The 288,358-nt window shown below is 36.2% G+C and overlaps 2 protein-coding genes, 1 long non-coding RNA gene and 3 pseudogenes across 17 annotated transcripts; 3 read left to right on the top strand and 3 right to left on the bottom strand.

The window, feature by feature from the left end:
* Window positions 1-7,875: 7,875 nt before the first annotated feature.
* TNFAIP8 (TNF alpha induced protein 8) lies at window positions 7,876-112,532 on the bottom strand. Of its 4 annotated transcripts, XM_016145314.2 has the most exons (3): window positions 112,393-112,532; window positions 61,959-67,134; window positions 7,876-9,743 (listed from the first exon to the last, which is right to left on the bottom strand). In XM_016145314.2, exons 2-3 carry the CDS (start codon window positions 61,969-61,971, stop codon window positions 9,178-9,180), a joined length of 579 nt encoding a protein of 192 aa, XP_016000800.1. In that variant the 5' UTR covers window positions 61,972-67,134; window positions 112,393-112,532; the 3' UTR covers window positions 7,876-9,177. The 4 variants fall into 4 exon arrangements, with proteins under 4 accessions (XP_016000800.1, XP_016000801.1, XP_016000799.1 ...); XM_016145315.2 differs by lacking the exon at window positions 61,959-67,134; XM_016145313.2 differs by lacking the exon at window positions 112,393-112,532 and having other exon boundaries at window positions 61,959-69,266.
* On the bottom strand, window positions 23,509-23,627 carry LOC118607522 (annotated as a pseudogene).
* A 267-nt stretch (window positions 112,533-112,799) lies between the features above and the next one.
* LOC107511158 lies at window positions 112,800-114,369 on the top strand. Of its 3 annotated transcripts, none has more exons than XR_001597019.2 (2): window positions 112,800-113,142; window positions 113,241-114,369. It is a non-coding gene; the product is annotated as an uncharacterized LOC107511158 (long non-coding RNA). The 3 variants fall into 3 exon arrangements; XR_004952407.1 differs by having other exon boundaries at window positions 112,800-113,102; XR_004952408.1 differs by having other exon boundaries at window positions 112,800-113,097.
* An 8,273-nt stretch (window positions 114,370-122,642) lies between these two features.
* DMXL1 (Dmx like 1) lies at window positions 122,643-241,876 on the bottom strand. Of its 10 annotated transcripts, none has more exons than XM_016145317.2 (46): window positions 241,244-241,330; window positions 227,926-228,051; window positions 224,653-224,724; window positions 221,831-221,909; window positions 217,463-217,595; window positions 213,533-213,599; window positions 212,055-212,233; window positions 208,203-208,392; window positions 206,833-207,001; window positions 203,884-204,096; window positions 201,521-201,774; window positions 200,730-201,414; window positions 200,524-200,645; window positions 198,013-198,102; window positions 197,830-197,932; window positions 195,504-195,623; window positions 195,011-195,232; window positions 190,475-192,160; window positions 189,342-189,449; window positions 183,794-183,963; window positions 183,201-183,298; window positions 182,045-182,210; window positions 180,964-181,225; window positions 178,093-179,186; window positions 177,440-177,631; window positions 174,645-174,721; window positions 172,352-172,479; window positions 171,602-171,850; window positions 171,164-171,277; window positions 163,245-163,423; window positions 160,564-160,697; window positions 158,327-158,412; window positions 156,984-157,185; window positions 155,844-155,961; window positions 152,858-152,920; window positions 147,088-147,174; window positions 144,489-144,610; window positions 143,986-144,127; window positions 140,997-141,047; window positions 140,688-140,748; window positions 137,635-137,762; window positions 135,889-135,981; window positions 134,120-134,211; window positions 132,953-133,005; window positions 126,795-127,012; window positions 122,643-124,966 (listed from the first exon to the last, which is right to left on the bottom strand). In XM_016145317.2, the coding sequence occupies exons 1-46, from the start codon at window positions 241,328-241,330 to the stop codon at window positions 124,742-124,744; spliced, it is 9,309 nt and encodes a 3,102-aa protein (XP_016000803.2). In that variant the 3' UTR covers window positions 122,643-124,741. The 10 variants fall into 10 exon arrangements, with proteins under 10 accessions (XP_016000803.2, XP_036082168.1, XP_016000810.2 ...); XM_036226275.1 differs by lacking the exon at window positions 241,244-241,330 and adding an exon at window positions 241,062-241,221; XM_016145324.2 differs by lacking the exon at window positions 241,244-241,330 and adding an exon at window positions 241,019-241,221.
* Window positions 129,691-131,548, top strand: LOC118606664 (annotated as a pseudogene).
* Window positions 130,567-130,685, top strand: LOC118607290 (annotated as a pseudogene).
* Window positions 241,877-288,358: the final 46,482 nt, after the last annotated feature.

The following is a 288,358-nucleotide window of genomic DNA, read 5'->3' on the forward strand; positions in this document are numbered from 1 at the left end:
GCAGCAGCATTGCTACTGATGAGAAAGGTAGGGGAGGGGTGAGAAGGGACACGTCAGGCAATTTGCCTCTACTCAGGAATTCCACTTCTTGAGGTTCCAGGAAGCAGATTGTGGTGGTTTATCACACCACAGGGAAGTTTGATCTCTGCTTTAAATCATCAGTCTTCCTTCTCAATGATATCTGCTTCCCCATGACCAGAGCTATCCCAAAAGCAGCCCTTATTCCCTTGAAAAGATGGATCAAGAAGGTGGAAAGGGTAGAGGGTTGGCTCGATAGTTTATATTTCAGAATTTACTTAGTTACACCATTATCATCATTATCCCATAACATTATTTGGTCTTTGGTATTTGTCAGGTGTCAGAACTACTGTAGGTTGGATGCTGACATTAGGCTAAAGTGAGCAGGGAGCCAAGAATGATTTTGTACCCCTATATCTAACTGTACAACATACTGTGGAGAGTATCCTCACGGGATTTGCTGCCTAAAGTTGACAGTCAGTCATTCTTAGAGATGGTTCAAAAGAATATTTGAAGAATCCCATGAGCAAAAGAAGTCACACACAAAAGAATACATACTGAATGATGGCATTTGTATGAAGCCAAAAAATAGGCAAACCTAATTTCTAGTGCTGGAAGTCAGAATAGTGGATACTTTGGGTGGGAAAATTCTGGGCGATAGAAATGTTATTTTTCTTAAAGTGCTGGCTAACAGGTATGTTCGCTTTGTAAGAAATTTCTAGAACTGTATCCTTATGATTTTTTAGATGTATGTTATACTTCAATAAGTTTACTGAGAGGGAGAAGAACAAAAGAAACAAGGAAATAAATGGAAATTGAAAACAGAAAAGTAAAATAATAAGAGCCTGAAAAGATGTTTCATTAAGTAAAATCACAATGAGCTATCATGACACACTTATTAGAATAGCTAAAATTTAAAAACGGTAATGATACCAAGTGCTGGTGAGGATTTGGAGAAAATGAGACTCATACATTGCTGCTGTTAAGGTAAAATGGCATAGCCACTCTGGAACATGTTTTTTGCAGTATTTACCGTATGATTCAGCAATCGCACACTTGAGCATTTATGCTAGAAAAATAAAAACTTATTTCACACAAAAACCTGTATACAAAGACTCACAGCAACTTTATTCAGAGTAGGAAGATATTAGAAACAACCCAAATGTCCTTCAGTGAATGAATGGTCGAACAAACTGTCGTACATTCATATAATGGAATACTACTTGGGAACAAAAAGAGATGAGTTACTGATACATGCAACTACCTAGATGGATCTCAGGAGCATTATGCTTAGTGAAAAAAAGCCAATCTCAGAAGGTACATACTTTATAATTCCGTTTATATAACGTTCTCAAAATGATAAAACTATAGAAATGGAGAACAGATGACTGGTTACTATGGATGAGAGGGGGTGGAGTGAGAGAAGGTGTGAGTACAGAGAGATAGGTTGTAGGAAAGAGTTCTTTCGTGATGACAAAACAGTTCTGTCTTGATTATGATGGCAGTTGCACAAATCTATACATGGAATAAAATGACATAGAACTACACACACACAGACACGCACACACACACATGAATAAAAGTTTTTAAAAAATGAACCCTATTTAGGGAAAACTGATTAAGGTGTGTAGTCTAGTACCAACATCATACCAACATCAATTCCTGGTTTTAATATTGTACTATACCTATATAATAGGTTGCCATTGGAGAAAGCTGGATGAAGGGTACACAGTACTCTTTGTACTATTTTTACAATTTCTTATGAGTCTATCATTATTTTAAAATAAAAATGTTTAAATAAAAAAGAAGAATCTTCAACCTTGCCCAGTTTCGATTAGCCCCATACATGTCTGTAAATGATGCTCTCCTTATGCAGGCAGGGTTGCTGCCCTAGAACTGGTATATCTTAGTTTCAAGCACTATTAGATGAAAACACACAATCTTTACATGAAAGTGCATCTATAGAAAATACTCACAAATGGTAAGGGATAGGAGCAACCAAATTATGCTTCTGAGGCTCACAGGTTCACCTCTCTTGGTCCTTGGGCTTGTATGATTTGCACAATGGGTTTCACATCAATTTAGGATTTAAGATTCTTTTCCTAAAAGTGGAATCTTCATATATGTGTAGAAAGATTTTCTTAAATATGAGAATGAAACAAAAAAAATTAAGGTAAGCTACTGAGGGAAAACATCTGTATTGAACTCAGCAATGGAAAAAAGATTAATAAGTTTAGTTTGTTAAAGTCTAAACTCAATTTCTGCTGACAGCAACCAGGAAGTCCGAGCCTCTTACCCACATGTCAGCTTTCCTTCTCCTTAAGTTAAAAAAAGTAGGCAGCCAATGTCCTACCAGTGAGATTGCATCTTTTAAAGTCTGGGAGAAGTGAGTGTGGCAAACATAGTTTTAACGCAGATTAGAGAAGACATCTTTCTTGGCCTGCTAATCAAAGCAAAGGTGGTTTGGAACACAATCAGCCATGTTTATATTATTATTCTTGGTTGAAATTACATAGTTAGTCAAGAGACAGATAAAACAAACTCAGACTGAAACTTCAAAAGCCCATCTTTTTGTAATGAGGAGAAAAAAAAATCCTGTCATAAGTTACCAAGGGTCAGGAAGTGTTGTAACTTGTTCAAAAAGGACTTTGGACACCAGCTCTCTAACCATAATCCAATGGAAAGGAAAAGATCCCTGTCCTATCTAGAGCCATAGGGAAAGCCACTAGGGACAAAGGTATTTAGGGTCTAACCCCCACACTGGGCTTTGTTCTCAGGCTGCATTCCTAGGCCTGACTTCTAAGCCTTTGCCAGCAAGAGGACACGCTGGCTGTTTGTTACTGCTTCTTAGCTAAGATGCGGGAACTCGGGCAGCGATCAGCGACAAGTGTGCAGACAGAACCAAATGGTGGGTGGGACCCACTGAGACCTGGCTCAGTGATATGGAGAGAAACATGGAAGGGCCATCTTCACTGGACCAGTTCAACCCCGCACTTCTGTGTCCTGGTCCAAGGCCTCTGCGGACACAGATATATCTGACTGAGGATGAGGCTGTGAAGACAGAGTTTATCCAGAGTTTAAAAATAATGATTTAAAAAATTCTTTCCTTAATATTGAATGTCAACTGTAATTGAAAAAAAGTTTTAAATTATTTTCTATTGTTATTCGTCAAATATTCCAAGGGATTAAAATGTTAATTAAATATTTATTAAAATGTTACTTCTTATTTTTCAATTAGATTCTTTCATTCAGTACAGTTTGTAATCTGTGCTCTGCCATAGACCCATTTACAACATTTTATTTATTTATTTATTTATTATTTATTTATTTATTTTTTTTTAGGCAAGACAACCCTCAATTACCTCACAGATTGCAAAGACCTTTTCAGCATACGATCCCTTATTTTTTTTATTTTTTATGCCTACAGCACCTGGTCTTCCAAGATGGTCTCCCTTCCAAGTACTAACGAGGAACAACCCTGCTTAGCTTCCGAGATCAGATAGGATTGGCAACCATTTCTATTTTGAATGGGAAAAAATGATGTGTAAACATTTTTTTTTACTTGTACTATCATCGTACACACACACACACATACACACAGATTTTGAAAACAAAAACAATACTTTGTGCTTATTGCTTTTAAAACGCAAATTTAAAATTTAAAAACTGATTGGAAAATTTAAAACCAGAAAGCCTATTCGAGGTTAGCAAAGCCTTTCTTGGTTTCCTCATCCTGGGAATTCCAATTTAGTACTAATCTTCCTGTGCATCAGTCAGTAAACAATTCAACTACAGGAACTAGATGTTATTGTGTAGTTCTAAGGCCCAGCCTTGTGTTGAGTATATAGTGGGTGCTCATTATAAATGGAAAGCAAATTTGTTTTTAAAGAGGACTAAGATTTAATAAAATTCTCTTGGGTTTTGGAAGTTTGTTGTTTGATACTTTTAGGCTCCAATTTATTTCCACTGCTTACATAAACAATACCTCACACAGGAATAGTCCTCAGGAGGTTTCAAAGTCCTCCATGTTTTATTCAATTTTATACTTGAAATTAGAATATGAGAAAATTAGAAAATTAAAATATAATTTTATCCAAATTATAGAGATAAGCTGGGCAGACAAAAAGCTGGAAACACTGGAAACTGCTCCAGCACATGCCCCCTGTATCCTGCCAGTTTCCATCTGGCCACCCTCTCACGAGGAACAGATGCCAAACTCCTGACACATAGTGTTTGAAAATACTATGGAATGTTTCCACTCGTGGATTTTACTGTATATTCTCCAGTGACTTTCAGTAAGCTAAAAAGGTGACAACTCCGTTATGAGAACACAGAGTCCATATGATTAGGAAACAGCAATAATGTCGGCACTTTTATCTAGTTATCAGCAAGTCTTCTTCCAGGACATTAAATGTCTTATAAAAATGTATAATTTGCTTGGCAAGTATTACCCTTCAGTGAAAACGAGTGGTCTTAGCAGCAAAAAATTGCTGATAAATCACTTAAAATTGGTAATTGGTGGCTCCTGCTGGGCTGATAAAAGTCCATTTCCAGGAAAATGAAACCTGGGCTTCTTATAAAACATAAATTACCACAGATAATGGTGACAATCTAGGTATGTACACTCAAAGTTTTCACTTCTGTGCATGTGTTTATATCACATATCAGGCAGTTTTAAAGGATTTAATCAATCTGTTTGTAAGCTTTCAAGTGGAAAAATCAATGTATGGAGAAGCATATTGTCTTAGTTCGTTTGATTCTGCAAATCAAAACACATACCTTTTAAAATCAAATATTCTTTCCTTGTGTTAAGAACAAATTTCAAGTGCCTGATCAGCCAGTTTACTTCCATAAGGCAGAAATACAGTTATGCAGCCGTTAGTGGGGAAGGCAGGGAATTTTCTCAGCCACCCACAATGGAAGATGAGGGGACTTTATCCATTGACTGGATAATTTTATAAAAATCTCATGGAAATTTGGTGGACACACAATTCTCTGTACTTGAAGAACAATTTCCAAAGCACAGATGTTTTTCTCTTAACTGTGAACGCTGGCTGACTTGTCCGTATCCGTTTTCAGTGCTCAGCAGACGGGATGTTTTTGGAGTGGCTCGTCCCCTGTAACTTTGGGCTGATGTTCATTGCTGGATGGAAAACAAATCTTCGGCTAGACAGACATAAATCAGTACTACAGAAAAATGTTTCCATTTAAGAAATTCCCCAAGGCAAAAGTGTCTTTCGGGCTAACTGTGAGGACAAATCAATAAAAATCTGGCTACTGGTGAGGACAAATCAATAAAAGAGAAAATGGATTTTCAATAATTTGCCATAATAGTGATATGTGATGATAAGTCCCTAAAGATTTATATTTCTGTTATGTTTTAGAAATAAAAAGTTGATTCATTTTTCTGAGTAATGTCTCAGTGTTTTCATATGGGGGTTTCTATAAAAATTTTATCTGAATCACAATAAAAAAAATTACTTCAGAGCTAGGATAAAATTTTGCCTGTCATAAACAACACTAAGTGTTAAAACCTGTGTTGAGTTTAACAACTTACACAGTAGCTTTATGTCCAGGAAAACAATCTATAAAGTAAAACAGTAATTTTCAAACTCTGCAAAGTTCAACTAATTTAGATAACCCAAGCTTGGAAATGCAAGATTGGCTAAAAATTTTTAAATATTGCAAATCCTATTAACATGCTAATTAAGTTTATTAGAATATTTTAATTTCCTAGCAATAGCACTTAACTTTTTACCATAAATATTTCATCATATGGATACACAGGTTCATCTTTTATTATCAGTCAAGGTTGGTATATGCTAAATTATAACTTAGCTTATGTGCTCTCATCAAGTATCTCAAGGATAAATTAAAATTTCCAGTAAAAACCCAACTGACTTAAAATGTACAGACCACAAAAGTGCTATATTCATCCTTCATGGGGAAAATATCAGAAAGTTTAAGTTTTGTGTTTTTGTTTTAAGTATTTACATGGTGGAAGAAAAAAAAAAACTTTACAGATAATTGTGAATTAGTTATGTAAGACAAAAAAAAAGCATTATTTCTGTATCATTGAATTTCCTAACACTTGCTCTTCTTTTATATTAATTATGAGTTGTATATGAAAGATGTAATAATCAGAAAAACATAAGGCTAGTTCTAAACTAATTTGGTAGATATTTCTGGCCTCTAAACCTGGGAAATAACATCGAAGTTTCAAACTGATGCCATACCTTTTCTGAGGAACACAATGGTAAGCTGTTGCTTCTGTCTTGTATGCGCACACAGCGCCTTGCATGCACACCGAAAAACCACCTGGGGGGGGGGGAGGGGGGTGTACTGTACCTCAGCAGTCAGTGTTCAAAGTCTTTAATTGTGAGCACCTTGAATGAGGTTCCATTTGAGCCATGAGGAGACACGTTGAACACTATGAAATGTCTTTGTATAAAATTATCCCCAGATCTTTAGAGGATAGGTCAGACCTGCAGGATTTAAATGTCATCTAAAACGTCACTATGTAAAAAACCGCTTCAGAAGCACATTGTCCACTCTTCTCCCAACCAATGATGTTTCTCCAATTGCCTTTAACCATACTATCTTTAAATGAAATGTTTTGTTGATATTGTGGTTTTGACACTTAATAGCTGTGTGACCTCAGGCAAATTCCTTAATTTCTCTGGCCTTAGTGTCCTCATCCGTGAAATGATGTGGCAGGGATTAAATGAGTTTATGGGCCTAGCACATAATAACCACTCTGTGTCAGTTGTTAATACTGGTATTAACTCATCTATTATATTAACTCATAACGTTTGCAGAGAAGCCATCAGTACAAAATTTAAAAAATCAATTATAACACAATTCATACGCTTTTTCCTAAATGTAAAAAGACTCAATTTTTTAAAAAGTTCGTAAGACCCCAAGATGACTATCACTCGGCTCAGAATTATCTATCCTAAGCATATCTGGGTTCTTTCCAGTTTTAAAATCTACCCTTCCCAACCATCCCCCCCACCAACTAATTTCACACTCGAGGGGCCTCCTATTGCATCAGAAATGAACTTGCAAGACTTTGTACCTGACCCTTCTAAAGCATGCCTCCCAGGCACAGGACTGGGAAGGAGAGGAGTTCCTACCAGTTAAGATGACACTGAGTGACAGGTTTCCCTCCTTCAGGGTATTCCTCACTGCCTTCCTTACCCCACATACATTTGATTGCTAGCCTGCAGGCACATCCCTATAATCTAAATAAGCATAAACAGATCTAAGTTTATCCCTGGTTGGCTCTCTATCTCTGGTTGGCCCTACCCATAGCTAGAGATGAGCAAGAAAGACTCACTAACTGCCTGGACAGTCCATTTTCCAAACCTTTGAAGGAGATCTGGAGAGAACAGAATACACTAAATCAGTAGCTCCCACAGATCACACTCTCAGCTTTCCCATGTGAGGAAAACAGAGCTGATCAAGGAAGGAAGCGGAACTAAATTTATAAGCGACTTAGCGGGCTATGAAGCTAGGGTGGTCACTTCTGCCGTCACTTTGCTATTGGTATACCATCTAGTGGTCACCTACAGGCTCTGGGAAGTGAGAAATGGTCATTTCAGTTCAAATCTTTATGTCAGGATTTAATATCAAATAGGGGGATGCTCTTTGCTTCTGCTGCTTGTCTTAGACAAGCACATGAGGGTCCCAAAGAAGCTGACCCCTGTAGTGGGTTAAGGGAGATCCCAAATCTCTGGAATTTTTAGCTGCAGGACTTTTCCTGGAGAAGCATTATTTTAAAGTCAACATTCTAGGAGGCAAGCGAATTCAAGGCAAAAAGAGTACACTAAATCACAGACACAGTGACAATGCAAATACTTAGTGGTAGTAGTTAAGTCTGTTATTTCCCAACATGGTATAGGTGGCCAACAGGTTTCCATTTATTTCATTTTATTTTATTTTTACAAAACAAGCAAATGCTTACTTTATCATGAGCACACATGAAATTATATAGAAACATAGATGAACTGCTTGAAATGCAAACACTCTTTGGTTTACTCATCAAAATAGCCAATATATAAAAAAAAAAAGCAAAAACCTTATCAGTTAAATAAAAAAGCAATGTTCTTTATTTACCTACCAAACCTCACTAAACACTGAAATGCATTAATTTTCATTCTCATGTTCCGTAGCAATAGCTTTTCTTCCCTTTTGTCCTTCATCCCCCTAAATTATTGTGATGGGCTCATCTCTAAAATAAAGATTGTCTTATTCTTCTTAAAAACACTTACTTTTTATTGTCCCAATATCAAGCACAATCTAGATTTTCTCTTTTTCTCTTACATTTGAAATGAATATTGAAAATGGAGACTCCATCAGCACATTTTCAAGATAACATAAAAGTTAAAGCCCCCAGCAAGCATTTCAAGGCAATGTCATGTGACTGCATTTAGGGGAATTATCATGCTTTAGAAAGTATCACTGTCGGTCTGAACTCAATTCCAGAAGCATATTCTTATATTAGGCATTATTCATAATGTCAAATACAGTTGGTTTCCACAATATTAATTTCAGAGAAATAGTTTTCTATTTTTCTGAAGGTTTGAATTTGACTGCCTTAATTCTTGAATGTCTTAATTCTTAATTAAGAGTTAATTCTTGAATGTCAATGACAAATCTTTAACAAAAGAATCTTCAACAAAAGGTAGACTTGAAAATGGAATAGTTTCAAAAGAAGAAATGACAGCAAGAGAAATTTCTTGGCCTTTTAAAAGATGTACATATACAAAGTAAGGACTAAAAGTGAATCAAAATACATAACTCTGTACACTTTAGAAATATCCAATGTGCCACCAACATAACTGCCCTAAAAAAGATGTCTTGAGGTTTGGAGGCATACATACTTTTCTCTGCATAACTCTATACCTGCATTATGCCCTCAACCATCTTCCTGATGATCTGCTAACCCTTAGGAAGCTTTTAACCACAATTTTTGGCAACGTGCTTTTCTTCGAATAAAATGAGCCTCATAAAACATTATCATTAATGTCTGACAGTCAAACTGGGCAAAGTCTTTCTGAAATATGCATAATCCTTAAAAAAATTTTTTTCCTTCATAAATCAACTGTGTTCCATCTGCAAATAAATCATGAGCAGTCACAATCTTCATTCACACGCTCATATGTTCTCTTCATCAAGCATTTTGTTGATACCATCACAAAGTTTTTGTAAATGAGGTTTAAAATTTCCAAAGGGATTATACAAGGCCGCCAAAAAATCACAATCTGAAAAATGATCAAAGACATTATTAATCCGTCCGTGTGACTTCGCGGTGAGGTGACGCTGAATGATTTGGTGGAGCATCTCTCTGCATTCGTTTAGCAGCCTGGATAACACATTCCGGTCAAAGGTGTAATCCACCTGATGGAAACTGACCACGGTCATAGCAAGTTGATGAACCTTCTTCTTAAATTTCTCCATCAGTGCTAGCTCATCTTGATTAAACTGATTATTCCTGTAAAGAATGGCCAGCTTAATGACTGTTTTGATGAGGTTTTTGATGATTTTCTCTGCCTCCTTCTTGTTCTGAGTGTACTCCTTGGTCACCCGATAGAGCTCATCTAGAACTTCACTGCTCGTGTCATCGATTAAGGTGGTAGCAATGGATTTGGATACCATTTTACCCAAGATCTTCTTTTGTGCCTGAACGGCCAAGTTTTTGGAATTAAAGACATCTGTGGCCACTAAAAACAAAGGGTAGATAAAAAAAAAAAAAAATCAGCAAATATCTGTGAGAAGCAAATTAAAAAACAGATATTAAGGTGTATTTTCCTTCTCATTTTCCCACTATATGGTTTGCCTCTCATCTACTGACATTAGTTTCTGTTCAGAAAGGAAATTTTTAAAAAGTTCCCTACACTTCTGGGCATTAGGTTCTCATTTGTGAAATTAACAGGTTATGCATAATCCTTAAGGCCTTAGGCAATTCAAGTATTTTATACCCCCTGCTATGTAGTCAATATTTTGTTTAGAAGTTAAAGGATTCAAATTATTTAAAAATAACTTTCTCTGACTATAAAAACAGTATGTCTCATGAGGCAATAAGTTTTCACGCAATTTTTCCCTAGTTTAACTTTATAAGAAATCCTCAAAAACATAAAATCGACCCCACAATTGTTCCCTGGGCAACAGTAACCATGAACAATTTTAAAAAACTCATTTAAATATAAGAGGGACAAATGACAAAGCCATGATATTGAGTAAAAAGGCAAATTCATGGAAGCAAATCAAAAGGAGATCCCTGCTTTATAATCCAGTTGCAAAAAGTCAGATTTCTCGAGACATTGGCCAGTACCTACCAGTTCGGCCACCCTAACCGCCCCGAATTTCAACTCCAGAAGTTCAGTGTTAGAAAACAAATATTCCTTGGAGCGCTTATTGTCGCTTGCTATTTCTGATGAATGGTCACTGTTACCTTTAAATTTGTATATGCTTTGAGGAAATAAACATACTGTATGAGCTAAAAAAAAAAAAAACATGCTACCTGAACAGCACACTTTGAAAAAGCCGATGCTTAGAGTTTACTATTGGAAATATCAGTTAATTTGACAGAGGTTCGAGATACATATATTAAGTCGCATGTGTTAAATATTAATGATACAAACTGTGATGTTCCTAGCTTATAACCAGTCAGTGCTCAATAAATGTTTATCTTCAAACGAAGTTTAGTGTTTCTCCAGGATCTTCCCTCACTCTGTGCATGCTGCTCCACTACAGCTGTGCTTTCTCTCTCTCGTCCAAGGTACTCAGAGCTGTAGCTTTCAAAATCTCCATTCCATCTTTGGGTCCAGGAGTAGCTGTTCTCTCTGCTTATGTCAGTGTATAAGCCTAGGCCTGGGTGTTGGAAAGCATTCAGTGACGAAAGATAAAAAGCTTACAAATACAGATATGTAGGAATGAGTCAGGGCATCTATGATATAAAATTATTTCTAGTTTGGATAGGCTAGCAACATTAGAAAACAAAAGGCAGCTGCTCCCTAATCCAGGCTGAGGATATATAAGAAGAGCGACTCCCTCAGTGTGGAACTGCCATGTTTGATTTGCAGGTTGGGCCAAAGCAGCTCATGGTATACACTACAGGTAGCTGTAAAGGGGTTCCTGATGACCAAAGCATCATTCATTAATATACAAGCCCTACACCCCGAAAGAACATCTTGATTGAACTAGAAATCGTATCTTCAAATAAATATCAATATTTAAACTTCTGAAACAGGAACTGAAACTGCAGAAGAAGTAATGAAATATATTTTTAGAAAGAAAAGGAAAGTGAAAAAGCATGAAAAATAGCCAACTCTGTGAAAGTTTCTAAGCTTTTTTTATGTTTTCATCATTTAAGCAGTAGTCCATTTCCAAATCTATTCTTCAACAATTTGCAAAAGAGCATATGGGTTAGTTCGCACTAAAGAACTGATACTGAAAATAATGGCACACATGTAGTTGATATTACTATATTAAGTTCAGGGACTATCTTCCATTACTGAACTTATGATACAGACTTTAACAAATGAATAAACCTAATTTATATAGAGAGGGATGCTCTAGAAAATATATATCATTTTTGTTTGTGTATTTATATAATAAATGAGACACCACAAATTGATGTACGTGAAAAAGATTATTTAATAGCATGGATTCACAGTTGGCTATTTGGAAAAAATATACAGATTTAGAGTCTTACCTCATATCATACGTCAATTAAATGTAAGAAAAAATAAGATAGGAGAAAACGAAGGTGAATATTATGCAATTCCTAGATCTCAAGATGGGAAATATATTGAATACTTAAAAACAATGGGAAAATATCACAACATTTGTGATGACTAAATCTGACTGTGAGCATTAGAAAAAAGAAAAAAAAAGCAATGCTCCAAAATTTTCAGATACACAGTAAGTAACTCAGGATTTCAAGAATTCAATTTATATAAGATTCAACAGTTATTCTCTTTTTAATCTATTAGAATGTGGCACAGTCTACAAACATCCTATCTGGGATTTAGTACAATGCTTGTTAGATCAAAATACTATAGTAGAATGTGAAATAACAGAAACCAGATAAAGAGGGGTTGGAAAGACTCTTCTGTGCTCCTTTTCCCAAGGCTAGACTTGCAAGTCTGCACCTCTTCCAAGCTACTTTTCTTATTATATCTAAATGTCCCATTTAACTTCAAACATAAAGACCTAACAAAAACTACGGTGTAGCACTTTTAACTTCCTGCATGAGAAAGCATAAAAGGAAAGGCTAATGTCAACTAAGCAAGATTATTCCCCATGTACTGGTAACCACGGCTGAACCAGGACAGAGAAGTTGATCTCTGAGGCTTTCACATTTGTCCCAGAGGTGTTTCAAACCCTCTTCTAGAAATACAGAAGCAGCTTCATACTCTCATTTTATTCTTTGGATTGTACTGGGTTCAGGCATCTTTTAAAATGAGAATGAAGCTCTTTCTCCCACAGGGAAGACAAGCATGCAGCAGATTTCTTTTCTAGTGTTAGTGAAGGCTTTTTCAAAGCCAACTAGGGGTTGTGGCTGAGAGTTGCTAGCCAGGACTGTGTGGTCTGTGAACATGAACTATGATTTTTTTTTTTTTTCCCCATAGCAAATTAACTGCTGTTAGGCATTGCTGCCTAGGCTCATTTGTCAGTTTCACATCATCTACCAGATCCTTAAAGGCCTGGTATATCTCAGAGCTCGTCCTCGATCCTCATCCCTGTGTGATCTCATCCACTCCCATGGATTCAGATACTACCCATGTGCTAACAATTCCCACAGTTATAACTCAGCCCTGATCTCTTTTCCGGACTCATTTTGCAAATGCATTCAAGGTTTTTCTTTTCCTTGGCTATTTTGCAGGCATCTCAAATGTACCATGCCTAAAACCAAATCTGTGATTCCCTCCTGTCTCCAAAGTACACCTTCTCCATTCTTTACTACCTTAAATAATAGTATTCCTTCCATCCCTTTGCTCAAGTCAGAGATCTGGGAATCATCCACTACACCATCCTCTCCCTTACCTGGTCCACACCATTCTACCTTCTCTCAATTCTCTAAATTATATCCACATCCCTCCATCTCCATAGATACCAGCCTAGTCCATATTCCTTTCCAATTTCTTCCCAAGTAGTAGCCACAGATTTTAAAAATGTAAATTAGAAAAATGATGCTCCACTTAAATTCTTTGCTGACCATCACACCCCCTTATTCCTAAAATCCTTATCGATTTGCCTAAATTTTTAACATCTACTTCTCCTTACTGGAATCTAAGCTCTTTGAGAGCAAAGACTATATAGCTTGTTTGCTGAGTCATCCCCTGGACCTACAAGGGTGCCTGGTACATGGCATTCTGACAGAAGCAGAATCAATTTCCCCCCTCTTTTTGCTATACTTAAATACTTCTCTATGAAAACATGCTGACCTGCAAAATGAGAGTTTTCAATACATATGTGGGTGTTTTTTTCATTTCTTTCTTTAAGTTAAGGAAACAGATATTTGTTTTATCTAGCTAAGTATGTGATTTTCTTCCATTTAAGTGCACTACTGAGTGTGGTTTCTATTATTGTCATCAATTAGTTATTTTAAAGAGGAAAGATTTGTTATACACAATGAGAAAACACCAGAGAACAATAAAACAAATATTTGTAAAACCAAAGTGCAATAGTTCTGACTGAGCCACAGTGCAAGACTAAACACGGGCCCACCTCTAACTCTCATTGGCTCTATGATTAAGCATGTAACAGAAGGACAGACAAAAGGTATGTCCTGGGAAGTAACTAAGATGTGACTAGGACATGTTCTCAAAGGACAAGGTGCAGAAAATATTGATTCAATGTTTTACCAATTATTAGAATGAATATACATGTACGTTGTTGATCAATGAAAAATAATGGCATATGTCAAAAATACACAAAGGATTACTATTATATGAAAACTATTTATGATTGTATTATAAAAATAATTGTAAATGTTATTTTATGCTTACTTATCTTACTGCTCCCCTCCCCCCAGTGTCTCTATATCGCCTTCCTGAGCTTGATCAAATAGTCCATTTTAGCAATACGTGCTAAAAAACCAGTTGATATTCAGGGAATCCTGATTTTAGCATCAACAGTTATAATCTGGACATAAACACTGATGGTAACAATATACTGACCTCTGTATACAAGAAAAAAGTCCTCAAAAGAAAAAAAAAACAAAAAACTTTTTATAACATTAAAGAAAAAAATGAAATTATCAAAAATTCTCCACAACATCACTCCAAGAAATTGCTAATACAGCGAAGCACTTAAGTCAGTTCTTCACAGCCCCACCAGCAAATATCTTCACCCATCAAATCTGTTAGACCTGGAACTTTCAAACGGTGACTACAGATGCACATTTATGTCCTTGCTAATTCTTGCCTCGTTAAAATTTGATCCAGTGGACCCAGTATTAGGATGGAAAAAAAAAAAAAAAAACAATTTGGAGAGCATATCTGGCTGTTGTGACCTGTTAATAAAAGTTCTTTAAAGAAATATATAAAACCTTATCTCTCTTGCATCTAAGTCTAAATATAAATAGGGCTTAATAAAAAGACAGCTTTGGGGATAAGAAAGTGGCCATAACCAACTATAAACACTGTCAACAGGCAGGGAGTTGACCTCTCTACCCTCGCATTTGGTAGTGCTCCAGAAAAACAGCAAAAAGTAGTTGGAATGGCTGGTGATTAATATCTGTGACACTGGCCTCCACACTAAAAAATCTCAAAGTGGGATATTCAACAGGATAGAGAAGAAACAGCAAGCAAAAAGAAAGAGAGAAAAAGAGAGTGCAGCGGAGGAGAGAGGGCCACAGCTAGCAGAAGCAGCAGAGATTCCAAACATGTGGGTGGGGGGGGGGGGGCGGGTGGGCTGCCCTGGTAGGGTCAGAAGCAAAGACCATGGGAGCCAGCTGGAGGCAGTCTTGTCCAGAGAGAAAAGACAAGTTTCAGTCACCTTAACCTAAAATCAGCCTTAAGTCACACAGATGAAGGCCCTACCACAAAAGAACAGTCTTAAGGAAATCAACACTTCTGGGATCCTTAACCTGATATTGAAAGCAAATTTTGATGTGTACGGATTTTCCTCACTCATGGTAAAAACCAATGGTAAGCATCATCACAGAGACAAGCTAAGTCATTTACTCTGTGTTACTACTTCCAAAAAGGACATGCTCATTTAAAAAAGGCAACATAATATAAAAGGTAAATGGCATGGAAAGTGGTGACTTGAAGTAGGCCAAAAAAGAAAAAAAAAAAAAATCACTGGGTGGCTCTTCGATGGCATACTAGGGATTGAAAAGCAACCCTGCATACTAGGGATTGAAAAGCACTCCTCTTCCAAATTCTTTGTATTGTCCTTTACTTAGCCTTCTGACAACTCTGTAAAGTGTAGAGAATTGATAGTACTGCAAATGGCTCTTGTCCACAGAGATATACACATCTAGCGGTGGTGTAATTGATTCTTCATTTTCTTGTTTGCCTATGTTGCATTTGGAATTCTCCTTTGAACCAATTCATCATTAATTAATAAGTAATATCTTTTACATGTTCATTTTTTATTTATATGAGAGTCATGTGTGTACCTTCTTAAAAATATACCCCTTAACACATAGTAAAGTAAAAAAAAATTGCAGTATAACCCTGTCGTATACCAGTTAGAACTAGTACACATTTCCTGTGGCAACTTAATCCTTCAGGATCCTGGAAAAGAAGAGTTTACTTACAAAAGTCCAAATATTCTGTATCTGATAGTTCTGTGAACTACCATACTGCTCAGGGATATTACTGAGACTCAGTTTCCCCATCCGTAAGATGACAATAATGCTCTCCACTTCTTAGAGTTGTTCCAAAGATAAATGGACATGGACCACATATAAATGTCTCACAAAATGCCTGGCACAGAACAGCCTTCTCTACAGGTTTGTTTAAAGAACTCAACAAATTAAACTTCAAATACATTATGATGGTCTTTTCTACTGAATCACATTTGGTCAAAATTAATCAACTCCTTCTGGAAGTAACATGGAACTGAGAAATGCAAAATGCCAGATGGTTGTATGAAAACAGAGAACTCACACAGTTCAGTTAGTGAGGAGTTATTGCCTTTTCCATGATGACATTTTTAAAAAATCTAATATATAGTAAAGCTTTATCACGGAATTTCTCTCTCTCTTTTTTTAAGGTGTGGAATCCCTTGTTAGCAATCGATTCAGTACTATAAGGACTCTCATATTTAGTGTAAGGGTATTTTGTCTAGAGAAAACTGGCCCATGGAGAACAAAATTGAAAGCTACTACAAAAAAAAAAAAAAAAAAAAAAAAAAAACAAGAGAAGTAGTGTCAACATCCACGCAAAATTGCAACAGAAGCAAGATGCAAAGGAAATGAGTTAAAAATAAAGTCAAAGTGGAAAACCACCAACAAGATCACTCCAGTCACATTACCTCGCCCAGTTTCTGAGTCTCCCAGAGAACCCAAGGCCCAAAGGCAGCATGGGTGGAAACAAAAGGCTCAAAGCCAAGAGTCCTGGGTTGTAAAGTTGGATGCAATTTAATTTCTTTGAACCTCAGTTTTCTCATTTGCTAAGTGTGGTATCATTTTACCTTAAATATTTAATGAGGTACAAATATGTGTTAGGCTCATGACAAAGCGTAAACACACACCAAGTTTTACACCCTTATTTCATATCATTTGAAATGGAAGAGCAAGCACTCAAACCCATATTTGCACATACTGGGTTTTTTCCTACTCATTTCTCCTTCTATCCCTTAGTTTCTAAATTTCTAGACAAGAGAAATTATGTCCTAAAGAAAACACTATGAAGCTTTTCCCTGTGTGATCTCAGGCTATTTTTGTTGCTTTAATTCCTGAATCTCTTCATTATGATTTTCATCAGGTTCAACTGTGTGCCCTTCACTTCTGTGGCTTTTGTGAAGATTTTGAAATTGAAAATGTCATTTCCTGAGTTTCAACTCCTTTCACTTCAAATTATACTCCACCTCTGCTCTTTTTCTGTCAGTTTGCTGATCATACGATGCCTCGATTGCTTTCAGCATGCATACGCTCTGACAAGAGATCCCAGATGCCTCCAGGTTCGCTAATACCAGAACTGTAAGAAAGTTGGATGATATTTACACGAAGTAGTATGGTTGGACCCCAAGGAATGTCAGTCTGGTAAATATTAGGACAGAAGTTACAGAAATAGAAATGAATTTCGTGGCTACCCAAAGTCCGACTGAGAGGTTTACAGTTACATGAACCCAGTGGCTAACCACTACATTTTGAACTTTTACTACATTATCCCCAGAACTGCTTAGAATCTGCAGTTATCTTATTGAAACTTCACAACCACCCCAAGAGGGAGGTTATTATTATCCCCATTTTACATGTAAAGTAACTGCATCCCAGAGAGATTAAGTTACTTTCTCAAGGCCATCAGTCAATAAATGGAAGAGATGAACTCGAACCCTGATATGTCTCACTCCAAGCTATTCTCTTAAGATTTAATTACAGTATACAAGCTTTAAAAAGGCAGCTTTCTCTTGAAGCTACAGGAAGACCTAATAACATTCAACTAAGTTAAATAAAAGAGATCAGGTCTCCTTGGGGGAAGAAATGAATTCCATAAAACAGAGCAACCCAGCTGAGCTTGAAATAGCCTGTATTTCCAGGGATAACGCTGAATAGTTTTAAAACATTTAAAAATACAAAAATGCTTACATCGTTCAAAAACCAGAATGTATATATATAAAATGAAAAGTCTCTTTCTCAGCTTTGCCACCCACTGCACAGTCCTGACCTCAAACTCTGTTTCCAAGAGGCAATAACTGCTCTTAGAATTTGGGTAGCTTTTCAGAGTTGGGTTTTATTTCCCCTGCACTGATAAGCATATATATGAATAGATACTCGGTTGTGTAAAGAAGTCTTAAAGTCTTTTAATTCTTAAGAAATATAACTTTGAGTGATGAGAGACTGTAAACTAAGTGTCCATAATTCCATGCATGACTCTGACATAAAATGGTGAGATGCTAGAGGCACATGGCTATTACCTTTGTCTGTTCCCACTCACACCACAGCAATGAGAGTCCTTCGCTGAGTGATGAGGAGGTAGTGAGTGTAAAACACAGGCATTTATTTAATGGGAACAAATAATTATTATCATTAGGGCAGTCAAAGAGCTTATCACTCAAATGAGATATCTTTATAAGGGCACTATTAGCAATTACACCCTGACAACAAATCTATGACCATTCCAGTAGTCATTGAAGACTACTTGAGTACTTAAGAATTAAAGACGCTCAAGGCTAAATAAGAAAGGGTCAAAAGTAAGGATTAACCAAATATTTAGGACCTGACAAATTTCTTCAGAACCCCATAAGAGCACTAGTCAGCATTTTTTTCCAAATTACATTAATAATAAAAAACGAACAAACAAAAAAACACGAATTCTTCGAGGAGTTAAGAAATTCCTGGGGAAAAAAGAAAAATTCACTCTCGTTAAATAAGTTTGGAAAAACAGTGTATATGAAGGTCCTTTTTGAGATGCACGAAATATATTATTAATATTAAAGGTCTTGAGGATTAGTAAAGGAACATTTTAACTTGATTTACCCAAGTTTTCCAAACTAATTTCACAGAGGACCTGCTAACAAATTTGAAGAATAAGGTCAGTGAAAATCATGGGCTAACAAATTGACTTGGGTTCTTGCTCTTCTCCTGGAATGGATTTATGATTATCTCATGCAAACAGGGTTGGGCAAGACAGGCAGCTGGGCAAAGCAAGGCAATGAGGCAACTGCAAACCCAGGCTCTAGAGTCACACTGTCTAGGTCAGAACCCTGACTCTGGCACTGAGTGCCTGTCCCTGTGGCAAATTCCCAACCTCTCTATGTCTCAGTTTCCTCATATGCAAATAGGGTTACCTAAGGTTTTTATGAGGATTAAGTGAGAATAATCCATATCAGGTGCTTAGAACTGTGCCAGATGTAAATTACTTGGGTTGATCTGTACAAATTATTATTCTCATCATCATTGATATTACTATCATTATTAGGGTCGATATTGTTGAAGTTCTGCTGCTTTGGGATAACAAAGTCTTGTGATCATGTCTTGTGAAATAAGAGTGAAGGGAGAAGAGAGTACATTAACCCAAAGGCATGAATCATTCAACAAAACTTCTGCTGAAGATATATATCAGATCCTGTGGTTTCAAAGATAAATGACACTATCCCTTGTCTCCAGGCACTCTGTCTAAAATGCCTGATGGGAAGGAGTTGGGGCAGATGAGCACATAGCTTGGCAAAATGTAAAGTGTGGAAATGGTAGCAAAGAGAGCGAACGTCAATTTTGCTATATGGAGTAATGGAGGAAGCCAAGGTTTGAAGAATAGCTCGCAAAAAGATTGACCCAAGAGGCTGACCTCGAAGAAAAAAGATTCTGCCTTACAGAAATAAATGTGACTCTATTCCAGAGCTGACCTGCAGAATTCCTACTGAGTGGTTAGAGACTAAAAAATGTGCCCAGCTGTGTACCTCTATGTCAGATACCCAACGATGCATGTGGGACCTGTAGATTTCATAAAGACTTAAAACACAAACTATGTATAACATTGTCAAGGCCCAGGAAAACTTACTACAAATCTTACTACTTGGTTTGCAAGAGGAGATTAGCAGGGAGAAGACAAAGGGAGCAGGTAGCTGGGATAGCATTCTCAGTGACATGGGCCATCTGCATCAGAAGGGCCTGAAGGCTTGTTAGAAATACAGGTTCCCAGACCTACTGAATCAGAATCCCCAGGACTGCAGCTTAAGAAGTGCATTTGTAACAAGCACCCAATGTAGTTCAGTTGTACAGGAAAGCTGGAGGACCCAAGCTCTGAGATGTATTCCCAGAAGGCTGTATTTTGAAGACATGCTGTGAGTAGGCTAGAAAAGATTTGGTTATCTCTCAAAATGTTTTCGCTAAAAACAAAACAAAACAAAACAAAAAACAGATGAAAGCTTATACACAGAATCTAGAAAAAAATGTTTTTGTAATATAGTTTATTATATTAAAGCCTGAAAGAATTTTGATAATGTATCCAAAAGAATAGGAAAGTTAGTCTCTCTTACATGATACTTTAACCAAAATTTGAATAGGGCCTAATAATCACAAGGCCTCAAATTAAATAAAAATATTCTAAAAGCATTTATGTAAAACAAACTTTAGTGAACTATTCTTTTTCTTTTTTAATTAAATGGACTCTTCCTATTTATCATGTTGGCTTAGGATACATTAAAGTTTTATCAAAGACTTTTCAATTAAGCTAGGTTTATTTACATATTTTTTTGAGGACATGAAGCCTTTCTACTGTTGATATAATCCAATCTTACATCAGAATGTAGAGGAAAAATCTCTAAACAGATTTTTACTTTTCCATTCCTAAGTTATCTCATCCTACCAGAGGCCCTAGATCCTGATGAATATTTACATTCACACAGTGTTTAGAAAACCAGTAACAGATTTTAAAATCTAGCACACCAGAGTCCAGTTTAGTTACTGAACCAGCCATCAAAACTAGCAACAATGGTCAACATACCCTTTCTCGTCTCATCAGGTTGTCCCTGGCCACATAACAAGGACAACCAAACAACAAAATTACAGTCGACACTTGTGTAGAACTCTATAGTTTGCAAAATATTTTCATTATAACACTTTCATATGTTTATGAAAGAGTTTATTCTGGTTTGGTCCTCTTATTATTTAATCCTGTGGGAGCCAATGAAAGAACTGAGGCTCAGGAGTCATGTGACTTGTCTAAGGCATGCAATTAGTGGCAGAGCTTAGGTACATTGCAGCCTACTATAGCACACAACTCTTCTTTAAGAAACGTGAAATTAAGATAGTGTTCATTATTTATGAATTTTCTAAAATGCCACAATGCTGCTGAATTGGCTGAAGAATCCCACTTTTTAGAGTTCGCCAGCTCCCTAATTTAAAGCAACAACTTGAACCAAAAAGGAACATAGGTCTTAAATCTCACAAAATAAACACTAAAGAAAAGCTGTGTCTCCCCTTACCTTCTCCCTTTGTCTCTGCCTGAAAAATTCTTGCTCTTCCTTTAAGGCTGAATTTAAATGTCACCTTTTCCAAGAAGCTTTTCAAAATCCAAAAGTAGAATGACCTCTCCAAATCCAATGAGCAATAAATCTCTCCTCCTTTTAACATGCTTTTTTCTGCCTTGTAGGTGAGTTAAATTCCTATCTTATCTTACTTGATTAGGGATGGTCCTTTACAACTAAGGTACTGTATCTATTCATCTCTGTATTCTTCAAAATGCTTAACATGTGCATTCCAGCTAGCACGGAGTGCATTGAACCCTAATACTCTAATCTGCCTCCATGAAACCCATCGAAATCTTTTACAGCAATTCATGAGGATGTGTCAGGAAGTCAATTCAATTTCATATATCTAAAGCTTAACAAATGTATTTACTTGTACTCCATGGACAAAAACGTGTGGGATGTAAATTATTCTTTTTTTAAAAGGACTGGAAGCTAGGTAAAAGACATGACTTTTCTTTTTTTGTCTTACTGCTTTTCTCCCCCAAATGATAAGAAAACATCCAGAATAACCAGCCACTTTTGTTTGGAGAAGTGACCATATTTAGCTAACTCAATCATCCATGCAGATATTCAAACCCATCTGTCTGAACATTTTAGGAGCAGTAACCTCTTGGCTTCAGCTTCAGCATCTCTCAAATATGCATCTTGGCACAACATACCAACATTCTTGTCAAAACCTTTCCTCAATAGCTGTATTAAAATGTTAAGTTAGTCATGCATTTTATAGCCATGTAGATGTCCTAAAGGCTAGAACTCCTCACAGGTAAGCAAATGGTAAGACGGAATCTGCCAGGCCTTGAATTGAACAATCTCATTCCAAGTATCAAGATACACTGCAGCTCTGAAATTCTAGGGCAGAACACTGAAAAAAACTCTGGAGGAGTACGGGAGCAGCATTGCTTACTGCTGGGTACTTCCAATGTGGCACTATGTTATCCTGTCCTTAGAATTAGTGGCCATTGTTAGAAAATTGGGAAATTGAACCTCGAAATCCGTGTTTCTGATTTTCTTCGAAATACCATAAGATTCAACTGATGAGCTCACATTCCCACATGGCAACGACTATCTTGAGGTAGGTTATGGCTTCCCAATTAGAAAGAGACTACCGTCTCAGGTTCAACCCAGGCCCTCCCAGGCCATCTTCACACATTTGTGTTTATTTCCCAGACTCTGCAGGCCATTTTCTTGGGCAACTCCTTTGTTACAGAAATAAATGTGACTATATTTCATATATATAGAGCCAATCTTCAGAACTCTTACTGGCTAGTTAGAAATTAAAAATTCTGCCCAGCAGTGTACTTATATGTCAGAAGGGGAAGGACAAGTGTGAGTCTTATGGATTTTAGAAAAATTTCAACATAAGTTATGTATAGCCAGTGAAAATGTAAGGCAGGTTTTCTGGGGAAGTGGTGGGAAACTTAAGAGTAATAATGATATGTTTATATAACACTTGTTATTTAGTCATAGACTTTAGGAAGCTGTATTTGGGCACCAAAATCTGCACCTTATTTCTATACAATGTGTTAACTGGGTCACAGAGAGGTGGCAAATTTGCCAAATTTATAAAGATCCTAAGAGAAAGTTGAGCTTGGCTTTTCCATACCAGTCTGGAGTTCCACGTAGTAAAAAGACTTATAGCAGAAAAGCCTTCCCCTTGTCATTCATTCTTCACGCATTCTTTCACTCAGCACATTATTGAGCACCTACTATGTGCCAGGTAGTGCCTGCTCTTAAGAAGCACAGATTCTAGTAGAGAGAGATCTAAAACATAAACAAATATGTGAAAAAAAAAGTCAAGTAGTGACGGGAGCTGGAAGAAAAATAAGGTATGTCTGTGTGTTGAGGAAGAGTGAGAGGGGAAGGTAGAGGAGAGGGGAAACTGTGATGTTTATCCAGGATAGTCAGGGAAGGCCTTTCTAAAAAAGTGACATTTCAGCAGAGACGTGCAGGAAGCAAGGGGGTTCCATTTTAGGTGAAATGCTATCCATTTGCCCAAGGTCCTTCCCAAATGTCACCTCTTCTGCGAAGCCTTTATTGACTAATTCAGTCAGAAATGTTCTTTAATATCTCTAATACTTAATTGCAAACTGCTTTATATCATATTTATTTGCTTCCATTTTTCTTGAAAGTAAAATCCTTGGTTGGTTACAATTTATAATTTATTCCTTGATATAATGAATGTTCAATTAATCTCTATCTGCTGGACTAAAAACATTCTCAGGTAATTTTAGGGCTACAGGAAGATAAGGGAGGGAGGCGTGGAAAATGAGTCATGTTTTTCATTTTATTTTATTTATTTATTTTTTATTTATTTTAATTTATTTTTACTTTTTATCCCTACAGCACCTGGTCTTCTTAGGTGGTCTCCCGCCTGAGTACTAACCAGGCCCAACTCTGCTTAGTTTCTGAGGTCAGACAGGATCGGGCTTGTTCAGGGTAGCATGGCCGTAGACAAGTAATGTTTTTTTATAAGAAACAAATAAAATAAGAGACTATAAATGAATTACATTACTACAAATTAGGTATCGTATTTCAAATACTCTTACCTAAGATGTAAGTACTCCAATGTAATTCTTTGGAAAAAATTTATTCTAAATGAGTCAATTCATAATTAAAGACAGGCTTCCAAAAAACTCACCTCTTGGTAATATCTGAAACTGGTAAGAATTACTGTAGAACCCACACTCTGAAGAGATAATAAGATAATTCTGTTCCTAGGATAGATGTTGCTTTTTTCAGATAAAAATGGCATGTTTAAGGATTCAGTCATAAAAACTAGAAATTTTAAAAGGCATAAACTCCATCCTTCTTTGCTAGTTTGTTAAGAAAAAGTTGAAGATTAACTTGAGACATAATGTAAAATCTTAAGTTTTATATTTTGCCCTCATTGAAATTGGCTAATTTAAATGATATTTAGAATTAAAAATAACAATGCCCCCAAGATCCATAAAGACAAGTAGTTTTGTTAAAATAATTACAATCCTTTGGTGTCGATGTTACAAACTCGGTATATTAAACTCATTTTTCAGTTAAAAGAAAATAAGCGAAAAAACACTATAGTCATTCCCTTGTTAGAACTGAAAAATGTTTCCCTGAATATATTAACTTGCTGTCTTGGAGATGGATTACTTCCTTACCGGTAGATATTTGGGTAAAGTAAACTTTGGCAAATAACATAACTGATCAATTTTACATTTAGTTGCCACATAACAACAAAATAAATCACTTCCCAAAAATACTTCGGCAGCCCCACCTTTTCACAGCTTTGTCTTTTCGCCCCCTCATTCAGCGGCTCCAGAATTAAGGCCACCATTCCACCTCTCACCATTTCTATCGCCCATCCTATTTTAGAGATGGAAGCAGCCATGGAAACCAAAAGCATAAAAACACAGGCTCAAAGGTTAATGCAGGGTCACAATTTCACCCCCACTAACTCCTCCTGGTTACTGGCCCCCTGTGGAAAGGTGCTTTATGTTGGGATTATCAAAAGTACAAACAGTAATTCCTCCATTTAAAACAGAGATGACAAATTTTTGGATGGTAACACATTTTGGTTGGGCTCCCATAATGTTTTTTCTCTTTAAAATTGAGATAAAATGCATATAACATAACTCTTACCATTGCAACCATTTTAAAAGAGCACAATTCAATGATTTTTATTATATGAACAATGTCATGCATCAGTACCATCCAATTTCAGAACATTTTTATACCCCCAAAATGAGCCTTCATAATGTTTTAACTTTTTTGTAATTAGTAAAAAAAACATGTAAAAGTGGGGAGCAGTGGTATAAAAAAAAAATTCACATTTCTAGCTTTTCAAGAAAAATGACCTGGCAACACTAGAGGGGATGAATGGGGAAAAACAACACAGCACCAGGCAACATCCCTACAGAGGCCAGGAAATTACCGAAGGCATGAGTTAGTCACCCTTGCTTTAGAAGATCAGGGGCTCCAATTATTCTGAATCACTTTTCAGGGTGCCGTGGGTGTGACTCCAGTTGTGACTCCACACGCTGTTCCTCTAGCTGTCAATCAAGCTGAGCCAGACAGCTTCCTAGCTCTGACTCCCGGAAGATCTCTAGGCTTTCATCAACTTCTTTACTCAGCCTTCCCTCAAAATGCTTTGCATTTCCCACCCCAGGATCTTTGCTAAAATCTCTCTTTCTGCCCAAAAAGCGACACTGTATCTACCTGAGGAACATCTTAAACCCTTGTCCTTTTCGTACCACTATCATGACTTGCTTTTGTTTTCTACTTACTATCTATATTTTATTTCCCTATGATTACTTAATATATTTTTATTTTTTAAAAAAATTTTGTTTTAAATGAAAACTATATGTACTATGTGAATGAAAACTGGTATTATTCCCCTAAATATATATATCTTCGTCATAAACACATGAATTCATAAAAATGAATTCGATGAGAAAAAATCCTCGGTAGTATTTATTTCTAGCCAGATACTGTTGCTGCCAAAGGCCACGAGCCCCATGCCTACCTGCCTGCTACAAAAGGAGGTGAGCCAGTGTAAGTCAGGTGGGAAAAGTGATACGGCCCCAAACACAGGCATTCTCCATGAATGACATAAAATATTCCAAGGACCTGAAAAGGGACTAAGCTCATAATGCGACTGAAGATAACTTAACACTATGCTCGGGGCCTCCTAAAATCATTTACTGTACCATCACCAATAGTACATGTACCATACTTTGGGAAATGACAACATGCCTCTCCCTTCCAAAGCTTCCTGCCAATGTCATCCGTCTCAACAGTTTTATCTCAAATATCTCATCCACAAAACCTCTTGAACTTCTCTAATGGGATGTGGTGTATGCCTGTCTTGATATCTTTGGTGAGGAGTTTTGAAATGACCTTTAAAAATTCCAAACCAGTTTCTACATGAACTGAAACATGTCCTAGTAGATGAAGTGCTCAATATGGTGAAAGGCACAGGGATATATAACTGCATTTCTGCCCTTTTTTACATTCGGGGGTAATATAAAGCAATGAATGCAATTATTGCTGGGAAGTCATTCTTGTGTGCTAAGAGCTACCCTATTAAGGGCAGTTTTTGTTTTAAAGGGAAGTAAGTGTGCCTTGCAGGCTGGGAAGAGTGGGTTACAGTGTGTATGCTTCGTTTCTGGGGATGGACAAAGTTGCTGAGAACTTTCTCTGATAACTCCAGGTGTCATTCATTTCTAGGAAGAATGAATTCACAGTATTAGGGTCAATTTGGTAAACAGACAGGATAAAGACCTCTATAAGCAAATAAAACTATTAATGAACAACATTTTAAAAATATATTGGGAGACAATTTATGATGGTCAATTTGTACTTCTATGGTATCTAGATTAGCTTTCTAAAAGACTGGACTCCTTATAAAATCTGCACACGTGGTACATTAATGCTCATTTTATAAGGTTAGAAATATTTTTTTACTGAGTCAAATGATTACCAAAGTTTATGGTCATATCTATGTTCCTGGAAAGTATTACTGATCATCTGTAGTAGGTATTTTATATTAAGTTCTTGATAAATAACAGAATCTTCAATTAAAACATGGGTTTCTATGGATAAAGACAACCCAATTTATTAAAATTTTTTTCTTCATATGATTTCTAATGTTCTCCTTGCTGCAAAAGGCATAAGATATTTTAGGAAAATAATACTGAATTTATCTCTAAAATGTGAGGCAATGCATATTAAAAAGAGTACATGCTTAGGAGAAAGATGAATCAAGTTTTTTGAATGTATGATTAGAGTCAGTTTCTAAATGTGAAAATTAAATCTACTCCAACAGAAGTTTCCCCCTTGAACTAATCTCCTGTTAATTTTCCATATATGCCATTCAGTCTACTCCTGCTTTGAAAAAAATGGTGAAGGGAGTTAATGGATTTGCCAAAAAGAAGGGCTTTTTCTCTAATGCTTTCAGCATCCATCTCTAATGCCAATTGTTGATCTTGGAATGAAGGAAACAGTTGGATATAAAATATCAACTCACATAGTATTTTTAAGCTGTCAGCTGTACAGTTAGTCTTTATATAGGCAACAAACAAGTGCTTCTCTGTACCTTTATTTCCCTGAAACATAGAAATACATGAATGCCAGAACTCCACCCACATTCCAATGCAGGACACATTCTATAGCAAATACCCCAAATGAATTCTGCCATATTTTCCCTGTTGATGAATCAGACAAAATATTTCGCCTCTATATTCTACAGAATTCAATAAAACCATATACCATATTATCCCCACCTAAATTTAGAAATCATATTTAGATGAATATTTAAAGACTATAGCTAACATCAAAAGGAATTTAATTCTTGAAATAGCAAGTGTCTAGCACCTATGAGTATACTTTTTCCATTAAATTGGTATTATCACAAAATAGAGCAATTTTAGATATAGGCACATAAAAAGGAAGCAATAGAATTCTTGGATTCAGAGTCCAGGTTTCAGATGTTGGTCTTAATAATCTCCTAGCTCTCCAAGGTTTTAATGCCATCTAATAAAAGTATTGAGGGGTCGGGGGTTGGGTCATCTTTCTTTGAGCTGATTTAGGATTACTGCATTCTGATGTGGAGGATAAAGAGTCTGAAACATTTTAACATACACATTTTTAAATCACTAAGGGTAACTGAAAACATGCCTAGAACTCTGGTTGGAGGCTGGTGTTTGGCCAGTAGAAGTTTTAGTAATAGCTATTCTTTTGTCTCTGGGTTCAATGCAAAATGGTGGTCCAAGTCTAGAAAGGCCAGCACTTTGGGCTCTTCTCCTCTTAGAGGCAAGTTTTCTTTTCAGGCACAGTTGAGATCATTCTGATAGTTTGCCTCTATCACCCATTACTTGATAAAACTTCAAGGCATGCACATTCATGGGTAAAGAGGGATGAGGCCTTTCATTGGTTGTCAAAGCTCAATATAGTCCATTTCTCATCTTCTGGGTATAAACTAATAAAACACCAGTTAGGAGGCTGAATATCACCTGTGTGGCCTCAAAGGGAACCAGCAAGAAGAAGGTCCTGCCAGGCCTTCTTAAATGTTCTCCCTCCCGCCCCATGCACAGTATATCCCGAATGTCCAGGTTTTAGCTGACTGTTGGCACCATGGATGGTACACTACCTACTGAGTACTGACCCTTCCTGTACCTAGAAGCCAGACAGCAAGGTCAGATGATGGATCCTCATCAATATTTAGATGATCCAAGTATCTCACGAAAACAGCGAAGATTTTAATTCTGCAAAATGTTTTATCCTCTGGGCCATATGTCTATCTTCACACTTCATTGGTTATGAAGCAGTTTCCCTACAAAGTGCCCACTATCATAAAAACTAGAAGTGCCTTGCCACTACAAGAGTCTTGATCACTACAAAGCTAGAGGAGATTAACATTTGAGATCGGGGAATCATTTTATTCAATGAAAGTCTGGCTTGTACCAACAGTTTATTTTCAACCCTGAAAGTATCCTACTAGAATAGGTAAACGGTATTTGGGGCACAGGATTTCTGTATTTTCAAAAGACTAGATTTTTATCAAGCTATAATTGAAAGCGTAGCAGGAGTCACTCTACCCTGGCCTGCCTTGGTCCTGAAAACAGAGTAGGAGACAATGAGCAGGAAAGAACAAGCATTTTAGAGCCACAGCCACATTCAACCCAATTATAGTAACCGCCCCCATTCTTTATAAATTTGTGATTTATTTCTAAATTTGGCAAGTGAAGGCTAGTTGCTCCAAAGAATCATTACCGACTTTACCCTAACCCAAACTAAAAATATTGGCATGCATTTTGCATTTTAAATCATCATTCCCTGGCACAATTCCTTATTTGAAAAACAAATAGAAGCTCAGAGACTAACCTCTGCTGAGTTAAGGCTTCAGAAAGAGAAACACCTTTTTGTTGTTGTTAGAGATATTCTCATCTAAAAAACGCTGTGTTTAATTTACCACTTCCACAAAATGTGATGTTAAGACTTCTTAAACCCATAAAACAAACAAATAATGCTGCTTAGAATAAGAAAAGAGGACAAAAATTTCACTAAGGGAGGAAAAATTATTTAGCAATAAAGAATAAAATATGAAGTTATCTTTAAAGTCTTAAAACAGTATCTGTAGGCAGCAAGACAATGAAAAATCTTTTGATATCTGTCAAAATAGGAAAATTCTTTCTGAGTTGCTAAAGGGCTACCTGACAAAAAAAATATTCTAAGAATTACTAGATTGATTGGACGTAATTTGGGAGGTAAAAAATGCTACTTCGAGCAGACCTTAGATTCAAGAAGATAAGTCACACAGTCATACTGCTGTCCAGGCACATTCTCACTACTTTCAGTTTAAAGTGCTACATAGGTAAGTGAAGATTATTTCCCCATCACCTACCTCAGGAGGGTGATGATTTAAAGAGAGATAAAAATAAAAGGGGCAATAAGAGGATACTGATTATAGCTGATTCTTAATGACTGCTCAGATATCCCCTTATTCCATTAAAAACAAAAAACAAAAAAAAAACAAAAACAAAAAAAAAAACCACCAACGCCACAAAATAAGTTTTATCCACAAAATAAGTTTTATCTGTGTAACTGAAAATGTAAGGTGAAGTGATAGCCTGGAGAAACTGAAAAGCCAAAGTGGCTGGCTTTGAGCTTCACTCTTATCAGCCATGTTAAAATCAGTGACAAAGACCTATTCTCTCCAGAAATCCCCCACTTTATTTTTAAGCCTGAAAACTGGTTAGTCATAGCTATACTGAACACTTCCTGTCCAGGGGCATGGTGATGGCAACAAACTGCCAAGTTTAGTAGCTGCCTACATTTAGTCAATTGAGTCATTCATGGAATAAAAAAACAGCATCAAACATTTTTTAAAAATCTGGCTAACTGAAGCTTTAAAAGATATACAATGAAAACAGGTCTGACTATTTCACAGAACAGGGATTAGATGGTGCTATGGGGGGAAAAATAGAAAACAACAGACAATGTCACTTTAGGAGACAATTTGCTGGCAATTTCTGTGATATTTTAGCACGCCACTACCTAATATAATAGCTCTCCCACTCTCGTCCTCTACAATTGCCATTCCACACCTTCACTTACAAAAATGCCCGGAGACTGTAGAAAGTCTCAACAAGATCAATCTATTCTTTTTTTTCTTTTAACTTGGTCTGATTATATTTTAAAGGAAGGACTGGCTAAGAGTTTTAAAGAAACAAGTATTCAAAAGCTTAAAATAAAAATCAACTGGTCTAATCAACTGGCTTAACACCATAGTGTTACAGTAAGAACCCATCTTTGGAAAGAAAAGAAAACAATTAAGGATTTTAAGAATGACCCTTTAGGAAGCAACCCCGAGGGCTGTGTCAGGCTTCAACTAGGCTGTCTTTCCCAGCAGCAATTATAATTTATCTGATTAACCCTTACATGTGTTGAAACAAGTCAGTTAAAGTTCCACTGCTGAGCAAAACAAAGAAACCCTCCCCTCCCCCATGCCTTAACCATGAGTGCAGAGGGGGCAAACACCAAAGCATGCTGGGATAGACAGCAATGACAAGTAAGAGCTCCTGTACCTCTGAGGTTATCAGCTTGATCATCAAGTCAGAGCTATGGTTGAGTGAGACAAATAATTTAAACCAGTGCTGCCCATAAAACCCTCAGCCTGAAATTCTTCAGTGAGCCTGCTTAGCATCAGACTTGTTAACAAGTGAACCCCCCAGAAGTTAGGTTCAGCTTCATGGGAAGGAGTGATGGCTCCCTACCATACCCCAAAAGTTCCACTGAACTTCCAGAAAATGGATGGCACAGTCCATCTGACAGCTTTGAACTGACTCCCACGGGCTGGCATTACCGCTTTTCTAATTTATCATTTGCCATTCACAAGCTTTTTGAGGAAATCATTTTTATAACGCCGTAAGTAAGTCAGTGGAACTCCAAGCCAACACAACACAGCCCTTGCTTCTGACTGGCCCCAATTTAGCAGTTGGAAAAGCAGCAGCATTCCTCAACGTCACATCCTTGTTTATGGGCCCCTGCATTAACCCTGTCTGAGAAATGCAGTGCTTAAATGTCCTACAAACGCCACTATTTCATTGACTGCAAGTCTGTATCACACTCTGGAGACCATCGTACCATCATATCTCCTGAGAACTACGAAATCAAACAAAATAAACTGCCCAAACTTCTTATCCCAGGTATCCAGGTTATACTGCTGCTCACCTCTTTAATTTTGCACACATTTTTTCCTCTTCATTTTAGAATTATTTCCTTATTCCTCCCTTCTCTCTCTCCAAACACCTACCCCTTCCCTTGGAGGCTCTGTATTAGGCCTGGATCTCACCGCCTGTCTCCCATCTTCCTGTACCTCTTTGCTCCCACTCACTATTTCTTGATCTTATTGTTCCCTTGAAATTTCAAAATGTTCCAAATGGCCATTTCCTTGACTTCCTTCACTATTCTGATTTCCCAGTTCTTCTCCTTCCCTTTTAGTAGGTACTACTTACCTGTCCCTGAATTCTACCTCCTGGAAAACTTACCTGAGAGACTCCTTCTTTAATTACCTTCTTTTTCTGAAAAATTTGAGTCTAATGTTTAGACCTGTGATACTGGAGAGGGGTACATTTTTATTCTATTTCATAACTGACTTAATTCTAATTCGAACCCTCAAAAGGTGAAAATGATTTTATAAGTGCTTTACAATAATGAGAACAGTCAGGGCACTAATATTTTACTTTTATCAAATAACTTTACAGAAGAAAAATTCCTTGTGAGACAAACTCACCCTTGCCTGCTTTCTACAGAACATAAAACGAGTATTTCTCGAACAAGTAAATACCATAGGCAGGGCGGGTTTTGTCTTTGGGTGTGATTATAAGCCTCTTTATTTATACAGCATCTCCCTAGTGAAGCTGTCTAATCATCAACGCAAGCATCTCATAGGATCTCACAAGGGATGAGCCAGCCATGTGGCATAATTCCAGTGGTGTGACAATTCCTTACCTCCTTGGGAGAAATTAAAAATTTCTCAGAATGGCTTAACTTATTAGTGTGTCCTAAATTCTATTTAACATTTATAAAATTAAAACTCTCAGAGTTCCAAACTAAGTGTCAAATATAGGGTATCTCTGAAAGAAGCATCAATGATTTTCCGAGACTTGTGTTCCTGACACAGGATGAAAAATCAAAGGACAGAGGAAATAAAGGCAAATGAGAGAAGAGAAAAATTCTCTAATTCTCAGATTGCCCAAAGCTTTTTCCCAGGATGAGTGTGTGTGCGCAAGCGGGCATCTCTGCTGCTCAATGCTCTACAGAGAGGTACTGACTCAGTTGCTATGAGTATCTGAGGCCCAGGGAAGGCAGCCGTGATTGAGGGAATGGCTACACCTCTCCCTGGAAGTAGACACTGGACCGTCCATGGCGAGCAGAACAGCCTGTGCTTCTGGAACACCTCTGGTCTCCAGCTCCTCAGCCTAGCTGACTGGGCCACATGAAAACATATACCTGGCCCAGGTTAGCTGGCATCCAAAACAGATGGCCCGCCAAAGTGGGGGGAAAAGTTCGAGAGTTGCTCACTCTTTTCTTGACAGGCAACCCTGGCTTGGGTAAATAAGGGTTTAAGGCTTCAGGAGCCTGTAGCTATTGTGGTCACTTAGGCATTCTCTTTGCTTCGCCATTTCGTTGGAAGAAACTTTGCTCATAGCTTTTTATAAAATTAAATTCTGTTTGTCACTACAAGTGTATTTCCACATAATTCCACAGTTAATACTATATATACAAGCACAAATCCCACATATTTTTAAAACCAAAAATAAAGTACCAGCCTAATAACACAGCCTTTGCAAGGTCTCCAGATTCCCAAACCAGCACTCCCTCCCTCAGCCATTTACTGCCCACTCAGCAGTTAGTCACTCAGGACATATTACAGCTTTATGTTGAACTTTTCTTCAAGATTCTTAAGCCTTTAGCACAAGATTTAAGCAACTGCTCTTTCAGATACCTTAGTCTGTGGCCGGGGGAGCAGTGGGCTACAGTCCCATAGCCCCTTCCTGAAAAAGAATGTGTCTGACTCCCAGAACGTACCAGATCTGCGGGGCTCAGGGGGAAATGAGGCTATGGGATGCCAATAGCTCCTGCTGCAGCACGTCTGGTGTCTGAATACCAACTCCCTTCCCACCCACACAAATGCACATCTTCTCTGAGGAAGAGCGTCCCTGCCCAACCAGTAGCCTCAATGGCTAATCTTCTTGAATGATGTTCTCAAAGGAATAAAAACAAGTGAGCTCACTGTTGAATTGCCTCTCACTCGGTCTACCACTTTTAAAACCAGAGATTTAATAGGGTTTATTTGTAGAGCTAAAGTTGATTTCACAATGCTTCTTCATCTTTTACTCTCCTGAGGTGCACACAGGAGAAGGTGAAATAGGAAACCTCCATGTGTTGAACCATTTCATTTAAGTTTGGTAAGTTCCTCCAAAAGGTAGTGGGTGACACCATACAGACGAATTAGGTCTGCCCTGCTTCAAGGAGATCTCATACAAAAATCTAGGATGTTAAAACCTACATTTGCAAAAATTTTTGTTTGTCAAACACAGCGGGTTAAAAAGCGCCTAGACATCACCTCTCCGGGCATCAGTTCTTCTTCTCTAAAGCAGGGGTCTGCAACCCCTGGGCCAGGGACCAGCATTGTCTGTGGCCTGTTAGGAACTTGGCCACACAGCAGGAGGTGAGCAGTGGGCAAGCTACCAAAGCTTCATCTATATTTGCAGGCACTCCCCAGTGTTAGCATCACGGCCGCAGCTCCCCCTCAGACCATCTGGCATTAGGTTCTCATAGACACCCCGGTCCCTGGCACCAAAAAGTTTGAGGACCCCTGCTCCAAAGTGAAGAGGTTAGATGAAAGGACCTGTAAAGTTGCTTTTAACTCTAAATTACGGTGATTCTAATTGTATTGTCACAGAGAGTCATTTTAATTACAAAGGTCTTCTCTTGCATATCTTCCTTAAATATTACAGCACACATATGGTTTGATTTTGTAAATTCAGCTTGCACTATATTTTGAGACACAATCCGCTAAATGAAGAGAGGTGTACACATGCTCACCTCATTGCTTCCCACATTGTTAGCATCTTTCCCATACAGAAGGAAATGCTGGCAAATGTTGGCAAATCAGCGGTTTGTAGCAAACCCTGCAATCCTGCATTATTCTGAGATGAAATTACTGGGCTCTGAGACTTTCTGACCCTACTGCATTCTCTTTTACCCACCCACTTTTTGGCTACTTCCTGGGTTACAAACAACCAGGAGGAAAGAATTTAATCATCAATGTTTTCCTGATAGTTCCATGGCATCGTAATTCGGGGGCGAGAAAGGTGTGATGTATGTTCAATACGATAAAAATTTCAGACATGAGGAAGAAAAGTTTCCAATATACGTAAGCTTACAGAGCTGTGCGTGCCAGGCAATGCCAAGTTATCAGTGGCATCCACGTAGAGATAGCAGGGCGTAGATCTCTAACTGAATCGTCTACTTTTAGTCCTTGTCAACACACTGCACTCAAAAGCTAATGATTACATAAAAGGAAATGGTATCACATTAAAGTCTAGTGTTTTTGAGCATAGGCTATACCTTTTACAGCATACGTGACATCAAGGTCAACACTACCAAGTGCCATCTGAGCTGAACTACTGCAAAGTTGTTCCCTCTGCAAAGCAATGGCTGGGGAAAAGAGGGAAACGGGGAGAAAGCTGGCACAGTGATGCTTAGCAGTGAGTGCTGTTATGTGAGTTGCTACACCACGTGAGATTAAAACAGTAAGGACACTATGTGGTGTGGCAGCTTATATAATGCCACTGGACTTTCGGATGACAGAAGAGGAAATTAATAAGTCACCACCATAAAATAACTGAACTGCTAGGTATTGGTTCTGTGATTTCTACTGAAAGTCTCTACTTTTTGTCTCCTGAAGAGTCGTCATCCCAAGCACATGAGACGATGCTGACCATGAGGCCCCTGGAAGGTTTTGCAAGGCAGCCTGTTGGCACGATATGCTTGAGGGGCAGACTTCAGGCATATCTCTGTCATGGCACACCTTTGTCCTGGCACTTGACTGACCTCAGTCACTTGACCGGCAAGCTGACTAATCAAAATAGGCTTCCCCAAAACCCACCAGGGAACTGGGGATCCAGTTATGGCAGAGTATGGTGAGATGGGCTCAAAGTAACCCGGAGCCCAGAGAAACTACTGCAGACAAACTGAGGAAGACGTTATGCACCTCTTAGATGATATTGAAACTGAGGAGGGCTACAACTGAGAGTGCAAATGCCTGTTCACATTCCCAAGAAATTAATGTATTATTAGGAGATATGACAAATCAATTGAGCAAAACATAACCGTGGTGAGAATCACTCGTTGTGTATATGCACTTTGCAGATTCTTTTTCTAAAACACCTACAGCACCTGGTATTCCTAAGTGATCTCCCATCCAAGTACTAACCAGGCGCGACCCTGCTTAGCTTTTGAGATCAGATGAGGCCTTGCAGATTTTAAAGAAATGTGAAACTCAGTGAATGCTGCAATGTCACCCAGTTGTGAAACACAAATTCACCTTATTTCACTCACCAGGGATGTCGGCACTCTCTGTTCTCAAGCTGGCCACTGCCCCAGGAAAGGAGTTCCCTCTCTTGACCCATGGTACTTGAGTCCCTCTCATTGCAGCAGGCTTCAGGCACCACCTACCCAGTCCTACTGGGGCCCCAGTTTTCCTGCATCAGGAGAAGGATGCACTCAAGACCCCTGCCTGTGCCTTGAGCATCGGAGCAAGAGCCAGGGTCTGGGCTCTTCTCTTTCTCCTCCAAGACACCGGCTAGCTTCTCAAACTAGGGTACAAATGGACACCGGACCACAGAGAGCATCCTCCTGAGTGCCAAGCTAACTTGAGGATGGGGAGGGCAGTTTTGGACATTCCTGGGAACACTGTGTTAGGGTTGAAAGTTCAGGCTCTACAGTGAGTCCGCCTCCATTCTAATCCTGATTCTACCTTTTCTAGCTTGGTGGTTTTAGGTATGGTTTTTAACCTCTCTGAACCTCAGTTTTCTTGTTACATGCAATTAGCGCAAAGGGTTATGATATAAATATTAAATGAGATAATATACATAATCAGATCCTTAGCACCATGTCTGGCACATAGGAGAGCTCAATACATTTTTTGTTTCAAAATTCTTTCTTCGGTCTTCAAGGCAATTGAATACTGCTGGCAAGCCACTTTGGGCCCTGACTCCAGGGATCAAAGACACATGCTTGTTTTGCCTCTAGCATTAAAGTACTTTAGTGGAGAATTTAAGAAACCCTAAATAGGTTTGTCCTCTAGGTTTGGAGGGCACTATTCCCATAAAGTGAAGCTAGATGACTTCTAAGCCGCACTCTGAAAGGTTTCATCATATCAGGTAATCTCATTTTAAATGAATTAATTAGATAATGCCTTATCAGGCCTTCCTATATGAGAGGCCTTAGCTTAAGCGGTGGGGATTCAGAAAAAAAAAAAAAAAGTGCAAATCTCAATGTCAAAAAGCTCATAATGAAGTGAGGCAAAGTAAGCGAAAACTAATAACCATAATATATTAAAACAATGAAAACATGGACCAACTGAGGGAAGTATAGGTTGTTACAGGAAAGCTCTGAGAGAGCATCGACTCCAAACTGGGCCCAGTTGGCAGTATGGCCCTCCTGAAGAGAGGCAAGAGAGTGATCCCAACGAAGAGGTCTGCACTTGCTGAGGGAACTAGGAAGTAAATGAACAGGACGACACTCAGGTTGGACGGACCAGTCTGATTGGTGTGGTAGATACTTGCTGTCGTTTTGGTGATCCACGTCGGAACTCCCTTTCTATTTCTGAAGAAGCCCTCATTTCGCACATGGTCATAGGAGTCAGGCCCCATCTCCCACCACCAAAGCCAGAACCAGAAGTTCCCTCTCCCACAGGCAGCAAGGGGTAGGTACACAGTCTAGCACTGATGAATCAGATGGTTTATTTCTGGGATTTTTGAATGTCGAGGATGACCAAATACTCAGCCATATCTGGATTCCCAGCAGTGACAGAACTGAAAAGTACAGAGGAGGGGAAAGTTGTGGTGAGGCCTTTACCAGGCAATGCTAGAGTATGTCTGTGGCTGCATCTCCTGATGCCTTTTCAGAGGCTAATTCTCCAGTCTTTTGTGTGGATGCTTGAACTACCCAATACGCTTCCAATAAATTCTTCTGCTTATAATCACGGGAATCAATTTTCATCTCTTACAACCAAGAGCCCTGATGGCGCAGGTGGTTATTATAACAATTAGGGTACAAATGCTGAGTGGAGATGAAGAGAAGGAAATATAGTCAACAGATAATGAGGAGGATGAAGTGCCAGGTGGAAGTTGAAGATAAAGGAAAGGGCAGGGTAAAGGACAACTTGCAGATTTGTAGTTTGGAAGCCAAAAAGAGAGCAATGATTTCAATGAAAATACAAGAGGATCAGATTTGTGAAGAGCAGGAAATGATGAGGTCAGCTTAGACATGTTGAATTTGAGGTACTTATATGACGTTCAAAGCAAGGTATTTGCCAGGGTGCTGGCTGCACAGGTGAGTCTGAGAAGAGCCCAGACTGGAAGTATAGGAGATTAGAAAGGAACAGCTAGAATGGAAATGGGAACCAGGAGAGTGTCATGTCATAGCAACCAAGGAAGGAGGTTAGGACTGCCAGGGACACTGCTCTCCTAATATCAAATGCTGCAAAAAGTGGTCAAGTAAGATCAGGACAAAAATATGAATGCTGGATCACTGGTGATTTGAGCACCTGGAAAATCATTGGTGATTTGGATGATTTCAGTGAAATGATAGAGAAAGAAACAGACTTCCGCGGGATGAGAGATGACAAAGAGCAAGAAAGTAGAAACCATGCAAAAGTTTGTTTTGTTTTTAAAAAGGTTCTTTTTAAAGGAGAGATAAATATCTAAAATTAGACAAAGTAGTGAGGATGAACTTTCATTTCATGAAATATTAAATGATCACCTTTTATTGGATTGGTCTCAGAGCTACAGTGAAGAATAAAACAGACATGGTTTTGCCCTTAAGAGCTCGTGGTCTAGAGAAGAGATGCTAGAAATATGGTAAGTGCCAGCAGGGAAAAGAATAGTGCTCTAAGAATAGGCAATAAGGGATCCTAATTCAGGCTGGAGGTTCGGAAAAAGCCTCCAACTAGGGCCTGATCAAGAAAAGGAGAAAAAGGGTATGTGGGGAGAAGGATATTTGGGGCCAGCAGAAGACCAGCAGGTGCCAACACCCCCAAGTGCGGAGCCTGAGCACGTCTATACACAGAAGGGAAGAGGCGGAGAAGATATGTGTCTACCTGGTGTGAGGAGCCCGAGGAAGGAGTGGCCTTCTCTGGTAGGAACCACACACACCCCACAGGCACCGGGAGGGTGGGTGTGGTGAAGGTGAGCCTGTCAGACTGGGAGCAGGAAACGGAGGGAGCTGTCTAATGGCCACTGTTTTCTTTGCGAAATAGCACGCCTGGTGAGGCACAGGAACCAGGAGAGGTGGTAGCAGGAAGTGCCACTACAGGCAATGGAGGATGAGCTGAGCCACTCGCAGCTCGACCCTGACTCTTCTGCAAGTTCTCACAAAGCAACCCCGCTTTAACAAAGGTTTTGTCTTCTTCGCTTTCTGGTACCAAAATTTCAATAAGCAGGACAGAAGGGCCCTGGATCTCCAGATGCTTAGCATTAGAAATGTCCTCAGAGATCTTAAATGCCATTCATCTTTCCTACTTCATAATTAAGTAATTTACTCAACAGGAAGCAACTAAATGCCAAATATGTGGTCATCAACCTACTTCTTCAGGAAGACTCCACCTACTGGAAAGTGTTGATATCCTTCAAGGACCTTCCCCTTTTTAAGAAAGTGGGTTTCTTCCTTCATTTCTCTTGCTTTCCTATTCATTTTGACTGGATATCTTAAATTTCTTCGGCTTTTAATAAAGTGAGGCCTGGATTATTTTTCTCTGTTAAATACTCAAGCACGATTGCCTATTCATTTGTAAGCAGGCAAAATCAAATTAATTCTTTAGGAGATGGCTATAGACTGAGGATGAAAGTTCAGCACTCCTGGCACAGAGTCAAGTATATTCGAAGCTATGATGACTTAACAATATCTCAGGTCATTTGCTTCTACATTCACTTACATGCATAAATATGTTGGCCTCTAAAGACCTCTGAATCTGACTTGATATTTTTTTCTGATTCAACCCCAAAGTGTACTAGTCTTGCGCTGCAATTCAGAATAGATTTAAGAGTATCTCCCAATAAAGCAAACCAGGCATGAAGCATCTGAAGACAATTTTCTTGCAATATAGACATTGTGAAGATTTCGCGGTGATATCACACTGAATGGGATATTTAGGTCCATCATGAGAGGGAAAAAAAGCTAAGGAGAGGGGAAAGAATTAGTAAGATAACTGAGCTTTGTATATCGCATAGCTCCTTTCATAGATATCCAAGACGTGGTTCTAGATCACAGTCAATAACCAGCCTTGCAAGAACTGCCCGGGACACACACGTGTGCACACAAACACAAAACATACACATATACACAGACACTCATCCTTTATTTCCTGGCAGAAGCTACAGTGATTACATCTCTTAGTAAAGCATTTTATCAATCTCCCTCAAGAGTTATTCTATGTCCTACCCTAATTGCCATCAATTGAAACCTCTAGCACCTCATATTATTTAAAAAGAAATATTCTGGTCTTTCTGTTAAAAAGCACAGGCACCAGAGAATCTGCTGCAGATCTGTAGAATGTAAATGAAGTGGGCAAGTGGAGGTAAGGTGACGAACAAGCAGGAGGGGAGCTGTTAAGGGACCTCTGCGTCCTCCAGTTTTCCAGCTCACAACCAGATAGCTGGGCAGGAGGAAAGAATGTGGATGCTGATAGAGGAATAGATAATATGCTTCAAGATACTGTTTTTCTACTTTCTCCTCACTCTTTTATCCCAAAAGAAAAAGAACATGCCTGGGAGAAAACATCAATTTAAGTGTTACTTGTCATCAAAACAGAAGTTCACTATTGGATTCTCTCAGCCCATTTCCTCTTTGCTTTCCTTCGACTACTTTTGACTTACTACAAATTGCTGTTAAAAAGACAGAAAAGAAAAGCCTCCATCAGCACGTCGCTCCATCAGGACAGAGGCCACAGCAAGGGAACATTAATCCCCCAAGCTCTACGTGAAGCTCAAAACTAATGCTCCTGGCTATCACTTTCATTCACACCAGCCCCATATTTCTATTAAACAAGCCTCTTTTTTTTATTATTTATTTTTTTTATTGACTCCTTCCCTCACACAGCGTAAGGTAAACGGCAGCCCACAGGGAGACATCATGAAACACAGCTTCACTTTGGGAGGGGAAATCAGTAAAAGACAGAAGAGAACAAGTTCCAAGGGCTCTCCCTGATATCTACCAAATGGAGAAACCAGAGGGCTCTCTTTTCTTTCTCAGGCTCCCATAGCTGCCCTGATGGACTTGAAATTTACCAGTTTGCCAAGAGACTACTTGAAAAGGAAAGGAATTTCACAATCTTGAACATTCTCCTCTCTTACTCTCTAATTTTCCTCAACAATCCCCACTTCCATCCCCACTTACGAGAGGACTTTTGTATACATAAAGTTTCAAGAAACAAAGCATACAAACACTCATGCACAAATAAACGCCCCGAACTAACACCAGCACATAATTGTGTTTTGGTTGGAGCTTTTCCAGCCTTGTCACCCGTTCTCTGTTAAGAGTAAATGAAACCCTTTGCTTTTGCAAAGTTAGAAACAGACAAACTCTCCTCAGTTTCAAGCTGCACATGGCTCCCGTCATAAGCTCTCAGCCCTCTTAAACCCCCAACAAAATGAATTCACTGCTGAAAAGCCAGAGGGGGAAGGGAAGGAACTATTCGCCAAATAAAGAGCTTTCACTTCTCCCCCCTCACTCAGCTTCCCCTTTTAGCCTGATACACAAGGCGTTTCCAATTTCTCAAATCCTTTTCAAGAGACCCTCGACTTTGAAGGTTCTTCGAGGGGATCCGGCTATCAGCGGTCTCGTTGCAGGCAGGGCTTTTTGAAGCACATTTTCCATTCTTGGAGTCAATATTGGGGCTGTTCCATTTCCAGAGAAATCTAAAAAAACAGCCTTTAGTGGGCTGGCTGAGCTAGGTCTGACTCTTCCTCTCATCCTCTCTGAACCGCCGCGGGGTGAGAAGGGTACAGGGCTCCGCATATGCAGCTCTAATTGAGCCGCGGAGGCGCAGGGCAAGCGGACGAAGTACTCATCGCTCACTTTAAAACTCCCCTCGGCTCTCCTGCTACGCCCTGCCGCCACATTCCTCCGCAGAACTTAGCCGGTCCCGCCAGAGAAATCAAAATCATACCTTCCTTGGAGTCTTCGGCCTCGGAGTGCATGGTGTCGGGGTAACCCGCTGCAGGGGCGATTACCTCTGAAATCGTCCTCGGACCGGCCGCAAGTTCGCCCCGCAGCCAAAATCCAAACACGACGGGAAATAAAAGGAAGGAAAGCCACTAAAATCAAAACCTCCCCGGGGAGGGAGGGCTGGTTCTGGTGCAGGGATTTTTAGGGGGAAAGTTCTGCAAGAGTGACGAATCACGTCTCAGCTGGGCGGCGGGAGTCCGCCCCCAGGGCGCGCGCGCCCCAGCCCGTCGCAGGGCGGGCAGGGGCGCACGCAGGTGGGGAGGAGGCCGGGGCCGCAGCCCGGCTCTCGGAGGGGCAGGCGGAGCGGTGCCGTCGGCGAACGTAACTGAGACTGGCTAGGCCAGCGAAATACATGTTCGATAAAGAACAGAAAGGCTCATCTAAGCGCGCGCTGCAGTTTTACGGAAATAATAACCACATAAACAGTAAAAGAAATGCTTCTGAAGCGTTGGGTTACGTTTTTCGATGCCCATTTAACTTTCTTGTCTCGGGGGGGGGGGTCTTATTCTCCAAAAATTAAGTATTGTAAAGCTGCTCGGTTTTGTACATGATTTTTGCAGGAAGGTAACGCGGATATTGCTCCATGTAGCTGGAAGGACTTGCTTCACAAGCCCAAGAGAGGGGTCTTTTGGAGAAAGTGGGGGTGGCCTCCACCCCTTACCTTTGCAGGGAAGAAAAAAAAAACAGACAAGATGGTTTACTCATCTAATATAATCCGGACAAGCACTTTTAGTCAAACCCCAGCCCAGGTGCCTGCAGTTACCCCAAAGGCCCCTCCTCGAATGGAGAATGTGCTACTCTCAACAGCCAAAGATAAATTCCTTCAAAATGCCAAAGGGGAAGGAGGAGGTATTTAGGCTTTTGAAATGCTCATAGATCAAGGTAGCTGGAGGGCTTCAAGAACCAATCTCAATTCTGCCCCGAGGTTCAGTCCTCAGGCTTCTACAACTGGCTGAGAGGAAGGCATCCGAGCTTTGTAAAGCCTTGGTTTTGACTTGGAGAAGTGGGGACAAGAGCTGCCACAGACATATCTGTCTTCTAGAGAGATTCTGCAGAGCACGAGTTTTATTATCAATCGAAGGCAAAAGGTCCTCAAATAACATACCCTAAAGAATGATTAGGAAATTGTGAGAAACGTTACATTCTTTTAATAAACTTATTTTCCAGCTGCTTTCTTTTTCCTCATTTCCCATTTTTATGTAGGCAAAAACCATGAGGAGGGGCACTGTGTTATACTTAGTGGAAAGAATATTCAAAAGATATGGATTTAAAGAGTTTGAATTTAGTTCTGCCATTTGTTATTTGTATGATCTTGGGCAGATTACTTAACCTCTCTGGGCCTCCCTTTTCTCAACTGGAAAATAAGGATAAAAACAGTATTATTTACTTCACAGATTTATGTCTAGTATTAAATAAGGTAATATAAGTAAAAAGTGATTTGAAAACCATAAAGTATTACACAGACTATTACGAACTATCACACCATTAAAAGTAAATTTTTATAAAAGATATTCTTGAATTTTATTTCAGTGTTGGATTTAAATAGAAAAAAAGTATATTATACTATTTACAAACAGTTACGGCTTTTATAAATATTAATATAAGACCTAGATATTAAATCACTTCCAACTGCTGAGTGAGTCTAACATGCCTAAGACCCCCAAGCAGAATTTTATCTCAATTTCACTAAAAGGTCAGGATGATGAGAGGAAGACATAGCCAGTCAGAGAGGAGAAAAGAAGAGAAACATCTGGAAAATATCAGTATTGTAGAACCTCCGGGAAACTGACCTCACCACCAAAAGGGTAACAGGCTGCACCCTTCTGAAAGTTGCAGTTAACTATCTGGTTCCCTCTGCCATAGATCCTGGGTTAGGAGCTGCTAAGATGCGTACACCTATTTGGTAACCTCAGACTTACAGAGGAGACGTGAGGATCATTCTGAATCCAAAGAAATGTACCCTCACCAGTCAGAAGCAACCTCTTCTGTCCTGTCCAAGGAAAGGACATTCTGGGAGCCTCCTCCACACATACACCATCTGTCCTTGTCCTCCCCCACAGCAGCCCAGATGTCCATGGATGTGCACCAGGAGCCCGGCAGGATGTCACCAGGGCTGTATGCTATACAGATATGCTAGCTCCCATTCATCTATAATTAGAGCAAGATGCGATACCTTTTCAAGGTGATGATAATGCAAATTCAGACTATCCAAATTCCAGGCCCTATCTGCCGTAGGCAGAACTCACTTTCAACCTCTTCTTTCAGAAAATGCCTCCAAAAGAAGTATTTATTAAATGTCTTTTTGTAAGTCCAATTATGTGCAAATCATATAAGGTGTGTTAAAATATACATCCTTAATGTCCTACTTGTTTTTCCACTGGGTTCACAAAAAGGCCTTCAGCCGTGCTCAGGTTAGCCAAGGAGAACAACTGCTGAATGAACAGTTCAAATGCTGCCCTATCAGCCTTGAAATTTAATTTAGAGTCATTTCAGCAGCCAGGGTGATCTTTGAACATTCACCACGAACCTCGGGAAACCTGGAGAGAAATTTAATGCTATGATCTACCTCAAGTGCAAGGAATGCTCAGCTTATTTTAAAAGATTGTATGTGAATAAGGACGAACCTCATTAGTCTGTATAACCTCAAGGCCATCTGTTCTGGGCAAACTACACTGTCCCGTGCCCCACCCTGAAAAATGGTAACAAAGATCAGCTTATTTTCTGAGGTTTCCAGATATATACTAGGTCAGTCATTTCATCTTGATTGTACTCTGCATTTATTCAAAATGGGATTAGTTTACTTTTTAGCCCTAGTAAATAATGCTCCAATACACCATAATGGTTTGTTATCCTCTCTAGGTGGAGCCTGTTCACTCTTGTATATTTAAGAAACACTCTTAACATCTCTTAGTGTGGCTTGGAATATATGCTTGAAAGTCATACAACCTGATACAAAATGGCAACTAAGTTAGCAACACTTGTCATTTAATATCAAACTGCATTTAAATACTATGTTGAATTCCTGCTCATGTCTAATAATGAATTTCCCACCTACTGTGTCAAGATGGCAGAGAATGCTGGCTAAGATTCTGATGCTTTTTCATTCAGTCATTACAAATATTTACATGTGTCACAGATAAAGAGACCCTTCTCACTTGGTATAATTTTGGTAATTTTGACCATCGACCTAAAGAACTCAATCTTTCAAGTGACCTCGGTTCTAAGTTTATTAACACCATCTCTACACTGAGCTTTATCACAGAACAACAGAAATGACTCCTCTTAAATTATACCTCAATGCTGTTAAAAAAAAAAATTAAAAAAAAAAAAAGGCTGGGCTTTCGGATCTTTTTCTTCCAGCTGTCCAGATATCTGTTAGGAACAAGGGAGTTTAGCAGTTTTCAGACTCACACAAATGAGAAGATTAGAAGTGGGAAGAGGAGGTACAGTTTATTCAGGAGGAATCACATGCTCTGCTTACATTCAAGAATGTTGTACAGTCTCTACAGTGAAAAATACTAAGCATCTATGTAAATTAGTTATATACTGACAGCTTCTAGGTCATAAGAACCCCAGGTCACAACAACAGTCATTCTATCAATATTTTTATATCTACCTTTCTGATAAGAGACTGAATCTGTACAGATAACATTTTAGGTCAGGGGAAAACAAGAGAGTTGTTTATACTTGGTATAAAAAGTAGCTTTCTTCTATTTGACTTTGAGGCTTTCTTTGTATTACTGACATCTATACCCTTGAAAAGCTTTGAAGACTTCCATGATCTACATATAAAGCTGGTTGTCAATTGCTCTCCTCACCTGTGAGAAAGATCTGTGCTCTGATCTCAGTGGTTGGGTCTGCAGGCTTTGCCTCTTCCTCATCCTCCTCAGACATTCTCTTACACTTAAGCTTCCAAAAGAGAAGTGGGGCTAAATGAGTGTCTCTCTGAAGCCCCTGCCTGACCCAGGTGATCTCCCTCTCCTTGTCTTAAGAAAAAAAGGAGAAGGGGATGATCAAATGACAGTGCAGATCACTTATGCACCTTCTTAGGATGCCAAGCCCTGTGCCTCAAGAGGTCTTATGCGTATGCATTTCTGGGTACTGGGATGAAGTCCGGGAGTCTGGGAAATGGGGCAGAACTACTGTGAATCAAGGAAAGATCCTGAGGGTGAGTGTGCAGATGAAAGAGCAAGAAAGCCTCCTCCCAGGGCCCTGCCTAGAAGTTTGAAGTTTGTTATGGATAAACCCTCTCCTCAGTCTTCCCATAACATCTTCAATAAATCCTCCATGCTCACTAATGCTCTGAGTGTTAAGTGGAGAATTCTGAGGGAACTGGAAGAAGTGCTGATATCTGAGGTGGAGCACACATGGGGACAACAATACATCTGGGATGCAGTTGCTTCCTAGGTTTTCATTATTTACTTTTATTTCTCTCCTAAGAAATCTTCCTTGCTAAAAAGCTTTTAGCAGATGACTAAACACGTGTGTGTGCACACATGCAAACACACACACACACACACACACACACACACACACAATAAGGTCTAAAAATATTATCTGAAGAATTTATGCCCGCAGTCTTTCTTTTATAATACTTAGCAATGATATCTTCCATTTATATAAGTTTCATTCGGACTTCCCAATTAGCTCTCTTGAATCGTCATACCCATTTTACAGTCATGTAATTAAAGAAAGGGGGGTTATATGATTTACTCAAGGTTACAAACCTAAGTATAAAATGTCCTTTAGACTAGTGTAAACACAGTCTCAGCCTTATGTCTCCTATACCTAGACTTTCTCACTCTATTAAACTACTCAAGTAAAATTCAAGACCTGTATTTTGCTGAAGAATAACTCAAAGATTGCTATATTAGGAGATTTCCAAAGAGTTTGAATTGGTAATGATTCTAGCATAGACTGCTCAAATCGATGTGTTTGAGTGCTTAGACCTCAGGCTTAAAGATATTCCATTCCTGATATTCAGTGCTTTAAATAAGCTATAAATTCAATAGATTCTATTTATTCAGGTACATGAAACTACCATTTTTTTTAAATTAAAAATTTGTTTAAGATGCTAATTAACCCTCCTCTGACATGAGGCTGCCAGGAACAGGGTAAAGAACACCATACTCAATATGGGAGATGGGGGCCTAAGTACCATAAGCCTGGTAAAGTACTACCTCATTTGCACTAGGATGTTTTGTTTTGTTTGTTTTCCCTATTCATTCTTCTCTCATTTTTCTTCTGAATGTGGGCAAGCCATTTAACCTCTTGGAGCTTCTGTTTGTGCATCTGTAAAATGGGGATAATGCCACTTATTTAACAAGGTAGAAACAATAATTAAATGAGTCAAGAACGAGACAGAGCACTGAAAATTATGAAGTCCCCTTCATAATTTGTGAATAAAACCAGAATATTTTAGGCTGTGGAGCATCTCTTTGGAAGCCCTAAATGCTGGCCCTACTGAAATGTGTGTGGTGAAGCAACAGAAAGCGAAAACTAAAGGGCTGAACTTCTTTACTGTGCCCAGGTTAATGGGGTCAATATGAGGTTAACATGAGAGGGATTACAGAAAGGAGTTACCTGGAAGAAAAGCGACACAGCTGAAACTGGGCCCAGAAGGCACGGTGTCACATCTGACCTACCAATCCCCAGGCTTTTCTTCAGAAAAGTAACAGGAGGAAAAAGTGATCAATGACCATGGTCACAGAAACTCAGGCTTGGAAGTAACCTGAGAGGTCATTTACTCCAGTCCTCTACCTGGCTGGGGAAGCAATCTTCTAGACACATCACAGGCAACAAGCTTTCATCCAGAATCTCCATGATGACCTCCATTAACAGAGGCTCTCTCCTTTAAGAGACAGCCCTGCTTCCTTTCTAATCATTAGAAAGTTCTTCCTTACAATGAACTGAACTTCAAGTTTAAGGGCAGTGATTGTCAAATTATTTCCACTTTAACCATTGCCTTTACTCCTTACAGCAAAGTAATCATTGTGTGACAAAATGAATTATAGATTTTTAACTAAATTTTCTTTTTCAACAACCTAGTGGAGACCCCCTCATACTGGCTAGTGAATTGCAGTCGAATGCAATATGAGACAGTTATGCAACTTTCCAGTGCCAGCCACACATCTGTTATCGATTATTGTGAAGAATTCAGAAGCAAGCAGCTCTGGTCAAGGAGGTGGCAGCGACAATCTCTTTTCTCTCCCATCTGCTCACTCTGAAGGGTTAGAAAATGATGCCAAGACAGGTTGGGTAGTGGGCCCTACTTGATTACATCTAAGCAGTTAAGAGCATTATTCGAATTTCAGAACAAAATTTGAAATCCACAAGAAAACAGAAATAGTGTTCCATATCTGAAATTTGGACCACAGACTTGGTCTGAGATCTGTTTGAAAGTCTAATGGACTCCAAGTTGTCCCAATTGGATTTTTATATTGAGTTTCTGACTTCGATGGAATTCTATTAAGTTAACATTTGTGCCAACTAGTCACTGTTTAGGATATAGAAAAAGCTGGGAGGTGAAGTGACAGGGCTGGACAAGCTGGCCAGGTAAAAGCAGCCAAGGCTGAAACTCAACAAACTCAGCAGGTGGTGAAAATGTGAACCAAAGCAGAACTTAACCAAACAGTGTTGGGATTGGGGGGGCGGGGGGTGGGGGCGGGGCTGTTTTGCAGTAGCCCTGAAAGGCATGAATCAGAAGTTTTTCCGTTGGAACAGGTCAGGTTACAAAACGAACGTTATTCCACTCCTTAAAGAAGAGCTATAGAAATATGTTATAGTTACGATTCACTAAGTTGTAGACATCACCACAATGAATGTATTTTCAGGGAAACTGCTAATATAAACGGTGTGCCTACCTAAAAAAAAGGTCTTATTAAGCCCATTCATTTCCTAATAGAAACAGAAGAAAGCTAAAAATTGCTGATTTCTTAAAATCTATTGCAAAAGAATTTTTACTAATGAATTCAGCAAAGTCCCATCACGTGTCATTTAACTTTTTAAATTTCGGCTATCTACAATCAGCCCAAAACAGACAGAAAGAGAGAGAGGGAAATAACAATCTAAAAGGTACATCAAGCCACCATTCCTATTTAAAGATTTTATGCTGCAGAGTAAGCATGAGAGGGAGCTGGGAATTCGCTGGTCCCTCCCTGACTCTCCTGTCTCTGTTGCCTCTCACACTTGAAGCATTTCAGGCACTGATGATGAATGCTGTGTTTGAGGCTATGTACTTTTTCAAATCTAAGTGCCTCTAAATAAAAAACAAAAAACAAATGTTTCATCTGGCCCCAAAGAAACAGCAAGCTGTTCCAATGCTAAAGGAAACACTGATACAGTAAATCTTATACTTTACTGGAAGACGGTATGTTATTCTCCAATCTGGTAAAATACTAAGAAGTTTTCAAAAATAATATTGACCCCACACAATTTTTACTTTACACATGACTCTTCTGTACTCTTAACCAAATCTGCACCTTAGCATCTCATATCTGAGAATCGTGTGGTCAGAGTTGCTGAAAGAAACTCATGATTTTAGACCCAAGATCCTCAAATTGTGTGCCATGGTGCCTCAGGGCACAACAGCAAATTCATACGGGTGTTGCAGGATCTTTTATATTTTGAGGGAAACGTAGCATTATTCATCATCCCTCAGACACTGGATGAACTTCTAGTTCAAGCTAGTTCACAGTGTAACATTAGATTGTGCTGTATTTCTTTTGATGACATCATTCCTTTGCAAAGCTAGATTGTTGGTGGTTGCTGTGATAAAAAGCAAGTATTACGTGAAAAGTAATGTGGAAGAGCAAATTAGGGTAGTGAGATCCAATCTGATTTCAAAGTTTGAGAAGTTGTGAGGTGGCCAGTGATCGATTTATTGCCTCACAGCTCCAAATTCACCCTTCACTACCTACTGTGAGAAAATGAAGATGGGACTTTAAATAATAATAATAATTATTATTTATAATACAATATAATGATATTAATAATAATTTATATTAATAATAAAATAATTTTTTATTATTATTTTACCAGCAGGTATAATTCTAAGCTTTGTCAGTGAAGGGCATGGTAGAGACATTACAGGAAGAAGGACCTTTCCTTCTTGGTTCTGGTGCGGTCTTGCTGCAAATTCCTACAAGCACACATGGCACCTCCAGCACCCAGTTCCTGCAACATGGGCACCTTCTCTGGCAATTGGCTCCTGCTGTACCTGGTGGCCAGCACCAGCCGGCCTCCAGCAGCCTCTGCTAGCATCCCCCTCAGGTGGTTTGGTAGCAGAGTGCCTCCAGTGAGAAACCTTCTCATGAATACATTTCCTCAGTGCCCTCGAGGGTGGATTTCCAGCAAGTTCTACCAGCACAGCACCACAATGACTTCTCCGCCATCCAAGGAGCCACAGCCAGCCATCCCCTCTGCAACAAAGTCTAGTGTGGAAGAGAGGAAAGCTTGGGCTTGGTGCTTTATCTCAAACCCAGGGGGAAGTGACTGTTCCTTGCATTTGCTATTATTCCTCTATTCTTTAGATTTCTCTTTACTTCCTAATAGCCAGTCCTCATCAAAGTTAATATTTCTTTTTAAAAAAAAAATAGCTCGTTTTATTATTTTTCATTGTGGCAAAATACCATCTTAATCATTTTTAAGTGTATGTTTCAGTGTATTAAGTACATTTAACATTGTGCAACTCTCATCACCATCCGTTTCCAGAACTCTGAACCATGAAACTGAAACTCTGTACCCATTAAACCCTAATTCTCCATTCTCTCTTCCCCTCAGTTCCTGGCAACCACTATTCTACTTTCTGGCTCTGAATTTGACCACTGTAGGTGCACCAGATATGTGACATTACTGAGTACTTGTCTTTCATGCAACTGGCTTACTTCACTTAGCAGAATGCTCTCAAGGTTCATCCCTGTGGTAGTATGTGTCAGAATTTGTGTCCTTTTAAAGGTTGGATGGTATTTCATTGTATGGATATTTTGATTGTCCACTCATCTGTCAATGAACACCTTTGCTTCTACCTTTTGGCTACTTGCGAACAATACTGCTATAAACATGGGTGTATAAATACCTGTTCAAGTCCTTGCTTTCAATCCCTTTGGGTATACTCCCAGAAGGGGAATTGCTAGATCATAAGGTGCCATACTGTTTTGCTAGTTAATATTTCTCTGTATTAAACTTTTCTGTCCAAATTATCATGTGGTTTATCTCCTGACTGGCTCCTGAGTGAAACATGCAAGGCTCAACAGGTGCATACATTCCATTAGTAAGTAACTATGGTGAAGAATGAAATAAAAACTTATTTTTTAATATTTCAATTTATGGGTATTATTTTGTAACATGGCTGTAAGTTATTAGTACATAACTACTTAATAAGTTATTGGACCTAAGCACTTAATAAATGAAACTGTTAGCTATTTCTTTCGTCGTAGAAATGACATACATAAACTGCAGAGGCACTAACGCGCCATGAGTTAAGAACACTTGGGAACCTTTGACCCTGTCTTCGTGTTTCTAGCTGTCATTAGGACCAGTCTGCTTGGACGGTTCCTAAGGCTCTCCCTGTCTGGAGCATCCTTATTTTTGAAAGCACAGCAGATACACATACACGCTTTCCCTGAAATGAGACCATGGGTTGAAAGTTCAAGTGCCCACCAAGGCTACAGATAGAATAATCTATATCTGCCACAACTATTGTCTACTGCGGGCCTGCACGCACATAGGCAGCAGAGATAAGCAGGCTGTGGGTGAGACGCCAGGATGCCAGCTAAAATACAAACCTGTCTCTCCCAAAGAAAGCAATGGCAATCCAAGTGAGTGTGAATGATGATACCAGTGGCAAAATCATGAATGTGCACTCCTACACGTAGATTTGAATGATTTGAAAAGTAATCATTCAGAAACTCTAACATTTGTTTTCATTAACTGTAAATTACTTCGAACACACCTTATAATGAATCGCAACATCTTGCGCAGCTTCACTGTGGGAGCAGCTGCTGCTGGTCTTTTTTCTGCTGCTACACCCTTTTCATACCTCTCCAAAATCTTTGCTCAGGATTCAACTCTCCTTCATAAAGTCACAATAAACTTCTACAAAAAGCTGATCATCTTGATGTTAGTTGTCTTCTGAGGCAGATTTGTAAGCTATTTAAAACACAAGATTATACCTTGTAAGGGTTTCCCTACATCTTTCTTTCTAGAGAGTAGAACACATATTGGACACTTCGAAGGCACTATATAAATAATTAAATAACCATTGAACCATTTCATAATATTAAATTATGACATAAGCTTAATTTCCCCTCATCCAAAAAATACATTTAAGTACAAGGAATCGTGTACATAAATAATTGCTATCTTCAAAGAAAGAAAACAAAAAAAGAAAATTTCCACTGCGTCTGGAGAAATGAGGCTAGTAATCTGCACCAATCCATAAATCTACCAGGTTTACAAAAAATCTATCAGAAAAAGAGCCAAGAAGAAAATAGTTCTGACAGCTGCAACCCTTCTGTTTTACAACATGCCGAGAATGGATGCACTTCTTTTAATATCTTCATAAACAGAGTGGTGAGTAAATGCAAACATCCCCAGTAGAAGCCACTGCAGTTTAGGCTTCAACTAATGGATTGTGCTTATCTTTATGGAGACAACCTTACCAGCCATGCATCAAACCCACCACAGTTGTCCTAGGAACCATTAATAAGATGGCTTGAACAAGATTCCATTTCAGTTCTTGGAATTTCCAGAGTTGGCAAAGGTACCAGCAGCAGCTGCCCACTTTAAGAGAGCTGCAACCTCATCATCCTCAGAGGGGTGGGGGAGCTTTGTTTCCTTTATGTTAAGAACTAACATCCGGCACTGGGCCACCTGAATACATATACTGATAAATCCCAGATGAGAATTCCAGACACCTCTTTACTCAAGGCATGAACTTCTCTCAGGCACTAAACATTCTATTAAGTAAGTCTCTTAGGAGTAAGCTTTCCCTCAGAGGGTGTTTGTGTTTACAATATGCTGTGTTTTCTAAAGCCACTTTGGGATCCATCATTGCACAAAAGATAATTAATTTTGGCATCTGTTTACATAATGGATAAAATTAACCTGTGAATATAAAAAGGCAGCACCTTGGTTGTCCCAAATATTCTGTTACCTGGACCAAAGGAAGGAAAAAGTACCCCACATAGCCCCAAATTCTGAACCAGCAACCCAGTTCAGAACCAAATAATTTATGTGTTTAAGTTATGTCTTAAAATTATCAGTAATAATAAGTATAATTTATTAAGCACCTACTATGGGCTGGGTATTATGCTAGGTACATTATAGAACATATCTCATTACATCTCAGCAAGGTGGGGATTTTAGCTTTGGAAGCACTGCTGTATATATTGCCACTGATCCTCATGACAACCACGTGAGGCAGAAATCTTAGGTATTATTGGCTCCATTTGCTTCTGGTGAGGATACAGATCCTCAGAGAAATTAGGTGGCTGGCCCAAGATCACTTAGCTTGAACTGAGTATGAACTGAGACTAGAATGTGGGTCCTTTGACCTCATTCCATACTTTTCTCTATGCTATGGTGTCTCTGATTGAGCAGAGAACAATAATTATATTTCAAAGCAAACATGCCACATGCTCCAAGTAAGAAAGGTCAGATGGCACAGCCTGGCTGATGTGGAGGAAGAGGGATCCAGACATTAATAGAAAAGGGGAAGTCCAGAGCAGAAACAGGTGTTGCAAGAGGGAAGGCGAAGAGTTCCACTTTACACATCTGAGTCTGAGGCCAGAGCAAGTCAATCAAGGTGGGTATATGCTTGGGCCCCTTCTATCAGACCAATTTCTCATATAACCAGGGCTCTCCAAGGGAATGCTGCTGTTTCTATAAAGCTCATAATTTTTTTATGAAAATATTTCTAAAATAGATTGCAAAGCATATCTCCTCTTCACTAAACAAAGGCGATGGAATGCACTTTATTTTTCGACAAACTAAATCATTGTTGTTAACTACACTGTTCTCTCATATAGATACGAACCTATTTTGCTCACTAAGCCCTGCCTAATAAAGCTATCCGTTTCCATTGTCATTACAGCTCATTTTCATTGTCGTTACAGCCAGTCATCAATTTCTACCCAATTTAAAGAGACAAGAAGATGCATGTAATCAAGATTTCACATTCTTCTTAAATACTCCAAAAAGCCTGTCCTAATATATAGATCCGTAGAACAGATGTAATATCCTTAATATAGTAGAATCATGTTTTCAGGTGAGAGCTGGGACATTAGGTTCTAAAATCACTAAAGTGAAATTGCCCATAGTTAAAATTACCTGGGAAATTCCTTAAATGGCCCAGAAAGTACAGTACTGTCTACATGGTTTTGTATCTACACAATACTTATCAGTTCCTCTAACTCTTAGTCTATGTTTCTCTATAGTTGCCAATCAGATGTGTTCAAGTTCTTTTTCCACAATGGTGTTAAAATCATTACCACCCATTTGTCCGTCTCCTGAATGGTTTCTAACTCTGTTAGTAGTGAGAACAGTTAGAACTTGTCCTCTCCGTCGGTTTTATCAGCAGGTAGCCATCACTTGTTCAACATAAGCGATGTGGTTACTCTCTGGTCATGAAGTGGCTAAATATAAATAGCCAGGATTTCCCAACAGCTGTTTTCTTCCTCAGAGCCTGATGTCACTTTTTACTGACAATTTCTAACAATATTTTTTTCACATTCTAATTGGAGGTCCAAGGGACCCAAAAAGGACCAAAGTTTGATGGAGAAAACCAGAGGTTTATTGTTTGCTCCAGAGGTAGCTGTAGATGTCACCGTTCAGATGTCATCTTCACTTATGTAGTTCTTCATTCTGCAAATATTTATTGAGTATCTACCATATGTATAGCTACAAATGGTGTAGATAAAACAATCACGGTACCTGCCCTCACTGAGTCTATACTACAGTGGGGGAGCAGGACAGACACTAATAAAAATTTAGTATGGTAAGTGCAATAGCACAAAAGTATGGGCCACTATGAAAGCTCACAGGACAAGTACCTAAATCAGACTTGGGGGAGGGGGTCATCACAGAAGGCTTCCTGAAAGAAGTGAGGCCTAAGATAAGACTTGAGCATCAGGAATTAGCCAAGGTAGGGGAGGTGAGGGAGAGAGAAGGAAAGATGGTACCAGGTAGAGTTAGCAGCATGTATAATGGGCCAAAGTGAAAGAATAAATGGTAAGAAAGAAAGGCTAAAGAAAAGGCCAATCCTCAGGTAGCTACTGGCATCTCTCAGAAAGATAATTTAGTAACATGACTAGAGACAAGAAGCCAGATTGCAAGGGGTTGCAGAATAAACTGATGTTAAGGAAATAGAGAAAAGATTGGGGGAGTATTCATTTATGAAGTCTCACTGAAAGGAATAAATTGAGAGAGCACTCTGAGGAGAAAACACTATCTAAAGAACACAATTTTAGCACAGCTTTGAGTGGTTTTGCTGAAAGAATATTTAAATTCCCATAATTCTCCCACTGGCCAACACCAACCACAGGGAAGCTGGGCACCATCAATCTCTTACAAAAACACATTTGCAAGAATTTGCGTGGACTCCGACATGAGTTTGAATACTGTAAATAAAAAAGAATAAAGTCAAACCCTACTCCCATGCTCCGTGGCCGGTGCTAGTCTAGCTGGTCTTACCTGAAGCAGGGCAGCACAGAGTGTTATCTTAAGGCACCTGGGAGGCTCCCAAGCCTCAAATTATCCTCTTAGCATAACAGGAAATACTCATTAGAGGCAGCACTTTGGGCTACAATTTGCCCGATTTTCTGTTCTACCATCAGGTTCTTTTAAAAGTACAAGTGTCTCTTGGAGAAAAGGTCTGTCTATGGACGACTAACATCTAAGAGTAAATGAATTCACTGGTTTATTTGTTCATGCAGAGCACATCTGAGGTAGAAGCAGGGATGCAGAAATTGAGGGTAGGGTGGTTTGGAGGGTTGGGGAAGCATTGAACACAAGCTCATCCAGTCCTTATTCCACCCTGGGCACTAACCCCAAGCCTGCCTGACACCAAGCAAAGGCGAAAAGAAGTGAATATACTCAGCAGACAAATTGCAGGGCAGAAGTGTGAATTTCAAATGGTTGGGTGTCTTTATCTTTAGTGATGCAAACTTTTTAAATGATGTAAAATACTCAGAACTGTTCTGATTGAGATTCCCATCTCTGTTTTTCTAAATTGAGTTAGCCTCCAAAAGGCCATGAATCAAAGAAATGATTTTCGTGAGGCCATTATTTCTTTTGAAGCATTTCCAATTTGTAAGTAAAAATTTATGATTTTTACCACTTATCTCAACAACAGTCAGTCCTCTAATCTAAGGTGAAAAGCTAAAATCTATTATAAAAACAAAATTACAATAGGCCTACATTCATATAATCTGGCATCTCTGAAGCTGAGCAAACACATCAATGATAGCTAAAGTTAGTTGGTTTATAGCCCAAGAATTCACAAAATGGTAGCCTGAGGTTTGAATCCAGATCAGAGAGTTTTCTTGGGCCAGATAAGTTTTGTTTTTCACCTCAACTTCGGTGCTTGGTGCTTTTCGATGGGACCTGTTCTCTGCAAGTTGGCTCCAGGGCTCTTGACATCCAATGCTCCATACAAAGCATTTACACTTTCATTTCTTGCCTGGTTCAAACAACTCTCTCCTACTAAAGCAGAACTCCTGCATTACCCGTTTCGGAGTGGAACACATGTGGTTTATTGAGCAACAGGATCACTAAAAAAACGATAAGCCACAAAAGTGTGCAATACCACTGGTAAGCAGACTCTTAACAAAAGAGAAGACCAAAAACACCAGTGAGGCTCACCTGTCCCAGGATAAGCCATATAACTGTGGCTTCGAAACCACTTTTTAACAGAAGTATCTGCCACGAGTCACCGTCTGACCTCGCCTCACGTACAAGGCTCCTACAAGATCCCTGACACCCAGATGTCACAGAACACAAACCTAGCAGCCAATGTCCAAGCCAGGCTTGGCAGAGGAAACAACCCTGCTATTCGGTGAGCTGCGGCTATACTGCAGCACCTGTAGTATGCAAATCACAACACTCAATTTGGAACACTTCACAACCGGCCCTCAGTCAGTTGAGCCACTTGGTAGCTATTTAAGACATTTACTGCATGCAGTACAGACACTGTGCCATCACCTGTCTGTCTGTACGTTCTGGCACAGAGGATTTAAGTCCCTACCTCAACTCCATCTCAGTTCCTCATGACACTCCCCATCACACACTGCGTAAAACCCAGGATCAGAAAGCTAGTGCTCAAAGGAAGCTTTTGAGGTCCTCTCATTCAATCTCCTCATTCCTCAAACTTGTTCATGAATGGGAGATTAGGCCCAGCAAGTTGACAGGACATGTTCAAAGGCTTGTCATACAAGTGTCTTAACGGGGACTAGAACCTGAATGTCCAAGGCCCTCACTTTGGAGTTCTCTGTGACCAGTCCCCCCAACACACTGTATCTTTCTGCAGCCTAGTCCAGTATTCTTGCACTTGATAATTTCTCTTTCTCGCATAATAAGAGCCATAACTGATATAATATCCTGGGCAGCTAATGAGGAGCGTGCTGAGGACTTCTAATCCTGTCGCCGGCTTTACCACATGTCCAGCCCATTCTCCACCATTTCCCCAAGTTTGCTGCCAAACAGAGGCCAGAGAATAGCCTGGAAAGCCCCCTACCCTGCAAAGGCAAGGCTTGCCTATCTGATGACAGTGGTACCTGAGATCAGAGACTCCTTGGCGGGGAGGGGGAGAGGAGAGAATGCCGAGAAACCTCAGTAGCGGAGATGGGGAGGAGAGCCTGAGAGGTAGGACCCAGGTCCCTGAGCTTTTTGTCCTCCACTCCCAGCATGATGTTGTCCCACCAACCCTGATGGCGCTTCCTGATGGATGTGTGAGGACATCCTTGTCACAAAGAAGTGGCCGCCCTCCTGACAGGAGGCAGAAAGGGAAGTCTTGTAAGGTAGGAAAAGGTGTGTAAAAGCTCCTGATCGCAATCTGGAGCCAGGAGCCAAGTCGGGTCCGCCCTGAGATTTTTCCCAGGAGCCAAGGGTATAGTGAGGAGTTCAGGGACGCATATGGTAAAGGGTAGGAACTTACTAAGTTGTTAGCAGAGAAGGGGCAAACCAGCAATGGAAAAACACTGGTCTATGAAGGTCAGGCCAAATTTTTGCCTTACAATGTGCTCAAAATCCACTTGAGGCTGCTTTATACAAGCCACACAACACTTAGCTCATTGCATTTCTGTACTTCCACTCACCGGAAACACTGAATTCCAACAGAATGACTTTCCACAGAAGCGTTGGCATTTTAATTAGGCTCATTCTCCATCACCCGCATGCAGCAAATACTTGTTCATAAACTAGAAATGTAGAAATGTTTCTTGTCAAGTTTTCTTAAGGCCTACTTACTGCCCATAGCAGCTCTCAGACAAATACCTGCGTTTCTGCATTTGCTTTGTTGTCCTGAGATTTGATAACAGGATTTCCTCCAGCAAGCGCTCCTTCTGAGGTTCTCCGCAAAGCCAGCTCGGAGATCTCACCCCGAAGTACCACTCTCTTGAAGATTATAGACAGAGGACCACAGGGGTCTTTGCTCTTATGTTCCAGGGGTAGACAAAGAACTAATTACCAAAAGAAGTATTGATGCCAAAGGATAAAAATCAATGCTAACTCTAATGGTTGAAGGTAGTAGAACTTCAGAGCTCATTTATAGACGGTTTACACAAACGAACATGTAAAATTATCTTGGCTAGCTAAAAAAAAAAAGTGCAATACAAACAAATGTAAATGCAAAATAAGATGATGACATAAATCTCACACTACCTTTTAATGGGCACTTTGCTTTAGGGCAAGAGAGTCAGGGATGAGTTAGTTTCCCACAAGATGGGATGACTTTGTGCAAATACCTTGTTACTTTGTCCACAGAATACAGGCCATGGGTGATTAAAAGAGAGATGACATAGGCTAGGTGACAGCACAAAGTCATTTTCCTCTATACTTAGCACTAGTCTGACCTTCATCAGAAAGTGAGATCAGAGGATTTGGCTTGTGCCCAGAGGACAACAGTCATAAGATCTAAAGAAGATGGAAGCAAAAAAAGAAAAAGAAAAAAAAAAAAAGATTCAAACTGGTTCACAGTAAGGCAAGGAGACAAAGAATGTTGGGCAGAAATTTTCCAGATCAAGCTGCATTTGATGTTAACTAGTCACTCTTTTATCTTATGTTAACTATATCCAAGTAACTTAAAAATGAACGTAGGGATGTAGGGAGCCTTTATGAGCTTGTAGATTCTTGAGTTTACCCACTGGTAAAACCCAAAGGATTTTTCTCCATACCAAAACAAAGGAAGGCAATATTTGTCAGGGGACTCCTCTGAGATAATAGGATAGGTCTGATCCTTTTATGTGTGCCCTGGGGCCTCTACAGGTAGGTTGGACACACTGGGGTGGGAGTGGAGGGGGCGGGGATAGCCAAGATGAACCATACTGAAACTGCTGCTGGAGAAGCTCACACCACTTGGTTTTTTCCCGGACCATACTACACTTCTCCAAGGTCTGAGCCTGCGTGGTCACACATCCCACCCAGACAGGCATGGTGGTGGGAAGAATGCTGGGGTCAGGAGGTAAGATTTTATCCCAGCTCTGGCACTATGATGCTGAATAACGATGGACACATAACTTGATTTCTTTCTCCTAAATTTCATCTGTAAAATAAATTGATTAGACTAGATCAAACGGCTTCTCATCTCATGCCCAGTAAAAGTCAACTCATTATAACTGTCCATAAGGCTCCACCTATTCTGGCCCCTCACTAGCTCTCTAGCTCATCTCCCCTTTTATCAGTCCCTCGTCTGTTTCTGGAATACCACACCTATTCCCACCTCGGAGTTTTTGCATCTGCTTGCCTGTGCCCGGAATGTTCTTCCCCAAGATGTTCATAGGTCTAGCTTCCTCAGATCTTTCAAATGAGTCTAGTATCACATTCTCAGTAAGGATACACAATTGCAAACCCTCTATACATGCGACGATCCTTATCTCCCTTTTCAGCTTAAAAAAAAAAAAAAAGTTGGTTTTTTTCCCCCTCATATCACTTAACCTACTATATATTTTACTAGTTTTGTTTGTTGTCTGTCTCCCCCACTAGAAGGGCAGAGGTTTCAATCTGCTTTGTTCACGGGTGTATTTCGAGTACCTGGAAGAGTGCCTGGTACATAACAGGAATTTAGTGAATGGATGCGTGCAGGCATGAGTGAAAGGGAGGGCAGGAGGAGTACAGTTCTCTACAGTGTCTTCCAGCTCTGAGGTCTGTGGTTTATGTTGTCGAAGGACTCTGCTCTGTCGCCACTGTACCAGGATGGACTCTACAACCACATGAAACAACAAGCCGGCCCAGAGCTAGATGTGGTGTGTTTTCACTCTGCTGAACCACTTCTCCAGTGCTGCTTCCTGTACGCTCCATGCCCTGAGCTGAAGGGCCATGTACACCCTGCACTCTCAGCAACACCACGACCTCTGAACGTTCTCTGTGGAGAATTCTTTATATCTGATAAACATATTTCTATGGGAAATTCTTTAAAGTTGGTAAATATATTCTATATGTATGTGTGTGTATATACATAAATACATATATACACACACACATATATATGTATTCAGCTCCATTTTCTAAGGCAAAATGAGTATCATTTTGGAGAGCATAGTTACAGCCATCTCCTTTCTCTAATTCTTCATCTAAAATTCCTGGGAGAAAGAGAATTAAGCTTCCCTACTGCCAATATATCACACTATTAATGTAACCTGAGGTGAGAAGAGGTGACACTCCCACGTGCATTTAGGCCAGTTCCACTAGAGGGCAACCTGGCCTGGGCGTGCTGGTATTCAGGGTGAAATTTACCAGCAACGCAGACTAGGAAGCTCCACGAGACCCTCCCTTCTCTTCCACACATATCCTTCTGCCTCCTCCTCACCTTTAACCTGCTTTTTTGCAACCGGTAATTTATAATTCACTCTTAAATGGTTCATGCTTATTCATGAATGCATTTGACTTAATCGCTCCAGCCTTTAGAAGCTTTATGTATACTTCTTTTTTCTGCTAAAGTATGTTACTTACCCTCCCTTTGGAACTCTCCCCAAAACTCACTTCTTCCACAAAACCTTCCCAACCAAACCTGGCCCTGGTCCCAACTGTATATATGCCATTATATACAGTCACAGACACATAACCATTTTTATATGTTGGCTAGAATGTGCCTATATACATATATAAAGAAAATTGACAGAGAATCACATGCACAGCTCTGGGCATCTGGTAGGCAAATGTACATTCAACATAAATGATGTGCCAGTGACCACATTCCAGTAGTAGTCATGGCTCTAGGAAATAGCACTGGCTGCCAAGCATTCAATTAGTGAGACCAGAAACTAGATATATTAACACCCACCTACGTCTTTCAGTTTTTAGTTCCTTTCTAGTGTTTAATTTAAACTCTAGAAAGTCTTGAGTAGAAAAATTTTAGATAAACTTCTCAAATATTACACATAAACCTGAACAAAAGTGTGCAAATACCAATATAACTTTGAGAGCTATTTAAAATGCTCTCTTATTTCAATCCTCAAAAACTTTTCCAATTAACCTTAAAAATAAAATTAGGTCTATTTGTAGAAAAAAGCATTAAGTAAGGCTAAAAAGAAGCCTAAGGTGTATTTTAAAAGTACAAAAGGGTTTATTGTATATACAGGATAAAATTGCTGATTGGCTATTAGAGGAAATGGAAGCAAGGATGTTCTGACAAATACCTACACAATGAGAGAACAGAAATAAACACCCTTGTGTTCGCAAATCACCACATGGTGTTACTGCCACTACCAGACCACTGGGAATCAGAAATGTCTTAAACTAAAGCTAATAAACACATGTAAATTGTAAAAAGGAGAAACTTTAAGTGGGAAAGCTATCCAATCCTTTCTGAGCCCCATTTCTGAAACATTTGAGCCTTCATCAGATGCCATTTTCCCTACCCACGACACGAACCTACCTCAGCTTAACACTGGTTCTCCACACCCAAAGTCACAGCAAAAGAAAAGTAGTAATTTATTGAACACAACCACTTTAAAGCCGTGACCAAGTCATTCCCTTATAGACAGCAACACCATGTCACTTAGTCATCTGAATATTCTGCCAGATTCCGACATGGACTTGACATCCGAGTCAGTCACAGGGCAGTTGTAACTCACCTAGTTTCAGCATTTTCTCCTTGTGCCAGTCAGGACAGCTTCACAGAGTATTGGTGGAGTCACACAGACTGCAGAAACATACACGGCCACCCTGTTATATTCTACGGCATCTGTATCACCTTCAGGAAGAGTCAGTCGTCCCCAAGAATAATCCAAAAATATTTACGTCGTCCTTTTGAAAAATCCACCATAAGCTTACCAAACAAACGCACAGAAGACAGTCACTTTAAAAGTTGTCTTGCTTGTTATTCTGGGAGCTGGGTTTCGTCACCTATAGTGGAATGCATTCTGTGGCCTTTAATTGTGAATCCAGAGAGGTCTCCATTTCCTAATGGGAATGGACTGGCTGCTGCCTGTACTTGCTACCTGTAAACTACAGATAAATAGAAACACAGGGATTACCTGTGATAGGCGAACAGGAGGTATTTTCAAAATCAAGCAGAAACAGGAAGTCTAACGTTTCGACATGCTAGGAAAGAGGAGCAGATACTTAAAAAACAAAAGGGAGCAGCCCCAATCATAGACGCCTGGAAAAAAGAAAATCAAAAAACACCTCATTCCTACCTGGCCAGTATAAACATGAATGTCTATTAATAGTAAGTTCGGCTTACAAGTGTTCTCGTTCTCACAACTAGAGAACAGAGTTGAGGCAATGTTGCTACATAAAATCATTAGTCTTTCCTTTTGAAAAGAATATAAGGTTTTTATAAAGAATGTACATGCAATTGTATCCAGGCGATACACATGTTCACACACACAGATGTATACATATATACTATTTAACAGTCCTTCAGAAGCTTATTTATTTACCTAGGCTTTCACAGTCATCACCACACACGAATCTCTCCACCCCACCACATAAGATTCTGCCAGTCCTACGTGGCACACTTCAAGGGCGCCATCTCTATGAAGGCTTTCCCCGAAGATCCCCATCGACTATGTAGGATCTCAATGTCTTCATTTAATCCTCATGGAACCTCACTGGAGCTTTCTTGGTAATGCTTTCTGGGTACCTATTCACAGCTGCCTTTGTATTATCTTTGGTAGCAGGAATATCTATTGTACCCTCTCCTACCTGGTAAGTTTTTTTTATTTTCTTTTATCTTCTACAGCAATAACACTCTGCCTTGAGCCTGCCAGGTACTCAGCAAAAAAGACACCAATTGGAATGCAATGGACAAGTGCTCTGGAGCCTGCTGGCTTCGTTCATATTCCGGTGATGCCACTTCCTCGTTTTGTAGATTTGCAAGTTACTTTACTCTGAGCAATTCTGTACTCTATCAAATGAGAATGATATCATCCACCTCATAGAATTGCTATCAAGATGTAAAGAGAAACATGTGAAGCAAATAACATATTGCCTGATGAACAGTGAGTGCTTAAACAGCAACAACTTGATGTTGACTTGAATCAGCATCGAACACATACTATAAATCAGGGAGACTGAAATAAAATACCAAAATCAACTTCGATTTACAAATATATTACATATTTCTCATTTTCTTTAGCTTACATTATCATGTGACTAACTTGTTTGAAGTTTACACCTTAGAAAACATCCTTTTGCATTCGTTTGTGTTATCTCCCCAAATTCTCCCTAGCTCTTTAATGCCATGACATCATCAGGGACCAAGAGTCAAAGAAAATGCCAAGAGAATACTCCTCCTGGGATTGCAGGTTTCTAAATCACAAGGACTTCCCAAACACTGATTTGTTGGCAATTCCAAGGGTAGGTTACAAAGTGTAAAGAACAGAAATGCTACATCTAAATAGAAGAACTGGTCTCCCACATGTCTTTAAAATGCGGCTTCGGTGGTAGCTGCATGGCTAGGTAGCTACTAGCAACCATTTAATCTACTGAGAGAGGATGGAGAAGCACAGTGACACTATGGGAAGGGAAGGCTGGAGTCAAACAGCCTCACATAAAAAAACAACTGCTCTGCTAACATAGTGGCAGAGCCCTTCCACATGCTCTGGGCACAGTCAGGGAGGCATATAGTTCTGACACCAGGCAAGGGCAGAGAAGGCTTCAAGCCTCGTAGCCTCACGTATCAACTGAGCACCTCCATACCCAGCAGGACAGATTCCTGATTTTGCTCCAACATTGGAAGCATAAAAAGCAACCCATCTGGATGGGCTACAAATCAGGCAGGGGGGTCATTTCCTTAAGCCATCCCTCCCTCTTCTCTTACTTGAGAACAAAATGCCCAGGTCTTACATGCTCAGATCTACTCAAAGTTTGCTGTTTAAAGCAATCCCAGAAGTTGTAATTACATATTCTGCTCATCCTTTGGGAAGAAGAAAGAGAGAAAATTTTATTTGGGAAGAAAGAAGATTCACAGACAGAGGCTAAGGATCAAGAAGATCTGGGGAGCAGTCAAAACTTACAGAATAGCCTTATGTAAAAAAAAAATATCTAATATCTAACTCTCTTCAGTTGCCTTTTTAGATATGGATATAGCTCTTCAGTGCTTCTCTAGGACTTGCAAATTAGGACACTCTCAGTAGATTCAAGGATCAACAGTTGTTTGCTGGGCCAGAGGCATCACCTGTGCTCTGAGGTAGAGAGGGAGGTAGCCAGGTCTTCCAGCCCTAGAAACCCTGCTGGGTGGCCCAGCAACCAAGGAATCTGTCCAGATCCAGCTTTGTTAAGGCACTTGTGCTGAGTAATACATGTGGCTCTCTGTGTTTTTCTGGTAAGCACAGCTCTTGCAGCTGAAGCAGGGTGCCCCAAGCCCCCTGCCCCCTGGAGTACAATTGGCACTGCCTGTGATGGACGTACTTCAGGCTGCATGTGATGCTCAATGAGCTGTCATTAAGGAAGTCTGGGTCCATCTTATCTGGTATTACTTTTCCACCTATCTGCAACCACATGACAGTGGCTTTTAGAAAACCAGATCCTCCTCTTCCATGCACATGTACTTCACGTAGTCTAGGCATCTGGAGCAGGGTATGATCACTTAAATCGTTTTTCTGTCCCTGCACTTAGTGGGTGGTGATCTCAATTTCTGAAGAGACTGACAGAGCGAGAAAGAGATAAGCAGCATATTCAACAGGGCTCTGCCAGATAAGGCAGGGCTGAGAAGAGAAGCCATCAGGCCGAGCCCTACGCTACCAGAACAATCTCAAGAACACACACTTTCTCTCTGGCCTAGTTTCATCGCCTGCTTATTACATACCCCAAGAAACGTATTTCCTTTATAGCTACCCACATCCTTATCAACAGTACATTCAACACAAGAATAATGAAACATGTGCCTGCATGAAAAGATACCTCTGTTTATTTTATCTGATTCTGCAGCCTCAGAGACTAAACTGGATAGGTCTACAAAACACCTTGACCTCAGGCTTTGGCATTCCCAAGATGCTGCCTAGTCCCTAGTGTAGGAAACTGTGGCTCCCAAGAGCAGTGCTATTTTCTTTCCATTCACCTTCCTGCCTTCCCATCTTCCCATCAGTTCTCTTTCTTCTTCTGCCTTCTTAGCGACCTCAACTCTTTCAATGGACTCCCTAAAACCATGGCCAACCAGAGCCTCCTCAATTCAACTTGCTTCTCTTTGCCCCTCTCCTTCAAGGAGAAGGAATCATTGCCAAAGCTGGAAAGAAGACAGACCGAGGGGAAATTTTTCCAGGAAACGCAGTGCCTGAAATTGGCAAAGTGTTACAGAAACATTCTAGATATTATCACAGAGACAGAAGATGGTCAGACTCATCCTCTCTCACCCAAGGGCGCCTTGCAGAGAAGTACTTGGTTCATGCCTACACAAGGGAGGGAAAATCCCATTGGCTGAGCACCCGATGGATGCTGGGCAGCGTGCATGATGCTTTCCCTGCATTCACCCAGTCCTCACCAAAACCCTGGGAGGTGGACTCCATTATCCCCAGGTTACAAGAAAGAAAACAGAGCTCCATAAATTTAATATACCTGTTCAGTGCAATGAGGAATATGAGCCTTGGTACACCTAACTCCAAATCTGTTGTAATTTTTTCTTTATATCACACCACAAATGTGTCCCTTGGTTAATCGGGCAGAAAACAAAAATAAGGGACTATCTGGAAAATAAAAAGAACATCTGCACCCCACCTTTCAAGGGCAGGCAGAACAATGAGATAAACAGTGTGAACAGAGCTGCTGGGGGCCAGCCCTGGCCTCAAAGACAGAGCTGGGGTGGGGACTTCGCAAGTCTGTCATCTAGTTGACTATCATTAATGGTAGTCTCCCCCTAAACAGGCTGCACAGAATTGGGGAAGGGCAGACCTTCCTACGACATAGTATGAGTTTCTTTGTTTTAAGCATACATTTTATTAAAAGTTACTCAGAAGCAAAATAAATAAATTAATTAAAGGCCATCTTTCTCTTTTCTCTCTTAGAATCAGGACTTCAGTATCGGCAAGACCTCTGATATCATCTAACCTCATTGCACAAGCAAGGAGAATGAGGCAGCCCAAAGAGGCCAAAGGCATGCCTAAAAATCATACCGCTAGCTGCTTAGCTGTGCAGTCGCGGTGAGAGCCGGTACTCTGGGCTTTAGAAAGAACATTTATGTCTGTCTTCCCATGATGCAGACTCAAATCTCTCTTCACACTTGCACTACCAATGAAAACACTAAACCGGCATTCAGAAAGCAAAGAAACACTGAGTGCCTGCTGCAATAAATATGCTGACGCTTAAATGTAGTTTATTTTCTCCTGACCTGAGTATAAACAAAGTCCTGACATTTTATAGCATTCTTCCATTGCAAACCTTCATGTGAAACTGAACAGGATCCCTAGTGATAAAATACTAAACTAATTAAACTTTCGATTTGCCAAGAAAAACTCTCCAGCTGCAGAGTAAATGTCTCTACAAATTTTAGAATTTTTAGTTAATTTGCAACATATGACATTTCCCAAGCTGAATTCCTCATCCTCCCTCCATCACCAAACCTGATCATTTCCCTCTGCTTTAACCTCTCTGGATTTAAGTGCCACCTTGTCTTCCTGTCAAAATCGATTCTTCTCTGAGTTTGGACAGTCACTCATTCACCAAGTTCTGCTGTCTTCTCATCCGTGCGCCTCCTATTCTCATTTCCATTTGGATTCTATTAAACGCTTTGCTTTAAAGGGAGCAGAAGGTGGTTTCTTGGAGACAGCTTTCCAGGGAATGGCAGCGAAGCAGTTCTACTCTCCATTCTCCCTTTAGAGGACACAGAACTTTGTCATTTTGTCATTTTACCCACAAGACTATTTTCGAGCTTCAATTAAAAAAAAAAACTTTTAATTTTGAGAACAATCAAAACTTACAGCATGTCTTGAGCAAAGTTTCTCTTTGATCCTTGCTCCAGGAAAAATACATACAGAAGTTTTGACCATTTGCAAAAGGACAATATGTCGCCCAGCTCCCGGTCTTATTCCATTTGTACCAAGACTCCCATGTTTTTGTACCCAACAATCAGCACCTGTCCTCCATCCCACTCCCCTCAGCCTAACAACTCAACAGATTTGTCTCACGACAAGGTGCTATCCAACAAGCTCCTTCCACAGGTGGCTGGAGAGCAGACATTGCCAGGAAACCACCTCTCATCTCCTGGAGAGGCATCGGAGCCCTGTTTTCCCTCCCCCACTCAGCAGTCCTGCTACAGATGAGGAGGGAGCCGTGGGAGCCCTGAGTCCCCTATCCTCTGGTATATTTCTGTCTTCCTCCACTATCTGCTCATCATCCAAGTCCTTTCAGGACAAAGGAGGGCAAGTGGACTCGTATAATCTAAAGATGCTCATAATATAGCAAAGGGGCAGTCTAAAACAAATTCATATACTTCTTTACCCCTGAACAGCTTCTCTTCGGGTGCTCCATATCTCACCTTCCCATCAGCCATTCAGACTTGACATCTCAGTGTCATGATGAACCCCACTCTTCCCTGCCAGCCGCCATGTTCTCATGTTTCTCTGCCTCTGCAATGCCCCTTCTGCCTTCCCCTCGTTCCAGCCCCATCACCCCATCCACTCCAGGCTTCATCCTCTGGCCTGAACTTTCTGTTCCTTTGACTTAGTTGCCCTCATGGCACATCTTCCCAAAACAAAGCTCTATCACCATAACGTCACCACCTGTGCCTAGAACTTAGTTTAAAAAGTGCTTCCCCATCCTCACTGCACCAAGTCACTCTGATGAGGATGGGCAATGCCTCCCTGCTGTTCATGGGTGGAGTCTGCACAGGCAGCATAGGATTTAAGGCAGTCCCAGCCCTGCCCCCGCCATGTCCAGTGCTATTCTACCTCTGGGCCTCTGATCACCAGCTTTCCTCAGCCTCTCTCATCCTTCCCATCCTCATCAGCTACAAAATACTGCCAGTGTCCCAACACTCAGCTCACATAAGACCTGTCAGGACTGCAGCTCCCACTCCTCTGTCTCCCTCTGTCACTCAGAAGCTTTCTTACAGCACTTAGCAAGTTTTGCTCCAAGGGACGGCCATTGCTATGCAGCTCATGACCCCCCCTTACACTGCGCATTCCTAGGTGATGGGAGAGTTCTTTATTCATTCAACAAAATCTAGCTGCATTTATCTAGTATATACTGCATGCAAGACACTGATTTAGATGCTGGAGACATGGTGGAAAATAAAACACATGAGGGTCTCCTGTCCCACAAAACTCACATCCTGTAGGAGAAAGAGATGACAGACAAGCAAATACATAGATAAAGAAAAGACCATGAAAGATGCTAGGATGGAGAGGAGCACGGGGTTCCAAAGGAGACCGTCTGGTGGAGGTGGCATTGGAGGGGTATGCCAGAGTCAAAGGAAGAGCAGACGCTCCAGCTGAGAGAGGACAAGCTCGACACGCTACAGGGGAAGGAACAGAAAGGGGGCCAGTGCGGCTGCAGCGTTGGAAGCACAGGGGAGAAGGGTGTGAGAAGCAGTTGGGAGTTGGGCAAAGAACAAAATAGGTAAGGGCCATATGGTAGGAATGTAAAACAGGTAAAATGTCTGGAAGGCAAAGTAGCAATAAAGATCAAAACCTTAAAACTCCACATGCTCTTTGAACCACTTCCAGGAATATAGCCAATGAAACAGACAAGTGTGGACAGCTAGAGTAAGGGAGTTGTGTGTTATTATGACAACGTGAAAACAAAACAGCCCAACTACCCAAGTGGGGTACTGGTTAAGTGACTGATGGCACATCTAGCTAATACCATGCAATATAGTCTTTAAAAATGATCTTGTGGAATAATGAATAAGAACTCTTCACAAAGGCTACAAAGCAATATATAAAAGCAAAGAAATTATATTAAGTAGTATATAATTTTTATAGAGGAAAAACTACAGGCATAAAGATAAATGCCTGGTGTGTTACATTCACAATACGCTTTTTTTTTTCTGAGTGGTGAAATAAAGAATACTTTTTATCTTTCATTTTTCTATTTTTTTTGATGTGTGTAAAACTATAGTTGATAAATATGCTAAAATTTGTTTTGAAACAAGGAAAAAAGTTTTTAAAAATCAATGAGTCACAAGAAGGTATAGCAAGGGTGGATACCCTATGAGATTACAAAAATAAATAAAGGCTGCTGATCAAGAGATGGCCAGGGCAATTGTCTGTCTTTTTAGGGAATCTTCAAAGCAAAACAGAAAAACAAACCATAAAAACTCCCTAGAACTTAGGACAGGAAGTGTGTCATTCCCTTCTGGCTTATCCTTCTGACTCAGCACTGACTATTAGGCCCCTCTCACCCTTGTTCTGAAGGAGTTAGAGATAGGAGTTCTGGGAGGAAGAGTTAGAAACCTCACCCAGGATCTCCCAGCCCTGGGGGTGAAGTCTGAAATGCTGACCTGGATCTTCTAAGGAAATAACTTTTCCCTATCAGTCTTTAGATTCAATACAGCTGAGACCAACAGTCCCACTTCAATTATTACAGGTTAAGATGATTTAGTTCTTGCCTGTTTCTTTTAAACAAGATTTACTGCTCAAGACCCAAATATGTTCTTGTGTTCAAGCCTTCTCCCCAAACAGGTTTGAGAATTTAATAAACAGTTCAGACAAGTCACAACAGGTCTCAGGTATTTGGATCCTGGCTTACACAGGCCCGAGTTGAAAAAGTTGACGCAGAGGCCCATTCAGCCAGTTTGCCTCCCTGCTTGCCACTGGGTCACAAAGGTGGTTTGGTTCCTAGTCCTGTTTGGCAGCCTCCTAAACTCAGGACTCAGAAGCCATTCGAAGAGCACAGACTGAAAGTGATTTGCTAGCAGAACCCCACAGACTTCTTTTAATTCCATTTTTAATAATCCTCTGGAGACTACAGAGCTGAGGGAAACATACATAGGACTACACGATAAAACAGAAGTTTATAACTTTGGAAACCTTTAAATTGTTGAGGCAAATTAAATCAGAATTTGAGATCACTGACAATTACAATCCAGGGCCACTGTCTTCCCACATTCATTCGACACATATTTATTGAGGCCGTGCTGTGCCCCATGGCAGCCCCCAGGATTAATGATAAATGAGGCCGGAGGAGGCGTGCGATGTATCGGGACGGTGGGTGGGGGTGCGGAGAGTGAGGGAGACAGACACTTCCAAGAAACTCCAACAAGTACAGTCAATTTGAGAACAGGTTATTAAGAATCTTATAAGCCCTATTTAAATTTTAAACTTTATCAAAACTCCAATAAGGCACTTTAACCAGGGGATGACATAATCAGATGGATATTTTATAAAGACCAATATCAGCCAAACCAGTGTGGGAGTGGGAACAGGGGATGTATGTAGCAAGTGAACTGTCCTTGAAGTAAGATAGATAAGAGATGACGGTGGTGACCTGGTCTTAGCTGATGGCAGTATATTGTGACAAGCAGTAGACAGATTCTATAGCTATTTCATGGAAGAACTGATAAAACTGGCAATTGATTGGGCATAGGGTTGGGTACTGGGAGATATATTCCAGATTTCTGGGTAATCAAGTAGATCATTTACTGAGGGGAAAACTGGAAGAGAAGGTAAGTTCAGCTTACTACATATTGAATTGGAGTTGCCTGTGGGATATCCAAGTACCAATGAACACTGTACAGCCAGACACACAGGTCTAGAACTTAGACAAGAGGTTAGACTTGAACAATAAATCTGGAAGCCATTGCCATGAAGCCCTAGGGATGGATAGGATCACCAAGGGAGAATGTGGAATAACAAGAGCATAGCACTCGGACAGAGCCCTAAGAAATATCAACCTGTAAAAATGGGGCAAAGAAGAGAAAAGACTGAGGAGGAGCAGAGAGAAAAGGAAGAAGAAAATCAGGAGAGTGAACTATAAAGGAAAAGTCTGTACAGAAAACAGGAGCAGTATGGACTCACAATGAACAATCAAGAAAGAACCGAAAGGTGCCCATCCACCTATTAGTAAAATGATAGACACTGTTCCACTTCTTTCCCACCTCTCTGTATTTCCGGAATCATCTGTGAGCAGGAAGGGGCCAAATGGGAGGCAGCAAAGTAAGAGAGTAGCTTCTGAGATAAACTTAGCAGCAGATCCTGTTATGGTCAGAGTCTGCTCAGGGGCTGAAAAAAGGGCCAAGGGCCACAGAAGTAACAAAACACAAGATTCTGAGACCAGGCCTCAGGGAGAAGCACTCTGTTATTCAATCAAAAGTTTTTACTGCTCATCTACTATGTATGGGCATTGTTCACAGTGCTGGGGATAAAGCAGTGAAGTTCTAGTGAAAGAGCCAGAAAAACAGGATGTTAAACAGAGATAAATGCTGTGTATGGGGGTGGGGGGGAGTGTTGGGAAGGGGCAGAAATCAAAAGAAAGCGATAGTGATTGGGAGAGGGAAGCATTTGGAAGGGCGTCTCCTAGGGTGATATCTGATCAGAAACCTGATAAGAGTGAGGGAGAGAGCCAAGGAACGTGCCTTCTAGGCAGAGGGAAAGGTTGGAAAGTTTGAGAAAAACCAAGGCAGTCAGTGAGCTCTAAAAGGAATGGGGGAAGTTGGAAGTGTAAGAGATGAGGTTGGAGAGTTAGGCTGGGACCATGTGAGGGGGCCCTGTAGCTGCTCGTGGTAAAAAATGTGGACTTCGTTACGAAGACAAGGCACAGGAGGGTTTGAAGAAAGGGAATGACATGGTCTGATGGGTTTTATAAGAGCACTCTGACTACCTAAGGAGAAGTGGCTGAGGGGGGCAGGCAAGTGCCCAGGGGAAGTCGAGAGGTTGTTGAGAAGAGAAATGGTGGTAGCAGTACAAGCGGTGAGATGTAAGATATACGTACTTGGAAGGAAAATGAGCAAGGCTTGCTTGCTATTAGATTGGCTGCGCAGCGCTGAGGGAATGAGAGGACTCAAGATGCCACCCAGGCTTTTAGCCTGAGAGCTATATATACAAATGTGTCGATTGAGGAATGAAAGCTCAGGGGAGAAGCAGGTTGGGGGATGGAGGTGGAATCGAGATACCTATTCCTATAGGAAATGTAAAACAGACAACAGAATAGTCAAGTCTGGAGTTTGGAAAAGATGTGTTACATATTTTAATGTGGGAATCATTCACTAGTATTTAGTATTTTTTCCATGGAACTAGATGAGGTCACCTGGATTTGAGATACTGGCTGCACGTTAGTATACCCAGGTAACCAAGTACAAACTAACAAAACTAAATCTAAAAAACTAATCCCCATGAGTCTACCCTAGAGATTCCAAATTAATTAGACTTGAATTAAGACCTACTCCTCTCCCCTTTTTATTTTTTAACAGCTCAAACCATGTTAAGTGAGTGTAGGGAAGGGAGGCAAGGACTGAGCCCTGGAGCACGTCAGTACTTAAAGGCCATCCCATGGAGGAATTATGCAGTGGTAGGAAAAGTGGGTGTGATGCCTTGGAAGCCAAATCAATAAGTATTTTGAGAACTGGGAGGGATGAACGATGAGGAATCCTGCTGAACCCGAAGAAGATGGAGATGGAGAAGCAGCCACGTGATTGGTAAAATGGAGGTCTCTTGTGACCTTAACGGGAACAGTTTGAGAAGAGTGGAGGGATGAGGAAGGGTGGCGACCAGGAGGGAGCAGGGGAACCCGCGGCAGAGACAGCTCCCTTGGGGAGTCCCATCAGAATGGATGGGAGAGAAGCAGGGCTAGAGCTGGAAGGCTACTTTGGATTGAGGAAATTTGTTTTTCATTTGCTCTTTAAGACAGGTGATAAAAACGCATGTTTCAATGCTGATGAGGATGCTCCCATACAGAGAAAGACACTGATATTGTAGGACTGGGGGTGTAATTGCAGGAAGACTCACAGAAGTTGGAGAGAAAAAGCTATTAAGGACCCCGAACTAATAATCTGAAATTCCCCTTCGAATGCCAGGTGTCTTCCTTTTTCATTATTTAGGAGATGTAATATGTCCTAAAAACCACAGAATGGTTATACTGGAAATGGAACAATCCAATGTCTAGTCCAATGTCCACTCCCAGTGCAGGGCTGGAATTCTCTGTCCGCCCCCATTTGTGGTCTTCCTGACAACCTCTGTTGGAAGGGAATTCCTACAGCACTTCACCCCCTCCGCCCACTTCTTCTCACCAGCCCATGGTTCATGATCTGATTGGATGCTCCTTAAATTGAGCCAGAATCCGTCTTCCTGTATTTCAATCCACTGGCTCTAGTTCTGTGCTTCAGGATACACAGAATGCATCTAATCCCTCTTCTATGTTTTTTGAAAATTTGAAACTATTAACTCTTGCCCCACCCTGTTAATCCCATACTCTCCAAACCAAACTAGTTTTTGTTTGTTTGTTTGTTTGTTTGTTTTTTACACTTACGGACAAACAGATCTCCATTTTAGAAAATATCTAGACAGGGGCTACCAATCCACCTAGCTGTTCTTTAGTATGTGAAGGTGTAGATATACATATTGGAATAAAGTTATAGCAATATCTACACAAATAACCCATAGTAACACTGGGTTCCAAGAAGCCAGAATGGTTTGAGGCTATTTCTACTTCAAAGTTTGGGCTTGATCCATTCAATCCTTAAGCACTAATTTAATTCTCTTCCTCCTCATCCTGTCCCCCAATCCCAGCAGAGAACCATCACCATCCAAACACACGATTTACCCACACACAAACACACACACACACACACACAACACACACATACCATATATGCACACTCACTCAGCCTGTCAGGAGAATATTTGACTATTTATTATTCAGCATACTTTGTAATGGTTCTCATGATGATCAAATTTTTAGGAAAGAGTCTCTATAACATACATTAATTTTCTGCAAACTTTATACAGCAAAACTCCAAAGTCAGAAGAAAAACTTGAATGTTTACATATCCAAAGAGAGCTTTTTAAAAATGCAATTATTAATTAAGTTAAAAGTACAGCTACAAAAACCAGGCTTAGATTAAAATGAAAGTATCCCTTGGATTATGAAGTCATTGCTAAAACTCAATGAAGAAACAGGATATGTTATCTTAACACAGAAGTTTGGAGTATTCATGCCAAATATTACATGAGCATTATTTTTAAAATCTTAATTTAAAACATTTCAACCACTAGATGTAAAAGGGACCCAGCATCCAAGAGTATTGCATCAGTGCCTCAAATCAGACTAAACTAGGCTAAAACAGTTTCTAAAGCAATTATAGTAATTCAGGTAAAATGTGAATAGTAGGCCCTGAAATGTTTACTGAATAAATAGACTCCATTAAATTGGAGTCAAAGAGCTCTTGCAACAGCAAAAAAGAAAGGAGAAAACTGAAAAAAACTATTATAGGAAGAACCCCAAAAGCTGTAACTACCCATTTTCAGCAGTTTTTGGAAACACCAATAGTTTTGAGTATACTTGCTGTGACACATTATAATTATATTTAATATTATAATTTACCACCTCGATTAAACACTTTAAATTTGATAAGTATACATAAGAAAAAGACAACTTATTTATGGCAAAGACCTTTTATGTGTGTCATACTCTGGGAAACTGGGTGGAAGGAGATAAAATTCATAAGATTAATTATATAGTATAATAAATATAGGTTACAATTATCTTGTTACAAAAGTATTCCTGAATGCCTCAAAATTAAAGAAAATTTTATTGAGCTAAAATTTCCTAGCCTCCTCTTATCCAAACAAAAGAAAAAAAGAGAAAGAACTCTCTACAGCACACAAAATCAGATTTCTTATAGCCCATGTAAAAATGACTTCCAAATTGTTCACTCCCTAATTTCAGAGAACTTCATATAAGAAAACAAGCGACACAAAAGCTTGTTATAAAATGATTTATCTTGGTTAATTTCAGTGGGTTAATTTCCCTAACTTCAGTCTTTTTCCAAGCCATTCAAGTGCAATAAACTTATAGAACCACAGGAAAAGATCCTGCCAGAAAAATCAGAACCAGGAGGTTTGCCAGCTATAAGGCCAGGTCGGACCACATTGGACCCCTGTGAGTGCAGGCATGGGAGAGACTCAAGGGGTAGCGGCATTTACTAAGCCACTTCCCACTCCTCATCCTCTTGGGAGGCCCAAAATGTAGACTTATTATACATGCTATGATTTCCGCACAGTGGGCATATACATTGCTCTGCTATATATCGTTTCTTAAGCTTGATTATTCTAGGGCATTGTTTCTCAACCAAAGTACTATTGGCATTTTGAGCCTGATAATTATTTGTTACAGTGGAGCTACCCTGTGCATTGCAGGTTGTTTAGCATCATCTCTCACTTCTACCCACTAGATGCCAGTAGCATATCCCTTACCCAGTTGTGACAACCAAAAATGTCTCTAGATATTGGCAAATGTCTCCTGGGAGTGGCGATGTGGGGGAACCAAACTGCCACTGGTTGAGAGTCACTGTTCCAGAACAATGGTTTTTGGCTATACATTGAAAGTATCTGAAGGGTTTTGAAAAATACTGATTCCAAGTCTCACCCCCGGAGATTTTGATTTAATTCATTTGAGCTAGGTCCTAGGTACCTGATTTTTGAAGCCAGGAGATTCTAATATATAGCCAAGTGTAAGGTTCTCTGCCCTAGAGTATGATATCAAGTAAGTTGTTGAATCAATATAACACAACACAAAAAGGCATTGTATTCCCCCAACTTAGATATTCCTTATCTTAGTATTAGAATTTACATGATTACGGTAAACAGAAAAAAAGTAGAGGACATGGAAAAAGGTAAACTGTAGCTCTGATCTGCAAACATTTTTCCCTTCTGAATCTGGACAAGAACTAGAGCATAGAGATTCATTTGAACCATAATGCTTCATCTTAAAACACTACAGTTTGAGAGATTTAGAAACCAAGTTTCACAGAGGGAAAAAAACAGAACTCTTTTCTCACAAGGTGAAATGCCAGCTCTACAATCAAGAGAACTTTGGAGCTGCCATCTCTTTAATGAGTGCCACTAAGCTGGCCTTGGACAAATGCTGAGTTCATTAAAAATAATAAACAAACCATCTGGGGTTGGGTGGGAAGATGCCCAGAGAACCCACATGGAAACAGAAAGCAAGCCCTTCCTCGGGGGGTTCATCCTCGTAGTAGATGACGTTACCAAGGGCCTACCTGGAGGTGACAGCAAAGCTTGACTCCTATACAAAAGCTCCACGGCTATGAACAAATGGGATTCGTCCCTCTTCCATGTTACACCTCAGCGTTCTCTGCCGGCTTCCTCAGTCTGTTCAGCAACACTGGGCCTACTTCCAATTTTTGTGTAGAATAGCCTGGCACTGCCCCTGAGGGCACTGTGCCCTAAGTCCTCGTCTCTAGCTATGGCTTTCCCATCAACTACATGCCTGCCTACTGATTACACTAACAGATTGCTTTTTTTTTTAAATTAGGAAAAAAGCAAGTACACACACACATATGCATTCGCACACTACAGCTTTTCTTCTCCTAGTTCAGGAACAATGATAATCAGCAACTCGTATTGAGTGTTTATGATGCGTATAGTACTTTGCCAAGTGCCACACATGCATTCACTCACTGACCCCTGACAGCGCTGTAAAGGGACGCTATTATTGTCGTCATTTGATAGACAAGGTTATTGAGGCTCAGGCAGTTTAAGAAACTAATCCAAGGCAAAGTCAGGACTTGGACCCATGCTCTTAACTATCACGCAATTTTGCCTCCCTAGCTCTGCAAGAAGAACCCAGATCAGTGACTTGAATTCCACCAACTGTGACTGCATCAAGTTCTCACTAGATTAGGAGAAAATTTCCCAGATATAGAGAGGGTACATGATACGCGGATATTGTTCCAGACTCCATCAACAAGGCCATGGAGTACTTAGAACCTGCCTTAACATAATCCTGGAGTTCAGCTTTGATTCCTCACACTCACTATGCTTTGCCGATTCTTCTTTCAAGTCTCCCCCTAATATTCTATTTTCCTTACTAGAATTCTCATTTCTCACTCTTGGATTTGCAAGTGCCTCTGAGCTGGCTCAGTCCAGCTCACTTAATTATAACCCACCTTGTACACAGATGTCATCTTCTCTCAATGACACTTTCCAGTTGTCCCTCTTCTCAAAAATCTGCACGGCTCTGAAGATTCCTTTTGTTCAGATACTATACTAATCATCTAGCGCTCTCCTTACCTTTTCCCACTGTAAAACCTCAAAATTCTAGTTTGACCAATTTCCACTATTCCCACAAACATACTTTGCTCACATCAATATCTTTGACCTGGCTCTAAGAGTCCCATTCTCCATGTCTAAATCAAGTCCCACCTCTTTACTTTGAATCCTTTATTACATTCATTTATTCATTTAGCCACATATACACACATGCACACTGATATAAGTATCAGGCATAACTAGCCTACTGAGACTCTCTGATCCTTGAATGTGGGGTGCTCGCCTTCCTCACAAAAATTTTATTAAGCAGTGCCAAGTATCACATTAGGTGTTAGAGACAGACTAGTAAGTATAAGTGGTAAAGTGCCCTACCTCCTGGAATCTAGATTTCCATAGGATTTTTTTTGGCCAAACCAACCTTTCCCAAAGATGCCAGGCTCATACACATTAATGTCAAATGAGTTTATAAATGCTACATGCTATATCCAGCACCTCTCTTGAGGAATCAAGATGAAAAGTCCTGCAGAACAGAGGGCTGCTTTACTTGACTTAACCTAGCATTTGTCAAAAAAAAAAAAAAAAAAAACAAACAAACAAAAAAAAAACCTCTGTGTTTATGAAGGGGAGAGAGAGAGAGAGAGAGAGAGAGAGAGAGAGAGAGAGAGAGAGGGAGGGAGAGAGAGAGAGAGAGAGAGAGAGAGAGAAATATCCTACAGATGGTAGGAAAAGTTGGTTTTACCACTAGTGTGTAAGTTGTCAGAGGGCTTGGGCTATTTCTATGAGCACTTATTCAGTCCACAGCTATTACTGAATGGTTACTATCAGAGAGACCCTGTCCCAGCTGCTGCTGAGGATTCATGGGTGAACAAAACAGACACAGGCCATTCTTAATTACTATGCTACATTGCCTCTACTACATTGCATACTAATTGAAATTACTCTGTCTATAGTGCGGAAAACTAATTTAATTTTGTTCCTGACTTTAATCCCAGACTTAACACATAAAGACCTAGCACAGAGTAAGCACTCAAATATTTGTTGAATAAATGAATCAGTCAATATCATACAATTTAGCACTTAGTTTACAAGCTAAGCTAGATGCGTGAAAATGTTTCGTGTGCTTGAGCTGAGTCTCCCCAGAATATGTGCCCTTATTAAGCACAAAAATCATGCTCTGTGTATATGTACCAACTAAAACTACCTCATCTTAAAGCTGCTTCCTGATATAAAATCTCAGAATTTAAAAGAAGCATATATGTCTCTGTTTGCACATGGCATGATCTTATATACAGAAAATCCTAAAGACTCCACCAAAAAACTGTTAGAACTAATAAATTCAATAAAGTTGCAAGATACAAAATCAGCACACAAAAAGTCAGCTATGTTTCTATAAACTAACAAGAAGTTATCTGAAAAAGAAACAAAGAAAACAATCTCATCTACAATGGTATCAAAAATGATAAAATATTTAGGAATAAATTTAACCAAAGAGGTAAAGGATCTGTACACTGAAAACTATAAGACATTTATAAAAGAATTAAAGAATACACAAATAAATGAAAGGCTATCCTGTGTTCAGTGGATTGGACGAACTGATACTATTAAAATGTCCACACTACCCAGATTTAATGCGATCACTATCAAGATTCCAAGGGCGTTTTTTACAGAAATAGAAAAAAAAATTATCCTAAAATTCATATGGAACTACAAAGCAATTCTGAGAAAGAAATCAAAGTTGGAGGCAACACATTTCCTGATTTCAAACTATCCTAAAAAGCTATAATAACCAAAATAGTATGATATTGGCATAAAAAGAGCACATGGGCCAATAAAACAGAATTGAGGGCCCAGAAATAAACTCATGCACATAAAGTTAGCTGACAAGGGAGCCAAGAATACGCAATAGAGAGAGAGAGAAAAAAAAAATGGTGCTGGGGAAACCGGATATTAAAATGCAAAAAATAAAAATGGACCCCTATGTTACATAATTCACAAAAATTAGCTTAAAATGTATTAAAGACTTAAATGTAAGCCTTGAAACGATAAAATTCCTGGAATAAAGTATAGGAAAAAAAGCTGCTTGACAATGGTCCTGGCAATGATTTCATGGATATGAAACCAGAAGTGCAAACAACAAAAGCAAAAATAAAAAAAGCAAATCAAACGAAAAGGCTCTGCGCAACAAAGAAATGATCAAAAAAATGAAAGGCAGTCTGCTAAATGGGAGAAAATATTTGCAAACCACATCTCTAATAAAAGGGCTTGATATCTAAAATATATAAGGAACTCATATCACTCAATAACAAAAAAAAATGAATAATTAAAAAAAGCAATCTGGTTAAAAAATAGGTAAAGGAATTGAATAGACATTTTTCCAAAGAAGATACTTAAACGGCCAACAGGGACATGAAAAGGTGTTCGGCATCACTAATCATAGGGAAATGCAAATCACAGCCACATGAGATATCGCCTCACATCTGTTTCCCCTACCATCCCCCTTCCAAAGTTTTAAATGCCAAATAAGCATGCCTACCCCTTGCTCCATTGCCTTCTTCCCTCTTACTTAAACAAGATCATGTTATACACATTAGTTTGGAATTTAATAAGATATCACTAATATCTTTTAAAGTCAACATACAGCTCTTTTTCCTTTCTGTCATTTCTAGTCTACCATGTGTTAGGTAGTACCACAAAAAAATAAACCTTAGTTAAATTGGGTTTGCTTAAATATGATGATCACTTAAGCTGTTTCCAGTTTTTTCCTATTACATATATTTCAGTGGCTATCATAAGAATACATTTAAACATAATACATGTGTGCGTGTCCAATTACTGCCTAAGAATAAATTCCTTGAAGTGGAATGGCTGGGTCAAAACGTATACTTGTTTTAAATTTTAATACATACTACCAGAATGCTCCACAGAAAGTACCAGTTTGCATTCTTATCAATAGCATTTGAGATTGAAAATGCCCCTACTTACTCACTTTCACTCCAATCCTGGGCTTTATCAAATCCTGCCTATAAGAAAAGTGGAAAATGATATCCCAAAGCACACAGACCTAGTACTGCTCTGGAGTCACCTAACACTTTCTGATAAATGTAATGTCTGCGTTCCCACTGAAAATGTTCTAAATGAGAATTCCATTTTCACCGATTCCAAGTTATAATTACAAGGTTACTAGATCGTCTATTTTCAATTGTCCATATCATGACATTAAGACTATTTTGCACAATAAAAAGAACCCAGAAAAAAAATAAAATAGGATGCAGGAGAAAGAGACTTCAAAGAGGGGAGGGGCGGTTCTTTAAGGTTAGAGTGGAAACTGGATGAAGAAACACTTTGTCATGAAGAAGCCAGTTCCATACTTTGCAATCGTCCTGGAGAAACAACAGAAGTAATATTCTGCTGAACCTCAGAAGGACCAGAGAGGTCTGTGAATATTTTATTCCTCTGCTGAACACTGGAACACTCTAAAAGCAGAGCTTCGTTCCTCCTTCCTGAATGAAAACCCACAAGGTCCGTTCATCAGCACGTCTAATTTTACTCCACTTTTGCTAATCACCTTATTTTCCCATCCTATTAATGTAAAACGGTTCATTCATATGGTTCTTAACATTCATTTTATCTTTCAAAATTCACCTTTCCATTTCCCCCTTTGGTTCCCTTCAAAATGAACACCAAAGCTAAGTATAGTTAAGCCTTCGGAGTACAATGTTTTTATTCCAAAACTCTCAAATGGATCTTGGAGAATAGAGAAGGGGAAGGAAAAGGAGAATGAAGTGATGGGGGAACCCCTGCTTTCAAAGTATTTTCATCAGTCTTAGAGACCAGGCGTTGGCCCTGACCAGGTTTGGTTCTCTCTCCTCTCCACTGTGGAGAGTTGTCCTGTAATCCCCCAGGGGGCACTGCCTTGGCCTACAGCCTTGGGCCTTTCCCAGTGGAGTGGCCTCTGCTGGGGATACTGTCCTGGGCAGAGCTTCCATTTCTATGACTGAGCGCAGGGGCTCCCTCTCCTCTGCCCCGTCCCCAGATTGGGCCCAATGACTTGCCAGTCTTCGAGCAGTGCTCACCAGAGACAGTGCCGGCCCCACTGCCCTCAGCAGCATCTTATGGTGGGTGGCAGTGAAGAGTGACGTCTATTTCCTAGTCTCTACAAAGGCAACTGACTTCTGAGACATATAACTACCCTTAGCGCAGTTAGTGATTTCTGTTTCTCTGAAATCCATCACGTTAGAAAAGAAAAGCTCTCCCCCACAAGAGAAATCAAAGAGAGACAGAGGAAGAGAAAAGAATAGCCACTTGCTGAAATTCTACTATGTGACAGATGTTTTATTTCAGTTATACAGGTATGCCTTCCGCAATCCTGTGTCTAGTTTTATTTCTTTCCACTTTCAGTGGGAGAACTTAAAAGAAAACTTAAAAGTTACTTCTGCTTTAAAGAAGTGAAGTAACTTGACTGGCCAAGGCCTCACACTTGGAAAGCATTGGAGCTGAAATTCAGGTAATGGTCCACCCCAGGCTTCCTGGGCCCACACACAACTCCTATCAAGCCCGAGAGCAGAACTTTCCAACTAAGGCCTGTAAACCACCAGCAGCCCCTTGGTGGGCTTTGGGGCTGTCAGAACGTCGTCCTGGCACCCTCAGACCACGTGTTGTGCCTTTTGTCTTGAGACCGGCTCTCATTTTGCTCCTCCCACACAGTCTGAACACTGACGCTTCAGTCATATGCAGAACTATCCGCCCTCGCTCTCATGCCATTTCCTCTACTGTTATCTTTTCATTAGTCTTAAGAGCCACCTTGTTAACATATCATTTAAACAACTGTTGAAAGGAAATCACTTTCAGAGAAAGTCCGAGAGTGAATGAACCACAGCTGTCCTTGGTTACCAAGCCTCACCCCCTTACAAGCTTTCGTCAAAATCTCAGAAGGGTCCATAACCAAAAAAGTTGAAAACTACTGAGAAGCACCTCCACAAAGTCTTTTATTTCCCATTAAGAAAAAAAATAAAAATAAAAACATGCTTCTAAATATAGCCCTCTACATGTCTTGCAAGGGTGTCCACTCAGATACAGAGGCACCCACTGATGAAGTGGGCATATTTCATCCAATAAAATTATTACTTGCCATTCAGGGCGAGAAAGTCGAATACTAATGCATGTTGCAGAGGCTTTTAACACAGAGGAAGGAAGTTGTGGTTTGAGCAGAGTTGGAAACTGCAGAAAAAGTTCCTTTGATCTTTGTATTTCACAAAAAGCAACTGAAAATGTAAATAACTGTCTCCTTCAATACCAGTTGACATTTAACAAGAACAGTTTAACAATTTTATCACACACGTGCACAACTGCTTTTGTTTTTTTTTTTTATTTATGGCACGAGATAGATAACTGGTAAGGAAATGAGTCCATGTCTATGGGGCACAGAGGAGCACACTGGCTCAGATGCCCCGCTAGGGTGCTATTAGAACAGTCTGAAGAAAGACCGAAAAAACTAGGACGGCCAAGAACATTTATTAAGTGCCAACTGTTTCAGACCTACTCCCAAGACTGTCCCTGATGTAATGGAAGCTTTCGGTGCCAAGAGGCAGGAGAGAGCAGCTTGCATGATGTACTACACACCAGCTGAGAAACTGAAAAATAAAGCTGGAGGAAGAGTGGCGAAGAGAAAAATATAGGCGATTTCAAACCTAATTAAACAGGAGAGACAGATGTGAGGGGACAGAATTGCCAACACCGAGCCTCTGGGAAATGACGCAGATGACCCTACGAGTGTTCACAGGTGGAAGATGGCAGAACGTCAGCCGGACAGGAGGGAATGCCGTCATTTCACCACAGCTATCATTTCATGCCTCAAATGTGCCTCCAGCTCTGCAATATTCACTTAATAACATTATTTTAACATCAATTCTCAGTTGGGCAAGATGCACAAAATACCATGTGTTGAGCCATAAAAAGTCTCCTTCTCTATAGGTTGGGTGGGGGCGGGGGGAATCAGCTTGTAAATTCTGTAACTAGGTGGCTGGGCATTAGTGTTTCTCAAGGTGCTGCCTGTCATTTGATTTTTTTCTTGAAATGGGACTCTTTAGTACATGAAGGTTTGATTGCAAATCACACATGCAGACTCTATAGGAGAGTGGTACCTGCTGATAAGCTCTGTCTGCAAAACCCTGGCTTATTTACAAGACTGCTTCAATGGGAAAATAACTAAAACTGTGTTTTCATCATTAAATTAGAATAGGAGTACTTTCCAAACAAGTCTTGGAAAGACTTTACACACACTTACTAAACTACATTGTATTTTGTATTTCCTCAATTCCAAAATGTTACTGATTTTAAGATACACAGTTTAATAGCAGGGATTTTGGGAGAAGGACTATGATGTTATCTGTATACATCTGTTTTACAGTGCATCCCCAATTGAGAACTGTTAAAAAATGAAAAAATATGCATCTTAGAATAGAAAGTCTGCAGTATGAATGGATAAATATAGATGCTTAACTAGATGTGTCTATCCACTTTTCCAGAAACTTTCTCTATCGGGGATCCTGGTAGAAGCTATTCATCTGTGTGCTTGGTTCCTTCCTAACACTGAAAACACAGAAGCTAGTAGAGACTTATAGAAGTCTTTTTGACCAGGCAATTCCACTAAGGGATCCTGTATTGTGTACATACTTCTTGATCCAGCAATTCCACCTCTAGAAACTTAACATAACTATAATTGCTTGCAAACAGTGACAATATAAACAAGGATGTTTATTGTAGCGTTATTTGGAATATAAAAACTTATAAACCTGAATGTTCGACAATTAAGGGAATTCTTAAATCATGATACATTCATGGATTTAGAATTCGAATATGTATTTTAATACAGATTTGGAATATGAGATACCATGAAATAAAAATAAAGTAGATTTCTCTCTGATAGTATGGACTGATGTTCGAGATACCGAATGTATGTATGTGTGTGCGGAGGGGAGTGAGTTCTAAAAGAGTAATATTTTATATTTTATTAACTGTAAATGTACATTTTTTCATAACTTAACATCTTTAAAATTGGTGTGTATCAAGAGCATCTTAGAATCCATGAAATACAGTAATATGACCTTATTTGTGTGTATGTGTATATGTGTGTATACATGTTTGATTAGGCATAGAAAATTTCTGGAAAGTTATTTCTAACTATAAAGTAGGAGACAGAAAAATGGTTAAACTACTTTACCCCATCTTCTCTCCTTAGATTTGAAGTGTTTCACTGAACACCTATTACTTCCACATAAAAACAAAATGTAAGTAGTTCCATGCTCCTAAAAGGTAGGGGCTTGAACAACCATTGAGATAGGCTTTCCTTTTTGGGAAAACCACCTTCCTGTTATTTTTTATTTTGCAAAAAATAAAAAAGCAAGGACCAAAGAAGAGAGAGGTTCACTAAGGGATCCTGATCACCTAGCAGAGTTTTGCTTCTTTTTTGTTTCCTAATCACTCAGGCAAGTCTTGCCAAAAGCTATAGCTTGATCTCCATGCTGGGGATGAAGAGAGTTGAGAATTCAAAAGAAGTCTTGTCCTCTGGTAGGATGAAGCAGCAAAGCATAGCAAGTGTCCTCCTTCTCTGAGGGAGAAAAAAGGGAGGTGGGTCAGGACTAGGCCAACTATGCCCAGAACTAGACAGTGGCCAGAGGACAAGCCAGGCCCTGAGCACAGGCAGGCTGGGACCCAGAAGAACCTTCAGAAGGTAGAGACTTTAGGGCAGTGTTTCCCAGCATTGTGGTCCTCCATCCTCAGAATCTCTAAGGGGGGCTGTTGAAATACAGATTCCTCTGGCTCACCCAGGTCTAAGGCAAAGTGATTTCCACACAGTACAACAATGGCCTGAGCTAACATGATTTGGATATCTGTATTTGTTGCATAAAGTAAGCAAACTTTATAATATGTGAAAACTAATTTAAGAGTTTAATAAATTTGGTTCCAAATTACTTTTAATTTTAAAATTGATACTACCATTCAAACAGGAAGGACCTAGATCTCCTGAGATTAAGACCTTTATATTTTAATAGCCATTACAAACTGAAAAAAAACACTTAGAAATTTCAGCTACTCCTTGACAACTAGAAAACATACCTCTCTCCCAATATAGTCAATAAAACTGTCACTTGAAAAATCAGTTCTCTAAGTATCTATATATCTAACAAGTTAATTTTACTTCTCTTTCTTCTACTTAGTTTGAGAGGCAACTTTGAAAATTTTGTTATTGTATGCTCTCTTATCAGAGAATACGAGCCTAATAAACTCAAGAGTTCTGAATAAGGAAAGAAACTTCTAAAATGACTATTATGTTTTACATAACCTACATTTTCTCAGAACTTCCATTTTCTTTTGCAAATCACCTCATTTAGATTCCGCTCATTGGGTAAAACCGCACATGGGAGCTCAAGTACCTTTTCTGGTGTTTCAGTTTAGAGTTTAAAGATTCAAGCTTAACTTACTCCTTCCTCTAAGCAGTGTGGTGTTATTTTTTTCTTTATATCATGATAGAAGGCTCATTACATTGACTTACTTATAAATGATTCACTTATATGTCCTCTCAAAGATAATTTTCACCTCACCATTTCTTCAAGACTTTTTTGTTCTGGTGCAATGCAGCTTCGAACACAGGGTTAGAATTTAGGAAAATGTATCACTTAAATAAATTTGTATTAAACAGAGATGTGTTGATTTTTTTCCAGATGCATCCAAAAGGGAAACCTGTGCTGTAAGGTTTATATAGATGATAATTTAATATAATTTCTAAAAGGATACTATCAGTATATTAAAAGAAACTTATCTCCTGAAAATGAATAAGGGGCAATTATGCTACTTTCACCTGATGGAAGTGACGTTCACGTAACTGTGGTCTTTGATTTTACAACATTCCCAAGCAGATGGTAACGTGAATTGGAATCTGATACAGACATGACTGACATGCACGCTTTAAGGACTTTGCCTAGGGTCGCTCCCTGAATCACAGCAGGGAAACAGTTCAGGTTTCCCTGGGGGGTCACTGAGTGCCAGAAGTTTCCAGAAAGCCTTCACCACCTCTGTAGTAGTCAACACTCTACCCCAATCCCCACAAGCTCTTATCCCCAGGCAATCCAGTCTGTGTTTAAACAAGAAGACACTAAAGATTTTTTTTTATTAATCAAGGTAAAGATTAGTAGGGATCCCATCAAAAACTGACATCCAACTATGAAGAAGTAGCCAAGTTAAACAGAAAACTTTTAAATGCCAATCTGGTACATGTCTTTGTTCAGACCACTGAGCCTCAGTAAGCTCAAGGTGCATCATTCATTCATTCGTCCCCTTAAACACAGTATGCCCACTGTGTGCCCTAATTGGGGATCCAGCCCCTGCCAACAGCTGGCAGTGCATGTAGAGGTTAAGGTTGTGGAGCCAAATCATACTTTTACCAACTAGTAGCACCGAGACCGTGGGTGAGTTGTATCACATCCTGTGATTCAGTTTATTTATCCTTAAAAATGGAGAAAATAAGAGCATCTATTGTAAAGTGTTGCTCTGAGGATTAATTGAGTTAATAAAAATAAACTCTTAGAAAAGGGCCTAGTATTTAATAACTAGTATTTAGTAACTGTTCAATGAATGCTAGCTATAATTTTTGTTAATGAGGGAGACAGGGCAATGGATCCACAATTACAGTACGGTATATAACAAGCCCTGGAGAGACGCCCTAAGGGAATCCAGAAGGGCAGCATCTAATTTATATGGGGCACCAGGGGCCACAGGGAAGGAAGGCATACTTGGGAGCATCTCAAAGCATGAGTCAAGAGGCATAGCCAAATGAAGGAAGTTAGGCCCTCCAAGCAGAAGGAGTGATGTGTGTGAACGTTTATATTCAACTCACTGTAAGAAATAGTTCAGAATAGCTGAAGTACAGATTGCCTTTGGAGGTGGGGAAGGAAATGAGGCTGGAAAGTTGGAATGGAACCAGATAACAAGGCCTTTAATATGTTAGGTGAAGGAGTCTAAATGAACTCTATCCTGAAAACAAGGGGTACACTTTTGAGAATTTCAAGCTGGGGAATGACAGGATGTGAATTGTCTTGGAAAGATCACTTGAGCCCTCGGGAGGAAGATCCAGAGAGGGCAGTTTCTCCATTTACACTCAGAAGACAGAGACGAAAAGGTTGAGAAAATTTCCATTCAAGCTGGTTGAAATGTTGACACTTGGAAACTAGTTACTCGGTAAATTTACTTAGGTGAAATATTTCACCTAATAATGGTGGGAAACTATTACAACAAGATGCCAGGAACTAAATGTGGTTGTTTTGTATTTATTCTTACTACTCTGTTCACTTAAACGATGTGATGGGCGAGAACTTGCGGGAAGGGTGACCATCTCATGAATATGTGTGCCACTTTTGGGGAGAGCTCGTCCTTCCTCCCCAGCAATTCCTATCCTACCACGGCTATTCATCGTAGTCCTTAACACACACTGTGTGAAACTTACTACTTGAATTCAACTATTTGTTCCTTTCTGTTTTATTTGTCTGAAGCAAGCATTCAACCCTTCTGGCTTCCATGCCATTACATATAGCTTTGGATCCACTTCACCCACTGGTACCCGCATGATGGAGAAAGGAGAAGCCCTGCCTCCAGTCCTGGAGGGCTCTGAGATTCAAGTCAAGACACATAGTTGTATTGATCCACTAGAGGTACAGGTCCATCTAATGAGCGCATCCCAGAGCACATAGCAGTGCTCTCACTGTATACAGCAGAGGAGAACATGGGGAGGAGGAAGGAGGTGAAGTGCTTCCTGTGTAACATGTAAGTAGCAAAACACTGGGATCCAATCCTCTAGCTTCCAAACTGAGCGTTTCCTAGACAACATACACTTTAAACAAAACACGATGCTCATTAAAGTGAGCATATTCTTCATGACCCCATTGGTATGGGTAACAGAAAACCAAGAAGTTATCTCTAACCAAATTGGAATGTTTATTCTGGCTGCAGAGCTGTTCTCCTAAAGGAATCTGCCAGGAAACCAGGCCCCAGTTCCCTATTTCCTAGTTTGTAGTTTCTACTCTGCAGGGCTCTAAGGCACAGGAAGAGTCTCAGAAAAGAGAAGCAGAGAAGAGAATGGCAGACACGACAGGCGAGTCTTCCCAAGCAAGGTTCTAAAACATAATAAAACCACATGAATGAAGGCAGAAATTCTAGTCTTAATGGCTCAAAGTATAACAATATACAATATCAAAGCTTCACTCAGAAATGAGAAATCTCGATTCGGAGGTATTGCTCCTTCAACACTGACGCAAAGTTAGGGCAGGGAGAAACACCAGGAATATTTCCACTTTTCCCCTTTTCTCCTCAGCATACAACAGGAGAGTTGCTTTGCTTTGTTGTTTTGGAGTTTTGTTTGTTTTGGTAGGTGAATCATCTTAGGTCATACACTTTAAGTGTTAATTAAGAATGGAAATTAATGCACCAATTCAGCTAACCCTGATGAAAAGGTGATGATCAGGTGAGCAACACCCTCCAGATAAGCTCATAAAATGTCCATCAAAATACCACAGGGAAAAGAGGGGGAGATGATGGAAAACCAGAGGCCGTCCACTCATTGTAGGTGGAAAATTTGACAGCTCTGCAGATCCAATTCTCAAGAGAAACAGAAGTCATTTGCAGCCCATCCTTACCAAAGGAATGTGAATTTTTATTTTTAACACCCACTGACTAGCAGGAAACATACTAGAAGCAGAGCAGAAAACATCAGAATACTACCTAGAACCATACTAGAAGTAGAGGAGGAAAAAAGTAATCAGCATTCTCTAGAAATTATTTTCTCTAATAAAAGAATGCCCATATATTTGGATTATCTCCTTCGGAATGAAAGCTTTTTGAGGTTATCATCTCTGAAGCACATGGATCTTCTAGTCCATGAAAAACCAGTCAGCAGTTACAAGAAAGCTATACCTTAGAACCAATTGACCTGAACATAAAATAAACATGTGGGTTGAAGCTCAAGTTCAATGTACTGGTTAATCTGACCACAAAGGGGACACCAGATTTGATTTTATGACTCAAAATATCCATGAGTGAATCACTAACCCTTCCTTTCTCTTATTTCCTGAAAGATGGGAACTAGACCAACTAAATACCTTTCAGAGCTTGATGGGATCTTAAAAATTAAATAATCTAAGTAATGTTTTCTTTACTGAAGATCAACTGGAAAATTCCTAGGAAAATCTATCTCACCTCTCTCCAGTTCCTGGACTCTCATTTTTCCTACACCTTCCCCAAAACAATTAGATAAAACATTGAGACACTAAAAATTGGACTACACTTCTGGTAGATTATGAATTTATGCCTTCTTTCAGGTCAGTTCCCATAAAGATGATTTGTCAAAAAAATTTTTTTAAATGATAAATCAGAATTCTATGGGAAAATCTGTTCTATCCACATTCCCTGAAAGCCTACTACATACCAGACACAGAACTGGGTGATTATGAGACACAAAGATGGGACACCAAGGTCTCCAGCCTGAAGAAGCTGTGACACATAAATAACTGATAAAATTGCATATATTGAGGTGTGTGGAGAGTGTCATACAAATCCAGAGAAGGAAGCAGCAGGTGCTATTGACAGAGAATCAAAGAAGGCTTCCTGTAGGAGATGACATTTTGTTAGAACTTTGAAGGTTACATAGGAATTGGCCCAGTAGAGAAAGGGTGACCATGGAATTAGTAGGAACAAGTTAATCCATAGAAGGGTAAGAACTGTGGGATGTTCCAGATAGCATGGGCATAAGGTGCGCAATGGGGAACATTGGGAGTGAGGATAGGAAGACAAGGTGATACAAGACCAAACAGAATACCAATTAAGCTCTGAATACCAAACTAAGACGTTCCGACTTTAATCTGTAGGCAATGCAAGGTCATTGATGGTTTTTACACCCAGAAGTAACACACATGGGTGGCAAGTCCAAGAATAGACTGGAAGCTGTGAGACCATCTACAAGACATAATTCTGACAATAAATAAGGGTCTGAATCCCAAACAACTGTCTATATCACCTTCGAAACTAAGCTTGGGACCCATTTGTAATATTTTTAGCATGAGGCAGCCCAAAACTCGAGTGTCTTGGATATGGTCACTGCCTTATCTGGCATCCACACCCACAGTCCCTCTCCCCAGAAGACCATCCCCTCTTTCTCATTGACCTTATGTAATTCCGTAAAAGAAGCATATCTTATAGAGTAGACCAAGACCTTTGACAGCAAGTATATTCTAATGCAAATAGGAAAGTAAAATTGATAAGAGCACAGTCTATAGAATCACAAGCAGTTTCAGAAGGAACATTTACCAAGCTATCTGATCACAGTCAAGTTATTCAGCCTCTGTCATAAAATGGGGACCAAAATCCTACCTTCTGTAGAATGTTGACGTGAGGTTTGAAAACAGATCCTTGTACAGAAACATAGGAACAAAAGTAAATAATTATCATTCTTATACTCATTTTTGACAATAGACTGAATCTGGAATGAAATATTGCTTCTAAGTTTCAAGCATAAAAAAACTCAGGTATTCAGAGCTATTACAAGTGACATTGTTATACGTCATCTGCTTTTCCAAGATCGAGGTTTCCCCTGTAAAGCACTAAAGTTTATTTTAACTTTATCCTTTCTAAAATGTATCATACTTAAACGGAATATGCTGATCGAAATTTAATCTTATTTCTGAGAGTGTAATCACCATGATTCCCTCAAGTACCTACTGAAGTATCGCAAACAGCTAACCTAGAAAAAGCGACTTGACATTATGGATTAGGTGTCAGTGGGGGTTAAATTATATCTTGCAAGTGTCTAGAATGTTCCCCACTATAAAATGTAAAACATATGATGTTGGGAGTGTTATCTCACCTCCACACAGTAACACGCCTTTTTTCTTCATCCTTATATTTTAAACTTTTTTATTATGTAAAATTTCAAACATACATAAAAGAGAAAGAAGAGTATAATGCACCCTCATTTTCCGTCACCCACCTTCAACAATAATCAACATATTGTCAATCTTGTTTCATTTATACCTCTTTGTCTCTTACCCCTTGTCAGTTACCTTTTATTTTTTTTACATATTTATTGTGATATAACTTACAATCCTAATTGTACAATGCAGTGATTTTAAGTAAATTTATAGAGTTGTGCGACCATCACCACAAGTCGGGTTTAGACCATTTCATCAACCCAAAAGTGACTGTTTGCTGTTAATCCCCAATCTCACTTAAGCTTCAGGCAACCACTAATGTACTTTGTCTTCATACATTTGCCTTTTCTAGATATTGCATTAAAGAGAACATACAGTATGTAGTCTTTTGTGTCTGGTTTCTTTCACTTAGCATAATGTTTTTAAAAGTTCATCCATGTCATAGCAGATACAGTACTTTCTTCTTTTTCATCAATGAATAGTATTTCAGTGTATAAATATATCACACATATTGTTGTCCATTTACCAAGTGACAGATACTTGAGCTGTTTCCAGTTTGGGGCTCTTGTATAAAATGCTTCTATGAATATTTGCATAGGAGTATTTGTGTGGACTTATGTTTTCATTTCTCTTGGGTAGACACCTAAGAGTAGAATTGCTGGGGTTTTTATTGCCTTTTTACCCAATAGAATCACAAAATATCAGAGTTTTAATGGACCTTAAACATATGCTCCAACCTTTTATTTAACAAATGAGAAAACTGAAGTCTAAAGACATTCACTAATTTGCTTGTTTGCACAGTTCATTGGTGACAGAGACAGAATTCAAACCCAGAGCTGTCCATTCTTTCCTTTTTCTTCTTTTTAAATTGGTTTCATTGCTTCCCTCAGAAACATCCCCTGTGGAGCCCTCTTTACTCTGCTCCATTCCGGGCCGGCTGATCTCTGTTCCAGAGCTGCTGCAGAGGAACTTCTCTCCTTAGTCATCTGGGAATCTCCGTCACCTCCTGTTAACTGGCACCCACCATCCCATCCTAAGGCCCTCTACCTCACATCTGTGGACCTGGGAAATCTAGTTTCTGAGCCTTCCCAGGATTCTGTGAGAACATGGGTTGTTTCTGGTCCTCCTCTCACACCCTGCAGGCATTTTATTCTTGACCCCCTTCTCTTTGCAAACTTATTTGCCATCGTTTCAACTGCTTTCTCCAAGTCCTGTGTGATTCAGGGTTACAGTTGTCTTCTAGGTTTATGAAGACATAGTCTGTATTCCTAATTTTTTGATTTTTTAGTTGCTTGAATGAGATTTTCAAGAGAAAACTCCCTTTGCTAGCTTGAAACCAAAAGTCTCTAACTTTCATGAGACTTTGGTGAAATACTTACTTGCTAACAAAAATACATGGACACTGATCATTTTTTTCAAACTAAGAAAGGGGAAGGAAGACAAAACTCTGCCTCAAATTCTAAACACGAGTTTTATTCCATAAATGTCTCATATGTGCATGAAAGAGGCTGGCTGCCTTTACTCTTCAAAGAGGAAGCAGCTCTGACTTCACTCAGTAGCTGGTTATTATTCCATATGCTTAATTTAGGCAAAATAAGAACTCTCTTTGAAGCTAAAAATAATCTATAAGTTTTTAAAAATACAATTATTATTTCAAGTTTCCTATAAATATTTTGGGAAATGACAAGCACACAAAAAAGATTCTGAACACTTTTTCCATCTACATAAATCAAATCCATTGCAATTGCTTTCTCTTTTGAAAAATGTTTAACTGTAAATTATGTACCATAGGCCGGAAACAGCGGCTGCACTCACATATAGTAATTGGCTGCTATTATCCAATCAATTAGCAAATATTTATTGGGCATTCAGTGAGCTAGGCACAGCAGAGGAAACAGAAATGGATAAAGATATGGCCCTTCTGGCCCTTGTAATCTATTTGTGATAAGACAAAAACATGAAAAGTTATCAGTACAAGGTAGTATGTGATCAAGAGGCACAGGCAGCAGTGTTACAGAGTTTTACGAATTAGAAAGTTGACAACCTGGATAACACTGAAGGGAAAAAAGCATATGAGGACACCAAAACCCTAAAGCTCACACACAGACTAAAGCTAAAATATGCCAATGATTATGTCACTCACCTGCTCAAAAACCTTCAATGACTCATCATTAACAAAGAGTGTCCAGCCTCTCTAGCTTGGCCTTCGAGACTTCATAGGCCCTGGCCCCTTTCACCTTGCTAGGTTTTGCTCCAGTCAAATGTACCTTGAACACACTGATACCTGTTGGTCAACTCTTTCTGCTCCTGATGTTCTATCCTTCTCAACATCCTTTCCCACAGCCGCAGCTACTGAAAAACCCATCAGTTTTACATTCTACCTTCTTCCTGGAGGGTACTCCAACCATTTTTTCTTCACTATGAAAATCTTTGCTTCTTGAGACAGTCCGTCTCCATGATGGCACCCAATGATTCTCACTTCCTGGCATTCTCTCCCTTGTGTAGTCTCCTCCCACACTGAACAAGGACAACCTGTGTAACCAATAGGGTCCTGTGGAAGTGATGGTTTGTGACCTCCAAAGTTTGAGTACAAAAATCATCCGAGGTTTCCACTTTGATCTCTTTTCTCATTCTGGAAAAAGCCACCCACCATATCACAGGGACACTCCAGTAAATTCATGGAGAAATCTACATGGTGAGGAATTGAGACCTCCTGCTCAGAACCAGCACCGACTTGCCAGTTATCTAAGTAAACCATCTTGGAATTGGATCCTCAAGTGTGCGCGCACGCGCGCGCGCACACACACACACACACACACACACACACTCACAGCCCCCCAAAACCTTCAGATGTCTGCAAACTTGGCTACCTCCCTGACTCTAACCTCTGAGAGAACTCAGGTGAGAATTACCCAGCTAAGCTGCTCCCAAATTCCTGACGCAAAGAAACTGTGTGTAATAAATGCTTATTGCTGTTTTCAGATGCTAAGTTTTGGGGCAATTCATAATGCAGCAGTAAAAACAAATAAACCTCTCGTGTAGTCCGCATGCATATAATTATATGCATCAGAACCAGATTAACATTTCCCAGAGGACGAGGACCTTCTTTGCTATTTTTCATATCTTCACACTTTCCTAAGACACTTGAAATTGGATAGTAGTCATTGGTTGACTGACTAATAACAGAATAGAAAAATTATAAGGAACCACTGGTGAAATTGTGCCTTGGGCTGACTTCATATATGTTTTAGATGCTTCTGTTATTTTTAATTTTTTTAAAAACTTTTATACTTTTTACTTCAAGGACTTGGAAGTGTAGTAGTAATAGCTGACAGACCAGATTCTGATCCCAGCCCTGGCCTTTAGGAAATACTGCCAGGAATAAAAACAGATCAGCCTCACCTCTGCCTTAGGACTTGCCTCTCACCCTGACATTCCTCCTTACCCAAGACAAGAGCAGTTTAGCAGTGTCATAGGTGGTAAATGGCAGTGGGGCAGGGCAGGAGTCAGGAATGAGAATGAGGGACGAGAGTGACAATATTAAACAGCAACCACTTAAAGGGTCTGCTGTCAGCCAGCCATGTCAAAGTAGCCTGAACTGGTGGAATCCCTGCTCCGGGTACTCGCGCACCAGTCTCAGGAACTGAAGGCATTTCATAGGTTGCTAATGGAGATTTCTTTTGAATCTTCCAATATTTTAAAAAGAAGTGCAGTCCAGTGCACCTCTCTCGAATTAAGGACCGTTACCATCTAACAGAGTCCTTGTAGGTCTTCTTGGGACTCACTGTAGCTGGGCTGGATGCCCAATAAGACTGAATACCTCTCTAAGCCATAAAATAAAAACAAAAACAAAAACAAAAAAAAACAGGACCAATCTTTTACAGGTCCTTTTATAGACCTAACTATAGATACCACACAAAGATATAGTCACCCCTTTGGGAAACAAAGAAATCCGATCATCGCCTCTATGCTAGATTATAAGTATAGCAGAGTGTTTATAAAATATACAAATTCCTAACAGGTAAGGTGGCCCAGAAAGTAAATTTACTTTGAATCGATATTTGTATTAAACACTGACCGATGATAGAAGTAGCAAAATAATCAAGACCTTCCGTATAAGAAAGCTACAAAATTATGTTAGAAACAGTGGTTCTCATTGTAGAAAGGAGTGAATGTGGGTTGAAGTCAACAAAAGGAGTACAAATTGAGTCACTTTAGCCTAGGGCCAAAGCAAGATCTAAGAATGAGTATATAGTGCTTGTTAGAATTCTATGAAATTTAGTTTTAAATGCCCCCCTCTTTCTTTGGAGACTGATCCACAAACCTCAAAGAGATTCTGGTATTTAGCCTAATGATTTCCACATGTTATACACACCTCATTGCCTACAGCACCAGTCAGATTAGTTCCTTCAGAAAAGGAAGGCTAGAGATTGATTCTTCTAGGTAAAATTATTCCATCCTATTAGTGTTAGAGACCTGAAATTCATTAGCAAACAACTTGAGGCTAGTTATACAAACCTGCTGATAAGGGAAGGCTGCCTTTCAGCTGTTCCCAACACGCCTTTGTAAATAAAGAGCTTGGGCAAAACTCTGTCTAATCTCTTAAAGATGTATTCATTTAAGAAAACATTTTAAAGTGGCTAGTGATCTTAATCTCATTTATAGTGCCGCAAACATCAATCAAGTTACATTTTGTTAATATTTTGCTCAAGTGCATCTCAGCAATACCAGAATAAGATCATGTCTTTTAAAAATAGACAATGCTGACATTCTCTCAGGCTATATCTTTGTTTTTTAGTCTCCATTTCCTGCTCAAGAAAGGCAATAATCAACTGAACTCCAAACATTTCATTGGTAAACAGAAACAAATGTCCATAAAAGCATGGGAAACTATGTAGGCAATACCATTAAGAGAAAGGCAGAATATGAAACTGTGTATATAATATGGTCACAGCTCTAATATATAACTGGATAAGGATGAAAAGGAATATGAAAAATGAAGTTGTTTTCTCACACACATCTATAACCTACAACCTTAGGTTTTTTCTTTCTAAATGTCCTTTACTTCTGCTGTGGTTGTCTTGAAAGTGGATGTAGTTTGCTTTTTTTTTTTTTTTTTTTTTTTTTTTTTTAAACAGGATAAGATCTTGCTTCGTCAGAGAAGAACTTATGAGCCAGTTAGTCATTAGTCATGTAGAGGGTGGAGACTGGCTGGACCACCCTAAACAGATGCCTGCCTGTCTCTTCCTAAAAATTCCTCAGAGATGGCAATTCCACAATTTTCAAGTATAATTCCTGCAAAGAGAAAGAAACTCTGTCTAACATGCTAATAATAGTAGATTTAAAGGAAATGCCATTATTTCTCATTTCAAACTAAAATAATACTTTTAAGGAAAGTAAAAATGATATTTGGGCAAATTGTAAAAATAAACTCATTAATTAATACATACTTATTGAGAACACGAGTACAGAGATGAGTTCTAGAAATGAATGAAACTTAGTTACAGCCCTTGGGAAGGTACTCTCATAGAGCAGAGGACACAGAGAGCTGCAAGCTAAGGTGGAATGCCATAAGTGACATAATCACCATAAAAATAGGAAGACCAGAAGGCGCCACTCAGATTCTTAAAAGGAAAGAATTCTTCTGGACTTTTTTCCTGGTAAAGAGCAGAACCATGAAAGGGTGCATGGAGGAGGCAACATTTGAACTGGATCCTGAAAGATGCTCTAATTTTGCTCAGGAAAGAGAAGCAAATGGGTATTGCAGAAAAGGGGGGTATGTTCTAGAACAATGCACAGTTTTGGAATGGGAACCAAAGGAAACATGCAGAAGAGTAATGGAGAACAGACCTGGCCTTGAACATGGAGGGAAAGGTGGGGCAAGTGAGCAAATATTGTCCTTTGGGGCCTGGGCCTTTGCTGTTGTATTTAATCCTGACAACTTGTTTTACAAGCGAGAAATGAGAAAAGCATGACATTCACCTACACATCCTGCAGGTAGCACTGAGCCTAGTGCCTATAAGGTCCTCCAAACACTGCCTGAATGCATGGATGACAAACTAACAGCTCTGTGCTCTGCCACTCTGCCATATTGCTCTTCTGGGTTTGTTTTGATTGACGTTGGGCGCCACTGACAATTTGAGATTAGAGGGACATGGTAACTGGAGAGTTGTGTGTTAAAAAGAGTACAGTAAAGGCTGGGAGGTGGAAATGGGGGAGTTACCTAACATTTAGAGTCTAAAGTATTTACAGGCAACACCCTGCTTTACTTAGTTAGCATGCTTTGTTTACACAGAGTTTTCTAAGGAAGTATTAGAATGCCTTAAAAACCCAAGTGAAGTTCAAAATTTCTCCTTTACTAAATGTGTTTTTATTATAAAAGTTAAACATCACAGAAGGTTAAAATGAAGTTAAACTCCTTTCCCCTCTTCCAACCCATAGTTCTACTATTAATAGTATATTGTTTGTGCTTCTAAAAAAAAAAAAATGCTTATGCACTCATAAACATATATGCCTTTTAAAAAATCGAAATCATTATTTTTGCTTTTTTATTTAATCTGTCTTGTAGATCTTTCCAGTGCACAGAGAATAACCTTGTTCTAAAGCTGCATAATGTTTCTTCTCAAGGAAGTACCATAATGTATTTAAGATGTTGGCATATATTTAAGTTGTGTAGAGTTTTCATTTTGTGCATTCTTAAAAACAACACTGTAATGAATTCTTTTTATCTCAAACTGAATTCACTTGGAGTCATTTGTATCAGTCTCTTGGATGGTCACAGATGAGCTCTCTTATGTGAGACATAATTTAGCAAATTTCCTCATATGTTAATATAGTTAGCAGTCACTTAGCAATGAAGGGGAACGCAAAGATAGTCTAAAAATAAATTTACGCACAGGGGTATCTAATTATGTAGCCCTCAAGCCTTCTGGTAAGACTCAGGGCCAGAATTCTGCCTTCCCACCCTGAGCCCGGTGAGCAGAACTCCCGTTCCACACCGGGGCAGACAGCATGCCTTCCAGAGGGTCCCAAGTGCTACCCTTATCACTCTACCAGTGACTTCAGCCTTCCCTGGTTTAAATGCTTAAAATGACAATGAAATGTACAGGCGATAACACTCAGAACTACAGAATTGTAGAGGGATTAGAGACCATCTAGTCTATCACTTACATTTCTTTTTTTTTTCCTTTGAAGCAGTTTTATTTAATTGATACACACAAAATTTTTCTTAATATACAAATGTTACATATTTTTACCCCTCCTTCCTCTTATCCCATCTGATACCCTGTATTCGACCACTCCCTCTGGTAACCACCCTTATAGGTTTCTTAAGTATTCCTCTGTGGTAGATTGGGTCTCAAAAGATGGGCACACATCCCGTCTTACATGCTCTTTTGCAATGTGACTTTTCTACTCCCTCATTAAGATAAAGACTCTATTTCCCCTCTCCTTGAATCTGGGCTGCCTAGTGTTCTAAACTCTTTATAGGAATTATATGCCTTACATTTCTTAGCTGCAGTTGTGACCTAGAGGGTTGAATATCTCAGCAAGACTACACAGCCAGCCACTCACCGCACAGCCCACCTTCCACACGCCTGTCCACATGAGCTTTTTCCACTACATAGAACCAAATAACATCTGCATCCTTTGCTTAATTATTTCAAAAAGACTATGAAGCATAATTTGTCTAAAATATTCCTCTGAATAGAAATATGATGCTTAAAAAAGGGGACCATTTCGAGAACATATGTAGAGACAGCACAAAGAGTAAGAAATTCAAAACTCTTACTTTCGATCATTTTAATTTCATTCTCCACCAAATTCACTACTAGAATGTCTAACAAGTTTAAAATTGACACATTTAATTTTCACCTCCCTTCTCCTATCCCTTGTGAAGGCATTAAAAAGCAAGGGATGGTAACACTGCTGACTTATCAAGCAAGACGTGCAGTTCTCATAGTCGGCAGCCCTGACAATGAGATTTTCAAACCTGGGACTACCCCAGGCTGTGAGACTCTGAGCCATATTTACATAACTCCCCCCTCCCCATTCCCACTCACACTGCAGAGTCTAGAGTAGAGATCTTGAATAGCTCCTGAGAAAAATCTGTTCAAGATTTAAACATCATAGAGTAGCCAGCTCCACCTTCCAAGCCCTGGAGTCCAGCTCTGTTAACAAACCAGGGTGAGCCCCTTCAAGCTGGGTAGGTGAAGTCTGTGTCTCTTCATGGAGAAGTACAGCAATATGGATAAGAACGAATGGATATGAATATCAGCTATGCTTTTGACCTTGGGTCAAAAACTCTCATAGTCTTGATCTAGGGAAGATGCAGAGGAACTACACAAATTAAACCAAGTTGTACCCAGAGCCTGCAATGTGCTGCTGCCAGACCACCAGAAGCCTACAGAAAAAAGGAAGATTCCTGCTGGGATTACTAACAAACTATTTACCCATACTATGGAAAGAATAAAGGAAAACATAGTCTTTAAGTTGAAGCATACACAAAATAAACCCAACCGTTCATTCTCTATGGGGAACCTATAGAACGAAGGCTGAGATTGCTAACATGCCTTTAACGTTGTATAACCATGCCTTTCACACTGCATACCCATACTACAAAAGGAAAACAGGAACACAGTCTTTAAACTGTAATTCATAGAAACTAAGAATGACACATAAACTGAATTCCTCAAACACTCCAGGTCTGTCTTTGAGAGGAGACCACATCTCTCTCTGTGGAGCGTTATTTTTTCTCTAATAAAATTTCCTTTTGTTTCTAACGCTGGCATGCACTCAAATTCTTTCCTGTGCACGGTCAAGAATCCTCCCTCTCTCAGTGCAGGACTTGAGTCTCCCACTCAGGGGACTCAGCCTCAGTTTCCTCATATTTGAAATGGGGATGATAATAATAAAATCTAAGATTTGGCAATGTATATAAAGATCTTAGTACAACAGCTGGCACATAGTAAGTGCTCAATAAATATTGAGCCTCACCCCCACAGGGTCCCAGGCTCACACAGGGACCAATAAGAGGAAAAAGGCAAAAAAAAAAAAAAAAAATACAGGCAACTAAAAGGAGGAAAAGAAGAAAAAGTCTTCAGCATGATTTCTAATATATTAATAAAAGCAGAACAGAAAATGGTTACATTTCTACACAAGTCCATATTTGTCTGTGGAGATTCCTAGGAGCAAAGAGTCATTCCCAGGACTGTTTCAACTGAAATTTTAAATGCTAGATCTGGGGAAAAATGCACGGGGGTGGACCAGGCTGGTGAGCTGCCTCCCACGGGCTCAGCCGCGGGAGTGGAGAGCCCACTCTTAGTTCCTCACCTCAGGACCACTGACCAAGAACAGAAAAGTGGGTCGATCAGAGAGATTCCTCACGTCCTGGCAGCTTTTCCAGATCACTGACTCTCTGTTACCAGTGAGATTCCCCTGGTGTGGTCGCTGCTGTGGGGTTTCACCATCTCTTCATGTCTGAAGTAAGAGATCAACTCAGCATGCGAGTCACTGGGGCAGAGCCACTATTCCATTACTTCTGTATATGTCTCATCATTGCTTTTATGATCTGAATGTTTTTTAAAACTATGTTGCTTTTGTTTTAATTAAATTAATTAATAAATGTATTTACTTATTTATTCCATTAATTATATGGCACTGAGGCATTCGAGAGGAAGTGGCGGGGGGGTGGGGGGGGAGCAGCCTGCATGGTCCACAGGCCAGGACCTAACAGGGAAACCCAGAGCAGGGACATTGCCGGACTAACACAGGGCAAGCATAAAATCGGGCAGCTCAAGGTCATGCCCGTATAATGAATGCACTGAGAAACATAAGAAACCAAAGGTCAGAGGTCACAAACTCAACTGTCTGTAGGAGGCAGGCAGATAAATGACCCAGGTAACACAGCAGCGAGCAGCTAAGGCTTTGGCCAAACTGACATGCATGCAACACTAACCAGCATTTACATTTTAAAAGCTAAACACAGTGTGAATGTTGAACAAAATGCATCAGGGATTACATCTGGGTCTAAGCCTCCCGTTTTGGTACCCTGCCATGGATTCCGGTGGCCAATAAGCGAAGGGCAAAAAGGTCAGCCAAGAAAGAGAAGGGCAGGAGGGCCCCCAGCACCTCAGAGGGGCCAGAGTCTGGCCCCACACGCCCAACGCCTGGGCCTTTAAAGCCACAATGAGAGGTTGGTGTTCCCATGAGCCCTAACTAAAACCTACAGCGGGGAGGGCAAGCAGGCATGGAGACCACCGTGGCATTCGATGTAGAGCCAAACACTCTTTGAGCAGGGGTTCCCGGTGTGGTGGTCATGAAAACATAAGATGAAAAATGGTCTGACAGCTTTACACTGTGAGTACAAGGACAAGCTGGGACCAACGGGTGCGGCACCCACACACCTCCTGCTTAGGAAAGAGACTGACTCAGCGAGCACAGCTATGTCTGAGGCAAAGCTGCCTGATTAAAGGAAGTGTCAAAGGGGCAAGGCAGTTCCTGATAGGCTAAAAAGGAAAAATCAATCAATCAATTAATTAAAACAAAAAACCCCACATCCTCTACATCATTTATTTCATAAACAAGTATATATTTTGTGCTAATGCTGTACACTTTATAAGGTACAGCTGAGGTTACAAAGCTAAAAAAATTAAAGGAACTGAGAGTAAATGGCTTATTCTGAGTTAACAGGAGGGAGAGAAAATTTGGTCATCATTGGTCAAGACATAAACTTTGATTTGGTAACATAATACTCATTAATACTGTACTAAAATACTAGGTAGATAGCAGACTGAAGGAAGTAGATATATAGTTGATGCTCCCAACGGGCTAAACGAATAGGTCACATAGAGGGAAAGAAAATTAAATGATCATAATCAGGCCTTTTGACAACAATATTTTGTCAGAGAAAAAATGGAATAACATTTGTAAGATTCTCAAGAAAAGAAAATGTAGGCCATGGATGTTGTATCTAACAAAACTGGCCTATCAGAAAAGGTCACAGACAAGGTATTATCAAAGAATTAGGGCAACAAAAATATTAGGGAATATTGTTCCCATGAGCCATACCTAAGAAATCTACTGCAGAAAGAACTTCAATCAAAATGTCTATAGACACTGACATGAGGACTGATAATAAGCAGGACATATACAGTTACCTGTAAAAAGAAGGAGACTGCTGCATATGAAATATAGGACAATCAAATGGGTAATTATAAGATGTTCTATCTCTCCTATAACTAAAAAACTAGGATTCTAAGTGTGGAAGAAAGGAAATACTAATGTCATATAGAGGAGGTTAAACAAAAAACCCCTCCTGAACTTGGCTTGGAAATATTAACATGAACTCGCAATGTATTATATCTTTATATGTACATATATGTTTGTATCTAAATATGGATATGTGCGTATATATATTTTTCCCAGCTCTGACCAGTAAAAAAGCCTAGAACCAATGACTGTTTCAGTGCATGATCATCTCTAGTGCCTGGATTAGGGCCCTGAACAACAATGAAGAAATGGCTGATTCCAGGTCAAGGCAGGAATGTACAACCAGGTGCAGGAAATAGAAAGTAAAGGAGCAAGTCGAAGTGCACCATGGATGTGAAAATTTCTTGATATCAAAACTGTTGGAAACTCTAATGATCCAACAGCCATTAACCAAAAAAATTATATTTTTTAAATGCGGGAAGATGTTAAGGAATCTGTAGATTCAAAGAGACTTAAAAACACACATCAAGTTTTTAAGACATGGGCAAGATGATCATACAGTGGGTCAGGTGGATGATAACGCCATACAGAGATGCAAGGAAGTGATTACTATAAAAGTCGAGGTGGCACTTACTTTTGGAGGGACAGAAGGGAATGCGATTGGGACAGGGTATGTGAAGGTACTTTTGAGGTAGCTGGTAAAGTTGTATTTCTTGACCTGAGTGATGGTTATGAGTGCATGCCTTAAAATAATTCACTAAAGTGTACATTTGTTTTCTGTGGTGTTTTAGTATTTGTTTTATTTTACAATAACAATATTTAAAAATTTGTTAAGAAGATCTGGGCGTGTCAGCCAACATGATGGAAAAGACTTCAGGGAGAAGTGAAAGGGGCCAGCAGCAAATCAGCTGGTAGCCAATGTCTTACAAAAGACTTCTATTTCAATGAACTTCTCAGGTTTAAATAATTGCATCTATCTTAATTAAAACTTGACTTATAACACCTTAATTTATTTTTTAAAGCTTATAGTAAATGATGTGCTCCGACATATCTCAAAGGCAATCCCAATTTAAAATGACACCTTGAATGCCTACTGAAATTGCAAAAAGCTGTTGGGTATTGGGTTCTCATGGGCATGAGATTCATCACTTGACTCATTTCCTCATGTAAATTATTAGCAACAGTAGATTTAAAAAACAACTAAATCAAACAATTTCCCCCAAACTTTAAGTATCCTAAAGCCTAAGTGAACTGCCACACCCATTGAGTTGTTATAGCTTTAGCAACATGAGTTCAGGAACTAAGTGAAGAAATACAGGCTCTCCCAAGGTCTACACTGGTTCTGAACTGTGGGGATGAGACCAAGGAGCAGCGGCTCCACTGCACTCCTGGCATCAGGTACCCAGACAAGAAGCACACGAAGCCCTGCATCTGTTAAGGTGACTCCTCCTCCACTGCCCAGGCATTCTGCAGGGCGCAGCTTTGGCACGACGGCCATCAAGAAGTTGTCCCAGCTTTTATAAAATTTGCCTCATGAAATGCCTGAGGACAAAGTTGCTATCACACAGATCTGCACTCTGCGGCATGAGCCAATAATGGAAGACACATTTTTCTGGGTTATTAAAATTGTCCAACTTCTTTCTAATCTTAAAAAGGAGATCAATGTTATCCTCTCAGTTTGGCAAGTGCAGCTTCATTGACTCTGAACTTCCACATCCCCTACTTTGAATTACGTGTGAAATAAACATAGGGCTCTTGGTACAATCTGTAGATAGAAACGGGTCTGTGAATGACGGACCTAAAGTGCTGGCACACAACCCTGCACACTCCATCTCACTCTACATCTGCCAGGGGAGACTGGTGACTTGTCGAAGGTCACTAGGCAAGTGAGAGCCGGCTGGGCACACTCCCATGGTTCATCTTTCTACTACTGAAAATAACAAAATATAAAATATAAAATTGGGACACAAGTTATAACGTAGACCCTTACTATTGGAGAGGTAACAACAGCCTTTGAGAGTTCACAGAAAATGAGGGAGTTTGCAGCAGTTTTATTGAGGGGTAATACTCTGCAGCAGTTCAGAGCACAAGTATGGGAGGCAGCTCAGCTGCCCTGGTGAGAATCCCAGTTCGGCTATGCATCTGTGGCAGGTTATTAAACTTTCCCAAACCTCAATCCCTCACCTGTAAACACGGATTAACAATAATACCTTTTTCACATATGTATTTCGAAGATGAAATAAAATAATGTGTATAAGCACAGTATTGGGCCCATTTTAAGAACTTGATAAATGTTTGTCATGATTACTGTTACTGAGATTGTGAACATTTCCAGGAACATAAAGAACTTTCTTTGATGGACATATTCCGGGTCTGAATGCAGGATGCATTCTCCAAAGTAAGCGCTATTTTTACAAACCCACAATCCTTGACACTAAAGAGTCATTGCTAGTAGACATTAAGTATACGTGACTGTCAACACCTTCCACATCTTTGTTTTGTTTTTCTTCCAACTACTCAGCATGGGTAGTTAGTTTTCATTCCAATAAAACCTGGGATTATTGTTATCAGTAATAGCAACGGCCTTAGCTCAACAGCTGCTAGGGCACAGGAGCCGGGTCTAGAGCAGATGTTATTAGTCTGCCCCAATAATCAAGCCCCTCTCCCTTCTTCCTATTGGCACAGCCACCTCCCACTATGGAGGTTCCCTCAATGCCCATTACTCACTTTCACAGCTTCCCTTGCAGCAGTGACTCAGACCTGGCCAATGAGGCCTGGGGAGGCTTCAGGAAAGATTTTATTTCCTGATGAAAAGAGACACTACAAGGGCAGAAAATGATTTTCTTAGCAATGGGTATCTTACATTCCCCACAACCTCATTCAAAGGCAGCAAGTGTATGTGGATGTGGGGGAGGGGTGAGAAACAGAAAAGGCAGCAATAAACCTGTTCTCTTGTCTCTGCAAGCCACTTTCCAACCTTCTCCATGCACATCCACCTCTAATTTTACCCCTCTGAAAATGTAAGGTTAGAAGGCCCCTGACATGCTGGACTCTGGGGCAGCAAACCTGGAGGAGGGCTGGACAGAGAAGAAGAGCAGGGCAAGACTCAGATTAGTTCATTTTCATACTTGTTGGTCTCTGGACAAATATGTAAACCTAGAGGAAAAAAATAGTGGTTCTGCTAAAATTAGTAGTATGTATGTATTATTAATGGCAGGCCTTTATTATTCATACTTTCCATGGACACCTATTAGAATAAGTTGGAAACATATCAGAAATAAGGAAAAAAATCTCATGTATTAGCACAACTCAAAATGTAAAAAAATAACGGAGGACAAGAAAGAGGAAGGAGGAAAAAGTTACAAAAAGGTGGCTTCGAAGAAAAAAGTCTGTTCTCAATTTTCTCATTTCCCACCATTTCAAAAGGAGAGGGGTGCTCTGAGAATAGGATAGATTCTTATGAGTGCCAGGACCTCAGGACACGGGTGTGTGGGGGGGTAGGCCTAAGGTAGGGAAAACAGGCCACTTGGCAACTCAGAGGGCCTGGGGCTCCTCCCACCATGTGTCGCTCCTGGAAGAAGGAGGCCCATCCCCTGTTGGTGATCCAGAAAGCAACATGATATGTGCTCAAGTCAGCTGACACTATCAATAATGCTGTCAGCAATACCGGTGATTTGAAATCTAGTTTGAGCTAATGAACACTGAGCAGATTCCCCAGTGTGTCTGCTTCACGGCTTTGGATTCCTGGATCTAATTTGTGGGACACCACTATTGGTTTTGGTTGTTTTTTGTTGTTCTTGACCTGGTTGTCGGACAACATTTTTCAGTCCAGTGAGAACCTAATTGAAAAACCATGCTGTTATTTCTTAGGATGGGCACATAGGCATTTATTTTGTGCATGTTTATTTTAATCTTTAAACTTTAAACATATGCTTTTTTCACTGCCAAAACAAACAAACAAAACCTTACAGATATCTGCTGCCCAAATAATCCTTATAGAAGAAGACATTAAAATTAGTCTCCTAGGGTAGCGGTTTTCAGCTGGCTGTGCATCAGTCACCTGAGGGCCTTGTTAGAAATACAGATTCCCAGGCCCAGCCTTTGTGATGCTGCAGTAGATGGGGCCCAGAAATCTGTGCCTTTTGTACCTTGCTTTCAGGTGATTACGACACAAAGTCAGGTTGGGAACTATGGCCCCCGATGGGCACATTGGACAAGTTCAAATTTTCATTTGGCCTATCATCTTTGTGGCTGCCCAGATAATCACATTCTCAGATCAGGGGCCCACAAGGAAGCTGCTTGCTGACATGTGGTCTCTCACTCTGGCAAGTAATAGCAGCCATTCTTTCAGGCCTTCTCAGTCATTCAAGGCCATAAAAGCAAAGGAGCAAAATGGCCAAGTGCGTGCAACACAAAGGCCATCATTGGATGCTTGGGCAGTCAGCTCATTCGCCTCTCAGGTACACTCCGTGAGTCACTGGGGACCTCTCTGAAAAAAGGCAGAAGGAAGTCTGTCACTGAGTCAAGACTGCTCTGCCCTTCTAGGGCGGTGACAGTATTTAAGCTAACATCAGCCATTTCCCAGAAAACTACCTCATCTTTTAAAAGAGAGAAGAAAGAAAATTAAGGAGTTGTTTCCTGATCATAGAGTGATGGAATCAGGTACTAGATCTATTTCTTAAAAGTCTGAATCATCAAAGTTTGTTTGGAACTTTGCAATGTGTTGCCAGCACTGTGCCTGCAGTTTTTCTCAGAAGACCGTGGCATTGCTGTGGAATTCTCTTGTTGCATCTGCATGCATGTGAGAGCCTGAACCTACTCAGCTCAAGAGGGATAGAAAAGGATGAAGATAGTTAGCTTTCTATGAGCATATACCACAACCTCTGTCTCTCTCACTCTGGTTGACAGTCATATTATAAGAAACTGATTTTTTTTTTAAATAAATATAATAGCTGGGAGTGGAGAAGGCTTGAGCTAAATAACTTTGGTTTGAAGGAATAAGAGCCAGGTTTAGAAAAGGTATTGGCTGGGTGAACTGTTTTTTACTTGTTGGCGCCTTTCAAACGTTCATGAGTGTCCTGTGTGCCCGGTAGAGTGCTATGTCCCCAGAAAAGCTCGTCGGAGTGGACAGCCCTGCAGATGCGTCTCTGCCCTCTGCCTCCCGGAACTCTCACGACTTCCCCTGAGGACATGCCAGCTTGAGTCCTTTTGCGACGCCTAGAGCAGCTGAGACATACCTTCCTGTCTTTGCCTTGGATAATCTGGTTTCAACCATTACCTGTTTTAAACAAAGGCCTCTAGAGGTAAAAGGCTGATCCAATACTCATTACTTAACTATAATGGTTCTTTTAAAAGCTTCACTCATACACAGGGAGGCTTACTGGACGCCATGCTCTTCTTCATGCTCAGACACCTAAAATCCAGATGGCCTGCTCTAGTTCATTTCTCTTTAGCAGCAGCAAGATTTCACTATATAATCACGTGACCCTGAAGGTGGGAATCCCTGAAATTGTGCTATATTCGCCCCATCCTCTGCATCAGGTGAGGAAAAAAAGCTCATGCTAAAAGCACATGAGGTACAAGTTACGACTCTCCCTCTCTACTCCACTATGACCCAGTACAAACTCCACCCTCTTAAATGAGACAGATTTGGTCAGCCCAACAAAGTCTACCACTTGCTGGGTGACTTTTTCATACCGGACAACAAGAGAAGAACATTCTGGTTGAATCCACACAACAATCCTATAACATAAATACTATCCCATTTTAAGGGGGAAGAAACAGACCTGGAGAGCTTAAGTAGATTGTCCAAAGTCACACAGCAAGTGGGGCTGAGACATGAACAGCTGATTCCAGAGAAGTCATGTGAACCAGTGACTTCTTGACTAAACTAAAAGCCATCTTTATTCTCAATGTTTAAGCAAATGACGATGAGTGAAATTTGGGACTTAATTCCATTCTTGTTAGTAAAGAAACCCTGATTTGTTTTATAAGTCTAGCAGAGGTCCATTCCTGTGGCCTATCACCAACCCCCAGCCATTTTTTTTTTTTTTTTTGGTGGGGAAGATTGCTGTATGCCTAGCCTGTAGTCACCTTGAGGGAAATATAGTCATGCTGGTCTATAACACCTCTTGTTCTATATGAAAAAGCACAACCCTAGAAAAACAAACTTGTTAACACCCATCCAGCTTTGCAGCTGGTTGTGAACCTCTGTTCCCTTGGTTCTGAACCATAAATACTTGCTGCTAGAGAAAAAGCAACTGCTCTCTAAAGGGATGGGTGGGTGTTATTGGAATATTGTAGTACCTAGGACATTTTAAAACAAATTTCTCAGGTAACTTCTATGCTTGACATGAAAGGCCAAGAAAACAAAATCCTGTGGAATCAGGTTTATTGCAGTTATTATAACACTAGTTATTTGAAACAGACATCAGAAGAAATATGCTTATTTCAGTTTCTTATTATTGCAAAATAAAAATTTTTTGAAAATGTTTCTTCTACTGACGTACGGAAGTGCCTTTCCTTTTCTTCATGAAACACAGAATTCCAAACCCATTTTTGCCACTATCAGCTTATCTTCAGAGGCCCATTCTGCCCAACAAACATTTTTCTTCAAGTTACCAGTGCTCTTGGATCCCAGGCCCTCATGTGAATATGAGAGGTTGTGCAGTGCCATGCACAAAGGAATTCAGTAAGTGCCTGCTGTGTGAATGAATGTTGCTCGTCTCCTGTGAGCTGGACTGAGGGAAGATGCCTCCCAACTAGTATGTCACAAATGTTATGGTCCTAGACTCATGGGCCAGATGGTTTCTAAGGTGACTCTTGCCTCTCTCATTCTAGAATTATCTATCCTCCACTTGTAGCTTATTTCTTCTTCTTACTGCGGTCAGCTCAGAACCCTGGGCGAAAGAAAGTCATCAAAACCAAAGATGGGAGACCTGGAATTAAACTGTTACCCATGAGAAAACATAAAGGTTGGGGTGTTAAAAGTCTCTTTTCAGTGTTTGTTGGGTTCTTACTGTGTGCGTTTGGTATTAAATGCAGGATGTGGGCAGCATGAATAGGAGCGAGGTGATAAAAGTTAACCTGGCACTACAAAGTGCCTTCCTTTAACTTCTGTAGCAGAGCTGGTTTTTTCTGTGAATGCAAAATTGGGGGTAAAATGTCCACTTTTTATCCAGGCTGGCCTCTGATAATGACCCCATCACCCAAGTCCATGCCCCTGGTACTGGGGTTGCACTAACGCTCCCTTTCCCCTCTGTGAGAAAACAAGTGGCCGTTATTGTTATCGCTGACCTTCCCCTGCCTCCTGAAGGTTACCCCACATTCAATCCTTTCCATTTGTACCAGACAAAAATGGAGGGGATAGGGAATGCCTTATTCTGCCTGGAGTAGAAGCAAAGCTCAATTCTGATTGAATATGAATGACATCTCCAAGAAGGAAATGTGTTACTTCCAAGGGGCTATCCCAAGCAGAAAAGGATTAATTGGACCAATTCACTACTAACACCTCTGTTAGATTCAACTTCAAGGATCAGCTATTTTAAGTTCCCTGTGCCATAAACCACCTAGAAATCTTCTCCTCCCCACACATGGCATTTCCTAATGAGTACTGTTTGGATGCAATCATTTCTCTCCACACACCCTTTCCTCCAATTTCAAAAGAATGAAGAATTGCAGAGAATAGGCCACATAAAATACTCTGTTCCCGGCCCTGGCAGTACGTGAGTTCACCCTCAGTTTCTGCCATCCATTTGGGATCCTAGAACAGCCTGTCCTCACAACACCTCATGATGAAGATGAAGATTAAATCTAGCAACATAGTAAGAAACAAAAAATTAAGAGACAATGAGGATGAAAAGATTTTCCAGCTCACACCACCCTTTTTATTATTAAATTTAAATACACTAGAACAAAGGCACAATAGATAAAAATCTCCCTTAAAGAAAAAATTTTAAAGGCCCATTTGTGCAGGATCACTATACTTTTTGGAGACTCTTCTCATATTAACAATTTATTAATGATTCTTAAATTGTCAGATAACCTAGATGAATATAATATCTTTTAATGCAAAAAGTTTACTACAAAACATTCGATATCTAAGGCATTCATATTTTACAGGGAGGTAAGTGGTAGTAGTCCACTTCCCTAAACTTTATTTATTTACTCAAATTACAGGTAAACCTCAGGCAAGGGGTGGGGGAGGCAATTAATGGGTATGGATGGAAACTGGCATTCAAAAAATTAAAAAAAAAAAAAAAGTTAACTGTGTTACCAGCTACAGTATTAACAACTTGCTGACTTAACTCTCCATGACAGATCTAATTAGAAGGTGGCAATAAATGTTTCCAGGTGTTTAACTAAGTGTGATAATTATTTCTTTCCTTAAAGAGATGGAGTCATATGTTTATATTTCAAAGCATAATGTTTCCTTAGTTAAAACACTGTGGAAACACTTTGGTGTGACACAGAATTCAAACCAGGATAAAAATATCTGCTGTGATAAGCAGCACTTAGAGTGATTTAACAACTCAACTTTCATATCCCAACGCACAATGGCAACTTAAAGACTGCTCTGTTCTGGTTATTTCCTTTAGCCACAGTTTTGTTATCCTTACACCTCAATGAATAATTTCTACTCAATGTCACTACCAGTATTTCTTAAATGAATTCTTATCAAAGAAGTGGAGAGATTTTTCTGGGTAGCTCAACTTTCACAGAAAGAACATAGCAAGAATAAACTGAGATCTAGAAGAATTCAGAGACTAATTGGATGGGACCTCAGCAACCAGGGACTCATAGAGGGACTAAAATAGAGTGATATCAATTAGTGATATTAATTAACTTTTTAAATGTAAAAATACGTCCCACATTGAGATAGTATTGACACCCAATTACATAATTTATGGACGGATGGAATTATCAGTCTTAAGTAACTCAAGGATTTTGTTGTCAGCACTGGACACTCGACTACTGTCTCCTTCCTTCCATGATTCCCTCAGGATACTATGCTCTTTCTACATGGTCCTGCGTTTTGGGAAATCAGTTGGCTTTAGAAATACGGTGTCGCTGAATCAATAAACATCCTCTAGGTGCCCAAGCCTGATTGGTCAGTATGGTCTTGAACCATATCAGCCACCCTAGAGCTCTCAACAGGTGTTCTTGCATCAGGCGCTGAGGGCTCGAGTTCACACGTGCGCGTACACACAGCTCTCTTCTTCAAAGGAAGTCTCCACTGTAGGATCTCAAGGCAAAACTCTAGCCCCTGACTGTTTTACAATGCAGGGTTTCATTACAATCTCAGGCCAGCATCTCGGTCTGCAATCTGGGGCATCCTGATAACCCGGGCAGTCCCTTTCGACAGCAAGAGCTGTTACCAGGAGGGCGTGACACATAGCGGGGGACGTGTCTACAGAAGGAAGGAGTAGCCTGTAAGGTTCAGGGCAGAAGGTGGAAGTTAAGGTGTCGGCCCGAGTCAGTAGGGGCTCCTAGCCGAGGGTCTCAGGTTGCCGCTGCGACGTAGGAATCGGGTAAAACTCCGTGGAGTTTCCGGGGCTGTGCGCGCCCGCACACACACTTACACACGCTAGCGCACACGCAACCACTCACACCCACTCCCGAAGCTCTCGGTGGGCGGAAAGCGAACCCCCAGAAGTTGCTCGCAACCCAGCGGCCGGAGAAGCCCTGAGGGGCTTGCGGGACCGGCTAGCCAGGGAGGCACTTACTCGGAAGAGGGGGCGCGGTGGCGCCGGGACACTGAGAGGTGAGCTGGAAGATCTGACGGCGCCGAGTTCCCTAGCCGCTCGACCGCTCGCGGACTCCCGCGGACTGGTCAGCAGAGCGCGGGCCAGAGTCGGTGGGAGAAAAAAAGTCGGGGGCCGGGGGAGGGGCGGGCCAGGAAGGAGGAGCCGAATGGTTGGGGCGGGGCCGGGAGGAGGCTCTAGGAAGCCGGGGCGGGGCGGGAGAGGAGGGGCCGGGGGCGGGGCCAGGGGCGGGGCGGGGCCAGGAGTAGGCTCGAGGAAGCCGGGGCGGGGCGGGAGAGGAGGGGCCGGGGGCGGGGCCAGGGGCGGGGCGGGACCCGGGGCGGGGCGGGAGAGGAGGGGCCGGGGGCGGGGCCAGGAGGAGGCTCGAGGAACTCTGGCTAGCCAGCAGAACCAGGGCGGCCGGGGGCGCAATGTCCCTTGGAGGAGGAGGAGCCGGGCAGCGGGGACTTTCTCGTCCGGAAGCCCCAGGAGAGTGGAGAGTGTTCCGGAGAAAGTGGTGGAGGCCTGACAGCGCCCTGGGTGCTGGACCCAGACTGCAAGGCGAGACCTCTGGACTAGAGGCGTCGGGACCGGCTAGTGACATACGCAGGGAAAATGTTACGTTTCTGGCCTCTCAATTTCTTCAGTTGTAAAAATGAGATACAAACCTCCTGGGGAGTTAAAACGGTTAAGTAAGCTCATGCGTTTTGCACCATGTTTGGCACGTAAAATGTACGCGTGAATGTTAGCCTCTGTTGTCATTATTATTGTTGTCCCTCTGAGCCTCGAAACCCTGCCTGCTCTAATTTTTTTTTTTTTTTTCTTTTCAGTCTCTACTGGCCTCAAGTCTATCCGGTGGTGTCTGATGCTCTTGTGGTTCCTGGTTTCCACTCAGGGAGGTTGCAGGGCTTCTCTGAGTTTAAAGCTCTTTGGCTCTTTGGGAAGCCAGTCCAGTCTCATCCACCCCCGCGGACTTTATTGCGACTTCTCCTGACTCGAAGCAGAGAACTAGTTCTCCACCTGGATGGGACAGAATCTTGGCCTTCCTTCTGCTGCGAGCCCTGACCCAGGGTAACCATTCTTAAGAGCAAGGGGCAGCTGGACCTTCTTTAAAGTAGGATGAATCCATCTGTACCATAAACATCTATTAAGCACCTATTGTATGATGGTTCTGGGCGAAGAGCTAGGTATTAATAATACCAGCAAAACTTAGTATGTGCAGGTCACTCTTCTAATTGTCACAACAACCTGTAATGTAGGTCCATTAGTTACCTTAATTTTACAAAGGAAAAGGAAATATAGTAAAGTAAAATAGCCTGCTCAGAATTATATATTTGGTAAGTAGTAGAGTATAATTGGGAGACAGGGATGTGTGAAACAGACAAAAATTACAACACATTAGAGTTTATTGCTCCAAATAGGAATATACACAAGGTTCAGAGTTGTTAAGGACACCCTCCTGTAATTATAGCTATGAGGAAGAGGTCATCAGGAAGATCTTGAAGGAGGGGATGTTTGAGGTGGGTTTGGAAGAAGGAATGGGAACTTCACAAGCAGCTATAGGTGGAGAAGGGGCACAGGAAACATTTTTCAAGCATTAAGGGGGTTTGAGAAAGAAGTAGAATGTAGATTGGAATGAAGCTAAAACAATATAAAAGAACTAAATCCAAGTGCTTTCTGTTTATAGGAGCTAAAGAATATTAATTTGACCCCAATTAGTGTGGGAAGTCAAAAGGATTTTAAGCATGGGAGACATGTCAAATGTTCTAGAAAGGTTAATCTGAAAACAGCATAAAAAATGCCAGAGGCACAAAACTTGCCTATGAGGTTATTAAAATGTCAGGTTCAGATTGTTTACCATAAACAAAAATTGGCTAGGTATTCTGTCACCAAAATAATTTCTAGTCATGCACCACTTAACGACAAGGATACATTCTAATAAACCAATGGTTGAGTGAATTAGTCTTTCTGTGAATATCAGAATGCACTTACACAAATCTAGATAGTATAACCTACTGCACACCTAGGCTATATGTTAGTCTATTGTTCTGTTGGGAAAGGGTGTAAACTTTGCTTTACCCTTATGAGTTCTTGGCTGAGACATTCCCAAACTACAGATTAAGAGGAGAAAAACAAAAAAGTTTAATAACATCTATACCTCCTGGATACACAGGAGAGACCCAGTAAAACTGCGTAACTTGTCAAAACAACTGAAGCCACCACCTTAAATACCATCTTCAGCTGAAAACAAAAGATTTGGGGGATAGGAGGAATCAGTTGGGGTGTGGGGGGGAGGGGGTTACCAGGAAAAGCATAGTAGCAAGGATAAAGTTGTTATGCAGGTTTATATTGTTATCTTCTGCATTGGTAAGTTTCTAGAGAAAAAGTGAACCCCACTCTTCCTAATAGAGCCTGGGAGACACCCTTCTTTACAAATGGAAATATCCCTTACAAATAGAAATGTGTTATACAAAGGGTAGCTTCTACCTTGGTTTTCAGATCTTCTCCAATGTCTGCTGTTTCTCAAAATTAACTATCTGAAAACAATTCTTATACCAAAAGACATATTTTGGGGTGACAAATTTTGTTCCCTTACAGCTCATAGGTTACAGACCTATACAGCATGTTACTGTACTGAATACTGTAGACGATAGTAAATATTTCTGTAATTAGCTGTGCAACAAAGTCACTAGATGGTAGGAATTTTTCAGCTCCATTATAATCCTGTGTGACCACCGTTGTATATGCAGTCCTGTGTTGACCAAAAGGCATTGACTAAAACAGCATTGTGTGCTGTATGACTGTATTTCAGGAGAGGATAAGGAAAGGACTGCAATCCAGTATGTGCAGACAGGCATGCAATGGGCACACAGAGAAAACCAGAAGCAGGAAGCTCATTTATAGAAGGGAAAGGGTATTAAGGGAAGGAGTTGTTCAACTGTACGGCTCCATTGTAAACCTAGAGTTCTTCTCGCAGGGCTTTTGCAACCAACCATCTTGGGATGTGAAAGCTCCTCCCATAGGCCCTCCTGATCCCTGTCTTGACTAAGGTCTCTGTCATAAATTTTGACAGGATACTGTGGCAGGCAGAATAACGACTCCCAGAGAGATGTCTACATCCTAATAATCCCTGAAACGTGTGAATAGGTTACCTTACATAGCAAAAGGGACTTTGCATATATGATTAAGGTTAAACACATTAAGATGAGATTATCCTGATTATTTGCATGGATCTAATCTAATCATATGAATCCTATGAAGTAGAAGAAGAGTGATTCAGAGAAATTCAAAGTATGAGGAACTCAACCTGGGTCAGGAGCCAAGGAATGTGGGTGGCCTCTAAAAGCTGGGAATGGTCCTCAACCAACAAAAAAATGGAACTCCTAGGCCTACCACCACAAGGAACTGAATTTTGCCAGTAACTTGAATGAGCAAGGGAATGGATCCTCACTTTAGAGCCTCCAGAAAGGAACTCAGCTCTAGTGACACTGAGTTTATCCTGGTGAGACCCGTACTGAAATTCTGACCTATAAAACTGTAAAATAATAGGTTTATGTTGTTTTAAACCCCAAAATTGATGGCAATTTATTGCGGCAGTAATAGGAAATAAATACAGATACTGAGGGCTGAAACTAAGTAGATGGAAAGAAGATGAATTCGAGGCTTATACAGGCCCTGGAGATTGATGGGCTATGGGAGGTGTTGACCCTAAAAAACAAAAGACCGAGTTATTTTACCAGCAAAATGGGCTTATTTGGGAACATCACAGGAAATGAAATTTGGGACAGAGAAACTATGACAAATCATAGGCAAGTCTGAAGAGCAGAGGAGAGGAACTCCTTTTATAAGAGAAAAAGAGGAAGTGGGGATGGGCTGTTTCTGAAGAGTTCAGGGTGGTAACAGCTTCTCATTGGCTGAGTGTGGCAGTTTCTCACTGGCTGGGCTGTAACCAGGCAACCAGATAAAGAAGTTCAGTTGAGGTTTAACAAAGGTAGAGGTGTTTGGCCTGGGAAGAAGGAATTCTTCTGTGTTCTGTCTTCCTGTTTAGGGTCTGGGGACGAAGTGGGGGTGGGGGCAGTACATGAGAATTCCTCCTTTGGGTCTTTCTAACTCCATTTTTAAATGAGGTTTCCTTTATTTTTAACTAGGGTGAGGAAAGGAGAATCATCTAGGCTAATTTACCAGGTTTCTGGAGGGAGGGACAAAGGCATGTGCTTTCTGAATCCTCTCTGAATCTGTAGTGATGCAACTAAAGGTTAAAGAGTTTGTACACTCCCAGCCTCCCACACCCCGCAAATAATTAGAAACAATCCCTGAATGCCCATGGGCAGCGATTTTTGTCACTACCAACTGAGAAGTATAGTAATGGATCTGCTCCATTACTATAAACTGGATGACTTTGGACAAAGCGCAAAGCTTTAATGAGACTTAGCTTCTACTGTGTGAGATGGAAAGAGGAGCACCAACTGTATGATTCCTGTGAGAGGCAGCCAGGAGGATGTCATGGTGTCTGCACCCTCAACCCCAGTAACTTTCACCATTCCCTCATTTCAATCTCCCTTGTTCCCAGCTGCACCCTGGAGCATCAATCCCCAGAGTCTCATCTACCTTTCTAAAGATTCTATAATTTTTACCTCCAATATTGCACACCCCAGGTGCAGCCTCTCATTTTTGGTCCCCTTTCTTTCTTTACCTCATGTAGACTTACTTGCATTTCTCCCAGGCAGCTTCCTTTCCTATCTGGCCTAACCCCAAGAACTAACATTTCGGTCACTTAGTGCTAGTGCCTACTATTCCTTTACCTCATTAACCTTTCCTTTTACTCAGCTGGAAAATCTTTCTAGCCGTCCACAAAGAAGGGGGTTCAGTCTTTACCCATTCCTTGAGACATCTTTCCCACCCAACATGCTTCCTGCTCTTGACTGATACAATCTCACTTCCTATTTCATACACAATAAACAGATCTTCAATATTTTCCTCAACTTCCTGTCCCAGCTACCAAAAATTACATCTCCATCCACATTCATCCTGACTTCCTTTCCCCCATCACAGTGGACCAGAGCAAACACATTCACCTTCACCAGATCTCTGGGTCCCACCCCCCCCCCCCATCTACAGGGGCCATATTCTGTAAAATACCCCTTTTCTTTTACCTTCGACCTCTCAATTTCCATATTTCCCCGCAAGACATAAAAGTGCTAAAATTAGAAATGACATAAAATGTGAAATTCTCTATGGACTCTACCACCTTCTCTCACCACCACTTACGTTACTAGGGCCATCTGGACCTGCAAAAGCACAGATGCTAAGAGTAGAAACAATGCAGAGTGGCCATTGCTTCAGTGCTTACTTTAGAGCATGGGTCCCCAACCCCCGGGGCTGTGGACCAGTACCAGTCTGTGATCTCTTAGGAACTGGGCCACACAGCAGGAGGTGAACAGTGAGCGAGCAAGCTAAGTTTCATCTGTATTCATTGCTGCTTCCCAGCGCTAGCATCATCACCTCAGCTCCAGCTCAGGTCATCAGGCATTAGATTCTCATGGACCACCAGTCCCTGGTGCCAAAAAGGTTGGGGACCACTGCTTTAGAGGGCCAGGAAAGGGGCTCTACAATGTCAGGCAACTTGCATCACTGTCATCAAAGACAACTAGTCTTTCCGTTAACTTTGGTAAAGACATAGAACTCCACTTTATTTCATAGTGTGATAATATTTAGAAAGTACCAACATAATTCTTTCTTATCTTACTTGGGCCAATAGGTACTTGATTTCATTTTCAAACTAGCTCTTTCATATTTCCAATTTGGGTCATAAAATACATATTAAATCTAGTAAGCTCCTAATAATCAATCTATAATTCAATGGCTAAATATATTAAAAATGGCTACATCTGGATTAATGAACCCTCAGATCAAATAAAACCCAAAAGACACAATCCCCTAAACCCTACAAATCACCTAAAATAGAGATAACTGTTAGCTATAGCTGCATACCAAAAATATCTCTGTACTTTCCTCCGATCTTTGCTTCTGCCCAGCTCAAGGTATAGGAACTAACTTTAGACAAAGTTGTAGCTTCATAAAATCTTGACCCTGTTTTCTCTTTTATTCTTATTTCTTGCTTCAAACCTCTACTCTGTTAACTTTGTGCCAGCCTCATCTTGTTGAGTGTAAGGAAATAACTACAGTTGACCCATGAACAGTATGGGGATTAACGGTGCTGAATCCTCACAGTTGAATAATCCACATATAACTACTAGTCATCCCTCTGCATATGCAAATTCCCAACAGCAGACCGAAAATACTACCTAGCACAATGTATGCAATAAAAATGTATGCACAAATACTCCAGGAGAGTGGAACTGACTCATATTACTTGGAATGGGAAAGATGTCACAAGAGAGGTTTAATTCAATCAGGTGAAAAAGGATGCACTGGAGTTTGCCAGGCAGAGAGAAGAGCACTCAAGCAGTGTGAAGAGAGATCTAACATCTTCCAATAGGCTAAAAGCACTGAAGCAAGGATATACAATTTAAACAAAGCCTTCAGAAATGTGTGGCTTTTGTGCTTTACCTACATTTTCATGGGAGCGTATTGGTGAATATGCCTGATACAAAACATGGTTATGACTTCACCATCCTCCAGTTCTATTTCTTTTAAGAGTATTATGATAATGTGTAACCTGTCTTTAAAGTATATGAGCAAGATAAAGTATATAGATATTTGTTCAATGTTTTACAGACTAGAAACTCAGGAACAGAATAAACATCAAGAATCTGGGGTTAATGACCTTTTCCTATTACCTCCATAGATGGCAACCCCCACTCATAGCTATTTATACATCACTAGGGATTATATCTTTATCAGAATATTTTTCATTTATTCAGAATCACTTAACTCCACATAGTCACTAAAATATACTTCTTCCTAAAAAAGCTTACTAGAACTATTGCTTGTATCGAAGGGTGACTTTATCCATAATCTTAGCCGATTCCATCAGCCACCCTTTCCATGAAACCAAGTTCTCTGCCTGTTTCCAGATGTTCACCCCTTAAACCACTCTCTATAGAAATTATAGTGCTACCCCTAACTAGAACTCTTATTTTTCTGTGATTACACCACTGGAGTCTATGTCTATGTGGGTTCTTCCTCACCTGAACTATTTTTTTCCCTGACCATCTTGATTCTCACTTGAGCCTATTCCAAATACTACAAAGGCTGGTTTTGTTTTGTCTTGTCTATGGCTGCACAATTATACACCGAAAAACTTTTTCTAGAAATGTGGCCTAAATTCCTGACTCTATTAACAGAGGTCTCTTGTGTACTTACATCCATGAAATGCTAGTCCAAGTTAGTAATGTTTTACTTGATTTTAAACAAGAAAGGCTCCTCCTACCTTATTCCTGGAACACTCCAAGCACAAACCCTCACCTAGTAGACGCCCATGTTGTTCAATAGCCTCACTTCTTCACGTCTAATTACCAATCTTTGGAGTAAAGAGCTCAATGTGCTACTTCCATGTGTGAGTTCTCTTTGTGTGTGTGCCCACGAAGTCTCTCTCTCCCACCCTCTACATAACAATGGCTCTATGGATTTAAGAAAATGTTTCTTCAGTAAAGACACAACCAAGGATGTGGTTAAGTCATTTTAAGATATCAAAAAGATTTAAGGATGTGCTATGTACACATTTTTGTGTGTGTGAAATACTAGAATTTAAAAAAATCTATATACCACAGCAACCTCATAGGTGGCCCAAGACAGAAAAGAACCTCTCTCAGAAAAAAAAAAAAAGTGTCGTTTTTGTCTAATTAGTGGATTATAATTTAATATATAAGAAACCCACACATTTTTAAAAGCAATTTTTCTAGATTGGCCCATAAAGGAAGGGGTAGTACGAAATGTAGAGGCCTTGAACCCTCAAATTTATCTGGTCAGGAAATAGACTAAGAACACTACTTAGTGAAAAACATGGACCACTTTTCTGGAAAAGGAAGGATGTCTCAGAGGTAGAAAAAACAGCCCAGTGGGTAGAGTGAACAACTGTAGAGAATTACTTTCAGGGAAAAGAACTGAGGAACTGGTGACATGTGCCCAGCGAAATTTCAGAATCTCTATTGACCAGGGACTACTCCTATGTGTGACTCTTATTTTCCCCCTTTAGAATGGGAGACAGCTACCCTGTTTCTCTCTCACCACTGTATGTTTGGTGTGTGGGAGGCACCTAACTTGTCTCCTTAGTTTATAGTCTCCTTAGTTTATAGGTCTTTATACTTAAGGAACCTCATTCAAAGTGCCATATACAAATCTGGACCTGATCCCGGGGCTCAAGCCCAAACCTGACAGAGTAATAGGATGAAAATATTGGAGTTTTGGGAGGGAGAGAGTGTTTTGCATAGGGAAGGAGTATAGGTTTAAAAACTCAATACATATCCCAGGCCAATACACTGTACATAGGTAATACCTACATATTAAGACAATCAGTTGTACATGAGTAAAGCATGTCCACTGTGGAAAGAAATGTGTTATCACACCAATTTTTTCTACCATCTATCTGTATTTGTATGGAAGAACAAATTTTTCTCATTCCAGAGTCTTATCACACAATATGATACTCTAATCCCGCATTGTTAGCTCCCTTAATTATAGGCCATCTATATGCAGAAAACCACCAAGCAAGCAGAAGGGGAAAAGTCATGAAAAACTCAAAAACAGATTTAGCTTTAAAAATGACTGTAGCAAAGGCTATACACATTTCTAAAGGACCTATAGGTACATTTAGGTAATCTATGTTCAGCTTTTTCCAGGTACTCCAAAGGGTAACATTTTAACCTTTCTTACTTAAATAATATCAAACATCGAAAATATCTCAGCAATTCAAAGAGGAGTATTTCTGACAACTTTACTCCAGAGCAGCTCCCAAAGTTATCAAGTCCTATTTGGCATAAAAATACAGCTTTGTTTCACCAACACACACACACACACACACACACACACACACACACACACAAATATCTTTAGAATCATATTACTGACTGGGGTTTAAAGGAGTTTGGAAAAGGATTACCTCCTTCTCTTCTCCCATGTTAAAATTTTGTTTTATGTGTACTCTTCCATACATATTTGTATGTTTCTACATACAAATAAGACTAAACTCTAAATAATATAGGATATTACACCTTTTACTTTGCAATTTTTCTCGCCAACCTCTTTTCAACTTAATAGATACAAATCTGATACTCTTTTAGCGTTGAGAGAACATTCCATTGTATGGATGTACCACTGTTTATTCAACCATTTACATACTAATTAATTTAAATGTCTAGGTTTGTAAACTTTTTGCTTCCCTAGATATTTCAATAAACATCTACATACATGTGTTTTTTGTGCATAGGTGCTTTGATCTTAGTATACTTTCTCAAAAATAAGACTGCTTAGTTAAAGTGTGTATATTTTTAGTCTGCATAGGTAGCAGCAGAAGTACTGTAGCAGTAGCAATGTTTCAGTGTGCCCATTTCCTTGGCTCTTCACCAAATCAATGTCACTGTTTTCACTTTATAACAATATGATAAATGAAAAGTGTTATCATTTGTTGCTTTTTAAAAACATTCCTTTAACCATTAGTGAGGACGTACATACTTTATGGTTGTTGACTTTATCAATGTCCTGTTCTGTGAACTGTTTGTTGACTTCTCCGATAATCTGTTTATCATTTTAAAGTTCTCTTTGTACACAGGGACATTAATACTTTTCCTCTTACAAATATTTCTTCTAGTCTACTTATTCTTTTAACTTTGACTGTGGTCCCCTGCCATACAACATTTAAATTTTTGTTTAGTAAAATATGTCTATCTGGGTTTCCAACCTTAAAAAGATTACTCACCCTCTAAGGTTGTATAAAGATTTTCTTGAAGTGGGTATTTTTTGTATTGTGTTCTGATTGTTGAGACCAGTGTGAGAAATTTCTGCAATTTTTTTGTTTAAAGCAATTAAAAAGACAAAAATGAATTTGGGCAAGACAGAGAGCAAGAAAGGAGGATGGAGTTGACTGTTTCATGATTCTATGTAAGAAAATTCCTACATTTCAGAAAATGGGATTTGCAATGTTGTGAATTTCCCATCATTACAAAACCACATTCTTAGAAAGTGCACAATTTAAAAAATATATTTTGATGTATTCACTCTATTAATGTGGATGAAATTTTACCTATATATACATATCATTTTGTATTTAAACATACATTTCAACTATTTTTATTTTCACTTTTTTTGAATAATGCTTACCTATTATGTCAAGATTAGGAAGAACAGGGTATCTGGGAAAATTATCCAATCCTTCCTACATTACCCAAATACACATACAGAATTTCTCCATTTTAAAATGTGACATATACTTTAAGTCAATGAAAATGGCATAAATATTACTTAAAACAATAGCATAGTAAAAGTCATTGTATGATTGTTTATTTAAAATATTATGACTCTGAATGTAAATACATATGGGCTTACATAATTTATTGTTCATATAAACCCTCAATTAAAATGCTTAATTGTTTATCCACAATGCCTTTTTTCTAATAAGCATAATAATAAATTTTCTATTTCAATGAAAGTGTTCAAAGCCTTTTGAATCTTGATTTATAAAGGAATTACTGAAAAATAACTTAAGCTTAACTACATCAAACAATGGTATTGTTTGCAATGCTGTCACAGATTTCTCTATGGCAAAATAGTCACATATTGTTATTGCACAATTTATACGTACAGGTTATTATGTGCACATCAACTCTCTACATAATGAGTGTTTTCACTGCAACTTGCTCAACACATTTAAAATTATGAATACAATTTACAAAATCTTTAACAATATACTTTTAAGATAAAAGTATCCTGAGGATATTACAAAATTCATTTTACCAGCCCTTCATTTCTTTGCTTTATTTAACCCTTTAATTTCCAAGATAATAGATGTCCATATTTGGTTACATAAAAATGGTCTTTTAGTTCCTATTAACAAAATATATTGAAGCTAAATAGCATATAATTGCCCCTTAAACACTTAGTTCCATCTGCCTCTCTCCTTGGTTAAAATCAAGTATTTATCAAGTTTTCTAATTCTGAATCAGAAAAGGTATAGCACAAAAAAACAGAATAAAGGTTAGCACATCTAAGTTAAAAGCATTGTGCATTTTTAATATTTTGGTCATATTTTATAATAAAATAATATATTTTGGCAAAAAATAATAAAATATAAGGTTTAGTTTATTTTCTATTAATGGTAGATCTGGCAAATATTTTACATTTGTAAATATCTATTTGACTGTTTTCACATTCATTTCTAAAAACACTGCTATAAGGTTTTCAAAACTTTGAGACTAAAAGCACCTAAAAAAAAAAAAAGAAATAAAAGTAAAAAGTTTGTTTGATGCTCAAAAAATCCTTTCACAAATTTATACACTTCTTTTAAGTGTCTCATATATGCCAACACAGAATCGTTATTGCCTGCTAAGATTTGATTCAGTGTGATCTTTAAAATAATAATCTTGGAAGTCTTCCTGAAATTTATTTGAAAATTAAGATGAGAATTCAAAAATTTAAAACAAAAAGGGGGAAAAAAAAAGCTGCAAAAAAGTTATTCTGGTGGCAGTAGTTGTTATGGCACAAAAATACATAAAGACTTGTAATTTTCTCATATACACATATAATAAGTTCAAATAAAATGTGTAAGGTATATTACATATATACACACAACCACACATGTATACATACATACGATCAAGCTCCAGAAGAGAAACTGATGAAAAGTTAATATATGAACCATTTGGCTCATTTAGCACTGAAGTCCCAGTGACAGCTTTAACAGAGATGTTCATTATTTTTTTGATTCTTACCCAAATACCAATCTATCATTAATTAAGAGAAGAGTTTGAGACATATAAATTTGAAAAAGTGAGAGTGTGGTGAATTAAGCGATGACTCATGTCCAACTGCCTTTACATAAAGAGTATTTTTTTACTGTACAAGAAATTCATGCAGAGATATCTGCAGAAGAGTTTATCAATCATAAGAAAACAAAACTCCTTTAACACTACGATATACTATAACATACTATATGTATTATTACAGCATTACTTACACATTCTACTTCGGGCAATGCAGTCTAATTCTGAATGACCTTGTTAATTTTTTAAGGCATCAGTGCATCAAGGGCAAAGCTCCATAAAATAAATGTGAAAACAAGAAAGCATTAGCTTATTTGTGGCACAGAAAGTAATCACTGTACATTATATGTGTTGGCCATGTCTATGGAACAGGTAATAAATTATACATCTTATTGTTACAGCATAAATTTCACATCATTTTTCAACACTTCATTTAATGGGCTAAACTGATCTGGCAGTATTCTCATCTTCATTGTTCCATCAGCTCCACATGAAAAAATGTGATTTGCAGGCCCTGTCTCAATTTGCATCACTCCAGTTCCGATATTTCTGAAAATGGACTGCCGAGCATGTTCATTAATAAAAGTGTGAAGAAGACTGAAAGTAGAGAGACTCCAAATCTAAAAGATATTAAGAACAAAATAAAATTTGGGGTTATTACATAAAATATCCAAATGTAAAATTTAGGCCTGTCTTCTTGTGCAAATAAGGAATTTCTAAAACAAGGATGGAGAAAACCTGTGTAGGCCTAAGGTCATGACATCTTGATTCTGTACAGAGTGTTGCAATTTTCTAAATCATTTCGATATTATTATATTCTTCAAAATTCATTATCAGAGGAAGGCATTTTAAACCCTGCATTAGAGATTTGAAAACTTAGGTACAAATAAGTTAAGTGTACAAAGCTACAGAAACTTGCACGCTCATGGGGACTACAATAAAGATTCCTTCTCATAGCAAAGCTTTTGCTGTGTAACTCTATAGTGGGGTAATCCTTTCCCTATAATAAAGAATACCTACTGGAGGATCAGAACCGCTGAAAAAAGGGAAGTACTACACATCCAGAGGCCCTCAGACCAGACAAAACTATGTTCCAATTGCAAGATAAAGTTAATTATTATAATTTCAGTATACTTAATTTACTATGTAGAAATTTTTTATTTTCAGATGTTACCAAAATAAATGTGTTTGTTACAAAAGTAATTAATAAGCATCTTTACATTTATGAAGAAACTAAATACTTTCGGGACATCATTTTAAGTTTAGGGAAACCAATTTATTTCCTGATATTTTTAGATCACATTAAAAAAAAATCTTTCTTTTCTCTAAGAAATAAATTCTGACTATTATAGAAATTGTTAAACAGTGGCTTCTGAATACTACATTGTATAATTTCAGATCTTATTTCACTTGATTAAATATTAAACCTCAGAATCAGAGTACAACTAAAGAACTAATCTAAAACATAATGTGAACACCTAAACTGAGAGGAGTTCAAATAAAAAACTAGCTTCAAAACAAAAATAATTCTGTATGGAAGTCGGTGCATACATTTGATTTTAAGAAATGCCCTTTCCAAATTCTACAATTCTAGTTAACTTTTTTTTCTGGCTGAGAATTATGAAAACAATATGCTGGTTCTAACAAAGTAGTCTAATTTATTTGTACTAAATAGTCTCTCTAGTGCTTAAATTAGTGGGTTCTAAGAAATTAGACTACTCCAGCAGGTTACTGAACATTAGACTAATTTAGAGACTGGTCTAAACTTACTTATTCCTGTAGATATTTCCAAATGTGGCTCGTGGACCCTTCATCAAAACCAGTAGGGTATGTGTTATAAAATGTGAAGTCCTGAACCCTGGACTTACTATTTTTGGGGGTGGGACCTAGCAACAGTATTTTTGGAGCGGGGTACATTTTTAATAAGCTGCTTAACATTTTTGACAAGCTACTTAATGTTTTAAACAACCTATAAGTTTTAAACACAGTGGAGTTTGAGAAGTACTGTTATAGGTAGGGCTTATCCAGGTGCTTTCAGAATTCTTAAATCAAGCACTGAGAGGTTGCATGATGATGCTATAAATGGAAAAATGGTCATAAAGAAATATGGCAGTATATTTCATGGCACTGGAAACTGAATCAGTAACTCTCAACATGCAGTCAAGACTAATTATAATGTCTGAAATATGTTTATATCCATGGAAAATCCAGTTCTTTTGCATGCATTAAATTAAGCATCTTTGAAAACAATTGAAAAATAGATAATTTTCAGGTTTAATAATATTTCATTCATTATAAGATTTATTAACTAGCAATTAACATCACGGACTACAAAGGAGTTAAAATTTCTATTATTTAAATAGACTGATATCATCAGTATGACTAAAGGCCTAAGTTTTCTGAAGATTTATTTTCATTCTATAGATACTGTGGCATAACTATATTTACCTTTATGTTGCCTTCGGCAGATCCTGTAACAAAGTACTCTTCAGTTGGATCAATAGCAATGGCTTTAACAGGAGAATCATGGCTCTGGAAAAGCTGTCTCTGTTGTCGTTGCTGAAGGTCAAATATACAAGTAAACCCTTTTCTGCCACATGATATTAGTAACTGATGTTTTGGAGCATATGCTAAAACAGTGGCTCCACTATCATGGCAAATAAAAGCTGAAAGTTAAAAAAAAAAAAAGAGTAAAAACCATTTAATAGTATACTAAGAAACAGACTTCTGGCTTTTGGCCAAGGCTGAATGTTAGAACAGATTTATCTTTCTGCCTGAAATAATTAAAAAATTAAATGGTATGTAGGAAACAACGGTTTGTGACACTGGGCATCAGGCAATGAAGAAACATGATTTCTAAGAGATGGGAAACAAGCTGAGTGAGCCATACAACTACCCAACTTATTGCCTGTAGAGTGTTTTCTGGTCATGGCACAAGAGAGGGGAACCCAATTGAACTCAGTTCCTGTTCTCAACAGCCAGAAGGGAAAACCGCATAATTTACCAGGCACAGGATAAAGTACTTAGAAGGGTTTTTATCTCAATAGTAAGGCAAAATTAGTCCCATACCAAATGCTGCTTTGGTCCCATTTAACAGAGTCCCCTAATCTGTTTACAAGTAAATTAGTCCCAGAACAAAGCTCAAAAATATGTATGGAATACAAAAATAATTAGCACCTAATAAAGTAAAATTTATAATGCCTGGCATCTAATAAAAAATTATCAGGCATGCAAAGAAGCCAGAAAATACAACCCTTAAGGAGAAGAAAATCCAATTGAAACTAACCCAGAAATGACAGAAGACAGAATTAGTAGATAAGGAAATTAAAAGTTATCATAATTATATTCTATATGTTCAAGAAGCTAGGCAAAAGACTGACACATTAAACAGGGACATGAAAGATATAATAAAAGACCCTAGTCAAAAGTCTAGAGAGAAAAACTTACAATGTTTAAATGAAAAACTGGTAGGGATTAAGAGATTAAAATAGTAATGAATTTGAAGACATGGTAATATAAATATCAAAAATATAAAATTATAATCTTTTTCTTTAAAAAATCTAGCCTAACAAAGGGACCAAAAAAAAAAAAAATCTGTTTATAGCTCAAAAACAATATGGCATAATGATGAAAAGTGAAGATTCAGAAGTTAGAATTCCAGGTTTTTGCCTGGGTTTAAATGTATACCTTAGGTGAATTACTTAACCTAAGTCTCAGTTTCATTGTTTGTAAAAGAGATAATACCACCTGCTTAAAAGGTTTGTGTGAAGATTAGTTAATGTAGTCATAGTATACACAGTACCTGGCATATAGTAAGTACTCAATAACACTTAATTATGATTACTGTAAGAATCTAAATAAATCTAATTATAGAGAGGAATTTAAAAAATTTTAGCAGTTCTTTGAGATAAAACTCATGTAGAGTAAAATACAGAAATTTTAAGTATACATCCTTGGTAAGCTTTGAAAGATGGACATTTATATCAACACAAAATGTTTTTTTCATCATCCCAGAGTTCTCTCATGCCTCTTTGTAGTCAATCCTCCTCTCTCACTAAGATAATCACTACTCTGACTTCTATCTGATTAGCTGCCAGAACTTGAAAAAAAATTAAATTTTATAGTATATACTCTTTTTTGCCTGGCTTCTTTTCCTGCAACATGTTTAAGAAGTTAATCTATGTTGTCTCATCTATCAGTAAGTCATGCTTTTATTGTTGAACAGTATTCTGTCCCATAAATGTGTCACAGTTTCCTGACAGACATTTGTGTTGTTTCCAGTTTTGGCTATTACAAAGCTGTTTAAGAACATTCCTATACAAGTCTTTTTGTGCATGTGTATTTTCATTTCTCTTGGGTGTATGTGGAAGAATATATACTGCTGGGTCATACTAGGTGCATGTTTAACTATGAGAAATTGCCAAGCAGTTTTCTAAACCAGTTGTATCATTTTATACTTCTATTGGCAAATCGTGAGTGTTCCAATTTTCTCACATCTTCACCAATACTTAGTTTTGGTATCCTGGAATCTTTAATTTTGGCCAGTTCAGTGTATAAAGTAGTATGTGATGGTGAATTTAGTTTGCATTTCCCTGATTTCCATTCAGATATTAAGAAGGGGATGATTTTTTAAAAATCTTGAATATACTATTTTTTTTCATAGGTTATGCTTTTGGTGTTGTATATAAAAAACCATCACCAAACCCAAGGTTACCTAGATTTTCTCCTACACTTTATTCTAAAAGTTTTGTAGTTTTGTATTCACATGTAGGTCTACTATTCATTTTTGGTTATTTTTTGTGAAAGGGATGAGGTTTGCACCTAGGTTAATTTTTCTTCAAATTGGCATCCAATTATTACAGCACTGTTTGTTGAAAAAACTGTTTCCATTGAATTTTTTTTTGTGTCTTTATTATTAGTCTGCTATATATGTGCGGGTCTATTACTGGGCTCTCTACAGGCATAAATTGCTGTATTCTGTTTCACTTTATTGAACTTTATAGATACTGTGTTCTTTTTACAAATGAAGATGTGTGGCAACCTTGTATAGAGCATGTGTACTGCTGTCATTTTTCCAACAGTACTTGCTCACTTCATGTCTCTATGTCACATTCTGGTAATCCTTGAAATTTTAAAACTTTTTCATAATTACATCTGTTACTGTAATCTATGATCAGTGATATTTGATGTTACTATTGTAATTATTATGGGGTGCCATGAACTGTACTCAAATAAGACAGTTAACTTAATAGATAAATATGTGTGCTCCTACTGCTCTACTGGCCTGCTGTTCCCCTGTTCTCCCCCTCTCCTTGGGCCTCCTTATTCCCTGAGATATAACAATATTGAAATTAGGACAATTAATAACCCTACAATGGCCTCTAACTGTTCAAGTGAAAGGAAGAAGTGTACGTCTCTCACTTTAAATCAAAAGCTAGAAACGATTAAGCTTAGTGAGCAAGGTATGTCAAAAGCCGAAACGGATTGAAAGATAGGCCTCTTGCGTCAAACAGCCAAGTTGTGAATGCAAAGGGAAAGTTCTTGAAAGAAAAGTTTTACTCCAGGGAACACATGAATGATAAGAAAGTGAAACAGCCTTATTGCTAATATGGAAAAAGTTTTAGTGGGTAGAAGCTCAAACCAGTCACAACATTCCCTTAAACTGAAGACTAATCCACAGGCAAAGCCTTAACAATCTTCAATTCTATAAAGGCTGATAGAGATGAGGAAGCTGCAGAAGAAAAGCAGGAAGCTGGCAGAGGTTGGTTCATGAGGTTTAAGGAAAGCTGTCCATAACACAAAAGTGCAAGGTAAAGCAAGAAGTGCTGATGTAGTTAGTTATCCAGAACTAGCGAAAATCAGGAAATGACAGATTTTCAATGTAGACAAAACAGCCTTATATTGGAGGAAGATGCCATCTAGGAATTTCATAGCTAGAGAGAAGTCAATGCCTAGCTTCAAAGGTTTAAAGGACAATCTGACTCTCTTGTTAGGGGCTAATACTACTGGTGACTTTCAGGTGAAGCCTACGCTCACTTATAAGCACTCCAAAAATCCTAGGGCCCTTAACAATAATGCTAAATTGATTCTGCCTGTGCTCTGTATTAAGGAATAACGAAGCCTGAATGATAGCATACAACATGGTTTACTAAATATTTTAAGCCCACTGTTGAGACCTACTGCACAGAAAAGATTCCTTTAAAAATATTACTACTACTTTGTCTATGGCCATGCCACCCTGAACACACTAGATCTCATCTAATCTCGAAAGCTAAACAGGTTTGGGCCTGGTCAGTACTTGGATGGGAGACCCCCTAGGAAGACTAGGTGCTGTAGGTGCTAAAAAAATAATAACAAAAAAACAAACAAATAAAAATAAAATATTACTACTGCTCATTGACAATGTATGTGGTCATCCAAGAGCTCTGATGGAGATGTACAACAAGATTAACATTTTCATGCCTGCTAACACAACATCCATTCTGCAGAAGACCATGGATCAAGGAGTACTTTTGACTTTCAAGTCTTATCATTTAAGAGATACATTTCTTAAGGCTATATAGATGCCATAGAAGTGATTCCTCTGATAAATCTGGGCCTACTAAATTGAAAACTTCTGGAAAGGGTTCACCATTCTAGACATCATTAAGAACATTTGTGATTCGTGGGAAGAAGTCAAAATATCAACATTAACAGGAGTTTAGAAGACGTTGACTCCAACCCTTCTGGATAACCTTGAGGGGATTCAAGACTTCAGTGGAGGAAGTGACTACAGATGTGATAGAAATAGCAAGAGAACTAGAATTGGAAGTGGAGCTGGAGATATGGCTGAATTGCTGTAATCTCATGATAATCCTTGAACAAGGGAAGAGTTGCTTCTTATGATGAGCAAAGAGAGTGGTCTCTTGAGATGTAATCTACACCTGGGGAAGGTGCTGTGAAGATTATTGAAATGACAATAAAGGATTTAGGACATTATATAAACAGCATTATATAAACAGAAGGATTTAGGACATTGTATAAAGCAGCAGTAGGTTTTAAGAGGATTGACTCCAATTATAAAAGAAGTTCTACTGTGAGTAAAATAATATCAAACAGCATCATATGCCACAGAGAAATTGTTTATGAAAGGAAGTCAATTAATGCAGCAAACTTCACTGCTGTCTTATTTTAAGAAATTGCCATAGCCACCCAACCTTTAGCAGCCACCAACAGTGAGGCAAGACCCTTCACCAGCAAAAGGATTATGACTCGCTGAACACCCACATGATGGTTAGCATTTTTTAGAAATAAAATCTTTTAAATAAGGTATGCACATTATATATTTAGACATTCTATTGTACACTTAATAGGCTACAGTATACTGTAAATATAACTTTTATAGGTAATGGGAAACAGAAAGATTTGTGTGACTCACTTTACAGGCATATCTCAGAGACACTGCAGGTTCAGTTCCAGACCACCACAATAGAGTGAGTATCACAATAAAGTGAGTAGTAATCTTTTTGCTGATGGAGGGTCTTGTAAAAAATTTGTGAAAAATGCAACATCTGTGACACACAATGAAGTGAAGTGCAATAAAATGAAATATGCCTATAGTGTAATTTTCACTTTTGGCAGTGGTATGTAAATGAACCCACAACATCACTGAAGTATGCCTACATCCTGTTCCATGATCTGTGTCTATTCTTAAGCTAATATCGTAATGTCTTAATTACTGTAGCTTTATAGTAAGTTCTGAAATCAGGTAGTATAAGTCCTCCAAGTTTGTCTTTCTTCAGTATTCAATATTCTAGGTCCATTGCCTCTTTATATAAACTTTAGAACCAGTCTGTTGATATCTGCAAAATGGCTTTCTAGAGTTTGATTGGAAGTGTATTATATAAAGTTGGGAGGAACTGACATCTTAAAAATATCAAGTCTTCCAATCTGTGGGCGTCCATTTATTTAGAACTTTGATTTATTTTATCTTTTATGATGTTTTCCTTTGATTTATTTTGTCTTTTATGATGTTTTCCCCAACAAATGCTATGCATATTCTGCTAGATTCAGGCCTCTACATTTTGTTATTTTGGCTGCTATTATAAATGGTAATGTTTTCTAAACTTTAGTATATTGACCATATATCCTGTGACTTTGCTATATTGGCATATTAGCTCCAGGAAGTTTTTTTTGGTAGATTCTTTGAGATTTTCTAGATAGATAATCATGTCATCATGATTCTATTCTATTCTTCCAAATTGTACACCTTTTATTTCCTTTTCTTGTCTTACTGCATTAGTTAGGACTTCCACTACAATGTTAGTTAAACAGGAATGGTTAGAGGGGACATAATATTATGCAATAACTGATGTTCACAATTATGACTTGTGCCTAACAGATTCAAAGTAAAACAAATGATTTTTATATTATCTATGTTCTACTGTCCCTCATCAAGGTACGGTGAAGGGTTAATTATATATATTGCATTCTTCTGGTTTCAAACTCTGGTCGAAATAAACCTCATGGGCTAATAAACATATCATTAAAAATCCATTTGAGAATTATTTTTAGTTTATAAATTTCTTGACTTCCAAAATTTATACAATTTAGCTTTCAAAACTTACCATGAACTAAACTATTGGCAGGTGCTACAAGAGTATCCCACAAACATATGTTTCTGGAAAGAAAGAAGATTACTTCTTGAGTGACACAAAAAGTTAAAAGAATTTAAAAAGTTCTTAAATTTATAAAAACAATAATACAAGTAACCAATATATTTATGTATGATTTTTACACAAAATTAAAAAAAAAAAAACTACTAGCTCATAAAATTGAATAGCTTCAGATCAACATGTATTTACATATAATACTATATGAAGCCTGAATATGGAAGCTACTTTTTCTATTCATTGATTCTCTAACAGACTAACACACACAAATAGCAGGATACACTGAATTTTCTGGAGCACAAAGAAAATTTATTTCTACTACAAATGGGAGTGGCTTTTATCTTTTCTGTGGGCTGCAAAGGAGGCGCCAAGATAAGTAAGAATTTCTATGGAAGATGGCTGAAAACTCCATATTCCTACAATCTCATTTCTAGGGCTAAGTGAGGCCTCACAGATAAATATAACAGCTCAGCAACCTCAGTTGGCCTTGATCTCCGAACTCAGCTGTATGAGGTAATTCAAAACTGGGGGTATGGAGATGGAGGCAAGAGGAGACATTTAAGTTTGTGGGGAAATGGGGACAGGCTGCTACTTAGTAGCTACTGTACAATTAACAAAGCTTTGAGTTTCTTATTTGCTCTTTGTGAAAGTGATAATATCATGGTGAGGAGTAACTAAATAGTATGACCAAAAAATAGTTTTTTTTTAATTTTTACCTCAAGCTTTTTAAAAAAATAATTTTAAAATGTTTCAATTACAATTGACACAATATTATATTAGCTTAAGGTGTACAACAACCTCAAGCTTTCTTAACATGCAGGCAATAATATGGAAAAAAAATTAATGTCACCAACAATCAAATCCTTTTATCCTAAAATCTTAATATTAGAATATTAAAAATACAAAAGGAATCGATTTTGTTTTTAATGGGGCTTATTACGATTATTCTTAAATGTATAATTAGAACACTAAAAATGTTCTAGAAACAAGTTTCATAATAAAAGTATTTAAAGGCATGATTATGAAAAGGCATGATTATTTTTGAGACATAGGACATAAAGCACTTAAAAATAAAGCTTAGCTATACATATACACACTTCCATTTCAGTTGTAATCTCTTACCTATTGTCAGTTGAAAGACCAGCTGTAGCTATCAGAGAGGAGGAACTGATGAAGACAAAATCATTGGTTGTTTTGTTATGACACTGCCAAGTCTGGAATGGTAATAAACAACAAATGTTAATGATGTCATTAATGTTTTTATAATCAGGTAGATGCATTAATCAAAAAGTAATCATGTGATTTGTGGCTTACTTAAACCCTTTGTGTATGGTTTCTTTTTCTTTTTTCCTCACTGAACTTTAGAAAACTTTCAAGGGTAATACAAAGAACTCTTGCACACCCTTTACCCAGATTTACAATTTTTAATATTTGCCACATTTGTTTTGCCTCTCCTTCTTTCATACACTTCCATACACACACACACACACACGCACACACGCACACATTTCCTGAACCATTTAAATAAGCTTCATATGTCATGACTCTTTACAAGGCCCTTTGCTTTTGTTCAACCAAAAGTTCAAAGGAAAACAAAAGGAGGTTAAACTCTAAATATCTCCCTTACAATATTTGTGAAAATTTTGTCTTGGAAGACAGAAACTAGGATTTTAGATTCTTAGGTAAAATATTTAAACTTTTAAATAATTTTTCAAATATGTGAATAAAAACATATTACTAATAGTCGACAAAATTTAAAGATCTACAATGTTTTTCAATATTTCACCAAACAAGAACTTAAAATATTATGAGGTTCAGTCAATGATAAAGGCTTCCAAGGTATGTTTGTTCAGATGTTTCTCTTCAACAAAAAGTAACTTTTTAAAATATGTCAAAATCATCAAAATCATTACATGAAAGATTTTTCCTTTGAGTTACTTCCCTATCCTCCCCTCACCACCACTAGAGGTGGTAACGGCCTTTTATATGATACAGATCTTGAAGGATGAGTTAGAGTGCTAATAATTTTTTTCTTTAGATTATAAAGTAATTTGACCAATAAGGGCTAACACTAGGAATATTAACCAACAAATAAGCAAACAGATCTACTTTAGCCTCCCAAAGCCAATAATGTACATTTTTAATCCAATTTATCTCTTTAAAAATTAAAAAAAAAAAGGCAATCTCTTAGGGAACACAAATTTTTATATTTAAATATGTGAGCTTAATGAAAATATAAGGAAAAATAAGTATTCTTTCAAGGTACCCTCATCAACTCTCCCTTGCTTGCTTTCAGTTAGATTAGTACTATATTCTAGCATTTAACCTTGGGTGAATTACCAGAATCTTAACCTATATTCTTAATTTTTCTTGATAGGTATTGATTAGTCCTTTAAAGAGCTTCACTAAAGAACATATTAAATATAAATTCAGTGTTCTGTGAAGCTATAGAAGGTTCATTGAGCTCATGTGGTCTTGAATAGATATATATCAAAATTTTTTTTAAGAGTTGGGCAAGAAAATAATAGTACCAGCCACAGGATATGTTTTCTACTTTGTTCATAAGGGATAATTGAAGAAAAGTAACCATATCTCTAGTCTGTTGACTACAGTTTAGTGAGGCTGGAAAAGAGCTTTAGCAAGCCACAGGTTGCATGGCTCTCTGTAGGTGCCATGTTGGTTCTATACAGGTTAATTTTCCAAGTTATAAGAGCTTTAAAAACTCACATGGTAATTTTCACATAAGAATAGGAGCTTATAGTAAACAGATCGAATACATAGGACAAGATAGATTTATTTTTTGGCTTTAATATTTCTGGCCTCAAATATATATTGATAGCGTCTTTAAAATAAACATTCAAAAAATTTTAAAGTTGGTATTCTTGGCTTACCAAGTATGGCTTAGGCATGCTTCCAGTAAGTGGACAACATTTCCAATTTGTTTGATACAAACTTAAATATCCATCGGCATCAGCTATTCCAAACTTAGAGGCAAAAAAAAATTTAATGTTTAATACAAAAGCACATATATACCCCTACCCTTACTGTGAATTTCATATTTTGATTCGTAAACATTTGATAGATATATTGTTTGACTTTTCACTTCCCCTATGCATGGATCTAGTCTAGAAAAACATTTAGCTACTGCTTAGGGTCGATGTAAAAGAAATAAACATCACTCATTTTATTATACAAACCAACAGCGCAATCTGTATATTCTCTATAAGTACTCCAAAAATAGGATACTGGATTTACACATTAAGCTATACAACAAAGTTTTAACATACATGAGATAGAAAATTGTTCATTTTGAAAAAGACAAAATAAGGACTTTCAGAAATATACAATAAGGAAAACATGTAAACAACAGTAGAAAGTAAAATGAAAGAAAGATTAACACAGTAAAAAAACTCCACTATGGAAACTCCAGGCAATTTGATTGGGAAGATATCAAATAATCCAGCGAGGGAGTGTATTATACAGATCTTGAAGGATGAGTAAGAGTGCTAATAATTTTTTTCTTTAGATTATAAAGTAATTTGACCAATAAGGGCTAACACTAGGAATATTAACCAATGCATACTTAAGAAGACAAACGTCAACTTTGCACTTTTCCATTTCCAGATCTCAAAACAAATAACAATTTGATGATTTGTTCTATGAATATTCAAACATTCACACTTACAGGGTTTTTAAAAATTGAGATTATAGTAAATACACAGTTCCATAATTATATTTTTGACTTATTATAGCCAACTTTCCACAGTTGTACATATAAATCTACCTCATTCTTGTACTGTATGGAATTACACTATATAGTTGTATTATAACTTTTTGAAACTTTCCACTTCTCCCTACTATAAAAAGTACAGCTTTGAACATTCTTGTACATATACTTTTGAGTATTATGTAGGATAGATATCTGGAAATGAGAAAGCTTTATCAAAGGGGAACATTTAAAATTGGTAGGTGAAGACAAAATTAAACCCTGAGGTAATATTAATTTATGTACCCATTTTTCTTACACATTAGTCAACACTACATCTTACTAAAATTTTAAATATTTATCAATTTATGGAAAAAAGGCTCATTTTAATGTGTATTCCTTCAATTATTAGTAAGGGTTTCTGGCCATGCATAAATTTTTACAAAACAGGCAGCTAGGTCATAGTTTGTGGATGCCGTTCTGGCACAGTGCTTCTCAAAACTTTGATGTGTATACAAATCACTAGAGTATCTGGTTAAAATGCGCATGGTGGTTCAGTAGGTCTAGAGCAGTCAATAATCTGCATTTCTAAGAAGCTTCCAGATGTTGCCTAGTACTTGACCATACTTTGAGTAGGTTCCAGAGGATAAGCGAAGTATAACTGTTTAATCGAAAATGTGTAACATAAGGTGGTCCTATAATAATTTGGTCTTGAAGCATGATTTAAGTGAATTTTAATAGATAAATATATAATGTGGAACCAAATGAATTTAAGCATTCTTTCAGATAAATTTTTTTTAAAGAAGAATTTGTATAGATTAATACTTTACCATTAGTTCATTGAGCTGTTCTCTTTGGAAACCCAAATTGGTAACATTTATAAACTTCCAACATAACAAACCATTTTTCCATTTGAATTTTTATATACTACCTTATTTCCCTGGTAGTTAAATCTCATTCTTGTAACTCTTGAATTGCCACCAGATCGAAAGCAGGTTATTTGTTGAGAATGGCCCCATTCAAACATTCTGACACTTCCATCTTGAGCTCCTGTCAGATCTGCATTATAAGGCAAAAACTGCAAATTTAAAGAATCTTTGGAAAATTAGCTTTTTAATCCAATGTGAAAATCTTTATGAAAGAAACACCTAAGAAATGATTCATAGTCCATTAACATGAATTTACCTTTGTATAAAATTTCATGTGAATACTCTTAATCTTAGACGCAGTTAACTAACTATATGATGTACTTTTGACTGAGAATATATCCTCATACAAAACAGAAGCAATTAAATCAGACCTCTATAAATTTATTTCCTTTTGAAATGAACTCAATAATGTTTTAATAGCCTTTAATAAATAACTTTTACGATAACTCCTTAAAAATGCTTGGGACTATTAAAGAGCCAGGTCTTATCAGCATACTATTAATGTTTAAATTTATACATTTTCTCAAAAGATTGTAGGAGGCCTTGAATGTCAAGCTAAAGAAAAAAACATTTCCAATAGTTTTTCTGATTGACCTGCTATCTCAAATGTTATTTGTTTCATTGAGAAATATGAATAAGACAAATAATTACTAATTCTTCACTTTACCATTTATTAATTGTGTGATAGTAGAAAAGTTATTTAACCTCCCTGAGCCTATTTCCTTCCTGTAAAAGGAGAATAATGATATATAAGTAACTGGGCAGTTGTGAGAAGGTAAATGAGTTAATTCCTATAAATTGTTCAGAAATACACCTAATATACAGGACTCAATTTATATTAAGTATAATTATTAATATTAATGAGGCACAGAGGTAGTAAGAAATTTTATTAATGTATATAAAGATGTAGCACATTACTAGTCAAATATTAGTCAAGATTCTCTCATTCCTTACCAAGTATTTAAATAAATGGACTTCAATTGTTCTGAAATGTTTTAACACTGACCTGGGGTTGGGAGGGTGGAAAGAATTTCTTGAGACATGATGTTAGCTCTTTTCCCTTGCCCCCAATAGTCTACTTAGCTTATGTGAAAAAATAAATTGGGCCAATTTGTGTTTATAAACCACTCAAAGTGTTCAAATATTATAATAGTTTTATTTATTTGAAAATGATCCCTAATTACTAAGAGCTGACATATAAAATGAAATCATCTCTTAAAACCTTTGTAAACTAAGATTTTAAAAAACAGGCTGTCTGATCAAATATCCCTTATTACTAACTAAAGAGTGTTATATCAAAGCAGTAAGGAATAGGTTAGCTACAATGGTAAAAACCTTCGAAGCTCATTATTTTAAAAAATAGGACTTTTAAGACTTCCATTTCTATTTTAATCCAACCGATTAGCCTAACTTCTAAAAATTTCCCTAGAGTCAAAGCCAAAAAGTAGTGTGTTCTAGTGAATAAGATTTTTTAAAATATCTACTCCAAAGTAAGAAAGGAACTATTTTGAGGTAACTGAAATTCAGGGTAAAATTTTAAAAAATCCTGTCTCATACCATTTCTATTCCATAAAAAGTGCTTATTGTTGAATTAAATCACCATTGGTGGGACTTGTTCATGACATGAACTGAAAAAAAATCTAGTAATTAGCTTTAATTTTTCAAGTTTCTTATCTGACAATTACAGTACTTCTCTGAAGAGACAGAGTCCTTATCCCAAGACAGAAGTGATCTGATGTTACCTAACAATGTTGAAAATAACTCCATTAATTGCCTTTGAATCTAGGGATCTCTTTATTCAAATTTATGGGACTGAGGTAGAGACTATTCCCTATAATACTCGTCACCTGTTGGGATACATGCTATGAGGCTGAGAAAAAAATTAAGTTCCTTCAATATTTTAGGAAACTTCCAAACCTTATTGCATAGAATAAGGATAGAGTTTTAAGCAATGTTAAATGTTTCTTGCTGTGGGAGTAATATTATTTAAGCTTTGTATGTAAAACACATTTGACTCCTATAGTCTATGCTCCATGACAGATTTTTAGTTTTCACTTCACTTTAGACTTGTTGATAGAAAATATACTTCTAGAGTTGAATACATTCAATATAGTGAAAAGAAACGAATTTTTTATATTATTTTATTCTTCTAGTATAAGTATGAGAAATTATTCTCTTCATTTTAAATGTATGATTCTCTTGAACTCTTTTATTGGACACTGGTGTACAACTTTGATAATAGGTAACTTACAGCACCTACGATAAATAAGTATAAAAGAACATTGGTTTTGTCAAGTGTATTTTATCAGAGTATCTCTCAAATAAAAGGTGGTAAAATTTTTATAGGTTATTTAATTGGAGGGATAGGAATACCCCTTAATTAATATGTACTATTTTTGTTACTGTGTGGTAGAATAACTGGATGAAGGGTACAACTTAAAAATTATGTTAAAAACACTTGGAATACTCGCACGCCAATATGAATATTGATTCCAATCCACCAGTTAATTTGAAAACTGTCTCAATTTTTCTCTGCTTCAATACTTTCAATAAATTCCCCATTAATTAAGTTCTTTATAAAGAGAAGAAAAACCTTTGAGATCCCTAGAAAGATTAGCTGGAAATAAATCCTGCCTTAGAAGATAAGAACTTAAATAACTGTTTTCTATACTTACTATTAGTGTATCTGATAAAAGACAAAGTGATCATAATGAGGCCATAAATGACCAAGATATGGTTCCGGTTTATGTAACAAAAGATGGGAGTGACTCTATTACTAAAACAATAATTATCAATTACAATTTAGCATGTGTAAAGAGTCCGAAAATGTTCAAAAACAAAATGTGCAAACTTAAAATATGTAGTCAAATATTAAAAATTTACTACATTAAGTTAGACTTCTCTATTAATTTAGGAACTTTTTTTTCTATTTTTATCCAATTTTGAAATGAAGATTTTATTTCTAGCAAACATTCTCCACAAAAGCAGCAAATCTTTTGTTTTAAACTAAAAGCATTCTTTAAATTCCTTAGGAAAATGGCTATTATTGACTTACAGTAAGGAAGAGTGGGATGAGAAGTCATTCTTCTGACATTATTAATAGCTTTCTTAATCATCTGTTAACAAAGAAAAATCATTCTTTTAGTAACTATAGTAGTATTAAAAATTTTACTTGTGACAGGAAATTCAAATAACATTTATTTTTATGTGATTTCATAATTGCCATTATGAGTGGTAAAAATACTAAACATGGTAACAGAAATTAAGTTTAATAGTTCGGTGCTCTTACATTTAAGTGCACAAACATTTTCTGCATCATTGACTAGGCTCTAGAAACAAATTCGCCTTGAGAATTTAGTCTTACCTCCTTTCTTGCCAATTCTTTTCTGATCCCATTAAATTTATTGGAATAATCCTGAATAGTATAAGGTTAAAAAGACAGGTAGAAGCATGTGAAAAAAAAAAAAGAGGTAAAAAGAAAATTGTATAAATTTTTAATGATCGTTTGGAATTGTTTATTTACCTATTTGTAAATCGTGCTTTGAATGATTTAAGTAGCCTGTCAAACAGGAGTAAATATGTGTAATTAAAGGGATAATTTTAATTTATAGAACATTTCCTATTTATACAGTACCATAACTGCAGTTATATGTTATCCTAAGTTTGTAATATCAGTTTCATGTATATTTTTTGTTGTTGTTTTTGTTCTTTTGGATTTTAAATTGTCCAATTAGCCTAATGTATGTGAGTAAAGAGGGGATTTGATAGGGAGGAAAGGGATTATTCAGCAGAACTGGTGAGGGATAGAAACACTGAAAGATGTATAGATACAGCTATATTCCCATAAAGAAGTTGGCCATAACAAGTATTCTTTTATGTTAGTATTTATAATCCAATAAAATAAGATTAAGAAAATATTTTATCATTTCTCCACAAAAAATGAAAATCTGCTGAATGTTACTTTTGTTTAGGAAACTTCATGTTTAAATCTCCTGTTCCTCTTAAAGAAATGCCTAAAGGTTCCTGTTCTTTCATCTTTTTTTTCCTAATTAAATGATACTTTTTGAGTAAGTATCAAAGAAAAACTAAGAGTAAAAATAATAAACACAGCTTTAAAGTTTCTGAAAGCATACATAAAATATTTTAGGGGAGAAAAGTCATTCATTATTGGAGAAGATCCATATAAAAAAGAACCACCTTATCGTATCAGTGTCTTACTTGAAGATAGAGTGGGGCAATCCCAATACTTATGTTTACAAATCGCAATGATCCAAATTAAAAATATGTCCTTCTAAGATTTAGATAGGAAGAAAATTTAGTTCTAAGAGGAATGGCAATGATAAAATCTGGTTTATAATGCTTTGGAGTATAAGCACATTTTCTGAGAACCTACAATTTATTAAACACCATTCTTGTTAGAGATCACCAGTGTATAAGGCAGACATAAAGTAATTTCTAAAAGAGCTTCCATTCTATCTAAATAATGGATATATAAGTTTAAAACTGACAAAAGCTATAAAGATGACAGAATGGAATAATATGATATAGGGATATTGAAGGTAGAGTAGGACAGGGCAGATGCCTTTACTAGGGAAGCAAGGGGAATCTATGGGAATATGAGTTGAGATCTAAATGGTAAAACAGGAAAAGAGCATTTTAAGCAGAAAGCAAGGCAAAGGCTCCAACATGTCAATGACTTTGATGTGGTCAAGGGACAGAAAGAAGGCCACTGTAACTAGAACAAAGAGAATCATGTGTAAGATGGAGGGAGATGAGGCTACAGAGTTAAATCTGGCAGGAGTTAAATCACATAGGGCTTTGGAGGCCATGTTAAGGACTTGGACCAGCAAAAAAAGTGGTTATAGGAAGAACCATATTGAATTCTCTGGAACTGGAGTTGTAAAAAATATCTATTACTTCTTTTCATATATTTTGTATATTCTAAGTTCCCCTGTAAAAGATGATAATATTAATAGGTTTTATGAATGAATTTTAACATACCTGTTAATTGGAAAGAAATTAATATTAATGACCAAGTCATTCGAGTAATTACTAGATAGGTTTTCAAATTCTTCAATTTAATCTTAAAACATTCCTCCCTGAAATCAATGAGCTAAGAGGAATGGAGGGCTCTAATACAAACTACCACAAATTTGAGATTGTGACCCTAGTTAAATCACTTGACCTTTGTGCAATCTCAAGCATGAAAAGAATGACAATAAAGAGTAATTATAACAGCACAACATATATCTCAAAGAATAATAGCTATATGAGCAATAAAAGAACTGCATTAAGTATCAAATATTATCAGATATTATTAAAAATGATTAAGCCTTTATTTCAACACTTACTGATTAGTGGAAAAACAATTTTGTTTGTTTGTTTGTTTGGCCAAGGAAAGAATTCTACAGGAGTTAGGAAACTGAAAAAAAACAAAAACAAAAACAAAAAAAAACCCCAAACCTACCACCTAGAAGGTACAGAAAGAATTATAGGAGTTGAGTTTCTTCGATTTTATGTATCAATTCCTCTACTCAAAGTATCAATAAAGAATATCATTACATCTTAGGTAATCAGGGGTCAAGATCTTCCTTTACCACAGCAAAATTATGTTTCAGATCATCTGCATATTTTACTTTGGCTAAATTTAAAAGAATGTATATTATTTTCATTTGTTCAAAAAACATTTATCTTAGCATTAAAAGAAGTCATACTTAATATGGGCATATTTATTAGTTGATATTCATTAAAAGATATTATCTAAACTAGGGAATAGCAAACCTTTTTGTAAAAGACAAGATCATAAATATTTTAGGCTTTATGGAATATGGCCTCTGTCTCAGATACTCAATTCTGCCACTGTAGCATAAAACCATTCACAGGTAAAATATAAACAAATGACTGTGGCTATATTCTAATAAAACTTTATTTAGAGATACTAAAATTTTGGTTTCATATAAGTTTCATGTGTCACAAAATACCATTCCTCTTTTGATTTCTTTTTCAATCATTGAAAAAATGTAATAATGATTCTTAGTATTTTGTCTGTACATAAACAGGTGGTGGGCAGAATTTAATTCACAGACCATACCTTGCTAAGGCCTGATTTGGACCAATAAATTCCAAATAATTATTACTTAAAATACAGCAGTTAATATATTTAAATTATTTAAAATTATTTTCTATCATTTAAAATGAAAACATTATTCTTCATAATCAAAGTTGACAACTTCCAGCGAGTATGACTTACTAAAAAGTTGGGAACTTTTAGGAAAAATTGTTTAGATCGTCGTTTATCTATTAAGCTAGAGAAAAAATAAGATATTTATACACAAATATTTTTAACTACATACCACAGATGCTCCTCTGCCAGTCTGTGTACTACCAAGCCATGGCATGTTGATTGGCGTACCAGGATTGCTATGTGTATATGGGGTTGTACCTTGCACAGCTGTTAAATCATCACGAGCATGTATGACTAAGAAATCTTCTGACCTGCAAAGGAATGTCAACCAGAATGAAAGCAACCCATTCGTTCTTCATTTCTTTTATCATTCCTAAAAGTTGTAACACATGACTTCGTGTTTCTTAATTTTTTTTAGTTCTTAACTCCTAACTCATAGATGATAACTTCATATTTGAATAACTTCATATTCCTACACTTATTCTCTTTTAACTCTCAATTCCTTTCCTTTAGATCTCCTTCCACCACCTCTTTATCCTTTAGCATATCAGCTTCTACTCTGCTTACAATCTAAGAATATTCCTTTAAAAAATCTTTTGAAAGTTATAGTTCTATGGATATCATCATTCATATTGCAATGTTACTTAAAAAAAAAATGAAGTATAAGGGTACCCTTTGGTTTCCATTTCTATATCATCATCTACCCAAGTATAGATTTGTGTAGCCAGAATTCCAGAAACATCCAGTTCTTGAACATCATGGCTCGAAGCAATTGCTATGCAGTTTCTATTTGCCTAAAAAAAAAAAAACATACCGTAAATTTTAAACAAAAAAGTACATGGACATGAGGTATTTTTGAAAATGAAAACTACAAAATTGCCTCAAGAAATGACACTGTTAAGGTACAGAATATATAGTATTCTCACAAATAAATATTTTAATTTAAATAATTAAATTTTGAGTGTAATAATCATCAGCTTGAGCTTGGAGACATGCTTGTGTTCTAAGAATTCAAGAGCATCCAATGGAAAGCCAGCTATAAATGGTAATGCATGTACTACTTTATTTCTTCTTCCAGCACTGTCTCTCTAGTTTACCAGAATGGTACAATCTCTGTAAGGTTTGTGCAGTTCAGAAATGGGTAGGGAGATGGTGAAGGAGATAAAGAGTCCTGGAAGGTAATGAAAGATTAAGGAGGAAAGAAACATCAAACCAAAGAAATAGCAGTGAATTATTCAAATAAGATAATATCACCTTACCTAAAGCTTCTCACTCTTAGGTATGAAACACAGAATTTTGGAAAGGGGCATAAAGACAAAGTATAGAGGTAGAGAAAGAGTGGAGGAAGTATGCCAGAAGAAACCAGAAACGAAAAGTTGATCAGATTAAATGATACATAATTTTAAATATCCATGAATTAAAAATGTGCATCTCTAAAACAGAAAATGAAAGCTATTGATGGCAAAGAGAAAACAAGATTATTTCCATCCTATGTAAAATGCTAATAAAAACTAATTAGAAGAAAACAAAGACCTTGGAGATAAATGGAAAAAGGATATAACTTGACTGACCGCTGGGAGATAATTCTTCCTGGGTCTCTTCTGCCAATTGTGTGAGTGAGTCATTGACTGTCCTTTGTGTCGTAGTATTATTTCCCGGATATATACAGCTATAGTCTTCCCCTCCAAATCAAAGGGCAGGTAAGCTTACTATCATTAGAAAAGATTTGGGTTCCCTTAACTCAGTGTTCCTCTCCTGTAATGCGCACCACTTTGTGTGCAGGTATCACCTGACCCTCGCCCTGTCACTTTGTGGGAATTATAGTTTAGGACCCAGGGTAAAAATGCTAATATTCTAGTTATTGCTTTCGCTATTAGTGATAAACTATCCTATGTCTCTGGCCCTGGAGTATTCTGTCTTTTAACAGCATCCATTAAACTACAAAAGCTAACTTTTAGCTGGAATGCCGGGGAACATCTCAGATCTTTCACAATTCTTGGCACAGAAAATCACAGCTAAACAAATGGGAAAAGTTCAATCTCATCAGCATTTTAAAAGAATGCAATCTAAATCAAAAGGTATTATTTCTCAGCTACAAATTTAACAAATCTGGAGAAATAAGAATTAAATAGGTATACTTTTAAACAGTAAATGGTAGACTCTGTATATGTGGATAATTGCTCATTACTAGTTACTTAAATACATCCAAAAAAAAAAAAAAAAGGAAAAAGCTAGTTTGTTTTATAGTACAGAATACTTAAAACCATATTTTCTTCAGGGGGAGGAATATATTTATTGGGTATAGACAGTAATTTTGTATTTGTATTTAACATGCATATACTGTATTACAACATGAGAATTGCATAGGTAAGAGGCATATTCCAAAACTGCCTGTCATAACAGAACTAGTCCATTGTTCAGGGGTGTCTATGAGGGCAATAAGACAAAGCACACAGAGAGAGATGAGGACGAAATGACAAAATAACTATCTAAGAGAAATCAAAGAAAAAAGAGAGAGCACAGTAAAATGGAGAACCAACTGGTGAAATGATTATTGAATAGATAATGGCACAGGATATACATCTAAATAATATTTAAAGATTATTTTTAAATTAGGAATTCACTGTGTGTGTGTATGTATCTTTTAAGTTAATGAGAATAAGGGAAATAAGAGTATCAAGAAGTCACTAAAAAACTCTATAGTAAGCCAACTAGGGAAGACAGAGGGAAAAAATGATTAAGACTGATTTCAACTGTGGACCACTGTACATAAGGCTGCCTCTTCTGTGAGTAGTTTACAGACACCTTTAATGAGAATGCTGAGTAGAAGGTTAAGGAATAATAATAATAATAATAATAAAACACTCTAGTTGACTTACAGCCATAAGTCAAGAACAACAATTTCTGAATCACATAAGCTTAGATTCGGTCTATTAAGAACCACAGTCAACATATTCATATATGGAAAACAGAAAACTTTTTCTTTGAATTAACCCTTATAATGTGTTATATAAATTCTAAAGGCTACCGTATATTGATACTTGTCTCTGAAGAAGAAAAAAAATTTTATCTGCTATATATTCAAAATCAAAAAATTAAATATCAATATAATCATTTTATAAAATAAAAAACTTATTCAGATTGCAATTTTAAAAGTGGGAAGTAGCTTTAGGAAAAAGAAATACTGATACTGAATAAACTGACAACAGGAACTATTCTCCAACTATGAGTACTTAATACTTGAAGAAATGAAAAATGTCTATGTACTTACTTTATTAACAGCAAAGGCAGTAATGATATCAGATTCCTTGTGAATAATTCTTGCTTTACCTCCAGGATATCCCAAATCTGCTTCTATCTAAATGGAGGAAAAGAAAATTAAAAATACAGTGATTTTAGTAATTGGAAGAATAATATATGCCAATCTGTCATTTAATACTTTCTTAAATTATTTAAAAAGAACTCTTTAGATATTTCAACTCCAAAGGTATTATCCATTATCCACAAAACAAGATTTATTTGACAAAGGGTATTAAAGTTTTTTAACTTGTTTTTTCCCTTATAATAAGATAGCTGATACAACATACAATTTCATTAATTGCTTATGTTCTCAAGCGTAATGAATTTAAAGGATCAAGATATTCTAATTATTAAAGTAAGATTTGTTTATACCAGATTTCTTAGTATTATAATCCTTTGATAATATTTTATAAATAGTAAAAAGTCAGATGCTAAACTTTTTAGGTTCTGTGTACCACAGAGGGTCACTGTTGCATATACTTTTTTGTTTTTTTAAAACCACCTCATAAAAATATAAAGATCATTCTTAGCTCATAGCCTATAGAACAACAGGTTGGATATGGCCTGCTTAATATAGTTTACTTATTCCTGGTTTAAAATAATTTTTAATTTATAGATGCTACAGTATGGAAGAATCCTGAAGATATTATGCTAAGTGAAATAAGCCAGTCACAAAAGAACAAATATTCAATGATTTCACTTAAACGGGAATCTAGGGTAGTAAAATTCATAGAGACAGAAAGTAGAATGGTAGTTGGATGTTGGGGAATGGAGAGCTATTGTTTAATGGATACAGAGTTTTAGTTTGGGGAGATGAAAAAGTTCTGGAGATAGATGGTGCTGATGGCTGCACAACAATGTGAATGTACTTAAAGTTGCTGAACTATACACTTTAAATGATTAAAATGTAAATTTTGTATGTATATTTTACAATTAAAAAAGAAATTTTATGCGGAAACTGATCTGAACTCTGTTTGGGTTCTACAGAGCTTCCCTTAGAAACTGGAGAGGGTAGTTCTAACAGACTAGCTCCAGGACTCTACTACTCTTTCAATTAGAGCAGCAGGATGTATAAAACTATCAACTTTTATTTTATATGTTAATAAATGAGGTTTCAAGGGTGCAATGAGCTCGAGGCCTCACAGCAGATCTATGGAAAAACTGAACTGAGACTCTAGGTCTCTTTAGTGATTTTGAGTTACTACTACCTTCTATAATGTAAAGCTGTGTTCTTGGAGTACTTTAGCAATACTCTAGCGATAAAGTATAAACAAACATGAAGTAAAAAGAGAACTAAAGAATATCAAAGGCATACTAGAAGAAAATGAAAAGCAATTAGGAGAATATAAAATGCCACCAATATCCAAAATATTACAAAATAAAAATATTAAGAAATAATTTTGTTTTCAAACTTATAGCAGAGAATGAGGTGATATTACCATAGATTCTACTGTATATTAAAAGGATAAAGAAATATTATAAGCTTACACCAATAAATTTGACAATTGATGAAGCAGGCAAATTTCTTGAAAGGCACAGATTATCAATGCTCACTCAAAAAGAAACAGATAATCTGAACTGCCCTATATCCGTTAAAAAATTAAATTTTTAGCTAAAAATCTCCAGGCCCAGATGGTTTCTCTGGTGAATTTTACCAAACACTGAAGAAACAAATATTACTAATTCTACACAAATTCTTCCAAAAAAACAATGAGAACACTTCACAACTCATTCTATCAAGCATTAGCTTAAAACCAGAAACCAAAAGACAAAAAAAAAGCCCCCCGCCCCAAAACAAACCACAAACCCTAAAATATTCTAGGAAAACTACAAACCATGAACATAGATGCAAAAGTTCTTAACAAAAATCTTAACACATCAAATCTAAAAATATATAATAAAGATAACTTATCAGGACCAAATGGAACATCCTGAGAATGAAAGGTTGGTTTAATATTAGCCATATTAACAGACTAAAAAAAAAAAAAAAAAAAAATCTTGTGATTATCTCAATATAGTCATGCACTAATTAACAAGAGACATCTGGTCAAGGATGAACTGCATATGTGACAGTAACAATCGTAACGGAGCTGAAAAATTCCTATCACCTAGTGACTTCTTAGCCCTTGTAACATTGTAATATAATACATTATACAAATACTTACCATAGCATTACAAATATCTACAGTATTCAGTACAGCAATATGCTGTACAGGTCTGTAGCCTACAAGCTGTAGGGGAACAGAATTTGCCACTCCAAAATATGTCTCTTTAGCATAAAAATTATTTTAGACTGGTTAATTTCAAGAAACAGCAGACATGAAAGTAGCTCTGAAAACCAAGGAGAAATTACCCTTCTAAAAGACATTTACATTTCTAAGGGAAATCTCCATTTGTAATGGTTTCTCCCTAACTGTATCAGCAAGAGAGGGATGACCATGTTTCTAGAAACTCTTATCAAGGCAGAAGATAAAAGCTTAAATCTGTATAATAAACTTACCCTTTTTACTGTGCTTTTACTGGTAATCTCCCATTACTGACTAACCCCATGCCCAAGATCTTTTATCTTCAGCTGAATATGATATTTAAGATGGTGGCTTCAGTCATTTTTGTGAGTTACTCAGTTTTTCTGGATCTCTCCCATGTATAAAGGAGGTATGCGTGTTATTAAACTTTTGTTTTCTTCTGTTAATCTGTCTTTTATTACAGAGATGTCTCAGCCAAGAAGAAGCCAGAAAGGTAGAGGGAAAGTCATTCTTCTTCCCCTCCAAGGCAACTGGCTATACCATATAGCCTAGGTGTGTAGTGGGCTATACCATCTAGGTTTGTATAAATACACTATGATGTTCATGCAATGGTGAAATTACATAATGACTAATTTCTCAGAATACATCTCCATTGTTAAGCAGTGCATGACTGTAGTAGCAAAAAAAAAAAAAAAAAAAAAAAAGCATTATGTGGGATATAAAACATAAAGCCAACAAATGTACAAGATAAACAAAAACTCACGAACACAGAAAACAGTTTAGTGGTTACCAGAGGGAAAGGAGTGGGGAATAGGTAAGGGTAAAGGAGGTAAGATATTTGGTGACGGAAGGAGATTTGACTTTGGGTGGCAAAAACACAATGCATATACAGATGATGTATTATTGAATTGTACACTTTAAATCTATAAAATTTTATTAACCAATGTCACCCCAATAAACTTAAATTAAAAGAATTTTTAAAAAAGTATTTGACAAAATCCAACATCTTTTCCTGATTGAAAACTCTCAACAAGTTAGGAAAAGAAACTTTCTCAATCTTGTAAAAGACATCTACAGCAACCTTATAGATAACATCATGCTTAATGACAAAAGACTGAATGCTTTCCCCCAGGATCAGAAACAAAACCAAAATGTTTGCTTTCACAATTTCTATTTAATATCAGACCAGAAGTTCAGTTAGCACAATAAGACAGTGTGTATTAGCATAAACAAACAGATCAGTGGTCCAAAACAGAGTGAAGAAAAAAACCTACACATATATGTCAACTGCTTTTTTAAAAGGAGGAAAAGGCAATTCAATGAAAGAATAATCATTTTACAAAAAGTGTTGGAACAACTGATACACAGATAATTTAAAAAGTAACTATGATCCATACTTTGCATCATATAAAAAAATTAACTCAAAATGGGTGATAGACCTAATTATAAAACTAAAATTATAAGACATTGGAACAAAGCAGGAGAAAATCTTTGTGACTTTAGGCAAAAATTTCTTAGGTATGATATTAAAAAGAAAATCCATACCCAGAATGAATTAAAAAGAAATTGTAAAGAGAATGAAAAGATAAGCAATATGCTAGGAGAAAATATGTGCAAATCACATATCTGATAAAAGACTTTTATTTAGAATATATAAAGAACTATTAAAATTCAATTAAGAAAACATACAACCTAATAAAAAACACACATTTTAAAAGGCACATGGCAAGTAAGCATATGATCAGATGCTCAATATAAATTAAAATCACAATGAACTACAACTACATACTTAGTAGAATGACCAAAATAAAAAGGCTGACCATATTAAGTATTGATAAAGATGTGAAACAACTGGAATTTCATATGCTGCTGCTGGGAATGTAAATTGTTTCCACCACCTTGGAAAAAACTTGAGCAGTTTCTTAAAAAGTTAACGATATACCTACAATATAATCCAGCCATTCCACTCCTAGGCATTTACACAAGAGAAATCAAAGTATATGCCCTTGGAAAGAGACTTGTGCATTAATATTCTAAGCAGTCTTATTTGAAATAGCTCCAAAATGGAAACAGCTCAAGTGTTCATCAAGAGGTAAGTGGGTAAATAAATGTGGTAGAGCCATACAATGATACACCTCAGCAATTAAAAAAAAAAAAAAAATGAACTACTGAAATACACAAGATAGAGAAATCACAAAATAATTATGCTGAAAAAGTGCATAAAAAAATATTGTATGATTTCATTTACAAATATTCCAGAAAATGCAAACTAATCTATAATATCAAAAAGTAGATTGGTAGTTGCCTGGAGAGAAAGAAGAGGTGAGAGGTGAGGAGTAAGTAAGGAATTAAAGTATAGATATATTTTCTTGTTTGTGCTGATGACTTCATCAATGTGTACATAGGTGAGAATTGATCAAGCTCTGCACTTTAATAAATATGTGCAATTATTTTAAGTCAAGTATACCTAATAAAGCTGTTAGAAATAAAATTGTCACACATGGCTTAGAAAACATTGGCCAAAAATGATTATGATATTAACAGAATGACTGCTTTTTGATGTAGTGTAATGACTACAGTAATACAACATTCTGATTCTGGTAATGAATAGACTGTACTAAGTAATGATTATTCAAGCAAGGAATATTATTAACTAATTACAAGTTTGAATTCTAGTTTGTTAAAACCCCCAAAGGCTATTAGAAATTTCCAAAGTATGGACTGCATATATTTATTCTGCCAAGGTTTAGTTATGATATATATATCTGACATCAAATCAGCCTTTTTTATTAATTGCATAGAATTATTTCTCTTATTTACTAAAAGGTTCATTTGGGAAAAAATAAGAGGTAGAAATTCATAGCCTTAAAAAAAATCTTTTGAGAAAAATTTCTCTAAAAATTACTCTTGAATGTGAAACACATGAATTATGTATCAACCTAATAAAAGCCATATTTGAATGTGTGATGATAGAACATTTGGGAATTATTTCATTACTGCACAAATTCTTAACCTTTGTGCTTTTGTTCTCAAGAACTGAGTACTTACTATGCACAAGGCAATATGCTAGATCCTATTTTTACCAGTAAAATAAATGCTATATGATAGTATTTGATATATTTTAAGGAATTAATCAGTATCATAGAAAAGAATTTTAACTTCAAAGTGATGCTTGCAAAAACAGAACACTACTACGATACTTCTGTAATGGCTATTGCAATTACATTTTATAAAGAACTTGTATTTACCCAGAGAAATCTGTAGCCAAAACAGGATACATTCAACTTCCTTTAAAATTGCATTCTCTTATTAATAAAGCAGAAACAATTTTGTGATTGCAATATTTAACTTGTTAAATTTTTTTTAAAAATAAACTGAGAAAGTAAAACATTAATTGCATTGGAAACAAAGTCTAGTCCAAAATTAAAATGGCGACACTTTGTTTTTCTTGTTAAAGAATGCAATTTCTAATTTCAGTTGAATGATACTTTGTACCTTATTGATGTTTGGCTCCTCCATCATAGAATTTTTGATGGTTTCACAGTTGTCCTCTAATGACTTCATTAAGAAAGAATAACCACATGACAAAGAGTAAAGACGAGATGTAACATGCAAATATTGGGGATATTTTTATATTAATTTTAAACCAAATTTACTAGAAAACAACACTAAGTTGAGTTATTATTTTTTAATTTAATATATCTTAAAAGAAACATGTATGGGGGTGCATGGTTAGGGGTAAGACGTCAGAGAAAACTTAATCTCTCAAAACTCATTAACCACTATAGATTTTATTTTTTCTCCTAAAGAAATTTTTTACTGTCTTATGAAATGTCAACATTAAAGCAAGATTGTGCCCAAAGTATTTCATATTACAAATTTCAGAGCTACTTGTGCCAGAGTATTATCAGCTGAAAATTAAAATCAAATTGTTCTTACACAGTACTTACTATGTCTTATCTTCACTATGGTGTCTCACTCATAAAAATGCCCTGATTAAAAATTTTGAATTCTAGGTTTCTAATTCGCGCCTTTTCTTGATTTAGCTAGAAATAATAATAATAATAATAATAATAATAATAATAATAAAAAATTGCTTGGAGGCAAACATACTTCTTAAAAGGAGATATTAGCATTAGTTAAAGAAAGAGCTGGTTCAGGACCTTTAGTTTTTCTCATAAAAAAAAAAAACAGAAAAAGGAACTGGAAAAACAGATCACAGCTGCCAAGTATTTTTCAGTTGTTGGGAATGATTCAGAGATAGTCTATTTGCAGCTATCTGTACTTAATTTCCAAGAAAATTAAAAATAGGAAAGACCTATTTTAAAAATGTATATTCCACTGTACTACAGTACATAGGAAAAGAAAAATCTGACATCGGGATTTCAATACCAGATGAAGAAAATTTCATTTTTAAACACATAAAGGAATAAAGAAAGCAGCAGAACTCTCAAAATATTCTCCATCATGTTCCATCCACGAGTACCTCCACGAAGAATAAAACAACAAAGCACTAACAATAAATTTCTAATAGCCACCATTAATCATGCCGGTTTTTAACTAAGTTAAATGTACTGGCTAAAACACTGCAAAGCAAAAGGTATTATACTCATTTTGCAGGTAAAAAAACTACAATTCAGAGAAAATACTCAGCTTACTGATAGTTATTAGCTTTTAGTCCAGCATTCATTTTCCCGCTTTTGATTAAAATAATTTAATACGAAAATAACTTTAAAATTTTCTTAAGATTTCATAAATCTTCCAAGAAAACTAAGAATAAAATAATATATCAGAAGAATAAAATATCAGAAGAATTTAAAAGGTGTAGTTGCACTTATCTGCTATTCTTTCTTACTCATTCTGGCTTGGTTACTCTATTCTCTTAATGATCCTACTCCCTGATTAAACTAGACAGGCGAATGGTACAATAGTTTCTTTGTTTTGAGAGCTGTTTCATTTCCCAAATATACTAAATGTATCAGAGGTAGAAAAATGTCTTAATTTTTATAACTATATTAATCAAATATGATTTTGTACTTGAAATAATGTTAAATGTGTATATTCATATCACAAGGTGCATCAGAGAAACCAAAGAATAAGCAGTCAACATGCTTTTTATACAGAATACAGCAGTGCTTTATACACTATTACCAGAATGCTTGAACTTGTAACAAATTATTTTAAGCAAAGCTATGTATAAAATAAGAAACAATACTTCATGAGTCAACATATGCTAAGTAGTCTGACACTCTCACCTAGCAAATTTTTAATTTTATTCATCAAAAATTATCTCAAACTGTTTTAATGGTAATTCATATACTATTTAAAATATATCTTCTATACAGTTATATAGATATACATTCATTTGCATTGTATATCTTGTATTTATTGTTTGCCTAGTTTTCAATTCCATACTAAGGTACATATATCAAAATTCTTCTAAGTTAGCAAGACAACTATATATTTCCTGGCTTGGCTAGTTCTAATATATTTACATAAACAGACAATTACTAAATAATAGCATATGCAGTTGCCTCTTACAAATTAGTGTTTAAACTGAGAGACAATTGAGTATATGTAATTTTCCTTTTTTTTCAGTGAGGTTAGATGCCATCTTGCTTTTTGCTAACCTGTATATTAAGAAGCCATTCCACTTCCTTATTTCTCCAACTGAAATACCTTCCTTTTTCCCTCCCACTTCAAAAACTGTACAAAGTTTGCTTTCAGACTAGTTCAGTGCTTCTCAAAATGTGATTCACAGACCAGTTGCCAGTCTTGAACTCCCTGTTACTAGTACATGAGGAGAAAAGGAATTAATTATATCACTATGTCCACTGTTGAATTTACCCGATATTTTTTTAATAGCAAAACTGTCTCAAAGAAGGAAGCAAAATGTTAATTTACATTCAGGTTCAAGTTTCATCAAACTGAAACTCTTTAAGTAGCACTGAACTGAGAAAAATAATCATTTTAATGATAATACTGAGGTACAATTAACCATTTACAGTATTTCTTATACATTAATTTGAGTTTGCAAAATTTTATTAAGAAGCATAACCAATAGAATAAAAAAATGTATATATTTGAAATGTTTTCAGTATGCAAACCTAGTTTTAGTTAAACTTCTAAAATAAGCTACTTTTAACTGTCACATGAAAGTCATGGGAATTTTCTACACTTTCTTAAACTGGGTATCATGACAACTCAAAACACAGGAAACAAGATATAGCATCTTAATTCAAACAGTATCTTTTTTGGGAAAAAAGTTCCAAATACATCTGAATTAGTACCATGAAAATTAAACTGATTTAGGCAAATACTGAGCCTCTCTTTCCTTTCCAATTACTCTTCTATAAATTAATTGCACAGTATATGTTTACGACATAAATGAGTTTTTAAAAAGACTGTAAAATGCAACTTTTTCTTTATAATACAAAAGACTTCAATAATAAAACAGTAAACATGTTTAACTTATACAGACCTCATTTAGACACCTTTTTTTGGTGAATATATTTCTGATAAAGGTTTCCTGAATTTCTTCCTGCTTTACCAAGTACTGCCAAAGTCTCTTCACAGACAGTGCCAGATGGTGTTTGGATCTACAGAGAGAAAGTATATTTAATTATACACTTTGGAGATTTCTGATTAACTTGATCACATTTCCTTAGTGCTATATAAATGTTCATAATAATAAATTAACTAGTATCAGACCAAATCATCTAGGGCAGCAATCAGCAATCTTTTTCTTCAAGGACTGGATAGTAAATATTTTAGGCTCTATGAGCCATAAGATCTCTTGGACAATGCTTCAACTCTGCCACTAAAGTGGAAAAGAAGCCAGAAGCAATATTAAAAGGAAAGGGTGTAACTGTGAGCCAATAAAACTTTATTTACAATGTAAAAGGAGGGGTGAATCTGGCCGCACTGGCTGCAGTTTGCTGACCCCTAACTTAGGAACGTACTAGTTATGCTTCCTACAGGAGATCTACAAGCACAGCGGCTCCAAATCTTACCTATGAACAAACACAAGTCCATGAACTCTGTTATTGATGTGCAATGAGGTAAGAGGTTAATTAGTTCATGTAAATGAACTATGTCATTATGTCTCTAAGTACACTGTTTAGTTCAGTTAACCTTTTTTTGTAGCAAGACTTTCTTGATGAAGTGATACTGTAGTGATTTACCTTTTGGTACAAATGCTTTTAAGTCTTCATGGACAGCAAAACAGTTTGCTAACTGCCTACTTTGAACAGCACTACTCCCAAGTGCCCACAGGTCAAATCCAGCTTGTCTTTCATTTTCAAAAATAAAGTTGACTGGATCACAGCCATGTCCACTCATTTATTTACTATCTGTTGTTGCTTTCACCTACAATGGCAGAGTTAAATAGCTGCCATGGGATTGTAAGGCCCTCAAAGCCTAAAATATTTCCGTATCTGGACCTTTGCAGGAAATATTTACTAGCCTCTGGACTACAATATACATCACACAAAGACACAGATATGAACCTAGAACAGCAAATTAAACATAAAAGGACTTAAATATTTTTCTTTAAATATGACCTGAAAACATTCTGATTTAATAAAACTCATGGTTAAAAACAGTATCTGGGAAAACCTACTTGAAAGGAGTGTTTGTAGGTTCCAGCAAAGCTTTGTGGCGGAGAATTGCAGGACCTGCAGACAAACTCTCTTCAGAGGTATGACTTGAGATATAGTTTTGAGGTGGCCCACCATGTATTTCAAGTCGTCGGAGAAGAACTTGTTCCCAACACTGAAGAGTTTTTAGAACTGCATGACAAAGTGGTGAACTAACTGGAAGCTCTAAAAAAAGAAAATAAAATTGACCCATATTTATATTCTGCAGTAAATGTTATATTGGATTGTAAAAATGTCTGAGATAAGATATTAATGCATATTTTGGCAGAGGAGATGTGAAAGAGATGGGCATAAAAATCTGGAGGATTAAAAAAAGAATGTCATAAATTGGTGTAACATTTCAACATAATTAGGTGGCCTAAGACAACAGAAAAAAGGCAATTTAAGTTGAAATTACATGATAGCTTTACTACAAGTACTTGAAATAATATTTATAACATGATTTAAATGATTCTGTATCAATGACTGCTTTTGACTTTAATTCCATGTGACAAAAAAATATATCTGCATATTATGAAAATATGTCTGGAAGTAAAATTAATTGCTTTAAACCTTTGTATCAGCCAAATTTCTGTATGGTATATAACTAAGACTTGCTTAGAAAATTAAATGATACACAAAGGTAAAAAAAAAATTTTAAACAATACTATGAAACTGAGCACTTTCCAGTTTTATATTTCCATACTCCTGAGTCCTGATCCCACCCACAACTTTTAACTATTCCTGATACTTACCTACAAAAATCTATATAACACGCTTATAGTATGAATTCTTGCTTTTTCAATTTTAGAAATTATCTTCTGATATATTACTATAGAATGTGAGAATAAACTTCTCTCTCCATCATTCCAATATGATCACATAATTTTTGTTGTTGTTATTTTAGTTATAACCTTGTTATATATGTGTAAATACAGATCACAGCCAAACCACCTGGTGTATTATCACACCCCTTTCTTTCCTGTACAAACTTTTCTTCCCTTGGAGTTAACAATTACTAAGTTTTTGCATTTGCTTAGTTTTCTATGTGTTTATTACTATTAAATCTCCCAAAACCTCAGCTACAGGTATAAATACAGTCTCAATACAGTCAATCACATCATGCTCAAATCCCCTGCTTCCCTGGATGTTATCCTCCTAAGAACACCTAATAATATAATAGACATATTTAAAAACACTTGGTTTGTTTTAGAGAAACCTATCTTTTACAACAGGAAGTTTCTTCCCTAGTTGCAAAAAAAAAAAAAATACAAAACAGTAAATTGGAAGTAATGGCAATATTAATTCATGTTAACATATATATTACCTGCAAGGTCATGACCTGCAAAGGGATAGAAAGTCTTCAAATTGTTGAGCACCAATTGTACCATTGCCAAGCGCATCAATGACCAACTAAAAATAAGGCAACAGAAGATCTGTTAAAATATTATAGAGATTTAGAAGAGTATATCACTCTTCGACACAACCATTCCATTACTGGTAATCTACCCTGAAGATATACCTCCACAAAAACAAAACAATATATGCATGCAGTTACTCATGTCTACTCAGCATTATCTAAAACAGCAAGAGTAGAAACAACCAAATTATCTATCAGGAGAGTACTGGCTGAATAACTAGTTTCGAATTATGGAATATAAGGGTAGCCATTTTTAAAAAATGAAGAGGGAACTTCAAGTGTTAATACGGCATGAACTCCAGTATTATTGATTAAAAAACAAAGTTATAGAACATTATATATATATATATCCACATGTACGCATGCTTATTTTTGCAAACAGAAGGATAAACCAGAAACTAATAAAAATGTGTATCTGTAGAGGGTATAGAGGAGAAACTGGGTAGAAGAAAGAAATGTAAGACTTCTGAGTTCACATTTTTATACAGCTTTGCATTTTTCATTTAAAAAAGATATTTCAGCTTCTCTTTTATTTCTAGTGAAACATTTATTTCTTAGAGTACTAGCATTTTATTACTCAAAACTGTGATGAAATATACATATCATAAAGTTTAACATTTTAACTACTTTCAAGTGTACAATTCAGTAGCATTAAGTATATTCATACTGCTGTTCAATGATCATCACCATCTATTTCTGGAATTCTTTTCATTTAGGAAAACTGAAATTCTATACCCACAAAACAACAATTTTCCATTTCTACCTTCTCTTAGCCCCTTGCTATCACAATTCTATTTTCTCTATGAATTTGACTACTCTAGGTATCTCATACAGGTGGAATTATACAGTGTTTGTCTTCTTGTAACTGGCTCAGTTTACTTGGCATAATGTCTTCAAGGTTCATCCACGTTGTAGTATCAGAATTTCTATCTTTTTAAAGATTGAATAATATTCCACTGTATGTATATACCACTTTTTGTTTATGCATTCATATGTCCACAGACACTTGGGTTGCTTTTATTCCTTGGCTATTAAGAATAATGCTGTTATGAAGATGGGTGTACAAATACCTCTTCAAGACCCTGCTTTGTATTCTTTTAGGTATATACCTAGAAGTAAAATTGCTGGATCATATGGTAATTCTATTTTTAACTTTTGAGGAATTGTCCTACTGTTTTCCATGGTGCTGCACTATTTTACATTCCCGCCAACATTGCATGAGGGTTCCAATTTCTCCACACTTTGCCAACACTGTTTTTTTTTTATATATATATATAGTAGCCATATCAATGGATGTGAGATAATCTCTCATTATGGTTTCGATTTGCATTTCTCTAATAATTAGAGACAATGAACATTTTTTCACGTACTTATTGGTCATTTGTATGTCGTCTGTGGAAAAATGTCTATTCAAATAATTTGCCCATTTTTTAATTGGGTTATTTGGGGTCTTTTGTTGTTGAGGTATACACTTTGACTTTTGAGCCATGTAATTATTTTATATATTTAAAAACTAAAATTAGGTCAATAGGGAAAAAAACTACCAGTACATCAAGTAGAAATCTCATAATTTTTCTTTTCAATAAAGTACTTCATTTTCTCTAAAATACTTCTTTCTTCTGGAAGATTTATACTCTTCTATCACACCATTAACAGACCATGTCTTAATATAATATTTTCACTTTATTTCAAATATACCTTTCAGATATATTAATAAAGACAAAATAATATGCCAAACATGTACACATAAGGATAATGCAGTATTGGAACATTTATGATTTTTATACCATGTGGAAGCCATTTTTAAAACAGTAATCACTGACATCTTAGAGTACTAGTGTTCACTGAAAAGACATTAGACTTTCTAAGCTAAACGAGTGGGATTTGTTTATCTCAGAGAGCAAAGAGAAGTAATAATCTGATAGCATCTGTGAGGAGAGGTAAAAAATATAGGTCATCCATTCACGGAAAATAAAAGATTAACTGTGAAATTATTGTAAAGGAATTTAACAATTTCAACAATGAAATCTGAGTTATAATGTGTTACATGTCCCCAAGCTAATTTCAAACATATTATTTTCCAAAATTTTATATATATAAGCCATGATGATTATTTAAAAAGAAGATTATTAAGTATTCCATACCTGTATGAATTTGAATTAGAATGCTCTTGGAGATGGAAATCTGAAGCTAAAACATCATCATCATCATCATCATCACTTTCCAGACTCTCCTCTGAATCATATTCTCCTCTACTTAGAGAAGGGGGTAGAAAAGGCTAAAATAAAAAAGTTACAGAACTTATCAATCAACTATCTGATATAATACATTTAATTACATAGTCTAGTATTAGCAATTTATCTCATTTTTGGATTCTTCACTACGAGGAGTAAAGGAACCAGTATTAGGCTACTTTTTGACATTCCATGCCTCTAACATCACTCTACACAATTCCCTTACTTATCCATCAATTCAACAAAAAATTTATCAAGTATCTACTATATGTTAAAAAGCATACTTGATATAAAAAATTTTAAAACATATATAGTCGTTGCCTTCATAGAGCTTATGTTTCAGTGGAAATTAGGCAAATAGTAGAAAACTAAGTACAAATTGCTTTTATTTGTGCTATAAAAAAAAAAAAGAGGTGGGATGGAAAACTTTAACAAAAACTGAGATAAGCTGATCATGAAAGGCCTCTTCAAAAAGTAAAATTTAAGTGAGACCTAATGGACAAAAATAAATAGGCCATATAACAAAAGGGAAGAAAAGCATTTTAGGCAGTGGAATAATATGTAGAAAATCTTTAAATATGGGAGAGTTTGGTATGAAAAAAAAAAGCAAGAGAATTAGTGTTGGGATAAAGGTTGAAAGAGCATGGCAGATGACAGATCGGATAGGTTCTTTTTGTTGATCACAGTATAGAGTGTAATGGAATGCTACTAATGAGTTTTACATAGAGGATAGGTATTGAGATTTATCTTAAGACGATTACATAACTACTCTCTTATGAGGAAAAAGTCAAATGGCAAGAGTAGAAATGGAGACATCGGTAACTAAGGCAAGAATTGGCAGTCTAGAAATAGGTGATCAGTGATGCAGATGGAGAGAAATAATTTTGGGGAAAGTGATGACAGATTTGCTGATAAATCTGGAAAGCAAGAAAAATAGGGAAAAAAGATGATTTCTGGGTTTCTGGCTTGAGCAACTACAAGGATGAAGATGTCATTTAGTGAACTCAGAGTACTCTGGTTGTGAGAAGGAAAGTATAAGAGAAAATAAATGCCAAAACCCAAATCTTGAATAAGAGTAAGATGCACATGTCAGGTAGAAAAGGAAAGATGAAGAAAGGAGAATATAAAGAAATAAATAGTAAGGTTAGGGAAAAAACTAAGAGGTCAGCATCAGAGAACAAAAGAGAAATGTATTTCAAAAAGGAGGAAATGCTCATGTGTTGAATATTGCTAACAGGTCAAAAAAAAATGATGATCATGAAGTTTCAGTTACAGTTGACAATATAGATACTATCTTAATCTCATTGTCAGTAGTTTCAGCAAGGTAGTTGTATGAGAAGTCATAAAATTGATAAACATAAAAGGGATCTAAGGCAATATAGAAAATGTGTTCAGTGGTTGCTCCTTTATCAGCAGTTTTGCCTTCTGTGGTTTCAATTACCTACAGTCAACTATAGTCTGTAAATGTCAAATGAAAAGTTACAGAAATAAACAATTCATAAGTTTTAAAATGTGTGCTGTTCTGAGTAATGTGATGAAATCTTGGATTGTCCCACTCAATCCCACTCAGGACCTGAATCATCCCTTTGTCCACTGTATCCAGAGTATATACACTCCTTGCCCAATCACTAGGCACTTAGTAGCCATCCCAGTTATCAGAACAACTGTTGTGGCATTGCACTGCTTGTGTTTATGTAACCCTTATAGTAGCCTAACACTACATCACAAAGTCTATGTCATTCATCTTACTTCATCTCATCACGTAAGCACTGTATTATCTCACATCATCACAAGAAGGGTGAGTAAAGTATAATATTTGAGAGTGAGAAACCATATTCACATAACTTTTATTACAGTATATTGTTAATCTCATTTTCTTGTTGTTGTTGCACTTTCATTACTGTTAGCCAATTCTCTCTTTTAATAAACCAATTTTGTAAAATGTCACTTGGGTTTATCATGGCAGACAAAGAAGCAAGACGATCACATGCTTTTCTGTCTATGTGTGAAATGAATAACAGGCACTAAATGACCAATCGCCAACAGTATTTGAAAGAACTGTTTTGACTGGTCATTGATCATGAGGTGCATCTATTATTTTAATTGTAATTTATGGATTGAAGAGCTAGCAGGGAACTTTGTACTTTATGCAATTGCTCACATTTCGTATATTGTGGTAACTTAAATTTAAACCATGTTGTTGAGGGAATAAACAGTGGTAACAAATCAGTGTGTATCAGAACATTGCAGGACTGCCTGCAGTACAGAAAAGGGATGAGAGTATGAAGGACATTTTAAATTCTGGCAGTTTTGTTTCCTTAATTACTATCGAGAATATCAGTATCAAGGTATTAACCAATTTATCTTTTCATCTTACTAAGAACTTCATTTTGTTTAAAATGCAAAAACTGCAACTTATCAAAGAATGGCCTTAAAAAATGGTTGGAAATATGACCAAAATATTTTAGGGTATAATTTTTGGTAATGTAGCTTGATAAAATGGAAATTTTATAAACCAGTAGAAAAATACTTGGCAGCACCAACAAATACACTTAAACATTTTCATTTCTATTTAACTACATAAATATTACCTTGGCTATGAAATAGTCCCAGATACTGAGCTCAGGTGGGATGAACTTCTCCTTGACTGTCAGTGATTCCTGGCTAACTGGTGGTGAGGAAGAGGTCATTGGGGCAGATTCTTTGCAAGACATTTTTGATGGCCTAAAATGTTTGTTTTGTTTATCTCCTCCTTCCACTAGTGAAGAAACTAATAAGAACAAAGTAAAGTGTTATTAAATAAGTACTATTTTCATTGCATTCATTTTGCCTGTGTTTACATAAGATCTAAGGTTAACTACAAATATGTACACACTGAAAACTGAGATTCTTATTATGATAGTAAAAAAAATAGGTAGAGGAAGTGAGAAAAAAATCACCTTGTATAGCAATCTCCGCTCTTATCTCAAGCTGTCCCTCACTCTCTGAATGTTGACTTATCTATTATATACATAGGTAACAGAATGTCATATCTCCTTATAAGTGAGCGCATAATTTAGCTAAGACCATGACAGGAAATTACCGACATTATCCTCTTTTTTCTTTTAATGAATATCACGGGGACCAAACAAACATCATTGGATGTCGATGTTAATTAAAAGCAACAACTCATTTACGAGAATGTTCAGTATCACTGGGTCTCTTATCTACACATAAAACTACACTTTCACTGAAAATATTTTAAAAATTAAAAGACATAACTACGTAATTAAATTAATTCAGATTTTTAGAAATGGCTTGGAAATGGAATTTTCTAGTCAATGGAATAACAAAGAAGTAGAAAATGTAATCTTTATTGTTGTAACTTCTAAACACTTAACAATATTTTCTTAGTATTTTCCCTTAGAACATTAAGGGCATTTGTATAGAAAAACATGTTAGTACATATCTTTAATCAACACTAAGTCACAGGTAAATCACCAGTAGGGAATCAAGGATTTCCCAGACATAGGCATGGTTTAATAAGTGAACAGCTCCATATTAAAGTAAACCAATATTTTCCTTCAGTGGTTCCAGTGAGAATTTACTTACCTTTGAAAAGAAAGCAAGTATCTGTGCTGTAATACAATTTTGTTTTATTGTTTGAAGCTACTAAGCTTACATAAACAACATGCTCATGCATTATATCAAGCTACAGCCAAGCTGAGTTTAACAGAAGTTATTTCAGAAAAAAGGAAACTGAATAAAATTAGTATTCTAAGAGATTGCTAAGTGATATAATTATTATATAATCTTTCAAATAACTTTAAAAGGAACCATCAGATTAAATGTGCATACATTTATAAACGCTCTAAAATTTAAGCAGTAGCTTTGCCAAATTCTCATCAGGCAAAAAATTTAGAATATAAGGTATTTTTTACCTTTCAAAAATCAATGCTATTGTTTTAAGTTATTTTATCATTTGACTTTAACGTTACTATTTTGCTTTTGTTTTAGATCATTAGAAGGCATGTAAACACAAATAAGGGATCTCTGGAAAATAAAATTTATAAACAATGCTAAATTACATATTTTATCAAGATGGCTACATCATAAAAATGTAGTTATTAAAAAGCAAAACATAAAAGGGTTTTTAAAGTGAGAAAACATTTAAAAAAAATCATCTGTGAAATCAGACATATGACACGGTGTCATAGGTGGAAAAATGTTTAAAATTACAGACTCAATGTCTCAAGTATAAAACTATCAAAAACACTATTGATAAACGAGGATAATAGGAGGAAAAATAGCAAACAAGTTCACAATACTGAGTGTTATATTACTTGAAATGCTATAAATAAAAGGGCCAGAGCAATGCCTCCCAGCACACAAGAAATGATCTTCAGCTTGTCCTTAAGATGGATCCTCCCTCTCCTTCCTCAAATTGCAGCAAGACCTAAGATGGTTTTATGTTTAAATCATGTTGGATTAATAGTGGTCGTGAAGCTTAGAAATGTCAATGGAGACTATTTAGCCTTTGGGTATTCAACTGCTTGTTTTTGAAAATGCTATTAAATATCAAGTACTTATGCCACTACTTGGGTAAAAACTGACTATACTGTTCCATTACTAAGGCGACATATGGCTACTTTGCCAGTAATAGAAGAAAAAAATCAGTATTAGGAAGAAATGAAAAGAAATTGTAGATATAGAACTTATGAATTGTAAGGGGCATGGATAGGCAAGAAAGCAAGTAAAGAAAAACAAAAGCAAGCATGGGGAAAAGGACAAAATCATGTCTTGATATAGATTAAAAAAATAAATTTCTTAGCTGCTTTGAAATCACAGAATGTATTATTTAAAAATGGGCTTCTAAGTCAAGATTGTGGACTGAGCATGTAAATATACCTTCCTGCCCTTGTAAGAAGCCTCATCCTCATCCCCAGCACATTCTGCTGTGGTTTTCTTAGAATTACGTATGTAACTCCCAAAAGAACTCAAAACAGAAATGGAGAAATGGTTAAGATGCTACATATAAGGAATGGGCATGGAGGTATAGAAGAGTAAAAAAGATAATGTTGCTTTTTATCATAAGTTCTTCTGTACTACTGGATTTGTTACCACACATGTGTATTGTGCTTCAATTAATACTAAAGGAAGGCCGGTATTAATAGTAAGTTAACATTTATTTTTTCAGTTTGTCATTTTAAATCAGACACAACAAAATATTCTGAACCTAGATTTAAATGTTATTTCTTTTAAAAACTAACCTCCACGTAACCAGCAGAATCATCTCATTCTTTACCTACGGCACTCATATCCACATTCATCAGTGTGCCAGAGTGTATTGTACATGAAACTTTGGGAAGCACATTGTCCTGGACCTTCAAATTTAGCTCCCCCCAAATTTTTTTTTGTGGGGGTAAATAATTTAACTGATGATTTAAAAAATTTATATAGAAAGAAACAGATATGTAGAAGATAAAAAGTCATGTAAATTTAAGATAAAATAGATTTCAAATCTATTTCTTGCTTTCAGCAAGGCAATTTAATCTAAGAGGTATATATTCATCTCCTTTCTCATTAGGAGTATAAGAACTACAAATATGTGAATACAAATTAAGTACAAAATAAAATCTCAAAATTATATGTAAAATGTCATTTTACAAGGAAACTTCAAAGACTCCTAAAAGGAAAAGACAAAATCAGGAGATTAAAGGAGCAGTGACTTTAAGGTAATTCTTATTCCTCAAAGAATAAAATATAAAAAAAGTCTGACAGGAGATATCCATATTTTAGAAAGACTGACTCTCAAGGTCTTCCTAGGATCACTACTTTGCACAGTACCTTGCGCCTGCTTCATAAATATAAAAATTAACTGACAAATATCTTAATAGAAAGTAGTGATTTGTCTCCAAACCACAGAGCAAGGTAGACTCCAAAATTGTTGGTATTCAAAATGATTCATCGGAATATGGAAGGAAAATTACAACTCCTATTTAATTTTTTAAATAAGTACAAGAGGGGAAGGAAAGATCAGAGGAGAGTGGAGGAAAAGAGAGGGTAAGGGGTAGAGGGAAAGGAGAAAGCAAAAGTAAAGAAGATAGAAAAGGGCAGGGAGAGAGGAAAGAAGGATGAGGCAAAAGGAAGAATGTAAAATGTGTCTATGTTTACTATCTGGATCAACAATAGTACATGCATTTATAAATAAATAAATGTACATATACTAGGGGACTGCTCAAGCATGTTTTGTGGACAGGGTTATGTAATAAAAAAATCTGGAGATAATGGCTCTAAAGTACTCCTTTTCAATCACCTGGAAGGCTACAATACAGATCTGTCTATAAGATTTTAGCTCAAACTCAACAGATTTATTACAAATTTGAATGGAGTACACACAAACAAATGAAATATGATTCAGGCATAAAAAGAAAGGAAGCTCTGTCACATGCTACAACAAAGGTGTACCTTGAGGACATTATGCTATGTGAAAGCAGCCAGTCACAAAAAAGACAAATACTGTATGACTCCCCCTATATGAGGTACTAAAGTAGTCAAATTCATGGAAACAGAAAGAATGGTGGTTACCAGAAGATGTGGAGAAGAGGAAAGGGGAAGTTGTTTAATGGATATAAAGTTTCAAATTTGTAAAATGGAAAAGTTCTGAAGGTTTGTTTCACAACAATGTCAATATACTTATCACTACTGAACTGTACACAAATGGTTAAGATGGTAAATTTTATGTGTTTTTGACCATACAAAAAAAATTAGAATGAAGAAAATACATTAAAGCTGTTTTACTGCAGCACTTAGGACTGCCAGAAATATCAGAACACAGGGTTGGACAGAGAGAGCACATGTTTGGTTTCAGTAAAAAATACTGAGTGAGGAAGTCATGGTGAGAAAGCTGAAATGGTTCAAAAAAGAATATTTATCTGTAAAACTTCACACATTTGCATTTCTTAGTATTTCTTTTACCTTCTATTTTCTTTCTCAACCCTTATTATTATCTAAGAATTTGCCTTCCTCAGTAGTTATAAAATGATTAATAAAATGCTTTTTAAACTTTAAATTAAAATAGAAATTATATGACCCTCAATGAAAAGTCTGTCAAGGACATTAACAACAACAACAAAAATGTATTTCTTTTTCCAGTAAAACTATTTTGTGGTTCAGTAGACAATTATAAGTGTTTGGCATATTCATCTTTATTTTAAGTAGCTGATTTTGTTTATATTTTAAATATGCTGACTTAACATTTTCTAGTGAAGAAGGCTGCTATTTTCCTAAAGGAATGATAGCAATGCTACATATAATCATTAAATACTAAATACAGCACTTTTATTCTTATACAAATTTATGGGAAAAAGCAAAATATTTGGATTTTCTGGTCCATACTTAACCTAAACAATTGAATGTCAAAAATATAATTTAAAATGTCTAGAACATTAGCAGTCTCATAGTAAAAAATAAAAAGACATGCTTACTATAAATAAAATATTCATTTTATGTTTCATTCTCAATTTGGAAACAAAAAATCATTACTGTAACTTTGTCAAGATAAAAAATTTACAGTTCTTATCATTGCAACTATTATGAAATACAATAAAAATTCATAAAATAAAAAGTTTTGATATATAATATGCAATAAAAAGCAAAAGTATGGATTTCTAACTGTTAGCAATAAAGAAGTAATTTTTGGAAAATTGTTACTGCTTAGCTGATTATCTACTTTAAAAATTAACCATAACAACAAAATAATTCAGAACTCTCATGAAAATATGCCTGCCCTGTAGTTTTAATTAATTAGGAAAAAGATAAATCCTTCATTAACATATAGTGTGGCGTTCACAAAGCAAATTAAATTTAATTAAAAATAAATTACTCATTTATGTATATTAACATTTTTGCTAAGAATGCTGACCTTCCAAGCTAATGTCTAACAAAAATCATCTATCATGGATTGTAGTATGGAAAGGGCTAGCAAAATCACTTTCAATCCAGCCTCTGCAGTCTGAATACATTTGCAATCTTTTTCAGGTGTAGCTGTTCAGTTGAGAAATGATGGCTTTCATACAATTTTTTTTTATTAGAACTCAGGATTTCAAAATCATTAATTTGAAGTTTATGTTTGATTGTATTTATATTTTCCTTTCATTAAAGATCAGTTTTAAATCATGGAAAACATTGATTCTAATCTTTAATTTAGAATTTGAAAACTGAAAGACATATACTATAGTTGATTTAAAAAACTATAGCAATAAATTTAATATTTTAAATACTTAAAAAAACCATCTATCATTTCCTTATATCACAAAGCTTCAGCCATATATTTCATATTACTAAAAGAATTAGTACACTGACTATGTAACAGACATGAAGAAATACAATTTAGTTCATGAAACCTTTACTGCAAAGACTATTAAAATCAGAATTCATACCAGAGCAAGAAAAACAAGTAGTTACTTTTAAATTCCTCTCCCTAGTACTCTTTGTAAAAGATAGATTTTTAGGGGTTCCAAACATGTATTTCATCTTCAATATACAATACTTTGATACTGATTAGGTAGTCAGGAAAATACTGTAAACTTGTCGGTTTTTCTTTGACTAAATTTAAATAGTCAAAACTAAAAATAAAAAAGCATGTTAATTTTGGCTGAATTCAGATCAACTTTTCTAAAATACATTATTTTATCCCCTTGGTCAACAATGTATATTGAATACATATGCAATTAGTCTCTCGGGACATCACTAATTCAAACATGCAGGGCTGCTTACTTACCACCTAAAATTTATCAGGCTACTGTGCTGCTTTAGTTTGTTATTATATTAGAACAATATATTGCCTTTAAAACTGAGATTTCGGAACTCTGCCTTACATTGAAATCAGCCCTGTTTGTTCCTTGTCTTGGTTGACTTTATGGTCTCAGATTCTCTCTCTCTGGTTGTCGGTTGATCTGCTTCACAGGACTGCTGCTTCTAATTACTATTATTGCCTTACTACATACTGTCTTTATTTTTATTTTTTATTTTTTTCTATTTCTTTCCTTCTTTCTTTTTCTCAAACTAGGTCAGCTCTGGAACCAGGAAGCCTTTAGCTTCACCATACAGTGAATATACTCCCTTTTTTCTGGTTTGTTAACTAATGAATCATATCATTCACACTCTCTGTAAATGTTTTTTCAGGTACACCCATGATTATTTGTATTCAGAATAGTTTTCTGGGTTATCAAAGACAGAAACTCACATATCCTAGATGTGGCTACATCTAACTCTACCACTAAGTGAACCACATGTTTTACGTATTCTATATTATTTAGCTACCATATCCCAATCCAAAGGTTAAATATATAGATGCAGATAATTTTTAGTCACTTTGATTATTTAGGATTCAATAAGTGGTAGGATATAGTTTATGATAGTGCTTATGATAGTACTTGAAAGATAATTTATGTACTGGTAATTCTGCCTAGAAACAACTAAATCTGAGTGGTTAAACAAAAAACAACCTGGACTTTAAATCAGGTTCTTTCCATATTTGTGCTCAGCAAAAAGAATTAGAATTGAGACTTACTGACTAGACAGTGAGAATGTATTTTTAATTTTTTACAGATGGTGGACATTCTATAGCAAGAATTTATTACTTTTTAACATTCTACATTAAAAGATCAGAGTCTTAATAAATCATTTTCTCTTAGAACAAATTAAAAACATAGCCAAAATTAGTTTATCAATTATTTATTTAATACTAATCTCGATAGAACTATAAATTTTACTCTCTCTTAGACTTTGAAAGTTAATTTAATTGAATTCAGATATCTGAAGTTAAGAAGTATATACTCTAAAGCAAGACTCATAAAAAGTTAGTATTTTCTTTTTATCCATATAAAAATATAAGCGTAGAAAATTACACTTTAAAAATTAGAAGAGATGTTATGAAAATTAAAATATTTTATAAATTTAAAAGCAAGATGATCACATATGAGCTAATAAATTACAAAAAAAATTAAAATAAAGGCAGAAAGCATCATAAAGATTCTTTTCAGGTCAAGAAAGCTTGGTGTTTCAATCTTCGGATAAATACAATATAGAAAAGGGGATATAATTATTTAAAATAATTACTTTCATGGTATTATGAACACTTAGAAATCCAAAACCCTGATGACCAGAATCATAATATGAAAAACATGAAGCAGCCTCATTTGAAACATTTTTCTAGTCATTTCAAGCCATAGTCTGATTTATCATGATTAGCACTGACATTTCTTTATTTCTACACATTTAAAAATATGTTAAACTCTAAGGAACAGAAATGATCAAAACAAAGAATTTAAAAGAATAAAAATGTGAGATGATTTTCTAAAATGCTAATCACTGTTTTTAATCAAAACTATGGCTTGATTAAAAAAATTCTCGATTTTCTATTACAAACGCCAAACGAAATAAAACTGGCCCACTGTATTCCAACCATTCCAAAACAACACAAAGCAAGCTAAACTGTAAAAGCCTAGTTCTAGAGCTAATATCTTGCCTGCAAGACTGGGAGGGCTATGAGAACTGATGGTTGAAAGAGCTTTGGAAAAGCCCACACATTCCATGGAGAATACCACTACCTGGTGGGGACTAGGCATAGCAAAGTGCCTTCCTGCCAAAGAAAGAAGAGAGAATCTGTATTTGGGATAGAACAAAAACCAATGTCACGGTATATTTCAACAAATAAAAATTTCAATAGTAAAAGATTAAAGAAAATTACATTAGATAGTTCTAATCATTGGTGCATGAATATCTTAAAGTTTGAAATTACACCAGAAACTTTATACTGCATTTTCATCATAAAACTATTTGTTTAGGATTTAAGAAAATAGTCTGTATCAAGAACTTTCTGTGAATAAATTAAAATATAATTACATTCGACAAAGTTATCATTCAGGTGAATAAATAAAAAAGATAAAACAAATTAAAAACTAACCAGGTAAAGCTTTAGAGTGCATCTGTTCTTTGCTTGAAACATGAGCACCTCCACCAAATACAGCAGACCACATTTTTTCATTTAGGGGATGTGCCACAATACGAAATAGTTCATTACTAGAATGTGTTGCCAAGCCATGGATGAAGAGACTAAGATACACTGCTGTGAGAATCTCACAGAGCAAAATAGTAAGCCCTGACTGGGCTTCCTCACCAGAAGAATTCAAAAGTCGAATTAGAGAAGTTATTCCTAGAACAAAAAACAAACACAGATACCATTGACAATAAATTTTAAAAAATTAACTACATTTCCTAATTATTAAGAAAACTTCATTGCATCAGAATTAAAATATTTTTTCTGTAAATTCATAGACTAATAGAGGTTATTACAGTTAATGCATGAATTTTGAGCTATTTGTTCAATTTAGAGAAACACTGAAAATCTGTAATCTGAATGAAATCTGACAGATAAAATTTAATTGCCATAAAAATGTTTTTTTACTATGATGAAAGTAAAATTATAAAAAAGAATATAACAAAACATTTGAGTTAATTTAGTACATGATGAAGGAAATACTAAGCTAAGTAACTGCATAATTTGTAATGAGTGGTGAATACTTAACTGGTAATAATTGCAACAATAGTTAATGATGATTATGATACAGTAAAACAAAACAAAACCTACTTTTTCTTCATCTAATTAAATTAGATAAGGCTAAGAAAAACTCACACATGTATAACTTATTTATACCTGGCCACTGCGCTGGCGATGTATTGGGAGTTACTGCTTCATCTAAGCTTCCTGTTTTCAAAGAATGCCGATGGGGAAGAAGTACTGTCTGATATACCATTCCAGTGAACTGATTGGTTTGAAATGAACTAAGAGAAGAAAATATTTCAATAATAGTAATCTACGGTGACATACAATAATAGCAATATAATAAAACAATAATAACATACAATGATCTAAAATGAATTTCACATGCAATATTTCCATGTTTTAGATCTAACTTCTGGGTACCTTAAATAGAAATTTTTGTTTATTAATTATACCGCTACTATATCTATACTATACTCTATAGTCTAGTGCTATATTAAAATAAAGTGTCCTTTAAGTGTAAATATACAAATATTGTAAATTAAATCACATGTGATAGGTTTTAAGTCTATTTATTTAGTGAAAGGTATAATACGTACAAATGCGAGAACTAAATTTCTATTGACAGACAAGTAGCAAGGTTATATATCACACTGTAAAACAAGGTTATCTGTTTGAAAACAAAGTTAGTTTAGGTTCAATCTGATATTTAATGGCTAGTCTACCCTACATCACGGTAGGTTACATCAAGTTTATGCACCAGGTTCCAAGCATATAATGAAAAACATGGTTTCTGTCTCCTATGAAATGTATAGTCTAGTAGGGAAATCAGATACAAATAATTTTATATTGTTTTTAAAGACAACCTATACATACAGTGCCACGACAGCAAAAGACAGGAGTATTTCACACAATTTGGAAATTCAGGGTAAGCTTCTCCAAGTAAATGGCATTTTATACTAAAACTAAACAAATGGACAAACTAACTTGTAACTTGACATAAACTATGAAATATAAGTACAAAAGATTTTGTTAACCTGCCAGAAATTTCTATATCATATATTAAGTAAAAAAATATAGTATTTAAAGATTGCACATTTAATAGTTTAGACCTGTTCTAATTGGCAAGTCTTATTAGTCATAGCATTTTGATACATTTGTAAATAGTTTCTCTTGCTTTGCTTTCCAATTTCAAGAAGACAAAGTAACAACAAAAATATCCTCCATTATAGTATGCCTATGGAAATGATAAGAAAGATAAAAATATGCTGATGAAAATAAAGCCACACTCAGTAACAAGAAAAAGAACTCTTGGAGGATGAGGGTCAGAAAAATTAAGTTGAAACTACCTTAGAATACATAATTAGAATAGTATGCTTAGGCTACACACAGGAAAATTCAAACACATAAGATAAACAGACAATAAAAAAATCAAACCAAGGAAAGTTTATGTAAGAAACAAACTCAGTGAAAGGCCTACAGAGGAAGCAGACTGCTCAGAACATCAAGAAAAGTGCTTCACACTCAAACAGGTTAAAAAAAAAAAAGAAAAAGAAATAAAGACAGTAAGTTATTTTTAAAAAATACGGTGACTAGTAAAATCAACAGAGATCTTAAAGATGAAAAATAGAATTCCTAAAATACAAACTTAGATAGGCTTAATAAAAGAAAGAACGTTGGTGAAGAATGAGTTAGTGTCTGGAAAATGAAGCTAGGATTTCTCCTGAAATGAAGCAAAAAGAAATAAAGAGAATGAGTACAAGACAGGAAAGCTAAAAGAAAACTAAGATAGACCCACGAGTTCTAATATCTGTCTAAGAAGAAAGGAAACAAAAGAGAGAAGACAAAATATTTGAAGGAATAAAGTCAGAGAATTTCAAAAAACTAAAGAAAGGTATACAAAAACCCGAGAGTATTAAATAGTATTTTTTAAAAACCTAGATAAATTATAGTGAAACCTTAGACAGAAAGAGAAAAATCATCAACAAAATAATCATCAATTCTGTAAATTTTTTCTCAATTCCAAGTTAGTTACTCCCTCCTCTGTGCTCCCTGAGCCTTTTACTACCCATCATATTATAGTACTTATTTAAGTATGATGCCATGTTATATATCATTTATCAGTTTACGTTTGTTTCTAACTAAATTCACCTTAAGGAAGGAGAATTTATCTCAGCATGTATCACGGTATCTGGCATTAGGCACTGATCAATAAAAGGCTGCTAGATAAGTTATAATAACAAGACTTACTTGAAATTTAATTCCCATAAAAACATAAGTTAAATCTTCAAAGATGAAAAAAAAGTACTCAATACCTCAGCTATATGGTTTTTGTTTTATTTAGAGTGTACTGCTGTATGCAGGTTTTTGAAAGCAAGAGTATACATATTCTGAAACATCATCAGTTACTGTAAGCATTCTTAAATTTCATAAAAAGATTATTTACCTGTAGTTTTGACTACCACAAAGGCACTGATATATACAAGCAGAAAGTGAGGCTGCTAAAGTATGCATTACATATACCTGGAAAAGAAAAACAAAATTACTTTAAGTATAACTTCTATTTCCTTTTTTCCTTAACAATCATTTCTATCTTTAGAGGTCTCACTACAAGTAAAGAAAAGATACTGAGGCCTTTGGCAGAAATCATAAAACACATACCTGCTACTTAATTTCTATTTCAAGAACAAATGAGAACAGATGTTAGCTATTCAGTAGTACATGAACCATGTAACAAAAGCAAGTTGTTTAAGGCTCAACCTACTTCTTCAATTAAAATATAAAGAAGCCCAGCCTCATAAAAGACAGTTCACCTATGGACAGGTCATTGAAGAATATGCTACCACATTCTAGCTACTGTAGAAAACAAACAATTTAAGAGAATAAAATTCTAGAGACAGGGGAAGGTATGAAAGACAGCAATTGAAAGGTAAACATTTGTATTGGGGAAGAGAAAGTTCTAAATATTGCATGGTGAGAACTAAGAGAAGTAGATCTGAGGATGAAGGAAATGCTTCACCTAGGTAAGAAAGTAGACTAGACTTTTAAAACACTAGGTTCTTGATCTAATTATGAAGTATAACAATCTTTTATGCAGATAAAAACAGTGATATAATCTCATTGCTATTTCTCTTTCAATTATCAATAAGACATGTGGATAAATCAAAATCAAAGATATCATCATGTAAAATGAAGACAGCAAAGCCTACATTCAGATGACTGCAAAAATGAACAGAATATTTTCCAGGTTCACCAATCAAAAGGTGCCACCCTCTTCCCCACTCATGGAATCTGAACTAGCCTTGTGACCTCTTTTGACCAACAGGACACAGCAGAAGTCATGTGTGAATTCTAAACCTAGTTCTCAAAGAGCCTTGCAAATTCTACTCTTGTTGCTCTTTAAACTCCTGCAACAATAATGTGAAATAATCTAGGCATAATTGTTAATTTTATGCGTCAACTTGACTGGGACTTGGGGTGCCAAGACATTTGGTCAAACACTATTCTGGGTGCATCTGTTGGGGTGATTTTGGATGAGGTTAACATTTGAATTGGTCAACTGAGCAAAGCAGATTGCCCTCCCTAATGTGAATAGGCCTCATCTGATCAACTGAAGACATGAACAGAACGAAAAGGCTGAGTATGAGGGAATTTCTGTCTGGCTGCATTGAGCTGGGACACAGGTCTTTTCCTGCCTTTGGACTGGAACTGAAACACTGGTTTTTCTTGCTGGCTTTCAAATGGAACTTTCACAATCAGCTCTCATGGGTCTCCGGCTTGCCAACTGTAGATCTTGGGACTTCTCAGCCTCCATAATTATATGGCTCAATTGCTTATAATAAAGCTTTTTACATGCACAGACCACACACCCCTTATAGGTTCTGTTTCTCTAGAGAACAAAGACTAATACGATAGGCTGGCCTATTGAAAGATAAGACGCATATGACACAGATTTTCTGTCAGCCCTGCAAATAGTCTCTCAAGCATCGGAAATGTAAATGAGGCCATCACAGATCATCCAGAATTGTCAACATACCAGTTGACCAAAGAAAAATCAAAGTATCTAGGGATCAGCCCAGTTGGCCCAAACCAAAAGAAGTGATGAGCCAACCACAGAATTATGAGCAAAATAAACAATAGCTGTTTTAGGGAACAAATACTTCAGGGTAGTTCTTAAGCGGCAAAAGCTAAATGACATACCAGGGGTATGCTTATTATTCAAGCTAAATATGGAACAGGGTTTGGCTACAATGAACACCATCTAAAGGAAATTAAGTTCATAACTGTATAATATGCAATGTGGACAATTATATTAGAGAAGCACAGGAAAATAAGTGGTAAAATAAATTGCAAGGGTTAAGGTTATCTAAGAGGGTAAAACTGTATGAGGGGCACAATTAGAAAATTAAACTGGTGTGATATTATAGCCCGTGAGGTAGGCAAGAACCCGATGACAGACCATGAGGGGAAAAAAAGACACATGAAAATAGTCAAATTTGGTCATACTTTAAAAGATTCAATATGTGTGGAGAGTAAAGATGAAATATAAAATGTGATGTTAACAGTAGAGTGATGAATGGGAAGGTGATATGGTTGATTAAATAACTGTAAGATTAGTTTTGTATTAGAATCACCTAAGGAAATTCTTAAAGATAAATATTCTTAGGACTCTCTCTCACAGACTAATTCAATAAGTTTGGTGAAATTGACAATCTAAATGTTTAATAAGCACTTTAGGTGATTCTGCTGTAGCTGGAATTATAAATCACTGTCTACGCTAGAGGAATAACTGGGTCAAAATACTTCATGTTATCCTTAACATAGGTAAAATTTTAATATTAACAAAGAAAAATTTTGCTTACATATTTGTAATTTTATACCAAAATATTAAGTTTCTATCTCTAAAAAACAATCAGCTTTTTGGTTAAGTGTACTGCTAAAGAAATTACTCATGTATTTGCATACACACCTATTACTCTTAATAAAATGGCTAAATAAGACTCAATAACTAGCACTGTGATTAAAAATTGAAGTACCCTATTGAGTATAAGTAACACAAGTAAGATAAGCCTGGCCTACAACTAGAAGTTTTCTTTGATCAAAATCAATATAAACTTGGCAATGTAAAAATCACTATGTATGGTCTCATGTTTAAAATTGTTTTAAAAAACTCTAACACTTACCTTTTAGTTTTATTATAGTCTTTAAGTAAATTAAAAGACTGTAACACAACATACTTACTTTATTGCTTTGGATATCAGGATGAGGTGGTGAATCAAAGTTTATTATGGCATGTAGAATATCATGTGTTAGATTACTAAGGTGCAGTAATGAATTGGCAACTACTGTTTTAGCACTGGCTGTACAAGCAAAGAGGAGAGGAACTGAGGTTTGCTCTGACAAAGGGCTAGGAAATATTGGTTCTGATGTTTCCTTAAAAACAAAGGAAAAAAAAGATTAATCAACCATTTATAGTTATAATCCATTACTCATGTAACTCAGCGGTTTCTTTGAAAATTTTCAAAATAATTAAAAATTAAAAGCACAACAAACTTTTTATAGAATTAAAAGTGATTTGAGGAGGTCCACATTCTACCAATTATATTGTAAACTGATGATACTCTTATTATAAGAAGTTTATCACCTCATAAGGTATTAATATAAGAATGTAGAGTATGCATTCAGCATACCGAAGGGCCTGATATCAAATTGTCCTTAAACTGCAATACAAACACATTTCTAGGAATTCATAATATGAAGCACCACACAAAAAAGAACATTCCTTAAAGCAACCATATGAAGAAAGTCAACAATTTTAATATTTAAAAACAAGCAATATCAAAAGCTTTTTTACACATGTACTATTTTGACTGGCTATCATGTAAGTTACATACCTGCTGAGATTCTTGTAAAAGCAAAATCAATTCCATTCTCACAGAAGCAAGACCCCCACCATGTGATCCATGAAGTATGCAGTAACTAAGAAACATCCTCAGGAGTGACTGATATTTCAAAAGCCACTGTTTTTTTTCCTGAAAATTTTCTTTCAGTTGTTTCACTTTTGTTTGGTGAAGCAAATCTTCACCATCTTCATTTAATCCCAATTCATCTCCATTTGTACTAAATGCAGATTGTAATTCTTCAGCATCTGAACAATAGTCACAAGTTCTTTGAAGAGCTATTACCTCTTTTTCAAGCCAGTGGTAAAGTTGATAACGTAATTTTCCACCATCTATTTCATAACCAGTAGATAAAGTACGAAGTTCTACTGTGAGAATCTTTAAACATGCTCTAAATTTTAATTGAACTGCAATTATATCTTCTGATGGACTTAAAATGTCATTTTCATCTAGTGTGCTGAGAGATTCTGTGTAATTAGAACTTGTTTCATCTATTTTTTTTCCCATTTTTCTCTGTAAAGGTTTGAGTTCTTTCATTGAAAGAGGAAGATCCTCATTTTCTTCTTCATTATCACTGTCCCACTTTAATTCTAAAGAGTCATCCTGAAATACAACACTTGGTTGGCTCCAGTCAAAAGAAAGAGTGGAGTTTGACTGCTTCTCTGAGGAACCCTCTGAAGAAGATCCAAAACCATTCATCAGCGACTGTGACCAATCAATAACAGAAGACTTATCTTCCCTTGCATCCAATTTTAATAGAGAAGTAGGAGAACAGTCTTTACTAGTATCCAGAAAACTAGATGTTCTACAAAAAGGTTTCGTTTTCTTAATGACTTTTGGTATCTTTGATAATACTTCCAAAGCCAACATGGGGCAGCCAGCTTTTAAATGAGCACTGGCAGTAGTAAAAAATAATCTTCTTTCATTCAAATTAATTGTTCCTGCCAGTCCACTTTTTCCTGTTAAACTCACATGTGTGGAAAATGCATCAGATGATCCAAAATGGTGTCTCAGCAAAAGAGGATGTGTTCTTAAATAATTGTAAAAATTAAAAACTGCAGGATTACAGGCTGGCATTACGACTTGACCTGAAAGTAAATTCATTTTATGAGTCAAAAAAACTTCTTCGAGAGTAGTATTGGTAGTCCTTTTTCTCTACTATGGCACCTTTATCTACCTGATCTTTTAATAGGCCACACAAATATATAGCACTGAACAGACAAACCATATTTGTAATCAAAGTGTTCTAACACGGTAGAAAAACAAAGATTATGATGCTTTTATATTTCTCTAGGTAACAATCTAAGATTATTTAAAATATTCGCTTACGCATTCTTAGTCCTTTTTTCTCCTATTTTCTTGGACATTCCTTCTCAGTCTGCTTTGCTAGACCTCCTCATCTACTCTACCTTTGAATGTAAAGCATCCTATAGTTCAGTGCTTGATTGCTTTTCTACCTACATCCCCTGCATGAACTCATATAGTTCATGTCTTTAAATACCATCTCTATGCTAATAACTTGCATATCTCTATTACCAGTCCCAATTTCACCCTGTAAATCTAGACTACTACATCCAAAGGCCTACATCACAATTCCACTTACAGGCACATACTCTTGCCTCAGGACCTTTATATTTAGTGAGCCGTTGACCTAAACCTCTCTTTACCCAGTTATCTATACTGACTACTCAATTCATTTCAATTAAGTCTCTGCTCAAAGGTCACCTTATCAGAGAAGTCTTCTCTATCTAAAGCAACACTTCCCCAAATCTGCTCCCAGTCTTTCCCATAGCATTTTTCTGCTGCTCAAGCTAAAACTCCAAGAGTTATCCTTCATTTTTATTCCCTTCACATTCCATATCCAGTCCAGTCCTATCTAGTCAACCTTAAAGTTATATTCCAAATCCAATCACTTCTCTCTATCTCCACTCCTACCATCCTGGTCCAAGCCACTAATATCTTTTAAAATTTTCTTCTAAAATACAGTTTTAACTGGTTTTGAAAGTATGTAATCATATATTAATCCAAAATCAAAATATATTTTTGACATGACTATTTGGTATAAAATAAGTGACTGAAAAAGACCTTTTCTTTTCCGTTTTCGTCACAGAGGCCAGTTTGGAAATCTTCAGCTCAGCTGACTATGAGACTAGAACAACTGAGTAGCATGGCTTTCTCATAAACTTCTCATAAAAAGACACATGATACTTCCTAATTGAATGAAGCTATATCAAAACCTATAAATTAGAACCTTTTTCTAATTAGTACTCCAAAAGATATGATACCTACTATATCACCCATCATACACAATTCAATTTTACCTATGGAAAAATACTTAAAAAGCATAACTCATCATTTTTTCAGAAAATTATATAGTTACATTTTATACTAATATCTAAAAACAAAAGGTAGAAGTAGACTCAACAGGGAAATTTTAAAAAATTCTCTATCCTCACTCATGAACGAGACAAAAGATTTTTAATCATATCGCTTAAGTCAACTTTCTTTATAATAAAAATTATAAAATGAATAACATTAACTTTCACCTAAGATAAACTGACTTTATATTAGTATTTTCTTCAAAATATTCATATTCAAATGTTTACTATTATGTTCGATACACTGATTTCATAAAAGAAAAAATCTAAAATCCTAACTTTTCAAAAGATTTATTTTACTGAAAAAAAAAAACCCAATGCCCCCCCCCGCCAAAAGTATATATAACTGTGTCCCCAACTAAATCATAAAGTCTTAGACCATGATTTCAACTTGCTTTATGTTACTCTTAGTACCCAATAGTATGTTCTGTATCCAGCAAATACTAATAAAACTCTTAATCATTAACATCTTAGAAGAGCAGCTTACCATCATCCTCTCTGATAGGTTGCTTTATTAATGTTTCCAGAGCACTACTATAATCCTCCAAAATCCAATATGCCATACTTCGAAGAAAAGGGTCATAATGCATACTGATATTCAATGAATTGAGTTCACTGACAGGAGAATCAATTCCCAAAACTTTTTTACGTAAAATAGACCTATATGTTACAGATTTATCAAATTCAGACTCATAGAGTCTTGCTATTGTAAGAGCCAACTGAATGTCATTCAGTTTCTCAAGACAAACCTTAAAAAAAAAAAAGAAATATTGTTTATAAGTAGAATGGGGTATCTTTCATTTAAGAAAAATTCAGCTGACTCACTAAAAACTAGATGAACACAAGGCTTTATTAATAATAGAAATTAACAAAGAAGGACATAAACAAAACATATACTGCTACCTTTAGTAAGTCTACTTAACAACATTTATGCTAATAACTTGCAAATCTACATGCTAGTATGAAATATATATTTATAAAAAGAATATACCTAATGAGGAAATACTAATAGCAGCAATTCAAATGACATATTTTGTTTTATTCTTGAACTTTTACTCTTTCCCATCCACCTTAGCAGACTATAATGTTTCCAAATAAAAAAGTTATCTGAATCATTTGTATGAAATTTTGAGCATAAGGGCAATTTGAGATAGAAATGTTGAATCTTAAATGTTCATAATTTTTTTAAGGTTTACTGGGAAATAATCAGTTTAAAATGTGCTAAGGTTCATCAATTAAGAAAGAGCCAAATATAGGTTCAAATATGTTTAAAAAGATATGACAAACTTTCTTATTTAACTTGCTCATGAATACTCTTTTAAAGAGTCAGATCAATTACCTATCTTTACCAACCAACACAACATACTTAATCTTAATTCTGTATAAATATCATTCAAGCTAAATGACAAAATTTTGAAAGTCGCTATTTAAATATTATCTGTTACTTTAAGTATTTATAGCCTTGTGTTATTTCCACTATACTTAAGTTGAAATAAAAAAATAAAAAAATTCAGCCTGAGATAAACACCTTAAGAATGACAATGCTAATTTTATAAAGGTTTCATTACCTCAATTGCATCTCTCAAGCAACCCGCTAAAAGAAAAAATGCTGCAGAATGTTCAAATCTTTGTTTGCCTAACAAAGAAAAAGCATTCTTTAAAGCTGCCTTACGCCATCTCTCATCTTCAAAATTGTGTCCAAAAAACTGTGTCATCTTGGTGTCTTTTTGGGATCTATAAAGAAGAAAAAATGTATAAAAATTTTGAAACACAATGGTTCTACATTAAAACAAATTTTGTAAAGTTAGCCCCTTAAAGGTTCGGACTCAAAAGAAACGTTTGTCAGTTCATAACATACTATATACATCTGCTTCTTTTCAGAGCAAAACAACATTTCTGGTAAACATTTATTTTTTCATATGTATCTCAGAGATTATTGCAAAAATTTCTTTCAAACTACAAAGTACATCAGCAGCACTATGAAAATTTTTTTTTTAATCCAAGAGAATATATATAATTTATATCAACTTCTATGCTACTTCACTGTTTAAACCTCTTCAATCACTCTTTACCCCCATCTAAAGATGACTTCGGTCATCAAAACCTAAAGAATCTGTCCTGATTTGAAACAATCCTAAAAGATCTAGTCTCTTAAAAATCTGATTGGTACCATGATTTTCCTCCAAAGGTTACTGTTAATGTGGTTTCATCTGGAAATGAACTCAAAACAAATAGTATTTGTATTTATGGTAATCGTGTTCAAGAAATCTTGCCAAGGACAAGTGAAAAAGAAAAACTCTAAGTGACCCAAGCTCAAGAATGGGGTGCAGGCCCATAGAAGGACAGCAGTTTGGAAGGATAGCCTGGTCCATAAGCTCTTAATAGGGCATAAAGTAGATGCCTGTTCCAGATTATACCAATTCATCTTCTTCCTACAACAGATACAAACTTCTGGTTTAGTTCTTTGTTCTATAGGAACATTACAAGATATTCTTAAAATAATCAAAAGAATATTTTTCTGAACTCATAAACCTGAAAACTAAAGTGACCTCATCAGTATCTTCTGCTCTGGAAAACACCTGGGCTTCTTCTTTATGAAATATCTCCTTAAATATAAAAATAACTAAGAATATTTATTAATCACACTAAGAATGACAAATCTTTACTTCATACATTTATTCCTTATAAATTTTTTTTTCATTTTAAAGCAGTTTTCTCACCTACCTATATAATCCCCAAATCACAGCTTTCTTTTTCATTGCAAGGTAAAAAATGGCAGCATCTAAAGGATCATTCTTTCTATAAAAGGCTGCTTTGGCTACCTATAATTAGAAAATATTGGTCAAAATTTCACATAAATACTTAAGTGACTAGTTTCCTTCATATACAAACTGGCACACATTATCTTTTTAAATGTTCAATAAATTTAAAAATGTGTATATAAATGCATGCATGTATACATGCATGTATTTATTTACTTAATAATTACAAAATAATTTGTGGTGGCGGCCTCCAAGGATAGACAGGTAGGACTAGAACTATACTTTTCATTATAAGCTCTTCTATACTATTTTATTTTTCTAAACATATATAGATATTATTTTGTAAAAACCAGAAATATACTAGTGAATAAATGTGTCAACTAGAATTAGAATATGCATTTTAAAATTTAACATGATATTTTCAAATATAAAGACTATTTAAAATCATTTGTTACTGCTTCAAAAAAAGAGTAACGGGAGAAAAAATATGGAATGTCATTTGAAGGAACATCCAAAATATATTAATTCACCTTTATAGCAACATAAATTACCAACCTTTTCTATGCATTTGCGTAAGATGCGAGTATTCCGGACCCACCACCCCACACCCATAGCTCTCAGTTCAGACCAAGTGGGATTATCTTTCTGCAGTGCCGGCAACATGTTCAGCAGTTCTTCTTCTGCTACTGAGTGAAACGCCCAGGCAAAATGACTAGTAGACAAGCCTAAAGAAATGACAAAAATAGTGTTTATAAGAAATATAAGCATGGTTAGACAATGATTATCAGAAACGCATGTTCCATATTTGCAATAAAAAAATGTCTAAACTTTACATAAAACTCAAAAGTTATAATTAAGTGTTTAAGACTAGAAGGAATATGGGTTATTTTTTTCCTAGCTTCTCCAAACAATTGTATCATTTCAATATTTTCTACAATGGACACATATTCTCTATATTTAAAAAATGTATTTTCAAAAAGAAAATGTTTTGGCAAATGTGACTGTGTTGAGTATTTTTGTTCTCTAGCTATTATCCATGAACTTTCTTAGGAAATGAGAAGCATTTAAAGAGATACTCTATATACTGGTTTGATTCTTCTTAAAGTTGATTCTCATCTTGGGTATCTGGTCAAGACAGTGGAGTAGATAAATGCTGTGCTTGCCTCCTCTCATGACCACATCAAAATTACAACTACAGGACAGCCATCATTGGGAGTAGAATGAAGGGTAGCTGAACAGAAGTCCTACAACTAGGGACACACAGGAGAGGCCACCTTGAGACTGATAGCAGGGGTGGAGACATGGAATAGGCTGGTCCCACACCTGTGTGTGGGTGTTGAGAATCAGGAGGAATATCTATCTCGGTTATGGAGGTCCCCTGGAGGACCGTGGGGTCCTGGCCCCAAACAGGGCTTCCTAATCCTGGGTTCTAGTCCAGGAAAAGAAGTCCCCACAATTTCTGGCTGTGAAAACCAGCAGATATTGTAGCAGAGTAAAATATAGGGCCATGGGAGTCAAAGACACTGCTCTTCAGAGCCCACATGTGGACTTACTCGGTGATGGACTCACTCACTCCGAGCTCCAGCACTCAGGCAGCAGCTCAAAAGGTACCAGGGACATCTGGGAAGGAAATGAGTTGTCTCGTTTCAGGGTGAGGGCAGGGGGTAGCAGCTTTCTCCCACACAGCTTTCTCCCACACATAAGTCCTGGAAGAAGCTGTTGTGCCTTTGTTGAGCCCTCTCCTGCCTGGAGTAACAGACTCAGACCACCATGTCTGAGTCTCTATCATCAAACTGACTACTTTGCCTCAGTGTTTCCCTAAGATCTCACCCACTTAAACGCAGGCCCGCCCAAGCCATTTCCAGTAGATTTTCCATACAAATGCCCTTACTTGGCTTAAACTGGGGACTTTCCTTAAATTTCTCAAAGGTTCACAAAATCTAAATAAGCAGCATCTGGCCTCGGCATATCTCATACCTATTACTGAGCAGCCCTAAGCCTGGCACTAGTGGAAGCTGGCCTTGATTTATAGCTCGAAGCACATCAAAGCCCAGCATGGAAGATGGCTAACCAAAGATTCCTTGGTGGCTCAGGCAATATGACTCCGGACAGGGCACAGACAGTGGCTGAACCTGGCCTGCAGCAGGGCACCTTCCAGGAGGCCCTGGCCTGTAAACATGGTGGCCAGCTTTTGGTCTGAGCCAGAGTACTACTCAGAGCCACATTCGAGGACAATGCACCCAAAGGGCAGACTAGATGGCACTAGAACCCTGCTAAAGCTAATTCTGCTCTGTAAGGTCAGCTCCTGTACAACAGCTCCTCTATTGTAGTTACTGGCCAGTCTCACAGCCCAAGGATCAATCTCTCATGTTCATGTGCAAACAGCAACCAAGGCTTAACAATAACAGGAGGTCCCACTCAACTCGTAAAAGGAACACACTTGAAGCACTCAGGTCAGGTGACCAGGAAGACTGTGCCACTGGGCTTCATAGGACACTACTACATAAGGCTACTCTACTAAGCCAAGGAGAAATAGCAGCCCTATCTAACACATAGAAACAAACACAGGGAGGAAGCCAAAATGAGGAGACAAAGAAACATGTCCCAAATAAAAGAAAAGAGCAACGCTACAGAAAAAGAACTCAACAAAATGGAATAAGCAATCCATCAAACGCAGAGTTCAAAACACTGGTTATAAGAATGCTTGACGAACTTAGGGGAAGAGTAGATGAACTCAGTGAGAACTTTAACAAAGAGATTGAAAACATAAAAGTAGAAATCTAAAACACAAAAAAGAACCAATCACAAATGAAGAATACAATACATGAAGACTACCTTAGGAGAAATCGACAGTAGATTAGATAAAGCAGAAGTTCAAATCAGTGATTTAGAAGATAAGGTAGCAGAAAACACCCAATCAGAAGAGCAACAACAACAAAAAAAGATTTCAAAAAAATGAAGACAGTTTAAGGAGCCTCTGGGAGCATATCAACATTTGCATCATAGGGATGCCAGAAGGAAGAGAGACCAAAGAACTAAAAACCTACTTCAAGAAATAATGATGGAAAACGTCCCTTACTTGGTGAAGCAAATAGACCACACAACCTCAAGAAGTGCAAAAAGTCCCACATAAGATGAAGTCAAACAAGTCCACATCAAGACACATCATAATTAAAATGCCAAAGGTTAAAGACAGAGAGAGAATCTTAAAAATGGCAAGAAAAAAGCAGTTATCTATAAGGGAGCTCCCAAAAAACTGTCAGTGAATTTCTCAATGGAAGCTTTGTAAGCCAGAAGGGAATGGCACAAAATAGTCAAAGTGATGAAAAGGACATACGACCAAGATTACTCAATCCAGCAAGGCTATCACTTAGAATAGAAAGACAGATAAAGACTTTCCCAGACAAGAAAAAGCTAACAAAGTTCATTACCATCAAGCCTGTATTACAGAAAATGTTGAAAGGACTTCTTTAAGAAGAAGAAATAAAAAAGATCAAAAATATGAGAATGGGGTTACAGGTTAAAGTAGTACAAATTAGTAGTTGATAGACAGTCACGAGGATGGGGACCATGGCACAGGGAAAGCAGTTGGCATTAATGTAATGGCTAGATGGAGAGCCAGAGGAGAGAAAGAGCAATTAAGGGGATTGTTTTATAAACTATATAAATGTCTAACCAATGTAATGTATACTTGAAACTAATAAAATAAAAAAAATATAAATAATAAAATGGCAATACCTACATATCAACAATTACTTTAAATGTAAACAGATTAAATGCTCCAATCAAAAGATAGAGTGGCTAAATGGGTAAAAACACACATAGACTGAAAGTAAAAGGATGGAAAAAGATGTTTAATGAAAATGAAAACAAACAAAACAGCTGGGGTTTCAATACTTATACCAGACAAAATAAACTTTAAAACAAAGGGGCTATAACAAGAGACGAAGAAGAACCCAGTTCCACTTCTGGGTATTTATCTGAAGAAACCTAAAACATTATTTTAAAGGAACATGTGAATCCATTACATTCACTGCAGCATTATTTTCAATAGGCAAGATATGGAGGCTACCTGGGTGTCCATCAATGGATGAATGAATAAAGAGGTGATGCATATATACAACATGGATAGACCTAGAGGGTATTGTCCTGAGTGGAATAAGTCAGACAAAGATAAATGCCATATGATTTCACTTATGTGTGGAATCCAAAGAAGAAAATAAACAAAACAGAAACAAACTAGAGAGAGATACAGAGAACATTTTGTTGGTTGCCAGATGGGAGGGGTTTGGGGCTGGGTGGAAATGGGGAAGGGATTAAGAATACAGATTTCTTAGTGGTTACAGAATAGTCATGATGATGTAAAGTATAGCATAAGGAATATAGTCAATAATAATGTAATAACTATGTATGCTGTCAGGTGGATACTTGGTTTATCGGGATGATCACTTTGTAAGCTATATAAATGTCTAATCACTATGTTGTACACCTGAAACTAAGAAAATATCATTCATTAACTGTAATTAAAAAAATTAAAAAACTATTTTACAAAAAGCTGATTCTTATCCTCTCAGTCAATATTTGTATTGTTCATTTTATTCCATGGAATTAAAAAAGTATCAAATAGACAGTATAGTTTGGTGAACAGACCTTAAGACTGTAAGGACTCTGAAACCAGAATACAGACATTAAATTCCAGCTCCATCCCTAATTAATTATTTAATTCCTGGCAAGCTAGTCTCTTGAGTCCTCAATTTCCTCATTTACAGAATGTGAATAATCAAGGTACCTACCTTATTGTTGTAAAGGGTAAATAATATAAAGTACCTGGCACATAACAACTTATTATCTCACATCACAATAGGAAGATAGTTTTATATTTATACAGCACTATTATTTATTTTTAATTACTTAATTTTTTATGGTGACCTTGGTTAATGAAATCCAGTAAGTTTCAGCTGTACCCTGTGTGTTCACCTCCTATAGTTAGATTTCTGCCACCGTATACAGCACTATGTATATCAGCAATTCCCTCAGCTTTCAGGCCCAACATAGAGTGTTTATTGTTCAGCTTCTATTTTGTCTCTTCACAGTATATTTTGTTTAGTATTATTAGGTGAAGTAAATGTTTAAGATGTGACTTTCACATATATGGACTGAATGTCCTTGTATCCAGTGCCAAAGAATCTGAAATTCTCACTATATCCAAATCTTTAAAAATAAAGAAATAGAAAAAAAAAAATCCTATGCTGTGAATAGACTGTTATTCTAAATTAATTTTAGGTTTCTATTATCTCTCAATCAAGTTCAATAATTTTTCAAAAATAATTAAAGAATTTGACTTAGAATTTTAAGCTTTACTTTTTCAAAGTTAAATGTAAAATGAGGGGAAGTAGAAAGCAGGAAAAGAAACAGAAAGGAAAAATAAGAGACAAAGACCAATTAGCAGAGGGTAACCAGTGGAGTCCCAGTAACAATTTAAACCCATAGAGCCAATAATGCTGGAAGCCAGCTCTCTCTCTTGCACTTCCTGGACCAATAAATGTCCTGTTTTATGTTACCTCAAACTTAAGTACTTCTGTTACTTTGAGAGTCCTCACTAACAGGATGTAACGGTATCTGAAATATTGTTAAACTAATACCTAAAATACACCTTAATGTTAAAAATACTTTTGGAGTCATTCTTTTTTAAAAAATAATTAAAAGTTAAATAAGTATTTTTTCTATAACAAAAATGTTTTTCAAATTTTAGAGAAAACAGCTGAATGTAGATAAATGTTAAAAGACAAAAGAAAATATAAAGAAGAAATTGAAGAGAAAGATATTAGTCTTTAATGTGTATAACAACACAGAACATTCTACTGCCCAGTTGCTAAATATTTCTATTTCTTTATTAACTCTTTCCATCTACCAAGAAAGTTCCAATATTTTAAGCAAAGAAAATTAAGAGGAAATAAACATTTTAAAAAATAAATTAAGAAAACTTAGATGTGTCAAATTTTTCATCATTATCATATCTGAGCCAAAACGAACTTAAAAAGTTCTCAAATCGTTCTTCTTCTACTAGCCTTACTTCCTTTTAATAGAATACTACCGAAATCACCTTGGTGAAGGAGCTGTGCTCGATAAGCTGGAAGGGAAGTTGTAAGAAAAGTATGAAGTCGAACAGCCAAAAGAAATTTCAACCCACATTCATCAAGAGTTTCTCCACCTATAAAAAAGAAAAAAAAAGTGTTACTTATTTTTATTCATAAAAAACCAATCCATCAGCAAAATACAAATCAATGCTAATAATTCTGGTAAGCGGCAAATGTTACAGCACCAAATGCAGACAAAACATTTTGAAACCGAAAAAGTTACCTGTCTAAATATCTCTAGTATTTCTTTTTTCTATATAAATATACATTACAGAAAATAGTAGTATAGTTAAATAATTTGAAAAATAATGAAGAGAATGGATTGACTTAGGGTCTGTGACATTTTTTATAATCGATCTCCTCTAATCTGAAACTTTAAGTTAAAATGTGACTAAATCTTAAAATAGTTTAACTTCCTCTGTAGCATATGTTACAATATTTCTCATATTGATTCGAGTCATATAAATTTTTAATTTTTTAATTTTTTCTTAAATTTACTCTATATTTTCCTTCCAAACACAATTAAAGGGGTATCATCTACTGATCTATATCTAGTACACAAGGCAAGACTTGTAATTTCAGATCTTATTTGCGATTTGATGAGAAGTCTACATTCAAATTTGTTCATAACTCAGGAAATTAAGAAGAAAAAAATGCCCTCTGAGTGAGGAAAAGATCTAATTTGATTATGTTTATTTTCATTATTCTAGGTAGGAGTATATATTAATGCTATTTAATAAAAAAAAAAAACCTCACTTTTAAAAACCAAATAACATGAGAAAAATAAAGCAGAAAGCACATTTGCAGTTAAAATAATATTTAATAAGAATGTTAACTTTTTCTAAACTCAAAGGATACAGCTGGATCTTTAACACTATTAAGGAGACAATTAGGTAAAAATTAAAATGACTGGCATAAAGAATATTTAGATAATTTCTCAGAGACTATGATTTAATGGAATAGTATACATTCAAGTTAAAACTATTATGAAGTCAGCAAAAACCTTCATGAGCATCATTTTAATAAAATTTTAGATTTTTTGTGTGTAAATAAGTAAAAATATCATCAGTTTTTCCTCTAGTCCTTGACCCAATTTTACCTTGGCTTCTGTCTCTGCTTTCTCCAATATCAGTGCTGGTAGTTGCGATTGTGTCTGCTAAGGCCATTAAAGACATCTGCTCCATCCTGCTGAGTCCTGGTAAACTAGAATGAAGTAAGTGGCCAGAAAGAACCTGAGCATGCTCAGGACCAAAGTAAGTTGGACTGTACTGTGAAAGGTCAATAACCTTGGGCTTTGTATTTTCTTCATCTGCCTCTAACACATGACTATCGGTCATTAAAGTTGAGGTCTGAAACAATTCATCATAACTTTCTTTTGATAACTGGTTTGAGTTATTTAAGGTACTCTGATTACTAGATTTCTCCAAAGATGAGTAATAGCTATCATCATCTGCTGCAAGTAAGGCATATAAAGGAAGTGGAGGGACAGAATCTATTTCTGTGTAATCTGTATTTTCACTCTTGTTGAATGCCTGAGGGTCTCTGGTAGTGCTTCCACTGGCACTGATAGTAAGAGACCTAAGGCGGCGCTCGTGATTGGACTCAGCTTCATTCAGAGCCACAACTTCTCCAGCAATGCACTTGACAAGATGTGACAAGATGGCCTTTGCTCTTCGAACTTTACCAAGATCCATGAGTTCCAAAAGCTGCAAGGGATGGTATTGAGGTAAAGTTGGAGAAAGAACATGAGCTGCTTCAAAAAGACCTGAATCCTCCATGTCCACAGAAGGATCAAATGCAGTTTTCTTTCCACAGATTTTCTGTGCAAGACTGGTCATGGATCGAGTCAGAGTTTTCTTTGGAGGATGTAATCCAGAATTTGATGAGTTACTCTGTTTTATTAAACTTATTATAGATGGAGTGCTCCCATTGTATGAATCTGTTATAACAGATTCTTGTTTAGAAGATGGCTGCCACTGGGAATATACATGCATTTCACAATCCATTCCTACCACCAGGATGCCATCCCGGACCCATGATAAAGAAACAGGAAAAGGTGGAAAGCCTTCTACAGAAGAAACCAAATCCACACTTCGTAATAATACAAATTTAGAAAGAGGCACAACTTTAGTACTTTCCCAGAGAGGAAATCCCAGGCTTTCCTTACCAGTATCTTCTTGTACCTTCCCAGCCAGAGGTCCATACATAAAAAGTTTTGATCCAATTCCTACAGTCAAGATGTGAGAACCATCTTCTCTAGACATCCAATCTAAGTGAACCAAACGCCTTATGTTTGATGTTATACTCTCTTTACTGGATAAATATACCTCTTGTTTATTATAGGCCACTAAATTGCTGTCAATGCTAATCCCAGAATCCAACACTGTATTTAACTCATCTAAATGAATTGTCTGTTCAAGGACCCAACACGAACCTCCTGTAGACTCACATTCAAATATACTTACATGCATCACAAAGTCCTGAGAAGATCTACTATTAGATGCAGGCTGCTTATATGCTACTGCTAAACGATTTGTGTGTGCACAGCTAACTTCTATAGGCCTACCAGGTACAGTTATACTACTAATGCTCTGAAGTCCATCTTCAATAAGTAATGGCCATTCTTCCCAAATGTAAACAAGATCCATTTTCCCATTCTTTGATGTGGCAAATTCTCCATCTGTTACTCTGCATCTCCAGAATCTTACTTTCTCATCTGAGCATGAAGTTGCCAATAAGTAGGGAGCGCTGCATATAGGATATATGGAAGAAGAACTCAAATGACCTAAAAATAATTCATTAACAAAATGTCAAATTTGGTTAAATATTAATATTTTCTTGTACTAAAGGTTTTAGTAAATGTTAATGTTAACATGTTACTGTTAACAATATAACAGTCTATATTTAGTATAAGGGTCAGCAAGATCAGTAAGAAGTTTTTAATAACATCAAGAAGATATATAAAAAGACAGTATTACCAAAACATAGAGCTGAAAGAGTATTCTGAGATAATTTACCTCAATTCTTGCATTTTACAGGCAAAGACCCTCAACCAAATGCATTAAATATCTTATGCCTAAATCGAACAGCTAGACTAAGGAAGAATTAGAAAACCTGAATTCTTGTCCTGATTCTCAACCCAATATTCTTTTCACAACACTTTGTTAGTTTTATATATTATTGTAAGTATCATTTTAAAGACATCAATACATTTTAAAAATATATTCATGGCTCCTTCTCCTTATTTTTCAACAGAATTTTTGGAATTGACCATGCTTACCTGAGTACTAAATGGGCCCTCACTGATTAAAGAGTATTTGATATAACTGAAGCTGAAAAAGTGGGACATACCATTTTCTTGGACTCAGTGTAACTATATACTCTTAATTTCCTAAACCAGGGGACAGCAAACTTTTTCTTAAAGGGTGAGATTATAATAACTATTTTAGGCTTTGCTAGCCATAGCTATTTAACTTTGCCATTGTAGAACAAAAGTAGCCATACACAAAAGCAAATGAATATGTGTTGCTATGTTCCACTCAAACTTGTTTACAAAACAGGTAAGTATTTACAAATACTTACCTGTTTTGTAAACAAGTTTGAGTGGAACATAGCAACACATGCCAACCCACCCTAAGCTATTCAACATAAACTACTAATTACAGTAAATGTTATATTGAACATTTACCATCTTTTAAAAGTATATTTTAACATAACTGTAATAAATTTTTTAAATTCCTCAAGGAATATAGCAGTATTGCAAAAGGACACAATTAGCATTGTATGTTGGTTTCTATGTGCTGAACAGAGAATAAAAAGCTTACCCTTCCCAAAAGCCTTGACTAAAAAAATTCTTAAGACCAGGAATAAAACTTTAACAGTAGTTCCCCCTTATCTGCAGTTCCTTTTCCATGGTTTCAATTGTCCATAGTTAATTGCAGTTCAAAAATAGTAAATGGAAAATTCCAAAAATAAACAATTCATAAGTTTTCAATTGCATGTCGTTTTAAGTAGCAAGATGAAACCTTACACTGACTGTCCATTTCCATCCGTCCCACCTAGGACATGAAAAATCCCTTTGTCCAATGTAGCCACACTTGGTCACTTAGTAGCCATCTCCGTTATCAGATGGACTGTTGTGGTATATCACAATGCTTATGTTCAAGTAACTCTTATCTTACTTAATAATGGCCTCGAAGCCCAAGAGTAGTGATGCTGGCAATTCAGATACGCCAAGGAGAAGCTGTAAAGCACTTTCTTTAAGTGAAAAAGTACATCTGTATAGGAAAAAACAGCATATATAGGGTTTGGTACTATTCCCAGTTCAAGCAGCCCCTGGTAATTTGGAACTTCTCCAATGATAAGGGGGGAACTACTGTGCCATATGCTGTTTTGCCAAACAAAACAATTTTTTTTTTTCCTTAGAACTTCTTTTCTTCTAAACCCAACTTGGGCCAAGTTAAATAAAGAGGGTTGTTTTTAAAAATATTCAGTTTCTCTTACATTTGCCATATTATTTTAATTGGAATGCAGTAGTAAAGATCATACTGTTCTGGCTAAAGGCAATAGCTCTTAAAAAGTGTGTCAATACAAAAGTCATTCTTTTTTAAACTTTAACTTTCCTTGCACATATGCCTCTTTTATTAAAATATACAAAGAAGCAGAACACAAGCATTATCTGAACACTGTTAATATATCTACACCTGCTAACTTCACCAATTAGAAAAAATAACAATGTGGCAAGCTGAAAAGCAATCAAAGTAACCAGTTAAAAAAAAAAAGAGAAGTAGAAAAGACCAAACCCCACACTTTGAAATATGAAAATGGAAGAATTGAGTGATAAGATGAATTTTGTCTTGGTTTTCCCGATATCTTTGAACAGGGGTCCCCAAGCCTCAGGCTATGAACTGTTACCAGTCCATGGCCTGTTAGGAACCAGGCCGCACAGCAGGAGGTGAGCGGTGAGCAAGGGAGAGTGAAGCTTCATCTGGGTTTGCTGCTCCTCGCCAGCACTAGTATCACTGCCTCAGCTCTACCTCAGATCATTACACATTAGATTCTCATAGGAGAACCAGTCTCTGGTGTCAAAAAAGTTGGGGACTGCTGCCCTAGGACAGTGGTTCTTTATCTTCTGTGTGCATTAGAATCACCTAGAAGGCTCGTGAAGACAGATCCCAGAGGTTGCCATTCAGTAAGTCAAGGGTATGGCCCAAGAATTTTGATCTCCAACAAGTTTCCAGGTAATGCTGATGCTGCTTATCTAGGGATCACATTTTGAGAACCAGTGCCCTAAGATGATAAATATATATACCAGCAACCACAACTCAGAACCTTTCACAGCATATGGCTCTGGGCAAATAAGGCGTAACATTACTATCTCTGCACTTCGTCTTCACAAAAGGATTTTTAAAAATTTTATTTTAGAAATCAATATTTAAGACTATTACTAGCTGACAGATCAGAGTAATCTGAAAACAATGAAAAATTTAAGTTTTCAATATAGGAATAAGATATTCTTTTCATTTCCGCTTCTGTTTGGATTTAAAAAGAGGTACTTCCCCGATTTTTAAATACCTAGTGAACACTCACATGGATTACAAAGTTTGTTTAGTCTCTTTTCACACAATTTACGAACCTGCTGATGGCTTCACACTTATTATCTCTACTCCTTCTGGCAAATGCAACTCTTGGCTATAAACCATTTCTGAAGACAAAGTCAGCTTGCTGGTACTCTGGAGATTTGCTCTGCAAGCCTGATACTTCTGTGAAAAAGGAGACAGGACCTTCTCTGGAGAAGAAGAATAATGTTCTTCTGGTTGCCAAATTGCTTCAGATATTTTGGTATCTACTTTTTCATCTATAAAAACATAAGAAAAGAACCAAAAACCAGGGAAATTGGGGGAAGCATATAAACATTACAATTGTTACATTTCATAATCCAAAACTATCTTATAAAAGATAAACATATTAGTATGATTCTTTATAACAAAATCAGAAAATCATTTTTTTAATTAGCTGAATTAATTATATTATCACTTAATAAGAACAGCTTTAACAATATGCACTGAACTATATAATTATATATGTTAATATAAACCCACTTAAAGTTCAGAAAAGAAAAGACTCACCCAATGAAACAGGAATAGATTTTAAATGTAAATTCCACATGTGTAACAATGAACGGTTGTCTTGCGTGCACTCTATTACAATTAGGTAGAACTTTTCAGAAAATCCATTAGGTGAGCTGCCTGGAGGTATTAATAATATTTTTTCACTACTAACATGCATAAATGAGACAATTTATTACATATACTAAGTCAAAACAATTTTTAAAAAAATCAGAACTCATATCTAAAGTTCCAAATACAAACTGGAATTATAGAATGTAAGCAACTTCTTTACCACATGAATTTGTATTAACTTAAAATTTTTATAAATATGCTATGCTTAAATTTCATTTTTGAATTGTTAGGTTTAAAAAATCACATATTACAGTCATCTAATATAATATAATGTTCACATAGGTTGGACCATATTAAGTAGGAAATTTCTGAACAGATAAGAACTATGAGATAGATACTTTAAGTCAACATCTCATGATGAAAATTGTGTTGCCAAACATATTTTGAAGTAAGTCCTGTAATGAAATGACTTATTAATGAAAGTTATCTAAAGAATAAAATATAAGTATTCATTACATAATGTATTATTCAAGAAAATTTTTCTTAGTCAACATTGCATAATTTAAGCAGTACATAAGTTACTCTAAACTTAAAAAGAAAAATGCATCTATCACAAAATAAGTGGTACATTATTCCCTGAAAAAAGCTTTTAAAATTTTTACATTTTTAATCCAAGCTTTTAATCCAAGCCTTTCTTAATTATAAGCTCGTCTTCATTATGTACAATATTATGTAAAGAAAAATTACATTATATAAATCATTATGTGATTATATAAATCACAGAATATATAAAAAAATCAGAGAGCAACTATTATTAGAGTGTAATCCTTTTGTCCTTTTAAATTTGGACAGGAAAAAAGTTTTCAAAGGAACCCTAGGAAAGAAAGATTACCAAAAATACCTTGAGACTAAATGAAAAGATAACTTTGGTAATGTGTTGTGAATAAGATAGGCATTTAAATGATAAAAATTAAGAGAAAGGAAAGGATAAGAGATTATACGAAAGAAAAAAGAACAGAAATCAATTTATTTCTGATAATTTTACTAACAAGAAAGAATGCACCAATAATAAAAACATCTGTTAAACATTTCTTCTCTTCTTAACGTTAAAGCAAAATTAAATGAAAACATAACTTCTTGGATATGTTCTGGAAAACTCTGATAATAATCGTTCTTATATAAAAGTCAGTAAGATATCCCTGAATATTTGAAGAAAAACTAGAAAAAATACTTAACTCTTAAAGAGAAAAAAAAAGTTAAAAAGTGAAAAATCTCAGAAAAGAAAATGCTAGAAAAGATGAAGATCAACCTTAAGCATAGAAGAGTAACTTCTTTAAAACGTTTTAAAGAGATTTGGATTGTTAACAATACTAACATTCTTATTAATATTTTAATAAGAAAAACAAAGAACATTTTTTTAATAACCCTTTATCCTGTACCTGATACTTTTATTTCCCATTTTTAAAGCATCTTTCCATCATTATATTCAGAGGTTACAAAAGCACTATAAGTGTTTTTGCATGGTTCGTGAATTCTTAGGAAAAATGATAGAATAAGTAAAAGCAGTGCTAAGAAATTAGACATTAACATAAAAATGCAGAACTCGAAGAAATACTTCTCAAAGAAGAAAAATGAAAAAAGGAAGAATAAACAATATACAAAAGAAGAAAAATAATCTAGAACAAACATAAAATGTGGTACTTGAGGCTTGATAACTGACTTTTAAAACAACAAGTACACACTATAAGGAAAGCCATTTTTGAGTTGGTTTGGCTCTGTAATTGAAAGTAATGATCAAGAGATTTTAAATTTATTTTGCTCTGTTATCCTTCATGCAAAATAAAGCAGCTAATATTGGGTGTAGGAGTTTAATATAATATTTTAAACTGTTTCATTATAAAAGTATTAAGAAACTTAGTCTTTAAATTATAATTTGAAGTTTTAAGCAACTGCTTAAAAACTGTAGGTTTCTAAAAGCTCAAGTGTCCATACTATCTACATTGTTAGGGCAGGAATCATCCATACAAAGAGCACTCATGCGTTAATGACAAAAAACATTCTTATTATGCTTTTTAAAAAACAAAATTAAATTTTTCATGTTTATTTCCTGATTGGAATAAAAAGATACTGATATTTATGATAAATAATTTGATGAACCTACATAGGAAAATTTTAACTTCAAACAGGTGACATGAAATGTATCAATTTATCTTTTTTAACTGCCTAACATACTCTACAGAATATTTCTTATAACATAAAAATTCTTCTTTACCTTCATCCAATAATGTTTTGTCTTTTCCAAGACTTTTCTTCTTGAAGTTATTCAAAATGAAGTCTTCTTGAAAAACATGAAGCAGCTGGGTTTTTTTGCCTTGCTGAATGTAAATAAATAGCAACATAAGTTGACATATATGTTGTTAACCTAATGCAAAGTGGCCAGAAAAATAATACTTACAAGTTTGGTAATGGGATCTAATGCAATAATGCATCCTGGTCTGGCTGTTGACTGTTGACTTACGATGTTAAACACTTCACCAACATATTTCTGTTTTTTAAAAAAATTAATATCTCCTTTATTAAACAATCAAATTAAAAATAATAATAAATAATGTGAAATTTCAGTCATAAAATTCAGTAATAAATATGTTCAAGTGGGGCTAAATAAGTTCACGAGTCTCTTTCATTACAAACATTCTAGTACTTGATCTTACTAGGGAATAACAAGGGAATGAATAAGAATTACAGGTCAGCTGGTGCAGAGAAAACAAAAGCAATGCTTGGTTATTGTAAGAGGGAAAAAGGATTTTATATCCATAAATGTGAAAAACTTACTTTAATCTCATAGAAACGCTTTAAGAATCAATGCTTTTTTAAGCATTGATTTTGAGATGAGGAGGATGGAGCTAAAGAAAGAAGCTGACATACTGTTTATATATGCTGATTTCTGGAGCCACTTATGTCCTGATTGCTCTTACCAAGGTCACATTGTTAAATTCAATCTTCACCATACTTGATTAACAGCAGCATTTGATCTTGATGCTCACTCCTTCCTCCTTGAAATAATTTTCTTCACTTGGTTTCATTATACACTATACTCGTCCCATTTCTAATAGTGGAATGCCCGAAGAGCCAATCCTTCTATCGCTTCTACTTTGCAACTCTGTTCTCTCCCTCAGTGATCTCATCCAGCTCTACAACTGTAAACTCGTATTCTGACAACTACTTACTTTATATCTTCAGACCAATCTTCCTCTAAACTCCAGAGACTAGCCTACTAGATCTCTTAGATGTCAAACAGGCATCTCAAAATTAATGTGCAAAGCCAGGCTATTGAATTCTCTTGCTTCTCAAAATATCTCTACTTAAACATTCTTCTCATCTCAAAGCAATTCTATTCTTCATAGTGCTCAGCTACGAACCTTAGGAGTCATTCTCTTTTTCTCACACAAACCTCATATACAGTCCAATCCTGACTATTTGATGTTCAAAACATTTCCAGAATTGACAATTCCTATTGTCTTTGTCACTACTTGCTACCATACCAAGATCCTTTGACTTTCTTCTAGATTATAATAGCTTCCTGAATTAGTCTGATTCCACTTTTGCTTCTCGTGTCTAATCTATGTAGTAACCAGAGTGATCCTTTTAAAACCAAAGTGAGATCATATCACTCTGTCATTTTCTTCAATGGTTTCTATGTTATTCCAGAGTAAAAGCCAAAGTTACCATAACGGCCTACGAGGCCTTCTTCTGTCCAGGCTAATTTCTGACTCATCCCTAACTATTCTCCTTCCACCTCACTCTGCTCCAGTCACGTGGTTTCCATGCTGCTCCTTTACATACCAAACATGTTCTGGTCTCAGGACTTTGGCACTGGCTGTTCTCTTCCTGTAATACTCTTCTTCTAAATATTCACATACTAGCTCCATCAACTACTTCAGGTCTTTACTCAAATGTCCCTTTTTCATGAGGCTTTCTCTGACCAGCACCACACCTAGCACTCCCTACCACTTTAGCTACACTGTTTCTCTCCATAGTTTATATTAATATATTTTTACCTTCCCCGCCGTATCTCTTCACTACATTGTAAGCTCAGATTTTTGTATCTTTTGTTCACATCTAAATTCTCAGCGCTTAAAACAATTCCTGAAAAATAAAAGGCTCTCACTACTATAGTAGCATTCCTACTATAATGCTATGTATGTATTTTGAAAAGGTTTGTTTTCTGCAAAACTATGCATTAAAAATAACTTAGGAATAAAACACGATTGGAGCAGACCATTGATACCTAGGCAATTCTGTAACCAGAGCATTAACAAAAGCATTAACTGGTAGCTGAGGAGATGGCTTGACTCTCCTAAACAGGAAGCTCGGTATGGCTGAAGGTTACCTCAGGGGATATTTTAAAACACCAAAATAAAAAAGGTGGAAATGCTGACTCTCTGGAGGTGCTGAAATAATGCAGGTGGCGAATTGCTATTAGTTGGGCACAAGAAGAAGGACTGCTAGTGCGAAAATAAAAGCTTTGCAATGTGCTGAAAGGACTCCTGCCTGTATTATAACCAAGGTGAGACCTTTTTTCTTTCTTGGTTAAGATTAAAATTCCACTCCTGTTATTTCAGCTCCCCTTACCTAGAAAAAAAAAAAACTGCAGATAAACTAATAATTTCCATATTATATTGTTATTAGTTCCCATTTATCTTTGACTAAAAAGTATTATAGAAACACATATACATGATACTAAACTACTTCTGGAATGAATAAAAGAAATAATTTCCTTTTAAAGGAACTTAAAATCACTATAACAGTACAATGTATTTACAAAGAAGTAAATTAAAAAACATACATGTTTATTACACATTATATGCCACAATTATAGAACATGTCTAATAAGTAAAAAGTATCTAAAAACATTATACACACGCACACACATACACACACTTATTTTTAAAAGCCATTTACTTACAGAAATTTCAGGATTGGAAAGCTCATATAGAAGTTTCTTGGCATCAATAACTGCTTCATATAATCTCAGATATTGTCCATCACTTGCTACAAAGCATGCACTAGGAGAGTTGCAGTATGCCCCTATAAAGTATTTACAAACATTTAAAATTTAATACTCAAGCAATGTCAGAAAATCTAAATTTATTAAATAATCAGAATGCTTACCTAGACAGAAACTGGGGATAAGAGTGGGCAGCCATGCCACATTGGAAAATGCAGAAACATGAAGAGAATTAATCCGGGCAAGTTCAGAAACACCTCCAGAAAAAGACAATGGCCCAACTGGATCAACTCTCCAAAGAATAAGCTCACTATAAACTGCATTGGGATCCTGAAATGCCACATCATCAGTGCTTTTACTCTGTTGTGCCAACGAACATTCTTCAATATTTACAGCAACATAAGCTTGTTTTTGGTTATCCACATCAGGTGTCCTTAATGCATTATGGTGTGATGTTGTCAACAATAATGGTAATACTGAGTGGCAAGCTAAATCATTAAGATGAAAACGATGACCACAATATCTAGATTTGTGGGAAATACTGAGAACTGTAGAAAAAGCAGATTCCTCGGCAAAACTGACTAGCCACTGATTTAGAGAGCCATCAGCATGCTTTGAAATCATCATAACATTAGGGGTAAAAATACTTAATTTTAAACTATTAGTTGATTTACTGTGACCAGAAGAGATAAGCATCGATGTGGAACGTGTGAGGCTAGATGGTTTTTGTCTCCCTTGCTGAATAGCCAAGTCAACATTCTTGGTACAGGCATACATCACTATGCTTTTACAGAGAGAGTTCGCATCACCAGTAGGGAAAGCAACAGGAATTCTGGAAACAAAGGACACCTAGAATTAAGAAAGTGAGCATTAGAACACGAAATAGTATAAAGCAGCATTAAAAAACAGTACCTGCATTTAACAAGAATCTGTCCAGAAATCATAATAATAGTACCTGTACTTGACGAAACATACCAGGCTGGTACTCATCCAGCCAATCCACATGCCAAACCAGCAAAGAGCCATCCATGGGATGAATGCTGAAAAGCATGTCTGCATTTTTACTCCATTCAGACAGAAGAACTTCAATCTGATGATCAATGGCAGCTGATGGTAATGGTATAAAACTTGAGTTTGGTACCATTTTATCACCACTCAATTCCTTCTTTTCATGATTTATTTTCAGATCATCAACACCATTATCCATTTCTATAAGCAAAAGGTTCATGAACCAAGTAAATATAATTAAGCTATTACTACAAATCAAGAAATATCTTTACAAATGCATTCGAGATGAAAAATATAACAGTTTTCATATAAACAATAAATTAGCTTCCCTTTAAAAATAACTTTGGTCCAGGAATATAAGGCCATTGGAGTTAACTCAGTAATCAGACAGCCTAAAGGACTGAGTCAGTAGATTACTGGTAGGACTAATATGAGACTGAAAAACAGGTAAACTGGTTTCTAAACCCAAATGTACCACAATTAACTAACTACTCAGAGAAGACACACTACTTCTCTGGACCTTAGTTTTGCTTATGGTAAAATGAGGGAGTTGAAACTGGGGCTATAAATCTGGGCTAAATTTTTAAAATATATCCCTAGAATGTAATTTGTACTTGCTTCACAATATCAGATTTATCGAAACCTGAGTGTGCTACACTAGCAATCCTCTAAGTGTATGTACTTGAAACTGATACGACATCTTAAAGAAACCACTTTAAAGAAATACATTTATAATGCCCAATTTCTAGATTTTCTTTAACACAAAGGTAATTAAAAATAAACTGTATACCAACTTAATCCAGCTAAATATATACATTCTGACCTCTATTACAAAACTCCCAACCCCTACAACTATTTAGAAATATAGAGATTTTATTAAAAGGGGCTCTACAGAAATGTTAAGACTGTTGACCAGATTTTAAAAATTAGTCAAGACATACATATTATCACTAAGAAAAATAGCTCAACAGACAATTAGGCACAGGGCACAGAGGCAAACCACAGAAGGGCTTAAATAATTATGTTTCATTTGCTTCAGGAAAATGCCAAGTAAAACCAGATGTCATTTTCCCTACATTGACTGGCAAAAAAGGTAATATAATAAAATAATCCGGTGGTGACAAAAATGTAAAAAAAAGGATATCTGGATATACTTAGAGGGAATATAACCTGGTAAGACATTTCTGGAGGACAATTTGGCAGAAGTTATTGAAATTTAAAATATTTGCACTCTAGTAATTCCACATCTAGAAATCTACATTACAGAAAAATTCGCACAAAATGAAAAGACGTGTCATTGTACCATTATCAATATAGTGAAAACTATTTAAATCTATTTAAATGTCCAACAATAGAGGACATGCTAAAGTTTTCTCTTCACATGGAATACTCAGGAGCTATTAAAAAAAAAAAAAAAAAGATGGAAAAGTTCCTGTTACTGAATTTAAAAAGCAAGTTGTAGAACACTATTTTTGATTAAAAATGAACTCCCATCGAACTGTAAAAAGAAACTGCCTGTTTATAAATATGTTTGTATTAGCATAGAAAAGAATAAGTGTTGAAGGATACTCATCAAATTTAACAATATGGAAACTTTATACCTGTCTGTACTGTGTGATTTTTTTTTTCTAATGAGCATGTACAATCTTGTAATTTAAACAAAACTTTTTTAAAACAAAAATATTTATGAACCACAAACTGTAGCAGAGATGGCTTACTACCCACCACAAATTCATGCGTCCTAGTTTTTAATAAAGAATGGATATCCAGTTAGGGAGTACAGGGGCTCTATGACTAGTGCTTTTCAACAAAATGAAAGTGATATATGCCAATTTTAAGTCAAGGAAGTTGAGAAACAGCTATACTTTCTTTGCTCTCTCTCCTATGACCTGACTAAGGCTAAATGAAGAGGAGTTTAAGGCCTTAGTGCAATGCTTCTGAAATGTACATATACATCACCAGAGGATTTCATTAAACTTTGGATTTTTGTTTAGTAGCTCTGGGTGGAACCTGAGATTGTGCATTTCTAACAAGCTCCCAGGTAATGCCAATGCTGCATGGTCACAGACAGTCCTTTAAGTAGCAAGGCCTTAAGCTGGCAGAAGCATAAGTATGGAGAATCCTGAGTCCTTCTATCATCATGTGAAAGAAAGCTACCTGGAACAGGAACATCTACACTGAATTATTAAATGAGCTAGTCCAAATTTGTATTATGCCCTTGCAACTTTGAAGCTTATTTCTGACCCTAATTTAAAAATCTTCACTATTTGGAACAAAACTGTACATTTTTTATACTTCTTAAAGCTTTACCTTCATCAGATTTTACATCCGCATGATTAGAGTCTTCTACACTGGTCTCGGAAGATGGTTGTTCAAAACTTTTTCTAAGTTGCTGTATAAAAACTTCCATGGACAAAGTAAAATGCAATTCTTTATTGTTTAGCCAGTGAACCACAAAAGGTCCACTCTGCTCTTCATTTTCACTTAGACTTAGAGATGTAATAGAAGGAAGAAGTGGAATGTCTGTGAAGAACAACAACAAAAACACAATTAAAATTTCTATCATTCTAGCACACAAAGCATCCAGGTCTTATAATTTTATTATTGACTATTATATTTATCTTTAAATCTCTGTAATACATTTTATTTGACCTATAAGACTCCCAATATAATGTCTGCTGCAATTATTATTAATGATAATATATTTAAATGGTAAACTTAACATATCTATTATAAAGGAGGTAAAATTATACATTTTATGTCATATAGTATAACATATATACATACATATGTTTTAATTCTAAAAAATATTCTCATTAAGAAATGTCTATAATTTATAGACATCTTAATAGAAAAGTCTTAATCTATACATAAACTTTTCCTTTATACATTAACTTTACCATGAAAAATTCTCTTATCATGATGTCAAAGGAACCAGTGATTTATCTCAATGGCAACAACTTTCGTAGTACACTGACATTTATCTTTTTTAATGACCTAGCCATCGAATTCTAAGATAAGACATGCTTATTTATTAGCATAAAGGTTTAATTTGGAAAGTCAAACTGAGGTTTCCTTCTGATACTCAAGAAAAGCATTCAAGACAAACCAACTCAGCTAAAAAAAATTGTTCCCTGGTATTACTTTTGATATAACTGCTAAATTGAGTATATTGAAGTACAAATTCAGAGTAGTTTGTGGCAAATGATAATCTTTAATTAACAGAGGGGAAGAAAAATTTGTCTATCATATTAAATCAAATCTAAATCTAGATCATGATGTTATCTGCTCAACAGTAAAGGTTGAAATAAATTACGGGAATGTAAACTGATTATACACTTCATCAGAGCAAGGATCGAACCTGTTTTGATCACCACTGTATCTCCAGTTCCTACCACTATCTCCAGTTCCTATACTAGCACAGATAAACACTCAATAAAAGCCCTGTGGTACTGAACTGTCACTTCTATTGTTCCTAAGTAGATACACAATAATGCCAAGGATTGAGAGAGTGCCCCCAAGAATCCTAATGGGTAGGATTTTCTGATTTTTGACTTATATTCAACCAAAAAGAGATCAATAATGCCTCTGGGAAACCACAGGCCTAGTTGTTAAGTATAGAAGAAGGAGGGGCTAATACAGGCTTTCAGCAGAAGCATTCTGGCTAAAAAGAAACTCATTTCTTCTATCTCTTGACCTCACTTAAAGAATCTGATTTAAAAAAAAAAAAAGAATTTGATTAAAGTTATTTTTTATGAGAAATCCTCAAGGAAAGGATATAAGAACTAGAACTGAGAAAACATGCTCTTCATGAACTCCTCTCCTGTATCTATTTCTATTTTTGATGGACAAATAAGTGAAGCCAAATCTGAGAGTTAGGCCTTAAGTAAGAAATCGATCATCCAGATCTAATTTTGGGAAAGGAATTCTCCATAGAGTTTAATCTACCAACTAGTAATATTCTTTTGCTTTGATTCACTCTATATGTATGGATTTTCCTTAGGGGCCTACAATCTAAAGAAAGGTTTTAGAGCTTTCCTTATTGAAAGGTAATTAAGGAGATGCTATATTGGAATTTAGGGTTTCCATTACTGTAATCCCTCAACCTTTTCCATTAAAGTGGGAATTCACGCTTTCTATATGCTCAAAATATTGTCCTTTACTCAGCAGAGACTCAAACTTATTTTACTGACCTTAGAGTTGCCTCTGGATATTATAATCTGTCAATGTATATATTTTTATAAAGGTAATGGTATTTCCCAAGCCTATATATGTTTTTTAATACATATAATTCAATATTCTCCCCTTCACATTTTATTCACTCAAGGATTCTTTTAGCGCTGGCATTGGTGTCTACCAAATCAAAGCTAAAAGAATCAGCAAATATTCATCATTCGTACCACAGTATCTCTACACTTTACCTTATCAGAGCACTTATCACTTTGATTCAAGTAACTAATGGACCATATTTATCACTATGTTTAAAGAATGCATTAAAGTAAATCCAGTTTATTATATGGAAATAGGTGATGCTAAATGTAAGAATATCCCAAAATATACAAAAATTCATGAATAGTAGTTATCTTCTGGGGAGAAGAATTAGGGTGGAATACAGGTGAAAAAAGGATTTTACTTTTCACTTTCTGTACAGATAGCGGTAATGTATGCAAATATCGTTTTTTTCCCCCAGTAATATTCGAAGATTATACTTTAAATGCCCTGTGATCACTTGGTTTTTTAACTCACAAATACTAATTACTAAAATGATGAGTAATTATTCTTCAAATTAACAGATACATATATTCTAGGTCTGTCAATCTAATAGTGCATATTTAACTACAGAGATAAGTTTCTTAATTCTTCCAGTTATAAGTTCCACATATTTCTGTCATATTTTTGTAATGGTTCTAAAGATCATGTACTAAATTCATTAGTTTTAACGGCTATACAATAATTATAAAATACTACTCTGTGGTGTTAACCTCTGTTAAGGATTAGCTAAAAACTCAACTTGTGAATATACTAATAAAGAATCTCAATGATTTATCAAGATATTAAATCACAAACCAAATCATAGCCTTAAAAAGCAAACAAATAAACAAAAATCTCTTTTTATATAACCAGTGAGCTAGTTATAATGAAAAGTTAACTAAGAAAGTCAGCTCCAATTTCACCTATTTATAAATTAAAAGTATAACTTATTTGTTATAAAATCAATCTACTCAATTTCAAAACACATTTTGAACAATGCTTTATTACCTGTAGCTGGGTTGATGCTGGCTGCAATATGAAAGTGGCAAAGTGCATTGGCATGCAGTGGAGCATTCCGGTGGACGTGATGAGGATCTTGCTGATGTGGCAGGTATCCAGTATGTGCTACAAGTGCAAGTGATCTCCTCCGACCTCTACGAAAATGTCTCAGATTTACCTGTGTGAATTAACAAAGTAAAACTAATGCCAATGTTGTCATAAGCATATATGTACGGGTATATGTGTAGGTAACATAGTGACAGACATTACAGATATTCTACTTCGGATAAGTTTATATATACGAATATCTTTCAGTATTTTTGTACATCAAATATGAAACCTAAAGAAGCTTAGAACTCAAACTGTGGATGCTTCTTTTAACCATCACACAATATACCGCAATTTTTTTTGGTTTACTTTTCTATTAATTTCCTGAACTAAAAAAAATTTACAATAATGTGTCTATGGACAACAATGTTTCTATTTATACTGTTCTCTTTGTATCCGCAGCTTACTCCCTATGACCACAAACATTAGATAATATTGCCATAATAAGTTAGGGTGGTATTGCATAATTTGCAAAGCATTTTCAGAGATCATCTCATTTGACACATAAAGTAGACATTGAAAATATTGTTATTCTCATATTTCATACAATAAAACAGTTTATACAGAACCAAACATCACCTAAAAGCAGAAAAGAACCTTCAGATTTTTAGACACGGACTTTTTCAACTATAATTACACATAACTATTCTATCAGTTGTTGACTCTCCATGCATCATATATTTAATTATATTCTGAGCTATCAGAACACTATATAAATTTGAAAAGTAGTTGTTCCATAATTGTACAAAGCATTCAAAGATAAATCATTTTTAGATTACTTTCTCTTTTCAATACTAAGAAAATAATAGTAATCTGGTACTATTGGTCTATGTTTGATTAGTACAAGTATCAAAAATTGACTTTTACTTCCCACATTATTTAGTAAATACTCCAACTTCTGGGGAGTTCTAAAGGTAACAAATGTAGAACAGAATCTGATAAATTACTCTAATCATTCCTGTAATTAAGACAGGACAAAACACTATAATACTCTAAAGAAAAAATAGCATTAAACAGTCACATCTTTGCATTCTCAGATGTCAATTTCTGTTATTTTAGCTAAGACAAGTGTATGTATCCTTTTATTATCAGTTAACCTAAGATTGACTTCATCATTATTAGTTTTTTGTTCCAGACAAAAATTTTAAGAATATTTTTTGAACCAAATAAAACTGAAAATTACTTTAAATATCAGGGACAATGTTATTAAAAAGGCAATATATAAAAGGTTTTAAAATTTGTAGAAAATAACATCTAACAAAAACACTCACATCTAAAGTGTTTTGAACTCGTTCTTTACTGGAAGCATTTCTTTCAAAGTTATTTGTCAAATTAATTGGTTCAGTCCAATGGTTGCTGTCACCTCCATATAGCAAACAATCATTTGGTAAAAATGTCTCTACCCAAAGACGACACACATTATCTTTGCAGCAAGTCAAAAGTACATTACATACAGAAGCCCTAAGGAATAAGAAAATGTTAGAAGCAAAAATATAAATGTTACACAGTATCACATTCTATAATACTTCTATAATGCACACACTAAGGTAGTGATGAAGAAAACATCAATATACATTTATGTAACATATTTAGTCAAAACCATTATAATTGAGTATTTGATTTCATACATAAAATGCTTGTTAACCTATTTTTGTTTCTGCCTAGAATTTGGTAGTTCTGGTTTCAATAATCTAAGATTCTCCTTACCTCTAAAGAATAAAGACTGAAATCATGTCATAATCCCTCAGTTAATAACCAAGAAAAAAACCGATATCTATTAAATTTGTTTGCTTTATTCAGTGGATGGTTATTTGAATTATTTCACAATGCTTTCTTTCTACTTTCTATAAAGGCGCTTGCACACTGGTCACTAGCAAGCTATCGTATCTATTTAGTACACTTATTCCCTCCTTACCTAACATATTCCAAAAGCAGTAAAGTACAAGAACAGAAAATTCATGATTAAATAGGTAATGGCCACCTCCTTCCTTAATCATTCTTGTCTTTCAGTGAATTGACTGTCTTGCTACCCCACAGAAAAAAAGCAAAACCAATTATGCACATATTAATAAACTCCGTAAGCATCAAGAGTTCAAAGGTTAAAACCCTATCAAGAAAGACTACCTCCTATCAAGGAAACTCAGTAAATTTAGAAAAAAAAGAAAAGAAAAAAAAAAGAAGTCAAAATAGCCTGTAACAGACACTCAAACATATGTGATTAGAAAAGAACAATCAATAGAAAGCTTCTATCAAGTAACTAAGTAAGTTAAACAAAGAAAAAATATCAAAATATTCTGCAGCAGTCACTTTGTTAAACATATCTACTTGATTAAAAAAAGAACAGCAAAGAGGAAGAAAATTAAAAACATGTTTTGTCTTGGTTGTTCTCCTCTTCGGCTTTCCTCTGTTCTCTTACCTCTCTCCTTCCCACCTTCTTTCCCTTCTTTCTCTATCTACTCCCTTGCCACCCACTGTCTGAGCTTCTCTCCCTTAATTTTCTGCTTCTCAGCATCTCCACATCACCCTTACTTACCACCTCTCCTCCCTCTATCTCTCACCTCCCCACTTCCTAAGGCTGCTCCTTTTTTCCTTTCCAAACTCCATTTCTCCTCCCTTTCCCCATCCTCATGCCTATCCCATCTCCTTCATTTTTTTCTCCCTCTTTTTTTCTCTATTCCCTTCTGCCCTTCTCCTAATTTCTCTCTAGTAAATTCACACACACAGGCACTGGCGATGAGATTTTAAGTAAGCAAATAGAAGGAAGAGCAAATACGTCAAAAGGCAATACAAAAAATTCAAGATTCATAATGCCAATCAGTAACTGGAAGAATGGAAGGATTACAAAGGAAGAGCAGAAGGTAGGAGACTAGGGCTAAATAGAGAGCAATCTGAAAAGAGGTAAGAACTTAGGCAAGACCAACAAAGCAAGTAAGAAAGGTATATAACTCAGAAGAATGGAGAGGGCTTTATCACTGAAGTGTGGGTGCCCCAAGTGACTTTTATCAGAATACCAGGCCTTACAGACAGTCAGAATAAATAGCTGGCAGGTAATATAAGCAGAGTGGAAGAAATACTCTGATCTGTTTGAGGCATTTCTTTGGCAATAATGCCCTTCCTCACTTTATCAGAGTATCTTATTTTCTCTTCGATGGTATATCATTCACATATAGCCCTCTCCCTCTCCCCTCCACCAAAAAAAGGTATAATCTTATAAAAGGCAACCATGTGATAGGTAAGTGTCTACAACACCTGTCCTATCTTGATGTAACAACATACCAAGACAGCTTTGAAACTAGTTATCTAGAACTAACTTTTGGAAGTTTTTGGAGGATATAACCAAATCTCCCAACCTGTCCTACATTCACCAATTTTTAATTAGTAAAGAAGTATATGTTTATTACAAACACATCTCCATTCTTCTCTCCCAGGCCAATAGACCCTTGTGTAAGTATTATCATTTGGTTGAGCATCTTAATTTTATGTGGGGGTGAAAAAAAAAAAAACTACCAATATGAACCAATGAAGATGCCATAACAGAAAGAGCAACAGTCTTTTATGGCATCTCCCTCATTCTCATTAAAAACGGTCAGCCTTCCCACTACATACCTGTAGGCAGTAGGCAGTTGGGGATTGGGGACCCCTGTATATAGGTTATCTATCTATATAGGCACCCTATATACAGGAGTCCCCAATCCCCAGGCCATGGCCTGTTACATGGCCTGTTAGGAACGAGATCGCAGAGCAGGAGGTGAGCAGCAGGTGAGCAAGAGAAGTTTCATCTGTATTTGCAGCTACTCCCCAGCACTAGCATCACTGCCTCAGCTCCACCTCAGATCATCGAGTATTAGACTCTTATAGGAGCATTGGTCTCTGGTGCCGAAAAGGTTGGGGACTGTTGGTCTATACCACTCTCCCAACAACAGAACCATTACTGTTCCTAGAGTGTCCTAATCCTATGCTTTCCTATATTGGAAAGCTGGGCTAGGGAGAATAGTAACTACTACACTAAAAATTAGCTCAAAAAAATCTAGGTGAAATAATGATGGATACATGTTATTATCCATTTATCCAAACCCAGAGAACGCACAACACTAAGAGTTAACTGTAATATAAACTATGGAATTTAGGTGATAATAATGCGTCAATGTAGGTTCATAAATTCTAACAAATGGGAATGTTGATATTGGGAGAGGCTATGCATGTGTGAGCCCATATAGGCATGAGGGTATATGGGCAATCTCTGTACCTTCTCCTCAATTTTGCTGTGAACTTTAAGATGCTCTAAAGAAAAAAAAAAAAAAAAACTTAAAAAAAATATAGCTATCCTTTGCTGGCTCAGAAGAACAAAACTGAAGTCAACAAATGATCCAGGTATACTACCATACATCAGCTAGAATATCTCAGGTAACGAAAGGGTAAAGGAGAAACTGTATTGCTCCATAGTGTAGCCAAATTGAAAATGGCCTATGGAACAAAAAGGGATTTCTACCTATATTTAGTAATAGGTCTCTATAACGTACTAAGCATAGGCAAAAATTCAAGGGGATATCAAGTGTTCCAAGTACTACAGGAAAGAAAGGAAGGACTAACAGGTATACCTGTGCATACACGTGTAGATTAAACTAATACCTAGTTTAGAGCATCATAATATATTAATCCACTATCTTTTCCTCAAAGATGCTAGGTATAATTAAAGATATGTTTGAGGCCTCAAGGTATGCCCTTTCAAAAAAGCTGGGTTTTTTGTTTGTTTGTTTGTTTAACCAGAGGAGATACACATAGAAGGTACAAGATGAGGGAGTGAAATGTGAAAAAGTCCATGTAAATGGCAACAGGGAGAATGACTAAGAGATAAAAGAATTGGATACAAAACAGAGAAGAAAAAGATGGACAACTCTTGTCAATTAAAGATATCTGATAGAAAGCAAATATTCCTTTCATATGGCTCTCCTCTTTGGTGTCAATCATAGCTGACCTGTGGCCAGAGGGTTGCCAGCCAGGGACTATCTAATATTAACAGTTCTATAGCTATGGATTCTCAAAATAGGAAAAGCAATCAAAGCAATCAAAGTCACAAAAATGATGTTCTATTAATACATGGGAAAAATTACTAATCCACTGACCTAGGCATATATTTGCTTGTTTTACGCCAGGAAAATCCATTTACAGCTCGAGGATGGGCCAGATATACAAAAGAAAAGTCAATTTCTCCTTGAGATTGTTTTTCTGAACTTTTATCTGGAGAAGTAACAGCTGTCCGCCAGTTTTCTACATTATACCATACCTTTAAAAGGCAGTCATCCTAAAAGGGAAAAAAAAAAAAAGACAAAACAAAAACAGAAAAACATCCACATCAGAATTAAAGATTAAGCCAAATAGCAAAAGTAAGATTTTTCTCCCCAGTCACAGAAATTTAGGGAAAGGAGAGCAGGTTGAACATTGAGGAACTGAGAAGAAAATCTCTAATTCTGATACTTTTCTATTAGCACTCCTTAATTGTGCTTTGAGAATTAAGGTGTGTGAATGCGTGTATTTTGCAAGAGTTGGTTCAAGGAAAATTCTAGTTATCATATACTACAGAAAATGGAGTCATTCAGGAAAGACTGAAAGATGAAGTTAAGGGTCCTTTTTTCCCATTTAGCCAAATATCAAATAAGAAAGTATTATCACTAGCAGACTTAAAAAAAAAAAAAAAGACTGCTAATTTTTGAAAACAAGTTTTCATGAATTATATAAATGTTCAAAGAAAATGTTGAAGATAATCATAAGCAGTGAACTACTACTACTATACAAAATAATCTAAGTACAATCAAAATTGCATCTCATAATTTGGGAAGAGAACAAGGAAGACTAAAATGTACCAGGTTTTGCTTTTAAGCTAGAATTGTATTCTCACATGTAAACTCAATCAGAATAAACAGATCAACTTCACTCCTAAAAAAACCTCACTGAAGATTTAGGGTGTTTCACATTCTTAATCTGAAGAAGACTTTGAGCCATGAGAACAGTAACTTCAAACTATTAGCTGTGCATTAACTACTCTGTGAACCAATAAATTAAAAATAATTTCAAGGAAATACTCTGTTCTGAGATCAACAAAGAAAATGGTTACAAATGTCCTTCTAGAAAGTCTGTAAATTCTTATATCTTATAAACAGCCTAATATATCTGTCAGTTTAAATATAAATAGTTGCAATAAAAGTTTATTGATAGTACATTACATGTGAGACATTTTACATATCTTTTACATACCAATCACTTTACATACACTGTCTAAATCCTATGATGAATGACCTATGAGGTAGGTGTTATTATCTTCAATTTACACATGAAAAAACCAAGGCTCAGGGATTAACTACTTACCCAATATCAAAAAGTTGGTAAAGGCAGATTTAGGCCCAGGTTGCCTTTAAGTGTATGTTGCTTCAATTATACCATGCTGCTTTATAACACAATAATATTGTGCCAATTTTTGCTATTTAACATTTTTAACAGAACATTGTTTCAACTTATATAAATAAAAGAATAAGCCTGGTTAATGTTTTTGAAGTTTCAAAATAAACCATAAACACAATCTGACAATAGCATTTTAACAAATTACCTTCCCAGCAGTGGCAAAAAATTCTCCATCTGGTGAAAATTTCATTAAATGAATTTGGGAGGCAGTTCTGTAAATTAAACAGATAAGGAATAATTTCCAAGGAAATTCACATAAATGAGAATGTAAATATGACTTTGCTAAACTATATTCAACAATTTCTTCGAATAAAACTTTCTGATAACACGTTTCACACTTACTGTTAAGTATACCTTATAAATACAAATTTTAAAACATAAAACTTTAAGTATAGAAATAATTTTTATGTAAAAATACCATGCATAAGAATTATGTGAGAAATGACTCGTCAGCTTTAAGACAAGAGTTATAGCTCTCACTCCCTTAGAATGTGAAGAAAGAATGGTTTTATTTTTTAATATGGAAATCTAATTTCCAGAGCCACAGATATCTGTATTCCAACATATATTTTCATAAACAAACCAATATTTTAAAATGAATTTTACCTTAAGGTTGGTTGCATTTGACTTACTAAAGATTATGTGTGGGTTAATGGCAATTCCGGACTCAGCTTGCCAGCTTCACATATATACTTGGTGAATACTTGCCTTTTTTTTCTCCAAGGAGCTTTGGCACACTTCCCTTCACTGCCTTCCCTTCTGGCTGCCCATATATGCTGATCTCAAGACACCTTTCACTATTTTTGCTTTCCTTTTTTTTTTTACCCAAGTTCATGCTTAGATAGATTCATCCTAAATTCATTTGCAAAGCAAGACAAAAACATATTCTGCCATAGTCCATTTTGAATAAAAGAACTTTTTCCCTAATATTAAATGTATTAAATAAATAATAGATAATATTGATACAGATGGGTAAAAAGAAAATCAAATTATCTATAGTTTCGCCAATACCATGATTCCCAGGCAAAACTAGTCTAAACATTTTAATGCACAGACTTCCTAGACCCCTCTCTCTATTCTTTTTCCATCTACTGTCTATGGGAGGGCGTAGGAGAGGAGGGGATAGAAACTAAGGTCCTAGTTACAATTTGCTTTGTAACATTTATTTATTTAAATATATGTTATGAACATTTATGTATATCGATGTGTTTAGATCTGCATTATTTTACTGGCTTATGGTGTTCTATTACACATATATGCAATGATTTAAAATAATTTAGTAATTTGCTGCTGTTTTCTCAATTTCACTGCTACAAAAAAAGGGAGGCATGCGATGAACATTCTTGCACATACATTTTTATGCATCTGATTAATGCTAAGGATGTCCTCAAGACAAATGATTAAAAATGCCTGGTCTCCATGATTGTGACCTTGTCGCACCTAAAATCTTTTCTCTAAATAGCAGCTAAAGCAGACCTTTTAAAATGCAATAAAAAATAAAATAAAAAATAAAAGGCAATCAGATCTCGACACACCCTCTGCTCAAAACCCCAACAGATTCCCAAATCAGAATAAAAGGTGAAAAGTCTCACAATAATTTATAAGCTGACTCCTGACTCTGATCATTTCTATCACTCCTCACCTTATTCACTTCACTCCAGCAATAAGCTAAGCACACTCTTACCTCAGAGTCTTTGTACTTGATGTTCTCTCTGCCTATAATAATCTTCTCCCACAACTATGCACACATGGCTTACTATCTCACTTTCTTCAGGTCTACACTCAAACATCACCTCTACTCTTCTTTTTACCCTACTTACTTTTTCTCTATCATACTTACTGATCTTCATCTAACATGTATAACCAGTGTTTTAAATTTTTGCCTATACTTAGTAAGTTATAGAGACCTATTACTTAAGTTCAGTTAGTGTGATTGATCTTCAGCTGATCCTAAACTGAAACTTTGCATAGTTTCTTAGTTTCATGTAAGCTATTCTGCTTACTTAAATAACAAACCATCTCAAATAAATTATTAATATGTCTAATCAAAGTTATTACTGAATACTTTGATCTTGATTTAACTTAAGGTTCTTTCCATCTCCCATATAAATGAAACACATTTCAAATTCTCAGTTTAACCCATGGAAGCCCCTTAGTAGATCTGCAGTGAAGGCAATGTAAAACTTTGCTGCTCTTCTCTGTCCAACTTTACATGAAAAGCCTCCAAAACAAAACCATGGATGGCTCTTTCTAAGGAACTATCTTTACAAAATCCTATTTTTTCTCCACACTTTAACCCTTTTTAATTCCCATGATCTAGCTGAAGGATACAGAATACCTGGAACCAACTCATTTGAAATCTCTGTAAATTCTATTCGTAGAAGGTCTGGGGTACTCAGTTTAGTATCTGACATATATCTTATTACTGCTTCATATAAAACTGACTCAGCGAGAATGGCATTTAACATTCTGTCATGCAAGTTCACTGGCTTATTGCCTATCTTCCCCAATCTAGTCACTGCTTTATTCCAAGCACTTTATCACTGCCTGGAACATAATGAGCACTCAATAAATATTTGTTGAATGAACAAAACTTAAAATTGCTATTATAAAATATGAAAAAATTATGCCTGGTAATTTGTACTTCCAAAATGCTCTCTAGAGAGATAATACCAATTACACTCTCTTATTTACTGTATATAGCAGTACCTGTTTCTGTTTCTCCACACACTCACTAGTAATTGACATTATTCATCCTCTTCTGGGTTTTGAGTGAGGTCAATCCAATGCTTATTTTTCATCTATTCTACCATTTAAAATGGTTCTCTTTATTGGCCATTTTTGTTCACTAATGAGAGTATTTGTTTTTCTAATTAATTTTTAAGATCTCCTTTTTTAAAAGGCATTAACTCAAAATTGCAAATACTTCCTCTCAAGTTTTTGTTTCTTTTCCTTATGGTCCTTTTGATTCATAGAAATTTCTTATGGATATAGTCAAGACTATCAATTTTTTCTTTTCCTTTCCTTTCAGTTTCTAGTTTTAGTGACATACTTAAAAAGTCTTTCCCTAACTTTTCATCTGATGGCAATAAAATATAAATAACAAATATTACCCAAATATGTAATTTTAAATTTCCTAGCAGCCACATTTAAAAAGGTAAAAACAGGTGAAATATTTATGTAAGCTAACATATCAATATCATTTCTTATCAATAAAAAAACTAATAGGACATTTTACATTTTTTTTGTGTTGTTTTGAAATCCAGTGTGTATCTTATACTTACAGCACATCTCAATTCAGACTAGCACATTTCAAGTGCTCTACAGTGGTATGTGGCTAGTTGCCACCATACTGGACATTGTAGCTCTAAAAATATAAAAATCCACCTATATTTTCTTCTAATATTTGTTTCACTGCACAGAAATTCATTTTTTCCTTCCTCTGACATTTATTTTGGTGCCAGGTATAAAAGAGACTCTAACTTCATTTTCTCTTCCACACAGCTAGCAAGTCTGCCCTCCTGATGGACCCTAATCTATCTTTTCCTATATCAACAACAAGCTGCTTGCTCAGCTATAGCTTTAGAATTCATTTTCCTATCTTGTATGTCGTTGTTCTTTTTTATCTTTCAGAATTTTCCTACATTTGTCATTTTAAATGAAGTTTAGAACTATGTTCAAAAGTAGAAATTCCAATGGAATTCTGACAAGAAGTATTCTCAATATATACATTAATATGGGAAAAATATACTTCTTCACAATAACAAAACTTTCATTCAAAAGCATGAAAGGTGTCTCTTTCTTCTTCTGTACAATTTAGCAAAGTTCTATTTAATGATCTTCAATATAGGCCTTACACATTTCTTATCTTTCTTTGTAGCTATTTTATTTAACGATTTAAAAAATTTATAGATGGGAAATGGTGAATCTTCTGTATGTATGAAAAGGCATGCCACAAAATAAAAAAAAATCAATACTTTATGTTAATGTAGCTTTACAAAATAAAAAGCATTTATAATACAATAAAATCACACATAACAGGTGTGTCAATTAAATCCTCTAATTAATTGCTTACTTGCAATGCCAAATGCATCTCCAACCCCCAAAGTTAAGATCAGTTTTATCTCGAGTTTCTTCTTCAGTTGGCTTCTCCAAGTCAGCACTGGACCAGAGTTGCAAACAGCTAGAACCAGTTAAAAGGCGATTGCCTAAAAAATATATATTATTCACCATTTATTATTTAGGTATTTAATTAGTGAGTTAAGTTACCTACTCAATAGTGTCATACAATACTATAAAGATAAAACAACTTCTAAAAAAGTCAAATAACAAAAAGAGATTTGAAGGAAGGGAGAGTAAAGCTGTTATTTTAATTTTGTTGAACCTTGGGGGAAAAAAAGATTTTATAATCTCTCATTCAGTAAACGTTTAATAAGCATCTTCTTTGTACCAGGCACTATGCTAGACGTGGGGGATACAATGACAAAACACTGTCATTTTTCATGATGAGTTCACATTCCAGTAGAGAAATATTATAAACAGAGCCATGAAAGTATGTGCGTTCAAATATATCCTCAAGAATGCCTTGTAATCTGGTATGGTTAAGGAATAAGGTGCACAGTAGACCTGGAAAAACAAATTAAGATTAGAAAAATTCTGAGGTCAGATTATGAAACATTTTTGACATTCATAACGAGTTTAGAGTTTGTTATAGGTAGTTAGAAGTTTCAAATTTTTAAGTGGAGGATAGGGGTCTAATTAGTGGATCATTATTTTAGAATAAGTGGTCTCAGCTGGGGGAGAGTGTCAACAGAAAGACTTGAAGAGACATGAACCTCCCTTCAATAAGATATGCAAAATTATATGTATAGAATATGCATTTTTCTAAAGAGATATTCTATAATTTTCACCATACTTTCAAAGATTCTAGTTCACAAAGTGTAAAGATCCTTTTTAGAAACTATCTCTAGAGACAGACAAAATTAGAAAAAACATAAGACAGAGAAACTTGGTTAACTGACTTTAATAATATAGATGGGAAATCATGAGGGTCTGAATCAAATATTAAAGTTAAAATGAAAGATTTGAAAGCCATTTTAAAAAGCAAAAATTTTAAGGCTTGACACCAACTAAAATAAAAAACAGGGACATATGAGAGGTTTCAAGGCATGGTAATTTTATGGTATGGTAACTGAGTAGAAAATTGTGCTATCGTCCAAAGAAGATAGAGAAAATTTTGGTCAAAAGCTAACAATAAATAAGGCATTTGCCTTGGCAATTAAGGACTATGGATTGATGTCTCTCTGGAAAGATCATTTTATTTCTAAAGGAAAGTGAGCCTATGGCAAAATGCAGACTTTACATCAGAAATCCCTGTGTCTAAATCCCAAATAAGTCATTTAATTAGCTATGTATATTTATTTGGGCAACCTGAACCTCTATTTTCTCATTTATAAAATTAAAAATTTGCAGAGTGTTGCGGTATTAGCTATAATATGTATGATATATTTAGCATAGGCTAGGCACTTAGCAGAAATTTAATAAATAATAGCTAGGTAGAAAGTCTCACATAAAAACAACCCGGAAAGTACTCGAGACATTCCATGTAAATATGATCATTATTTCACTGTTTAGCTTACCAACAGACACAAGTTTTCTTTTCTTTCTTTGAGATATAATTGACATATAGTATTATATTAGTTTTAGGTATACAACCTAATAATTCGATATTTGAATATATTGGAAAATGACCACTACAATAAATCTAGCTAACATCTATTACCTCACATGGTTACCATTTTTTTCCTTATAACTTTGAAGATCTATTCTCTTAGCAACTTTCAAATATGCAATATAGTATCATTAACTGTAGTTGCTATGCTATACATTTTGTCCCCAGGACTTATTTATTTTATAACTGGAAGTTTGCACCTTTTGACCACTATCATCTATACTGCCCACTCCCCACTTCCTATCTCTGGCAACCGCCAATCTGTTCTCTGATCTATGAGTTTGGTTATTATAAGTTTTCTTTTCTTAAACATGAACTGAAAATAAAATTATCCTATGAAGGATTAAGAATTTAATACAAAATTCCATAAGGTATGGTATAAAAATTCATATGAACACAAAAAATAGAGGTGTAGGTATTAAAAAAGGAAAAAAGTACAAAGTATAAAATAGATAATAAGCAAGACGCAATAGTGGGTTTAGAGATAACATAAAAGCACTATAGCTAGTTTACTAACACCATCTGAAAAAAAATTATATTCCAATAGCTGGCATATAAATATGTAAACATTGATCAAAACCAAAATACTAATATTTCACATAAATATTTAAAATCCTTTTATAAATAATACAAATTTCAATTGCCTAAGTAATAATATACTAAGTTCCCAAATATTTATTACAGTAATAATCTATTCTTCAACCATAACACTAAATTTTAAACTTTTCAATAAAAAGAAAGTAAATGTTTATGTAAATTTTAACTCGCAGTTAAAAATATAACAATACTGAGCTGCTATCAATTCACTACTAGATATGTTAAGAAAATAAGTATCTTTCAATACTACTCTGTAATCATGATTTTAGAGGAATGTAACATTAATACTATCCTTGGAAGCATTAGTACTGACAGAACACAGACACAGAAATCCCAAGCAACTACTATGTCATTACTAAAGAAATATCACTCAATTCAAATAAAATTTTTATTTGCAGTTATTAATATGACAATTCAAGTAGCCAGTTCACTTGCTAAAAATATTTCTATCATTTACCAAATACTTTCATATATACTGCCATATCTCATCATTAAAAAAGTATCTTGTGAAATAGATATCATCTTAATTTAGAAGTGGGTTGACCATTCTTAGTCTGTTAAATTATCTGTTTATGACCACAAAACCTGTCGTCAAATATCTGAACATTTATTGAGAGCTTAATATATGACATGGCCCTAAAGATAAATAAAATAATAAACAAAATTGAATTTCAGCCCTTATTTAATAAAAAAAAGTCTAAACAAATAATTACAATAAATTGTAGTGCTATAATAGAGTAACCATATAATTAATCATCTAAATAGGAACACTTGTGAGAGCAGAAAGTAACACATTAATGAGGACAACAGGCATAAACTGGGACATAAGTCACCCTATAAATTGTAGAGTTATATACAAAGTGCTGTACTAAATGCCAAATTTGAACCCAGGTCTGATCTCTTTTCAATACATCATAAAAACATACATGTAGGCTACCAGCATAAGCATCAATCCAACAATCTTATGAGAAGAAATAATCTCAAATCTTTTTCACTCTCTATAATTTCTAAAAGTTCTGAAATTTGTGTTCTAAATTAACATTTTGTCCTCAGCATCTACTATATTAAAATTAAAACTATTATATTTCATCTACTATATTAAAATTGAAACTATCTTACCTAGCTAACCATCTAGGTCTATGTTCCAAAGATAACTTCTTTCTTATATTCTATATTAAAATTTCTATCTATTGCATATTGCTATATGATATACAAGCATCTCAAATTCCACACGACCACACAAAACCTATGTTCTGCTCTAAATCCTACATATCACTCTTCCTATATTCACAGAATCCTTAAAGTAATCTGAAATCGGTTGTCAAGTAATGTCAATTCTATTGCCTAAATGTATCTCTTTTTATTATTCATTCAATATTAATCTAGTACCTACCATGTTAAAGGCACTGAAACAAGTTCTTATTTCTCATTCAGACTCCTGTGAATGCATACTTTCAAAAGGAAATTATAATTATAAATAATATAATATTTATCCTCCTATTCCTCTTATCTCTGATCTAACTCAAATGCTACCAGAAAATCTTACAAACCAATTGTCACTAGCCACTTTCAAAAATCTGCAATACTTTCTAAACAATTAAAAAGAATTAAATTCAAAACTCTTAGCATAAAAAAAAAATACTTAGCATGACTGCAAAGGCCTTCTATAACATGCTGCAATCTTCTCTCCTCATTACTAGAATTTATGTTACACTTTCTTTGTGCCTTTGCTCACTGAGGTAGACTGGTAAAAATGGTTTTGGGATGGTTTTTAAAAGCAGAAATAGATAACTGATACATATATACATGACTCTTGTTAGAATTCACATCTTTTTCCCTCCGCCATCTATCTATGCTCAGGTCAAAAGGCTCCCCTTAAAAGCTATTCAGAAGGAATTAATGTTGCCTTTCCAAAACAACAGGTATTCCTACCATAGCTGGACACAATACATGCATTTCTTCATTTCAGCAGGAGCTCTAAAAGAGCACAATCTGTTTTACTTACTTTTGTGTTCCCACAAGCTCGCACTAAGCAGAACTGAAACACATGAAAGTAATAAAAGCAATAGCCTAGACAAGTGATTTCATTTCCGTTAACTCTGCTTCTATTCTTACCTGCAGGATCCCAAGTTATATTGTGTGCTATTGATTCCAGAAAAAATTGACCACTTTTCTGCCACTGACTATATAATTCCTAAAATTAAAAAAAAAAAAATACTCATTTATCCAATATTATTGGCATCTTTTCTCTGTGAAATGTATATAGTCATGCTTATTATTCTCATTAACACAGGCAGTCTTTTTTTTTTTTTTTGGTATAACTGACCATGCAGTCATTTTTAAGGAGAACAAAATGCTCAATTCTGTCAAAAAATAAATAAATAAATAATAAGGAATATGTGATAGAGGAGACCGTGAGAATATCCATTCAGGAAGTCCAAAAGTCTGTCTTTAGTACATTTAAACAACCAATAAGTATATGCCACCTTGGACAATATACTTTCTAACCTCATACTTTTGAAATACTTATTATTTATTATTATTGTTACAAAGGTTTAATTTTAAATGTGTCTCTGTGTGTCTTCTATTTGAGGCTTTTTTCTTTTAATGTTTCATCCTCACCCAAGAGCATATTGTATGTGTGAAAATTCAGAATAAGAGAGGTAACACTTCCATTATAATGTATAATTTAAGGTCCTTTCGTTCCTTAAAGCAATATTTTTTAACATTTTTACTTGAAAACCAGTAAGAAATATATTTCACTATACCCAGAATATACATAATATATACATAAATGCAATCATAAATAATCTACCTTATTACATGTGATGTGTTTTAAAATTTTCTATTTCATTTTCTTTTAAATTCAGATTGTGGCCTACTAAATTGATGTCACTAACCTCTAATACACTGAGACCCATAAATACTCTCTTAATGTAGTGGTTCTCATATTTTAGTACAAGAATAGTCCAAAATGTTTATGTAAAATTCAAATTTCCGAGACCCATGTTCAAAGGTTCAGTTTCAAAAGGTCCAGGATGGGGCACAGGAATTTGCACTTTAAACCAACACCCCAGATGATTTTGATACAGTTGGCCTATAGAATATGCTTTTATGAAACACTATCTTATCGGAATGGCTCTCAATCACAGTGCATATGAGAACTCTCCCTAGAAAGAGACATACAAGTGCCTAGGCACAACCCCATACCTACAGATTTAGAAAACCCCAGGGCAGAATCTGGACACATGAATCAGCTAGTGATTCTGAAGTATATCCCTCATTAAGAATCACTGCCTTAAAAGAATACTCTAGAATGTACAAAGAAATGGAAAGAATGTCTTTTTTATGAGGATCTAAAGACTGAGACAATATTCTCTAATTATAGATTTTGTACACCTTCCAAGTCTATGATTTTTCCATTTAATCCAGTTTTCCTCTTATTCATCAAGCTTTTTTTTTCACCCTCTCTGCAAAGTCAGTGCTGCCTACCAAAAAACCTGTCTCTTCTTGAGATTTTGACATTGTTATATTAAGCAATTATCATTAGTATAAGAGCAAACAGGCAAAAACTAAAAATCTCAATTCTACCCTTACTAATAAGGCATTTTAACATACAGATTTTTTAGAAGTGAGTTATTTCGATCGATAAATATTTATTGTATTGAAACATATTGCTCTGGGGGGGGTGACCACCTTTAAAATTTATTTTTAGTTTGGATAATTACTAATTCATAAGGCTATAAAAGCTTCTAGTATTGGCTTCATTAGGTAATATATAAACACAAATAAAAATTAGGAAAGAATTGTGGACTCTCCTTCCATGAAATTTAAAAATGGATTCCAATTAACCCAAGAGAAAATATTTTTCATTAACACAAGGTAGAGAAAAGAATGCTCACACCTAGGAACCAATACAGCTGGGTTTTTAAACTTAGTTCTGTTTCATTGATCAGATCACTTATTTATTTAGGGGCCTCTGCTGCCTTATTTATATGAAAAAAGAAATAATACCTACCAAACTAAAGGGAATTTGTAAGATACCAATAAGCTAAGTGAGAATGAAAACTATTAAAAGACATAAAGGTATGTCTATTATTAAAACACTGTTTAATTCTTTACATTTAACATAGTCTCTGACATCATCTCGTCCTTACAATATCCCAAGAAGAATGAATAGATAGTATTCAATTTCAGAATTGAGCATAGTTTCATAGGGCTCCTTGCTTAAGTCAGCTAAAAAGCTGACTACTAATAAATATTCTTTGGATCACACTATGCTGATCTTCTTTTATATGGTTTAGATCACTAGTTTAATCTTCATTAGAGATAGGTAAAATAACCAGTCTATCATATTTTAAAAAGCATTAAAGCACCCAAGAAATATACTACATAAGCTCCATATTTATAAAGTATTGTTTCAGAACTGTTCCTAAATATACTATCTTTTTTTAAAAAAAAAATTCACTGGTCCATTAACGATTGTATTACATGATATAAAATTAAGTCTTGGAGGTATGTTAAGACTCTGCAATTAAAACATGTAATATAAGAATAAAATACATTAAAATAAAAAGGAAAACTATATGAAAGTGGATAATAAAAACAAAGAATTAAGTGCCACATATGAATGGACAATGGTGTATGCACTAGCAATAAAGTAACTGTCAAACTTAAAGTTGTTGATTCTTCAAATGCTTATATAAAAGAAAAAAAAATCAGAAAAAATATTCAAGACAATTCAGCAGTCCAATTTAATTCTATTTCAATGAAAGATTTAAATATATTTTTAACATAAAAGTGGCATTTAACATGTATCTTTACTTATAATATATGATTTATCCATATTTATTTGATGCTTGCACTGATTTTGTACTCTTAAAAACATCTTTTAATACTCATTTCAATTCCTGAAAGGAAAATGATAAATTACTAACCAAATTTTTCTTTTCCTTTGGTAGGTTAACAGGTTCAAAAACAGAGATAACATTTCCATAGGATGCTGCAATCTTTTAAAAAGAAAAAAAAGAAAAAAACTTAAGGATATGTTAACATGAATCAAAAGATCAAAAGAAATTAATAGTATAACTTAAAATATGCCCACATATACAATTTCATGTACCAATAGTTGAAAAGGTCAAGTTTTAGAGATCGTCATATCTGGATCAGAATATCAGTACATACTATAACTTACTAACTGTGCAACTAACAAGTTAATCTCTTTGAACTTAGTTTATCTGCCTAACATCCTAACAGAATTATTTTGTGAATTGAAATATTTGTAAAATATCTAGTATATCATTATCTATAAGATGCATAGTAAATACTAATTCTTTCTCACATAAGACTATGTATTGATGTATTTCTTCTCAAGTATGGCATTTGACATGACTAAAAATCAGTTTTGGGGTTATCTGTCCTCAAAATTCACAATTCTGTCAGTGTCTATTTAATTTTTAAAAAGTAAAACTTAGATTTACTGCTTTTCAAATTGTCTAAGGGGTATGTTTTTTTCATGTTTAAAATTTACTCTTTAGATGAATGGAGAATAACTCTTCCTAGCTCTGTTCTATAAGGTATCTATTACTAAAGCTTGAGCGAGTCACAAATGAAGAATATTGAAATATCAACAATTGGATGGATGGATGGATGGATGGATGGATGGATGACAGATAAATAGATTGGGAAAGAAAGAATGAATGAATCACAGATAAAAATAAGAATATGTAATCTAGTGAAGAGGGGGTAAGGAATAAAGATATAGCATACATATAGTAAAAAAGCAACCTCAACGTTAACCAACACTTTAAAGGCCCAAACTAAACACTCCATCCCAGACCAACTCAGGGCAGATAATTTCAAGCTCCTAAGAACTCTCCCGAATACTTAAAAATATCCATTGAAAGTTTTTTTTTCCCCATACATATGCTATACCTTCATTCCTTATCCCCTCTTTACTAGATGTGACAACATGGATGGACCTTGAGATAATCATGCTAAGTGAAATAAGCCGACAGAAAAAGTTGAAAATCACAAGATATCACTTATATGTGGGATATAAACCTAAAAACAACAAATGAACAGGACAAACAAACAGAGACTCATGGACATGGACTATAGACTAGTGGTTACCAGAGGACTATAGAGTGTTGTCTACTAGTGGGGTGGGGAAGGAGTGGGGAGGTAGAAGGGGTAAAGGGAGTTAAATATAGGGGAACAGGGGGAGGGTGAAGTGTGTAAAGGGGATCAAATACATGGTAACTGAAGGAAACTGGACTTTGGGTGATATACACACAATAGAATATATAGATGTCAAATTATAATGTACACCTGAAAATTATATAATTGTATTAACCAATGTTACCCCAATAAACTTAATTTTTAAAATGTTAAAAAAATAAAAATAAAAATAAAGTGTTGGTAAGATTTCTTCAAAGGATAATGAATATTCAGTTTTAGAAATAAGGCATAATATGAACACAAGTCTAAAGATTAAAACAGGCAAAGTATGTTTGGAGGAGACTGATCATAAGCCCAGCTAGAAGAGTGTCCCTTATAACAGAATAATGGATGGTAGGCCAAAAAAGCAGGTTTGAGTTGGTTGTGCCAAGGTGAACAATTAGAACTTTCCCAAGGTAATGGAAAGCTAAGAATGTTTTTAAGCAAATGAATAACAAAATAAATGCAGATGAATTTTCTCAGGAAAATTAATCTGGTAGTACTACAAAGAGAAAGTGGTGATGATAAAATACTGATGCCTATGGTATCAAGCAACATTTTCTTCTTTAAGGCAATCAGAAGTCTTCAGGTTCAGAACCTGCAAATTTTCTTCCTGATACCTTAAGGAATCATTTGATTATACTGATACTTGTAAAAAGAAATTTACCTTTTACATAATGATTATAAAACCAAAGACCTTTTCATTCTAATTTGAACTGTCTAGCTTAACATGAAAAGATAACTCATTTTGAAAGTTATAAAAATTAATATCTAACATTAACCAACCTTATGTGAATCTAGATAGTCTAAGCAAGTTTCTATACAATAATGAAGATTATGGAACTACAGAGCTAGAAGATCAAACAAACATGAAGGGGAAAAAATCTCAACAATTTTTAGCATTCCATAATAAAGATCATTTTTGTAATACAGTGAGAATGAAAGGCATAAACAAAAGAAAGATAGATGAGAGATACTTGTTACTACTTTAAGGGACGAGGACACAGGAGTAACAAAAAGAATAGTCCAACAAATAGGTAAATATTGCAAGAGCCAAAACTCCTTTTACCATGAGTATGTTTAAAGTAGATCCCAAGAAGTAACTTTTTAGACTGGCAGCTCTATTAGAAATAAATTTTTAAAAAAGGAGAAAGGATTGGATCGGATCTACTTTGATTCTGCGCACAAAATGTTCTGGTAGAATCATATGGTCAAAGTATTTAAATCTCTACTATTTAAATTTTATTAAATTTGCAAAGTTCAGCTCAGTCAAGCTACAACTATACTTAGGCCTGGCTACCTATACACATATGGTACTCTATTAATCTATATAATATGCTGCCTACTAATTATGACTCTCCCAATTCTGATACTGCCTAGAACCATATTTAACTTATGCTATAACATCATATGCCCTATTTCTTTTGTTTTACTTTCAAGGTTATTTTACTTATCATATGCAAACAGAAGTCCATATAAAATTTTTCATTTTTTTACAGACTTGGAATAAAATAATAAAAAAATTATAGATTTTAGAAGAGTTGATCTTCTTTTTAGTACAAAGTTTATCCAGAAGTTGCAAGGTGATAACTATGTTTACAAAGAATGACTCTAACAAATGACTTCTCTTCAGTAGTGTATTTGTAAATAGCTTGAAGATTTATTATCATTCCTTTCCCTCAATCCAATCAATTTTTATATAACTAAGCTTTAGACATGTTCTACAGATAGTATTATAGTTCTTTGTCAACTCATAGAGAAGACTATGCTTTATTTCAAAATTATATAAGAATAGAATTCCTGACATCTCAAAGAGATATTTGAGAGAGTCAGGAATTTTATTTTCTATGGTACATCTTAGCCAAAGAAATTTGAAGCTACATCGTCCTGGAAATAAAGCAAGTCTCCAATTCAATAGAAAATACATACTTCAGAGACTATCCTGGCAAAAATCATATTCAAAACAAATCTCATATTACAAGATTACAAACCTTGCCTTGTTGCATTGAACAGTCTACACATCCTACTTGAATATTTCCATGTTTAGCTCCTGGAATTATTTGTAATCTTTCAAAATCACTTCCCAGTATAACAATGTCACATCCAGATGCATAAGCCTAAAAAAAATAAATAAAAATAAAAGTGATAAAATTGTTAACAAAATTATCATATAGAATACTGGCATTAAATAATTAATATTACATTTTAACAGTCTAATTTTAAATATTATTTTTTTAAATCTGTATTACTTGAGAATATTTTTTTTACCTCTCATATACAGTCCCATTAACAAACTTGATCAGCCCTATCTGCAAAAAATATACCAATTCTGTTCACGTCTTCCTTCTCCACTGAATGCTACAGCCCTTGTCTAAGCTATTATCTCTTTCTTGCACTATTGTTAATTATCTGACTGTTTCCATTCTTGCTCTCCTCTAATTCCTTTCCAAAGACAAGAATCATCTTTTTAAAATGTTTATTAAACAAAGTAATGTTCCTTGCTTAAACTATTTCAATAGTTTCCCCACTGCACTTGGAATAAAAGCTCATCTCCTTACTATAGTCAATGCCCTAAATGACTGTGCTAATTCTCCAAAACCATCTCAAGCTTCTTTTTCCTTTCCTCAACTGGCTCCTCATCCTATATTGCCCTTCTTTCTGTTCCACAGGCATATCAATCTGTTTCCACCTCAAGGTTGTTTATCTACCTTTTACCTGCCTAGTCTTTCTCTAGCCAGCTTCTTTTTGACATTCAAGTCTCAGTTTCTGACCATTCATAATCTCTCTATTTCTCTCTCATTCTTGCTCTTGTTCTCACTCTCCCTCTCTCAATCTCATTACTTTCCATCATGTTACTGTTCATTTTTCTTCATAGCATATATCACAATTTGTAAATGTCTTGCTTATTATCCATTTCTATTACTAGATGTTAAGTTCCAAGACAAAAAAGTAAGGTTCAAGTTTATAGTATACTCTGCTCAAGCCCACAATTCTAACTGAAGGGCCTGCTTTAGAAATACCTGTGGAATAAATGAAGTATTTAATTTCACAAAAATAACCTCCATAACCAAACAAAATAAAAGGGTAAATAGTGCAAGGCTTGTTGGTCCTGTATTTTATAGCTCTTTTTGAATTTCACAATGAGCGGAACTCTTTCAACCAGAATTCTTTTTGTGTCATTTTCCCTTCCTTCCTAGATCACAGGAGTTTCTCCTTCAAAGGGTACATGGCTCTCCTAGAATTCACATATTATAGGCTGGCATGCAGTATAACATTGACGATAAAATATCTATCACAAACTGTTGTCCATTCTAATCAATTCTTAAAGTTTTAATAATTCTTCATTTTTTCATTACTTTTGCACATGCATATATACCTTACTTAATAAAAAAATATATACTTAATATGTACTTTATGACCTAATTCCTACCAAAACCAAAATGGTCCTATACAAGCTACCAAAAAAATAAGAGACTTGAGAAAACAAATAAATCTTCTCACATTACAGACAAGGCAATGACGCCTAAATAGGCTGACATAACTTCTTAGTGGCAGAGAGAGGCTTTGAGAAACCTCATCTCCTGATTCTTGATCAAGTGCTATTTCCATGGCACCACCAGTTAATCATGCTTCCCTAGTTAATCATGCTTGCCCGGAATTTTCCTAAAAGAAATTAGGGATAATCAAGTCTGATTCCACTAGTGTCTCATAGGAAAAAATTGACTCAGTAAATAAACAAACAAAAAAATCTCATGATGGTCTGCTCACCTATATAAATATCCACAATAGATCATAAGGCTTGTCATAAGACCATTAGCAAGAATAAGTTCCAAAAACTAATTAAAGTTTTCATTCATAATTCTCTAAATATCTTAAGATCTCAGAAACTGATTTTTTATTATTAAATTTTGATAAAACATTGTCATTGTCTTCCCAAAATACTGTGTTAAATTTTGAATGTTTACAACTTAGATTTCCTCCTCTTTATAACAAATTTTTTTCAGTTTCCATTAACTGGAATACACAGACACACACACAATTTTGCTTTCCTTTTGTAATACCTAAAATTATCTACCTACGTTCAAAAATTGAACTGCAACTATTTTTGACAATCACAACTCTAAATTTTCCAGAATTAAGTCTACCTTAAGCCTAAGTACCTTACAAAATTATTGTTTAATACAGGTATTAAACATTTGCAAAGTTGATAAATGCAGTTATTCCAGAAATATACTTAACCCTATAGAGAAGAAGATGCCAACTTATAATACAATGAACAAACCAAACCCTAGGTCATTCAAAGAATTATCCAATTTTGGATTATCTTTGTTCTTTTGCTGTTGCTGTATTTTATTATCACTGTCATTGGACTTTTCCTTAGTGACAGTACTAGAAGGTCCAAAGCTCTCTTTCTAGTTTTGGTGAACTTTAAATCAAATGAAAATTATTGATCTTCGTCTAGAATCTCTCTCAGTCATTCCTCATTTCTTCTCTGAGAGTTATAACTAAAGTATGGCAATAAACTACTAGATGAGAAAAAAAGGATATAACAAACCACACTCCGCATTTCACATATGTGACTATTTTGCTTGGGGCTTATAATAAAGATCCTGTGGTTTTCTTGATATAAAATGTACATGTTTACAGTTTATTTAACTGTAAAATTAAATGTAGGATGCATTAAAAACTCAAATCATATGTCACATTTCTTAATCATTTTCAAGAATTTCAACTGTTTCCTAAAAAATCCTGTTGTACACAGAATATTGGTTGAATAAACTATGGTACCCTATCCATAATGGAATATTATGCAGTTGTAAAAAGAATAAGGAAGATATCTATTAATTGACAATGAAGTGATTTCTAGGGGCGATTATTAAGTGAGAAAAACAAAGTACAGTACAATGGGCATACATGGTATATTATTTTTTGTGTATGGAACAAGGAACAAGAAAACATACATGTATCTGCTTATTTCAAAAAAAAACACAGGAAGGATAATACTAGGAAACAAAAAAGTTTGTTATTGACAAAGCAGGGGAGGATAGAGTGGAAAGGATATGGGAAAGAATGATACTTCTAACTTTTTATATACTTATGACTTTTGTAAACATGTTATATACATTGAAAAATTAGATCAATTAGAATGAGGTGGGGAATAAAAAGAAATGAACTGCTTTTCAAATGAATACTATGGCCACACCTAAAGACAGATGGCAGGAAGAAACTAAGTAACATGAGCACACAATTTGATCATATTTCTTCTCTTGGGCAGCTAAAAGAAAAAACTAGTCTTCCTCCTTTGTTTCTCCTTTACTGTCACACTACCACCAAATTCACAATACTTTTGCAACTAGATGTGTGGGAATTTTAACCACACCAAGCAATGCTGTGACACCAACTGGGTGTCCTATAATTTATCTCAATTTTTATACTATCTAGAGATAGCATCAGATTCCACAGATTAAGAAGGGCTTAGTCTTAACTGAGACTGCCCTCCACTTTAGGTACTAATCATACATAGTAGAAACACAGATAACCCACAATTTCTGTCCTACTTGGCTACAAATCCGAGGTTCTCATGACCTCCCTCCTTGGATTCAAAGATTTGCTAAACAGCTCACAGAACTCAGAGAAACTTACTTGCAGTTTACCAGTTTATTAAATGATAAAAATGAAGACTACAGATGAACGGCCAGATGAAGAGATACATAGGGTGACATCTGTGATGGTTCCTAGCACAGGATTTTCTGTCCTGTGGAGTTGGGGTGTGTCACCCTCCTGGCACGGGATGTGCTCACCAAACTAAATGCTCTCTAAAGCTCGTACTGTTGGAATTTTATGGAAGCTTCTTCATGTAGACATGATCAATTATTAACTCAATTTTCAGCCCCTTTCTCCTATCTGGAAAATAGCGGGTAAGCCTGAAAATTCCAACCTTCTTATCATGGCTTGGTCTTTCGTCTTTCTGGTGACCAACCACTATCTAGGAATCACCCAGTTGTCTCATTAGAACAAAAGATATTCCTACTGCTCTTATCATATAGGGAATTTATAAGGATTTCAAAAGCTTTGTGCCAGAAATGTGGTGGGAAGTGGGGTGGGGGACAGGGAGAGGAAATACAAACAAATTCTGAACTCTTTCTGGAGGTTTGTTAATTATAGTGGTACATACTATGCAATTCTGAAAATATTTTAGATTATAGGAAGAGCCAAGGTTCTCACGCTATAAGAAAGAAGAAAGATATGAAGTGGGGGAAGTCACAATATAGATATGTACAGTTGGACTGGAACTGGAAATGTTGATATAAAAATTATGCTTTCCAAAATATACATACAATAAAAAAGTCCTCCCTTAATGGCACTGGTAGGTTTTGTTAAGCTATATATAATGAAACTAATTTTACCACAGGCTAATTGATAAAAGTTACATTCCTATGGCACCTCACCAATGTTACAACCAAATGATGCTGAAAGAAACAACATTATTCGAGGACCTGCTATATTTTCATATATACATGTAAACATGTTTGTATATATTTGTATGTTATACACGTTACATATGTATGTCCAATGTAAGGGCCAAGAGGTAGATATTCCAGTAACAATGAGATCATCAAGAATCTTGATCTTGTTCTCTAGTATCCCCTACTAAAAGAAACCAAGGCTCCTCAAAGAAATGGCTAGGGAAGGGTAGCTATAATGAGAGCCTAGAATACCTTGTTATGCCAGAAAGGAGATGCTTAAAAAATAAAAATTTTTAAAAAAAAGGGAAAAAAAATGAGGCAGTATTTATAATCAATGGATGCTCAATCCAGGGGAAAATAGTCTATAGCCATGCTACCCTGAACATGCCTGATCTCAGAACCTAAGCAGGGTCGGGCCTGGTTAGTACTTGGATGGGAGACCACCTTGGAATATCAGGTACTGTAAGTGTTTAAATACATACATATATACATACATACATAAATAAAATAAAAGTGGTATCAAGAGAAAATTTTGATGAGTATGAGGATACTTGCATGTTCATAAAATGTTTATCGCACACTGCTTATTGTGCCAAGAAAAAAAAAACTAGTGGAAACACTGGGCAACATCTTGATCAGTCATTCAGTCATCAAAATTAATATCACTAATAACAGAGACCATGAGTCACCAAATGTGATAACAAGAGAAGGACACAACATCATTTATTCATAATTTTGGAAAAGAATGCATAACCTCGAACTAATCAAGAAGAAACATCACACAAATGCAACATGAGAAAAGGTTTGTTTTTATTTTCCTAATTTTAATTGTATTATTTTTTTACAGTTGTCATTCAATATTATGTTACTCTCAGGTGTATATCAGTGGTTAGATATTTATATCACTTACAAAACGATCCCTCTAATAAGTTTTGCACCTATCAGGCACCACATATAGTTATAACAATATTAATTGTATTCCCCATGCTGAACCTTACAGCTCCATAACTATTTTGAAACTGCCAATTTGTACTTCTACTCCACCATCTTGACTGGAACTAAAAGGATTGTTTTTTAAAAGGGAAAGGTACTATAATACTCAAATGTCAATGTCAAAAGGAATAAAGAAAAAGGAAAATAATGCTAAAGAGACATGATAAATACATGTAATACTTGCTCACAGACTGAATCCTGAAGCGAAGGGATAAAAATGCCAAAGAACACTTATATCAACCAATAAAACTAGAACATGGACAATACTTTAGATAAAAGTAGCGTATCAATGTAAACTTATGAAGTTGATATCTATACTATGATTATGTAAAAGAATATTCCTATTATGAAATATAAACTAAATTACTTAAGGATAAAGGGTCATGATGTCTGTAACTCATCCTCAAATGTTTTGGTGTAAAAAATTATGTAGGCACACAGATATACAGTGTGCACAAATGACAAAAAAAAGGGGGTTAAATTACTATCAATAGCCAATCTAGGTAAAGAGAATATGGGTGTCCCTTGTACTATTTTTATTTTACAACTTTTTCTAAGTATGAAATTACTTCTAAATAGTTATTTTCCATGTAATAATGAAAACACCTAAAACCTAAATAATTATTTCCAAAATAATTACAACAAAAAATTTTATCACTGTTAGTGATTTCTCCTTTCTTTCCCAAACTACAGTCATCTGAGGAAATTTCTTTCTCTTTGGCATTATGCTTCAGGTCCAATGCTTTTCACTGGTATCCCATTTAATCCTCACAATAATTCTGTGAGGTATTTACTATAATTACCCCATTTTACTAATAAAGGAAATTCAAGCTTAGAGAAATTGTGTAATTGGCTTAAATTTCAGAGCTAGTATAAGGCACAACTGAGAACGAAACCAAGTTATAACTAATGGGAAAGAACATGCTTCCATCCATCTGCTATTCCGCCAGGCAGTGCCTTATAAACACACTCTGGTATGAATTCAATAATTTTTCCCTAATTTTTTCCCATAAATAAAAATGCCTTATTCGGATTTTAGGCAACCAGAACTCCCATAACTGTTGGTAGAAATGTAAAATAAAACTGTACAACTACTAAGGAAAGCTAAACACATGCTACCCAATAATCTGGCAATTCTACTCCTAAGTTTATACCCAACAAAAATGCATCCATATGTAAACAAAGAGACATATATAAGAATATTCATGTCTATTCATAAAAGCCACAAAGAACAAACTCAAATATCTATCAACAATGGGATAATTGGCTCTGGAAGACACCATGTAATTTTAAGTTTTACTTTAACCTGCATGCTATAATTGTGTTTTATGCATATATAAAGAGGAAAAACTTTGATATGTAAAACCAATGGAATGTATAAATAAATTATAGTATAATCATTTATGGAATACTATAAAGCAATGGTTATCAAACTTTCTGGTCTCAGGAATTCTCTGCACTCTTAAAGTGTTGAGGATAACTACCCTCTTTTCCCCCTAACCAAAAGCTTTAGATTGTGTGCATGATCACTATCAATATTTATTCTTTTGGAAATTAAAAGTAAGAAACATAATATCCCAAATGCATCAGTAATCAAAACCACCCAACTAATAAAAGCTCAGGGCCAGATGGATTAATCAGCGTATTCTACCTAACACTTAAAGAAGAATTTACACCAATTTTCCTTAAACTCTTCCCAAACACAGAAAAAGAAAGAATACTTTCAAGTTCATTTTACAAAGCCAACATTACCCTGATGCCAAAGCTGGATAGGGACACTTCAAGAAAATTACAGACCAATATTTCTGATGAACACAAATACATTCAACAAGATAGTAGCAAACCAATTCAACAGCACATTAAAAAGATCACATACCAAGCAGGATTAATCCCTGGGATGCAAGAATGGTTCAATAAAGTCCATATATGACAAGCCAATAGCTAACATACTCAATTGTGAAAGGCTGCAAGCCTTCTTCTAAGATTATAAACAAGACAAGGATGCCCATTCTCACCACTTTCATTCAACATAGTACTAGAAATGCTAGATAGAGCAATTAGGTTAGGCAAGAAAAATAAAAGGCATCCAAACTAAAAAGGAAGATGTAAAATTGTATCTGTTTGCAGATGACAAGATATTATATATAGAAAACCCTGAAGACTCCATCAAAAAAACAGAATAAATGAATTCAAACTTAGAATTCAAAATTGACATACTAAAATCAGTTGCATTTCTATTTACTAACAAACTATTCAAAAAAGAAATTAACAATCCAATTTATAATAGCATAAAAAAAATAAAATACTGAATAAATTTAACCAAGGTGAAAGATCTTGTATACTGAAAACTATAAGACATTGATTAAATAAATTGAAGATGAAACAAATAAATGGAAAGATATCTTCTGTTCTTGGAGTAGAAGACTTAATATCATTAAAATATCCTTATTACCCAAAGTGATCAACAGAGTCAATGCAATCCCTATCAAAATTCCAATGGTACTTTTCACAGAAATTTAAAAAAAAAATTCCTAAAATTCATATGCCAAAGCAATCTTGAGCCAGAACTAAGCTGAAGCCATCACGCTTCCTGATTTCAAACGATATTACATAACTATAGTCATCAAAACAATATGGTACTGGCATAAAAGCCGACACATTGATCAAAGAACAGAATCATGAGCCCATGTATAAACCCAAGCATATATGGGCAATTAATATTCGATAAAGTCACCAAGAATACATAATGGGAAAATAGTCTCTTCAATAAATGGTGTCGGGAAAACTGGACAACCACATGCAAAAGATTGAAACTGGACCCTTATCTTACATCACACACAAAAATCAACTCAAAATAAAGACTTAAATGCAAGGCCTGAAATCTAAAGGTTTCAAAGAAAACTCCTAGAAGAAAATACAGGTAGTAAACTCCTTGACACTGATCTTCATAATGATTTTTTGTATGACACCAAAGCACATGCAAAAACAATAATTAATAAGTGGGGCTACATCAAATTAAAAAGCTTCTGCACAACCAAAGGAATAATCAACAAAATAAAAAGGAAACCTATGAAATGGGAAAAAATGTTTGCAAACTGTATCTGATACGAAATTAAAACCCAAAATATATAAGAAACTCATACTACTCAATGGCAAAAAAAAAATCTGATTAAAAAGTGAACAGAGGATTTGATAGAAATTTTTCCGAAGAAGACATATAAATGGCCAATACATTAAAAACTTTACTAATCATGACCTTGTGCCTGTTAGAATGGTTATTATAAAAAATGAATGAATGAATAAATGAATGAATGACAAATGTTGGTGAAGATGTGGAGAAAAGGGAACCCCTGTGCCCTCTTAATGGAAATGTAAATTGAGATAGCCACTATGAAACACGGTATGGAGTTTCCTCAAAAAAATAAAAATCTGAACTACCATGATCCAGTAATCCAACTTCTGAGCATACAGCCAAAGATGATGAAATCACTATCTTGAAGAGATATCTATCTGCACTACCATATTCACTGCAGCCAAGACATAGAAACAATCTAAATGTCCATCAACAGATGAATGAATATATACAATGGATATTACTCAGCCACAAAAAGGAAATCCTGCCAATTGTGACAACCTTGAAAGCACTGTGTTAGGTGAAATATGTCAGACAGAGCATAACGAATATAGATTCCACCTACATGTGGAATCTAAAAACACTGTACTAATACAAACAAAACAATGGTGGTTGGCATAGGGTGATGGGCAGAGAAAACAGGGAGATGTCAGTCAAAAAAGTACAAACTTTCAGTTACATGATAAATAAGTTTTAGAGATCTCATGTGCAGCACAGTGACTACAGTTAACAGTACTGTACTGTATACTTGAAAACTGCTATGAGAGTAAAGCTTTAATAGTCTTACCATAACAACAAAAAATGGTAATTGTGTGAGGTAAAGGATATGTTAACTAACCTTACTGTGGTAAACATTACACTATATATGTATCAAATCATAGCACTGTACACCTTAAACTTACGCGATGATTTATGTCAATTCAATCTCAATAAAACTGGAAAAATAATCCAAACCAGGTGTCATCCAAAATCACTGGAAATAAACCTATCTTCTTATGGATATTTCTAATAATTATGAAATTAATTCTAGAGTTTATACAACATAATGAGGCAATAAGCAAGTACACATACACATACAGACACACAAATAGGGAAAACAACCTTTAAAATGGGCTGTGCATAATTTTAAAATATACCAAAGAATTTCTTCCTAGTATCTTTCCTGGTTAAATGACTTAGGTTTAGTATGTTACAATTAACATTATTCTCACTTTTCAAAACGTTAAGAATTAGTATTACTTCAATAATCTTAAAGGTGCTTTAATACTATTTAAAATATAACATTTTAAAACAGTCAAATTTTTAAAACGTAGTTCAATTTAGTAATTATAATGGCATTTGAGCGCCACAAAAATCTTTCTTTCTCTAGGTACAAACAGTATTAAACTTTCCCTCCTCTATTCACTATACCCACAAACACCCACATGCCCCCTCCAAAAAAGCTTTCTATCCTCCCACCTTTAAAGGATTCCCTAAAGTGAAAAAACAAAAAGTTAAACTAAAGGATGCTTACTATCACAGAAAATTGAGGAAGGAGAACGCTAATTAAGCCTTCAGTTCTCTGCCAACAGCCAGATAGCTGCCATCAGTCTTTGCCTTCTAATCTGGGTCCCCTTGGCTAGGAACACTGGGTTGTCCAATACAAAAGGGGTGCTGGATCTAGAACATATTTACTTTCCCTCCTATAGCAAAGGTGTTTAAACTCTACACTAGAATCAGGATGTCATAAATATTAACACAATCTGTCTCTTAGAAATCACCTCCCTTTCCATTTCATTCGAAACATAGTTTCAACACTAAGCATGGATAAACTAAAAAAAGAAAAGGGGGAAAAAAAAAAAAAAGAAATTCAAAGAGTGTAAAAGAACCTGCCCTTGGATATACGACTAACTATAAGGGACTAGGCTGGAAATCAAATCCAGGTAATGACTCTAGTATCGGATGTCACCAGTACTTCAATCACTGTTTTAGACACTCACAATGAAACCTTGAAAGACATATGCAAGGCAAGACTGGTTAATGATACCATGAAATCTCAAATAAAGTGCTTTGAAAGTGTAAAAGAGAGGGTCACTGCTACTAGCTTTAATACTAACAGCAAAGTCAAAATAGTTTGATGCCAGTTTAATTAATAAAAAAGAGTATCTAATTCTTAGATATACTATTTAGTAATTGCATATTTAAAAATCTAGACTCCATGAGAACTGGCATTCAATTTAATTTCAATTTAAAACCTCTCAGACTTTTTTACTCAGAAAACAGGGTCTCATCTCCTGTAATCTTTCAAAACATGAACAGATAAGTTATCTGCAAAAATGCAAAGGGAGGAATTATAAACACAGGACTGTCTTCAGAGAAGGCATAAAGTACAAAGAAGAATAAAAGAATTCTTCAAGGGGCCCTCCAAGAGGAAGATCCTATGTCTCTACCTCAAGTAAAACTAGAATTTAGGGACATTTTTTAGTCTGCACATACCATCTACCACTAATGTTTGCTACTTTCCTATCAAAGAAAAGAATTCAAAATCAAAAGATTAAAAATAAAACCCAAGAATTGATCAATACCCAATCCCTTCTGATCTTGGAAGCTAAGCAGGGTCGGGCCTGGTTAGTACTTGGATGGGAGACCACTTAGGAAGATCGGGCACTGTAGGTGTAAAATAATTAATTAATTAATTAGTTTAAAGAATTAATCAATAAATAGATTCTCCCTGTAAACATGAAAGAAAAAAATAAAGGGCTATTTCAAGAGAGATAAATAAAAGATACATATAGTGTCCAGGAAACTGATGGCACAAAATTTAATTTATAACAGAATTATCAACTTAATGTTAAAGGGTCAGGAATGAATTCGCTGAAACGGAAAAGGATGACTGTTAATCTTCAAACTACCACCAAAATTACAGAGAGTGGGGATCTCAACACTAAATAAATAAAAAATTATGTTTACCTTACTTATTGGAATGTTTCTTGAGCTCTGAAAGAAATCTGCAGTAGGCTTGGAGAAGATTAAAGCCTGGTCTGTGGAAATGGACTTTAAAATTCAGTGGGAGGGGTCAACAAGCTACATGACCATTTAGAATGACTATATAATCTTTGGCACATTAACTTAACTCTCCTTTTAAAATAACACAGAAGCATTCATAAAGGTTTTATATCCACTTAGAAGGGTCATGTAGGTATATAAATAGGCCAGCATATGTTTTGAAGACCACATCACTGCTTACGCAGAGTCTGAACACCTTATTAGAAAAAGTTCTTAGAATTTACGTCGGAAAAAGCATTCATAACGTTAGGAGATGGCAGAAAATGCAACACTACCATCCTATAATCTCCCACTAGGAAAACTTCCCCAAAATGCTCTTTATTCCTCCCTCTAAACAACAAGACCAGAGAGCAATGCTTAACTACAGTTGCTCACAGAAACCCTCAGTGTTCACTCTTATTTCAAGCTAAGTTAATTAACATCTAGAATTAGAATCTCTAAAACTGCTAGTGTCAATTGCAAGCTCATGTGTGTATGTGTCACTCTACAGGGGAGGCATGGACTGTTTTAAAGCAAAGCACTTGGTTGGCATAGATCTAAAAGCATAATTCAGGAATTAAATGCCTGCATCATGTTAAATAATGAGTATTATTTATTCTGACAAAAAAAATACACAAAAAAACTAAAGTATACCAAAACAAACAAACAAATAAATCAAAAAAACCCTGGGTATCCGTCAAGCTACTTACTTTGTTTCACTTATTTATGTAAAATTTAGTTTTACTTTTAATCCCAACTAAGAGATAACTAACTACACAAGTCGTAGCAAAAACCATCAGCATTTTAAATATGTTTAGATAAAGATTATCATGTGCAATACTAACTTAATTTGACTTTATTATAAAAACTATAATTAAGGCAGAAAATACCACTATACTAGTAAATAGGCAGAAATTTGGAGCCATCTTCTTTCCAATATCTGGGGAAGACTAATGAACATGTCAATTGCAGTAAACCTTAACCTTGAATTACCACTACATAGCAAAGAGGGGTTTTAGTGAAAAACAGTAATACAACTTTTAGTAATTATGGTGAGCAATCTAAAATAAATAGATTTCCCAGGACTACTAAACTGCTACATATGGAATTCAAAAGAATGCAGGAGTAAATCATTTATACAAAATATTTACTTTCTAAAGTTATTCCTCAGTGAATCTGAAGAAAAAGATGAAAAGCACTGTTTTCACTATATTTTTAACCAGAGCTAGTTGTTAACAATTAGTAACTGTTTGAAAACACCCACTCTTTTTAACTACAAGCATATTTGACCTTAACTTAGAATAAGAAATGAATTCAATCTCACCTATTTCTAAACTTGACAATTTGAGCCTATGGAGTGGGTAATAAAAAGCTTCCCCCTCCCAATCACACACACATTACACATGATTTTTGTTTAAACGATCTTGACAAAACATCCCATTAGAGTAAACATTTTAAAAATCCTACCAAACATTCTAACTTCCGAGTTCAGGCTCTGCACAGCAAGTACCTCAATGACCGGAACGTTTCTGCTTCCTTCGCTTTCAAAGGCCAGGACCGCCTGGCACTAGGGGGCGGGGACCTCCGTGGGGGACCCGGGGACCTCCGCGGGGACGACTAGGCGTTCTTGGCCTCCTGCCCGTCATTCTGGGCCAAGCCCGGCTGATTCAGGGACGTGGGAGCCTCCCTTACCGTGAAGCGCTGGTCGCCGACGCTGCCCACGGAAAAGCAGTGGTCGCCGGGGTTCACAGCCCCAGTCAGCACCTGGTGCAGGTTCATGTTGGCGCTTTAGTCCAGCAACCGACACCGCGTCCGGCTCATGCCCGGGGTCAGCAGTGGCTTCCCTCCCTCCTTCCGTCAGGGGCGGCGGCCGTTTTGGGGCGGCGACCGCGGCAGCGACGGGTGCCAGGAGCCGGAGCCGCTCTGCTGGGGCCCGCAGCTCATCCCGAGCCCTGGCGGGCGAGGCCCGGAGGGGGCGGGCCGGCGAGCGGGCGGGGCTCCGTGCTCGTCCGCGCACCTGTCACAGTCCGCGCAGGCCCAGGTGAAGCTCGGGGGGTCGGCCGAGCGGCCGCAGCACCGGCTCACTGGCCAGGAAGGCCGCGCGGTCCACCCACGTCTTAGGTTCTGGACGGCTGGTCTTGACCGAGCCCAAGTGGCGCAGGGAACATGCACGTTTAACCTGTTTCTCCTCAGCTCCGGTGCCCGTCACCCCCACAGGCCTTGGCCACTCACTACGCGTCGCTAGGTCCTTTCGGCCAAAATATCGCGAGATTTCCCGGAGCGAAGCGGAATACTGCGGTAAAGGATTCACTTTTTTACCACAGTACAATATAGAGATCAGCAAGTGGATATGAAAACGCCTCTTCTAGTCAGATGCTGGCCAATCCCAAGCTCTAGTCCACCTATGGCTCCGCCCACCACCGAGGGGCGATCGATCACTTTGAGGCTTGTGAGCGATTCTGTCCATTTGAGTGTTGAACGTAGGGAACCAGGTAGAAATACAGTGAGCCTAGAATGAGGTGAGAATTTTCAGGTTATGTTTTACTTTAGAGCTTAGTCTGACCGTTGGGCCAGAAAGTTCAAAAGGGAGAAGTGCATTAGAAATGGAGTTGCAGAGTCCTCGATCTTGGTAGAGACTACAAGTCCCAGCAAGCACCGCTTTCCTAGGCGGCCTGGGAGTACTCCTAAGTGACCCTGGAAGCGTCTCTCTCCCGGCGTAATAGTTGCTCCAGTTGGACGTGCGTTTCCAATTCCTTAAGCAGGATATTCTTTAAAGGTTTAAACACTTCATAAGTACTAAAATGAAATGTTTTCACCTAGTTTACCTTAACAAGACGTTTGAAGTAATGCTGTAATAATATTGCACCAGTGCTGTGTCGAGTGTTTGTTTTGGAAGAACCTAAGAATTCCAAAATGTTTATTGTGACAGTTACAACAGTGAGATTCCAACTCTCTTTGTGTTTTGACACAATTTTGTATTATTGATAAACATCTATTTATATGTCTCCTCCCATATCCCTACCATAAGCCTGTTAGAGGCACACTGGCCTGCTTGTCTCTATCCCAAGCGTCTAGCACAGTGATAGTTCCAATTTATAAATTTCAGTTAAGTAAATGTTAAATGAATAAATTTACATTTGTAAATGAACTCCACATAAAAAGAGTAGTTTTGAAAAATTACAAAATTTATTTTTATATACTTTTATTATGAGAAAAAAAAAAAAACACCAATAGATACTTGGATGGAAAGAGTACCAGTAATTTCGTTTTGTTTTCCCTAAGTTTTTTGCAATGTATGTTTACTTTGTTTTGAAGTTAAAAGTTTCTTAAAAAACATGTTTGAAGAGTCATCTCTCTTTTTTAACTTGAAAGATGTAAATTCCACTATTAGTCCCAATCTCTTCATAAAAATGAGAAACTTAAAACAATTTTTAAAGTTTTTAAAAAACTTATTAAAATCTCATACACTCACTTTAATTTGTATTTTAATTATTCAAATTTTATTTAAAGTGACTTAAAGTTAATTTTATATTTTAAACTCTGAATCACATAAATTTTGTGTCTGGCTCTAAAGCTTAACATGTTTTCTCATTCTCTTCTGCCCAATTTTTGGTTTTGAAGGGCATTCAGGTATAGAAACTAAGTGACCTAGTGGTTAAGAAATCTGAGATCTACTTTTGATCTGGCTGTGTGACCTTGGAAAGTCTTGTTAACTTTGAGACTCATTTTCCTTATCTGTAAAATTAGCAAGTTTAACCTGATTATCAACAACAGTTTGCTTGGCTTTTTCATTCCTGCAATTCTGTACGTCTGTTAGATTTTATTAAATTTCTTCAATCCTGAGATAAACTACCTGAGTTTGATCCTGGCCTAACCTCTCAGACAAATTACTTAATTCTTCTGTGCTTTTCTTCTCTATAAAGTGGGGCTAGTAATATGCTTTCTTTATATAGTTCTCCTGAAGATTAATGAGAACAATGTTGACACCTTGTCAGAATTCAATAAATGTTACTATTCTTATTCTTATGCTTAAATAAACCTAACCTTTTGACATATACTTACTCTTTCTAAGGTTTTCCAAATAATGTCAAACCTCAGTCCAGATCAAACTTTCCAGGGATGTTTAAGACTATCACAAATGTTCTTGTGGCCATCCCAGTCTGTATCCATAACTATGGGATTACAATAGTTAATGAAAAGCAAGGACATTCTTTTGCCTCTGTCAACATAAAGTTGACTAGGTATTTCACCAGCAAAAAGGGTCTAGTCCAGTAATTCATCCATGGTGAGCCACATGCAAGAAGAAGAAATTTCTTATTAGAGGGAAAACTAAGTTAAGGGGAGGGGCTATTAGGACCATAGAGATCTATTGTTAAATTAGAATTCTCAGGACCTTTGCTAGGAACAAAAGGTGTGAAAGCTCCTCCCAGGGGCCTTCTGGATTCCTGTCTTAGTTAAGGTCTCTGTCATAAATTTTGACACCTCTTACTCATCAGAAATACTCTACTAGCTTATTAAATTGCTCATTAAACCACCTATCTTTGATATACAGCAGATGACCTATTTCAGTGAAACAACTAAATGCTTGTAATTTATCTATTTCTTCCACTGCAATTCTAGCCTGCTGTCTGGTTTTATACATCCCTTGAGCTAAGAATAGTTTTACATTTGTATATGGTTGAAAAAAATCCATAGAAGAATACTATAAAAATTATAGTGTCAAGAGTTTACCCTCAGGAAGGAAGGTGGCTTCCGAGGGAGAGAGGGTAAAGAAGCAAGGAGTGGAGAACCAAAAAGGGTCAACTTCTCCAATGGAGTCAGATGGATGATGGGAGAGGTATAGGGGAGCCACAAGAGGGACTTTAAGAGTATATTTCTTTAAAACAAACAATGAGTGTAAAAAGAATTAAAGACCAAAAAGAGAGCATTGGGTTTAGAATTTAGGCTGGTGACTTTTAGGAGTGCACAAAAAAGACAGGGAGGCATCTGCCGACAACAATATCTATAAATTGTCTTTTCCTTTGTACTTATTCATCATCCTTTTTTCAAACTGGGACCTGAAAAAGGAAAACCATGAAGAAAATGACAAGGCTCTTAGGTCTTAGCCCACCATGAGGGACTCAATCCTCTAGCCGAGCTTGCAGTCTGACTTAGACACTGAGAGCTTTAAAATAAATGAAGACAGAATACTTTCTTTTTCTTTCTTTCCTTTTTTCTTTTTTCTTCCCTTCCTTCTTTTTAAAATCTTTTTGTTTGTTTGTTTGGGATTAAGAAGTTTTTTTAATTTCCCAGATATCTAGAAGACTAACAGGGAGAGGTGCTGACTAGCGAATACCTAGACTACAATAGATGAAAGGGCAATGTCTTTGGTCAGAGAACAAGTTCTTTCTAGCACTGACTCTGGACCACCTTTCTGAATAGTGTAATTAGTTTGCTTCTCTTACCTTGATTGCTACCTTTAAAAGAGGCTTCAAAGCCTGTTCAGTCTCCTAAACTTGCCAAGTGCTGCAGCCTCTGTCTATTCAGCAACCTTGCTCTGCCCAGACCTCTTGCTGTCTGACCACACTGCTTAGCTAACCTCATTTGTCTCACACCCTACTGCTTATTCCTCCTTTGGAAAAGCCCATCAGAGAGCTAGCTTCTTACACAAATGGAAAGACATTAAAGATTCTCGATGGAGTAAAGATCAAGGATTTAAGGAATCAAGGGCGAGGGTTTGGACTTGAAAATGTTAAGCGTAGAAATAGAGACCTTTGACTACAGAGGTAAAGTAAGAAAGCTTAAACTTGGTAGTACTTATCCTTTCTGCAAAGTAGTTCCTAGTTATAGGTCCTCTTAATGATGTTTGTATATAGAGTGATTGCAATTGTCTATATATTCCTCTCTTCCTTTCTCTTTGAAATAGTAGATTGCTCCAAAGGTTTCCACAGAACCTGTCCAATTTTCTAGCAGTCACTCCAGGCAAGGAGCAAATGGAGTATAACCATATGTTTCCAAATAAAACAAATGCAAACATGATGTATATACTAAATATTCTTATGCATAAATAATATTTACATAGGATGTTTTAGGCTGTACATACAGACTATGCAACCAATAGTGGCTTAAATATTAAAGACATATAATTGTGTCATACAACAAAGATAGTTCCAGGATGTTAGGTACAGCAACAAAATGTGGGCTTTCTTCTATGGCAGCTTCAAATTTTTCCTCACCAGAAAACATATAGGAAAGCAAGAAGGATGGGGAAGGAAAAGGCATTCTCCTTACTGTCTACTTTTTGTTTTTAAACCAAGGAGGAAAAGCTTTGTAGGAAGCAACCAAACAAAGTCCTTATTATATCTTGATGGCCCAAAATGGGTCACATTGCAAGCCCCTAACTGCACAGGAGGCTGGGGAAATTAATAACTGGTTTGTAGCATTAGAGAAACAAGTGCAAGAAAAGAGGAGACTGGAAATGATTTTGGGGTAGGCAACCAAACTGTCTGCTACATTGTTCAGTGGGAAAAAGGATAATAAAACCAAAAAATATTTGCTTGAGGATCTTTTGAGCAAATTTCATTTAAACTAAGCTTAAGCTTGAAAACTGAGGACTAAGATTTGAGAAAAATAGCATAATTGAATAGCAAACAAAACTTCAAAAATCAAAACATGAGCGTATGAAAATATGTCATGAAAATAAATCTGATTAAGGTTGCTTTGTGTTTTTAATTCCACTGAGTTGGGGAGGGCTATAGATTTCTTGTAGTACTCTCTGTTCCTGGAATTCTCCTGTGTCACCTCCAGAGTAGATGCCTAAGGGGCCAAGAGCCTGGATATTTCCATCTCAAACAAGGTAGCTGGGAGTGTTTCTAACAACTACTCCTAATAATGGTATTTATTTTTCTTTCCATCTTAATTTTGAATTGGGTCACGTTTAATATCTCTATACTCTCAAAGAGATTTTAAGTAAAACACTGCAGATCCCAAATTGTGGACTAAAGGATAAAGAAAAGTGCTGATATTTGGAGAAATATAATCTATTTCTCAGAACTTGGATCTCTGAAAAAATTGAAAACTTAAAAAAAAAAAAAACTTTTGTGTGTGTGAAGGTGTATTTCTAATTAGGAACTTCTAAACTCAAATAATATCTTTTTTATTATTATTATTAAGCATGAGAAAAGGAACCACGCTGATTTATTTTTCAGTGTTATTAATAAGTGGAGCTATATATAGGTCATACATTCTAGCTTTAACAACTTTGACTATATTGACTCTTGGATTTCTACTTTTAACAAAGGAAATACAGAACTGATTAAAAAGAACACTGTATTCACTATTATGAGAGTCTATAGTATAGAAAAAAGAAGTTATTTAAAGCTTCCATTTCTGTGTTCTTTTCACTATATCATAGCTGACTCTCTCTCTAAGGATAAATAGAAAAAATAATAACCAAATTCTGCTTATAATTAAGAATATTCTTTCCAAAGATTGTACACAGAAGACATTAAAAAGAAAGTCGATTCATGATTAAGAGTCTATTGGGACACACTTGAAATCCCAGAGTTGGTATGAAGATTATTTTAAGCTGAGGACATTTGAGATTCAACAGATGCAGAAAGAAGCCTCCTTGGAGTTTCCCTCATTAAAAGCAGGCGCTTTTGGCAAATGAGGTTGCCATAAATTCCCTCTTCTGGCTGCTTGTACTCCCAGGAAGGAAGCCAAGAGTAAACCCATATCAATCCCCTGGGGGCGTGGGGGGGGGCTGGGTTATAGCCTTGAAGGAGAAAGACCACCTGCACCTCCACAGGCAAAACGTTATCACAAGCTTTTTATCTCTCCTTTGTTTTCCTAAAACCCATTCCTATCTCCTAAAGAGTTTTATTCTTCACACAGAAGGTTCATCTCTCACTTTCGATTTAGGTATGTAAGCCTCTATAACAGTTTAATGAGCTAGCTACTTGTTTTGCTAGTTCCTTCTATGCATATAAATGAACCAGTTTTCTCCTGTCAATTTAATTTGCAGGCCTCCAATTACTATAGATAAGAGTGTAGAGGAAAAGTTTTATATCCTTCTCAAAATTCTGCTAGTTTTCACTAGTGATGCTATTGACATTTTTGGTGGGGCAGTTCTTTGTTGCTTGCACTATCCCATGATTTCAGGATGTTAAGTGTCCCTGACCGCTGCCTGTAGTGCTCACACACCCCACTCCCCCCACCTCACAACGTGTTATCCAAAAATACCTACACAAATCCTAAGTAAGATTGTCAGATAAAATACAGGAAGCCCAATTCAATTTAGATTTCTGATTATTTCAGAGCAATTTTTCATGCGTAATTATGTGTTAGGTTGGCAGGGGCCTGCCTAGGGTCTTCCCAGCTTGATATTGGAGTCCAGACAAGGGCCCACCCTAAAGCCCTGGTGCCACCGCCCAAAACCGCCACCACCCTAATCCACATGCTTAACTGACATTCCCCATTCTATACCCTACCCCCACATAACCCTATAAAAACTACGCCCTTCAGTCCTAGGGCGCCACTTTTCTGGCCCCTTGTGGTGGTGCGATCAAATCAAAGACCCACGGAGCCAATCGAGATGAATTGTGAGCCTTTATTAGCTGGCCAGGGACTGACTCTCTACCACACAGGGTTAGAAGAGATCAACCCCGAGCTCCCAGAAGAGGCAGTTTATATAGCCACCAGCACATCCCTGAGCAGATCACCACACCCTGGTTAACAGTTGGTCATTAGCATATCCTTGATCAGATTACCCTGGTTAACAGAATCCTTGATCAGATTACCACACCCTGGTTAACAGAATCAGAAGTAAATCTTTAATACTGGTTTACTGGAAAATTGTCCACCCATAACACCCTCTCCTCTCTAGACCAGAGAACCTCACCCCGGAGTGCCCTCGCAATAAAGGCTTGCTTTTAAAACTTCTCGGCTTGTCCTGTGTTTACCTTACAGTATGTTCCAAATATTACTTGGACATACACTAAAAAATAATTTGTTGTTTGTCTGAAATTCAAATTTAACTGGGATTCCTTTATTATTTAACAATTTATTCTTTTACAGAAATTTTAGGTACACAGCAAAATTGAGGTTGAGGTTTCCCATATACATTCTTCCTTCACACATACATAGCTTCCCCCATTATCAATATCCCCTGCTAAAAAGGTACATTTCTTGAAATTGATGCACCTACATTGACACATCATTATCACCCCAAGACCACATTTTACATTAGGGTTCACTCTTGGCGGTGTACATTTTGTGGATTCAGGTAAATGTGTAATGACAGGTATCAACTATTCTGGTATCATACAGAGCAGTTTTATTGCCCTAAAAATCATTTGTGCTCCAGATTCCTATATTTTTATATACTAAATCTGGCAACTGTAAAAGTGTAAAAGTGTATTTCAATAACTTCTTTGTTCACATCTCCCCTCTTTATTCCAGCCGTGACCACTTTGGAAAAATATGTTGTTATGGGTTATTGGTATCAATTCCTCAGTAAGTTAGTCCCAAATTCAGGGCAGAGAGTGATATCTCCATGCACCAGCTGCCTAGGAGAAAATAGCTCCAAGGCTCCCAAAAAGAAAAATAAAACAATGTTGCAGCCAGAGTACAGATAACAAAGCTATCCACCGGAAACCATATTTCTTTGTATTAGATGTTAACAACCAACATCTGCTTCTGTAATCTGCTTGCTTGCGTAATCAAAGCCCACCAAGAAGACATGGTTTTAGGCTATATAAATTGCCTCCTCTGGAAGTTTGGGGCTGATTCTCTAGTGGCGAGCATCAGTCGCCGGCTGGCTAATAAAGGCTTATAATTAATCTCAGTTGGTTCTGCGGGTCTTAGATTTAAACGTATCACAACATTTGGAGTCCCCAGCGAGATCTCTCCAAGGCGGGGAGACCTCCTAAGACCTGCAGCCCTGGCCACCTTGGAAGGGGACCTGCCTTGTCCAGGGGATGGCCTCTGAGAGACGTTCTTCAGCCCCAGACGCCAAGCGGACTTGCCCAGGAGGGCAGGTGGACAAAAGGTTCAATTCTGTAACAATTGGGCACGAGCCATCTGGAGCAGCTTCACTGGTGAGTTAGACTACACTACAGGTATTCAAGTTTTTGGGTATCTGGTTGATTGGGCCTTGGGAACTCGTGGAGGGCTGGATGCAGCATAACTTCCCTAGTCTGGTCAGGACTGAGACGTTAGATCCTGACCCTGCTTGGTTGGTTGGTTTTGCCTTGTTTGCACCGGTGCCTGTCTTGTGTTGGTCCGTCATCTCTGTCTCTTTGGTGTCTGTTTTTGAAATTGTAGTCTCTCTGAATGTCATACGTTTTTATCCTTCTTCTTTTCCTTATAGGTCTATTGATTCTTCTTTTTGCCCTCGGCTTAGCTGCCACTGCCCCGCCGGACTGGTCCCTGAGGGAACACGTGGCTCTTGCTCTAACTTTTTTTACTTTTACAGGTATCATATTTTCTTTCTTCACTGTTCCAACCGCCATGGGTCAAGCTTCCTCCAGACCCACTCTTCCACAGTGTCTCCTCAGTAATTTCAAAGACTTCGGGCGGTGGGCCCAAGGTTATGGGTCCCGCATCACCCCCTTCGATCTCTAGAGGTTTTGCCAATTAGATTGGCCTACATTTGGAACAGGGTGGCCATCAGAGGGGTCACTCGACCTGCAAACAGCCTTTCAGATCAAGAAACTGAGGTGCAGGAAGTTTAAATAATTTACTCAGTGATAGAAGTGAGTTTGTTTTTTATATTAAAAATACAAGAGTTAAAGAAGTTAATGGGGACTGTTAGGCTAATCCTTCTTTATATTTTAGATTGGAGTGGGGAAGAACAGTAGAAAAATGGTTATGTATATAGGGACTAAAAGCAAAGATGTCATTGAAAGCTATTGAAGGGATGAATGTACATTTGTATTAGAGATGTGGGTCTAAAGAGTGACTAAACATATTCTTTTACCATATAGCAGTAAGCTAAAGGATATAAAAGGACCCAGTGGATGGATCCATCTCCTGGACAGGCGCACCCTAGTACCCAGTGCCCTAGGTCAGGAACTAGTCTCACTCATCCATCAGAGCACCCACCTAGGAGGTACAAAGTTAATTGAACTGTTAAAAAGAAACTATTGCATTCCGGGGCCGCAACAAATAGCCAAGCAGATATTGGTCCAGTATCACATCTGTGCACAAGTGAATCCAGGGCCCTCCAAGGGAGTACAACAAAAGACGAGACTTCGTGGACAGGCACCAGGGGAATATTGAGAATTGGATTTCACTGAGGTCAACCCAGGTACCTTCGGATTCAAGTACTTGCTATGTCCATTGACACCTCTTCAGGATGGACTGAAGCTTTCCCCACCAAAAAGGAGATAGCATAGGTAGTAGCAAGATATTAATATCAGAAATAGTATCTTGATTCGGTTTGCCATTAACACTGAGGTCCGACAATGGCCTGACGTTCATCGCCACAACAAGTCAAACCATAGCCAAAATGTTAGGTATTGATTGGAAACTACACTGTATATATAGACCTTAGAGTTCAGGCCACGTAGAAAGGATGAACAGGACCTTAAAAGAAACCTTAACCAAATTTAAACCTGAAACTGGAGAAAACTGGGTGAGCCTCCTCCCCTTTGCCCTTCTTAGGGTGAGATGTACCCCTTACCTCTAAGGCCTCACCCCATAAGAAATTATGTTTGGGAGACCACCGCGTCTTCTACCCAAGATAGGGGTAGAAAAGGTGACTGAAATTCACAATTTCTCACTACTTAAGTCCTTACAGGCACTACACTTGGCAAGGAAAGAGACTCAACACTTAGTCTCCGCCACCTGGGAGAGCCCTGGATAGCCACTTAAACCTCACAGTTACTCTCCTGGTGACTGGATCTGGGTGAAAAAGATACAGCCAGCCGCCCTTGAACCCCGCTGGGACGGACCCTTTCCTGTCGTCCTCACCACTCCCACCACAGTCAGGGTCGCTGGACACTGACACTGGATTCACCAAACCCAGATCAAAACAGCTCGGCTTCCTAAGGAGACAGAACAATGGACCATATGCCAGACCGAGGATCCCCTAAAAATAAGACTTTCAAGGGCCCACTCTGGACCCTCTTAACTCTCTTAACCTTCTTTCACCTGTGCAAATGTAATCCCAGTCAACCCCAGGTGTTTAATTGGGAACTAATAAGCTCTGAGACTGGTACTCCTATTTCCACCAATACTACCCACTACCAGCCTATCTTCCAGGTAGACCTTTGTGACATCTTAGGACAAACCGATGCTGGATAGGTGCCACAGCAGGCAACTCACTACCCTGGTATGGGTGTGGAAATGTGCTTAGAGAGAAGGGTCTCCAACAGGTCTAGCTGTACATGTGCCCTCAGACTTATATGGAGAGCCCTTGCTTTAATGGTAGGCAGTATTACTGTGCTTCGTGGGGCTGTGAGACCATCGCCCCATGGGTCAACAAAGATCCATTATTTCCTTGAGCCAACCCTCTCAGGTCAGTTGCACCACCTCGGGTAAGTGCAACCCGGTGATTTTAACTATAAAACAATGGAATGATTAGACATGGGTAACAGGAAAGACTTGGGACTTACAGCTGTATGTGTCTGGTACAGATCCTGGCTTGCTAATTACAGTCCAAAAACGAGTGGTTAAGAGCCTAACCATAGGGCCAAGCTAATCCTATTGGCCCTAACCAGCTGCTTAACTCTCCACAGCTGAAGCCACCGCCGGCCATCCTGGATCCCACCTCTGTGACCGCCCCAAGGCCACAGGGCCCTCAAGGAACCTTCCCCAACCGACCGGCCCAACACCCCATACTTAAAATGCTAAATACAGTATATAAATTTGTTAACCAGAGCAACCCCAATATCACTGATGATTGTTGGTTTTGTCTTAATCCTACCCCTCCATACTATGTCAGATTGGGAGCCATTGGCACCAGTAGAACTCAGATCCAAAATGTCTCAGCCCCCAACAGCTCCATCTGTCCATGGGAAAAGACTCCAAAACTTACCCTTGGGAACCTACAAGGCCAAGGTACCTGTATATTGACTTCATCTTACAACTTCACCTCTTCACCCTTTGCAAAGAACTGTAACTCCACCATTTCTGTTGATCCCACAACCTCCAGCTTCCTAAGTGCCCCTCAAGGCACATGGTTTGCTTGTAATACTGGACTGACCCCTTGTATTAACCTTAACTACTGGAAAGAAAATGCTGGATTTTGTATCTTAGTTCACGTTATTCGCCAGGTCTACTTTTACTCTGGTGAGAGAGAACGAGAACATTTTCAATATCTAGGGGCTAGAGAAAAAAGAGTTCTAATTTTAGTGCCCCTTTTAGTCAGAGTGGGAACAACAGCTCTGATAGCTGGAGACTCTAACCATAAGGGCTTAACCCAACAAATAAATGAAGATCTACTGACCCTTGAAAATTCTATCAATCACCTTAAGACCTCTCTTAACTCCTTGGCTGAGGCAGTCCTGCAGAACAGAAGAGGACTAGACCTTCTGTTCTTAAAACAAGGGGGTCTCTGTATAGCACTAAGTGAAACTTGCTGTTTTTATGCTAACCATTCTGGAATTGTATGAGACAGCCTAGCGCTAATAAGACAGAGGGTTAAAGACAGAGAAGAACGACTTAAGCATGGAGAATCTTGGTATGAAGGACTTTTTAATAATATCCCTTGGTTAACAACTCTCCTGACATCCATTACAGGCCCTCTTATCCTAGTCTTCCTGGGCCTTCTGTTTGGGCCCTGTATAATTAATTGGATAATTGCCTATGTCAAAAAGCAGGCACAGGCAGTAAAATTCATGGTCCTCAGAACAAACTGCCAGCCACTCAAGGTTGAAGGTTGAATGATTTGAATTCCCTTAGAAAACCAGTGGGGAATGTAAAAGTGCATTTCAATAATATCTTCCTTGTTCACATCTCCTCTCTCTATTCCACCCGTGACCACTTTGGAAAAATATGTTGTTATGGGTTATTGGTATCAATTCCTCAGTAAGTTAGTCCCAAGTTCAGGGCAGAGAGTGATATCTCCATGCACCAGCTGCCTAGGAGAAAATACCTCCCAAGCCTCCCAAAAAGAAAAATAAAACAATGTTGCAACCGGAGTACAGATAACAAAGCTGTCCACCAGAAACCATATTTCTTTGATTAGATGCTAACAGCCAACATCTGCTTCTGTAATCTGCTTGCTTGCATAATCAAAGCCCACCAAGACATGGTTTTAGGCTATATAAGATGCCTCCTCTGGAAGCTCATGGCTGATTCTCTTGTGGGGAGAATCAGTCGCCAGCGGCTAACAAAGGCTTATAATTAATTTCAATTGGCTACGTGGGTCTTAGATTTGAATGCGCCACAACAACAACCCTAACCCAAAGCTCTCTAAAGAGGTGGTACCACCCATCATGAGAATTACGTCTTCTCAGAAAGAGGCTTACCAACTTGCTGAACATTTCTAGAGTTCAAAATATTGCAATCATTCAGCAAATATCGATTTACAACATTTTAAAGTGTTTAATAGGTGTCTTATGCTTCACCAGATGTTGTAAAACACAAAAATAAATAAAACATAATCCCTAATCTCCAGGGACTATTGAATCTGGCTCCCCCAAATCACCTAAACAACCTGTTGATAAGGCAATGTTGAGTTTATTGTTTACTGTGATAAGAGAGAACACTCCCAACAACAGAGTCTTACTAGTGTCACAGAGAGGGAAGGTCAAAGTTGGGGTATTTATTGAAATATTTGAAGTCTGAAATAAGGCAGGTTTTTTAATTCTGGGGATGGGAGATGTTGTTAAGTAGGATTGGGTATGAGTCACTACAGATTACATTGAAGTTATAGTTTAGAATTGGTGGACACAGCAAGGTGAGGATTTTGTGACGTGTTGGGATGTAAACCGTTGTTTGATACCTTCTGTTGAAAAGTTGATGGTTCTCCCAGGAAATTCTACTATTTGATGTTTTTCCTTTAGATCGAAATAGTTAATGCTTGTTTGCCTTCTCCTGGGAAACTCAACAGGTATTCTGGACAATTATGCCCTGAATTTCACGGAAGCATACCTTTTGCTGTGTTCTGAAGGTGACCTAAGTCTTATGACTGATTCTGTCTTTCTAGTTACTGTTTTAGCTCAGAAAGACCATAAGTTTTCCAAAAGAATTTATAATTTTATCAAAGTAAAGTTCACTAGTTTGTTCATGATTTATAAACCCTTTACTTCTTACAGATTATAGACTGTATAAAACTTTGCCAGGCCAGTAACTAAGACACAATTAAGAAGATTCCTGGGTGACACTGACTCTTTTAGGCAGTGGACCGCCTGCTCTTCTGAAATTATGTCTTGCCAGTGTCTGTTAAAAGCATCTATGTGACTTAACTAAATCCTTGGTAATGGAACATCTTTGGGAACCTAAATATCAACAGGCTTTTGTAAGTTAAAATGAGCCCTTCAGCAGCATCTCACTATGGCTTGTCTCACAATAGTAGGAACAACAGCTAAACTAGTAGAAACATCAGCCACTTGCTTTGGGGCCCCCTTTAAATTTGAAGTTCCTTCATGTTATACAGTCTTTGATCCTCACTGAAAACACACTATATTTCTTAGTAAATAAGCATGTCTCCTATGAAATCCTATTACCTTCTCTGTTACATATTTCTGATCGTTGTTATAATACTTTAAATCCTGCTATTGTCCTTCTATTATCTGATGAAGAGGAATCTTATGACTGATTAATCTCTGTTTGTGAATCTGTTCTGAATAGATTTATTACAAATCACTTTAGAAAATGGAGACTTAACCATATTTTCGATGGGTCATACTTTAAAATTAAAACAGAAAAATATCAGGTAAAATGCACTGCAAAAAACAAACAAACAAATAAATAACTGACTTAACTTCTAGTCAGCTGGCAGAACTCACTGTGCTCACTAGAGCTTAATCACTAGATAAGAGTGTTAACATTTACAATGATAATAGATGTGCTTTGGGGGTAGTTTGTGAAGTTGAAATGCACCTCAGGAAGAGCCCAATTAAGAATGGTCAATAAATTAAAGAATTTTGAATATTCTGTTTTCTAAGGATGTAGTAATTATAAAAGTAGGAGTTCATACAAAAGGCTAAATAAAGGAGATGCTCTGGCACTCAACTAAAACCCTAGCCTTCATGATATCTCAAAATCTAAATCATTGGAGAGGTTCAAAGAGTCTATTACAGAACGCCAGAATTCAATAGCGTTTACAATGTGGCCAGATGACAGAAGCATGAAAGTTACTAAATACCATAAGGGATATAAATACTATGATGAGTAACATTTAGGGCAATATGTGGAGAGGTGCATATGAAGAAAATGGGCTTTTTTTTTTTCTCTCCCTCTTTAATCCCCGCCCCCCGCCCCGATCTATATATGTTGCCGTTTCCCCTTAAGAACTTTCCCCTTAAGAACTGTATCCCTGAAGTCAAGAGTATCCCTGAAGTCTAGGCGTCCCCCGCTCCCACACGCGCTCAAGTCATGCACGCCAGCCTGAAGCACCTGGGGCCCAGTCCATGGCTCCACCCAGGGTATGAACCCAGTACCTTCTGCATGCAAAACAGACATACTAACCACTGCACTATAGAGACACCCCTGAAATTGTATGGTTTTTAAACAGAGATGGAGAGTAGCAATGGATATGGAACAGTTTCTTAGAAGCAGCTACCTCTGAGTTAAGCCTTTGGAAGATGAGGGTGAGAAGGGAAAAGGAAGTGCTTTCCAAGCTAAGTGAGCAGCTCAAGCAAAAGTTGTGAAACAGCTTGGTCAGTCCAGAGTCTTGCAAACATTTTGGGTGGCTGGAGCAGTTGAGTGACAAATAAGAGATGATACATTTATTGTGGAAAATGTGTGTGCTTTAATCCATGCCTAAAACAAAGCAATTTAGAGGAAATAATTTGCTAAAAGTGTAAGTCTTGATTAATAGTGTTTTACCTGAAAAGTTTCTATTTTCACTATCATGAATATATCTTCATCCTGTTAGTCTTATTTATTTTTAACTGCCCAAAGACTGACTTTAAGAAAATTATGCCACATCTTCAATTCTACTGGTATGCTTTCTCCCACCATAAAAATTTTCAAAACCTCATTCTAAATAAGCATAAATTTGTACAAATGTGTCTACTTTTAACCAGATTTTTTTAAATTGATAAAGCAATCATGTTCTGATATTCAAGTATACAAAGCAATTTATAGACACCGCCAATATTCTTGTACCTGAATAACAAATACCCATTTGTATATGTATCTGTGTTTGTGCATCTATCTGTATATTTGTACCCACATGTATCATTTCTATTTTTGTAGTATCCTTTTATAACCCAAAACCAACATGGCATGCTATCACCTAATAGTTCCTAGTTATTGTTAAGCAGCATTGTTGTTAGTAAACATTGTACATGGAGTGAAGTATTATAGTAAACCAGCTGAATCACAATTCAGTACCTTTACCCAGTCGGTTTTTATTTAGAGTATAAGCAATGAAGAACTTAATGACAGACACAGAAAATGTCATATCCTTATTTATATTCTATTTTTTGACCTCAGGTTTAGAGGGTAAAGCTAATAATCAAACTTCCTTGTTCATGGCACATTGCCATCATTTGTCCAACCTTTCCCCCAGTCTCCTCACTTTTAAACATCTTAGATAAGGAGAATATTTTACATATATACTCCCATTCCCCAGAGTTTAGATGGAAACAGAGAGAGATCAAGAGTTTGGATCCTAATTTTTCGCCATTTAATGAGTATGCAATCTGGGTAAATGATTTAACCTGAGATTCCATTTTCTCATCTACAAAGTAGGAATAATAATTACTACCTCATAGGATTGTTGTGAGAACTGGATTATGCACCTAGAGTGCTTAACACAGTGTCTGGTATGTGATAAGCTCTCAGTACATTTTTGCTGCTATTGTTAGACCATGGATGGCATAGAAAGTTTGAATTTGGACAGAGCAATCCAGGCTAGAAATATCTACTACCAATGTAACTTTAAGTCATTTGCCAAACTATTACTCCGTTTCTGCAACTAAGAAATGGAAGTGACATTGTAATTGTTTGTAAATAAGACTGTAAAGATTTAAAGCATTAAATAAATGTTAGTATATATCCTCATTAAAATCTGTAATTATGTTTATAACTCTGAAGATAAATATAACTAATATTTTTATTAATAATAGGTCTTTCACTCAGACATTAATAAGATATTTCAAAGATAAACAAGCATAGAGCATTGAACCTACCCAAACTTATAGACTTAGTAATATAAGAGGGGCAGATATTCTATAACTGATAGGCAATTAGAAAGGAAATTTATTTTCTCTGAAGAATTTTGTGTTTATTTCTAAACACTAAATAGTTTAGCCCTCAATGAACTTTACCAACCGATCAATTAGGAAGTGGGTGGCACTAATGACCAGATCTTAGTGGGAACTGATACTGTGGGTCTCTAGGCTACCTGAGTAACTATGGTCATTTCTCTCCCTTTTGATGCCTAATTCTAACATAAAATTTAGCTCCTGTGCTGCTGGGTTCCTAACAGGCCACGGACTGGTACCAGTCCGTGGTCCCGGGGTTGCAGACCTCTGCTCTAGGGCACTCTGTTTTGACCCTCACTTCTCAAGACACAAGATTCATCATTGTTATTTACTCATTAGCCTCTTTTAGTTGAAAGGCTGTATAGAAAATGACTTAGAGCCTTTGAGCCAGACTGCCAGTATTTGAATCCTGGCTCTGGTGCTCTCTAGCAGTATATACTTAACCCCTCAGGGCTTTGATATGGATGCCAAAAATAGCACCTACTTCATGAATTAGACCAGCACTTAGAACATACTAAGGGTTCAATTAGTATTAACTGTTAGTTCTACAGCAAATAGCAGTTTTATTTTATGTGTTGCCTAATTGGAATATAATTCACCTGAAGGTAAAATTGGAGGATGAAGTTGGTTTAAATTGAAGTGACAGTCACCATCAAGATCCCAATGTAAATCTCTTCATAGTCACATAAACAACACCAGTTCTTTTTTCCTCATCACTAAAATTCCCAAAGTTAGTGCAGCACAAAGGATTGGTTCATGGGCTTTTAAGTCAGTCTTGACCCTTGCTGTGTCCTTGCCTTGGTTTCCCCATCTGTGCTACTTTGGTTTCCCCATCTGTGTTACTTTCCTTAACATTATTTCATCTAACCCTCACAAGAACCCCATGAAGAAGATATTATTTTTAACCATTTAAAAATGAGAGATTTAGATGAGATAATGCAAGTAAAGTGACTAGCTTAGTTTCTGACAAACAGTAAATAATTAATATTATGTTATTAATAATAAATGTTAGTGGTTTTTATTGTTATTTTAAATAAAATAATGAGGCAAATAAGCCTCTCTGATATTCTTAGTTTTTACTATCATTATCACAAATTTAGAAGTGGTCAGAATTGGAGATTCTCATTGTAGATTTATATATGTGTGTATATGTGTATATATATATATGTATATATATATAATTATAGAACAATCCTATGCCTGGGACATAGGCACTTATATAAAAATATTAGATGAATGCCTCTATGACTTCACTGAATGTTAACCTTTCCTCTATGATCCTTACATCTCAGTCTCTAAGATTTTTTGCTTTGTTTTACTTTATTATTTCATGTCAGTTTTGCAGAGGGAGGTTATGTCTTGCTGTATCTAATCTAGCCTTGATCTGAATCTGTTAGAAGTAGCTAAAAGAGGTAATATCCAATTGATATTAGTTTAAAAAGTATGAAGAGTTTGGAGAAACATTTTTTAAGAATAATAGAAAAAGAATAAGACATTATGTCTTTGGATTTAAATGCCTTGCATATATTAGAATTTGGATTACCTTCACTGTGGGCTAACTGGCAAAATTTCAGTTAGCATTTTTCCTCATCCAATTCACTCTTTTTAAAGCTCACTATCATCTTAATATATTAAAATTAATTTCAATATTAGCCCAAACAAAATGTAATAAGAAAGATAAATTTTTAGCTCCACTCTTGTCCAAATGTATTCAAAAGCAAAATAGTAGTTTTATTTTATGAGTTGCTCTCAAATATTCAAAGCACTGCCATGGATCATTTGAACAGATAGCCACTTTTTAAAAATGTAATACTGTAATAAATTACAAAAGATTTTAGCAGGAAAAAAAATGCCATTAATTCCCAAGGGGAAGCAGTATTGTGTTTACCCATTTTTTTACTTACAATAGATTGTTTATTAAATTCCTTTTCCCTTACCACAGCCCTTACTTAGTCCAGACTTTACTTCATTTGCCATAGATCCAGGATGTTGCTGTGGCAACACTGGGAGTCATGGCACTAGAATTTGGCCAAATCAGAATACACCAGAATCTGCATGGCCATAGCTTTTTGTTTATGCATTTATCATGTATTAGCTGTAAGTGATTTGGTTACTTGTGTACTTATCCATTTGATAGCTCTTAGAACTCCCACTTCTTGGGATAATGTCTTGGTGGAAGGAAGGAAGGAAGGAAGGAAGGAAGGAAGGAAGGAAGGAAGGAAGGAAGGAAGGAAGGATGGACAGAAGAAAGGAAGGATCTAGAGTCAGTGAAGTGGGCCTAGGAAAACACTATTGTCATGATGTCCTCTTCTATATACCACCCTGTTGGCTGCTCTTATGTCTCTGTCCCATTTCTTGATGATCCTAGCTTTAAAGAGAAGTAATTCTAAGAACCCTTCTTTGTTGACATGGATGGACTGAGTAGTTTTAAACTTCATCAGTAGTAATAATATAGTCAATTGGAAATATTTTTATTGTAGGATTTAAAATAGGCTACACAGAATAATTCACAGGTCTATAGAATATTGTCCTGTCCATCTTCCTTTTTCAAAGTTCAGTTTTTATGTTTCCATCAGCCTTGGGATCTGAAACATAAAAAGTAAAAGAAACTTAACATTGTTTTCTCCCTATACTCTCACTTATCCTTCTATCTAGAAGAGCTAAATGTGTTAATTTTGGAACCACGCTTATTTTTTGCCCCAAAGGGTATATTAAATAATGTATGATAACACCCAATGAAATACAATTGTCGAAATGGCTTTTGGGAGTTCTGTTCTTTGACTCCAAAAGACTATTGAATGCACTCTTTCTGATTGCAGGATAGCATAGCTCATTAACCTGTGGGATAAAATAGTGTTTGCTGTGTATTGTACTGTTTCAAGAATACAGTTTTCCTAATAGATTATCTGATTGGTCTTCTTAATTTTTTAGGAAAAACACAATAATTTAATTTTTCAAAAATTGTATTTCCTTCTTTGAATAGATAGAAGTCATATGGTTTAAAGGTATAAAGCTACAGAAGTGTTTATGGTGAGCGATCTTTCTCCTGCTCTTGCTCCCAGATACCTATTTCCTGGAGGTAACCACTGTTTTGGGTACTCTTCCAGACATATTCTCATACCAATTTTTGACAGATCTCATTTAATCTAAGCAGACATTTGGATCAGCCCTTAAACATCAAATTCATTATTTCCTAAAGGAGTCATTTCTCTCTACTGGTCATTTTCTATAAATTAATTCAGAAAATGGAAAAATTCAGTATAATTAAACTCCCATTTGAATGAACTTGATAGGACGTCATATTTCCTGGGATTAATCTACATGATATTTAAAAGGAAACTAATTGCTACAGAGTATAGATGACAACCTTTAAAAAAAAATAAAGCAGTGTCTTTTTTAGGGTTTGTCTGTGAAAAGGACTACTTATTCACTAGGGAATTCTTTGTTGTTGTTTAATCTGGTTATATGGAAAATGTCAGCTAGGCTGGAACCCATTTGTCAAGGAAGAAACCAAACTGGCAGCCTTAAACTGATGAAAAGAGGTCAGTTTTGATTGATTTCAGAGAGCTGTGGGTCTTAGTTCTGACTCTATCACTTATTACCTGTGTGATCACCTCTCTGAGCTACAGTTTTCTCAATTTAAATGCATATAAAAGGACCAGCATGACCAGCCCAGACACAAAGGTGAGGGAGAAAGAGGTGTCTGCTCCAGTCCAGACGTCTGATTTCAGGCAGAGAAGGCAGGAAGGAACTGAGGTCTCAGGAAGAAGCTTCTGGGCCTCTGGGATGAGAAGGGACCACGTGGAATTGAGGCTCTGGAAGCCCCTTGGTGCACACTCTGGCAAGGCAGTGTGCAGTCCAGAGGGTGACTTGGGTGGAGCAATGGAAGGATCAGATGTGTCTCATACACTTCAAGTCTCCGACCAGATGTGTTGGCCTTCTCATATCTGCCAGTGAGCCCCTTGGGTGCCCAGCTCACAGGAATGGTCATTTGGAAGTGAGGACTCATGTACAAGCAGGCTGCTTACAAACCCTGTGACTCTGGGCAAGTGCCTTCTCCATAGGCTCTTTACCACATTTTTAGTTTGGAGGAAGACAACACGTTCACTCTCTCTTGCTTCCTGACAGGGGCTACATGTCTGCCCTGGGCCAGAGCTAAGCAGAACTTCTTGGAAGATGTTTTCAAAAGCATCTGCCGGAACGGCCTGTCTTTCCTAAAGGATCTGGGGGCAACGCTGCCTTTTTAAAAATAAAAACCACTACACACACACACACACACACACACACACACACACACACACGGGAGCTGTGGAATAACACACTCACGTCAAGTCAATTTTAAGCTCAAAGTGGAGACTTGTGAGAAATTTCTCACTTGAGGCAAATGCACAGGCTCTCCCAAGGCTTTGGTGTTATGTAGTGAATGTTCAGTCATCTGTGGTAGTTGGGTATAAATGTTTGAGAAGCATTGGGCTCCTTGGGGTACAAACTATGTCTCATTCCTCTCTATATCCTCATGATGAATTCAGGATCGGCCAGCGTGCCCAGGGATGCTTTGGCCCACCCTTGCATTGTCCCAGCCATACAACCATCCTTGCTGAGGAAAAGCCAAACTGACAACCTTAAACTTGTGGAAAAAAGTCACGTTTGTGAGACTTCAGACAGTTGTGGGTCTTAGTTCTGACTCTGTCACTTATTACCTGTGTGATTACCTCTCTGAATCTCAGTTTTCTTATTTTTAAATACATATAAAAGGACCAGCACAATTAGGCCAGACACAAAGTTGAGGGAGAGGAAAGTCTCTGCTCTAGTCCAGACATCTGATTTCAGATGAAGAAGGCAGGAAGGAACTGAGACCTTAGGAAGAAGCCCGTGGGCCTCTGGGATGAGAAGGGACCATGTGGAATTGTGGCTCTGGAAGCCCCTTTGTGCACACTCCGGCAAGGCGGTATGCCGTCCAGAGGGTGACTTGGGTGGAACTATGGAAGGATCAGATGATTCTCATACACCTCGAGTCTCCGACCAGATGTGTTGGCCTTCTCATATTTGCTAGTGAGCCCCTTGGGTGCCAAGCTCACATGAAGGGTCATTTGGAAGCAGGGGCTCAAGAACAAGCAGGCTACTTACAAACTCTGTGACCCTGGCCAAGAGCCCCTTCTCTTATCTTTACCTCTTTCTACATGTTTTTAGCAATAACTTTGTCTTTAGCTCACCTCTTCTATTTTGCCAAGACTTGAGTTTTAAACCTTCTTAGAGCTGCCCAGTGGGTCATATTTGCCCCACTTCCGTGTCCTCTCTTCTGTAGCTCATCAAAGTCTCAGCATGTAAGCACAATTTTAGCATAAAGAATTAATTCTAAAATAGCCATGGTTGGATATACCATGTTTGGAAACTGCATTTCTATTTGGAGCTTTCCATTCAATGCAATTTGTTTTACTATATCACTTGCCTTAGTATTAATGGGGCATTTGCTTTGATACAGGAATTTGTTCCTTTAATAGAAACTTAAGTTAAACAGGTATAATGAAATTGGATTTTCTCTGATGAAACAGATCTGTCCTAGACTCCTCCAGAGGAAATTATTTATGAGGTGATCATGAAGGAATGTGTGTTGTTTCACCCGTGAGTCCTTTATTTGGGGCCCTGCGAAGGGTGTTACAATAGGAATATAAGGCAAGTTATTCTCCACAAGGTACATGCTCTGAGTCCTTGAGAAGAAGACTTTCTAATGAGAGTTTTGGGTACTTCTTAGCATTAAATTCTACTTCCCTAGAATTCAACAAGGCCTTACCTTATACTAAACTACATTTCAAGGTCCCAGGGTTTTATTAGTATACTAGTTTATTTTATTAGTTTTATTAATTTATACTAACAAAACATGTACTAACTAATACAGTGTTTTTATTTTTCATTATCAAGTACTGTAACTAGGCAACCAGGAATTTGATTAGAATCTGCTGTTTGCTTGACACAACAATTCTCATTGCCCTCAGGCCTCTACCAGCAAGGTTAGGGACTCCTGTGACAATGTCAGGCAGTTCAAGAATTATTGGATCATCTGTGTTAATATGTTTTTTCCAGTGTGCTTTAGATCAAGTATTTTTCTGTATATTACTCATTTTAAAAACCATACTGCTTTAAATGGGTTACTTGAAATACAGTCTCTTACTAGCACAGGCTTGTACATCATAGATTAAGGAAAAGCTTATCTGGGCCCAACCTGTCTTTGGGTATAAGTGAGAACTAATTTTAGTAAAAATTCAGAACGATATACAATATATTGGTGTTTTATTTCTGGTATCTATTTTCGTATGAAACCATTATTATAGGAAAGGGCAGTGATAACTCCATAGTCAGATATTTTTGGTGTAGGGTGTTCAAAAATTTCCTAATTATGTTTTTTTTTGCTACAGTGTTATTTGTTACATTACTTATAAGGTGCTTACCTCAGAAGCTAGGATACTTAGTAAAGATTGAATAGAGAGCTATTGACTTGTCTAATGTACTATATATAGATGCAATAACAGAAAGAATATAAGGATATAAGTTTTAAATAGCTTAGGCTACTATTTGTCCCTAAGATTAGCATACATACAACATATTTTAGTATTTAATTTTTTAAAGGTGAGGAAAATATCTTTGCATAAAGTTTAGCAGTATCTTTAGGTATTTGAATCTTCCCAAATTTCATCTTAAATAACCTAATTTCAAAAACTAATGGGAAAATGGTTATTTTATTTCCTTATTATGATTTCAGATGGTTTATGTTTAAATAATTCTCCTGAAAATTACTTTAGGACTGACAGCTAATGACTCAATGGAACAGTTTTACCTCTGACTCATAGAGAATCTGGTATAAGTCATTTGACTCGTCTGCTTCTCTTATTTAGGGAATGTCACTATAAATGTACCAAAAGGTGCTTATGAAATGCTTGAATGCTCATATAAAAGGTGCTAGAAAATACAAGGTTAGAGAGTCTTATTTTAAAATATAGTTTTATGAAACTTCAAGCAGATGTTTTAGTTCATTAGTAGATCAATTTTGGAATAACCTACTTATGTGTGTGGAGGGGAAATCTACCTCCCCTCCAAATGAAATACCTTATTAAAAAATTTTATGGTTTCTGTATTCTTCCAGTCATTAGGTTAAATAAAATAAATTGAAAGAAACAAACATTCAGTACTGGATTTAATTTAATATTTTTTCCTAATTAAGTTAAAAAATCCACACAATATCCAGAGTCTGCCATAATTAGATTAATTAAATCAGTTGCTAATTTCACTTCGGTTAAGTAGAATTAAACCTGTCTGCAGCATAAGTTTTTAAAGATGAATAATGTCAGCCTCTTAAAACTATTTCCATTAAACAGGAAGCATGATACAATATATAAATAATATGCTTTTATTAGAATAACTGACTTTTTAATAATACTTTATTTTTCAGATTTCCAGCAAAATTGAGACAATAACTCAGAGAGTTCCCATATACCCCATGCCTATGTTTCCCCAATTATTAACATCTTACATTATTATAGTACATTTGTTAAAATTAATGAACCAATATTGACACATATTATTAACTAAAGTCCAGATTTTTACTCAAATTTCTTAGTTTTACCTAGTGTCCTATTTCTGACTCAAGATCCCATTAAAATACCACATTACATTTAGTCATTATATGTCCTTAGGCTGTGACACTTCTTCAGACATTTCCTTATTTGCAATGACTTTTACAGTTTTGAGGAGTACTGGTCAGGTAGTTTGTAAGATGCTCCTCTTGCGATTTTCATGATTTCTTTTTTTTCATAACTGAACTGGAGCCAAGGGTTTTGGGGAGAAGAACACTGAGGTGAAGAACCGTTTTTGTCACATCATATTAAGGCTACTTATCTCCACCTGATTTGTTGCTGTTAATGTTGACCTTGATCACCTGGTAGTGTTTCTCAGGTTTCTCTAGTGCAGAGTTATTCTTTTTCCCCCTTTCCTATACTGTACTCTTTGAAGGAGGTCACTATGCACAGACCATATTTATAGAGTTCCCATAACTCCGTAAGAGTTATGCTCCCTCTCCTTGAGGTAGAGTAGCTACATAAATTATTTGTTATTCTTTTGCATAGGAAATTTATCTCTTCTCCCCTATTTATTTACTCAATCATTTGTTTATATCAGTATGGAGTCATGGATCTTTACTTTATATGTTGTTTTATAATCTCATACTACTGTATTTTGTGGCTTAAATTGTTCCCACGTTAGCCATTAGTAGTGCTTTCAGTTGGCTCCTAAGTTACTTTGATATGCCACACCATTGTTTTTGTTTGTTTGTCTCAGCATTTCCTTACTTTCTGGCACTAAGATGCTCCAGGCTTGTCTAGGCATAGCTGAAAACTTTTTAAAAATTATATTTTCTTGCCAGTTAGAACTTACAATTATAATAAACTCTTATTTATTTCCCAGCCAAACTGTCAGAGAATTCGAATAACTGTTTTTTTCTGCATTTAATATAATAAGAGATAATCATGAGATTAGTATGAATTCAATTTTGTTTTCATACTTTTTATAGCTGCAAATATCATGATTACAATAGAATTTATAAAAATAATTAATATAGGGTTAGAACCTCAAGATTTGTCTGAATCAAAGATTTAAACATATAAAGATAATTTGAATACTGTATATTGCATTTTACTTTTTTTAAAAGATGAAAATTCAAAATGTCATACATAAAACACTCCAATATTCAACCATCACAGATAATTGAAATTTTACCCAGGGAAATGAAATGATTTGTTTATAAGAATGGAGGTAAATCTGAAATTTGTTAGGGTTTAAGGCACATTTATAACTTAGAACCGGACAACATTATACATTGATATTAAATGTATAAATATAAATAAAAGGATATAGCAAAGTGTTTGATATATTTATTTGAACCTTAATATTCAGGCCGAAGTGGACCAGATAAATGTTAAGCCTTGTGGCAGATGCTAGCCTAGATGTATTTTATTTTCTCAAGGATACCTAACATGACTTTGAAGGCTGAGTGTGAGAGTTCTTTTAGTTCTAATTTTCTCTGAGTCAAAAATTTATCTTAATCAATTTTCCACCTTATTAAGCAGTTTTTTAAAATGGAGAATTTGAGATGTCAACCCTATATGATTCCTGAAGGCTTGTTAGAATGGGACCCTTTCTCTAGCAAATCTATGTAGGCCCCAAATCATTTGGGGATATTTCCTTTAACTCATGGTTTAAGGGAAAAAGGTATCAAAGATATTTTCCTGTTCCCTCTATATTCACCTTTATTTTTTAAAAAATATTTCTGATGTTATCTTTAATAACAACGATGTTGAAAACAATGCACATATCTAGTTTTGTCTCATACCTGTCTATCCAGATCTTCAGTTTATTTCTAATATTTCATCCAAGATTAACTAAAGATCTATATGAATTACAAGTCAAATAAAAATTATAAAATATATTTTTATTCAGAATTTACTTGGACAATATTGGCACTTCCTTTTATACACATTTACTAGGCCATGGTCTCTCATCTCCGTTTATATTTTTCTATGAGCCCTGATTAACCACCTCAGTGGTTAAGAAGAAACCAACAATCATCTCAGCAGCAACCACTCAACTTGCAACACAGCTTTCAGGGTTCCTGAGAGCCAGGGCTACCTGGCAGACCGGAGTTCCTAAAACATATAACTCTACCCTTAATCAACTGATACTACCAATAACATCCCTGAAGGCATGGGTAGATCCAGATTTTATGGGGACATGAAAATTATATATTTTTGGAGGCACTTTAAAAGACTAGATAAAATTAGGTTCATTTCTTAGAAGGGACACATGCAAATGAGAAGCACTGAAGCTTAAGGTTAGCTTCATGGTTAAATCTGTCACTGCCATGCAGGAAAATAAAAAAGGAAATTGGCTCGGTAGTAAAAGGACATGGGGGCTGATTAGAGCTGATTTTTAGGCTTTAAAGTAATTCTTTTATTTATTCATCAATACTCGTTTAAAATTTATAAACTATTAATATTCATTTTACTGAAGTATTTGGATTGTTTGCTCTGATGGATCAAGGTATGTCATTCATCTGCTATTTAAGTAGCATGAGTTTCGAAAAATTTAAAAAAATACTCACCCAGATTAAGAAAAAGGGTAAAGAAGTTTGGTATAAAGATACTTATGAACTTACACCTCTCTCTCATGGGTTTTAGTTTCTACTTCCCTTGGTATTGCTGCTCATCCTCTGCGTGGTAGCTAACTTCTGCTTATAGTTTCTATTCCTTTCTAATTTCTGCTTGCACATGACTTACACCTGTTACGCTACTATGCTAGGTGCTTGAAATATATATGTGTGGGTTTTTGTATGGGCTCATGATTCCATTCCTTTGGTTTGTATTTTTTTTTCTCTAATGCCAGTACCATACTGTTTTGATTACTATAGCTTTGTAATATAGTTTGAAACTAAGAGGCATGATGTCTTCAGATTCATAAATATCTTCAGTAGTCTACATTTTTTGAGACTGTATCTTTTTATCTTTGAGTCTAGCTTCAATTTTGAATAGATAGTATATTATTCCTCAATACAGGCATTAGTGTAGTTACATAATCTGCCCAAGTTCCTGGCAAGGCTTTTCTCCTGACTCTTCACTCACAGTGTTCACAATATTTATTTTATTTTATTTTATTTATTTTGTTTTATTTTCTGCTAAGCCAGATTCTGCTGCTATGGTCTCTCTCTCTCTCTCTCTCTCTCTCTCTCTCTCTCTCACACACACACTCTCTCACACACACACACACACACACACATGCCATATCTCATTAAATTTAAATCTAAGCCAGAAGGGAGGGGGGAGGGAGAAGGGGGAAAATTAAAAAAATAAATAAAAGAAAAAGTTAAATCTAAAACTGTCCATTTAAAGCAGGGCTTTCTATTAAGTATAATTTGGTATATTTTGTTTTCCAAGGGAAGTTCAGTGTCCTCCATAATCTCCTAGTATTTGTTAAACTGTGAAATAGAATTAAAACACTTAAACATGTTTTTTAGAATGATATCACAATTTAAGCCACAATAGAATCTAAATCTAACTCTACTAATTAAAAATTTTTAATATTTGACTTGCTCGAAAAAAAAAATCAAACTGGAAAATATTTAACCTATTTTAGAACTTTAATCATTGTTTCCAATAATTTTTTTTTATTATGAAGTAAAACATTGCTATTGTAGGAAACATAAAAAAAAGTCTAAAAGTAAAAAGAAGAAAATAAAAGTCACCTGTATTTATATTACTCCGAGATATCACTATTTACATTTTACTATATTTCCTTCCAGTTTTCCTGTATACATTTAATATATATATATATTTATTTCACATTGTTAGTATACTAGGATGTACTAATAATGGACAGCATTTATGACCACTTATTATGAGCCAGCACCAAGCTAAGTACATACATTTCCTAATTTAATTATCACCACGACCTTATAAGAGTAGGTACAATTATTATTCCTCTTTTATAGATAAGGAAACAGGCTCATAAGTTTTAGCAACTTGTTCAAAGTCATACATTTAGAAAGTATCTGAGTCAACTCTAGAATGTAGGCTGATCTGACTACAAAGCCTAACGCCTATATTCTCTACTATTACCCTGACCGGCTTTTGTCATTTACCATTAGATGTGTGAATTTTCCCATATCATTAAGTATTTTTCATAAAATAGTTTTAAAGGCTGTAAAGTGATCTATTTTGTTAGGAACTCCACAATTACCTTAATTATGTCTTTGGACAGTTAAGTTGCTTCCAACTTTGAAGACAAGGACCATGTCTGAGTCATCTCTGTGGCTCCAGCATCTAGCAAAGTGTCTGGCACATTTGTTCAGGCTCAAGTTGTTGCCTGAATGATTCAATGGAGAGAGAAAAAGGAAATTCGTCTAAGATAAATGACATAAAAGGTAGAAGACAGGCAGAAGTGAAAATGACATGTTCGTGGGAAAACAAAGGAAAAATCCTCCTCAACAGGAACGGAGAATGCATATTGGAGAGGTTGGTTTTCATTAGGCTCTTTGAATTGTAAAGAACAGAAACTCATTTAGACTAATTTTCTTAAGATGGTAATTATCAGGAAAATAGTGATACCATAGGAATTCAAGTCTGAAACAACTATGGGCTCCCTCTTAATATGCTTTACTTTCTTTGCAAATGTTTCAGGATGTCTATTTGCTTCTCCACTTACCAACTGGTTTACATAATTTTTACTGTTTTATGCCCATGTGTTTTCTTTACCTCATAGATTAAGTCAACATTTCAGCTTATTCATGGCTCATTATTTATCCATCTGGCCCTTTTATATCTTGTGACCTTTCTTATGAGCTAAATTGAAATGTGCGAAGATTGACAAAACCAGCATAGTGGTTCTGGAAATAATGGATGGAGAAGATAGTTGTGAAGGTTAGCTCTTCACTAGCTCTTCACTGTAAGAATAGACAATGTACAATTCTCTGTCCCTTTGAACATGCTATTCCCTCTGCTTGAAATGCACAGCTTTAAAAAGTCACTCTTCTGTTCTCCCACAATACTCCTGTGTATACCTTTTGCATAATACCTGTAATTCCTCATTGCAATTATCTATTTACTTTGTCATGACTATATTCTAAGCTTTACAATAGCAAGGAGAACGAACGAATGAATGAATGAATGCATGCATTGGTCAAATTTTACTTACATTTATTTTATAATAGCACAAATTTATTCACTCATACCATAATTTATTGAGTACCTATGCCAATTTATTTCTTTATTTTCCCTCTCTTTAATTCCTCCCTCCTCCACCCCTCCTACTTACACCCTGACCTATGGATGTTACCGTTTACGCCTTAAGAACTGGATCTTCTGAAGGCGGGGTATGTCCTCTCACAGGCGCACAGCGTGCACCTGCGGCCTGACACCCGTGACCTGGCACCCCTGGCCTGCTCGGGGGCCTGGAGCATCCGGGACCTGGCGCATTGGGAGCCTGACCTATGCCAATTTATAAGAGAGGTACAGGTAAATAGTTTGTAAGAATAGATAGGTCCTGTACTTTACCCATGAGTATATCCCAAACTATTACAGCTAGGACAAAAGCTCTCATATTGTCTGATATTAATTCAGTTTGGCCAACCAAATTTGATCATAGTGGTACCTTTGGTGTATCACATAGGCAGAACTACAAAGGAGAGTCAGAGCCATGATGAACATTTTTGCCACCTGCCTCCTGTGTGACACACTTCTCTAAGGACAGGGGAATGGTTTCTCAGTGTCCTACAAAATTGGCATAATAATGAACACCTGCCTGGCATCTTATCTCATTCCTTACTGCTTTTCCTATAGTAATGAAGCAGTCAGCCCTAACATTTTTTTTTAAACTGTAGAAAAATCTTGAGATGGGAATATTTCCTACATAGCTTTACAGAGCAAAACAAAGAAAAGGATGCAGGGTTCTCTTAATCATTTTGTTACCTTCTTAACTTTGATTTTATTTTTCAAATGCGTTTCACCTATTAGAAAGGAGTGTAAGGTATTACACGATGTTCAGCTTATTGCATAGCACACAGGAGATCAAAACAAAGCAAAACAAAAACACCAGCTGTGTGATTCAGACTGTACCTTCTAGGAATGCACAATGTATTAATTTTGATGGTATCATTAAAGGCTGAAGTTTTCTGTTTTTCACATTCATTTTTGGCATGTTGGTTCTTGCTCCGAGGGTTGTCCCCCTATGACCACAAAATGATATAAGATGGTATGTCATCAAGTTAAAGAAGAGGAGTCATTTTCTTCCATGGGTCTATTATTATCAGCTGGGAGAAACTTCTGCTGGAAACTCCCTACTAGGCTGCCTGTCATGTATCATTGGTGAAAATTGCCTCACATGTCCACACCTAAACCAGTCATTGTCAAGGGAGAATGAAATGGCAATAATTGGCACCAATCGAGACCACTGGAGTTGGGGAGGAGACGAGCCTCTCTTAAATCATAAGGCAACCCTAGACCTGAGCAAGCAGGGCTTCTCTTAGAAAAGAATAAATTTGGGAAATGGCTGTAGAGAAGGATGTTTATAAAGAGAAAGATTGACTAGGGAATCAATAGGGTCTGCTGTACAAGTAAGTCTGCTGTACAAGCAGAGCAAAACAAACACACAAACTCAAAAAACACACTGGTCTGGGCCATTTAATGTAAAGACAAATGTATCATTTATTCCAAAAGATTTATCATGTGGCCGCCTGGGGTGGTGAGTAGGACATTGACTCACACATCAGACAAACCTGGTTACTTAGTGGTGACTTAACATTAGAGAAACTACTTTGTAATTCAACTTCCTCCTTTATAAGATAGTGATAATGGTGCCTACTTCTAAAGCTATTATGAGGATTAAATCCTATCATGTACATAAATTGTCTAGAACGCTACATGCATTTGAGTGTATATTCTTTTCCTCATTTATTAAAATTATAATATTTCCTAATAATGATTCCAGGCCATCAATAAAATGTTAAATTTTATTCTGTGTTTTCTGTTTAGAAGCAGATATTTAATATGTATTGGAAATATTTTTGTCAAATGTGATTAAATTAAGAGATTCTAGGTTCATAAAATATAAAAACTCAATTATTCGGATGCCCAGATGGCTCATTAATAATAATAACTGCAACATTTGAGAACTTACTAGCTCTATGTACATTATATAAATTTTTTTATTCATTTTTTTTTTAAACTTGATAGTGGGAGCATGCTGCTGGTATCAGTGGATAAAGTTAGGAATGCTGCTAAACATCCTACAGTGCACAAGACAGCTCCATGAAGAATATCTTAAATCGTTCAGTGATGCTATGGATAGATATTTCCTTTACTTTTTAAATGAGGATATTGACCTTCCAAGAGATTGAGAAGCCCGAGATCACATAGCTAGTAAGTAGAGTACCTGATTTTGTCTGATTCAGAAGATCATTCTCTTTCAACTATAGTGTGTTACCTGAATAGGGTGAGTACATCAGTAAAAGCATTATTAAAATTTAATAAGATCCATTTATAATATCTACAAAAGATAAAAGGTAGTTGGGAATAAATCATTAAAAATGTTGTATAAATCCTTTACAATACGGAGAAAAAAACTATTGAAAGATATTAAAGGAGATTTAAATAGATTAAACCAAATGAAATATAAAATGTTCTTGGGTAGTTAGTATAATGTTGTATTGTTTGAGAATATTCAATTCTTCTATAAAATAAAACAAATGAGATCAATGAAACTCTTTAAGTGTGTTTAGTATAGATAAGGAGTTAGTATGTAGCACGTGTGTGTAAATAGAAAAGGAAGGAAAGACCAAGAGATACTGATGGATACCATTGTGCATATAAGATAACAGAGTAGTCCGCACAGTACAGAGTAGTCACTCCCTGAGAACCTCCAAAACAATCTGGGAACAACTTGAGGAGCTGGTTATTGCAAATTTGTTAGAGCCAAAATCAGAGAAATACTGTTGTTGGACTGTGACTCTCTTCTAGTCCCAGGCTGATGAGAATGAGATTGTATGGACTATGTAAATTTTTATGTTTTATGTTTTTAATAGGCTCTCAAATATGAGGAGGTTGTTTTACATAAGTTAATTCTTGTAATATGCTGCTATGGGTTGAATCGTATTCCCCCCAAAAGATGTTAAAGTCTTAACCCTCAATATCTATGAATATGATCTTATTTGGAAATAGAGTCTTTGCAGATGATCCAGTTAAGATGAGGTCAGTGGGCCCCGAGCCAATGTGGCCTTGTAGAAAGGGGAAATTTGGACACAGAGACAAAGAGAGAATGCCAGGTGAAGATTGGTGTTATGTTGGTTGCCACAGTCCAAAGAACCACTGGGAGCAAGGAGAGAAGCCTGGGACAGAACTTCTCCTAGTGCTTTCAGAGGGAGCACGGCTCAACTGGCATCTTGGTCTCACTCAGATTTCTAGAACTTTGATACAATAAATTTCTGTTGTTTTAGGCACTCAGTTTGTGGGACTTTCTGATGGCAGCCCTAGGAAACTGATACAGATGCCAAACATGCATTGTTTGTTTTAGATCAGTTCTTCCGGAAACAGACTATAAGTCCAAGATATTCGTTCAAGAGGTTTATAAAGAATGCTCTTGGGAACAATACTGGTAAGTGTAAAGGGGAGCTAGATTGGCCAGTGAGAAAAGATGAACTTCAACGTAGTTGCAACAGAGGCCTCCTACAGAATTTGTGGGAGACTGGATCTGGGGTGTACTAAATCTGAGTTGTATTAAATCTGAGTTGTACTAAATCAAAGTTGGGGGCCGAGCATTTGTATACCCACATGGACAGGTCTCTGGAAGCTGTTCATCCCTAGGAAGGGTATCTAACCTTCGGCAAGGTGCTTCTCTTCAGCGGTGGACAATGTCAGGTGAGGCACTCAGCTGTGAGCCATCAGTAGCTCACACACCCGGAAGTGAGGAGAATGAGTACCTCAGTCCTGAAGGGGAGGTCTGGATGATGCACCAAAGCATCTACTGCATTGCTTGATCATTTATTTTTACCAAGGTAAAAAAATCTCAAATCACGCACACGTATAAAACTTAGTAGGCCTTGTGATATGTTCCAAAGGAAATAGTTTTTCAGTTCATGTACAAAAAGAAGTCACTTAAGGCATAGGAGAGTATAGGTTGAGGTAAAGGTGCTGCAGAAAGGGTTACAGAAGAGGGAAGGGGGCCGGGGCACAGATATATTAAAGTGTAATGGGAGGAAACCTGGGTAGAGCACCAGAAGCAAAAACAGAGAAGTTAATTTTGTTTCTTTTTAGATCCTAATTTATGGATAGGAAATAATCTTTACTAAAAATGGTCTAGACACTATTGACTGGAGATATTCAGAAGTGGGTGAGAAGGCTTTGGAAGATGGTCAAGGACGTCTTTACAGAGGAGGTTGAATTTAAACTAAACTTTGAAGAATGGCAAAGGAATTTCCATAAGCAAAAAAATTTGTTCCAAATTTTTTGGGGGGAACTGGGATGGGTTTTGAAAGTCAGTCTGAACATAGGTAAACATGTTTTAATGATCTAGCCTTTTTTTTTTAAACCTGTTTTGTCTAATATTAGTATAAGGACTCCAGGTTTCTGTGGTTCCTGTTTTGCATGGTATGGCATTTCTATCTTTTAACTTACAATCTCCTTTGTGTATTTGAATCTAAGTGTGTCTCCTGTAGTCATCATATAATTGGACTTCTATTTTTAAAATCCAGTTTGACCATCTCTGCCTTTGATTAGAATGTTCGATACATTCAAATTTAATGTCATTAACATAGTTAGGTTCACATCTTCCATTTTATTTTTTGTTTTCTATGTAGCACATGTTTTTTTGTGTTCTACTTTTCCTTACTGCTTTAATTTCATTGAGTAAATATTTTCTAATGTATCATTTAAATTTTATTAATGATGGTTTCCCACTATTTTTGTTCTTCTTTCCTTGTCAGTTACTCCAGGGCTTACTATATATATCTTAATTTATCAGCATCAGCTACAGATGTAGTCTAACTTAATTTCAGTGAGATATAGAAACATTACTTCTTTTATAGATCATTTCTCCCCCCTTGTGGTATTGTTGTTATACATATTACATCTAGAACATCTATAAATATCATAAACTCAATAAGACATTGTTGTAATTGTTACTTGACATAATTTTTTATCTTTAAAGAAGCTAGGAGGAAAAAGGAAAACAAGTATATATTTGTGAATATCAATATATTCGTACTCTCAGATATCTCTTTAGGAACTGATAAACATATTCAGAACAGAAGTATTCTCAAATTGCAGGTGTATTTTCTGGAGTTCTGTCTTAGCTTACATCTTGACCCAGTACTTTTTCATTCACTTGTTAGCTTGCTGATACTCATGATTAGATGTTTTATATTTCTTACAGAGTTATAGTTGTCTTCAGTGAAAACACTCATATGAATTATCTTATCTGCCACTATTCGAATCAGATGGCCTCTGTTTTGAAAACAAAGGATCAAATCTTTTAATTAATGCTACTCCTACTACTACTAGAACCCTCTTATTTACCAAATATTGAATTTTCATAGTCTCATGTTTATTTTATAAAAATGAAGAAAAGCTTATTTTATAGTAAACATTATCCTGCTTTCTTGAACTGATTAAGGAAAAAGTAACTGCTCAGGCAACCTCCTTATTAAATACAAATGCAAAATATATCCAGTTTAGAGCAGGAAGAGCTCTAGAAAGATATTTTCCACAAAGTAAGAGAAAACTCTTTCTCTCCGGGTTTTCCTTTTGGGAATTTCTCAATTGTTTTGGGCCAATACCACCTATCTTAGCTCTCAGATATAGGTTCTTGCTTTTAAAATGTCTAGTCCACCCAAATGCACAAAAACTTCAATCTCCCTTTAGATATGCTCTGTGTATATGCACCCAATACACTTTTTATAAATTGTGAGTTCTAATACAGATAGTTTCAATCAAATGTCACAGGATCTTTCTCATCTTTTCTCATTTCATATTTATAGCTCCCTTTTGCCTCAGGAAGAGTCTTGGCTCTTATTGGGATGACTCAGTAGCTAATTTTACCTATTTGCCAGAGTTATCCAGCAGGATTGAGGCTCAGTTGCTCACAGCTATAATTTGTTCAATAAAATCTAACTTCTTTGCTTTTCTTTTTCCCTTTCCTGTTTCATTTCTTCATTCTTCTGCTGGAGCTTCTGAGATTCTCTTTGTCTCAAGACATGCTTCTGGGGAAACCCAATCTAAGACACACTCTACCCACCTATTCACTGATCCCAAGTATCAAAAACTGGTCTTGCAAAAACTACCAATATATAGATTCAAAACACAACATTACATTGACGACATAGTAAACTGTATATAGTAAAATATAGTACAAATCCAGTAAAAGTTTACTTTCTCATATTTATATTTTAACATTCGATTCTCCCATTTTAATCATAAAATAGAACTTTATTAACACTATATTTATTTATGAGTTAAATTATAGGCTATTCGGCTAAAAGAAAGAAGGAAAAAGGAAAGACAGCAAAAAAGGAAGAAATAAAACTTAAGAAAACATAGAAAAATAAATATATATCAGCATGAATATCTGTAAATAAACTTTATGAATCATGTGCACTAGCAATGTGTCATTTGTCCCTCAGAACCATGCCTCTGAGGATCAAATGTAGGAATAAATGAACACTAGAGCCCTGATTTTGATCTCAAGTAAAAAAGAGGTAATATTACTTCATCGAATGAGCTATTTGTGAAAAAAAAAATTTGACTGAAAAAAAAAAAAGACTCATTTTTTTGTTTTGCCTTTCATCTCTGGTTCAGTTTTAAGATAGAAAGGAATAAAAACAGGAGCATTCTCAGACTAGTATCAGTTTAATAACAGTGGTTTTTCACATGTTATGACAAAACATTTCTCAGCCTTTTAGATAATAAAGAAAACTGCAAGTCTTTGCTCCAAATCTAATATAGAGATAAAACAAAAACATAATAGAGAAAACTGTAAACTTAGTATAAGGAAACCTGTATTTAAAAATTATTATAGTTAAAAATTAACTGGAAAAAAATTAACTGGAAAATTTAAAAAATCACGGGGTACTTATTCACAAAAGTATTCACAGTAGGACTCCTTATATATAGTCTACTTAATTTTGGAAACAAAAATAATATTGTAAATTAGTGGGAAAGATCCAAACTTCTTAAATATATATGACCTTTGATCATCTGTATTTGTTTGTACAGAAAATTTCTTCATTAAGAGAGTTATTGGTGAAAAACAAAGAGTATGGTTATTTATGAAGCTGTCCTTTAATTCAACCAATGAGTTTAATGAGAAAGGTTTCCTATGACTCCCTTTGTCAGTCTCTGAGGTACCCTTCCTCTCCTAGTTGGAGACATCTTCCTCCTCGAGTTCTTAGCTATGTCTGAGGTGCTATGAATAGATCCATCACCTGGAACCAGGATGCTGGCATTTACCTATTTGACTATCACCTGTTATTTGATCACCTGAAATCCCAAATAAGTCATGTGAAATAACCCAGAATTTACCATAGCCAAAACAGGGGCTAACTTTCAACTTCTACCTGTGTTCTAAAATCAAAAGACTGTTCTAAAAAAATCAAAATTCATGTCCTGGCTCTGCCACTATTTATAGCAAATGAGGAAAGAGAAGCTGTATCATCCAATAAATGAACCTAGAAGTTCCCTCTGGGTCGTCTGGATGAACTAGCTGGGGCAGGGGACTCCTCTCCCCTCATAGCGGAAGGCGCTGTGTCTGAAACAATGTGGGGCACCAGTAGTTTTCTTTCTCCCCAATGGGAAGAGCTGCACTCCAAACCAGCTTTCCACAAGAGCTAACAACTAGGTTTCACAGGCAACTGGTGACTGAGGCCAGGCCATTTAGTGCCCAAACCGAGACTTTAAGTCTCTAACTTATAAGTCTGCTCTTATCTTGCTCTATAAAATGGAGAGCAACAGGGCATGGGATCCCTCTCTTGAAGGACAGCCTTTTTATGCATCCAGCTACACCCTGGCCCTGCCTATCTCACCTCTTTACAAGATGCTCAGAGAGTAGGGGACCCTTCTGCCTGTGGCATACACTTAGTAATAATGCTGACGTTTGCAACTCCTTTGGCTTTTGATGTGATATTTAATTTCTTTGACCTTTCTTTTCCTCATCTGTGAAAAAGGGAAAAGCAATACTTATCTCACAGGATTGTTGCAAAAGTTAAATTTATCTATTCATTCAACCCATCACAAAACACTTTGTTGCTTTGTGCCCCTGTGAGCCTGAGTACATCCTTAATTTTGAACTTCAGAGGACGTATGAGTACTAAATGAGACAATGTCTATAAAAGGATTGAGTACGTGCTTGGTACCTAGTACATACTCAATAAATTGTTAATTTGTCTTCCTGTTTCCCTGCCTCTGTTTCTCCCTTAGTCCTTACTTTCACTCATGCTTGCTTGTTTGCTTCTTATGCCATTCTGTCTTCTTTGTTCCACCTCTCTTGATGCTTTCCCCCTGCAAATATTCCCCAAACTGATATGAAATGCTTTCCTAAATTCCTGATATGCTGCATGAAATGCAGGAGTGAATCTTTAGTTAGTGTGGGCTGAGAGGCATGTACACTTTCTGGAGGGACCCCTGACCCTACTACACATGGAGAGGTTGGTCAATGAACTTCTTTATGATACTCATTTTTACCTCATCAAAAAGTGCATTTGACTTTCACATCAGTAGCTATCAGATTTTCATCTTCTTGTATATCTGGGCTGTTCTTTGCTTCCCTCTTCTGGTGCATTTTTTTTTTTTTTCATTTCTGCAGAGTGCAGTTGTAATTTAGAAAGATGCAGTAAATAAGTCAGTTATTCTAGCTTAGCATCCAAATATCTCCCCACCCTCCCTGACTTCCTCTGTATCTGAGATGGTGTAGTCATTTCAGACAATGATCTTACTAACATCAATGGAGCCAGAAAGTCTAGGATAAATTGAGACTTGGAATTATACATTCTGCTGAGCACTAAGTAAATAGAATCCAGTCGAGTGATGATAGAGCTCTGTTAGGCTAGTGGATGTGCTCTATCTCTAGAGTTCTAACTCAAATGGCTTAAAGACCCAGGTAGATAAGCAAAGTAATAAAAGAGCAGGTATAATAAAACAGGCAGTGTCAGAGACTGGACCAACAGGAGAACATATTTTTGGCTCATGGACATTCATATTTTAAAATTTCAAATATTGAGTGTGCCAAACCAACTATGTTAGTGGGCCAAATTTGCCTTATAGGTCATCAGTTTGTAATCTCCTCCAGACTTACAGAACTTGAACTCAAAGGAGTGCAGCAACAGATAATAGTGGTGAGCCAGAAAAGTGACATGCAGTATGAAGGAAGTAAACCAGAAGTAAACAGGGTCCCAGTTCTAGGGATGAAAGCGGCAAGAGTTAGTCTCAGTGAAAGTCTCCAATTCCTCTATGACCGTAGGGAGAATAAGACAGAGTTCCCAGCCTAGGGAATGAGAGGAGTGATCATGACTGGGAATCAGAACTAGGATGCAACGAATGGCAAAAACAGGTATCACGTAGTACTGAATCATTTATGTGTTAAACTAGTGATACTTAAATCCCTTTAAAGTATTTTTTTATTGCGTCTTAAACATCAATTTTAAAAATTGCTTATTATAGAGAATTTAGAAAATACAGAAAATCATAATAAAAAAAGAACTGAACTGTCCTACTGGAGGGAAGACAGCACTGTTTTCAAAGCTTGAGGTCAGGCAGGGAATCAAGAGTTTCTTTCTATCTCTGGAAAAAAGACTTGGGGATCTGGGGACAGGAAACTGGGGTAAGAGCTAGAAGTGAGCTGGTCAGGCTTCATAAATTATCAAGAGCAGGACCGATTTCAGATGACTTCAGATTATTGATCATGATTTTTGGTTTGAAAGTATTATAGTTAGGAACCAGGATAGAAAACCTAACTCTCATCTAATTAGATTTCCAGCTTTCATAATATAACAATTTTTTTTTAGAAATTGTATACTCTCAAGATATTAAATATTTATATCTCACTAGAATGCATGTCCTAAATTCCTTTTTGGAGATTATGAACTATTTTGGAATATATATCCCACTGATCTTTTACATCATGGATTTATCATCTTAGAATAATTTTGATTTGACTAAATTATGTATAGAAGAGTATGACTCTTTTGGGTCCTCAACTATTGACATGCTTTATGTAATAATTGTGGGCTACTATATGTGTTTTTAGTATAGGAGTATTTCCAGGACAAGTAACAAGTTGATTGAGACTATAACAATATGCCTTGGGCCAAAATTAAGTGTCAGCTGATACGTTACCATATTAAATTCTAATTCTGGAATTTATATTCAAAAACTATTATTTGAAGGCAAGAATGAATGATTTTTTACAAAAAAAAATAGGTATTTTAGAAGAGAAACATCACACTCAATGGAGAAAATTTCAACTTGCAATTCTCTGGGCTGCTCATACGTCTTCTAAAATAAATGAAATAAATCATCTATCATATACCCATATAACAGCATTTTTACCGACTAGGGGCTTTGTGTATAACATGTCCTCAAAATGTAAAATATAAGATTTTGCATGTGTGACTGCCACAGTGCCTCCACTCAAGCATTCTAACATGTGCTAATCTGTGTATATTTAGTCTTTCTGTAAACTTCCTCTTTTTTGGCAGCAACCACATCTGCTTCAGCAATTTTGTAATTTTTAAACTTCCTCTGCAAAAGGGGTTTAAAAACATGTATGTTGCTTTTATAATATAACCATTACCTCCCTGGAAACTTAAAAAAAATGTAGTAAATATAGTAAGAAATTGAATTATAAGAATTCGTATGAGCACATTTTGCTCATAGGTTTTAGCTCAAGGTATTTATGTAGTAGAAACAATGATTTACAGTGCCAAATATCTCTAGCTAAGTCATCAATAGATGTTTAATGAATTAGTTAAGAAACAGCAACTCAGGATATATAAATTCTAATCTTATCTCTCTGATATACATAATTTCATGGTGTCAAGGCATTTGTTTCACTCTAAGTAATCTCAATTTTGTGCATTATGAAATTGGAGAAACTATTAATTAATATCCACTTAACGGTGTGGAAAAAAAAGAAAGAAGCTTTATGGTATCACAGAAAGAGCAGTAGCCCCAAAGTTAGATGATCTAACTTTTAAGCATATTCTTGTCACTTAAAATAGTCATGTTAATTTAGACAAGTCATTTTATTTTCAGAGGCTGTCATTTTTCCTTATCTGTCCAATAGAGATAATAATATATATCTTATTTACCTTGTGGCTAAAGGGAAGAACTAAATGAAATAATGTTGGTAAAAAGACTTTATAAATTATAAAGTGTAAATTATAATTTCAGAAATAACACCAGGGCTTTGCTATAGTTTCACCTGCTTCACCATGGAATTCAATAAATGGTACTCTATTTCAAACTATTCAAAGGGGTATGTTGGTGGCAAGGCTACATCATGTTCATCTTTGCAGGAATTTTGAGGTTGGTATTTATAACGAAATTCAAAGGATATTTATTTTAGAATTCTATTTCTGTTAATATATGTGTATGTCTCTCTATATATAATATATATGCTATTTCAATGATTTATATTTATTTTGAGAAATAGCAGGTTTTCCCTGTTTATATATTCTCCATTCCTTTCACTACCAGTCCTATTCCCATGAACAATAAACTAAAAACAGATATAGAAGCACCAATGGTCACTTTCATGTTCCATACCTCTTGGAAGCCTACAATACAATCAAATTCATTTGAAAAAATCTCACGGAGCTAGCTGTAGTAAAAGCTGCAGATAGTACAATTATGGCTCATTTTATTTGCTGCCCCTTCTGAAATCAGCTAACCCCCAGGTATTTCTTGGGTACAGCCAAATCTCTGTTGTTTTTGAAATCAAAAGCATCTTTAATATGATGAGCATATATTTCAAATCTTTATTTCCATCCCTGTGTTCTCCTTAATATTTCAGATTCTTATATTCAACTGCACATTGGCTATCTCTACATATTTTCAGTGTTGGTACATGAAGCATAGCATGGACAAAATAGAATTCTTGGTATGCTGTTTTGGTATCCCATTCCTCCAAACACATTCATCACCCCAGTCTTCCCTATCTCAATTGGTGACACCATTATCACTCATTTACTCCAACTGAAAATCTGTAGTTTTCTATAATTTCCACCCCCTATTGTCTGCTATATCTAAGCTATTAGTCAATCTTTTGACTTTACTTTTAGAACACACCCTTAATTTGCTACATTTCTTTTCATCTCTCTTATCATTCTAGTCCAAGCCACACCCCCATCCTCTCAACTCCCCAGCCCCACCCTTCTACATACACACACAATTTTTTGGAGCCATCTAAAAGTTAGCTCCAGACATGATGCCTCATTACCCCTAACTACTTATGGGTATTATTCTCCAATACAAGGATATTTTCTTATATGACCACATACAATTTTTAAAACAAGGAAATTGACATTGATTTAATACTGTTATCTAATCCACAGACCTATTTAAATCTCCCAAATTGTCTAAATAAAAGATATTTGCTTTCAACTGCCCTAAGTCTACAGAAGTATAAGTACTGTGCTCTGCCTAGCATGGAATGATATAGGTCCATAGATAGCACTATTACAACCTTACCTTTCTTAATTATTTATATGGTACCTTTAAGAAAATATATGAAAGGAGATGGAGACTTGACTTTATCTAGCACTGCCTTGCTGTCAGATCTTTCACTCGTAACTTAAAATGGCTAGCCCTCAGTTTTCTTACTTATAAAATGAGTGGGCCCAGTGTTTCTGTAATTCTATAATTCTATGGTGATGGTTTCTGCTTCCAAATTTTTGTATCAGCCTGAATTCTAGAGCCATTTTGAGGATGCTTATTAATAGCTAGGTTTATTACACCAAAGATAGAGTGATGAGGATACAGTTTTTGAGCTCAAGGTCCTTGCAGGTTATAATGGGGCTCACATGCAGGGTTGCTGCTTTGGAGGAAGCAGATAAGCAAAACCTATCCTTTCTCTCTGCTCAAGGATTTTGACTCTACATACTGATTATGGAACTTCAACTTTAAAAACTAAGTTACTTAATATTTACTTTTGCAACAGTTTCCTCAAAGATGTTTAAGGATGAAGAACAAAAGATCATTGTTAGGCTGCGTTTAAGCAAAATTCATATTTCTCTATATATGGTACTTAAATTCAAAATACATTTTTGAATTACGACTTAGTTGTTAGCTCAAATGAGGAATTGCCAACAGATGACTTGTTAGATCAAGATGCTCTCTGGGCTCAAGGCTGTCAGGAGGGAGATGTTTGTTCTTCAAAGAATTATAGGTTTGAGATTTTTATCTCCTTAGATAGATAGTTTAATATATGGAATGGAATTCATAAGCCTAGATCATAGGTATCAGCCATGGAATCCCTGATTTGGGTAGTGGGAGTTTCTACAGGCAGATGGAAATCTATCATTTCTTTGTGGGTTCTCCCCATCCATCTTCTTTGAACTTTGCTTTTCTCTCATTCTTTCTTCCATCCCCAGTTACAGGTGTTTTATTTATCATTACAAATATAATGATTTTCTGGGGGGGGGGTACTATCTCAATCTTCCTATGTTGAAAAATTTTAGTTAATGATTTTCTCTGTCAACCTTCTAGGCAATTGTAGAAATAAACTTATTTAACATAGCTCTATGTCATTGGGGGTGTAGGGAGAGGAAGGAAGGAAAGAAAGAGATGGTTCTTCTTACTGATAGTAAAAATCCTCTAGGATGGTATCTATATGATCAATGATAATACTGAGAAGTATTTAATAATCAGTACCATATAGGGACCAATTGTTCACAATAAGAATGGATGCAAATAACAGGGCTGGATCAGGGTCCTAGAGGCCTCCTGCTGTGCCAAATGTATCTCTGTTTGTTGAACCAAGAGTAGGAAAAATATGGCTCCAGCAGCAGATATTACAAACCAGCATTTTGATAATGGATATGGCCATATCTATGCACATTGGTTGATTATCAGGTCTGCACTCAATGATACTGAAATAATCACTCCAAATCCTTCCTTCCTCCGTATCAATAATTACTTCCAAGTCAAAGCAAATAACTCTTCTTTATAGATGAGAGGGGAGTGGTGGATTTTATTAGGTATTTTAAAATTTCATTATATTGGTTTTGACATGTAAATGTTTTTGTAGTTTTATGTAACCATATAAACAGTTTTCCTTTACACTTTCGTTGCATTGCCCTTATGATATAAAGACCTTCCTCATACAGATACCAGCTAAATATTAAGCTATATTTTCTCTGAGTTTATTAAAGATGATAAAATTCAACTCTTTATTTGCTACCTGTTTTAGTTTTTGACATTATGTGTAGCTTTAATCTGCTTTTTATCCAAAAATTCAGTCTTAACATAATACTTTGAAAATGTGTGATTTTCCCCATTGATTGGTATTGTACTATTCATTATGTTTTCGGTTTTTCTATATACTGTAAGAGTTATGAGTTCAAGAGTTATCTCTTTTGTTCCATTAATTGGTCTTAATTACCATTGTTTCACATGCATTACTATCTAGGAGAATAAAATGCCCCCTGGAATTGTATAACAGGGCAGCCTCCTCTAGAAAAGAATGATGGTGTTGAATTTACCTGAACACGTGCTCCTGGAGAACAGCCATGGTTAAAAAAATTGTCTACTCTTTGTGTTCCAGAAATGGCTTGCAGCAGCAAAAGCAATTTTTTCCCATATACCTTAGATACAGACTCAAGTATGCCTCCCTCATTTACCTATAACAAGGCTACATGCAGATCCCCCAAATTCCCATACATAAATGATTAACTGCTCAAGGGGAACAAATGCTTGTTAGTCACAGTTTGATTAAGATTCTTTCCTTCCTTTAGGTACCTGAACCCTGACCCATTCTCAACCTGAGCCAGCATAAAACCCCTCCTTAACGGCCCCTCTAGAGAATAGACTGGCCTCAGGATAAAAAAAAAAAAATGTTCTACTTCCACTCTCTTACTTCACTACTCCATACTGGGTTCTTACTGGCCTTGTTTATTCCTTCTACAAAGAAGAAGCTTGCAGACCTTATGGTAAGAGTTCTCGCTATTAAGTAGGCTTTTTTCCTACTGGCAATAATCCTTTCAATAAAATATCTCCTTACTAAATCTGAATTTGTTTTTTATTTGAAAGGAACCTCTTATTACCATTTTTTTCTTTCCTATTCTCATATATTTCTAAGAAAAAATTATACAATTTAAGTTTTAAAAAATATTATTGGGGCATAATTTATATACAATAACTGTATCCATTCATTTAAAGGACACAGTTTGATTCATTTTGACATTTGTATAATCCCACGAAACTTCCACTACAATCAATGTGTGGAACATTTCTATCAACCCTAAAAATTTGCTTGAGCCAATTTGCATACAATCCTTTTTCTACCCTTGTCCCTACGCAAACATTGATCTGTTTTCTGTTACTATCAATTGGTTTGCATTTTCTAGAACTTAATTTTGTGGAATCATATACTGTTTGGCTTCTTTCACTCAGCATAATGATTTTTAGATTCAACCACATCATTGCATGTAGTTCATTCCTCTTTTTCTGTTGTTGCTTTGTATTATTCCACTAATATAGATGTACCACATTTTGTTTATTTAGTATTTTGTTGATGAACACTCACGTTTTTTTTTTCTCGGTTTTTAGATATTGCAAATAAAGCTACTATGAACATTCAAATACAAATTCTTGTATGAACACACGTTTTCATGTCTTTTGGGAAGGGAAAAAAAAGGGCTGGGTCTAAATATAGATATATATTTAACTTTTAAGAAACCATCATAGTAGTTCTACCATTTAAAATTTTTACAAGCAGTGAATAAGCCCCTTTTGGATTTGCATTAACATTATATACTGCAGTAGTCCCTCTCTTATCCACAGTTTCACTTTCTGTGGTTTCAGTTACCTAGGTCAACCACTGTCTGAAAATGTTAAATGGAAAATTCCAGAAATAAACAATTTATAAGTTTTAAGTAGCATTTGTTAGACAAGAGAATAGTGTCAAGTAATGGTGACAGTAATATGGCTTTAGTTTTATGCAAAATGGGATATGTTACACTTTTAAGTTGGATACTCTTTATTGGTAATGCTTCCTGTATTATTGTTCAACTTAAAGATAGGTAGGTACTAATTGTATCCTTTTATCCCTAGTTTTCTAAGATTTTTTTAAAAGAGAACTGTTCTATATAAAACAATAATGGCTGTTTATTTTCTCTGATGCATTTTTTTAAGCATTTATTGAGATTATCATATGAATTTTCTTATTGAAACTATTGCACAATGAATTTTATATATAGATTTCCTAATAGAAATCAATCTCCTGTTTCCCTGATATACTCTGCTCATAGTTGATGATTCAATTACTACTAAGGACAGTTTGCTAATATTTTACTTAGGTTTTTGTTAAGTTTGTGTTTTATTTTAATATTTTGTTATGTTATAAATGGTAATGGTCTTTTCTTTTGTGTACTATTTTTTGTCAAGTTTTGGCACTGGGATTTTGCTAGTTTCATAAAATAAATTGAATAGCTTTCCCTGTTTTTCTTTTTTTCTGTAATAGTTTTAAGCACAGAAATAATACATTCTTTGATGTTTGAAATTATGTACCTGTAGACTCATTTGAGCCGAGTATACTGGAGGTAATCTCGTGATAACTGTTTCACAATATTGGTCTATCCAGGTCATCTACTTTTTTCTTGTGTCAGATTTTGAAATTTTAAAATTTTTAGGAAATCATCAGGACAGTCAGCAGTCTTGATAGATTGAATTAATATAAAATATAAGATCTGAAAGTAGCCTTGTACCTTCTCAGTTGGTCTTCTTTGCGCCTAAAGTCTTTGACTTCTACAACTACTTATGTCTATTTAGTGCTATGTATAAGGAGATGGACAATTTTTTTTTAAATCATTCCAATTTATAAATTCTCAAACAATTACTAACTATGTGATCTTGGGCCAGTTATTTAATTTCTCTATGTCTGTTTTTCCTTTGTAAAGTAGAGATAATAATAATGAATACTTCATAGGATTATTGCTAAGATTATATGAGATAGTGCATGTAAAGTGCTTATTAGTATTGTGACTGGCAAATTGAAAGTTTTCCATAAATGTGCATTTTTCTAAAACCAAACTATCAATGAACAAATTAAATTATGTTTTTCTAGACAAACTAAACTGTTATATTTGCCAAGTTCTTTGTAGGTATTTAGATGTTCTAGTTTTAATCACATTTTTATTATTCAGTTTTAATACTTACATATTGCCTCATCTCAACATCTTATACAATTTAGAATTTTAAAAAAAATTGAAGAAAAACAAAGTGAAAATGGCCTCCAAAATGGGATTATGGTATATTTTGAAAAAACTATATTTATCTATCTATGTATAAGCTAACAAAAACAAAGACTGATCAATTAAAAGAGATGTAGGAGAGAAATCTTGATTATATTCTTCTCTTATGATAAAGATCACTACTCTAGGTAAATTGCAATGATTTTCAACTTTGGTGCTCTTCTTGACTATCTAGGGAGTGGCAGATTCTGCTTCAGTAGTTTTGAGGTCGGACCTAGGGCTTTATCAAATAACTATGAATGCTCCAAAGAGGATTCTAATCATCCTAATGATTGAGAACAATACAGGTATGGAAAACTCACTAGATTTAAAGTCAGGAGGCTTAAATTTCCTATCTGGCCGTTTTTCTCTCTTTGGGTATCAGGTTCCTCATCTGTAGAAAGTAGGATCTTA

This window comes from Rousettus aegyptiacus, unplaced genomic scaffold, assembly GCF_014176215.1.
Source record: "Rousettus aegyptiacus isolate mRouAeg1 unplaced genomic scaffold, mRouAeg1.p scaffold_m13_p_8, whole genome shotgun sequence".
Lineage (NCBI taxonomy): Eukaryota > Metazoa > Chordata > Mammalia > Chiroptera > Pteropodidae > Rousettus > Rousettus aegyptiacus.

Excerpts from the sequence above, each read along its gene's own strand:
- TNFAIP8 (XM_016145312.2), bottom strand. The coding sequence starts at position 41,642 with ATGCACTCCGAGGCCGAAGACTCCAAGGAAG. Across the intron at positions 9,744-41,611 it reads GGCCGAAGACTCCAAGGAAG|TGGCCACAGATGTCTTTAAT; the intron begins GTATGATTTTGA and ends CTTTGTTTTTAG.
- DMXL1 (XM_016145317.2), bottom strand. The coding sequence starts at position 241,330 with ATGAACCTGCACCAGGTGCTGACTGGGGCTGTGAACCCCGGCGACCAC. Across the intron at positions 192,161-195,010 it reads AAGTGTGAAGCCATCAGCAG|GTCATTTGAGTTCTTCTTCC; the intron begins GTTCGTAAATTG and ends AATTATTTTTAG. Across the intron at positions 171,278-171,601 it reads GCACTCTAAAGCTTTACCTG|GAAGGCACTTTGCTATGCCT; the intron begins GTTAGTTTTTAA and ends TTTCTTTGGCAG.